This window comes from Streptopelia decaocto (genome assembly GCF_964273445.1).
Source record: "Streptopelia decaocto genome assembly, chromosome: 3".
Taxonomy (NCBI): Eukaryota; Metazoa; Chordata; class Aves; order Columbiformes; family Columbidae; genus Streptopelia; species Streptopelia decaocto.
The window spans coordinates 23545148-23833505 of record NC_138656.1 but is presented as its reverse complement, the minus strand read 5'-3'; the positions used below and the strand labels follow the sequence as shown (position 1 = coordinate 23833505).

General features: G+C 40.8%; 4 protein-coding genes across 7 annotated transcripts; 2 read left to right on the top strand and 2 right to left on the bottom strand.

Annotated features, from left to right (window-relative positions):
• The first annotated feature begins 61881 nt into the window (after positions 1-61881).
• SMYD2 (SET and MYND domain containing 2) lies at positions 61882-93291 on the top strand. Its single transcript, XM_082047383.1, has 12 exons — positions 61882-62216; positions 65303-65366; positions 73818-73928; positions 75542-75602; positions 78145-78269; positions 82025-82092; positions 83876-83978; positions 86344-86454; positions 88242-88362; positions 89150-89324; positions 90717-90825; positions 92891-93291. The coding sequence occupies exons 1-12, from the start codon at positions 62035-62037 to the stop codon at positions 92969-92971; spliced, it is 1311 nt and encodes a 436-aa protein (XP_081903509.1). The 5' UTR covers positions 61882-62034; the 3' UTR covers positions 92972-93291.
• A 1250-nt stretch (positions 93292-94541) lies between these two features.
• On the bottom strand, positions 94542-214992 carry PTPN14 (protein tyrosine phosphatase non-receptor type 14). 3 transcript variants are annotated; one of them, XM_082047380.1, is made up of 19 exons: positions 214740-214987; positions 171796-172121; positions 162810-162979; positions 138158-138255; positions 135876-135943; positions 132394-132464; positions 130629-130716; positions 128112-128200; positions 126393-126480; positions 125616-125698; positions 123283-123340; positions 119930-120008; positions 117074-118563; positions 114489-114632; positions 113236-113454; positions 109468-109596; positions 108318-108552; positions 106065-106228; positions 94542-101320 (listed from the first exon to the last, which is right to left on the bottom strand). In XM_082047380.1, exons 2-19 carry the CDS (start codon positions 171967-171969, stop codon positions 101192-101194), a joined length of 3576 nt encoding a protein of 1191 aa, XP_081903506.1. In that variant the 5' UTR covers positions 171970-172121; positions 214740-214987; the 3' UTR covers positions 94542-101191. The 3 variants fall into 3 exon arrangements, with proteins under 3 accessions (XP_081903506.1, XP_081903508.1, XP_081903507.1); XM_082047381.1 differs by lacking the exon at positions 94542-101320 and adding an exon at positions 104388-104692 and having other exon boundaries at positions 214740-214992; XM_082047382.1 differs by lacking the exons at positions 128112-128200; positions 130629-130716; positions 132394-132464; positions 135876-135943; positions 138158-138255 and having other exon boundaries at positions 214740-214985.
• Positions 214993-220093: 5101 nt separating this feature from the next.
• On the bottom strand, positions 220094-220650 carry LOC309437579 (signal peptidase complex subunit 1-like; the record flags this gene model as incomplete). Its single annotated transcript, XM_082048122.1, has 1 exon — positions 220094-220650. Exon 1 carries the CDS (start codon positions 220622-220624, stop codon positions 220094-220096), a length of 531 nt encoding a protein of 176 aa, XP_081904248.1. The 5' UTR covers positions 220625-220650.
• An 8295-nt stretch (positions 220651-228945) lies between these two features.
• On the top strand, positions 228946-274433 carry CENPF (centromere protein F). 2 transcript variants are annotated; one of them, XM_082049606.1, is made up of 20 exons: positions 228946-229116; positions 229954-230158; positions 231604-231800; positions 233990-234105; positions 235912-236003; positions 238733-239000; positions 240528-240730; positions 243487-243612; positions 246039-246167; positions 247782-247904; positions 251588-251723; positions 252987-256441; positions 257990-259033; positions 260927-261001; positions 261765-261941; positions 262681-262842; positions 264442-264628; positions 265349-265825; positions 267809-268002; positions 270323-274433. In XM_082049606.1, exons 2-20 carry the CDS (start codon positions 229997-229999, stop codon positions 270530-270532), a joined length of 7533 nt encoding a protein of 2510 aa, XP_081905732.1. In that variant the 5' UTR covers positions 228946-229116; positions 229954-229996; the 3' UTR covers positions 270533-274433. The 2 variants fall into 2 exon arrangements, with proteins under 2 accessions (XP_081905732.1, XP_081905731.1); XM_082049605.1 differs by having other exon boundaries at positions 257990-260290; positions 260849-261001; positions 270323-274430.
• Positions 274434-288358: the final 13925 nt, after the last annotated feature.

Genomic DNA, 288358 nt, shown 5'->3' with positions numbered 1-288358 from the left:
GAGCCGGGGTTTTGTGCCTTGGAGCTGTGGCGCCCAAAGGCGCCACTTCCAAAGTGATCCAAGTGATGGAGAAGCCCTGGATCTGCAGACCCTGGAAGCCCACCAGGTGAAGCGAGCAAAAGCCTCCCTGGCAGGCGGCAGGCGTCCAGGGGAACCTTTGCCTGCGCTTTGCTGGCGGGTCCCCAAACCTGCCTAGTTCCAAGAAACACTCCGGTTCCAACAATTTGGCATTTTCCGACAAAGATCTCTTCCATCTGAGAATTCCTGCCTGGCTCTGGTCTACCCTCAGAGCTTCAGGGGTGACCTCTGACAAAATGAGGGGAGATTTGGGCTTTTGGATGCTGCTTCTGGCAGAACACATGATAGCCGGGTCTGCGGACAGGTGAATTATGGGGGCTTTATGCCCTCCCCTCTGATGCTTCTCAGCATAAAATACAGAACATAGGATTAAAAAAAAAAACAACCAGCTGCTTGTCTACTTTGGCCTTGGCAATTCATATTTGATACTCATTAGGTTCAAAAATAAAGTCAGGCATCCTGGAAACAGACAGAATTTATCAGGTACCTCTATACTTCATGAGGCAGTGAAGGAAGGACATAGCCGCATTTCTTCTTGCACACATCATCTTCAGAAAGTTTTGGTTTAAATCTTTGTTTCATAGTCCCACTGGGGTTTTTTTGTTGTTTTGTTTTTTCTCCTCTTAAAGTTACCTTGGGTGACAGATGTCACCAGGCCTCAAAAGAGCCTCTTTGGATAAATCGGTAAATAATATTCATTAAATAGTATGTGGTAGCGTATCCCGCTTTTCTTTTTATCCGTTCTAACAATGCCAAATTCCTCATCCCTGAGACTCACATAAAGCCCACGACAGAGGGTTCACATTCAAACTCCAATCAGCAATTCACAAACTAACACAGAATGATCTAGCTGATTTCACTAGGGACCTCCATATGGTGATGAAATTTATTCTGAGCCATGTTTAGGTTTTGTAGTTGTGGGCACCATACACAAACCCTGAGAGAAACTGAGATTTTTAAAGCCGAGCTGGGAATTTACTACTACAGCTCCTACTGAAATAAATGAATGCTGTTTGCCCTCAAAATCTAAGTCATCCTAGAGAGTCCTGTATCTACGTTTATTTTTCAACCAAAATAAGGATCATCTCTTTCAAAATAAGGATAATCTCTTTCAGCCTTTTGAGTCTCCAGTTCATTACAACAACTTCCCAAGATGTACTTTTTTAGACAGTACTTTTGCTGGTATATCCTGGAGGTGGACATGTCTTCCCTAGTTGTAATATTTTTAATCTATAAATTGTTCAGTTGGATTCAATTTTCAAAAAGCTATAATAGAGAGTTCATGTTCCCCAACTCTTTGAAGCACGTAACAAATATACATTTTTATAGTATGGTATAAGTGTGAAGTTTGTGTGGCTTGTCTTCAAAAGAAAATAACACTCTAGATATATTCTGTTTTTTCTCCTTAGTGTTTGAAAAATGGATTGATTTTTTTTCTTTCATTTTTGCCTGTTTAAGTACAGGACTGCAGTTGTTTTTTTCTGTATTTTTCCCTTCAGACAGCATATTCTCCTGATGGAGCTCCCCTCCCCCCAATACACAATGTGCTCTTCTGATTTACCAGCTCTAGCATTTTCTCAACAATCATGTGAGCAAGAGCAAGGACTGAATATTTTTAGACACTAGAACTAAGCAGATGGCAAAGGATGTAGAAGATCAATAACTCTAGTTTTTGTAAAGTTTACAGCTCTTCTTGTTTCACTGTATTTCAAAATGCAATAAGAATAATATAAAACTTCATAGAATGAAACAGGAGAAAACTGTACTGGCCTGGGTGCCTTGTACGAGAACATTTTTCAAGCCATTCTTTGAAAGCAAGTCATGCACTTGCTCCAGCTTTAATTGTGAACTCTCCCTTTGTTAATTTAATTGTACTCATGTTGCTGTTTGGTAAAAGGTCTTAGACAGATGTGTGCTCATCTGACATTCTTCCAAGCATGTCTGCGTGGTCAAACTTGAAAGGTTTTTGGGAGCTGAAAGTCATCCTATCAGGAACCAGAAACAACACCATCTGCTGCAGGTGACTAAGCACCCTTCAAGAATAGCCGTCTCCTTCCTCCTGGGCTCCAGCCTCCACACTCCCTTGGGTTTTTCTGGTGGAGCAGCTGCCCTTCAGAGGTACAGAGGAAGGGGAAATCATAAAAAAAGTTCTGGCCACAACACAGTTTTTGCTACCACTTCAGGAGCCTGAGTGCTTAGCTGAAAACCAGGTGGAATTGGGCAGTTGCTCAAAAGCTGGTGGCACAGCCATGGAAATGGGTTCGCCTGGCCCAAAGCAGGGGCACTTAACAGGAGATTCAGGCTAGACACGAGGAAGAAATTTTTTACAATGAGGGTGATGAAACATAGGAACAGGTTTACGAGACAGGTGGTAGATGCCCCATCCCTGGAAACATTCAAGGCCAGGCTGGACGGGGCTCTGAGCAACCTGATCTAGTTGAAGTTGTCCCTGCTATGGCAGGGGGGGTGAAATAGATGACCTTTGAAGGTCCCTTCCAACCCAAATTATTCTATGGTTCTATGAGACAAGCAAAATTCCCCCAAAGTCACTAAGGCACTGTTCAGATTAGGGGGCACATCCCTGGACACTACCTGGCAGGGCTGTGGGGCTACCAAGCAGGCACCCCCACCCTTCAGCAGTATCTGCTGCCAGCCTGGTGTGAGCAGCTACGTGCCAGAGACAAGAAGGCTGGAAGGCAAGCAGGTCCTGCTGTAGCTTTTCTTCCACAACCACTGGCCTTTCCAGCCCCGCAGCTTCTGTTCATTAATGGGAACGCCTGCACCATGCTGATGAGGAGGAACCGACCAGGAGCCCTTCATGCATTTTCCAGAACCTAGAATGGAGCCATCCCTAAAGCCAGGGAATGAGGACGGGGCCAAAGAAGACCAGAAAAAACATTTTGATGCTTTGTTTTCAACAGACATAAGGCAGCTGAGGTTTACATGGTATTTTTAGGGCTTGTGACATCCTCAGGCTTTTTGGGCTGGTGCTGGCAAGGTGTCACCCAGCTGCCATCCTGGAGACTGGAGGGGTTGGGACCAGTGAGGCTCCTCGCCTGCACAGGAGCTGAGGAGGAGCCACATGGGGCAGGGTGGCGATGCTCTTCTCACATCCACATGAAAGAGTTACCGGGGGGTGGTTTCCAGCTTCCAGACAGATCCTCAGCACCCAAAAGTGTGCCCCGCTAAGTGTGGTGGTGCCATCTCTAGCAGCTGTCCCTTCTACCCGAGCAGTGTCAGCCTTGGAGCCAGGCCAGCATCTACGTGTGGAAGCTGTTCCCTCCTCCAACCTTCTGGACCTTAGGCAAAAGAGCTACTAAATGAGCCATACTGACACCAATACTGCAATCAATTTGTTAATAAGGATCAGAGACAGACTCTGCTGCTGGGAGGAGGAGGAGAGGGGAAAGGAGATCATTATTTTTAATTTAAATAAATCAATATGTTAATAGGGGAAAGGATGCACCCTGCACAAGGATGATGGAAGGGAGAAGGCAAATGAGTACAGCTTTTTGGTGTGGGTTTTTTTTTGGGGGGGACATGTAGTTTTTCATTAGCCTGGGTTAAAAAAAAAAAGAAAACTACTTAATACAAAACAAGTGGGAGTAGACAACTTTAAAAGTCCAGTAATAGCAAATAACTAATTATACCCATCTGAGACTCAGAAGCATGCCTGGCACTTTTCTTTCTTTAAAACAAATTAAAGAAAAAGGAAAGCTTGATTCCCAGGAGGGCTTATCTAAGGCCTCTCATCTCTAATACACATCTAAAGGGACAGGCAAAATATCTTTTATCACTTAAATCTCCCTGAAATTTAAGACCAGCTGGGAATTTTTTTATGTGGATATGATTCATTAAATTCGTATCATTCCAAAGAAACCTTCCTGACGGTTTATCTTTGCCACTGCAGTCATCTCTCCAGAAAAGTACAGTTTCCTGAATGTTGTCAACCTGGACAGCTCAATTTTTGGCTGAAGGTTAGATTTCATTCGGAAACTATGGAACTGGCCCCGCATTTTTCTTTTCAGGGAACTGGAACGTGCAAATCATTCTTAAAGTCAACTTTTTCCCCTCTGCTGAGACAATAGGAAAATCCTGTACTACCGTACTGCTTCCAGCCACGAGGCTTCTCAGTCCTGAGAGGTGGGGTGGGTTTATTTTCACGATACATTTCAATATTTATACACTGTACTTGGGGGGTTTAGCATTTTTGATCAAATATAGGTACAAGAGCTCCGAGGGCTCGGCTCTGAGCTGGCTTGGGGAGCAGCCGCATTCAGCCTCCGCTGGGATCAGATGCCGTAAGTTTGTATTTCAGCGATCTTTAGAGCCGCTCCATGGCAGAGTGATGTGCGAGCTGACGAACAGAGGGTTGTGGTGGAGTTAATATCCCAGTATAACGTGCAGCCACCGAAACGCTCTGAGCGACACTCCGTGGAGTTTTAGCAGCGGGGAAAACGTATGTTTTACATAATGAGCTCCTGCACATATAGCGCCACAAAAGTTACTAGGGAGACGGTCCCGTCTTAAGCGCAAAGAAAAACAAAGGCAAGTTCACGTGGCAAGGTTGCTCCTTGCTGGCTCCGTCTCGCCGCCGATGCGGAGGGTGGGGAGGCACTTCCAGGGGCGATGGTTTGAAAAGCGGAGCCGAGCTGGGGCAGTGGGGAGTGGGGGGCTTTGGGGAGAGGTCAGGCAGAGGGCAGGGTGGATCGGGTTCAGGGGCGGCTGTGGAAGAAAGGACGCGCGGCCCCGACAGATGCTCGTCGCGTTGTTCAGCGCGCTGTCGGAGGGCACGTGAGTGCCATGGTGATGGGTGCGCTCTGACATCCCAAATAAAGGAGCCCTGAGACAGAGAGGGGGGCTCCGGAGAGGGGGAAAGGGGCCGTATCCCCAGCCTACGTGAGTCCTTCAAATCAGACTGCACCTAGCACTCGTGAAATTAAAAATAGCTGCGAGCGATTGCACAGAAGTAAGCAACCTGGAACCCCCTGAATTTATCCCGGGGTAGAAGAGCAAAGAGTTTTCACTCTGGGATTTTGCTTTTCTCTTATCCCCTAAGCGGACGCAGCTCTGCCTTTCACACAGCTCCAGAGGACGCGGCTGTGGCCGGGAAGCTGCCCCCGGCTGCCCGGTTTGAATGATCCTTTCCCCACGCAGTCACCTGGGCACATCTAGCTTTCGTCTTTCAGTGCGTGAAAGTATCGTTTTTCCTGTTCCCTGGTCTGCACAGAGAGCTCACAACTTCCCTGCATTTAGTTCTACTTATTACTTGAAGATTTACAGTTGTATTTTTAAAGCTCAGAAAATTCAACTCATGCAAATACTCTGTTAGTAAAGGCTATTTTATCTGCTTTAGATACAGTTGCAATCCTTAGATTCAAATCAGGGCATTTCCAAAATCCTCACAGACCTCTGCTGCCTTGAACACACTGAACGTGATTAAAAGTATCGGCTCCTCTCGCCAGATTCCTGTGGGAGTATCAGGTCTAAACTAGATTATTGGACTAAAACCCTGCTTTTCAATTCAACCCAAGTTAGCAGTCGGGATCCTCTGGTTACAATTTAAAATGATCATCAGCATTTAGGGGCCAGACTCATACAGGAGTCACCAGAGAGAGCTCAAGCCACAGATTTACTTTGGCTTTGCAGCTCCTAAATGTGATACAGCTCTCTGTCGATCCCCAAATGCAGCCAGGAACAGAAGCTAGCAACCTTCACTAAATATCTGTATTAAAAAAAAAAAAAACCAAAACAATAAAAATTCACCTGGTAGAATATTTTTCTTTTTTTCTTTTTTTCTTTTTTTTTTTTTTTTTTTTTTAATCTCTTTACTTATTCAATAATGGATTTTGCTTTAGGATCTCATGCCGTCGTTCATCACAAGAACAGTTTTACCAGTGGGCAATATTTTCCTGCTGCCTTTATACCAGCAATTAGAACAACGGACAGATAGTCCAGACAATAGCCAATTTGTCTGCAGAATAGGAATTTGCATTTCTCTTTATATACCTCCTGTTAAAGACATACAGTGTCATACAGTAATTACCACTACATAAACAAATTGTAATTCTAAGGTTTTCAGAGCAGTGACTTTCCATTTTTACAGTGCACCTACACAAAAGCTTTTAAGCTGTTTAAGATGTTTTGAGCCTCTTGTCCATAGCTTTTGGCTGCTACTATAATTATCAAATTGTTTAATATATATAATATACAATGAATAATTAATATTATATAATATATACTAATAATAGATGTACTCTAAAATATATTTACTAAATATTAAATTATATCTTATTGCATATTATGCTTTATACGTATTATATACCTTAAATTATATGTCATATATTGTCTCTCTTTTTTTTTTTTAATATACATATATAAAGCCTTCATTTCACATCTCCACACATGATCAGACATGTACATATATGCACTTGCATGCATACATGTGTCAGCAGCATGTTATTAATGCATAACAATATTTGGGACTGCTGATTTTAAAGCATACAATTTAAAGTAATTTCCTTAAGACATATTCAGTAATTACATAAATAAAAAAGATTATGAAAGTCCACATTGGTATCAGGTGATTTCTTTTAAGAAAAGTACTATGAAAAAAGTATTAGTAGCTGAACCTAATTGTTGGTGATGAAAGTAATTTCATTTCAAACATCCTATTAACTAAAATCCATACATAGAAATTATTGGCTGCTTGCACCAATCCCCATTATAAAAACCGGTGAAATCCCTTTGCAAAAAAAAGAGAAGACTACAGTTTAAACCGTAAGTACTTCAATAAAAATATAAGATCAGTTTCATCCCAAAGTGCAAATCCCAATCTCCATCTAAAACTGCCTGACCCCAAAATATATTCAGAGCTTGTTCTAATCACAGGAGATGTATTCTGAATAGGACAGAGCTCTATCATCTGCTAAGTCTCTTTAAGTCATCGTTTTCACTGTATCTGAAAAATTAATTCCTTTTCAGAAATATTCTCATCTTCTACTAAAAGAAAAAAAAAAAGCTTTTTTGATGTAGAGTGACAGGATTATGAAGTGACCCTTCAGGTCAGAAGGAGACTTTTCCTTTTCTCATCAAGGAAATCAATTTCTAAGTCCAAGTCTCTTAAAATAATATATTCTTGTGGCACGCATACAGCTTTTTTTGATCTGCTATGAAAAGAATAAGAGGTAAAGAGGATCAGGGGTGGCGATGGAATATTATAATCTGCCACACTCACACATCAGCCTTTCACTAAGTAATTCCAGATAAATTGAGGATTTACATATTTAAGATTAAATGGGGAAAGAGTAGTGATGCATAAATAGAAGAATACTAAGATACAATTTAGGGAAGTTAACTCTTAAAAACTTAATGTTACTTGATGTTTGATATCCTTCCCCTGTCCCACCCCATCTTTTTTCAAGCACATAATGTTTATTAGGAAATAACCAGGATAATCTCTTTCAGATCAACCACGCACAAACACAGATGCCTTAGGGTTTCTCTCCTCCACCCCTCCCACCTTCGCTACTGAAAAAATACCAATTACCATGACAAGAAACAGTTAAATGCCTCCAAAGACACATACACACAGCAGATGGAAAACAGGAGGAAACCAGCTGGAAGTGTGTTTCCCTTAGAACTGTTTTTAACAGCCTGTGCACAAATAATGTCTCACTAATACGCAGATAAAAATAAAACATAAATATTTAAAAGGTGACTGGTCAAAGCAACAAGATGGCATTCGATACGGGAACTTTCCCTTTTCTATTCCCGTCCGTGTCCATACTCCAGGTAATGGTTCAGAAACACACTGCACCAGGTCTCTGATTCAGGGAAGGGAACTTTAACGTGACAGCTCTGGTAATGGCCGTAACCCTCTGGTACCGCTATTTGCAAGGCACATGGGCTTGCCTTTGTTTTTATTACTCACCTGTTCAGCCTTTGCTCTTCTGTTGAGCACCCTATGTGGAGAGCTTCCCAATGCCAGCTCCCAGCGCCACCTGCCCCAGCTGAGCTCCAGGAGCTGAGGCTGTTCACACCAGCACAAGATGAGGAGGCCAACCCTTTGCAAAATCCCTGCTGCTCTTGGGTGCTCAACCAGAAGCATTCTAAAGGAACTCTGTCTCCAGAAAATACTAAGAACTTTCTGATAATTGGGATATTTTTAAGATGGCCCACATGTTAGCCTGAGATCCCGGTTAATCCATGTTTACCACCAAACATCTTGGCCTGACCCTCCCAGAGTCCACACAGTGTCCGTGCTCCCTCGTACCCCTGTGGCTCTGACATTAGGAACAGCAAAATCAGTGGAGATGAGGAGAGATGGAAATGCTCATAGCCCTTCCCAGCTGAAGAAATGCAGGAAAGGGCAGAAGACAGCACAGGTTTCGCTTGCGACAAGTAAGAGGGACTTCCAGCACTGTCAGTGGGTCAAAGGCAGCCACAGGGGACAGTGGAGATGGGAAACCTACAGTTCTTCCCTCACCTTGCCCAAGCCAGAAGCGTTTGTGATATATCTTGCTTGTCCTGTCTGTGATCTTAACAACTGTATTATCAGCTAGAACAATTTTAAGCAGCATAGATGGGTTGACCATCACTTATTGAGGTCCCTTCCATTGCAGTCCCTTCTCCACTGGCTCTCACTGGGCAGCCCTCTTGCACTCACCAGGAATTCAGCAAAGTGGATCCTTAGCTGATGTTAACTGGTCTTAGTCTGTTTACTTCAGAGAAGGTGCTCAAATTCACAGTGCCCAGAAATTTGATCTAGTTTCACTTCTCTGCATGATGTGGTCTCTTGATTGAGGAACAGATGTATTCCTTCTGCTCTGGGTCTGAAACTCTCATTCCACACAATTTTGGAATCCAATAAATCTGGATTTTTTTTAGCAAATAAATCCTGAACGTGATGACTTACTCCAGTGAAAGAAGTTGGAAGCTCCAGAACATAATGCAGAAAAGTAACAATATAGCACCCTCGTCTACCCAAAGACAGAAAGAACTAGAAAAACCTCTCTGAGACATCTAGATGACAGGGGAAGGCAGATGAACATGTAAGTACCTGGAGGAACCTCGGCCTAAATGTCATGAGGCCATCAAAAACACTCTCTAGTCAACTATAAAAACAAGTAATCAAGAGTGATTTGGCCAAAATAAGGTTTTACTGATTTGGACCAGTGCAAGATGGTTGCATGTAGTCTGATGATTCAAGGTAAACCATAAAGAGGCTTGGGGATTTTTTAAAATTTATTTTTTACAGTTTTTTCTACATGCCTTCAGAACCAAGCAATGTGAGTGAGCCCTGGCCAACCCCCCTCTCTGAGTAGGTGCAGCCCCAGCCTGGTTGCAGGGGGCAGCTGTGGCAGAGGCAGGAGCAGCAAAGGCAGTGGGGGGTCAGGAAGGAGAACAAGTAACCGCTGGTCTGAGGGGCAAAGGTAGGGGAGAGAATGTTCTTAGGTGGCGTCACGAGGGTCAGCAGCTAAGGATGAGTATTTCTCAGAAGCTTTTCCTGTTAAAATCCTGGCAGCACATCATTTGGCTTTACCAGAATATTAAATATAATTTTAAAGTTGTTGTTCAGTGCTCAGTTTCCGTGTTAAAAGTCTACAGAGAAAGAACGATCTGTTTCCTCTGATGTTTCTTTCTCTCCATGAATGAACTGTACTTTTGTCTGTTTTTATTTTTGTACTGCCATATTTATACCTAACACCTTCAAACACATATTATTTTAGAGATCTGATACCATCTAGTGTTATTGCTGGCTTTTCACATCTTACACTTATCAAGTAACCACAGTCAGTAACATGTCAGAGTTCATCACTGCATCACATCAGTAGTAAAATAAAACCCGGTTCCCACCCAATATCTATATTTACACACCCCACAGGTGGGTGGTGAAATTTACAGTTCATCTAGGAAATTTACTCTCCTTTAATCTCTGGAAATTAGTTTATCCCTATGTATACGTAACATTATCATATAGTGCCTCACCACTGATTTATTTCAGCCTCTGTAGCAAACAGGCTGGGATTATTAATAACAAACACATGTATTTATAAACAGCCTATGTACAATCTTAGGCACACTAAGGTCAAGGGTACATTTACTTCGAAGCAACCAGTGTTTTACCCTGTTGTTCAGTGAGTTAGATGAGATTTTAATTTGCAAATAGTAGTGACTGGTGCAAAGTCTCCCTAAATATTCATAGTTACTAGAAGCTGGTGCTGTCCAGGAGGGAGATGCTTATTTGATTCCATACTAAAAGAGGACAAGATCAACAAGAAGAGCCAATCTCTGCGGGACAACATAATGTGTTCATCTGTTTGGGCACAATGAGCTTTAAAACACAAAGTGTTGCTGAACTGAAAATACGCAGAAATACAGTATATTCATAAAGGTAAAAAAGAAAGAAAGGAACAGTGTGGTTAGTATTATAAAAGATGGTGGATTAGTATCCATGGAGACTCCTTTCTTTTCTTTATTCACCCAATATGTACAGGACGACTGGTGAATTCTCTACAACATCCCTACACTGCCCTAATCTGGACAGACAGAAAACACCTCTGTAGCTAAAAGGGTAATTTGGACTCCATGTCCCTTAGCTCAAGGCCTGTCTTCTTGTGTAATTGGGATGGATGTCAGTTATAGTAGTAATTTCTGCAGCAGGGCCACTTGCCTCCTTGGGAAGTACACTGGTGGCCATCAATACTTTAACTCACTCAACAGCCTAGAAACAGTGACCTACAGGAGGTTCGTATTTATTGCTACCCCTTGCAAACAATTTACTACCTCCAAAGGAAATTATTCTTTAATGATTAAGTGCTTCATTGAAATCAGAGCGGGGGGGAGTTTATTATTTCCTAGCTTTGTGGAAAATAAAATTAGCATATTTTTCAGTGTTGTATTTCACTTGCTTACTTATGACTGCTGGCAGTGGGTACTAAATGCTTTTACATGCTAAAGGTGTCATTTTCTGTGATGTTTAGACATGCTAAGTGCCTGGGGCTAGGAAACAGAGACGTGTCTTTTTGGAGCACTCTTCCAAGCAGCCCTTTTTATCATACAGACCATGTGAATAAGATCTATTGTGCCTCTGGTAAGAAGGTACAGAGCAAGGAAAAGAGGGAGAAAGCCTATCTGGACAGGACAGCCTCCAAAAAAGGAGGTGTTGGCAGATGAATGTTAATAAATCTCGGTGTTGGAGAAACAACTCAGCAAGTAGGAAGAGTTGCCTCATGCCTCTATTTCCTTCAAGATGTATGGTTAATTTATAAAACAACCACTAAACATTAGCACATTTCATATGTGACTGTCCACACTTCGGACAAAACTGGGTTGTACATGGAGCTGGTTGAAACACGCCATCTGCCCAGAGTAGACCTGGACACATCCTCCAGATATTACTGCACAGTCAAGCCACAGCTTAACCAAAATGACAAAGAGTTGTCAGAGCACACCACAACCCTTTTGGATGTGGCCACACCGGTTGTAAGAACAGGCATGATGGAGAACTTCTACTAAAACTAACATGCTATGAGCTGTAGAGAGTTCAGTTCCCAGGAGATCCACAGTGGCTGGGCCCAGCAGCCAGGCTGTCCCAAGATGGGAGGAGGGAAACATGTTTTTGGGTACTCCTGTATGGATCACAGAGCCTGCTGCTCACTTTGGACCCCCCATCCAGAGGCACACAGAAATGCACTGGTATGACTTACTTCAGGGATCTTTAAGGGTTTACTCAAGCCAATTATACTGTAGTAACACAGAGGTTACAAAGACAAGAAAATGTCAATAACAGAGAGGGACAGTCACAGCCTCAGGGCCAACTGCTAATGAGAATTAGCAATGCATGTCCCTATGCCTATTATCTAGGAACTGAATAACACTAGTACATATGATATGACCCCAAATGCATTTAGTCTTCCACTCCTCAGCTTCATCTCCCCTCCAGTTTCCCCTCTGTTATTTCAGCTACACCTTTTTAGTCTCTATGTGGTTCATACCTCTCTATGGCTAGTCCCATTTTCCTTCTGGCACTGCACATGGAACAGCTCTGCTGGAAAGTTTTCAAGAGGTAGGCTGTCTGAAAACAAAACTACTTTTTTTAAAATTTATTTTTCCTATAGTAACATTTTTCAGAGCTAAGAACGGGATTGGACATCATCTTTTTTCATTTCTCATGAAAAAAATCTTGACAACTCTCATTGTGAAACAGTCTTAGCAAAGAAAAAAGCTTCTGTTTCACTCTCTTTGAAGCAAAACTGACTACAATATCTCATTTTTTTTGTTCTACTTATATGTTCTATTTTCATTTATACAACAAGGGGACTTGGAGCAACCCCTCTCCTTTGAGCTGACACTAGTGTTTTTTTTTTTAAAGTGACATTTATCCTGGCTGAAGTCTTCAGGAATTCCAAACTACAGAGGTCTCTCATGTGAACATAGGACTTTGATGTCACCAGCACTTACAGCAACAAACATATTTTTAACAGGTTTTTGACAACAGTGCTTCAGTCTCCCTTAGCTGATATCCCAAAGGCAACAACATAATACATTTTCTTCACCCTTGTAGCACATGTGGGCTTTTTGGCCACCAGTAGTTTCTGTGTAAAGCTTCCTTAATTCTGTAGGGCTTCTTAAAAGGGAAATGTTACATTTAGAACACCATTTTTAAAAATGTGGTTTGTATTATAAAGATGGTGGATTAGTATCCATGGAAATACTAATATATACTGAAATTTTTTCCTTATGAAATGTCCCTTGATGGGCTGCAATAATTATTTGCTTTTACATAGTTTCAGAAGGTGTATAAAAGCCCCTCTCAATTTGGCACTGATACAACTTGTGTACCTTTATTTTTAACAAAGAAAGCTCTTAAAGTATCCTTATTTTTACTGATTCTACTATATTAGCAGCTGAAATGTGATTATTCCTTGGAGATCCATCATGTCACCTATAGTTATCTGAAATGCTGTTCTCAATTCATTATACACAGAATAAAGATACAAATCCAGTCCCGCAGTCTCATTTTTTTTGACAGCTCTCAGTCACGTGGGAGATGTGTGCCACCAAACTGTATGTACTATAAATCTATATTAAAAGCCTGTCCTATATGAGTATGTGGATTAGAAAATGTGTTTCCTAAACATGTCTACAAATGCACAGTCCAATCTACATTCCTTTCCCTAATACAGATCTAATAAAAATGTTTACAAAATTCTTAAGGGTTTGCTGCCTTTCAATTTCTCCCCCTCAGGTGTTTTCTTCCCAGGGGACTGGTTGTTCTAAAAACAAATCTAACTACTATGAGTCTTGTTTTTCCTAGAAAATCTCCAGATAAGCACAAGTTGAAATAATCTTTTTTTTTTTTTTTCTTTTTCATCAAAGCTCTTTCTTTATATCTTTTGACATTGTTTTTGTTCTTTTAAATTAATGGGGGAATCTGTAAATCTCCGAAACTGCAAAGGACCGAAGTGCAGCTCTGTCTGGGAAAGGCCCTAGTTTCAGGCAAAGCTTATAGCTCTGGATTTGAGCACACGGGCTCCGAGCTCACCCCGAATGTCCTGGGCTTCCCAACCCATTGCATTAATGGTTGGTTGGAATATTGTGTCCAGTTCTGGGCCCCTCAGTTCCAGAAGGACAGGGAACTGCTGGAGAGAGTCCAGCATAGGGCAACAAAGACCATGGAGTGGAGCATCTCCCTTAGGAGGAAAGGCTGAGGGAGCTGGGGCTCTTGAGCTTGGAGAAGGGGACACTGAGGGGTGACCTCATTAATGTTTATAAACACGTAAAGGTGATTGTCATGAGTATGGAGCCAGGCTCTTCTTGGTGACAACCAATGGTAAGACAAGGGGTAATGGGTTCAAACTGGAACACAAGAGGTTCCACTTAAATTTGAGAAGAAACTTCCTCACAGTGGGTGCCAGAGCACTGGAACAGGTTGCCCAGGGGGTTTGTGGAGTCTCCTTCTCCGGAGACATTCAAAACCCGCCTGGACACATTTCTGTGTAACCTCATCTGGGTGTTCCTGCTCTGGCAGGGGGATTGGACTAGATGATCTTTCGAGGTCCCTTCCAATCCCTAACATTCTGTGATTCTGTGATGCTGTGACTCTCTGTGTAGAGGTGTGGCCACCCCAATGCGCTGGGACAGGCTGACAATGTGAAGTCATCCCTGTGTGGAGAAGGTCAAGGGCGGAAAAGGGAAAATGTGCCCTTTTCCATCACTTCCCACCACTTCCACATTTAGAAGCGAGGCAAGGTCTGTGGAAAAAAAAGCGTTCCCTCCCACAACACACCTGGACTCTCTGCTGTCATTAGACCATCATGGCTACATATAATAAGACTGTTAGAGGCTTAGAAACTACAAGAGTTTAATTACCCAGATATTGAGCAAGGGAATCTTCTGGGCTGTTGTGGTGCATTGAGAAAAACCTGCTCTAAATTAATTTGAGCTGTAGGCAGCAGTCCTTGCAAGAGGCTCACTGCTTTGTTGAATTGATGCAAACCCCTTCTCTCTGAGGCAAGAAGCACATTTGCACGTGCTGACAGAACCCACGTGAGAGCCCAGGGTTGCTCAGGGCTTTCTTAACATGTTGGCATAATTGTGGTTTTTCAGACCAAAAGCGGAAGGTAAACTTCATTCATGCCTGACCTGCTGGCCTTCACAGCTGGAACACGTCGGGAATCACTTCTGGCACCGAAAAGGTTAATTGTCTCCTGCTGTGAGGTAGGAGTCTAGAAAAGGATACCACATTTGGTGGGAATTATAGTAAATGAGGTTTTCTTTATAGCATTGCTCATTCTCAACATGTTGAAAGGGCATTAGTTCACAGTCACTTTCTCTGGAATTATCAAATCTGCTCAGGAAGCCTTCATTAGGATATTAAACAAGACTTAATAAGTGAAAGTGATTTGCATCGCTGATAATCGTGCGCATTAATCAAGCAAGCTTCTGTCTCTCCCTCTGCAATATGTTTCATGTTCCATTGTAAAGCCTCTTTAATTCTGTAGGGCTTCTTAAAAGGGAAACGTTACATTTAGAAAGCCATTTTTAAAATGATTTACTTAGCAAAGATCACTATAAATAATGTTCAACTCACTCCTCAGCTTTAACCATCAATATAATTAATACTGAGGGGTTTGTATCAGGGATATGGGCCAGATGTGTTCCCATTTATCAGATATAGATTGCACTTACTCTAATAAATGTGTTTTCATTCTGAGTAACTTTTGAAACCAAATAACTGCATGTGGCACTTTAATCTCAAGTCACAATTTTAGGCTAAGGCATTTATTTCTCATGCCGTGGGGGACCATGCGAGCTTTCACTACATCATTCCACACACGCCAGAATCACACCCACAGTTCTTAATGAAATTGTGTGGCAAATATCTCCTGCTGTTCACTAATTCCAAGGTAACTTTGCATGATCTACTCTTAGGGGGTGATACAACTTCTACAAAGCACAGCCAACTAGTACCGTGTAATTAATACCTTACACTTGTCCAGCATATTCCTTCCCTGGATCCCGCAACGTGCGTAAATGGGTTTAATCCTCAGAACACCGCACAAGACAAGCCTTTTGTGCACAGACAGAGCGACACTCAGGAGATAAGTGGTTTTACCTACACCAGCGAATTTTTGAAAAACAGAATTAGGCCCTTAAAAAGTCTTACTCTGCTGCTCTTGCCAGTAGCCTGCACTGCGCTGGTGTTGGTCACTCCTTTGAACACAGCCCCATAACTAGGAATGCTCTGCACTCTCACAGATGCCACCTGGATGCTCCACAGCGATGGGAATATTTTTAACAAGAAAAAAGATATCAATATTACTGTTTCTCACCAAATGTCTCACCAAGGGATTGCCTTAGGGAAATCTTGTCACAAGAATCAGCAGCCATTGTAAAAAATGTGGCAAAATGAAAACCTAATTATTGTTTATGGTGCATCAGGAAGGACTGTGGTCATGGTCTGTAAATATACAGAGTGATCAACACTGTAATTTAAGTAAGGAATAATATTGTTGTCAGGGTGAAGAAAAGCAGCACAGCATCTAAAGAAGCTCACCCACAAGGGTGACCTCTTATCCACCAAAATGAATGAGAGCAAGGAGGTGCCTATGCATTTATTTAGGTAGCTAGATCAGGGCCTGAGCAACCAGGATTGTGTTAGGCCACTTGTGATACATCTATGCTTCTGTTTCTGAAGATGAAAGAGAGGTGGGAATTACTGGTGGGAGTGCAATATCCACTTTTTCTGCAGGTGTGACTATTTAGTCCACTCCCCAAGAGAAGCAGCCATTGCTTCTCATCACTTGCTGCATGGACGTTTTGCAGTTGTCCTTACTGTATCTCATGTTATTTACATTGTCCTGAGACCTGAAAGCATAATTTTAAGAAACTATTGCTAAAATGAAGACTGTGAGAGGAGTTACTGCTTTTAAGAAAATGCTGTTTGCTGAAGATCTTGTTTGCATTCACTCAGGCTGAGCACATAGCTTAAATGGAGCTAAAGAGATGATGTTTCTATAAAGTTGTGGAGACTCAATTCATTATAATGGCCTGAAACATGAATTATGTGTCCTGCTTCACTACCTTCATGGTTCAGTAAGCTGCTCAGATGGAACCATTTATCTGAAGAAATGTGTTATTCCCTGCTTACTGCTGATTTCCTTTTATTTGTGTCTATATGTGTGTTTATGTGTGGTGTTTTCCAGATAACAGGTGTTAAGCTTCATAGGTCCATCTGAACAGTTTTCTTTGTATTCTAGAGTATGTTTGAGAAGATCAACATCCAGTAATTCACTTCTGTTTTCGGTATCAATTTTATGGTTGGACCATTCACATGGGTGAGAAACTGTGCCTCTAAGCTTTGAAATCAGTTATGCGGACTCACTCTGATGATAATCAAGTGGGAAAAATATTTCAATATCCGCTAACAAGAGCAGAAATGCAACCATATTTTTCCCTAACTGTTGTATAAAAATTTTAAATTTTCAAAATACGAGTATAGAGTTTAAGCTCCCAAATCAACGCTTTCATGTTTAAACGGATTTGGCCATTTATTTTTCAAGTATGTTGGGAGTTGCACTAGAGGTCAGTGCAGCAGGCTTGCCTGAACACGGTCCATTACCCTCTGCAGCAGCAGCAAACACGGAACAAAGGCACCCCTTCATTATCACACACAAGGAAAACTCTGGCAGAGGCTGAAAGAGGGTAATGAGTATATCTACAGTGAGCAAATATAGTGCCGTACAAAGATACTCAAACTAGCTCTAATTGACAAAATGCAGTTTCTCTACATGGCATCACACAGTGCCGTGTAAACACGGCCTAAACCTGTGTTTATGGTGGTACGTTCCTGGGAGTTCTGGGTAAAGTTAGATTTAGGACCAAGACCTCCTCCATCTAGCTCTGACAACTGGAAGATTGGAGATAACGCTAACGATATCCCTCTTAAAGCCTCTACTCCTGGGATCATATGATTTGCTGAGAATCTCTACTTTCATTTAATAATAGAAAGGTAATTTCCATCAGTGATGCAGAGGAGCTTGGAAGCATGACCAGAATATCTCCTAAAGCCTCTCCTCTCCTGCCAAAAAATCCCTCAGAGGTAATAAAAGGAGCCTAAAAGGTATTATTTTTAATCTTCTAGTATTTAAGCCAATGACATAATTCTCTGTGCTGCAGCATCTTATAATTTTTGAGCACTCGGAAGTATTAATAATGTAGCCTAAAACAGATATTTGTGAAAAGACAGCACTAAATAGCATAGCAAGGAGGCACATGAGGCCTTCAAAATAGCATAGCAGGGCCTGGAAGGGAGGGAGGGGAAATGGACACACACACTGTAATACTGCGACTAAATAAAACAGCCCCTAGATGTTTCTTCGTTCAGAGGCCAAACAGAATGAAATGGCTGGTGCCCATAGACATCAGTCTGCTTTCCCCCAAAAAAAGGTTGGCTGCGTTCAAATTGCCCACTGGGACCAGTATGGCACTGTCCCTGAGAGCACTAGAGGCTAAACCCACACCAAGAAGCCTTGCTGAGAGCTGAACAATATAGACAGTCACATACGAGTACTCAAGCCTGTGCCCAGCCCCGTTTTATTTCCTACTATCAGCTCCTGGTATGATAAGAAGGGTGACTCGCAGAGCTGCAGGCTGGGGTAGCTGGGGAAGGGGGTCCTTGCAGAAGCCCTGACCCAGGGGCAGGTGTGAGGGGGCTGCACGGTGGTGGAAATGGGGTAAGAGAAGTAGAAAGTGAGTGTCGGGCAGGTGGGAAAAGGAAAGCGTGAGGAACCAGACAGCAGCAAAATGTGCAGCTCTCCTAACGCTGAACTGGAACGTCTTCTTGAACAGAAAAGCCTAGTTGCCCTTTTCTTTTGCTATGAAATGTTACTACACAGCTTCAGTTTCCCACCACGTCTCTATCTCAGCACTTGCAGAAGTTTCCTGATAAATATAAGCCCTACTAAGCCAGGCTGGTGTATTACCCTAAAACAATTCTCTATCAAGTCTTAATTTAATCTTTATGTCACATTCAAAAATCAGGCAAGATGATACCAAAACAAAACAACAACAACAAAACAACAACAAACAAATGAAGAAATATAAACCAAAAACAAACAAACAAAAAACCAAACAACAAAAATTACTAAAAAAAACCCAACAAAAAACAAACCACAACCTACAAATACACAAGAACTCATCTATAATGAGATTGTTGATTTAGGCTTAATTGGAGCAAATGCTGTTATTAAAGGCATATGTATATAATTTTTCAGACTGCTACAATTCCTTAGTAATATTGGTGTAAAATACAGTTCTGTATGAACTTAAAATGGAGGAGTATGTCCAAACATAGGGCCTGACTCCATCTCCATTGCCTCTGACTCACGTTTTCACTTCCTGAGAAAAAGATTACACATTAGAGACAAACACTTACTCCAATATGGGAGAAAAGTTGGATGTGAAATTTTTGTGCAGGCTCATCTCTCAACCTGAGGCCAAGCCTAGGAATTTTTTTTTTATAACCATAGAGCACAAACACAGAGGGATCTAGTCACAAACATTTTTACTCAGTGGAAACGGTAAAGCAGAAAGCTCTGCCCTTTGAGACACAGGAGAAAGCAAGGAAGTTGATTGAGCTAACAGAATCAAAGCACCCAGACTCTGCCAGAAGCCTTGGACATCACCTGTTTTTAACTATGCAGGCCAGAAGGTCAGATATAAACTGCAATAATTTCTTTTTCTAATAAATATAATTTCAGAAAGTATAACAAGCATTCAGCTGTACTTCTCATGGAACCTAAGTCTGATTCTGGTGATCATGATGTGGAATATAATAAGAGGAAATCCTTTCAAGGTTTTGTGGAAGCATTGCCATGGATTCTCCCAGCCATCGCTTTCTCACTGGTATGCAATAATTGATTGCTAATCTCTAGTGGCCCAGTTGCAATGGGATTCTCTCCCACAAACTGACTTCTCTAAGAAACCCCACTCCTATCCCCAGAGGCATCTTCTGAAACCTACAGTAGACAATAGCTCACTGGTAATTTCTATAATGATGTGCCAGAGGTACTAAGATACTTGCCTTCTTGCTGGAAGCACTTGGATAACCTGTCAGTGTCTGTTATGTTACCATGTCATATCATATTTTATGTGACACTGCCTACAGGGCTGCATATATGGAGTTTCATGAGCCCCTTTCCAGTGGTCATGGAGGGTGTTTGGAGGAACAATATTTTTCACAACTTCTGGGGTAATACAAAACATTTTTGGATATAAAATAATAAAACTGACTTCAGAGACTTTGCTGTTGGCCTGATGTATGGTTCATCACAAAAAGGACAAGAAACGTGTCTGTTGTCCTTCACGGTGAACTATCACAAGGATCCAGCAGCCACATAAAATTGGATTCTGGCAGAGTGATCAACTCATTTATACTCATCTTTCCTGTCATTTGCCTTGTAATCTGCTTAGCAATGTCCTCCTAGTGAACCTGACATCACATCCTAAATCTACAGGTCTTTGTTTTTTGCAGCAGTAGTACCACTCTCACATGCTGCAAACTCAATGTTGGTGGTGACAAGTACTCAAGAGAAAAACAGACTAACCAATTGACATAAATTAGCACACAACTGAAGTAACTTAATTAATAGCAATGAGAGTTCATCATAAAGGCAGTAAATTGAAGGTGGATCATTGTAAACAATTCTTCAAAGTAGGATTTACAGTACCCTAGTACAATAGCAACTGCATCTTTCTTCCTGTTGGAGATGGACTGTGGTCAGAGAGGAAGAGAGAGGATGAGAGAGGAAGGAAGGAAGGAAGGCAGGCAGGCAGGCAGGCAGGACAACCAATGTTGTTGGCTTTCTATTCTGATATATCTGGGTGATTTATCTTGTTCAAGGAAAACCGAAACACCAGCAAAGATCAAGCAGGAATTACCAAGACTGTGGGAGGCCAGAATGTGAACTTCCTTCATACCTAACATAAAAAAGTCTTAAAACCTTTTATAGACTGGTATTATTTTATCCACATTTATAAGAAAGATATTCACTGTTATATCCTTAAGAGGTGAAGATAACCTAGAGTACCTTCAGGCTGCAAAATGACTGTGAGGGTGAGAGAGCCAAGGATAGAACCAAGGATCTATAAATCCCAAATCCTTGCTCCAACAAATTGTCAACAATTCCCCTCAAACATGAAGCAGGACGATTTCTCTGGGTTATGTTACCTTTTGGGGCTACATAACCTCTTATTGGCCAAGAAATTAGTTGTTCAAGCTCCAAGTGAAGTATCTGGTTCCAGGATGGCATGTTGCAGTGAAAAGTGAAGATCTTGTATTCATTTGTCTGGGATAACCTCTACCTCGGAAGAAAAATGTTCATTTCAAATATGATTTTGTAATAAAAACAACAGAAAATACTATCTTCTTAAATGAAGTTATAAAATAATTTTTACCACATCCTTCCACATCTTCTTTTTCCACGTATCAGAACGACAGGAACCAGATGCTAAGCCAGAAAGGACATTGTTCCACCTGCAACATCTGGCTCTTTGGCAAGCCATACGGGAAGCTTCAAAGTTGCATCTCTGCCTCTCACATGGTAAGGCTGCTGGTCGATTGCTTTATCTTCCTGAATGTAATTTTCCTTTGATTCACCTATAATTCTGAGGAACTGATGCATTTGTACCCATTTTGAATAAAGTTCTGTACAAATGCCACATTTGATCCCTAGGCAGATCCTTTTATTTCTTTTTATATGTTCTTTAATTCATGCACTGGCTTTACTGCTGCTCAGCTACATCATGGCTGGTACTTGCACACACGCCACAGCCTTTTTTCTCTACATGAAGTTAAATATCCAGGCTCTCAGCCATGCAAAACCAAGTAAAAATTAAAATACTTTTCTTAGTATTCCTTCTTGCTGCAGTGAGGCACTTTTATAACAGAGGAGAGGCAGCCTCCCGTTACTTGCTAACATTCCTGAATCATTCCTTCCCTCAATTCCTCAGTCTTCTTCTATCAGATTTTTTCCAACTCTCTGTGTCTTGTGAGCATTAAATCAAGTAAGTTAAACATTACAGTAACTTTCAGATGAACCAGAAAAAGCAAGATGACTGTAAATTAAGACTACACACTGCTCTCCTTGGAACCACCTGGTCTAGTGAGGTAACAATTAATCTCAGCTGTTTCCAAGCACTCTGATATTTAACTTTCAAAAAGCTCTTGTCCATACAAAATATGAGACAATCGAGATAGTGGAGAACTACAAAAAACATGTATAACACAACAGGTTCTGGCTGGGGTCTCCAGAGGGTGCTGTGGAACACTCTGTTAATTAACAGGAAAGGAGTAATAATTCATTAGCATTCATTCACTTAGGATTTAAATCCTGATTAGACATGTATCCTGCCCTACAGCTATGGGTATCTTTTTTCTCTGTGCTGGACTCCATAAAAGGCAACGCGATTCCCACCCTCATGCCGCTATTCCTTTCCTTTACCTACATCAGCTGTCAGACTGAGACCTATTTTCCTAATTACCATATCTCTGCTCTGAGGTAGGTAACATGCAGCCCATCTTCATGTGGGGATAAGGTGAAGCCTAAGAAAATTATGTTTTTCTTAAAGAATCTTTTTTTTTTTTTCACATTCTCTACCTGAGGCCAACCAAAACCCAGCAGCTACTTTAATATCACATAACCTGTGACAGCAGGGCAAGTCATTAGTCCGCAAAAAGCAATGAGTACTTTCCAAGATGTGGCCCAGGAGCAGGTCCAGAGAAGAGCAACAAGACTGGTGAAGGGACTTGAGCACAAGACCTATGGGGAGAGGCCGAGGGAGCTGGGGTTGTTTAGTCTGGAGAAGAGGAGGCTTAGAGGTGACCTCATCACTCTCTATAACTACCTGAAGGGAAGTTATAGCCAGGTGGGGATTGGTCTCTTCTCCCAGGCAGTCAGCAATAGGACAAGGGGGCATGGGCTTAAACTCTGCCAGGGGAAATTGAGGCTGGATATTAGAAAGAAATTCTTTACAGAGAGAGTGGTCAGGCATTGGAATGGCTGCCCAGGGAGGTGGTGGACTCACCGTCCCTGGAGGTTTTTAAACTGAGATTGGACATGGCACTTAGTGCCATGATCTAGTAAACGGACTGGAGTTGGACCAAGGGTTGGACTTGATGATCTGAGATCTTTTCCAACCCAGTTGATTCTGTGATTCAGAAGTACTTGCCTCATCTATTTGCTTTAAGCACACTGGGTCAAGGCTCTGTTTCATGGTGGATGGACACAGACATACTTCTTAGCAAGTAAATCCTAAGGGAGAGGGACTTGCAGTTTTGCCTATGTCTGAATACCAAGCTCAAGGATAAATGCCTTGCAACCTACAAAGTCATAAAAAGCAAAATTAGTGGAGGTGAAATGACTGAGAATTGCACCAGCGTAATTGGCAGAAATGTGACCCACTGCATTCCAGCTTCACAAAAATCAGCAGGAGTAAGGAAAGCATACATTTCTCTGAATTTAAGTTTATTTGAAAATATGTGCAGAAAAATACCCTAAACTTGTTTTGCTTTTCTGAGTTTTAATGACAATTCCACTCTGAGTCAGAAAAGCTATATTTTCTCCAATGTTTAGAAATTCGTTGACCTGAAAGTTCTGAGGCATGGCTATTACATTCAGTAACATAGAAAGCTGCAAGTGGGGTTAAGTCCCAGTTCTCCTAAGCGCTGTACAAACTCAAACTAAGAGATGGTCTCTCATGCAAAGGACTAGCAAGGAAAAAAAAAACCAAACCCACAACACACAAAACCAAAAAACAACCAACCAAAACAACATGCCATACAAGTGCCAATGGAAAAAGAAGCATAGAGGTGAAGGGACTTAAGGTTACATAGCAGAGCTAAGAGTAGAATACAATTCTTCTCATGCCTTCTTAAGTACCCACTAGAAGAGGCCATAGACATCCTTCAGTGTTTCCAGGCAGAGCCAGTATTGGTTACCCTCAATTGGATGCCTTCACTCATTTTTTTGAAAATAAAAAATTGTCCTTGAACTGTACTTCACAGCATTGACACAGTAGTTTACAATTATAAACAACTATGAGTGAGTTTTAGCTCACTTTTATTTCACCCACTTTTCACATTTACATAGTTGGTTGTATAGGAATATATGTGGGGTTTGATTCATTTCTCCTGCAATCTGTACAGACCACCTTTTGCAGTCTGACAATATGGCACCCAGAGTTGATAATCTCTGTTACAAGGCAGCCACAGACAGTTCGTGGAGAAAGCAGTTTGTCAGTATTATCTGCTTGCCTCAAAAAGAAAATAAGAAGTAAATATGCTCAGAGAGTGATAGCTTCCATGGATGTCTACACATACTTTCCTCTCTCAACAGCAGAGAAGCCAACCAGAGGTGCAACACCTCAAACTCTCTCAGACTGACAGTAAAGAAGAACCTAACTGCTTTCTTCACACAACAGTGTACAGAGGAAGGGAAGGCATGGGTGTCTCAGGCTGCCAAAACCTCATGGAAGAGCTGAAATCATGCTGATTGCAAGCCCAAGAGTGAACAAATAAATTGTATTGACATGCATGTATTAGCGTGTACTTTTGAGAAGCAGAGCGGAAGCATTCCTAGCTCCGTCAGTCACAGACTCACTGCATCGGTGTTGGCTGGTGTCAGGTCAAGCCCGGTCTTCACTGGCCCAGCTCAGAACCTGCCTGTTTCCCAGCTCTCCCATGGTTCTTTGCCCGCCCCAGAAGTACCAGTCACTCTTTTCTCTCAAATTACCCAACTGACCAGTGTAGTTAAGTCCAACTCAGAGGGACTGTTACCAGCCTTTGCTTAGCTCGGTGACACTTTTGCTTGAGACCAGAAGGAAGTTTTGTGAACCAAAAACCACACCTGATTTTCTAGCCTGACATAGAAGCCGACACTCTTCCTCCAAACCTTTCCTATTTCCCACTGGGCTTTGCACCCCTCTGTCTGTCACTGTGTCTGCCACAGAAACTTTGCCTTGCAGAAGGGTATCACCAGGGAAATGGAGTGGCCGTGGAGAAGAATCACCATGTGCAGGAGATCCCCTTTGCTGCTGTGATCATTATCTGAGAGATTCATTAACTCTGTCAATAATGTCACCTACCACACAGTGCTCTCCAGTATCTTGAGAAAAGGTCAGAAAGAACAACTTAGGAGGTAGCAACCTAAGTGGCACCAGTAAGATTAGACAGGATAGAAGACATGGCCAAGAGAGGTGAGACAGAGGTATGGAAATCAGATATGCAAAAAAGGTGGGTGCAGATTTCCTCCAGAGTCAAAAGTCTGAAGGGCCACTGAAGCTTTTGCTTCTGAGTCCTTCCCTAATGCTGGCAGACTACGTAGAAATACAGATTTTGGGTCAGACCTACACTGCCTTGCCAGCTTTATAGATGCACCTTTCCTCTTCTGCATTTTTAAGCTGTGCAGCTACCAAGACTATTCTACAATGTTGAGCTTTTTCTGCTGAATAAAAATCTCATCTTGTGTCCAAAAAGACTCAGTGTTTCTCTCCATATATAAGATTTTATGATTTGTCCTTCCTCATTTAGAGTAACATTGTAGTTCTGTAGCAGTCAGAAACCTAGGGCCTGATTTTCAAGTGTCAAGGGCCATGAAAAAAAATAATTCCCAGTATAGTGAACAAGATCTGTGTGTGTGCTCAGCACCTTTGAAAATCAGACTCTCTTGTGCTTAGCTATCAAAATGATTGGCACCAGGCATATCCCTTGACAGTGCGATCTATATAAAAGTATTACTCCTTCAAAATCTTGTCACTAATTCCAAATCATATTCCTTCAAAACTCTTTCAAAAATACATTAAATTTGTACATAATACAGTCCAGCTACTCTACAGAAAAACAGTTTAATTCACCCTCTTCAACCTGGTTAGGCTATTCATATTCTCCATTCAACAAGGCCAACTCTATTTTTGATCACATCAGGACCAGAACAAACATCATTTCCCAGATACAGTCTCAGGACATTCACCTTTTAATGTCTCCACTCAAACTCTGACATTTTGATGCTTTTTATTCTGTTCCCCAGTCCTCTTCCTACATTTCATATAATTTTCAAAGGTTTTCTTTCTATAGTGCCCTGTGAGACTTTTCCTCCACCATCTCATGGAATGCCTCAAAAGTGAATGGCAATTCTCCTTCTCTTTGGCCATTATTCTTTATGTGGACATTTGCAAAATCAACAGCATTCTCTTTATGAAGGCAGTGACACTGTTCTTTCATAAACCACTATGATTATTTCTTCTGTGTCTCTGGTCTTCACCAGGAAAAACGGATGGCAGAAGGTGTCTCAAGAGTGGTTAGGGAATTCTCCCTAATTTTGTTGAGTGTGCTTGCATGTCCACATCCAGCCACAAGCATATATATTTTTATAGCAAATTCAGTCCATCTAGTAAATGGAAACCAAAAGGGCTACACTGTCCTGTGACACATCTACCAAACACCCAGGAGAAAAACTTGGCATTAACCTTCAATAAATTAATGGATTATATTGCAAACAGTAAGATGGATGAATATAGGCATAGCCTATGAATTAAACATTGCCTAACTTTGCATGATGCTAATTTATTTCGGCATATCTTGATGATTGTGCTGTGGCTGTGTCCTTCTGAATGCTTTTTAATTGTCCAGTGGTTGTCCTTTATAATCCAGCTGCTGGCTACAGTAAAATACGCAGTAATCCACATCAACACCAGATATACAACTGCACACACAGAGTGTATACTGGACATGAATCACAGAATCATAGAGCCATAGAACAGTTTTGGTTGGAAGGGACCTTCAAAGCTCATCTAGTCCAACCCCTGCCATGAGCAGGGACATCTTCAACTAGATCAGGTTGCTCAGAGCACCGTCCAGCTGACCCTGAACGTTTACAGGGATGGCGCACCTACCATCTCTCCGGGCAACCTGGGCCAGTGTTTCACCACCCTCATTGTAAAACATTTCTTCTTTATGTCTAGCCTGAATCTCCCCTCTTTTAGTGTAAACCCATTACCCCTTGTCCTATCACAAGAGGCCCTGCTAAAAAGCCTGTCCCCATCTGTCTTATAGGCCCCTTTTAAGTACTGAAATGCACAATAAGTTCTTCCCGAAGCCTTCTCTTCTCCAGGCTGAACAACTCCAATTCTCTCAGCAAATCTGCTTTGTGTGGTACAGGCAGACAGACAGGCACACACATACACAAGGCCTCATCAATTTCAACAAAAATAAAGCAAAATTCAGTCCATTAAACTGATTAAAAACACCATCAGTAGAGTAACTGTGTGTATAATATGGCTGTAGACTAAAGTTTTATTTGCATTTCCAAATAACAAAGCATTAGCATTCTCTGTACAGAGAAGCATCATCTTATTCTTAGGAGTAAAGCTCTGTATTTGGTCTTCTGTGAAGACTAGAGGCATCTGCCAAGAGCCACTTTTATTGGGCGCCTTACAGCAAGAGAAGAAGAATGAGCTGCTACTCCACAGCCAGTCTAACGTACAAGAGAGATGACAATGGCTAGAAAGCAAACAGACAGAGAAGGGACTTGCCCAAAGTCCCAGCTGCACGGCAGGTATTCAGCTTGAAAACAGGATGAGACTAACACCAGATATGAGAGGGGACAGCCACCGCTGGGAAGGCAGCTATAGGAACAGTTACTGATCCATAAACACACTTCTCACTCTTTTGCTCCTCTTAGAAGCCCATGTGTGCCTCAGAACTAATTCCTCAGTGCGGCTTCCAAATGTTCCAAGGGTGATTGTTCCCCTCTCCACTCCCAGAGCTTTACTGTATCTGTTCTTCTCCAAGTCAGAAAATGCACCTAAGGAAAACACACCTAAACTTTCACACAAGGCATCATGCACATCACTGACATGAGACTGACTGTTCTGCTAAGACACATAAATTCAGCATCTACCACCTTCCCTGTGTTCTAAATGGATGGTCACCTGGAAGGAAGCTGCAAAATCAAGCAAAGAAAATACATTTACCACTGGTGCCTGCTAGAGGACACACAGCAGCCAAGTCATTACAGCCCAGAAAACCTCCTGGACCAAACCAGGCACAATGTACCCTTGTTTATTGTCCTGCTCCCTAAATTCATTTATGCAAATCCTGCTCTGGTTTCTCAGGTACCAACATCAATGGATTAATTCATGTAAATGAGGGCTAGAAAGGGCTTTGGCCCTTTAAAATTTGTCTTTGTCACTATCATTTTTACCAGGTCTTTCCTGTTCTTTTCTTTCCAACTCAAAATATGGAATATTTTGTCACTTTAAATCTGCAGGTAAGAAGATTAGCCAGCTTTGGAACATGGAAATGTGCTTCTAAGCAAGTGGCATGCACCACCTCAAGCACACAGCCCTGAAAGATGTGCTCAGTAAACTACTATGATTTTTTTTTTTGTAATAAAGAGATGAGCTTCCCATTGCGCTCTCTCATGTAAAGCTCATTATGGAAGCCAGTTTCACCAGTTCACCCCCATGTTTACCAAACCTGTATACTGAGAGCTCAGAGATATGAAAGAAAATGCAGAAGTATATAAAGCAATAAATATTGGAAATTATATGTTTAATTCATACAGCAAATTACCAGAGATTACTTGTACAAGTAGCCTGCAATGTCCTTAAAAATATTCTTTAACTGAGGAAAAGTTTTCTGACCTTTGGAGGAAATGCTTGCTTCTAGCTATGACTAAAAAGAGATTTCCTTCTTTCTCTGTTGTGTTAAGAATCTTTTCTTCTTATAAAGAAGGCACCACAGTGGTTTATAACTGTCATAAAAGCCTGCAATCCTTTTGAGGTTAAGCTACTCAGCTATTCAACTTATACTACAGAAACTTTGAAATTCAAAAAGAAAAAATAATGTAAGTTTTTGAAGGACATGTGTTGCTGTAGGTGATCCTGTTAATTAAAAGTGATTGCCTGCTAGGAAATCATACTTTAAAAAGTTTCATGAATTTATTAGAACCCTGAAGGTATCTTTGTATGCACAGGGCTTTACATGCCATTTATGCAATTTTGTTTCAGATCTGTTTAAAGCTTTACTGACACTCCCAGAGCAGGGAACAGCACTGCCAGCATTTGTATGTATTTTGGCTAATTGAATTATGTGAAAATACATACTAATGAAGCTTTACCAGTGATGTTTGCTGAGGATAGTTTAAGTCTCATTTTCTTCTACATTAGCAGTATCTTTCTGTTGCAGATTTACCTTTTTGAAAAGCACAGGTTTCTATAGGTTTTTGTGCAGAAACTATGCCCCCATTTTTGCAGTTATGCAGAACGTAGCTATGTGAATGTATATCTGAGTGTATGTCAATAGATATAGAGCTTTTAATAGAGATGACAAGAAGACAAACAGTAAACCACGATTTGAGATTAAGATCTACTACTTCATTATTAGGAGTGAACAATTTCAAATGCAAAACTAATGAACATCTATTGTAACAATTTATTTTTTTCCTGATACTAGATTTACACATGGTATTTTAATTGGTCATTACTTAATTACCCATTTCTGCACAAATCCACCTGTCAATATTCTTATATAGACTCTTCCTCAGCTATGCTTTGCTACCCCTTGACAATGGTGTTTGAAGTTAAACGATTGAGACAGAAGAGTTATTTATTGTGTATGGTTTTTAAACTCGAACCATGGGAAATATCAAAGCTGAGGTAGATGAACCTCTTTCACTGGAGATGAGTGGGGATCCAAATCTCTGCACTCACCAACTGACTGCAGGTATCTCAAGTTTGTCACTACTTCACAAAAGCAATCAGCTAATTGCCTAATAAAAATTGCGATCGGGTATTTGCGGCTCACATTTTCTTTTTCAGGTCACAGACATTAGAAAACTCCTTTTTTCTTTTCTGTCATGTAATGCATAAACTAACCCAATATGTAGGCAGCACCCTGCCTTGCTGTAATATCAAATACTGAAATGTTAAAAGGCAAAAAAAAATCCTCTGTGACTCTTACCAGCCACGAAAAAACAACCGAGGAAAAGTAACAGGAGATTCATGAAAGTTCACTGTACACTTTGATGAATGTGCAGGCAGGTAGTTTTGCACATGCTTTGGAAAATGTTGTCTGTTACAGAGAAATTTATGTATCCCAGGATTGACTTGGAATGATTGGAGTTGGGGAGTCGCTGGGACTTGACTGGGCACTCGGTAACGTTGGGGTTCATCTGGAGCCACTGCACAATCTTCTGCTGAGCTTTTCCAGACTGACACCATTTTAAATAATATACTAGTTTATTATAGTGAGTGTGCATGATTTCAGAAAAAAAAGGGATATTAAGACCAAGTAGGGGAAACTGTCATTTGGTGTAATTTGATCCTCTTATTTAAGTCTAGAGTTCTGTTAAACTATTGCTCTTTGTTTCAAAGAGAGTGGAATTTATTTTTTTCAAGATGGGCTTCCCAGGCTGTTTATGAAATCTAATGGTAGCACCTTTGGAAATGTAAATGTTTAGGGTTTGCATGTGGGTGTGCATGTGCATGCACTTCACAGTCAAAGTTACAGGCTCGAGAGTTCTGTCTCCATTATAGCTTTTTAAAGTCAGAATCTGCATTTATCTGATATATCCACCAGCTGCAGCACAGACAGTTTGTTATGTAACACATGAATAAGAGATGGATGCATTTGTGAATAACAAACCCAAGAGTTAATACTTTAGAGGGGAATATAAAGTACAGTAAGAAAAGCAAATATGCAATTTTTATCAGTCTCCTACTAATATTGGTACTGTCGATCTAGACTAGAATGTCTTTGAGGATTAAATAAACGTGAATGACTGAGCGAATAATGTATTAATGCGCATTTGATGTTCACATTTACAACTATGTATCTGCCAAACCCAGTAAAATGATCGCTTCTACAGAGACTCTCCCTCTTTTCAGAAATGATATCTCTTGAGGCATTAGAAACAAACAGGGCTTTTCCCTCAAGCTCTTATAGTCCCTCTTCACCCTCCAAAGTAATCAGATAAACATTATTGACATGTCAGCAAATTCATCATTAAATAATCTCTAACTCCCATCACTATAATAGCAAAGTGCTTCAGAAAACGTAAATGAAAGAAGCCTGCAGGTTAAGGGGAAGACTTTGTTCAGTCATGCAAGACATATACATAACGTGGAAGAAAGCCTCTGAAAAGACCCTCAGCCTTTTGAAAAATGTGTAACTTCTGACCAACAGAAAAGAAGCATATTTTGCATTTTGTCTTATTTGGTATGCCTCTCTGCTCAGTCGTAGTATCTTGTAACTGCTTCTGCAGCAGGAGCCACAGCCAGTTCTACTACAACTTCCCTGTCATCAGTACACACTCAAATACTCACCAGCTGTTTTGCTCTGAAAAGAAAAAAAAAAAGACAACCTGGTGTTGTTACCAAATGCCAAGACCCTAGTTGAGATGCAGACAATGTCTCCAGGCTCCCATTATGTTGCTTCAGCCCTGAGCTCTGAAGAGTATCGATAAGGGGCACAAAATAAAACAGGGAAATCAAGAGACGCTGAGTAATAGACCTTTGAATCTTTGTTATTGTTAGATTTACAAATAACACAAACTGGTCTGGGTAGGGAAGGGAAATCAGTTTGCAGTTCAGCATTGGCCTTGGTACAATATCATTTCTCATATGTGGAAAAAAGCATATTTGAACACTGAGAGTCATCCTAGTACAAAGAAAGTGAATAAATCACGGCTGCTGTATGAAAGGGTCAGTGTCTCCACACCCCTGTAAAAGGGTTAGTAGTGTTCATACTAACGTAAAGCTTATCAACCTGAATGCATAGAGTGTTATATGTGCTACGAAAGAAAATAGTTTTATGTCCTGAGTGTCTTCCGTCATGCAAGATCCTCTTTCCTTTGTGTCAGGTTTTTTTTATTTCTCTATATGTTTTGCTTGCAGCCAGTAAAATCTTACACTTTTGAACCCAAATGAAGATTTTCATAGAAATTCTGGATTTTGAGTGAAAAGAAACTCCAGAAGCTGAAAGCCTGTTTTGTGTGAAGTCAGCTTCTGTGCATTTGCATTTGCATGCAATTGTTCAGCCCTCTAGAAAGAATGTATAGTTACCTGCTCTTAAAAACGCACCAAACCCAAAACATTTTCAGCAAAGCATACTACGGTTTACTTAAAAAAAAAAAAAAAAAAAAAAGAAAAAATAAAAATTCACCTTAAATGCTCATAATTGAAACCCTGTCCTGGAAGAGATGCCTGGCACTCATCCAGAGGCAGGGCTTGGCGATCTTTGTCCCTGGGTGCCGTCTGTATCTAAGGGACGTCTGGGACTGCTGCACATTTCCCCAAGTCCTTGCTACGTCACTGCACTTTACCTATTCCAACAAAACTGTGGTGGCATGGTAGTCCCAGCTCCCAGTCCGACTGGCGCTAGCTGCTGTCGTCCCTAGAGCAACAGGCTTCAAAATGCAAAATGACCAGAATAATCACAAAGTCAGTTTAGGGCAATAGCTTCAGATGGGTTGTAGACTTAGATAGACAAAATTGCCTTGCTTAGTTCAAATCAAATTTTCAGCATCTCTGTACAAAAATGGAAGGTAAAAATAATGTATTCAAAGAAAAGCTGTGGTTTTGCCATCTTTGCATGTCTCTGTAAATACATGGGCTTATTGTGCCACTACTCAACCTGGAACTCGGTCTTCCAAACACATCCTTGGCTTCAGGTAGGGTTGTTATCTGCCTGCTTTCCAATCACACTGCCCAGTTTGGCCCACACATAGACAGATCTGTGCCTGCACAGCAGCCCTTTGTCTGAAGTGACTTGGGTTTGTATTTCCAAGGTAGCAACCCTAGATGGAACAATAAATACTCTTTTCTGGCAACATTTTTCTCCTTGAGATGGCAGCTTGCATCCCATCATTTTTAAGGTGGCCCACTGATGCAGACAATTGCTTGGAGGCAAAACCAGAAGGAAGCCAGCTCTGTATGTGGTTCCTGGGTAAAACGCACCACGATTCCTACCAGACTGGTATTATAGTAGAGATTTAATCCTTTCCCAAAAGATCCATCTTTCTTGAGCCTCAGTTCCAACCAGTAAAGTAAAGGATGGGCCATCCAGAATTAAAAAAAAGAAAAAACCAACCAGACATGGCTCTTTGCAGCTTGCAGTCCTGATATAACAGCCTCCCCAGCCTCTGGGGGATCAGGTAACAATGGGGTTTGATAATACTGCCGGAGTTTATTTGAGGGATGTTGACAGGCCTAATTGCTTGGCAGCTCTGAGCAGCTGTAGGGCCCCTGGCTGGTCTGAGGGGGGGCATTAACTCCTGACTTGCCTGCGGTGTTCCCCATCACAGCTGAAAGGCTGCCTGGGTGAGGGTTACTGTGACACCGAGCTGGGAGAAACGCTCCTGGAAAGCGTCCGAGTCCAGAATATGCAAAGTGGCTAAGAAAGATACTGAGAAGATGTAACGGTGCTAGAAGAATGAATAATAGATTTCATATGGATAGCAGGTCTAGAAGTGGGTTTTCCACATGAGTTCTCCACATGTTTAAAGTAACATGCACCACTAGTATCAGTTCTTGCCAAAGAAGCTTTGTCCTGTGTTACCCAGACAGATAGATGCCTGAAAAGAAAGACCAACCATGGCAAGAAAGCCATGACGAATCATTTCTCTGACAGAGACAATGAATCAACTTCCCTCAGCAGTCTTTCCACCATTTATTTTTACTTTTCACTGAACTTTGGTTTTTAAAGCAAATGGGAAGAATATATTTAATATTCTACTGAGAAACAGAAGCGAATGGGGAAACACAACCCAACACCAGCATTGCTGACTGTGATATAAAACATTGCAGATGTTAGAATCTGCATCTTTTCCACTCTGTGTTCTACCCTAGTGGAAATGGGTCATTTGTAACAGTCTAGCAGCAGGTATATGGCTGTGACATGGCAGGGTAAAGTTGCTGTGGGAGTTTCAACTGTGTATTTACAGATTATTTTAGTGAAAGTGAAGTCTCCATTTTGCATTACAGCAGCAGTTTTGCAAAAAATGTAGTTATCTGATGTGGAAAATAAACCACACAATTGTACAATTGTTTTGGAACGCAATAAAATTGCAATTCCCATTATGCAGTGACCATTTAATACTGAAATCTCTGAATTATGTCCTAAAATTTTGGATTAAGTACTTGGCACTTCACCATTTCATGGCTTGTACTAACATAAGCCAGAATTTTAGTGGAAACCAAGAAACCTACAACTCTTCACCATCACTGCCAAAAGGTCTACATGGTGCTAGCCACAATGCCTTGCTTTTCTCGATTCTGTGTCAGTTGGGAAACAATCCTTAAAATTTGGCATGCAAGGGCAGCTCTAAGTCAGCCCACTTGGCACAAGTATCCCAGGCCCAAAGGATTTCTAGGATTACTATCCTTCAGAGAGACCCCAGCTGTGGCACACAGTGTTACGACTTCTTGCCGTGTACATGCACTGTCCATTTTCCTACCTGGCCCAAAACACGTGTCATCTCCCAGTAGGTGTCAAAAGGAAACATATTCCTTCCCTTAATTATTAATCTCTTATTCTCCTTGATTTTATCCTTATTAAAGTATTTAGGATAGCGTTTTGAACCCATTCCTGCAATATTTCTTCATGAAAACAAGTTTCAAGTCTGTATCATCTCTATGTTGTGTACATAGGAAAGACACTAATTCTTTTTACTGATATTGGGGCTTCAGTGCAAGGGTTTCTAACAAATGTGCTGTAAACCCTAGGAGATCTGTGAGCTATTTCTAAAGGAATGCTTAAGAAAAGTAAATATATTGCAAATAGTTATATTTTCTTTGTAGGCATTGAAAAATTCACAAGAAAAATTATCAAGAGTTACAAATCAGAAAAGGGGGTGAGAGTTATTGCCTTAGTGTGTTCTTTCTGGGAATGTAATTCAGATATGCTTGCCGAAAAGATGACTCCCTGAGCCCTGAGAACACTGAAAGCTTCCTTTGCACAACTCATGTGATTTCTTTGTGTTTGTCATTTGGCTTGGATCAGTGAATCCCACACAGTGCATCATTTCTGATAGGAATGGCCAGAAGTGCTTATGTATCAATCCACACCGTCTGCTATTCAGGGAATATTTTGGCCACACCTCTCTTTGGTGCAGACCTTTGGATTTTTCCTTTTGTGATTTGCATTGCTGACTTCTATTTTCTTGGCAACGGATAAACTCTGAGTATGACAGAGCTATTTTTAGCTGTATATCAACATATCAAAAACAAAGAAATCATTTCCAGTACCCTTACACAAGCTAATGTATAGGAGGAGACAAGATTTTAAATAGCTATGAACTCAAGTTGCTTTAACAGGCTGTCATAGCTGGCGAGCTAACTGCTTGTTTCGCACAAAGTAAAAAATACCCTCCTATCTGTTTTAAATAGTCTCTCCTTTCATCACTTCAATGAGAGAGGCATAGCTTGTCTTTGTTTACTAGGTGTCTTGTCCTCTTAAAGTAATGAGAGGATTGATAGAAACTAATCGGTCCCAGCATTTAAAATACAGTAAATGACACAGTTATAATCTCTGTTTTAATGTGATTTGTTGGGGGTTTTTTTCCAGCACAATGAAAAAGAGCACAGTAGGGTAAAAGGGACACTGGATTCCCAGTATTTTCTCCTGCATCGATATTTTTCTTTCACCTGGGACAGTTTTAATTTTTTGAATGCAGCTCTTAATTCCAGGCAACCCTAAAACATGAGCCACCCAAAATGGCATTTATGACAAGATAGCGGAGGGGCACAAACCTCAATCTGCTAGCAGCGTCCATGGGATCTCTTGTGCATAGTAAAAGCACACAATGCTGTATAGTGCTCTGAGGACTCGGATACACAGTGTGCATTAAAAGTAATGCCTGTTTACTTCTACTCCCTTTGACCATGAATAGTTTTGTTCATAAGTGGCACGTTAAAGACAAATAACTGCTTGAAACACTTCCAGGTAAATATTTTGAGGCAGCTCTAATTTGAAACGCCAGCTCAAAAATAACCTGAACACCTGTGTAGAAATTCTACCCCTGGCCCTTTCTCCTTCCACAGCTCAGGGTCACTTATCTGCAACTCTTCGTGTCAACTTGACCCATCCAGAAGATGGGGACAGCTACAGCGACTCCTGCAACAGCCAGGGGTCACTCTAGCCTTCATTTGCTGGTACTCATTAAGTACCTTAAAAGCACACGCTGAAGAAAAACTGGAATTTTATTCTGTCATTAACTCACCCTTCCGCCTTTAACATATTATTTCTGGTCAGAGTCAGGGGCCATCTGAGGGACGTGCTGGCCACAGCCACCATGTGTGAGCACAGGCTCCTTCCAAAGCAGGGCAGCCCGTTGGTTTCCCTCTGCAAGCGTGGGGAAAGGGAGAGCGTAAGCGGGCACAGCACGGTCGGGGGAGCCCCAGGACCTGCCTGCAATCCCCCATTGCCCGGCCCTCCCCGCCCCGTGCCGTGCCGTGCCGTGCCGTGCCAAGCCAAGCCAAGCCAGGCCAGGCGGCCCCTCCGCGCTCATTCGTGCCGCAGCCAGCAGGTGTCAGCAAGCGATAACAAAACACCGGCCGAGCCGCGCAAGGGAGGGCGAACAGGGGGCTGTCCGCACCTGGCTGAGCCCTGCGTCCCAAAATCCTCCCCGGCACCCCCCGGAGGGCCCAGGGGTGCTGGGGGACACGCAGGCTCCCGCCGCTGGCTGGCAGTGCGGAGGAGACGTGCCCACCTGCAGACACCTCCCGGCTGCTTGGTCTTCACTTCATCCCCTCCTAGAACCCACCCAGAGGCCTCGAAACGAGGGAGCTGATGTGATGCAGATGTGGGGCCAGCTGGGGAAGGGTGGGCAGGGGGAGCTACCCAACAGAATCATAGAATACCAGGTTGGAAGGGACCACAAGGATCATCTGCTCCAACCTTTCTTGGCAAAAGCCTGATCTAGACGAGATGGCCCAGCACCCTGTCCAGCTGAATCTTGGAAGTGCCCAGTGTTGAGGAATCCACCACTTCCCTGGCAAGATTATTCCAATGACTGTTCACATCATGAAAAATTTCCCTTTTCTGTCCCATTAGAATCTCCTCAGGGGTAACTTGTGCCAATTGCCCCTTGTCTTTTCCATATGACTCCTTGTAAAAAAGGAGTCTCCATCTTCTTTGTAACCAGCCTTTTAATACTGGAACACGGTGATAAGGTCTCCCTAAAGCCTTCTTTTCTCAAGGCTGAACAAACTCAATTCTCTCAGCCTCTCCTCACATGGCAGCTTCACAGTCCTTTTATTACCTTTGTGGCCCTTCTCTGTACCCTCCCCTGCCTGTCCATACAAAAGCATCAGAGGTCAGCCTGGCCCTGTGAAGACAACACAGCCGCTACATCTCCACTAATAAATGAAATGTGCCCAAAGCACCAGTGCTTGGGCGTGTTTGCTGGCACAGCTCCTTTTGCAGTATAGGGACAGCCAGTATGTTTCTAGGCCTGCTGACAAACCACTATTAAGAAGAATAAGAAAGCAAACAAACTAAACAACCCAAACCACCCAAACCATAACGTTCTATCCTGAAACTCTTACTGCATAGACTTAAAGATCACACCAAATACCTCAAGTGGCAAAATAGCATGGCAGTAATCCCCGTATAAAGGTGCTTACATCAGTGTAGCATACTTTTTGTATAGGTTTAGACTTTAATATAGCCACAGCCAGAGGTGGAAATGGGAATGCATTCAACTAAATAAGAAAATGATCCTCTGCAAAACATCTGCTGGCACTTTTCAGAAACTGCTAAGCATAAACAGCAAATTTCATATCAGCACTTCATATCAGCTGCTGGTATAAGAGTAGTTTAGTCCTTATTGTGGCTTTAGTGCCCAAGGTAGTAAATGTGAGCTGGATCTCAGAACAACATCCTGCAGGTTATCTGCTGACTGCTATTATAATTCTGGCCTCACTAGCATTTTGCGCTTGTAGATGAACAACTCATCCCCTCATCAATGCCATGTGAGCGTTTGCAAGGTGTGTGGAAAATTACTGCACATTTGTTAGGATTTTGAAGTAAAGCCTCACAACTAAGCTTGGAGTAATCTGTGTTTGCACTGAGCTCTGCAGGCCTTCAGGAAAGCAGAGTAAAATGCAATGTCCTGCAGCTGAAGTTTCAAGTGAACTGCTGAATCCTGGAGGCAGAAAGGTCAGCACACAGCAAGAGGCAGTGGTGGGTTTAAGTCTTCTGTGTAGCTCTTTGGAAAAATAGCTACTTCTCTCACTTGAGGCCACACATAATGTTGTTACTCAGACTTCCAGCCTTTATGGAAGGATTGGAAAGCATCTGACTAAAGTAATCAGATTACAGAAGCATCTGATTAAAAAGCAATGAAGGAAGTTTCTAGTAGAAATAAAAGGCGTTCAGGTGGCATCATCTGAGGGTCTGGCCTTACACCTTTGAAATTGCCTAACTTGTTTTCTTCAAATTAGGCTACATTTTCAGCTCTCAATTACCCACAAAGAAATCTTTCTCACATAGCTCAGCCCTCGATTTTGCTGGGCCTGCATATATGAGCCAGATAACTTAAATTTTTTGGCCCTGGTTTAAAACTCCTCATTCCAGGTGGTCTGGAATTATCTGAGCCTGAAAATGTGTATTGGAACTTATGCAGAAAAATAGTATTTTTCATATGAGTATGCCAAAGGCTTTGCCAGTTCTGCCCCAGCTGTCAGAATTGTCACCAAGCACAGAAAATACCAGCCCCAAAGGAATGGCTTCTTGACATTTATGGGCTGTGAAAGTGAGGTAAGACCAAACCCTTCTGCCCTGGTCCTCTCAGGGAGTTGTCCAGGCAGGGAAAACTTAATCTATGCTTAAATCGATGAAGAAGGTGAATGTGGATGAGAATAAGAATGTGGAAATTCACTAGTGCAAATTCTAGATTATGTCAGGAAGTTATAAGAAATTCCCTACTATAAACCAATGGATGGAAAGCATACAGTGAAAATGGGCAATGTGGTCGAAGGGGCTAGAGATCTTATAGCAATATCAATTGCACTGGATTTAAGTCCATTTGGACGGACAAAAAAGCCTAACAACAGGCCAGGTTAAAGAAGTTCAGGAAAGATCTATAATTTCAGGAGTAAAGGACATAAAATCCTCACTGAATAAAATTTATATAATCAAAGTTGGAAATCAGTAAAATCAGGATTAAAGGCCAACTCATATTATTTTACTACTTCTTATTAACTATAGTAGCTAATTTTTCAGGCTTTCATATGCTCATGGCACACTAGTAAATGTAACTCAAAGTCAGAAAATGTCACTATCATTAATATTTACCTCCGGAAAACAAGGCAGAACAGGTTCCCACGAAGGCCGTTGCATAACTTGGTATTTTCTTTCATGCCGAATTGCTATTGCTACAGTAACCCCAAGAAAACAGGGAGCCAAGGCTGTTTGCACAGGTGCAACCGTGTTTGTTATTGCAGGGTTTCCCCCCAGGGCTGCAGGGCCAGGGAGTGGGTGCAGGTGTTGGGGGGCAGCAGGACACCCCCAGCCACACCACCACTCCCTGTCGTCTGACCCCCTTGCCCCCACCCCTTGCCTTCCTCCAAAAATACCTCAGTGTGATGTTGGCCTATTTATTGCAAAACTTAGCAGGGGGGCTGTAACTGGAGGGGCCTGCTGGTACCAGTGTTAGTTTTTTTCCGTAGGATTTCTGCAGTTTTTCCAGTTATTAGGTCCTTATTTTCCTGTCCAGCTTATTTGCTGTAAGCTTAAATGTGTATTTGCAGGATTAAAGCAGGTGTTTTGATTGCGTGGCTGCACAGAGAGGCATTTAAATGCATGCTTAAATGATTTGTGGGACCATGGCCTGGAAAGCCCCCAATTTCTCCTGAGCGTGAAGAATCAACAAATGACATGAGAAGGTAGTCATGGAGTTCAGAGAATTACTTTCCCCTCCCTGAAAGGAAATTCAGACAGAGAAGAGGAAATAAAATAATAACAATTTAAAAAATCAAAACAAACGCAAAACTTTTCTCTAGCACTTCATTTACACTGAAAATGTCCTCATTTCCAGAAGACTTTAATTTCTTTTCCAGTATCCGCCAGAATAACAACCTTTCTCAAAGCACCAGCGCAGATGCGATGTCAGATGTGATGTTCTGACAAACCAGGAAACAACCTTTGTACTCCAGCAGGAAGAAGCTCAGATCATCTTGCCCCTCTTTCAGATCGGAAAACCCAACACCACTATAATAACTCTGGTCAAATGTGAATATATTCCTTGTTCCATGCCTGTTTTTCTCTCAGCACATGGAGATGGATCTACCTCCACCAGCAAAGCTCTGAGCCCATCAAACACCTGGCATGGTACTGCAGAACATCCATTATTCTTTCTATACCATTCATTCTTAGCAATCTCCCCATCTTTTGGCTTGAATATCATGTTACTCTTTAATTACAGATATAACCCCAAACTATCAGTTATTTCTCTAGTCCAGAATGTATCAGATGCTTTAACTTTTCTTAGTAGTAGGATGTTTGACACCAGAAGGAAGAGCAGCATAGTCCTCCAAAGGCACCGTTCAGCATTTTGCAGTTCTTTCTAACTTATTATTCTCTATTCATTCGATTTAGGTCTTTCACTGCTCTTTCCTTTGTGTTGTCAGACTTCTCTTTTGATGACTGAATTAACTCTACTGGAAAGTTCTTTCAGCTGTTTTCATCACTCCTGCTCTATTTTTTTTCCAGACAAAACAAGGTACATCTCAGGGGCTGATGCACAGTTCCCAATAGCCCATTGTTCAGGAAAGCAGGCATTTTGGCAATGGCCATTCACTTGTGGAAATGGACCCACACATGGGTTTCTTCACATTTTTCGGAGGACTCCCAGAAGTCCATTGCCACTTCTATCCTTCTCATCTCCCCCTGACCACACTGGAGTCATCCTGAGCACGAATCCCAGTTCAGGAAGGGTGAGCACAGGTCCTTCAGAAATCCCAATGCACTGTTTGAGTGCTGATGGCAAATGACCTGCCCCAGGGCATGAAACATTTTATGCCTGAAAGCAGATTTTAGTGGGAATCCTCCAGAAACATGAACAACAGGAGGCTACCTTGGATGCAGTCCGGTCTACCATCAGGTGTGGTATGTTGCTACCAAGCAGATGGAAGTATTGGAGTTGCTATTCCAATCTTGACACTGTGCACTCCTCTTAGATTTTGCTTGTGCTAAGCAGTAATCCACATATCTTTTGGGATGTATTTTAGGAGGTAGTACAGGTTCAAAATATACTTTTGTGTATAAACCAGTAAGAAAAATTATTCTTTGAGATACCTGGGATCCTACTGCAAGGGAATGCTTGGGGAATCCAGATATTTAACAAGAGGGTGATTTTTCTAAAGAACTGACAATGTCGCAGGACAAAGCAGGATCAAAGAGGAAAGGCATTGCCCTCATTGAGACGTTGAGGTTTAGATCATAAACCTGAGATAAACTGGAATTTACGTAAAGATTGGAAGAAAAAACAAGTAACTCCTTAGACCACAGCTGTCTGCACTCTTCATCCCATGAGTTCCGTGATCCCAGAACAGCTATTTTACTTGGATTTTTGAAAAATTATCCATGTTGGAGTCAAATAGAAGTAGCTACATGAGGCCATTACTATGCAGCCATCTGAAGATTGCAAATTAAGTAGAACATATCCATAAAAATAGAAAAATATGGATTATGGACTCATTCTTGTAGAGGATACTCTCAGCTTCTACAAATTTCATTAAGGGCTAGATTGTGATACTCTTACACAGGTCAAGAGATGTCTTAATGCTTTGTTCCAAGGGGATAAATCAAAGAATTAGGTATTATTCAACTTGAGAAACGTATCACAATCTAACTTTAAAAGCTGAGTGCTCTTAATGCACACTAATACCAGGCTTATTGTGGAGAAAATGAATGTTAGACTTCTGAGGTGAATAATATTCATTGTTTTTCATAAATTATATTTTCTACCAAAAATCATCTGAGAAATTGCTTAACTTATATGCTAAATCCTCTAGGGGGAGGGGAGACTAGCTCCAGTTTCACTGCCTAAGTGTCTGTTCCATTTAAAGGATATTAGCTAGCCAAATGAAAAATGCATGAATCAATCAGCAACAAGGACCTTGATCTCTGAATGAGACAATGCTGAGCTTTGAGATTTATGGTCTTGCTTCCAGAATTCCATTATTTGGAGGAACAACAACAATAACAATGGGAGATGACATCAGAATAGCGAGTGTTCTTCTTTTCCTGTTGATCACAAGATGCTGACTTCTGTGTCATTCACCCCTGTCAAATGAGTAGATGTTCAGTGTTTTAAAACATTACCACATGCATGCTCAGTTTAAATAAAGTTAGAATGTCTTGAATGGAAGTGTGTTATTGCCACTTGCATTTTGCACTGCTAATTGGTTTATCCACAGAGCAATTATCTATCACTTACTTTTCTCCTCTATTTTATTATTTCTCCTGATTTTATACACGTAGAAAACCTGCTATCGGGAGTCATACTGCACTGATGTAGAGCAGACAAGGGTTTCATTCTAACCACTTGTCATTCTTGTTTTCCATTTCTGTGGACAACTGCAGAAAATGTAATAGAGTTGCCCCTTAACGATATTAACTTTATGATATCTGCAGTGGGTGAAGTTCCTTCAGATACTGTCCACCTGCTAAGACCTACTTAACAGGCCTAAACTCTTCTGCCATAGTGCCAAACGTCAGAGAAGGCAATGAGTGGACAGAATTACTGGAGAGGGCAAGAGGGACCCACATTAATGCTGGCTGGATGTGGACACACTCTTACCTAATGTGATATGCTTGTGACCATGCAGCTGTGAAGTGTCCTCCCTCGTTCTGCTTGGAGTTGTGTATCTTACTAGTGAGAATTAAATCTTGTTTCAACTGGATTGCACAAAGTTTATGGACAACCAACAGAGCACAGATGGGCCCTTTTCTGGAGTCCAAGTCCAGACCAACTTCAGGATTAAAAAAAATCCCAAAGCTCTTCTGCCACCTTGAACGTCACCAAAACACTTGGGTTACATGTGTGTAGAGAAATGGGTAGAGATAGATAAAGACTGGATGGAAGTACTAAGAGGATAGTATGTTCATCATGAAGATTATTAGTAGCCATTTATAACACTAGTTCTGATACTCCCTCTAGCGTGCAGCCATATGTATACATTTCTGGTAGAAGAAAGAGGCAAAAGTAGCTTATCGTGAAAATGTGCATACATTTGAAAATGGCAGCAAAGATGCAAATCCAGCCCTAAGCTCCCTCAAGACTAGGGGATATTTGGATTTAGGCTTTATTTGGTGCCTTATCTTGCCTGAATGGCTCCTCTCTGGGGCTGTATCCCTTCTGCAAACATCACAGCAGAGCTCAGCCAGTGAGGCAGGAAGGAATGGTAAAGGATATATCAGAGATAGGGAAGCCCTTGCTCCCTTACTTCAGCAACTACGGGTCATCCAAACCCTTGATATAATCTTAGGCAGATCAAGATAATCAGCTCAACCTCTTTCCCTGATGACATGGTCCACATTTCGGATGATGGTGAGTTTAATACAGAATATATCAAGCTAGGGAGGTAAAGCAAGAATCACATCACTTGAAACCTCCTCACATTTTAGGAGTCACTCAGTAACTGGTTATCTGCAATGAAAATGGCATTTCAGAATGGAGCCACAGCTCTGTATACTAATGTATGTATAGAAAAAATAAATTTCAGTGTTAAAGTGCAAAAGAAACGTTCCCAGTGGCATTCAGTCTCTTCTCAGCAGCTTTATACAAGATCTTGTAAATAAATCTGCACAGAATGCAACTTACTTATTCTACTAGCGCAGGGAAAAGACCTACAAAGAAACTGGTATATATGCTTGCTAACAGATGCATTTTCTATATTTGCATGCCATGTCCAGTTAACAGGAGCAAAATATTACCCACAAATGTTAAACCGAAGATAAGTGTAGTAAAAGACCTGTTGGTAAGTCCGTTACTTCTGCACTACTAGTTGTGGAAAAAAGTCAAAGTGCTGATTCCTAAACTGCAGCAGTGGTGGTGTTTGCAGCCACAACTTTATCATGCTGTATCAGCCCATCTGCTCACTGTTCTTCGGAGAACGACCCAGCGTGCCGCAAGCAGAAAGTTATTCAGTTCTCTGGAAGAAATCCACATCTCCGAGCAGGAACATAATTTAAACCAAGACTGATTTCTCCCATGGATTCCTTAAACATATATTTTAACCCCCTGCCAGTCTGAATATTTATAAGACATTACATTTTCATTTGCTTTCCTGGAAATACTTTTGTTTACCATGTCAGGATACATTTTACAGACCTTATGGTGAAGACTATGAGGAGAAAGCAACTGTCTTCAATACTCCTGATCTGATGCAAAAGCCACTGGAGTCAATATAGGAGTTCCTCACTAGTTTTGGAGCGTCGAGGATTAGACCATTTAGAACACAATATCGGTATTTTGGATGGTCTAATGGAAAATGGACACAGACATTGGAAAATTCTGAAAATACAACAGCAAAGAAACTGTCCTGGTTGGAAAAATATTAGATTTCATAATTTAAAAAAATAATTTAAAAAGAAGACAAATGTTGTCCATGTTGTATACTTTGAATAAGTTATTAGCATTACGGGGGATGCTTGCTTAATAAGAAATTCATATGTTTTCAGAGTTCACTTGCTCCTGCTGTTTATAGGAGCAGTTTGCTGAGACCAGCAGTCCTTCAGCTTTTCAGGTCATATATTTTGGACAAACCAACCTTCTCCTGTCTGGCTACCACTGCTGTCCTGAATGATGTGGCCATGTAGAAGGCACTTCAATGTAGGACATCATGGCATTGCCTGGTGGTGGTTAGTTGATGACTCAGTGCCTTTGCTAGGAAAAGCAAGTAACAGACAAACCTGCTGTGTAGCTCATACGTAACCAGGTGGATCATGTTTTGGGGTGAGAGTTAGGGGCAAGGGAATGCACTGCACATGAGCTTAAAATGAATCTGTCACCTTGAAGAGAAGGATCATCATGCTTCACGGTCTTAAGGAATTAGAGGTTTTGTGCACTTTTGGGAATAAAAACACAACTCAGGGTGAGGGGAAACAGTAAAAGTAAGCAGGAATATGGTTTCCATTTTGTGGGAAATTCTATGTTTTTGAAAGTGTTTTCCCTATTCTGAAACAAAATAAAATTTCTTCCCAAGTCTTCCTTGTAGTAAAATGCTAACAGAAAAAAAAAGAAAAGTATTTAAGATTTGCCCAAATGCTTTGCTTTGACTTTGAAAATTTTTAAAACATGTGAATTAAAATACATTTTGAAATGAAAATAAAAAATAACATTTTAATTTCAATCAGGTATTTTTTTACTTTCTTTTTTTTGTAATCAGGTTTCAATGAGTTATCATGTTCCATGTACAGTTTTCTGTTTATTTCTGAAAATGTCCAGACAGGCTGGGAAAATAACGGGGAACAGTTACCACAGGGCTTTTTAAAAAATACCTCACTGCAGCAGGTAGCTACACATAAAACAAGCCTTTGCCAGTGCTGTTCTAACCTGGCCTCAGCACAAAATTTCTTCACCTGCCTTCATTCCTCCAAACGTTCTTCCAGACAGGTGAACTGAAGGAAGGGTCCATATGGTCCTGTTGGTAATGCCCTTTTATTTATCAGTAGATTTCTACTGAAAAAAAAAAAAAAAATAATGTGACTTCAGTGCCCCCCCTGCAGATGGAGAAATCTGGAGATCTAAAGTTAGATTTCCCGTTTTAGCAATATATTGTACTAACTGACGATGGCTTTTCTTTTAGCTAAGAGCATCACCCAGTTTCCAGCTTGGTTACAGCTGCAGAAAACAACTGGCAGCTAACACAGTAATGAGTCAGTATCTATTGAGATTCACTCATTACTATTAATTTCCTCATTGCTTCCAACTGATTCAGGGACTACTTACAGAAATTCTTCTTCTTCTGTCTTACTGAAATCAACACTGTTACTGTCAAACCTGCCAACAGGCACAGCAATGCTACTGTGATAAAATAAGTCCAATTCTATCCCAATCTTGCTTTCCTAGGGAAGAACAGAACTCATTAAATAATTATCAACTGTGACAAGAAAGTAGCTGGCCAAACACTTGCTGCTAATCTAGGCATGACAGCAGGACTATACCTTTCAAAGCAGTAATTAGCTAGATGAACAACAACATAAGTATCAGACAATGACACAGAAAGGACTGTCCCTAAAGGACAGATTCATTATACGTAGGGTTTAGTGTTTGCGTGACTTATGAATGTTATTTTGCAGTATACAATTATACTTCTCTGCTGCCGCCTTTCCCTTTGTTTTCTGCACAGTTTATGGAAGGAGACAGAGAGAAAATCTGGTGCTGAAGCCACGAGAGAATAGGTGATGGAAGTTCTGCAAAACCTTCCTTACGTTCATATGAAATGAAGGTGGCAGCATAAATCTCACGGTAGAACAACACCATCAGTTGGCACTCCCATCTTGTGGGAATAAGAAACCTGGCACTTGCACCCTGCCCTCATTTTAAGTTTGGACTGATATTCACCTAGTGTTCGTAGATCAGGTCTAGTAGTCCTTATGAACTTTTCTTCCTCAACAGGGCAGATTCTCAGCTGGTGTAAATTGGGGCAATGCTCTTGAAACTGGTGGAATAATATGGATTTATCCTCAGCACACACTGAACCAGCAGTCAGCACCAGCACTAGAGCTGCTGTCCCACCATTTAAAACAAATCACAAGCCCAAACTGCTTCCATTGAATGGGAAAGGGATGACTATGATTGCACCAAGAGCCGATGCTGGAATTACACGCAGCCAAACTTGTTTTCAACTGGGCTATTCAAGTGCTTAAAGTTAAACATGCACATAAGTATTTGCAGGATTAAAGCCTCTGTTTGCAATGACAGTAAATCCAAATGGAGATGGATTAGCTGGCAGGGGGCAGGTGAGGTGGTCAAACGCACATGCAGTTTATCATATGGCTCTGTAATTTACTACATGATTATCACAACTACATATTTGGTGTGGGGATATAGATATACATGAACACATGTATACACAGAGCCAAACTTTTTTTTGGCACGGGGGCCACACAGTCATTTCAAATTGAGACTCTGGGCTGCACTTGTTCCAGGACTGCGTGTCTGTTGCCAACACACTGAAGCGCCTCAGGCTTCAGTCTGATTCTTTGTTTGCTTGCCCATTAAAGTTCTTATCCCACACTCCCTTTTGGCAAAAAATTTTGTTATTTCTGCTTTATGTTGGCCTAGGCCCTTCTCTTGCCTCTGTTCCTATTAACCTATAGCAGTGACAGCCAGGAGCAAACTGAAGCAGCTGGTTGGAGACGCTACTATCAGACTGCGAAGCAGCTGTTGTGCAGAGGGGCCACCCTGAAAAACTTCTATTACAGTGCGCTGGGCCATATTTTGGCCTTTGCAGGCAGGGAATTGGGGAAAGAGAGCACTTTCATTTGCAGATATTTAATTGCTGAAAAATGTAGGGGTGTGTGTGGCATCTTTACTGGATTTCACACAGAAGTAATGCTTTCCAGGTATTTTTTTGGCACTTTGCAACATTATCCTCTTACTGCCAGCATGCAGTAGCCCCGTGTTGCAACTCAGTGTGAAACTGATTTCCAGTTTTTCCGTTTAAATTAATATTTACCAGTTGGTTATTTTTGGCACACTTTTATTGATAGCATTGATTCAAGACGAATTGCCAAATTCAGTTCTTGGTTACAGCAGTATGACATCTGGAGATAACTCCACTTTTACCAGTGTCACCAAGAGCAGGGATGGTCCTTTTTCTGTCTTTTTATAGTGTGACATTTGCTCTGTCCTTGCTGTCAGACAAGAGTTGGGCTGCAATTTTAACTTTGGAAAAGTTGGGATACAGCATCAAAATTTATTGATTGGGCACTTCTCTAAGATACTTAATAGCACCTGCATCTTAACCTTCGGGAACTAGTCACTTCAGAATACCACTATATATGTGCAGAAATACCTCTTATGAAAGCTGTGCAAATTAGACCTCTGCTATCAGCCAAAAAAAAAAGTGTACTCAAGTACTTTTGTATCCATCATCAATCAGTTGGATTAACCACTTCAGAATTATTTCAGCTATTTCTAAACTAAAGGTGTCACGGAATCGTTGACCAGGGCATAGGACCTACATCGTAATTTGAATGGACCCATAGCAAGTGAGGTATTCTAAGCAGTGGCGCAGAATTTCCTGCGTGTCTCGCTGTGTGTTGTGGGTGAATTGCCTCCATGTCTCTGTAAGGGTACCCCAGTCCACACTGACTAAAGCCACTCTGTTGGATGTCGATACATGTAAATACCTCCGCTCTGTCTATAGAAAAGCTATACAATCGCATGACAATGCCTACGTAACTAGCATGGGAGCCTAAGCACTGTTCTCTTCCACTTACATGAAGATCTGTATTGTGAACCATGTTCCTGTTTGTCATCTCAAGGGTGGGAAACCACTAAAAGGACAAAGTCAGCCACCAAGGCTGCCAAGCTAAGTTTGCTGTGACATTGATAAATATTCAAGCCGATGTCTTTCAAATGTTATTGTGAATCACCTTTCCCTCCTTCCTTCCCCTGCTTCAGTCATCTTGCTGGCTCAGAATGTTCACCTTTGTCTCAGACCTCAGCTGCCTTCACTTTATTGCATATGATTGCTATTGTCTTTGTCTCTTTTATCCGCTTCGCTGTGTCTCATTTTCCTAAAGTACCTGGCACCCACTTTTCCATAACACTGTTCCTTTGTTTCAGGAAAACATCATTTCAGGAGGCAGCAGAAATACAGTTCCAAAGGCCACAGGGTGACATCCTCTCTCACCTGATCTTTATTCATATCGGGGTTTAATGGCATTTTTTTTTTCCATTTCTCAAGCACCCTGCAACTCCCTTCCTCCCTGACAGGAAGGCACATTTTATTCATCATAAAAATGCTTTCCTACTGCTCTTCTGTTCTTCAGAAGTTTCACAAGCCCTTCTGTTAAATATTGGTTTTCTCATGTGGATGGACCTGTTGACCTGCTTGTGGTTTATTACTGTTTTGACATTTTTTCTCCATCCTAAATTTGGAGGAACTTACACCCTTTTGTCATTCCTCATCTCTGTTGTATTGGCTTCAGCAGCAATTGTCCCAAAGTCTGTTTTTTTTTATTTTGTGGTAGGAACAATTAAGAAGTTTGAATATCTGAACAGGCTGGCTTTCTAAAAGTAGGGGTTTTTTTAATATACAGCTAATCTTGTGTTTGTGGTTCATACATAACCTACCTGCCTCAATATCACTGACAAAAAAAAAATGGAACTTCTCTGATTTCTACCAACTCAGGAAAGAATGCTGTTATGCAGTCCTTTACGTACACTTTCTTAGCTCCCTGATGCACTAAAAAGGGGCCATCAGTCTATTGAAATAATACAAAACCTCAGTTGCTGGGGGAAGTGGTATGCGATTTTCTGTGTATGTTTTACACCAGAAGGTACAGTGCCTATTGTACGTCCCCATTTAAAACTCAAACACAATGGCTCATGCAGCTGGATGGTGACCTGCCAATGAAGTTTAAGACAGCACAGACTTCCACATGAATCTGTAGATTAATGAGACAGAGAAGTATCTTCTTTTTTTTACCCACAAAAGGCTACTCGTGCATTCAGAATGTGCTGCAGACTAAAACCAAAGTTCAGCTCGGCACAGGAGTAGAGAAGAAACACGCACAGGATACACCTGAGAAACAGCCCAGCCCTTATGGAAAACTCCTGTGGAATTAAACACAAAATTATAAGCTTTCTGCAGCTTTTTTTTCTTTTTTGTACCAACGTATAGCTCAGACACCTCTGCTATTAAATTCTATACAATGGCTAAAAAAAGTTTATATAAAAGAGGTAATGCTCCATAGGTTTTAGAGTAATTTCTGTAGTGTTCTGCCACATTTTTATAGGTCTCCCTTGTTTCTTTTCCAATTATGTTATCTAGAACTTTTCATAAAAGACCTATCTTTTAACATGTCCTTTCCCTGTCTCTCCATTTTTCTTTAAGTATAATAAGGACATATAGCACAATGTGTAGTTTTTACAACTCCATGATTTTAGGTGTACTACCACATGTGGCAAAGGCATTATTTGTCTTTTGGCTAATACGCTAAGTAAACTAGGAAGAAAACTGTCAAAACCAGACAAATATAAATAGCAACTGCCTTCTCATCTTGGTTAGGCCAATGAAATAATACCAGTGTGGAAGAGGTGGAAAAATGAGCTTTCAGTCTTTTTTATTATATTTTTTAAGAAAAACCCAAATTATACACACAGAAAGCTTGATTTGTAAGTGTCCTCAGGAAATTGTATTGAAAGATGAAATTGTGCAAGGGTTAATTTAGCTCCTCAGATAAACTAAAAAAATCTTCTGTAAGTGTTTGGCACATCATAGTCCTACAATTCTGATATAATTAATATATCCTTCCGGAATATGGTGACAGTTGTCTTAAGCATTGATTCAAGCAGTTCCACGAAAATGGGCTGCTCAGTATTTGTCAATGGACACAAAGACAGCAGGTACCTCAAGGCTGGCAAATCAGCTTTTAAGATATTTTTGTTGTCTATCTGGAAGACAATATTAATATGATATGATACCTTTACAATCAGAAGGTGATAATCCACCATGGAGAGATAGTTCAAACTATTGTTTGAGCTAACAATTAGTGGACAAATTAATTTAAAATGGACTGTAGAAGTGGCAGTAATTCAAACAGAAATTTTTCATTTTAAAGGTCACCTAGTTAACTATGTTATAACAACACTGGATTCACTTGCCCCCATTTGTTGTGGTCGTGGCTTCAAACATGAAACTGTCTTCACATACATCGCTCAGAGGGAAGGGGGCTGCAAGAAATTCCATAAGACCTTATGATAAGCAATACAAATTACATTGACTACAGAAACACTGTCTAAGAAATAGCTTTCATTACTCAGTTTTTGCATTTACAGAGGTAGTAATGGAAATAAGTAATTCGACATCCATGAACACAAATGCAGGGTACAACAAGAAATGTATAGAAGACTAAAAGTTAAAGTAATTAAACCAGTGAAGATCCCATGGTCTGCTATTTTTTTCTCTTCCAAGAATTTCATAGACCAAGCATGTTTTAATCTTAAAGTGGCAGGAGATGGAAGCAAAACGCAAAAGTGGCAGGCTTTAGCTTATCGATTTGAAACAATCTTTTTTAGTCACTGACTCTTGACACAAGGATTACCCATGCCAGCTTTTGTGGCTTGAAAAGAAGGGGCACCAGAAAGGTTTTTTGAAGACAAAAAATACAAGTTACAGCAATTCTGCTTGAGATGACTAACTTGATTTGTTAGGCAACTACTCTGTGTCAGTTTCAACTCGTCAAGAGCTTATTTAGCTTATGAGGATGCCTTTGATGGTGTAAAAAGATCTCTGAATACATGAATCACAATTCAATACCATTCAAAGCATCATCAGATGTCATATAAAGGGGTAAGTTCAAACTCCCAAAGCATTTATGTGGATAATGCATCCACTTAGTTTTATTTAAAAAATCTTTATTTCATTCCTGAGACTACAATATCTTATCTTACTTCTTTCATGATTGTTTCAATTCATCTAGTTTCTGCATATTTTTTTTAGTATTTACTTTTCATGTTTACATAACTCCCTTGAGAAGCCGCTCTGCGTTGAATCATCTTTCTTTAAGACAGTTTTCTCTCTGTAGATTTTCTCTGAAGATGTTTGGAATTGACGAGCTGCGATTTCAACGCTGTTTCCCAGACTGTTTTAAGCAGCAGAGTCTCGTTCACACCACAAGTGCATCTGCTGAAGTTGGTACTATGGGTCCAGCTGAACACAATTTTCAGCTGTTGATACTGTAATCCTAATGCATCATCTGTTCCTTGTCTTTCCTTTGATCTTTTAAGGTATTTATTGAAGTATAGACAAGCCTGCTCCTCTTCAAGCACTGCAGGAAAAGTACCATATTGATCTTTGGGGATGACTATTTCTATTTCTAGTTTTCTAGTGTTTGGAGAGATCCTGACTTTCTGTTAACACAGTCATCATCTGGGACAGATTTTATGGTTGATCTATTTGGCCACATGCTCCTGGTTTTAATTTTACTATTTTCATGAGACATATTAAGAGAAATCAAAACAATGTATTTTTATTTTCATTTCATATTTGCACCAAATCCTTGGGTGGATCTAAACTCAGCTATATTACTCAGATCTGTTGCTGAACAGCCTGATTTTCTCTGTTATGTATTGGTGTTTTCCAAATTCTCATCTTAAAGAACATTTGCTTTTCCACCTGGTCAACCATATCTGCTGTCCTGGTCCCTCTACCTGCCCCTGTGCAGTCCAGATGCCCCAACCACATGCACGGAGTCTGACAACTCTGACAACTCCCTGTTCCATGTATCACAGAATGGTTGGGGTTGGAAGGAACCTCTGGAGATCATCCAGTCCAACCCACCTGCTAAGGCAGGTTCGCCTGGAGTAGCCTTCCTTTCTCACCACATCCACCACATCTTAGTGACATAACCCAGCAGGACTGACACTGCTTGAAATAAAAGTTCTCCTAATTTTATCACTATTATTATTATTATTATTGCTTTTGCCAGGGGATGGGCCCAGCCTGCTGGGAAGAGGGTGAGGTACGGGCAAACACATTTGAGCTGCCAAGCTCATTGTTGAGGTGCAACTTCTTTTTCAATAACTATTTCACTAAGTGTAAATGTAACACAGTAGTACCTGGCCTGACAGCTACCTTCCTATTAACCTAAAAGAGGCACATGCCTACTTTCATTCAAAGCAAAACTGTCAGGCTTTGCCTACTCTATTTTTTTTTTTTCCCGTGCTAAGCAAAAAGGATCCCAAACAAGCAAAACCATTAAAAAAAACCAACTCTTGCAATGAGTGAGAATTCTCCATGTTATTGATTGTAGTGATTTTAAAATGCGCTCTGTGCCCGCAGCTCTCACTGGTACCAAATGCAAAGCTGGGAGAGCGCTGCATTTCTGTATGAACCCATCTGGAGGCCTTCTAACTGGTGCTGGTGTGATGCCTCTCAGCATGGGGTCGCTTCCAAATATTTAGTACTCTGCTGGACCAGATTTCATCTTTCAAGAAGTAAAACTGCCCGTCATCTGATGACGGGTGGTGGCTCTTCTCTCAGTAAAAGTCTGTGCATTCTCAGCTTCTGTCCATGTAGAAAAGTAGTCACAGAAGGAGAAAGAGAAGAGATTACTGACAGAGAAGCCACTATGTAGACATGAATCAACCTGCTGAAAGATGGGCCCCTTGGTTAATAGGGAACACCAGAAAAGGGAATAAGGGGAAGCTGGTGTCACTCCTACTCCTTCTACCTGGAGCAAACTTAAGGAATGCTCTTTGGTTTCCAGAATCCATCCACTGAATGCTTTTTAGAGCACTGGGTGCAAGCCATATCATTCATGAAGTTAAACTAAGACCACAAGAAGGTAAGAACAATATTGGTTATAATTAAAGACACCCTGAATATAGTAGAAGAATGAATTCTTTCCTTCCCCTTCTCTCTCTTTCCAGCTATTACTTCATTTTTTAGGAATCAGAAATTAGAGGGAGGAATAGTGGCCTGCAGCAAAAGGAAGAAAAAGAGGAACTGCAACACACAGAAAATTGAAGCTTAAGGTATCTGCATATCCAGCAATGCAAAAAAGTACATTACACACAGAAGAAAGCTCAGCAATGGAATTATCCAGATACCAGATGAAGGTGGTAAAATCATTAATAATGAAGAAAGCCATATTCAATAAACATGTCTCTCCTCAATTTGGAAAAACTAGGGTGACAGCAGTATCATATCGGGCAGTCAAAGCCTTTTTCAGTCCATTAGTAACCAAATAGGATGTTAAACATCTACTTGTGATAAAAACCTGTAATTCATCAGGCCCAGATAACTTGCACCTGAGGAGTCTCAAATAGTTGGTGGAAGAGATTCTTCCTTCCACACGTTAATTTTTAATGGGTCTTGAAATAATATAGAAATTCCAGAAGACTGGAAGAAGACTGATGTTTTGCAAGTATTCAGCAAGGACGAACATGATGACCTTGGTAAATATAAGCCAGCTAACCTAACATCAAAATAGAGAGGAGGTGAAGGGGGAGCAAAATAATAGAATATGGGATTCAACTGATAAAGAATGAAAGGACGGGAAGTAATTAATGCCAGTCAGCATGGTTTTATGGAAAATAGGTCTTGTCAGACAAACCTGATTAGATTACAAATTTGGCTGAAAACTTCACTGCTTCAGTGTGATGTAGTGAGACATTTGTAAAGCATTTGATTTAATTTTGCAAAACATCCTGATTAAAAATTATTTTGTGCCACCTCAGTGAAATATTTACTAGCAGAACACTGGTCTTATTCAGTGGCAAATCTCAAAAATGAGTTATCACTGGGAAGTCATCACTGAATAAAGATATTTTTAGCAAGGCTGGAAAGGGGTCAGTCTTGACACTTAAGCATTTTATGTTGCTCAGTTAAATATGAATTATTGTTGATTGTACTGTTAATGCAATTGTCACACATATAAATAGAAAACCAACCAATAAGTCTATAGATGTGATGTTACGTCTTTATACAGCATTGCTGTGGCTACAAAAATGCCAAACAGTCTCAGTGAACATATGTTTAATGAAGCTGAAAAAAACCCCAGAGGTTTGGAAAATAGCTGCAAAAATTATTGTTAAAACTGAAGAAAACACCTGACCATGAGAAATTCAGAGAATAGATAGACCCTGTGTGATTACAGTCTGTAAATACCCCCATCAGCAGAAGAGCAGCTTACCCGCTTTCCTTTTCCTGCAGCCCCAGTGAGCTGGGACGACAGAGGAAGGCAGTTTTAGGGCCCAGGGCACCCTGAAGGATTTCTGTTTCCACATCGGTAGCAGGATAAGTAAAGCACGGCCTGGCGGCAACAGGGTGTCCCTCATGTCAGGAGGGGTGCCTGACCTGCTACACACAGCAGCACTCGTGTAGGTCACCTGCATCTGTGAAGGCTCCAAGACTTTTCTCTTGCCTGCAACCCCTCTCCAAGCAAAAGGGCAGATAAAATGACCCTGGATAACTCAGGAAATGTCCTGGCCAATTATCTTAGGGAACCTCAAGGAGTTATCGGAGGATCAAAGACCCTTCTCTAGCCTTCAACACAGAAAAGTTGCAGCTAGATGACAAAAAGAGAGGCAGGGGAAGAATGTGACAACTTAATGATGCTATAGTAGCACTGGGTAAGATCCTCAGCTTGAGCAAGCAGGTGCCATTCCTTCAAAGTCAGTGGAGAGATGCTGATTTACACCGGTGGAGAACCTGACATGTTATATTTTTTTATTTGCTCGAGTCCTGCTGTGGCTCCATAAGCAAAGGTTAATGCAGGTCTGCCAGGGGCAGGCTGGAGTTAACACAGAATGGCAGTTGTGAGGTTGCTGATTCTGATAAAAGCAAATTGTGAACTGCAAGCATCTGAGTGTTGAGTGTCACATTCACACCTAACAGCTGCCCTTGCCTGTTCCCCACAGTCATCCAGTTCTGTCATCATGATATGTTCCTGAAACCACATTTGTGCTGCTGTCATATTTTGTCTTTGGAAATTTGTGCACCAGCTTTCTGTAATGACATACTAAAAATGCTTGTAAACTTCAAATGAGTGGATTAAAATACATTTAACCCAGGCAAATCACTTTCATATATTGAGCAGAAACTTGAGCCTTTACTTCTAGGCCTGCACTCTCCCCTGTAAAGACTTGCAGTAGGAATGTTAGTATTTATAAAGTTGTAGCAGGTATCTAAATAGTGAGGACAGTGAAAGGCTTGTTCTTTTCATGAAAAAAAATAAGGAAACTCTTTGTAGATCTCTGGGACTTTCACTATCACAAATGTCTCTTAAGAGAAGAGACAGACATCTCTATGGTGTTGCCCAGCTTCTCCTTTTCATAGAATAGAATAATAGAATAGTTTAGGTTGGAAGGGACCTTCAAAGGTCATCTACTCCAACCCCCTTCAATAAGCAGGGACATCTTCAACTAGATCAGGTTGCTCAGAGCCCCGTCCAGCCTGGCCTTGAATGTCTCCAGAGATGGGGCATCTATCACCTCTCTGGGCAACCTGGCCCAGTGTTTCACCACCCTCATGATAAAAAATTTCTTCCCCACATCTAACCTGAATCTCCCATCACCCCTTGTCCTGTCATAACAGGCCCTGCTAAAAAAGTCTGTCCCCATCCTTATAGGTTCATTTTAAATACTGAAAGGCCAAAATAAGGTCTCCACGGACCCTTCTCTTCTCCAGGCTAAACAACCTCAACTCTCTCAGCCTGTCCTCATAGAGAGTTGTTCCAGCCCTCTGATCATTTTGGTGGCCTCCTCTGGCCCCTCTCCAACAGGTCCATGTCTTTCCTGTACTGAGGACTCCAGAGCTGGACACAGGCCTCCAGGTGGGTCTCACCAGAGCAGAGAGGCAGAATCACCTCCCTCGACCTGCTGGCCGCTGTTTCCACCAGTCCTCTTTGGTTGGGAACAGCCTGACAATCAACAGAGCCAGGGCATCTCTAGAGCATTTTTGTCTGTGTATCAGTACTGGGTAATGTCAATACTGTCCACATGCCAACAATCCGTGGCACAGATGTAGAAGATAACACTAGGACAGATTCTGAATGTCAAGCCCAGGCCCTTCCAGGGCTGGGAGCTGGGAGCACACCAGCCTGAGAGATGCACTGGTGACAATCCATGCCCTAATGAATTCTGAACTTGTTGTCATCCCTGAACTTCCACTTTACAGGTTACTTCCTAAAAGTTATTAACTGCACTTTTCCTCTTTGAAAGGCAGCATTTCTCAGCTCCTGCTGGGTTTTTACCGTCACACTTCATCTCTGGTTCACAAAAAATAATACAGATTTGCACACTCACCTGCTGAAAAGGTGCAATTCTCTGAACCCAAGCTACCCACAAATTGCCAAGATACCAAAAGCAGCTGCCTAGCTACAGCAGGACAGTTTAGGGTGAGCCATGAAATCAGCTCACAAAGCTTATTAAACAAACTTACACTGAGTGTTTTGTTACTTTGACCAGAGCATGGGATGTGCTTCTAGCTGCCCCAGCTATCTATCCTCTTGTCAGTACCTGCTCTGGCCAGCTGAGAGCAGCTGATGGTACCAACAGTTCGGGAACAAACAGAACAAAACAAAACAAAAAACAAGAACAACAACAAAAAGACAAGGTTAGTAAACCAGATCTCTGTGGAAACAATTGCATTAAACATAAAAAAAGGTTATATGCAGTTTTCTTTGTCCTTTCTCTCCCCACAAGCTGCTGGCCTATGATTGTTCCTTGTGCCTACCCTGTAGCTAATTTTATTGTTTATTCCCAGCTCAACCCCCAGTTTGCTCGAGGCCCCGTGTCTTCGCAAGTGACTCCCCACTCCCTTTCCAAGTTCAGAACCTTTCTGGCTAAGGTCTGCGGTGACATGTAACACAACAAGACAGCTTTGGGCACAGGGCACACAGCAGTTCCTGGAGAGTACAGTCTGCAGTTCGGCGGTACCGTTTCTGGAAGATTACGTGATTAAACATAACTAAAAGTGACTAATGGGGATGGATCTTTTCCTGTCAAACGTGCGCGGTTTTCCAGAGAGCGGCTCCAAGGTTGTGAGTGAAGGTGAACAGCCCTGCTTCTAAAGATGCCTTAATTTTAAGAAATTCAAAGAGCAGGCATGAAACTTTGTTCTGTGACTTTCTTAAGCCCGTACCCTACTTCACATCCTTTCATGAGCTATCATCTTTCATATTTAAAACAGACATAGCGGAAGTTAAAAAAAAAAGAGACAAGGAGATGAGAAGTACAAGCCTCTACAGATGTAAGGTATAATTTAGCAAAGTATCATTTTATCACCCAATCCTGCCAAGTCCTCAACACACCCTGTAGGGTACAGACTCCTCTGCTCAGCTTATGAGCAGTTAGGGAGTGAGAGCACTCCAGTCTTCTTCTGGGTGCTTGAAATAGCCTGGTGTTGGCTATTTATTCAGCAATTGCACACTTATATATGTAGAAAAAGCCTTAAGAATCTTCATAAATCGATGAAAAAGTCTGTGTTTTGCAATAAACAACATTTATTTAGGCATTCAAACTGATTCATGGAAACCCATGTTCAGATTATCTGATGAACGTGCTATGAAAACACAGATAAAATAAAGAGATCCAAAAAAGTATGTTTTATTTAGAGGTTTTGTATAAATATAGAAAAGGGGGAATAGGATAAATATACTAATGAAGTAGTTACACAACTGTTTTCATTAATAACTTATCAAACCAGCTTTATTTCTTGAAAACATCCAAAGTAAGCTAAAAGCTATGCAGGCAGCTGGTTGAATTTCTCCTTGAGGGTTTGAATGGGGCTGCAGGCTGGTGCTGAATTTCACTCTTGTGAATAAATTTTCACATTATCTCTTGGAAAGCTATGTTTTTCAGGGTGGAATAAAGCCTATTTAGTAAATTATTATTTTTGGTTTTAAAACTAAATGACTGTTTATTAAAAAAGAGAGCTATTGAAATTCAAATTTTTCCTCATTACCTGAGGCATAACCAAATTATTAGCTGTTCAACAAGGGTGATAATGTGGAACAGGAGTCTGATAACGTTTGCCATCATCCCAGCTGGTTCCCCAAAAAATAAGCCTCCTCACAAGCTCCTCATCAGTGAACCTACATGATTTTAGAGAAACCTATAACCCACCATAAGGTATAGTTTAGAAGTAATCTAATAGGGCATATGGGTTGTTAGACTTCTTTTATTTGGACACAACATTATTTGAAGCAGAAACTAAATCCTGACTTAATTAAAGAATGCAGGAATTTGTCATTGACTTCAGTGTGGCCAGGATTTCACTACTGGAGTATATAACACTATGTTTTCAGATTTCAGAAGACTGAATCATTTCATTTTACCAATGTCTACAAGTACTAATGTAGAAAGAAAAAAGCTGAGAACTTTTCAAAATAGTTTATAATGTTATAACAAGATTCCGCAGCTGAAAAGGCCACTGGGCATATTAAGAGTAGAAATAAAGCATACATGTTTGTTGGTGTTCCAGCAAAACCTCTTATTAAGGATATTTTAAAGTCAAGACTGGCTATTTCCTAAAAGTTTTGCTTTACTTTGAGTAGGAATTAGTTCAAGGAATTCAATAGCTTGTGCAGTATAAGCAGTCAGAGTAGAGGGTTTTATGAGTTATGGCTCTATTTGTCTATCTATAATTGACCTATCAATTAATCAAACTGGATTGAACATAAGGGCAGTTTCCTAGTTCATGCTAATTCATTCATAAAGTGAATGCATTATTGATTACTATTTTTAAATACACTTAGTTATAAAAATACCTATAATTAAGAGTCCAGACCTTTGAGCTAGACATCGCGATCTACACCGAAGTAAGTAAATGGTGCAAGATGCGGTACTTGGTTAGCCAATTAGATATCGTTTTTATTATTCTAACAGGATGCACTAATTCCATCCCTGCTGTCCATAGATCTGCAGTAGGTCACAATTAACATATAGCTCAGCGGTAGAGGGTGATACCACATTGTTCAACGACTGAACCTATTTTCATTGTTCACTCTTTCCTTGTAAATAGTGATGTTTTAGCTAGTTCTAATAATGCCAGTCCAGAAAGATACATTATTTTTGCAGTGGCTCAAATAGTTTAATCATGTTACGATGGACAAGAATGTCAATGATGTTAAAGATATGCAACTAGATATAAAATATGTTATACAAAATAGTTTATTTTTAGGGCCCTGAGGGCATGAATAGGCCTTAATTTCCCTGCCCAGTCTCCCTGGGAGCCCCCCCAGCCCCTGATCTTGTCTCCTCCTGCCCCAGACAGTACCCCTGGATCTGGTTGACCCCTGGCCGTGTCTGGGGCTGTTGATGGACTCATTTCCAATACATGCCTTTGCCTGTCCAGTTCAGCCCCTGTGGGGCTGTGCCATGGTGGGTGAAGGATCCAGCTTCAAAACACAGGGAGGTTGGGTTTGGAGGGCTGCACCATTCCCCTGAAACTGGAGTAATTCCAGATTCTGGTTCTTGGGATGGCCCCACAAATACTTGAGCTTTGGCAACTGAGGAGGTGCTTCACAGTAAAGGAGGACCAGCAGCTCCCAGTCTGATGAACAACCATGATGCTGGGGAAAATGCCTTGCACCTCAGTGTTGCTTTTCACTCCCATCATGGCTGTCACCTCATGTCTTTTTCAACTTACTTCTTTTCTTTCCACAGTAATGATTTACTTGTGGAAATTTTGAGCATCAAATGTTAACTATTGTGTTTAGTCAAAAAGGAGCTTACTGATGATATACTGTACACATAACACAAACTAAATACACAGATACTAGCAGCAGAGATCACAACCTTTGGATGCTTACATCAGTCTGCCCTGCTTGTGAACTACAAGTGGCATAAAAAATACTTTAATTCGCTTCAATTCTTTCCTTGTATTTCTGAAAGGAATATTCTCTTAGTGCTATATCAGGATGTTGTGCAACTGATAATTGTATGCAAAATACTTGGGCACAAAGCTGTAGCACTTTTCTTAATACAGCCAGCTTTACTGGTTTCTCTTGGGTTGCATCTGGATTTCAGTAATAGACTTTTTCTTAATAAGTCTAAGATAGGAATTTGTACTTTGCATAAATTCAGTGTTTTCTTGCTGTTGAAGGTTTTGTTGTGTTTACAACATGGCTGTCACTGTCATATTCAGACTTCTTGTTCTTTGCTCTTTGCTGATTGACTTTTTTACAAAGAGAAGCCCATCCCTTATGACAATTTTTCATTGATTCCACGGGATTTTTTTGGCTCAGACTACAGGTTATTATACTAAAATACTGGGAGAGGGTACTCAGCTTTCCATCCTCTGAGCCGTAACCTAAATCTGGCACCCACAAGCCAGGCAGACAGTGCTGGGCTGGCCAAGGCCCTGGCCTGGCTCTCCAGCTGGCCCAGGCGCAGCAGGGTGGGCTGGCCACCTCCAGAGACCCCTTCTCCTCATGTTTGGTGATCTCCTGCCCACCCCACCATCTTCAGTGGCCTTGCTTTCTCGTACCACTAGAGAAATGGCTCACGCACGGGTCCCTCTGCCACCACGGCCCTATGGTGGGTGGTACAAGCCAGGATGGGCAATGGGACAACCCGAACAGCACTGGATTGGCATAGAATCATTTTGGTTGGAAAAGCCCTTAAGATCACCGAGTCCAACCATATCTATCACTAAACCATGTCCCTAAGAGCCTCACCTATATGCCTTTTAAACACCTCCAGGGTTGGCGACTCCACCACTTCCCCGGGCAGCCTGTTCCAGTCCTTTACAACCCTTTCTACAAAGAAATTTTTCCTCATATCCAATCTGAACTTTCCCTGGTGCAATTTGAGGCCATTTTCTCTTGTCCTATCACTTGCTACTCAGAAGAAGTGACCAACACCCACCATGCTACAACCTCTTTTGAGGTAACTGTAGGCAGCGATCAGGTCTCCCCTCAGCCTCGTCTTCTCCAGGCTGAACAGCCCCGGTTCCCTCAGCCGCTCCTCATCAGACTTGTGCTCCAGGCCCCTCACCAGCCCCATTGCTCTTATCTGAACACTCTCCACCTCAATGTCTTTGCTGTAGTGAAGAGCCCAAAATTGAACACAACATTTGAGGTGGGGCCTCACCACGCTGAATACAACAGGACAACAACTTGCCTCAGGGCTGCTGGCCACTCTTTTCTTGCATGAGCTGAGCCCTCCCCCAGTCACCAAGCGGCCCATGACACCTGAAGCTCCAGTGACCTGAGGAGCAACACTGCGCATGAATGAAGTGCTTTTCCACAGGACGCCTCGCTGCCGCTCCAGACATGGGGCTGTCAGGTGAGTGTGGTGAGTCCCTTCCCCGGGAAACTCTATGCTCGAGGCCGGGTCTCGGGGGGGCTCTCCCTGCGTCTGCGAGCGGAGGTACGCGTGGGCAGCCCCCTCCCCTATGCCAGCCCACGGCGGGTGGGCTGACAGGGCCGTGGGCCGGGCGCCTCTCCCAGCACACCTGCCGAGCACGGTGCCGGGGCCCAGCGGGCTGAAGGCGCCTTCCCGGGTGCGCAGCCGCCGGCCAATCCGCCGCCGCCCGCAGGAGGCGCTCCCCGCGCCGCTGGGCGGGCAGGGGCAGGCGGCAGCGGCTCTTCGGCGCCCCGCAGCGCGCTAGGACCCGGCCGCCCGCTGCCGGTGTACGGGGAGCGGGAGGGGACCCCGGCAGAGGCCTGTTCCGGTGCCCCTGCCCCGCGGCGGGATGCGCTCGGACGCGGCGCCGCAGCCGAGCGGCCTGGAGAGGTTCGACAGCCCCGGCAAAGGCCGGGGGCTGCGGGCGCGGCGGCGCTACGCCGTGGGGGAGCTGCTCTTCAGCTGCCCGGCCTACACCGCCGTGCTGACCGTCAGCGAGCGCGGCAGCCACTGCGACGGCTGCTTCGCCAGGTAGGGCCGGGGAGGCCCGGGGCGGGCCCGGGGGCGGCGGCGGCTCGGCGGGCAGCGGCGGGGCCGGCCTCGGGGCGGCTTCTGGCGGCTCTGCCGGCGGCGGCTCGGCCCACCCGCGTCCGCAGCGTGGCCGTGCAGTGGGCGGCCTGCCGGGGCTCGTCATGGCCGCGGTGCCTGCTGAGAGGAGGCCGGGCCGGCTCCGGGGGCCTTTCTCTGCGAAGCTTTCCCCGTGGTTTGTGGTTCTCTGATGGTAGCACCGTGGTGGAACTTTTTGGTCAAAACTGGTTTTTCCTTGCTTAACAGTTCAGGAAAAATAAAGGACGATAAGAAGTTTTGTTCTTCACGTGCTCTTACAGTTACGCAGACAAGTGCGTAACCATGGCAAGTTTCATCGAATCCGTCTAGTTTTGTAGCAGTGTAATATACACTGATTTCAGTTAAATTTTGACTGGAGAGAAAGGGACTGCAATTGCCAAAATTCACATTTTGCCTTTCTGCGGTGCAGATGGAATGGAATACATGTATATACACACACCTTTAATGAAATAGCTGTATATTTCTGCATCTCTGCCCAAAACCTGAAGTCCTCTGGCAAGTTACTTTTACTAGGGCAAAGCACAGGCCGTATGAGAGGTTTGTTCTCATGGGTTGTGAGCATTTAAACCAGAGCACCGTGTGCTGGTGGCACATTTGGGGCTGCTGCCCCTTCCCTGGCTCTCAGAGGATGCTGTGGGCTCAGGTTTATGCTTATTTAGGTGGTTTGAACCTGCTCTGGTTATTCCAGCAGTTGCTGTAAATCTCCCACTGTCAGCTGCTGAAGCAAAAAAACCCAACAAAGTGGTTTAGGGTTATTGATAGAAAATCAGCTGTGGACATGACCTGTGGCATGTCACACATTTTTGGAAGGTATAGGACTTTTCTGGCTTCTGGCAGCTTATTGAAGAATCACAGTACTTACCTGGTTATAATTCAGTGCAAATGTTAAATGAAAACAACTGCTGTACTTTTGCTCTTTTTTATCAATAAGTATTGCCTGCATATGTAGACTGAGAGGCAGACTGAAGAGTATAATTATTGCACTCTAGATGGTCTTTTCATCTCTTATCCTGTCATCTTAGCTCACTTATGCTTTTCATTTTCTTCTCTTTTGTCTTGACCTTGTCCTTTTCTGTCCTCATAACATTATCTACTTATTCTCTCTTTGCTTATGAGTACCTAGTATAGTTCCTAGTGAAGGTAGTGAAGCGAGTCCCATTAATTTGAAGAATAATTATGGAACTGAGGTGATTTTCCTCTCCTTCACATGTGTGGCTTTTCCTAGGCCCTAAGTTTGGTGGTTTTTTAATTTATTTAATTAGTTTGGGATTTTTTTTTTTTTCTTTTTTCTTCAGTAGCTAACCACAGATTCCCTTGTGTCAGAGAAAATGCCTAGGATTTTTTATCACAGCCAGGAGATTTCCTGCTGTAAAAGAACCAAGGAATACTTTCCATGCTCCAATGATATGAAGTGATATTATAGTGATAATAGTTATTTAAGATTGCTTAGGTCTCATGGGATAACTTTTAAAGATCAGCTCCAAGACCAGCATGTTTACATGCTGTTTGTTTTCTGTGCCAGCTTCTCCCATGGAGCTCTGGAGGAGCACAGTGATCAAGAAATATACGGAATGCAGTACCATAGCAGTTACAGTGGAGTAGTCTGGAACCTATTTCACACTGGAATCATGAGGTTCCACCAAGAGGAAAGCTGTCTTGGTGATGTAACTTCATATGCCGGTGCTCAGAAATGGGTTTCGTGTCTGAGTCCCGTTGCATTAGCACCGGACTAGCACACATGAGATTCTGAACTGTGCTTGTTAAACTTGCAAAGAGCATTAGGAGGATGATTGTGGGCTCAGCACAGGTCTTGGGAAGAGGAGCTCTGCTAAGTGATCGTAAAGCTGTTGTCGTAAAATGGGCAGAATAAGACTAGAATGTTGTATTTGCATACTTTAAATACACAGCTGTGCTTGAGGTGTGTACTGTCAGCAAGCAGAGTCATGATGCTAGCCTGACTCACCCACATTGCACCTTCTGCTTTGCAAGAACAGTCAGAGGACATCAAGATTTGCTACGTTTTATGGACTCTGAATACCAGTGACCTCTGAAATGTTGTACACTACCATATTGTACGAGGACACTCACCCTTGTTTTACTCCAGTGAACTTAACTCAGTTTAAGACAATTTTTCTTTTGCTATTTATACTGGTGAGGATGTGTAGATTTTTTAAAGTATTCAGTTCTGCTGAGAGATGCTTGTTGCTGTCACACCAAAATGTTGTGTGTTGGGTAACACATGCTCTATTTTTGTTGGAATCTGCTTCAACACATGCACCTTGAAGCAGAAAAGGACCTTCCTTTTGGCAGTTCCCTGCGTTGGGATATATAAAAATATATATACAAATATAAACAAAGGAGGGTGCAAGCCTTAGCTGACCTTAGAATACACAGATATATGACCAGATGTTAGACAGCAGGACAGTAAGAGGCTGTGTGGTAACAGGAGATTAAATAGTGTGTTTAATAATGCAACATTTTTTCTTAATGTTGGAAGGTCATTACTCACAAAACAGTGGTCGTTTTTCTTGTGACCAGAGAAGGAATGGAACTGGCAGAGCAGAAGCAGAGGGTTAATATTGGTGAGCAATACAGAGCAGTTGGGAAGTTTGGAGAACAAGGAGAAGTTAAAAAAATCACACTGTCTGTCAAACAGCATAGAATAACATGTTTCCAAACCCAGCAATTTGTCAGGACAGCAGAGTGCTTTTGCATAATATAACAGTTGTTAGGGAAACTTGCTTTTGAAACTCCAAACAAATAAAAATAGTGTATGCTGTCAGAAGGTGGAGCTCAAGCTGTAGTTGCAGTGTTCTGAAGAAAAACAGTGTTCAATGTGAAATGCAAAATATTGTGCAAAACTCCTCTCAGATGACTGTGGTGTTATTAGATTAGCTTCTAGTAGGAGATGCATCTCTCTTAGTGATACAGGGTACATTCGTATTTCATTCAGCTTTGTAGAATATAATAACTTCTGTTTTCTTTTTAAGGAAAGAAGGATTGTCCAAGTGTGGAAGATGTAAACAGGCCTTTTACTGCAATGTGGAATGTCAGGTACGGTAATGCAATTTGGGAGGATGCAGGGGGAAAAAAAGAGTGCTGAACTCTGTTTTTTGTTTGTGTGGCATTTATAGTCTCTTATTGTAGCTATGGTTAATAGTAAACCACTCAGTTTCAGCATCCCACAGATGCTGACCATGGAGTTGTGCATTGGACAATTACAGGATTGGGATATGGTCTGTGTGAGTCTTTCAAGACCAGTAGCTCCAGGGCTTGGTACCACCGAGACTTTGATTAGAGCCGCCTGTCAGCCCACTAATTATGTCTATATTACTTCTTTCTTTAAGCACAAACCAGATAATTCAACATTAGCTCACCAAACTGGTAAGAGAGTGTGTCTAATGGAAAAATCAAATCACTGAATAGCTGTCTTAAGGGGATTTTGTTGTTTTTTTTCAAATATTTGCAAATATGTTGAGTGGCCACAGCTGACAGCAGTTGTAACCATTTGAAACCTACCATTCTTTCTCACTAACTCACTCCTTTTGGAAACTTCTATTCTTTTGTATATTTTTAGAAGCACCTGAAAAGAGAATATAAGCGTGCACTGAAGTAGAGCAATATGAAGACATCCAAAACAGTTACATGCAGTTTTAATTTTATTTTTACTTCAAACCAGAATAAGCATCTTTCAGTTTTTTATTTTTTTGCCAGATCTATTATCTGTCCTTTGTGAGCTGTCAACTTGATACGGAAGAATTACTCAGTTTGCATGTGAAAAACTCAGTTGGATGGCTAGCTAAATAATGTAAGCTATGTAAGATCTGTAGTGCTGAGCACAGAGTATGGAGCAGTGCTCGTGCAGGATTTGAGTCACCAAAGGTCTGGCATGCAACTATGTGTTAGCTATAAATAATCCAAACCTTCTCATACATGGTAGCACGTTGCTGAGTGCGTGGGTTGCATGCAAAGTATTCTCCAATGTCGTTATCTGGACTGAGATATTGTGGTTCGTGCTGTTTGGTTCCCGAGCACTTTGGAGATGGCTACTGCTTTTATTTCAAGGATGTATTGTATTCTCCCATTGCGCAAGTTGCAAAATGAGCCTGGCCTTCCCTTAGTTTTCCTTCTGTTGCCTCCCCACGTTCCTACGTTCCCACAGTGTCTTAGTAAATTGTGGGTGAATCAGATGGCCTTTTGTTTTGAAGCACCAGGAGAACTCAAAATGCTTAAAAGAACAAAATTTGTGGTAGTTTACAGGATATTGAAAGACTGAGGCCCATCAGTTGCTGGGAAGAAAGGGAATGCTTACCGTATGAGCATCCCTAAGGCCCTTGAGAGAAATCTGGATGAGTTTTAAAGACAGTGTAGACAAAACCCATGATTCATTCATGAGGATGCTTACTCGTGAGAAATGCTTCCATCTGACATTTATTTAGGAAGCCCTTAACTGAGGGAAAGAAATATACAAAGCAATTTGTTGGCTATTTAGTGCTCTTTACCTGTGATTGTGAGTTATTTCTCTTACCATATGAAGCTCACAGTGGTTTGTGAAGCAGGTAGCTGGTGCTGCAAGGTACATGAAAGTAGGAGAGCTCAGTGATTTGTGTCAGGAAAAGTAGCAAGTAGATTTCATGGTGGAAGTAGTAGAATGTGCTTCTGCTGATCCATGCTCCTTTGGTTTTACGTCCAAGTCACTTCTTCAGTCCCTGCCTCTGTGTCCTGATTTCCCAGCCTTGATGAATTTTATACTTTTATATGTAAGAACAAGGATTTTTTTTTTCTCTGTTTCCCCTGGATAAAGTCTTGTATATGTATTGCTTGCTTTTTTTTTTTTTTTTTTAAACAGTCAGAAAACCCTTCTTTCGAATGGGGCAACTTCCAAGAATAAAAAAAGCCTGACCCGTTCAAACTGAGTATCCTTAAAACTGCAGGAGATAATGCTCAGCAAAAGCCTGTCTGATTAATTAATCAATTAAAATATTTTCTACCTGTTGGTGTATAGTTTGATGCTTTAGATATAAAGGCATATGAAGATGTTACAATGTCTAGACAATAGTGTGACAAGCACAGGTACTAGCACTTCACTCTTACTGGTGATATGTGTATGGCTTTTGATTTCCTAGTTGATATAACATTATCTTCCATGTTTTGGGCCCTTCTGAGTCAGTCTGATGAAATTTATGAATGTTGCTGAGATTGAATTCTTTGACATTCTTTCAAAGTTACCTTCAAGCATAATATTCTCTAGAAACCAGTCTCCACTGACTCTACGTGCTGCACAGACAATCTGCACTGCATCTTCATCCCTCTCTTGTTCAAAGACACTTTTCAGCAGTTCAGCAATTCTTTGTCAAAGCCAAAAAGGACATCTCTGCCTTGATACTGAACTTGTAACACTGGCATGTACAGTAAATGTGCTCCTTTTGCCTCCATGGCTGTGACACTTCTTCATGCAATGCTGATAAGAGGGCAGGGCTGTACTTGAGACTTATGGCATTTTCCATTTGATTTTTATGTTTTTAAGTTAATTTTCTCTGTAAATCCACGTTTTCTTTGCTCAGTTCAGCTAAAAGTTATATGTACGCAACAAGGACACAGTATGATTTTTTTATGTTGGTTAGTACCTTGCTACTGTAATAAAACTCAGTATAATTCAATCTAACAACTGTCTATCACATGGACTATACTTAATGGATAGGAAACCTTTTTTTGAGCTTACTCTTAAAGACCTGCTATACCACAGTTCATAGGAATTCTTTCTAGTGGTGGGGGGAGATGAATCAGAAAGAGACAAGAGGAAGGTGTAAAAGTGCAGCAGGAAAAAAATATCTTTTTCAGAATTGCAGATTCTATAACTGCAGACATCTTGTTCTCTTTAGTACATTTCTAGTGAATGAGATTTTTTTCTCTTTCATAATAACATGATTATTGAAAGTGAAGTTAGTGACACTGTATGCATTTCTTGCTCTGCTGAGCCATATAGTATCCTTGTTTTGAAGTTCTAAAATACTTTCCGAGCATTTAATGAATGAAGCCTCAGAGCAACCTTTGTGGGGTTTGGGGGTTTGTAAATGGGGTGTAGATACACAGAATTACAGAATGGAATTGGAAGGGACTTAGAAAGATCATCTAGTCAAATCCCCCTGCTGGAGCAGGAACACCCAGATGAGGTTACACAGGAATGTGTCCAGGCAGTTTTTGAATGTCTCCAGAGAAGGAGACTCCACAACCCCCCTGAGCAGCCTGTTCCAGTGCTCTGGCACCCTCAAAGTAAAGAAGTTTCTTCTCATATTTAAGTGGAACCTCCTGTGTTCCTGTTTGTACCCACTGCCCCTTGTCCTGTTATTGGTTGTCACTGAGAAGAGCCTGGCTCCATCCTCATGACACTCACCCTTTACATATTTATAAACATTAATGAGGTCACCCCTCAGTCTCCTCCAAGCTAAAGAGCCCCAGCTCCCTCAGCCTTTCGTCATAAGGGAGATGCTCCACTCCCTTCATCACCTTTGTTGCCCTATGCTGGACTCTCTCCAGCAGTTCCCTGCCCTTCTGGAACTGAGGGGCCCAGAACTGGACACAATATTCCAGGTGTGGTCTCACCAGGGCAAAGTAGAGAGGAAGAAGAACTTTTTGTACCTACTAACCACCCCCCTTCTAATACACCCCAGGATGCCATTGGCCTTCCTGGCCACGAGGGCACAGTGCTGGCTTATGGTCATCCTGCTGTCCACCAGGACCCCCAGCTCTCTTTCCCCTACACTGCTCTGTAACAGGTCATTCCCTAACTTATGCTGGAACCTGGGGTTGTTCTTGCCCATATTCAAGACTCTACACTTGGCCTTGTTATATTTCATTAAATTTTTCCCTGCCCAACTCTCCAGCCTGTCCAGGTCTCGCTGGATGGCAGCACAGACTTCTGGTGTGTCAGCCACCCCTCCCAGCTTGGTGTCATCAGCAAACTTGCTGACAGTGCACTCTATTCCCTCACCCAAGTCGTTGATGAATACATTGAATAGTACTGGTCCCAGTACTGACCCTTGAGGCACTCCACTAGATACAGGCCTCCAACTAGACTCTGCCCCATTGACCACAACTCTCTGAATTCTTTCCTTCAGCCAGTTTGCAGTCCACCTCACTGCCCGATCATCCAGACCACACTCCCTCAGTTTAGCAGCAAGGATGCTGTGGGAGACTGTGTCAAATGCTTTATGGAAATCAAGATAGACCACATCCACTGCTTTGCCATCATCTATCCAAACAAAGACACTTTGACTTGCTGGAGATCATATAAGTGGTGAAAGAGTGCATCTCCTGCCGTATGCCCGAGTGTTTGAGGCATTGGCTGAGTCCTGTGGTGCAGTATAATTCCTTTTCCTTGTTTGTCAGGAAAGGTGGTGTCACACAGAAGTCTTGCAGTGGTATAGTGGCCGTTTGCTTAGACCTCTCTGTATGCACACACACTCTGTCCATGGCACAGTTTCCTTAGTGCTAATTTGTCCTTTTGGTCTGCTATTTTGCTTTTAAGATAGATAACCTGAAGTTTGACCTGTATTAAGCTGGATGTTCAGTCTTGGATGTGGGGTGTGTGAGAGTGGAAGCTCTCTTCACTGCCAGTCCTCACTGCCTGAAATGTTTTATGGGTTGGTTGGATGCAGCTGAGGATGTCGCCTGGGTTTGCTGCATCTTGCCTTTCCTAGCCCCTAATCCAGTTCTTTTTTTAAAAGGGTTTGTGATTTCCAGCGGATTCGTGCCATTCTGCTCTCCACTATTGCCTCCTCGAAGCACAGGCCTGTTATTATTGTAGTGGCTTTCAGACCCCATCTGCAGCTGTTCGGGTCTTGACTTCTTAAATTATAATAATTTTAGTCAAACAGCAGGAGACCTGTGTTCATTTTTTCTCCTCAGAAATTAGCCGCTGAAACACTCTGAAGAGAAATGTTTTAAGAGGGTTATGTGATTGCAATTGTGGAACTGGTGAACTTGAACCAGCTACTGGAGCTCCTCTTTCTGTTACTACACATAGCTATTATTTATCCCAGTGTGGAGATCAGCTAGCCAAAATGCAGAAAGAGATGTTTTTGTCATGACTTTCCATATTTGAAATATATTTCAAACAAAACATTTATGGGTTTTTATTAACATGTCATGGTAAAGAGTGCTGTAGTTGGTATTTGTGGAGTTAAGGGAAACATGTATTTTTAACCAGCAAGTGAGCCTCAAAAGTAGTTGCAGACCTGCAGTTAGCATCAAGGAGATGTGTTTTAAATGGGACCTTGTAGAAATTTCTCCTCTTTGATGAGCTGTAGAAAAAACGTGAAATTCTTGCTGTAATGAGTCTGTACAAGAGGAATCTTGACACTGCAAGATACTGCTTAGGCTTGCCTTGGGGAAGTGTCTGTCCCCTTACCCCAAAACTTTCTCCGTTTAATTTTCTTTGATAAGTGTCTCCTGTGAACCTTCGAACATTAGCCCACAGAAGCCAAATACCCTTTATGGCCCAGCACTTGGTAAATGTTGGTAGAGAAGGATGACTGTGAAGATGTGTGAAGCTCTTACCTTCACTGCTTGGTGAAGGACTGTATCTGAGAACTTCACCAGATAATACCAGACATCAGAAGCTGCCTCACTGAAGTGTGATTAAAGAGTAGGATGCCATTTGCCCATCATTGGGCCTTATGTTTTTGAACAAGTGGACTTAACCCCTGTGCTGGCTTGCCTACCATTTCTGTTTGGTATTTGTGGTTTTATTTCAATCAAGTGAAATACAACAGAAATGTTACATCCTATTGAAAAGTCCATGTGAGGAAGGAGGTGTGAGGACATTTGTTTGGACTTCAGGCTTATTTTTTTTGAGTGTTAGATTTTGTTGTTTGGAGTTATTTATGTTGAACTATATGACATTGTTCTGGGAATTAATCCATTAGTCCTGGATGGTGGAATCCATTTGAAGAACTTGGTGAAGAAGATTGTTTCCATGCTTTGATGTGAAAAGCATAAGCTTTAAAGAACTTTCCTTCCAAAAATGTCACTCCTAAATGAAGGGAAAAATGCTCGGATGTAATGAAAATAGGAAGAAAATATCATTAATGTAGCATTAGGGATTCAACTAGAACAATGCTACCTGTTATAATTCAAAGTAGTTAGAGAAGTACGTGGAAAAGAATGCAAAATACAGTCCTGCTGTGATCGCAGGGGAAGCTGCTGTCATGGTGTTTCCATCCCAGGTATTACTCAGGCATCAGTAATCTCTCTTCTTGTGGCGTTTCAGGCTTTTATCTCATTTCGCACAATTCAGCTGCATCTTGTCCCTTGAACCTCCTTACTAGTTCATATAACTCAGTATGATTCTGCCTGGGGAAAGATTTTAATTAACAGTGTGTAAAGAATGAAGGCAACAAACGGACTTTAAAAACACTGCTTTGAGACAGGCACGTGATTTTGCATTTTGATTTTTTTGTTTTATCGGGTAGTCTCTCCTGTTTATTTAACTGGCGTGCATGGATGTGGGTCCTACAAAACTTCAGGTTCTGCGCCTTCACTTATTGCACACCCAGCAATCACGCTGTAGTTGGTGGGTGTGCAAGAAGGGCTGAGAGATGAGGTCTCCTGCTGTCTCTTTTTAACCTTTAGCTTGTGGATTCCTAAGCAAAGGCTATTGGGAGTTTTCCCAAAAAAGGTTTTGGGGCACACAATAGGAAACAGGCCTCTGGGGGGATGCATTTTGTGGTGTGACAGCTGTAGGAGAGCTGAGAGTGTAATTTCACATGACATGACTACAGTGTAATATACTATTTTGGTTCTCCTGGTCTGTATTGCTGCATCCTCTTAGAACGTTTGCACTGGAGCTTATTTCAAGCAGCCTGTACATAGGTTTTTTTGGAAGTACCATGCTGAGATACCAAGGACAATGAAGTTGACATTGTGAGGGGTTGAATACCCTTGCAGTGTTGCACTGCTTCAAATCCTACAGGAGGCTGGGGTGGGTGTTCACCTTTCTTTTCCTAATAAAATGAACCCTAAAACTGTCCATGCCCAGGGCAATTAAAATGGCCACTTCCAATGGAAGAATTTTTGCTGTACTAACTCTGAAATCAGTGATCCCAGCTTTTGTTTTGTTCTGCAAAACCAGTAAATAACTGGACCGGCCAAGGCAGGAGACGCTGGGGTCCTGTATTCAGCTGTTTGAGATGCCTTGGGATGTCCTCTGGGGCCTCCAGCTATAGCTCACACAAGGGATGTAGACCTGTAGGATATCTGCTGGTCCTGTGTAGGTGTTTTAGGTACCTATGGTGTCTCAAATGGCTGAAAATTATTACATTATAAAATTATTTTTAAAATTATAAAGTTAATTATAAAATTTTTAAAATTATTTCTAAATTTTTGTTTGAGTGGGCTAACACAGGATATGTGTTACTGGGTGAATCACAGTAAGGGGAATTAAGAACTTTCTGGAGGCTGCAAAAAGTTTTTCAAGTTTTCACTTACAGTCAATTTTAAATTTGTGGGATTTGTCATGGTTTCTTACCTCCACTGCTGTTTTCCACCACTTTAAGTCTGCTTTGAAAACAAAACTTGATATTCCCCATACAGGCAGAACACTATAGGTCTGTTCTAACACAGTGCTAGAAATGTGTGTCTGCGACGAGATATAGAAATAAATAACTGTGCACTGCTTGAATATAGAAATATTTCCATGTTTGAGCAAATAAATAAAATGAAATTTGATGCAGTCTGAGGACAGTCCATGTGAGGCTCTGTGTGCCAGTGCAGATTGTTAATCTGTGATTTTGTGCTCATCTTTGAAAGATTCTGTTGCTTTGGAGGGAATCTGTAGAGTGCCAAAAGCCAGTGGCTTGTGCCATCATTCCAATTGTTATTGTATGTTGAGCTAGGAATATGCTATACATTCTTAAATTGTGTTTGTCTTTACTAGTGTGTTTCCATTGCCTAGCTGTACTCTTATTCTACAACACTGAGGGAAAAAAATCTGATAATTCTATTCAGTAGGTTTGGTTTTGACCTCACATATACTGATTCTTACAATGATTGTGAATCCATTGGCTTCAGACACATTACTCCTGATTATGCCAGGGTTGTCTCATAATGAGGGGCCAAGGTATTAAATGGAAGTGAACCCAATAAAGCCATCAAGCTCAGACCTACTCTGTCCTCACGTGCTTGATCTGAACAATAAGAACTGGTGATTTATAAATCATATTGTCTGTTTGCTTCTTTGTCATTTAATTATTTTTTCCGTTGAATAAATGAAGATGTTCTGACCTTAACTCATCCCTTGTGAATTTGTTTGAAAAAAGCAGGATAGCTGTACCCCTTAAATGTGACTCAAGCTTTTGTTCAAATTTAGTGAGTGTCATCTTATTTTTTCAAAGGAAACACATTTCACTTGACCTCTAGGATGTGGCAGGACTTGCTGCATCCTCTTTTTCATCACTGTATCTTCATGGCTTATTTTTTTAAAAATATTTTTCTACATTTCTACAGAAGGAAGACTGGCCAATGCACAAGCTAGAGTGTTCCGCCATGTGCGCTTTTGGGCAGAACTGGAATCCCTCAGAGACCGTGAGGCTAACAGCGAGAATCCTTGCCAAACAGGTGAGCAGGAGGCTGAACCCGGGAGATGTGTTCCTACTCTGGGTGTCAGGGAAGGCAGGAAGATGAGAATTGACCCACAGTAACTGTCCCTGCAAAGCAGATACGTGCTGGTGTCTTGTGTACAGATGGGTGTAACGCAGAGCTTGAGCAGCTGAACAAACTGACCATCAGGCACTGCAGCAGGGTCAAGGCCACCATAGTCCAGCTGGAGACTGTTGGGGGAAGATGGTAGAAAGCTAGTGAGGCTGTAACTTATGGCCAAGATACTGTTGAACAGAGTCTGGAAAAGTTTACTGATAGTTTCGCAATGTGCGTGGTGCTTCAGCCTCCATTCTGGTAGATTTGAGCTCTCGGTTACATGTGTAGCCCAGCGCCACGGCCACGTTGATGAAGAGAAAGAAGAATGATACTTGGTGTGTATGGTTAAATCCTGAGGAATGCTTCTGGTGTTATCTGTCTGCAGGCACTGACATCTTTATGAAACAGTTGCCTGTTGTACTGTTTTTCAGCTGTATCTGCGTAGTATTGTGTGGTATATAACTTCCAGTACGTTTGGGAGTCAAGAACATCTCTAAGGCATTCAGGTATAAATGTTCACAATTACTGGAGTTAACTGCTGAAAAACAGAGATTGAGGGAGAAATCTCAGGCCCTTAGTCTTTGGAGAAAAATTTTATTATTAGTAAGGAAATAAGATTGCAACATCAACCTCCATTTCAGTGTTCCCTAACTATATGGATACTGAGGATAACACAAGTGCTTGCAGGGAGGGGATGGGATTCATGAGTTTCAAGGTTATTATGCTGTGTATCTTTGTAGAGCTCTAAACTCTCTCTGCAAAAATAAATCCTCTTTGAAGCATATTTGTGTGATTGAGGTCTGCTTATGTGACAAGGGCAACCTGGATACTGTATGTAGTGAGGATTTTGGTGGCCTGCTGGGAAGGTAGCTGCATACTTGCTGTGTGTGTAGATGTGTATGTGTGTGTGACTTTATTAAAGCGTGATTTAGTGGTGATCCACAAACAAAATCGAATGTTTAATGATAAAAAAGTCATTGGAATAAATTTGTGCTTTTATTGCTTACAGGGGGGAGGGGGAGAACCCTACATGTCATATAAAAGCTAAATATGCAAACCATAGTCCCTGAACCTCAGCTGCTGGGCCACCTGCAAAGCCATATTTAATGGCCAAGATTACAAAGAAGTGGCCTTAGGCCAACAATGGAGCATTGCTTTTGAACTCTGTCAACAGTCAGTTTATTCACTTTCCTCAAAGTGAAGCCTGTCTCCTGCCTGCTTGCTATTGTTAGCAGCTTTCTGGGTGTCTAGAACAAAGCAAATGACATATTTAAAATACTGTTCAGTTTATGTATATAAATTTGATAGGAGTTAATCTTTGGCTGCCTAATTTGGTGCAGAGAGGATATTTCTATGGCTTTACTAAGGGCAGTCAGTTTAACTCATTGCTGTTCATCAAGTTCTTTGAATTTCATACAGTGTGGGTTTGAGTTGGTTTTACAGGTAGGAGTACCCAGCTTATGAATGAGTAGGCAAAACTGTGAACATAAAACATTAAAATATTTTCTTGTTGTTTTTTTCCCCCGTATTGCTAGAAGACTCACCCTGAAAGAACACAGTCGGAGAAGCTGCTTGCTGTAAAAGAGTTTGAATCACGTAAGTAGAAAAGACTTGCAGGTAAACAGAGGCAGATATCTGTATTCATGATTTGGTTCTCCCTGGCCCTGCTCCATCAAAACCTTTCAGAGCATCCCACTCCTGTTGGAAGGAGTAAACAATGAGAATTGCGATTCCTCCTTTTTCGAAAGTGCAGTACTCTTATTTCTCTTTTTTTTTTTTTTTTTCTTCTTGGTCGCTTGTCGGGGCTGTGAAACAAGGGTGAAAACCTAGACAGAATTAATTATGTAGCATACATCCGTCTCATGGCTTTTCTGGTAGTCTAGTGTCTTTTGAGAATTGTAATGTTGTAAAATTAAAATAGCTACTATTTGTTACCAGGAGGCATAAAATCAGAGACAGCACAGTTGCTTGATGGTGACAGTGACTAAGGGGCTAATTGCAGAACCCTCTGGACTATGCTTCAGTATCTGTCACTGCCAGTCAAATCTGACATGTTATATATGATTGTGTTGAAATTCCATGTCCTAAATGCTCCAAAATAATCCAAGGAAAGAGATGAAGCAATGGCTTGCTTTTAACTGGAAGGTTACTGTTTATGTCCAGTGAGGCAAGGATAGAAATTGAGCAACCAGTAACTATAGGGAACCAGTAACCATCCTCACATAGTTTTCACTGGTCTGTTGTTTCTCTTTCTTGGTCCTGGGGGTAATGTACAAGGAGACAATAGGTTTGTGTATTCACATTTCTCACTCTGATGGCTTCCAAAACCCTTTATAAAATGCTGAATAAATGCTGTCATTGCTAGGACTTGAGGTAGCAGGAGTAACCAAGCGCAGCAAGATTGCAGTCTTTTTTGCTTCCTGAACAAAAGCTCCTGGCACAGCTGTTGGGACAACTGGGGAAGTAAAGGGGAAAAATGCCAAAATTTGACTTTGCCTAAGGCAAGGGTAATTTTTACAGGTAGGTTAGTCAAACTGAGGTTGAAGAGGATGGGTAAGTGCTGTAGTAATTTCTGTATGTTCTGCATTGCAGTTTGTCTTCAGTAATTTATTAATTCGGGAGCTAAAAGGCTGAAATGTTTTTTTCCTGTTGTAGTGTCCCCCCTTGTCCTCTAGGAGCTCTTGTTTTGTTTCTGTTTTTGTTAGTAAGAACCCCTGTTTCTTCTGCCTTGTTTACTACACTCATCTCTTTGCCATGTTCAGCGGTTGCCTCACACCTTGTAGCGCCCTGCACAGGAAAGGAAAAGGCACCTGGCTGTCAGTTGGAAGCTCAATATTTCTTATTTGTGATTTGTCCTAGTTCTCATTGAATTGTGCCATTTCATGTTCCCCAGTATTTTTTGTGACTCTCCTGTCATTCACATCTGCTCTTACAAATAATTTCCCCTTTCTTTCATCGTTGTGCAGCCTTTTCTCTTCCTGCATGTTTTTCTCTCTGCTATTATTTTGAGTCAGAGAGGCGAAACTGCTGTGTATCTGGCTCTCTTAGAGCAGGAGTGAGCTGGTGGCACTGCCACTGTGAGAGAGGGGATTAGGAAAAAAGATTCCAACACTCTGCTCTTGAGGAGGGAGAAGGAATGGGGAGTATATGGTCGATCATTTATGTTACTCTGCAGGGACCAGGAAGGAAAGGGTTTAGTGGTCACAGCTTTGGTTAGAACCTGTCATGGGCCTGAGGGGTAAGTCTCTGAACAAACTCCTAAGGCAATACATTTGGCAGGTGTGCCAGGACGTTTCAACTGATGTTCCTACTGTCTCGTAGTATTCTCAGATATCTGCAGGTTGAACACACCTCTGATGGTCACCCCCCAGCCCATGGAGGCATTCTCAGGTGTGCTTTGTTTGCTTCTGAAGCAGGTGCCTGCAGTAGGTCAGGTGGATTGTACTCCTGAGCGCCCTCATGTTTTCTGCCTCTTTCTGCAAAGGGAGCCCCTGGTGACCAGCCCCAGCCTTGTCAACCTTTGCTAGGTCCCTATCACACGTGGCCACAAACAGTGAGGACCTCTGAGCTGGGAAAAATCATGTCTTTTAAAAGCAGGGATGAGCAGCCTTCCTTAGCAGGAATTCTGGGCTGGTTTGTACTGATAAAGACGAGGTCTTTGTGAGGAAGTTTGACTATATAAAGCTTCTTTTAAAGTGATGTTGAGTGTGACTTTGTACCGCAGTAGATGGGACCACATGGCTCATACGGTCATGTTAGACAGCTGAGGATAGCTACCCACAGCTGACAGGCTTCTAGAGGGCTGGGACTGGGGCTGGCTCCTCTGTTTGCCAGGGTTAACAAAAACACTTCAAAACACTTTCTTCTCCCAAGAAAGGGAAATGTGTGTCCAGTTACCTGCTCATGTAAAGATGTTGGAAAATGCTTTTTAATCCTGCCATGGTCTTGTAGTACACATGTGGCTTTGGCAGAAGCAGCATTATGTTTATGGAAGAACAGACACTTCTTGCAGTACTTCCAAGGAGCTGTTCCTTGAGGGGTTCCTGTTCAAGTCTGAGCCTGTTCTAACCTAAGTCTAGCTGCAGTTCCCCGGGGAAGTGTTCCTCTTACTGAAATGGCATGTATTCTTTGTCCACAGACCTTGACAAACTAGACAATGAAAAGAGAGAGCTGATTCAGAACGACATTGCTGCTCTTCATCACTTTTACTCAAAGCACTTGGAGTACCCTGACAATGCTGCCCTTGTAGTTCTCTTTGCACAAGTAAGTTGGCTAGAACACAGCCTGCTTAGGTGGAGGGTGCTGTAGGAGTTTAGCCTTTGTGAAAGGGGAAAAATGTTAACAGCAATGGAAATGGTATCTCTGTGCTTATCTTAGGGGAGAGCGGAGTGCGCTTGATGGAGAAGATCCACTTCCTTGAGCAGAAGTGGCTTGGACGTGCCCCATTTCAGTGGTGAGGGCAGAGGCTCTAGCCTGTAGAGTTTCTGTGAGGTGCTACTCAAACACTGAAGGGGAAAAAGCCTGTATTAGACCCAGTCAAAGTTAGGCTTCTTGGGGCCAAGCCTAGTGCTGCTGTTGTTGGGCTTAAAGGGAAGGCTGATGGTCTGAGACCCTGCAGAGGCAAAATCCTTCATTCAGGCTTGAAGCTTGTGGAAATCCCTGCTGGTCAGGTCATCATTGTGTTTGACCTTCCCAGGGAGTAAACTTCAGAGAAGTAGAAAGAGCAGTCTGAAACTTTTATCTGATCTGTGTCTTTTAAATGCAGTCAGGTAGTTTGGTCATCTGGAGAGATGAAGGAAAAGCAGCACACCTAGTTAGATAACTTCTGAAATGTGTCACCTCTTTTTTTCTCACCTGCTTTTCATATGCATCTAAATTGAATGTATTGTAGTGGATGGAGTAACACACCAGTGGAATACTGCAGGATCCATTTTCTTCTTTTTCCTCCTATACTTCAAAATAAGCTAGTTTTAAATGTTTGAGTAAAAAGTTTATTTTTTTTGAGATGGGGACAAATGTTGACTGCTATGATGAGAGCTGAGATGGCAATACCTTGGTCGGAGGAGCTGGACATCTATCAACAAGGAGGTGCAGTTACTGTTTCCTTAGTAGAGTAGTACTGTTGTTCTGTAGGAGAGTTATTCTTTAGCAGGTTTAGCATCTGCTCGTCATGCACCGTGTTGTTTCTAATTCTATATTTCCCTTCAATGAAAAATTTTTTTCTGTTCTGAAGACTTTACAATTTGTATTTGTCAGAAGGTTACTTTAAAAACATCAGTACATCCAGTTTCTTCTTGTGTTTCTGAATATTTTTGTTGGAATGTGGGCAGAATTCACGAAGCGTACATTATTTTGGCTATAATGACTTTCGCTTCATGTCCTGTCTTGAAACCAGCTCTACCTGATCATGGTACTTTAGCTGACTTCTGTGATCTGCTGACTCCCAGATCTGATATTCCATCCAGTCTTCTCTGTAGATGTCTAAGGTTACCCTTAGGTGTCACCTTAAGCTCATCCTGATCATCAGGCAACTATCTGTCACTGTGGACATTGCAATTTTTTGAACTGAAAATCTCCAAAGGTCATCTGAATATTCCTCAGAAGTGTTTTACAAGACACAACCTTTTGAGGTTTTAGCCCCAGCATTTCTCTTTCTAGAAGAAGCAGGGGCATGTCACTACTTGATATGTACAAAAGTGTTTCCTAATAATTAGTTAACTTGACCTAAAACTAATAGTATGGACATGCTGCTGCTCCTTTGTTTTGCTTCAAAACTTTATCAGGCTTCTTGTTGTCTCCTTTGCTTCTCCATTCTGCATTCTTTCTCGCTGTGACTCAGGGCAGTCGTTTGGGACTTGGATACCTCCGACTCCTTGCTCACTGCTTTTTGTGGCCTTTATCTGATGTTGCTTGTTACTCAACACAGTTAAGGTGTAATTGGTCCTTTTGAGTGGAGCAAAGATTGTTGTCCAAACCATCCTTGCCTTTCACCGTTCTCTTCCCTAGCTGTTGGTATCATTCTACTGTCTTTTGCCCCTGTGGAACATAGCTCTCAAGACTGGTGCTCTTCCTCCTCAGTCTCACCTTGTCATACTTTTCAAACAGCTTCTCTCTTGTCTCAAGTTCCAGTGTCTCATCCTTTCCTTGAAGACCTTGCATAATTTTGTGCCTCCCTTTGCACATTCTCTTTTCCACCATTGGGAACAACCTCAAGCTCTAGTTTTTTTACTCATGTCTCTTCACTCCACGTTGCCTTTTTTAGTCATGCATTCACTTGTTGAAACCAGTGGTATCTAATCCCTTCTAATTCTTCTTCTTGTGTCATTTCTGGTATGATAAAATCAAGAAGTGTGTTGTCTCTGGCTTGGTGGAGGGGAGTTAATGATAACTCACTACATATTTTTAAATATTTCCCTGTGATTCAGAACCATCAAGCTGTTCTTCCTGTTGGCCTTTGTAGCCTTACGTTCTTACTTGCTGTTGATATGATCTTGCCTTTCTGTTGTTTTTGTATTCAGCAATTACATTTTGGGTTTGGTTCAGGTATGTTCATACATTGGCTGGTGCAGCAGCATGCTCATCTTGAGAGACAGGGAGTCTCTGGATGCTACCTTGCTAAAAATAGCATAAAGATCAAGCAAAGATACTGGTGAGTGAATCAGAGAAACAGGATGCTTTCCTTAATCGTGAACTCATCCCAAACAGTTAATGCCTGAGGAGTGGCTTTGGGAAGTATTTGTGCATTTCTAAAATCCAGTCTGAGCTGTGTCCCAGCTTGCGGGCATATCATTGTTGGTAGCATTTGTCGTCAACTCTTACCCTTCCAGAACAAATACTTACACTGCAGTTCACTGATTGTTCCTGTGCCCATTGTAGCTTCAGCTGGACTTGGCCACGTGATAGTAGTTGTTTTAATGCTTTACTGGCTCTTCTGTGAACTTTTTGATGATTATAGGGAGATGTTGGTGAATGTGGAGAGGGTTCTCTTCATATTGGCATGTATGTGACTCACAGTGAAATCGGAATAGAGTGCTCGATTGAGTTGCATTTTGGTCACTTAAGGTCAGAAAATGCACATGAAACAAAGCTGAAACTCCTGTAAGATTCCCTTGAGTTTAGTGAGAGTAAAAGAGGGAGAAGGTTTTAAAACATGCTTCAATCTATTCCATTAAAAAAAATTTTGAACAAGCTCTTTTGATCCTGTGTCTGTTTAAATTAGGAATGCACTTCCTCTCATACTTTGTACTTTTTCTGTCCCCTCCTATTCTATGTCTTTATTAGGTTCAAGTCTTTCTCACTGCCTTTGTTGTTCTTTATGTGTGTTCAGCTGTAGCTGATGTGTGCAGCCCTTGATGACAGACGTCATTGTGGCAGGTCTCTGTAACACAAGCTCCATCAAAGCTCTGTACTGCCCCAGCCCGGCTGAGTTTACTGCTGTTCATCCCCGTGTTGCTCTTGGCATGTGTAGTTCTGCTTCAGCCCTTGACTTGTCATGGCCAAATGGTCAGCGTCAGGCTTCGGTTCATGTTTGCAATGGTCTCGCTTTGGCTGACACTTCCTACCTCTCTTTTCAAGCCCTATTTCTCTTGGTCGGCCTTCCAAGGAGCAATCCCCTACATCAGGGGTGTCATACTCATTTTCACTGGGGGCTACATCAGCCTCGCGGTTGCCTTCAAATGGCCGAAATGTAATTTTAGGAATGTCCTACACTTATACAGTCCTAAAATCACATTTCGGCCCTTTGAAGGCAACCGCGAGGCTGATGTAGCCCCCAGTGAAAATGAGTATGACACCCCTGATCTAGGTTTTGGGCTGTCAGTTCTTTGGTGTCCTGCAGGTTCCTTTGCATGGGGACTTTGTCCACTCTCTGAGATGTCATATAGCTCCCTGGGAGTACTGGTGAGGTGGAAAGAAAATTGTAAGCAAATTACTGCAATTGCCTTTGAAGTTTGAGAATGTAATGTATGAGCATGGAGTGCTTTGCTGACCAGAAGCTGATCTAGCCTCTTTCCCCTTAGGTTAACTGTAATGGCTTCACAATTGAAGATGAAGAACTCTCTCATTTGGGATCAGCCATATTTCCTGAGTAGGTTGATTTTAATATTTTTTTAAAATGAAATTAACTTATTTAAAAACAAACAAAGGTTCTTGCACATGTATGGAAGTAGATCCATACTGAAAGAAATTTAATTAAATACTTGTCTCGTTTAACATACTTAGCTAATAATATGTGGCTAATGATATGCAGCAGGTTTTCTTAAAAATCTGGTAATTTTGGTAAAATTGCACTTGTCATTTGTTTTGAAGCTTAGATTGTGAACTATATACAGGCTGGTAGGAGACAATTACTTGGCTAGCAGGTTCTGGACAGGGATGTCATGTAATGATCAAAGCGAAATGAAGAGGATTGCAGGTGACTTGCTCTATTCACAACTTTCTGTTCTGGCTGGGTACCTGGTGTTCTCTGAACAACATCCCTTCTGCCTTTGTTCCTTGGCAAACAGCAAATCCTTTTCATAACTTCTTTCAGCCTCCTCAGATGTTTTGAAAACTGCAATGCTTTATGTTGCTATGACAGTGGAAAAAAATATGTACAAGCTTCTTAGCTTGACAAATAAACTGCGGATGTTAAGTGTTAGCTGCAGTTTGTGGTCGAGGGAGCACAGATCTTGTTAAGGCTGAGGAACATTTCTTCTATTTAAATCTGTCCTTCCCACTTAATGTTGTAGTGAAGGAGGATATTTTCTGCCCCTGTTCTTTGCAAAGCCTACACTGAAAGTATTATCACTGCCTGCTTACATTGTGTTCCTTGTGAGGGAGGCATAGATTATTAGTAGCTTATCGCTGTCAAAGTAATCTGAAATGTACAGATGCCCAGTTAAAGCAGGACCTGATTTTGCTAAGTGCTGCGTACGGGCAGCAGTAGATAGTTCCTGCTTCATGGATTCTCCTTCCTCAGGCAGCTCTGTCTGAAGTTCATAGCCCTGACCTACAGGTTGGAAATTAAGGCCTTGAAATGCCCAGGATCAGGGTCATGATGAGGAAAGGAGAGTATTAAACCAGGATATTCTGGAAACATGTCCAACACTATCCTTTGTTTGTAAATGCTCAGCATGCAAGAGCCAGATCTTTCCTACTTAACAGTTGTACCCGTGAGCTAAAAAGAGCGAAGAGGCAGTTATTATTTTGCTAGATTGGAGGAGAATGAATTAAAATTATACATTGTATCTCAAATAAGCAGCAGACTGCACTTTCTCCAAGCCTGGTCATAACAGGGAGTACTTTCTCTAGCAGTCCAAGTTTCTGTGTTAAGCTGCGTGCTTGTATAACAGACAGAAATCTCTTCCCTCCCACTTCAAACATGGAGGCTGGTTATGTTTGCACAGAAGCCAGCTAAAATTTTAACACCTATCTTAAGTTGCGATGCAGCAAATGACTCATTTTCCTGTATTTGCTTGTTTCCTTTAGGTTAAATTTATTTTTCTTTCTTTCTCCTCTGGGGAAAACAGTCTGTCTATCATAGGTACCTAAATAGGACGTTGATAGCTGAATTACCTGAACACCCCTGTCAGCTGTCCCGTTGTACAATAAGAATGGGAAAACAATAACTTGTCTATCCTGCAATAATAGGATTTAAAGACTGTAATGATTCATTAGCACAGCCATTCCCTGTATCATTAGAATAAATAACAGTGCAACAGATTTTCCCAAGGGCTACCTTCATGTTAAGGGCTACCTCAGGATAAGAACAGCTTACAGAGAGAGGCTGACTCAATCTTTCAGACTTACTAGTTGGGTGAAGTGCTTCACTTTTTGCCCGTTGCTTTTGGTGGTGGTGGCAGGAAAGATTTACTTTTTTACTTTTACAGTGTTGCGTTGATGAACCATAGCTGTTGCCCAAATGTCATCGTAACTTACAAGGGAACCTTGGCTGAAGTCAGAGCTGTTAAAGAGATTGAGCCTGGAGAAGAGGTAAATGCTCCGGGTTTGACTGTACTCTGTAGACGCGCATCCTGAAGGTAGGATCCGTTCTGCTTTTCAGGATTCATTTGAATTAGATGATGGTGTAATAATGGGGAGGAAGGATCTCTTGTTTCTCAGAGAAGGGTATGATGCTGCTTTGGAGAAGTGGTGCTGGCTCTGGAGGACTGAAGCAATTCTCGGAGGCAGGATTCTATTTTGAGCTAAAACGAGGGAAGGGCACCTGCAGCAGTCACTGCGCAGCTGCCAGACCCTGTCTCAGTTTACCCATCTGTAAAATGAGGCTGAGTTTGCTTATGTTTGGCTGGTGCTTTGAAATTCCAAGATCAAAGCAAATTATTACTGCTATAATAGTTCCCAGTATAATAGTAATGTATTGAAATCGAAGCCAGAATAAACAAGGTAAATGGGTACAGATAAGTCCTCTGACTTCTGTTTGGACAGAGCGTCCACAAATCATGGGACTCGGTCATATCAATTCAGCAGCGTTTGCTGGGAAGTCACAGAAGAATAAGTGTGTGTTCTTGGGTGGAGTGAAGCTGAACAGTGATGGATAAAATTCTGTGAAATTGAGTAAGGCTCTAGGTTTGCCTTAAAACTTTCAATCAAATAATCCATGTGGCAGGGGGTCTTCAGCAGCACAGCTGCTTTTTGCTTTTAAAAAAAAAAAAAAACAAAAATTGAAAAAAGATGTTAAACGGAGTTGAGGAGGATGTTCAAATATCTTCAGGGAATGAAGATACAGAACATTCACTCTGGGGATGGAGTTTGCCTAGAGTTTCAGTGGCTCATCTGTTAATGTTAATTTAGCAGGTGAGGTAAATGCTGATCAAAGTAAGTTCAGATTTGACTTTGATAACTCCTGCCACTTTCTGAAATATGTGATACCAGTTCTGAAGAAGGGAAGAGAGGTTATTTTTGTGGATTATAGCTGTTCACCATTGTAAACAAAGTGAGTTTAGTTGCTGGAGCCAAGGGTGAATGACTCGGGTGAGCAACTTCTTTTTATGCCGTTTACTAATGCTTTGTCTGTGATGTTGGCAGTCACTGCAGATGCATTGTGGTAATGGACAAGGACTGATCCTGGCTTTGGAATTTTACTGTGGAATCCTGGACATTTTCGCTATTCTAGGGAAGGCTTACTCTGAGGGGTAGAGATGTGGAGTATTTGCCTTGCTTGGCATCCTCTTTTGATTGACTTGTGTCTCAGAAGCTGCATCGGTTCTCCAGGACCTCACGGCTTTTGCACATTTACTTTTCTGACACTGACGACTTCTACAAGTGCGAGCTCTGGTTTTGCTTGGGCTCTGTGCGGTCTTGTGGCCTGTGTCTCCATCTTCAGGTTCAACGCAGCCATTGCATCGCAACATTTTCAAAATTTTTGCTGTAAATGTATTTCCTGCATTTTGTGTGCTTTGAAAATAGGGAAGGGAGGAGAGGAGTTTGAGGGCAAGTGTGAGATCATACACAATAAGAAGAACATGTACTGTATGAAATTACATGTACATTTTACTTCAAAGAAGAAAGAAACCTTAAGCATAAAGACTGAGCAAAGCATTTCAAATAAGTATAAATGGGGAAATGGAACTAAAGCTGTTCCTTGGTCTGCACAATGATCAACTGCACTCTGCATATGACATATTTCTTAGGGTATATCACATTTAAAAAGAGAGCATTAAAGCTAGTTGCAGGGGTTCTTTTCTGAAGAACACTAAAGTAGAGAAAAACTTAAGAATAGTGTATGTGAAGGGCCTTTAAAATGTTCAAAAGCAGGATTTTTTGCTTTAAAATATAGCTGCTGAAGTAAATCTGATATTCATTCTCCTAGAACTGGAGCAGTGGGCCTCTTTTCTTTTCAGAGATCTAAAGGTCTTGTCCTAAGTTTCTGAAGCTACGAGTGACTGCTGTTGCCCCAATTCTTGCGGATTTTCAGAAAGAAAAATCGGAGATTCCAGCCTCTAAAGAACCAGGCCACTGTAATTTATCCTAGGCTGGATATCTGAAATAATTTTTTTACTTCTGAAAAGTAGGCATCTCTTTGTAGTCTGACAGGAGCCTGAGATTTACGCTGTGATTAGTTTCCTTATCCACACCTGAATCTTGCTGCCCTGGGTTTAAGCCAGGGTAATATTTGAGGGAAATTCCATAACGAAAAGTAAAGGAAACACTTCTCTGTCAGTTTGAGTTCACAAATGGCAACTCCTGATGCTGCTGAGAGGCCTGAAATGAGACGTGGCTGCAGACACGCACAAGTTGCTTGAATATGTGGTCATTGTACTACATATATCAGAACTAGTAGTGGTAAATACATATAGTTACATTGCTTTTCACTGACTGCTTTGTTTTTGCCATATAGGTTTTTACCAGCTATATTGACCTGTTGTATCCCACAGAAGACAGAAATGACCGGTTAAGAGACTCATATTTCTTTAATTGTGATTGCAGGGAGTGCGTTACAAAAGAAAAGGTAACAAAATCAGTGTGAAATATGCTTCTGACTGTCAAGGCACCTACCCGCGTCCTTGGATGTGATATTCTATCTGGTTTAATTACATTTTGGAAAGTAGGATAATATAGCAGGGGGGTGGTTTTGTTTTTCTGTCTAGAATACTTTCTGATACTCATTTTTTCCACTGTCATCATGACACGTCAGGAAGCTTCCTGGTGGAGGCCTATTTAAAGTTGAGCTACAAAGCAAAGATGAAAACTTTGTTAAAAGTAGGTAATTATATAGTGTCTGTGCTACCTGGCCAAAAGAATTCAGCTCAGAATTGTTTGTTTGGGCTTTTTTTTTTTGTAACTGCATGTTTTTTAGCAACTCCCAGTGAGTGAATCTTGCTTGGGGCATTTCTGCGGTCCTGTTCTGCGTTAGAGTGCTGCTGCAGTGCCTGGTTGGGACATCTCGGTCAATTCTGGGTTGTGTCGTATGACATTGCTGAGTGGTTTGGAGACCCATCAGAATCTGCAAAATTGGCTTCCTGCAGTGGCTTCATACCATCTTCTCACAGACAGAGTGGTCCTGGGTCACAGCCCCTTGTGATGTGCCGGCCAGACTTAGGTCCATTAGACATCACCTGGTGCCCTTCAGAGGTTGAAGACAGACATCCAGGCAGGGTTCCCTAAAACAAAGTGTTAATTATTTTGAAGAAAAGCACTTACGGGGGGAAAAGGCACCCAAACCCAACAGATACCAAAACAACTGTGCCTGTGCAGCCATTTGGACCTCCTTCACTGGAGGTCCTAGGAGAGCTGAGCTTTGTGTGGCTCACCTGTCATTCCAGCCAATTTCAGCCAGGCTGGCAGAATCTAATCCTTAAGCTCCAGATTGTTTTTCCCCCAATTTTCACAAAGGTGTCCTTTTAAGAGCTGCTTCCCAAACTGACCAGACAACCATCTCCTTCCTCTAAATGGTGTCACCTTTTGTAACTTTGTTTGCTGAATGGTACCTAATCTCGTTCGGGGCTATTCTGCTGACACCATAGTTGTGTTTTTCCCCACAGTTACCTTGATAATTTTGCCACTGAGTTTAACGAAGCCAGGATTTCATCTGTGATTTCTAACAAGAAGCTACTTGGGGAATCACCTGTCACTCAGCCTCCTTCAGCTCTGGAAAGAGTCCCCTATAGTCCTCTCAGCTGTCAGATGAAATAAGAAAGGAAAAAGAAATCTAGCAACACTACAAGGCTTAAACAGCAAAAGATTGTCTCCAGATTGCAGCTGACTCTTCATGAAGTAGTAAGTTAGATAGAAAGATAAGAGTAAGTGGAGCTGTCCAGCAGAAATAACGAAATATGGGGAAATGTGGTTTTGTCTGTAGATGCGAAGGATCCTTTTCTGTATTTAATGTCATCTTGTTTTCCACTGAGCTCTCACTTGGTGGTAGGCCTAAGGTTTTTGAGCTTTTCTAGCCTTCAAACTAGATTTGTTTTAATCCTTAATCTCTTAGAAGCAGTGAAATTTCCTATGTAAAACTGCTTTCATCACAAAATTGAAAAGCTCTTGCATCTCCCAAAAGAAAGGGACTTCATGGAAGTAGAGAATGGCAGATGAACTGGAAGGTGCAGAGGATTCTAGGATTCCCAGCCAAGGCTTTAGAGAAAAATTGCAGGTGCACATCCACCTTTGGTTTTACATTCTTTGAAGAGCTTAATTTCCCATCTGTGTCTTTTTATTAGAGTAATTCTGTGTAGCAGGTGCACCTTTATTTGTAAGGCTTGAAGCCTACATTTATAATGTCCATTGTGTTTCCTTCAGGATAAAGAGAAACTGGAAATCCGCAAGCTGAATGATCCTCCATCAGCAGAAATGGTGCGGGACATGATCAAATATGCTAGGAACGTGATTGAGGAATTCAGGCGAGCCAAACACTATAAATATATCCTTTGTCTCACTACCCTGGCTTGGTGTGTGACCTGAAAATCTTACCTGTTGGATCGCTTCAGAAATATCTGCAGGAAGAATACTCTGACTGTTAGGAATTAAACTTACCTCTGTCCTCGTTGTGTCTGAAGAGCTGTCCGTGGAGACATGGGGCAGTTTAACGTTACAGGTGGTGTGAGATTGTGAGACCCCCTGTTAGTTTCTTGCTGTGCAGGTCTCCGTTTCTAAGAGTGCAGCATATGACTGCCTCCACAACAAGCCAGAGACTAGAGTGAGTGTAGGTCTGAGCTTGGGTTAGTCTAGTGTAATACTGCCCGCTTTTGAGGGACTGTGTGTGAGGCTGCAGCTACTGCTGGTGGTTATAATCCTACCTGTTGTACCAGTGGTGCGGCGCAGACAGAAATGCAGGATTGACAGGACCAAAAGCAGCCCAGGCTGTTGGTACCCACTGCATGGGGAATTTCACTCCCTCTTCTGATACATTGCTGGTGCAGTGGTGATACAGGAAAGCTGCTTTTTTTGTTGCCTTTTAAATCTGAAAGGTAGTTTTGTAGAATATCTGAGTAGGAGGGGGAATAATCTCATGAGCAGAATACCTCTGAGTGTAGAATACTTCTTGGAGTAGCTCTGGGGTTGTAGCATAGATGCTTGGGTACCATTTGAGAGAAAAGAGAACTTTTCAGAACCATTCTGAACAAGTTCCGGTTGCGTTTCTTTGGCGTTGCCAGGTAGTTGTCTAATGAGAGGCCATCTATTTATTTGGTTCCTTGACTTCTTGATACCTCCTAGTGAATTACTGGAGATCTGTGAACTCAGCCTGGACAAGATGGGTGCAGTTTTTGAAGACAGTAATGTTTACATGTTACATATGATGTACCAGGCCATGGGTGTCTGCCTCTACGTGCAGGACTGGGAAGGTGCACTGCGTTATGGGCAAAAAATTATCAGACCATACAGGTAAACGCAGGACTCTATTTTTTTTATTTTTCAGTGCTCTAATTCAGTAATCTGAATAATTAAGACAAGTTTGGGCAGAGATCGCTTCTCTCAGTACGTATTGTGTAAACACTCTACCCATTACATCACTACTTGAAAAGGAATGTTTGAGTGCTGGGCCAGATTTTGTTACTGTCAAAATGTGGTCTGCAATATTTAGCAGGAGGTGACTCTGAAATGCTTGCTTTGAGTTCTCAAAATAAGTTTGTCCCACCCTGGGTACTGTGCTCGTTCTGCTTAGCTAGATAAATACTGTTGGGTTTTTTTTTTTTAATATCCTAATACTTCACTAAAGCAGAGCTTGGAATTGCACCTGCAGTGAATATTTTGTAGAAGGCAATAGAGGCAAAACCCGCTCTTGCTGTCACCCTCCTGCCCCGTCCCCGTCCTTTCTCCCTGCAGCAGCACCGTGGCTGGGGGAGAGTGGAGCCTGGCCCCAGGCTGGGGCTGAGCTCAGCTCCTGCGCTCGAGCTGTGGGTGTCCCTGTATCTCTGATCCCACTGCCTGGGAGCTGGAGGCCTGGGGGAGTGTGCGGGCCAAAGCCCCGTGTGGGGCAAGGCAGGACACAGCCTCTGCGGGAAAACATTAGTACTCTCTCCAATAAATTTTTCTGTGTTTTTATAGTAGCGATCTTGGGTGTTAGAGCCGGCCAGTTACACGCTCTATCTGATCCTGCCGTGAATCTCCCAAGCAGATTCTCGTGACTTTCTTGCCAGCCGGGGGGAGCGCAAGCAAAGCTCTCCCTTTGGAGCAGATGCCAATGTAAAGTCACAGATCACTTGGCAGAGAGCAGCGATACAAAGAAGGAGCCAACATTTCCCCCCCGCCCGGGGGCTCAGTACTATTTATCTTCCCTGGGACTTGCCCAGCTCCTCTGGCTCTGAGCCTGGCATTCCAGGTCAGCTCTGCTGAACCGGGCTCTGCTCGCTCGGTGAGTGAGTACAGAATGGTGTCTGCTGTATGTGCTGCCAAGGGCCCCTTGCTTTCCAGCAAAGACCAACTATAGCAGAACAGGCAGAGAGTTACTTCTGTGGGTGTAGGGTGGCTCCAAAAACTCCTGACAATGCAGGCTCTTTCTGTCGCTGGCGAGATTAAAACTAGTGGCAGAAAGTCATTGCCATCTGACAGCTGTTCAGAGGCATATGGTACTCTCAGTTCAATTCCCAATTGACAGGCGTCCCCATCCCAGACGCGATTGGCACTGACTCTTGGCAGCCATGGCAGAGGGGATGAGCGGGGAATGGGCAGGGGCAGTGACAGGCAGCTTCTTGCCCCCTCAGAGGGAGCTGGGGGCTGGGAAAATGCTCTGAAACTGCCAGGTTTGATAAAGCTGAATTTCTTTCTTTCGTGCAGTAAACATTATCCCTCCTACTCACTGAACGTTGCCTCCATGTGGCTGAAACTAGGGAGACTCTATATGGCGCTGGAGAACAGAGCGGCTGGAGTTAAAGCCCTAAAGAGGGTATTTATTTCCTGGTTTCTTCATTAATAATACCAGTTCAGGCATGGGATCGTTGAAACACTATGTGCTTCTCTGTCAGTGAGCCTGGCTTGGTGGGAAACGCACCATGTGTGAAAATATTTGGTTACTGGATTTTTGGCTCGGTTTTGATTTTTCCAAATATGCAGTATAGGTCTGTTCTTGCATACAAAGGGCTCTTACCTTTTCACAGTGGAGCTCTGCTGCAGCAGCTGGAGTGAGAGTTACTTAGACATTTGCTATACGTTCTTCACTGAGCTAGAGCTGCACTAGTGTAAGTGAAGCAGAACTCGAGCTTCTCCTCACTTGCTAGGTAAGGACAGAAAAAATGCTTGGCTTTTATAAAAGGCACATAGTGTTTCATTGATGCCTGTGATTTCTATATCCAAGTTAAACTAAGCATGCTTTTGGTGGTTATTTGTTCTGGAACCAATTGGTTTTTAAATAGCTGCAGGGAATTCAGTGCATCTGGTAATGCTGAAATTGGCAAATACAGCATTTGGTTTTACATTTTTCTTCACCACTTTTTATTAGTCTGTTCTTCATTATTTAGATTTTTATTCTTCTTTTTATTGGTCTGTACCGTGTTTCTTGACATTCTTCCCCTATTGTTGTTGGACAGAAGTTTATTTTAGTTTCTTAAGCATCAGTGACTACTGTAGCATATAATGACTTGGTGTGGAATGTCACGATTTTTTTGTTTCTTCCTTTTTAGATGCTGGCAAGTTTTTAGCCAGCAATAACAGAGCCATCCAGCCATGGTGAAAGATACTACAAGAAAATATGCTCTAAAATTTAACTGTTGCCTAGTTTAAAATTAACATAGGTTTTCCTTCACTGTGGTGTTAAAGCTTGGAGTAAAACTGGGCTTTGTGCCAGCAGGAACATAGGATTGGGGGGGTTGGGAACTGCAGGTAGATTTGTTGCCACATTTAGCTTCCTAACACAAACATTTTCTAATGACTCACTTCCAAAAGCTGCCTACAGGAACTGCCCGAAGTTGTGCCAGCCCCTGGTATTTGGGATTTAGTGGCAAAACAAAGCCATTGTTCTGTGAGTTTGCAAGGAGCTGGTCCCGAAGGCCCTTCTTTCTGCTTTTGGGCAGGGGCAAGAACGGTGTCACTGCTCACTGCTGCTGAGGTGGAACCAAAGGCTCTTGTGGTGCTGACTTGATGAATACAAGAGCATAATTCCATGAATGTTTCCCGAGGAGAAAATGACTAAACGCTCTGAGGGCCAGGATGCTGCAGTTCCTTGCTTTAGCTTAGCGCTGTGGTCTTTAAATGTTATCAGACTTATTCCAAACTCACTTCCTTCAGTCCTGTCTGCTGGTGTCTTTTAGTACGTGTGTTTGGGGCCACAGCTGTCCTTTTCTCGAGTGGAGATCTCGCCTCTGCACCCACCATATAATGCTGTGTGGACAGTGGCAGGAAAGGGCAAGTCGGGTGGGTTTGGCTGCCTGAAACATTCCCTCATAGGACCAGAGCAGGGTGCAGGTGACGCGGGAGGGAACCGGGCACAGCAGCATCTGTCACAATCTGACAAGGTCTTGCTTTTGCCTCAGGGGTTGCCTCAGTCATTGCTTCCTTCATAAAGCAGTGGGAGTCCCTAGAACCGGTGGAGTGTTTACAGAACCAAGTCTAAAAAGCCTTAATGCAGTGTCTGCGCTAGGCCTGCTCCTCGGGCTGACAGCTGAAGGGTAAATTGGTAGGAACAAGCTCTGTCTGATACTGGTTAAGTCCTCTGCCAGACTATTACCCACCCCACTTGCAGTTTTCTGTCCTGGAGCTGGTTGCATTCAAAGTAGTTTTGTCAGAAATACCGTTTTGAAAGGTGCTTTGGGATCCTTTAAGATGAAAGATGTATTCTCTGAATGTAAAACCTTTATTACTTAGTTTTGAAATTCATTTTATTTCCTACTGGGTTTATGACTACAAGGGGACAAAAAGTAGCTAGAGGTGTCAGACTGTTTCAAACCTCTAAAGAGAGTATTTATAGCCTGGTGTTATATATGAATCAATTGTGTGAATATTTTTTCTTTTCATAGGCAATTGCTATCATGGAAGTAGCACACGGGAAGGATCATCCATACATTTCAGAGATCAAAAAGGAATTAGAGGATCACTGAGCCTTTGAATCTATGCAATCCTTCAAACCTTTATTTAAAAAGCCTTGTTATGGAAACCTTTAGGCGTGCTTTGAAAAGTGGTAGAGTACGAACGCAGTTCTGTCCTATAATTGGAATGACAAACACACTTAAGCCTTGCAAAATGTTCCTGGCTCCCACACATCTACAATTGTCCTTTTCTCCTTTTTTTTTTTTTAAGGAAGCATCCATGGTTGTTCAGGGTTATGCCTTTTGACAGCTGTGCAAAAACTGCCTTTTTTTTTTCTTTATGGATTTTAATGTGTATCTTGTGTAAAGTAAATAAAGTGGTCTTGACCCATCCTGGTTGCACTTGTACACCTACCTGAGTGCAAGAGTTGTATGACATCTACTTTTGCCCGAGTTGTTTCATTTAATCTGACAAATTAATTAGCAAAAGCTGTAGGTTGGTGGGTGTGGTTTTTTTTGTTTGATTGGCTTAGTGTATCCAACTCTTCTTTTCACAAATCATTTTTGTTTGCAGTGGTTTAGCTGGGAGGAAGGGGAAATGCCCATTGTGCAGGAAAGCCACCAGCATTCCCTCAGCCAGGTAAGCTGCAGCCCCATCACCGCTCCTGGCAGGTGGAGATTCATCACTGTAAGGACCCAGAGCTCAGCATGTCGTGCAGAGAGAACACTGACACCTACCTCAGACCTCAAAGGCTTGCACAAGACATCAACTGCACAACCTATGGCTTTTTGATGCCCTTTACAAGTTAAAGTGAATTTACGGCAGAGGAGAGCTCATATTTCTTTATAGCCATACCTTTGCCTCCAGTGGATTAAAAGTATTCTATTAATACATTAGGGATTACTTTTCATAAAGGAATAAGAACATTTTTTGAGGAAAAAAATCCAGGACTTGGCTTTCTCTGCCCATACATAAGAATGGAAGGGTTTTTTTTCTCCATTTAGCTCAGTGGCAGGAGATTGCTTTTAAGGATGGGGAAGGGAGGGAGAGTGTGGCTGTGTGCTTCCCACACCCAAGGTGAAATATGTTGCACAGCAGAACTATGTGACCATTCCTTACTGCTTTCACAGTATGATGAGAGAGACACCACATTAAGAACTTCATCATATTTTCTTTCTTGTAAGCGCTGCTCTGAAAATAAAACTGCTAGGGAACAAGGGTTTGTCAGCTCACTTTGCAGAAAACTTTCATTGCTCTCCAGCCAGCAGCTGTTGCTGGAGTATATAAAACTGCACCAGATCTTATGATTCCAGAAAGCCAAGGCCACTCACTTAGCTACAGCCAAGCCTAGGAGGAGGGCACCAGCTGACTATTTTTATCTTAACTTTCCTTTGTCAAGTAAACCCTTGTCCAGTGAAATAGGACCATTGTTTCAGAAAATCTGTCCAGGGCCCAGGTAGATTAACCGAGCATGCACACCAGTGGGAGCCTTGCCCTGCAAAACTTGGATTGTGGTTTACAGAGGTTCTTCAAAGTTCACTGTGGCCCTGGCTGTGCCTCCCACTTTAACATGGGAAACTAAGGCAAGCACGGTAGGTGCAAATACAAAACCTTAACCTGGTATAGGACAGAACACAAGCATAGTTTTCCTTGAAAAAAATGGTTTATTGTATACTGTGAATATGAAGGACAGCCTTACCAAAAAACTGTAGTGACTGAAGACATTCTCATATTTGCAAAAGCATACAAGAAACTATTTACACAAAGGCAGTGAAAGGAGTAAAAAAATTATTGCAGTCAATTAATGCTGAATAGAACTTTATAAAAAGAGAAAGAAAAGAAACAGTGCAAAAATACTGTCAAAAGTAATCAGTTCTATACACAAGATAAAACTGACAAGCATAAGCTTATGTACTGATATGAATAATACATTAGAATATAAAATAGCATGCATAGATTTTTTTTTTAAAGGCTTTCAATAGCATAGAATAGTTCTGCCATTCAGCCCTAACAGGAGGGAGTGTGGGGCAGGAATGGCAGATAACCGATGTCTCATTTTTCTACAAAATGTGTACATACGACTGGGCTCTGAAATTCTGATCACTGTTCTGTGCTAAACTGTCATGTACAGAATTACAGAACAAATAAAACAGGAAGCATCAAATACTGAAGTAAAACAGGACAGTAAAATCCAGTGACATAAAACTTACTTAAACGTTATTTAACACGTCCCACACAATTATATATGGGAATATTACAGTCATCTGCATGTGTAAACTTTTTTCCTTTGTAGAATAGCTAAAGAAAAGTACTTACACTAATGAGGAAAACATGATTTCCATGTGGAGCAATCTCAACAGGATAAACTTCTTATTAACAGTATTTCTGGTACTAAAGATTTGTTTTCTTTTAAAGACCAAGTAGCAGCAAGAAAATACTTTCTTTTAACATACACAAAAAGGAAGTTCTTACAGATGTAATGTGTAACTAAGTTGCAGAACTCACCAAGACAGGACATTGTGAAGGCCAGAGGACTAAATGGGTTCTGAAGTAAAGGTGATGCTACCCATGGAAGATGGATCCATCAGTAGTTATTTAACACAGTAAGCGGGATATAACTTTCACCTCAGGAAGCCCCAAAGGACCTGGTTGGCAATTGGGCTGGAGGGGCTGAGCACCCTCCTCTAGATGCATTTGTATTTCTTCCTCAAGTGTCAACTCCCAGCCACTGTCCAGGCTGTAGCCTCCACCCTGCCATGGAAGTAGTTTGGGGGAAGCTTTCCTCTTTTATTCCTGCCTGCCTAACCAGGGAACATGGCCCCTGAAACACCTGGAGCTGAGTGTCCAAAACACCTGAGTCCTTCCCCAAGTGATCTGGAAGAGTGAAAATTACTAAGCGCTATATTCATTTTAGGGATCAGCTGAAGTACTAGTCTTGCCCTTGCTGTTAAAAAGCACGGGGATTCTTCAGTGAAAGCTGCTGTTTTACTGCTGGCTCCCAGTTCACCCTCCAAAGGCGAAGTCCTGTTGTAGGTTGTAGGAAACTCAGCGCGGGCGCACGCAAAGCACAGGCAACAAAAATAGGAAACACCCGCTGAAAAATGGCTGAGAGGAACCAAGGGAAGTGTAGTCTAAGATACTCTAAAAACATTGACACAATTTATTTACTTTAAATATTTATATAAACAAACACTGCTGTTTTTGACCTGTGCACTAAAGGTTTTTTTCCACAATCAACAATAGTTTATCTATGATTAAGACCTCCCTCTTCTGTTGTTGGCCCAACAGCCCAAGCAGCCAGCTGTTCCCTTCCTCAGATCACAGTCCCTGCAAGCCAAGGCTACACACAGTCCTCCTCTCTACAGACACAGCTGTAGTTCTCATAGCACCAGATTCTACAAGAAAACCTCTCCAGGAAGCTAATAATGAGCTGAGGACAATTACCTTTGGGGTTTTGGACTTGGAACCTTTTTCTTGTTGGCATCAAAACCCATCTCCAAAGTCCATATGGTTTGGACTACACATCAGCAGATTTATACCCATTTTTGTCGAGGGGCTGGCCAAATGCCATTTTCATGCAGCGCTTCCCTTTCAAGGTCAGTTCTGGTATTTGTTCCCTTAAGGTGCCACCCTCCCTCTCTGGTTGGGAAGCGTTCATTTCCACAGAAGACAAGCAACAGAATGTAACTCTGACCCCTCCGAGTGATGCACTAGAGCTGCTGCGTGCTGATGCTTCCACTTTCTGAGCACATGGTTCTCAAACTGCCAGCGAAGCTGACAACAGTTCAGTCATCACCTCCTCCCAGGAGAGCGGTGGGAAGTCAGCTGTTGTGATTGCAGCATGGCCAGTAGCTGCTGAATTTTCCCCGTAGATTTGTGAGCTATATCCAAGCACGAGATTGCCCATCAGCGTTTATTTTAGAGTCACTTGTGGGCTATGCAGGTATTGGATCAAAAAATAACCTATTAGCTTAAAATGACCATCTGCATCGAAGCACTGAGACTTATTCTTTTCCAACCTATGTTTTGTCATTTGCATTTTGGTCTGTTTAAAAGAAAGTAATTTAAAAACAAAACCAAAAGGCAAGCAGCTCTTGAAATCATGCAAATAATATTTGTAGCTGAGGCAACTGATTTAAATAAGTAGAACAGAAATGTCCTTCAGTATACTTTTTATGAAGGACTGCATTAGCAATAGGTTGAATAAGTTCTCACAGATGTGTCTCCTGCCAGCTGACACTAGTTTAGGGAGAAGGTATTTCTGATAAAGCTGAGCATTTAGGGTCCCTATATACCTATACAGGAGGAAGTTTATGGGAATCCCATCTTTCCTCAGGTAGTCAAGGCCAAGAGGTGCCAAAGGGGCCTGTGGAGGAGCTGGAACAAGCAGGACAGCAAACATCCACTATCCTCCGGTGCACTCTCTGGAGGATGGAAATGGGGCATCCACAGCACTGAGCAGCATCAGAACTCAGCCCATCTCTCCCATCCTTGATCAGGCAATGTTAGGCATGAAATGCTCAGACCGTAACTTCCACCAAAAATGTGATGCCAGCAACCTCAATACTATCGGTGGTAAAAGTTTAAAGAAAAAAAAAGGGTCTTAAATTGAAAAATAAAATACAAATGAAGAGTGTGCAAATAGGAAATCACACACAATGGATTCCCAAGTGTGATTTACTCACCCGCTCTGAGTTCTCTCAGAAAAAGTTGGGGAGCATCGGCTGAACCATGCCAGACCGCAACGTGGGCACCCTGGGAGGAGACTGCCTGTGTCAAACCTTTAAGGTGCAGCTCCATTCATTGATCATTGATGCATCTTTGTGAGATTTTTCAGTCCAGACTTCACTCCAAATAGATGAAACTAGTCTCTTAGAACCTACCCACTCTCATCTTTTGATGTTAAAAAAACCCATATATCAGACAGCAACTCCGAAGCGTCCCCGTTTTCTACTCAAGGGCTCTGCTGTTGAAGTCTGCGGGACAGAAACTAAATGGGACTGTTGCTTTAAGTCTCATGCCCTTGTTCCCGCTATGAGTAATGAAATTGGATGCAAAATGCATTTTCCTGTCGCTCCCTAAAGGTTAGGAAACGCTGCCCAAACAATTTCGGGCCGATAAAACGACAACAGGTTCAAAGTCAGAAGGTTCAGTTTTTCCCCTATAAAACTGTCTCACATTTCAACTATAAAACACTGGCATGCTGAGGTTTGGTTGCAAGCTGGGGTAGAAAGGAACCTCTGAAGACGCGCACCAGCCCAATTAACTTATGCCATTAGCAGATCTAGTCCAGATAAAATCTAGTAGGAAAAATTACATTGAAGTCAGATGAAAGGAAAAGTTTAAAATTAGCATTCTTTGACAATGAAAGGGAAAAAGTGAGTTACATTGGCTCTATCTACCACAGCAGCCACATTAGGAGTTAATTGAAAATGACTGTTTACTACGTGGCCACTTACTTGGCTCATTAATAAGCACCGACTTAATTTGGAAAGGATTTTTGGTGCCATTTTGTAATTAATATTTTTCCAAGACACCAAGGATGCATCTTTGCATAACAAACATTTGCTTAATTTTCTTCCTTTCAAACCCAGCTCTGTACATTCTCTTATGCAATAACTTTCCTGCTCTCACTGTAGAAACAGAAGAATTCATTTCAGCCAAGAAGAGCTGAATAATAAAACATAGGAACAGATTCTTTTCCCTCCTGATTTTCTACTTCTCACATCCAAGTGGAGCAATGGGACTTGACAGCTCTGAGTTCTAACTCAATTCATCATTAGGAAATTATTCAAAAAGCTATAACGAGATAACTAATTTAATACACTTTGCTTCAAGGTTTATTCCTTGGCTTGTTTCCCAGATATAAAGCATCTCTGCGCAATTATCATGCAGATGCCGCTGAAAAGACTTTAAATGGTTGCTGCTAATTTAACAAGAGATATGTTGGCATTGGCAGAAGAAATCATAGGAAAACTCAAGTTGACTGAAAACTCAACTGAACCCTAAAAGGAACATGGTCAAGATATTATGGCTAAATAACTCCTCACCATTTGTTGATAGCTAAAAGCTGCTACCAGAATCCATGTCACCTCGTTAGTCTTGTATTGCAGAGTTCAAAATCAACACAGCAGTTTTAAATATGTTGAAGAGAAATTCTTGTACAGAGCCTTAGCTGAAGCTCCCACTGATTTTTAGGGAAAGGTGTGTAGGTCCCTTTAGTGCTGAAGATGAGAGTGCTTTGTAGGCTTAGGCCGTTATACATTGACCAGGAGTTTGGAGGTGGGGGTCCAACGGAGAAGCAAAGATGGGACTAAAAGATGAAGTTTTATCTGTGAAAGGGACACCAAGAACAATAATTTCAGCATGACAGAGTAACTGCGTTGCATCGCGTGTGCAAGAGGCTGCGAAATCTTGGAGATTTCTGAAGGGGATGCGACCCTGGAGAGGATGGCCGCGGGGCAGCAGGGCTGTGCTGCCTGCAGGAGGGCGGCAGCGTGCAGCGATGCGCGAGGAGCGGAGCAACCTCCGTGCTGGAACTTTCCATCTCTTACACCAGAAAGGACAGAGTGGGAGTCCCACCACAACTTCCTAAAGAGTTTTTTTTTTTCCTTTTAAAATTTTTTTAAAGTGCGGTTACTATCACTTCTAACTAACTATAAGTAAACGCTACCATGCACACACTGCAGTATAGTTAATAAGGTGATTTACTCCGGTGAAGTCAACAATTTGGAGAAAGGGGCATGCACCAAGTTGTGCAAAACAGCTGGCCAGTGCTGAGGTACACAGGGTGAGGAAGAGATAGGAGAACAGGTCTAACTGCTGAGATACTTAGGGGACACGTGGATTTTTTCTTATCTGTCACAGACGTCACTGTTGGCTGAGGGCAGGCTAGCTGAGAATCTGTGCCCTAGATATGCAATGGAGGAGGCTTGTTTCCCTTTTCTGTTCTGATTGTAAACTTCAAGGCAAGGACCATATTTCCTTTATGTATTTATACAACATCCTCTTGAACCTAACTGGAATCCCTGAACACTACCAGGATAAAATAATAACTAAAAATGGGAGGGAGAAGCCAAAGTAACCAGAGAAGAGAGATGATCTGTGCAATTTAATACAAAAAACACCCTAACAAGTGAGGTTTGCCAGTACCGAAAGGCAGACTTCTCCATATCTTCATAAACCACATGACAGTGATGGGGGAAGAATCAAGGCAGCCGCTGAGCTAAAGCTCTCAAGGGTCACTAATTTGGAGATCTCAGATATGGAGAAAATAACATATCGATAATTTTGACAAAGTTCAAATGACTAGAAAGTAAAATGATTACAGCGCTGAAGACAAGAGTTCAGATGTGAAACTAAGGCAACTGGAAATGCCTAACTTACATGAGATTCCTTTCCTACAGGAGGTAAGCCTCCAGGGCAAGAAAACTTTTAGTGTAATTCTTGAGAAGGTGCTTGAGTTGTTTTCAGCTGTTTTTAGTTGAAATCCCTCTGCTGTTCAACCCACAGGCCACCCCATTTACCAGAAAGCCTCATTCCCTGACTCCATCCTGCTCTGGGTCACTGCACTTTACCCACCCCTCCTTCAGCTCTTATAAAGCCCTCGAAGGATTACAGACAGTAGCACAGGCCTCGTTTAAAAGATCCAATACTGCTTTTTACAAGGAATAATCTAAAACCGTAAGTGTGCAATTTAAACAGTTTAGCACCCAAAACTGTCCGCCCTCACAAGGTCCTGTGTTTGAGCCCCCTGCAACACGTCCTGCTGCATGTGCAGAGGCTCAGGTCTCCCTGCTCCAGGCCTGTGCTCCCTCAGCTTCCACTCCTACAGAGCTGTAGCTGACATCTAGCAGGTCCTGCTTCTACCATGGAAGCCACATATCTGGGTCCAAAAATGTTCTTTGTGGAAAAAGCCCACTGCCCAGTAAATGTTCGTTTTCGCAAGCAGTGCAGCAAAATAAAAGCCAGTAAAACTACTTGGAGAAAGGATTGCTTTCCTTATGGACATGTTACAATGCAGACCAGTCATGTCAAATGTGGTTCAGTTTGAAGGTCACTATAAGTTTTACAAGTTATTAAAGTATTTCACAAGTTATCCCAAGAAAAATAAATTATGTCTTGTATAAAATAATCCACGGGAGACTCTAGTAAAGAACAATAATTCCTTACTTTCAAGACAACTTCCAAAAGCGTAATATATGCACAGAGTGTTGTCAAGGCAGTTCCCCTTGTTCACCAGTAAGGTTCAGTCAGATCCACAAAGCTGGGTCTGGGATGTTTGAAAAAGATTAAATAAGTCTGGAGTTTTGCAGGAACTGGATGAGCACTTGATAGACAAACTTGTACTGGGCTATGGTCTGGATCATAAACATTCTCTGCTCCCGCAGGTGTCTCAACATCACAGGAACGTCCACTTTCTGAAAAGCAAACAAACAAAAAAGCATAAGTATGTGAGTTCATTAAATCAAACAATCAGTCTCAAATATCAGTTATCTGACCCAGGGAACTGTATTGTAGTTATATAGTATAATGAATTATAACCAAGCATGGTGAAATACTACAATTTCCTTTCATCAACCTTCTTTTCAAGGAGTATGACAGTTGTACATACAGGTCACTGTGCATCCAATGCTCTCCCCACTAAAGCTTACAGGAATTTCTGGACTGATGTGAATGGGCAAATGACCATTGTCATTTGCCATTGTCTTCCAGTTGTGTACCACTGATTACCTCGCAGCCAGTCATCAGCTGAACCTAATAAAAGGCTGCTTCTCTCTGGAGTTTTTCCTGCTTCGATATACCTATTTTCAGCTCAGTAAAATAAACCAAATATATTGTATTACCTCAGGTTAAAGGCTAGATATATCAGGAAGGTCTACTATAAAACTTAAACAGCCAAGATTATACAACTCTGTTCACTCTACCACTAAGTGCATCAACTGGCCCTGCAGCCACTTGTGTGCTGTGCTCTGATCTGTGGCTAAAATTATTTACAGAGGGAGGTTCTGAAAGATTTTTCCAATGGCAAGTAGGTATCGGGATCGTAAGAACAAAGGTTCCTTAGACAAAATTAAAAGTGCAGGCAAATTACTGATCCTTCCAGCTCACTGTCACCAAAAGATCCAGAAACTCTGACACTTGACCTCCCACAGCCAAGTTTATGCTGGCAAATAACACTCCAGAAGAAACACCTCTGTGAAGTGAAACAACAACCCCATATCCACAAGCCATGTTTTGCAGACTTCAGGCCAGCCTTGCTCTGTTGCTGCCTACTGAACATCCCTTAGCAGCTGGGACACATCGGTGTTCTCCAAGAAGGCACCTTCCAGCTTTGTTTCATCCGAAAGAAATTCACTTGCATGCCCTGAAAATGCTCTGTGGCAGGAACTGGAGCACAGTAAGCAGGGATGGGTCAGGAGATCTGCTGTGCAAGTACCCCCCTAACCCCATCGGGTGTGGGCACAGGCACCCTGTCACCATCCGAATCAAAAAACTAATGAGCTGTGAGAAACTGAAGCCCACGAGGTAACGCTTTAGAAACGACCGCAAATTTCATTAGGTGTTACCATCATATCTCCTGCATTTAGGGAGCAAAAGCCCCGATGATGTTATCGTGCTTTATCTGTTACAACAGGTACACGAGGAGTCATTCACGAGTCATTGAGCTGTGAAGCTCAGCCTGCCAGGCTCCAATTCAAAGAGCATGTAATACGACCCAAGGTGAGGGATACAAATTTTCTATAGCAGGAGTAAATGCAAGCACTAAGATTCAGGCTATTTTTGAGGAAGCTCTTGAGCAGTTTAAGATATAAAACTGAGGAACAGTTATTCTATCAGGCAACAAAAACTGCACTTTGTAATGCCAGTTTGCCACTCCAGAAAGACAAAAAAAAGGCACTTAGCAAGCCTTTTGGCTGAGATGAGAAATATTACCAGCAAAATGCCCATACAAGTGACAGAGAAACAAATTAAGGTTGCTGCGAACCCTTGGAGGTGCAGCTGAGCACAGAGTCGGGTTCCATGCACACTGGAAGCTTCCTGTAAAGTTTAAAATAAAAATCAAGCTGCATATCCATTTCTGTCTGTACATGTAAAACTCAGACTCTCCATTCCATGTAAACAAGCCCTAACTCATACACTATCGCTTTCAGACAACAAGGCTAAATATTCTGCCACATACCCCAACAAGCTTTTCTAAAAGGACATCTCTAGAGAGTCAACAAGCGTAAAGATATGTGATGAGTAACGTCCTATTATTTTCAAAGAGGTGCAAAGCAAAATGTAAGCTCCTTGCAGTTAACTCGGAGAAATTCTCCCCGTGGACTCAGATGCTTACGAAAGTCTTTGCTGAGCAGAGTCACGCAGAACCTGATCTCACCTGAGCAACTGCAACAAAAGCTCAGGCCAGCTTCGACCTGCACATCACATTCCTCTGTCAGCAGTTCGGTGATTTTTTCTGGGCACACAGTGATGCATGCACCTCCTCAAAATGGATGAGGCTTTGACTTCATCTCAGAACTGAAAGAAAATCCCATCCTGCCTATTCGACCTCGCTATTTGTAGTCAACACAGCATTTTACTCCAGGTGAGCAGAATCTTCAAACTTGCCTTCATCACAGCGTACGTGCCAAAAAAGAAGACACACGATGCTTTGCTAAGGCGGCATTTGCAAAAAGAACAAACGAAAATGCGACTCATTTCTGACACCCAAACTAAAAGATCTCCCGTATGAAAATGCACTGCAGCTGCAATCATGAGTTAATGTCCCAGTGCCAAGTCCGAACTAGAAGCTGGTAGGGCACGATCTCAATTACTTTCTTGTTCTACGTGTCTACAGCAGTAAGGGTGTAATGATATGACATATTACTTGCTATACAGCAAGTTACTGAAACTATATCCCTGCAATGAGATACAGAGTTTTAGACTCAAGCAGCAATTGCCCAGAAGCCACGGAGACTGAAGCTGTATAAAATCATGGCTTTTTACCTAAACCTCAAAATCAAGAGTTCTGGGTTTAGTTCCAGCACTGCTGCAGACTTTCCAAGCTGGTCTGTATCAGGATTTTTCACCTCCCTCTCCTTTTTTCCTTCACTGTTAAAACGTTAACATTCACACATCTACTTACTAGGACAGTTCTGAGGAAATAAATGCATTTATAAGACTAAAGAAAACTTAAAAGTAATGTCATTTTATATCAGAAAAAAAATTAATCCTACTTAAAAATAAACCAGTGAAACTGCTGCATGAAAAGGAACCTTCTCTGTGCAGAAGGAAGTATTTGTCACAAACTGAAAACATGCTGTTAAGATTTTTAATCTTTTTTTTTTTTTTACATTAGGTTTTAACAAACCAAAAATATTAATTTAGTACAACCTAGAGCAACAAAGCCCTTAAGGAAAAATGTCTTTAATATTAATGATGATTTTCACCATTCATCAAGACAAAAGAATGCTTTAATTAAGAGACACCAGAGAAATCCCTTATTATTGAGCACTACCATCAGCTCCTACTGAAGCTGATGAGAATTCCTCTGAATCACAAGGCTCAGCCCCTTGCTCTGATGTTGAGGTCCTGCCTTGATCTTCGCTTGCTACTCAGCTGCTCTCTGCCCAACAGGTGACTTCTGTAAACCGCAGACAACCGGAGGTGGCCAGGCCGCGTTGCGGAGCTGTTGCGTGTGCTCCCGGCACGCCAGCAGCAGGCAGAGGTTATGATAAAGCAGCTACACGGCTGCTCACGGCTCTTGTCGCGATCCAGATTTCCTCTGGCGTGCAGAAATTTCACGGCTGCTGCGTGAAGAGCAGGAGCAGTCACTTCCAGATGCCGAGGCATAAGGAAAGAAGGCGAGAAGGCTCAAGAGTCAGAGCCGTTGCCCCACGCAGGAGCAGTTATTGAGCAGCAGTCAGCACAGGGAGCTGTAGGATTCCCAAAGCACACACCTGCCTGACCCAATCTTTCTTCCCCTTCCTCCCCCCCACCTACCCCACCCCCAAATAAAAAGGAAAGGAAAAAAGTGTAAATTGTGACAAAGCTCAACAGGACAGCTTCACTTCTAGTGAAGCTCAGACTTAGGGGAGGTTCATCTCAGCTGATCTGAGCCCAGGATCTCTGTGTGTAACTACAGAGTAACGAGCTGCTGGAGGGGGCTAACAGAGCAGAGAACAAAAAATGACTTCTTGCGTCGTCTTCCTAAAAACCAGTGATGAAGAGAAATGTGCCCTGGTACTTGCCTGCTTTAGGACTCAGGTTTTTGAATGAGCCAGAAAGCTGAACTTTGCAGAGTGCCTTGCACAGAAAGGCTCCAATCTGTACCTCCTCTATGGTAACACAAGAAAGCAGGTGAGCATTTTGGGTGCGTACATCCAGTCCTCCCTGAATTTCAAGCAACTCATCCAGTTAATGATGAATGGGAGGGACAGATGATATACATCTATTTGTCACTCTTGCTGCATTTTTATCTCTACAAAAGGTTTTGTTCTTTAAGCAGTTTCTTTGGCAACAGAAATCCCCAGTTGCAATGGCTGTTGTGTTGAAACTGTGTGGCACATTGCTATTCAAGATGGGATGTTCTTCCTGGACAGTCCCCCAGTGACACAGGACACAGATGAAAAGCAAGTTGCTACACATGGTTACTCTGCCAGTGCTCTTACTCTTACCTCCAAACTGTATTACTAGTCTGGTAATATTGGCTGGAGTTCCTAAAGATTCCCCAACGTACACACGCCTCTTTCTTAAGACACAATTAGGTTTCATTCCAGATGAGAATAAAGACAAGAGAGAGGAGGGAGTCCAAGGAATTAATTTAGAGAGCAGAAAACTTAAGTTAAAAGAGCAAGGAAACTGACGTTATTCCCCAGCCTATCTCAGGTAGTCCTCACAAACATGCAGTCTCTAGACTGTTAATTAAATACAGGTATGAATTAGACTAAATTCTTAAAAGAGAGAAAAAAACCCTAATTTTGAATGTATCAAAATAATGCATAATATCAACTCAACAGGAAACTACAAGTAATGTGCCATGGGAAATCTCTGCCCATTGCATTTAAGGCCCTTGTCTTACAAAGGTAACAGAAATAAAGCTTTTTAATTTTAACCTCAGAAATGTAGCTAGTTAGTCAAGGAACAAGCTCAGGGTTTGTCCTGAGAAATAAGCTGACTTACTTCATTATGCTCTAAGCACCCGATCATCAGTTCTGTCAGGATAACCACGCCGGTCCTGCCCACCCCCGCGCTGCAGTGAACCACGATGGGAGGGTTGCAGGTGTTGCTGCTGTCCAAGACGCTGTTGGTGTGGCGACGCACCGACTGGATCTCCTCCAAGTAGGCTGCAAGATAAAATGCAGGCAAGGTTGCAAACATCTATGGGTCTAAACGTAAAAATTAGGGAAAAAAAAGAATACGGAAAAGTCATTCTTTGTCAAAGTGGCAATAATTTTCATTTTTTTTACAACATATTCATTATTTTGGCTGAAGTGCACTGAACAGCACTGAATCCAGCAAGTACCAGCTGGGTGTCAATTATTACTTGGGAGTCTGCTCCTTTAAATTAAATAGTTCTTCTAAAAAATTATATTCTCTTATCCCCTCTGCAAATCTCCAGGTCCCCTAAGCAGATGATTCTAGACATTACTTACAGCAATTCCTGCTATTAACAGGCTGGGATCAAAATAACATTTAAGTCCCATTAAAACTATTGCCTGTGGAAGCCCGTGTCAGATGGGAAGCGAGCACCCAGCTGCCCTGCTTCCCCCTCCCTCCCTTCTTGAGTGAGACAGAATCTCACCCACTGCTCTGCTCAGAGTTTCTTTCTCAACAGCTACGAGACCTTCTGGGAGCTCACTGTCTCAGTTTTCCCTGAAGCCATATCTAGAACAGTTGTCTTGTGTGGCTGTCCTGGTGCTGTTCAACGCATTCTACTGTCAAACAGCACAGAGAACCTGACATACCGGAAGCTCACCTGGTTAAACAAACGCACCATAAAATACAACTCCTACTCTGACTTCTAAACATCATTCCAGCATAGTCCAGGTGCATGGCAAAGATGAGGGACCTCACCCAGACAGATACATCCACACGCAGAACTCTCCCACCAGTCAGAGGGTGACATGAGATCTGAGCTCAGCCCTCCTGCCCTGACTCTTGGGGTCATGGCCCTGCAGCCTGAGCGGTCCTTTTGACGCAGGCAAGCTGTGGCTGGAGGCCTACTAACATCAGAAAAGCTAAATTTTAATCCACACAGTGAAGCAGGACTCTACGTGGTGTCAAACAGTGGGACGGAGGAAATGGGGTCAATCAGGTTCCAGTTACTGCCGTGCCCAACCACAGCTACACGGGTTGGCAGGAGACAAAAAGTACGAAACAAAGTAGGAATTGGGCAATAGCTTTGCCTTAAAGACAGTGCCCATGGCAAAAGCCAAAACATCATTTTTATTTTCTACCTTGATGACAGACCTGGGAAAAGCAGACCATGTTGTTTACATCAAGTTTATACGCCGCAAAGGAGAGCAGATCACGGAAGGACTGTAGCTGTGGCAAGACTGAAGCGGAGCTAATGGGCCTTGCTGAGAGAGGACTTTGCTGCAGAGCTACGCTGCTGCAGCTGCAAAGCTTGCAGGCATCTCCAGCGCATCAGCGCACCATGTAGAGACTCCATCACACCCTACTGTAGCACCAGAGATGTGGCTTTAGTTAAATAATGGTTGAATTTCTATTACTGAATATGGTAGTGTTTATTACTTGGTAAAAAGTAGGAAGCACTATTAACTCATTACTGGTGAATATAGTGGTTGTCAGTTCAGAAATGCATGAACCGAGACCACATTTAATTGGGAAGGCCCTTGCCATTGCCCGGGTACATGCGCTTGGGAGAGTGGCAGAGAATTCAGATGTAGTGCATGCACGATGGAGCTCCATGCTCCTTTGCAACAAGTCCAATGCCTCTGCGCCACTGAATGCTGCTGTCAGCAACAAGGACCTGCTATGAAACTGGAGAAGTTGTGCCCTGTTTCCCTAATGTCTGAACCTCTCTCATCACATTTGTGTACAGCCTTGTACCACCTACACTCATTGGGTAGCCAGGAAGTGGCAACAACTTATACCGAGAGATCAGCCAGCAGAGGTATCCTATTATTTAAAATTTCCCAAGTCTTTAGCACTGTTGCTGCTTCTGATTCTTCCTCCTGTTATGCCAGATCGTTCAGGACCAAAACCCTCAAACACCTTAGCTCCTGCATCTTGAATCCCACTTTTTTCTCCAAATCACAGCAAAGCAGCACAATCTAGTTGAGGCCTTTGTATGGCACAGCAATAAGCATTTAATATCAATCCCAGCTCTAACTAGGTACAGTGAACGGAATTCAGTGTAAGTAGCTTTTTCTTGGATGTATTTTATAATGCAAATCAAAGAAATCTTACATAAAAAGCCTTGGACTTCTTCTGGACACCCATGGTCTGGCCAGTCGGTATACTGCAAATGCCACACTGTCCTCTCCTGTCCAGAGAGAAGATGCTTGACCTTCAGACCAGTAGTTGCATAGCAGCCGGAGTCTGTGCGGAACTTAGTTGTCACCTTGAACTTGCCGTAAGTGGCTGAGCTGTGCTTAGAGCCCAGTTTAGGCCAATAACGATGACTCTTACTTCTTCCTCCCTCCTTAACAAGAAACAAGAAAAGCCATTAGTTCCTGCAATTATAATTCTCTACAAAGAGAGAGCATAAAACTCTGCAGATAAACCAAGTATTCTTATTTCAAACTACTGGAAGAGCAAGGAACATCCCACAAAGTAAAGAAAATATCCATTAAAACTCTCAGCCATATAATATTTCTAAGTGTAAAGATGCTTGAAGAACTAACTCTTGTGTCATGGCATAAGCCAGCTACTGCCTACAACACCTCGGTAAATTTTCTCCTGGGGAATTCTCTTCTTTAAATAGACGGAGATTCTCTTCTTCAGCTTCTAAGTATCTGTTGTTGATCAGCCTTGGGACCTGGACAGTGACTTGATGTGCTATGGCACTCACTGTGTTTGCTAAAAGCAACCAGGCGTAAATCAGAATGCAGTGTTACTTATCAATGTGTGCTGTTTTTTATAACATAGCACATAGTTCTTGGATTACAATAGAAATAACTGTTTTGCTTGGCATAAGAATAAAAAGATTTGTTTTTTTTTCTACATGGACACTTCTACGGAAACAACAGCTTCTGGTCTCTTTTCAGCTGATAAGGGTGACATTATGCAGAACTGGCCTTGGATGGGCTGGAAGTCTGTGTCATTTTAACCAGGAGTAGTCCAGTGTTCTCACATTCCAGTGGAAACATCTTTGTTTGGCTTGGCCAAATTGAAGTGAAGCAGGGGGAAGGGGCAGGTTCTGCTTGTTTCGCTTTAGTACTTGCCAAACTGAGTATCAGAAAACTACAAAGTATAGTATTATAGCAGTACAAGCATATGTTCAAACAGAGTAAGAGGAAAGAGGGTTGTTGATAGAAAAAACAGGTTACTGGAGTGGTAGGTGATGATAACAGATTTGCTCGCATCAGAAAGAAATGTATTCTGTGCTTTTACATACCTCTTCAGCTGTGACCATGGCTATAACATTCACCCCCTGTTCCCACACCATCTGCCAGAAGTCGTGGCACGTGTGTGGCAGAGGCCCTTGGGTAGCAATGTAGTGCCACTCCTCTCCTCCTACAGTGACCTGGGAGTAAGAAAAATAGCATACAGTCAGTGCCCAAAATCTCAGCAGCGTCTGTGACAGAACTGCCCTTTAAACAAAAGAGACCATCATGAAACCTTTACTTCTTTGTTCTTCCAATTTTGTCCAAAGTTTTGAACAAGAGTAAAACTGACAAAACACAATCTTTGGTGCTTCCAAGTCCTTTCTTGATGCTCCTAAACATAAAGCTTTGAACAAAATGTCATTTATTTTTCTTGCCAGTGCATCTGGATTGTAGAGATGAAAAAGGTCTGGTTGCTGATATGGCTTAAGTGCCAGTAAGCAGCTGACTGACCTCCTTGGGCTTGGTGACAGATCCACGATGAAAGAAAAACTGAGCACCAGAGAAGCGTCTATATACATTAAAAAGGCACGACATTGCTTCAAATTAACACACAGTGCTGTAGAAAGCCCGAATGGAAATGAGATTTTGCACGAGGAAAGCTAAAGGCCTCTGCTCTTAGGGACCTCCCTCAATTATTTTCCACTCAGGCAAAATCCAGTTTTCTTAAACCGACTCCCACTACACTGATCACTGCTGAAGATGTGGCCAAGCTGTCCCCAGAGGATGCAGTTCTGTCCCCACACTGTACCTAACACAGAGCTCAGATGGGCTGGTTGCCAGCCAGGGATGAGTTCAAGACAGGTGTCATTTCCAGTTACTCTGCCTCACTCATCTGGGGTTTTTTTCAGTTCAGAAGCTGCAAACTACTATAAAGTTAATCCAGTGCATTAAATGGCTTTCAAATGCCATGTGAAATTTAAAATTACCTAAAGCTGTAGTTCTGTAAGTCTATTTCCCAATAGATATTTGGATTACTAACCACAGCTTATAGAAATATTTGAGTATTTGCATGACAACATGTAATGAAATTATTTTTTAAGCACTAACACACAGATTTATACTCTATAAATTATGTAATGGCCTGAATAGGCCCAGCAGTACCTTGGAGTTAACCAGTATAAAAACATTCTACCTGAGGCAGATCTTCATACTTAAGCAATTTTTTTTAAAAAAAGAAATCACTTGAGCATACAAAGTTATTATTTTATGACAGATTATTTGCTAAACATCAGGAAAGGTTTATACAAATAATTTTTTTCAAACTTTAAGGTAAAAACCCAAACCACTTCTAGAGCTACTTAGATATTTAAAAATGTGCTTACCAGCAAAAAACAGACCCAGACAAACTAATTATTTTGGAAAGTTAAAATATTTTCCCTTCTCAGGCTAAGACCTCTTAATTCCACACGTTAGCCCAGAGCCACTTCTCACAGTTATAAATCCCAGAGAAGAAGATTTACAACAGAAATGCTGACACATCCATAAATATCAAGGTGCTGGCGGACAACGCTACAAGGAGCAATCAATAACTCTGACAGGTCTAAGTATATACTACATTTGAAGTACAGGCCTTAGAATAAATTTTCAAAAATAGAATCAATTTATTTGTTATTCAAACAGCTGTTCATTAAGCTGAGTTACCTGGGGTTTTGCACCTGTAACTAGCACAGCATTTGTATGATAACAAATTTTTCACTGCACTGAAGATGGTTTTCAGCCTCGTACACCAGCTTATTTTCTTATTTCATACATGCGAATGATGGTTAAAATCTGCAAGACCAACGCAGGTAGACTCCTCAAGTTCTTGTACTAGCTGGGAATGAATATAAACTGCACAGCACTACCTGGCATTGCACACTCCGTCTGGTCTTGCGCTTCCATGCTCATCTGCGGTTGTGAGTGCTGGTTTAGTGTTACTGAGCTTTTGAAGTTGGTACTGACCTGATCCAAACAGTCAGATGAAACAGTCTTAAGAATTTTTTTGCTTAATCCATACATTTAATTACAATTTGTCTCTCTGGTAGAGATGACAATCTTAGTATCTTAACAGCAAAGGCCAATAGTAAATAAGCAGAGAAAAAAAACCCCATAGGGCTCGCAGACTGATCTGGAATCCTCCAGGCACGGATCTTCTCAGGATGATAGAGGAGTTTTCTTTGTCTATTGACTTCTGGTCCAAATATCCAGCCTCCTGGCACATGGTATGAAAGGACCATAAATAGTCTGGAGGGAATGGGATGCCTGGAATGTTTACTGCATTCTAATGCCCTGACTGCAGGATATTAAAAATTGAATATTGGGCTGCGAGCACATACACACACACTGTGCTACCGAGGTAAATTTTGCAGATGCAATTTTACCTTCTAAGCAAAAGCACATCTGCTTGGCTTATGTACGCGCCATTATGAGTGTGAGAGGAAAATACTGGAAGGACTGTCATGCGCTAAAACGTTCCTGGGTGCTCTATGAATGTGAGATGCCTGTGTGTCCAACACTGACACAGAAGGCAAAATGTGGACTCAAAACTGGCCAGGGAATATTGTTTTCTGGCTGGTATTGCTTTGTGGGCATAATTTATGTCAGGAATCTCTTTTTTTTGGCCTCCTAACAAAGTAGATGAAAAATTTTTGGCTCAGAAATCCATCATCATAGCAACGTCTGATTATGCAAAAACTCAGTATCTGCTACCTACCAGGCTATGTAGAAAAGTGATAACCTGCCAGGGTCCTGGTTCAGAAATTGTTTTGAATCAACAGTGTTTAAGAGTGTAAATCACAACCAAGGAGGCCAGCAAGTCTCTTTAAACTTTAAAAAGGCTTTTACTCCAGGAAAATATTAATTTAGCAGCATGTGTTATTTGTTGTTTTTGAACTACTTCATCTTAATTTGGAGTCTAAAATGAGAAAAAGCAGATAGCCTCTCTGACAACGAGAGAATCTATCATCTGAGGGAGAAGAGTGCTGTTACTCAGGGTAGAGGATAAGATTTAAAAAAAATAAAATATATATATATATATATATATCTCAATGAATTGCATACATGGAGCTACATCCTTCATTTTTAAAAATTGTGTCCTATATGCCAGTAAATGGCAAAAATATTTCAGTCAAACTTTGTGCAGTATTTCCTTCAGGCTGCACCGTTCGGTTGCACGGATCATGCTGCATGGGTTGTTGTGTTCCCCAAGTGGCCCACGAGGCTATTTGGACTGATTATCAGAACACGTAATGACCAAGCAGACAAAGTTTGTCTGCAGCTGTCTGTCGTTCTTGACTACTTCCACTGGTGGAAACCCTGAATGTGTTCCTCTCTAGGAGTAACATCTCCCTGCCCTGTCCTTAGCTGCTTTTTCTTTCAGGTACAGGGTCATGACAACCATGATCCTATGATATTACATATTGTATCTTATGATACTGCATATTCCATTGGAGTTATTGGGGCTGATCTAATGCATTTTCATGAGGTTTAAGAAACATTGCATCTCCTTCTACATTAACCAACAGAGACACTCCACAAACAGCTGGCGGAGGTGGACATAAAAAGTAAGGATGCCTCTCTAAAGTGACTTTCCAATCTCTAGCAAATAAATCAAGTCATGCATGTTAGTTGATAGGGGAGTTTAGAGATGCCCATGCTGACACAAAGGTACAATGACGCATTCTGACTAAGCTACCTTTCCAGAACTCCCAGAATTACTGAGAATGCTGTTATGCATCCACGAATGCAAAGCTTTAACATACCTTTGTTTGCAAAGCAAAGTTCAAGAAAGCTTTTACCTTTATGTGTGAAGCGTTGATGTAGCCTGTATTATTTTCTTTGGTCGGCACCAGCTCCACTCGGTTCTCCTCGTAAGGGACGACCTCCCTGATGCGGTTGCGCTCGGTGTTTTCAGGCAAGGCAGCAGTGGTGAAGATCCCATCTGCCTTTTTCTTTGGAATCTGCTCGTATTCTGTAAACACCATCCCCTCTTCCAACTTCCTCTTCAAGATTTTGCACTAAGATTTAACAAAAAGGAACACCAATCCATTAATTCCTCCTGGAAAAATATTTACCCCTAGACACATTGATCAGTTGTTTGAATTGCAGTATATAGCCATAGCATTCTCTCACTCGCTTCTCTTTTCAGTTGCATTTATCTGAGGAAACACAGCACACTCTTTTATTTCTACTGAATGAAACCACAAGCAATTTTTACATTTTTACATTCCACCTCCACATTTTTTTTAAGACTGACACCAAAAAAAAGCAAAAACATGCTAAATACTACCCTGGTTGAGTATGAATTTGTATGTGATTTCACCACAACAGATACTTGTAAAAATATCTTAAATTTATCTCTTCAGGAAGAAGAACACACTGCAAGAAGTGTGATGTGGTCCACATTTTCAAAAGACTTGCACGTATGCAATTTCTGTGGTTGAATTAAACCCCACATACGTACAGGAGGAGGTTGAGTTCTGTTGCCTGCATACCAGACAACACAAGGCTGCAAATTTCTATGCAGAAAGCCAGAGAGATTTGTTACAAATATGTCTCTGAAATCTTCATGGCAACAACTGGTTTTAATTTCTGAAGTTCCATATACATACACACACCCACATGTGCAAACATCAGGAGGCAAAAAACCTTTTTTATGTTATTTAATCCCATTAGAGACTTTTAACTGAACTCCTTGGTTGTATCAGGACATGAAAGACGGTATCTGCAGATGATCACTGTGGAAAGACTGCCTGATCAAGTGGAAAATGTGCAAACTGTTAGACTGACAGCTTGATCTTGTATGACAATGTACAGTCACATGAAACAGTGAGCAGCCTCAATTTTCACCAACTTCAGTAAACGTTCAAGACATTTAACACTTTGTCAGCATCCAAAGACACACCATAGTTACCAAAAGGCCTTTTCCATTAATGGCTCTGAAAACTTTTAATACATTTTTTCACATTTTAAATCAAGCTTTAATACTTTAGAAACTTCATGCTGCTGGGAACAAAGGCAACGAGCAACATTTCATGAGCCTCCATCTTACCCTCTCATCCATTGGCACCTTGGCGACTTCATCCTGGCTGTCCTCCGGCACTGGAACCCTAGCAACCGAGAGTCCGTTCAGTGCTGCCAACATCAAGGGCCTCTTCTGGGCATCCAGGCCTGCCATCTTCTGCTTTTCTAGATTCTTTTGGCAAGAAAAGGCACGTTTTCATCTCTGTGTGATTATTTATAATGCCAGTAAAATGCTGGAATGTTTTTTTAATCTCCAAAATCTGCAACTCTCTGGCCAAGGAATGCAGATGATCACCATTAGCATCGTAAATTCAAATACAACCTCTATTCTTCCTGTTATTCCTCAAAGGCCTGCTCCTACATGAGCACAGAATTTTAATTTCAAAGAAGCAATCCCGGCACATAATACAGTTTACAAGCCATCGAAAGACATACAAATATAATCTCGAGCATTTTTCTGCAAACATTATTCTGAATGTAGGACACACAAAGCATCACCCTGTTACGTTAAAGCAGCGCTACCGTAGCCAAGATACCTGGGGCATCTTTTTAAAAGCAATAATTTCAATCTAGTACAACAAACAGAAAAACACAGGACAGTTGTTTCTCTTCTATGATGGCAACGCTTAAAATGAGAAGTCTTCTGATGCACTCAGCTATTATGGTGATTCAAATAGCACCCATGATATATTTCACACTAAAAACTGAGCTCACAAATCCCAGAAATCAAACATAAGAGCAGCCAGGGAGTGGTATCATTTCCCATATTCATGCATCATATCACGCTGCGACACGGAGAACCCGAGTATGAATTTTAAATTCATTCATCCTGCTGCCCTCCTTATGCCAGTGGGAGCTGAAACATCAAGCAACATGACAGACCACCTCTAGAAGGAGCAGAATTATGGATATTTTATTCCATTTCCTTAACAGTTCTTTCTGCTGGATTTGGAAGGAGAGATGAGCAGAAGAGATGGCTGGTTCTCAGCTGTGGTCACCACAGAGGGCAAGCTCAGCTCCTGGAAACACACCACCGAACCTCAACACCCTCAGACATATGTCAATGGCTTGATTTTTCAAAAGCCTGTGAGCTTCTTCCTCACCCCTGGGTTCCTCCAGAGCACCAAGTCAAAAACAAACAAAAATGCAAAACAAAAATCCCACACCACTCTGCTTTCTTTCCTTAGTTCCAGAAAGCAGGAAAATGCAAGTAGTTTTAGTTTGTTTGGAGATTTTATTATTATTCCTACTTGCAAGGTAAAATAGAAAAGCCTGTGTTCAAAAGATCAAGGTCATCAAATTACCATTAATATAACATTATTCCTATGACAAAAGGAAGGTCTGCATGTCTTAAGACTGCGGATCTAGGCTGAAACCATCTTCAAAGCTTAATGCTAAGACAACCCCTCTACTTTCAAACCAACAACACCAACAGCACCTTTTGACCAGGCTGGTCTGAATAATTATTCAGAGGAAGAATACTCAAACAACACCCCTAAGCTTTCTTCTTGACTTCATTTCCACCCTAAAATCCTTTGGGCTTCTGCTCCTCAATGTTTTCTTTCCTCAGAAGATCAAAAGAGCACACCTATGCTTGTTGTTACACCAGCGTCTACAGTATTCATTCATGAAAAATTGTGTTTTATAGTCAAGTATCTGTTTTACATTTAAATTTTAAGATTCTGCAAGGAGTAAATTCAATGTCCAGGATACAACTTAGTGGCCCAAGTTTGATTCCTAACCATTACATCAGTGTAAGGATCACCAAGGAACAAGAAGCACTATACATAGGTTTAGAATTTTTTTTTTTAATATGCAATAGTATTTAAATTTAACTAGTTACTGCTCTAGTACATTACAAAGTCTTTTCCACTCTGGACCATCTAGATGCTTCACTAATTTATTTCAAGAATTGTTTTATTTTCAGACCTCAATTCTGAAAAAAAGAACCACTTAGTTTGCTTTCTGTATCTGCCGTGGCACTTTTCAGGGCATTACCTCAAGCACATACGTAAGTCACCCAATGGTGAGCACACCTCATATTCCTGCCACTGCTTGCAGTGACATGGAAGCCTTTGAATACTTCTTATTCTAAATTCATTGCAAGTTTAAAAGTACCCTATTTCTCACACTTGAGTACATTAAAAAAACCAAAACCAATCCAGATCCTCAGTCACCTAGCCTCTACATCTGCTGCTTCTGTAATTAGATATCCAGTCACTTATTTATTGGAAAAAAGGGCAATCCATACTCTACAGCCACCAGTGCTTTACTCAGATAACTATGTTGTATAAAGTGGCAGGAAAGGCAATCAAAGAGATTGTTTGAAAAACTCAGAGTTTCCATTATCTTATGTATATTGTGATACTTAACTCGACATCCCTGCAAAGAAGGAATAAAACGCTAGTACTGAAACACCATCCTCCGGCCACCTCAGCAAACGCACTGCAGACCTGTCCTGTCCCCAGATCTGCGGGGGCTTAATATCACATTTCCTAACTGGAAGCAAATCGACATCTTCCCACCCATGTGTTACCCACTGTTCCAACAGTTTTATGATATGGAAACTGATCTGATTTCCAAGCAGCCACTGCAACAGAGGAAGGCACTTACCCTCATCATGATTTCTCTTTCTATAATGCTGTCCTCAATAGAAAACATTTCAGACACAGGCCTTTCCTTGACAGGTTCTTTCTTGACCCTCTCCTTCACACTCGTGAGGTCAGGCTCTGAGATAGAGGGCCCAAGCGAAGACCCGTTTATTGCCATTTGATCAGTTCGAGAGACACTAATGGCTTTGGAAGGGCCGGGCCTCATGGCCTTGGCCCTGGCTACAGCCACAGAAACGCTAACGTGGTCCTGCCTCAGGGCTCCATTGCTGACACTCTTACGAGGCCCAGGGTACTCCGGAGGAGGTTTATTTGGTATTCTAGCCAAGGCAGCTTGCAGCTGAGCACTGTACTCCATGTTCTCAGGGAGGGCTGTTATCCGTGCCACAGATTCTGGGGTTTCTTCTTCCTCTTCACTTTCACTGCTGTGAATCAGCATTGTCGCATCAGAGAATGTCTTTTTGTGATGATAATGAGGAACCTGCTGAACTTCATGCCCCATCTGAACCGACTCTTCTGGCTGCACCTGTTCCCGCAAAGTGTTTCTGCGCGGCAGAGGGGCGTTTAAAGTTTTTAATGCCATGGCTTCTATACCCCGTACCATATTGCTGATGACCTCCAAACTATGGCGCTTGTTGACAGCTGCGTGATGCTTCACTGCCATGAGGGGCTCGCTGACCTCCTGCAGTGACTGACGGACGACTGGCGAGCTGTCCTCTTGGAAAGTCTTCACCGAGAGCTGGACTTTGCGGGTGACCAGGTCGGGACTGCTCCCGCTGACATACTTGTGCCGGTGGCTCGCCAGGTCGGGCGTGCTGGTGGCAGGACGTGGGCGCGGGTAGGGAGGCGGGGGCCTGAAGAGATAGTTTTTCAACATGTGAGTGGTGTTGTAGCTCTGGCTGCTCTGCAGCTGCACGTTGGCCAGCTCCGGCGTGCTGACCGTGTGGGATATGGCGCTGGCTGCCGTCTTGTTTTGCGCAGCGTTATTAGGGTTCATTTGGTCAGACGGGGCAACAGGCTTGTTATAGTTGCCACCCTGGGGCCCGTATGTAATCGTGTAAGGATGTCGCTCTCGGATCTCGGGCTGACTGTAAACCAGGTCTTCTGGCTGGTTATAAGCATGTGTGTTTCCAATATTGAGATTCCTCAAAGACTGACTTTGGCTGTCCATCTGGATCACCCCTCTCTTCATTTGCCTCATGACAGTTTCATAATCTGGAGTCGGCCGGTAGGACGGCACTATGATTGCACTATGTCTGTGGCTGGGGATGTAGTCTGCTCTCATGATGTCGCTTCCAGGGATGCTCAGATTTGAGGACATTGGAGATGCCTGGATGAAGTTCTGTGAGCGATTGAGGGAGTTCATGCTGTGGGCACTGCATACACTCCCATTGGGTCCATTACCATTCAAGTAGCTGAAGTCCATTGGACACCTGTCTAAACTGGTCTGAGACCTACAGTAAAAAGTTTCTTCATTTCCATGGAAAATGCTATCTGTGTAAAGCAGAGACAAAAGATGTTGACAATTTTAACATACAAGGACTCATTCAATGTTAACAAAACTTAAATTGCAGTCCGCACCAGCGATTACAGAGACAGCTTAGTGTACAACAACTGCAGGGAACATTTGGTCTTGCGAACATCCTTGGGTCACTGATATAGAACTAAAACAAAGCTACTCCCATTAACGCTCCCAAGAGTTAGCAAAATCTGGTAGTTCAGATCTTTGTGGGAGATATGAAAAGCGAAAGAGAGGAAGTTTTTTTGCCCAGGGTGGCAAGGAACAATAAAGGCGCATCTCCTCCCTCAGCATCCTGGAAGGTCTCACTGCTGCTGCTACCTCTAAAAAGTAGTGCTGCTAGCCTGTGGTAATCCTAAAAATTCTCTTGTGTCTTCTGTTGATACTCTGTTGAAATCGGCTTCAACAATATAGAGAAGCCTGTGGTAAAACTAAGAGGACTTTACAATTCTTCTAAAATTGAGAATGTCCCCCTTCAGAGCCCCAGTTTCACAGTCCAACAGTAGTAGCCACTAAGTCAAATTTTATACTGTATGCAAGGAACTACACTGAATGGCTCCTTTCAAAACTTGTCAAATTCTACCTTAAAATTAGTCAGACCACCACAACTCTACACCACTCTCAGGTATGACTAAGAGCTCTTCTGCTGGTGAGAGCACTTCAACTGTACCTCCTGTGAACTGCAAAGAACGTAGCCTAACAGACCTGGCTACGTGTATTCCAAAAGGTAGTACGCTTAAGGGCGTGAGACTCGAGGTGTTTAGTGGCTGGGCTCCGTTCCCAGCCCTGATCAAAGTAACCTGGTACAACCTCTTAGAGAATTTATTTGTGAAACGTGGGGGTAAAAATAGTTAACGTTCCTTAAGTCTGTAAGGCCAACAAAGCAGGCAGAAGTTGGTGAAAAATCAACAGAAAATATAATCCAAATATACACTTCAGTGTTCAGGACACTATGATTTCTCCTGCAGTAAAGGATATTTGCTGCCTTCTTTTCCCTCGATCCATTTCTCTCCCTGGCCTCAGCTGGCACTGCCTTTGAATACAGCCATCACACTTCCTTTAGAAATTGTTTTTTCAGTTCACTGAACTGGAATACCAAGTTTAAGGCCCATATAATCAGGCAGAGACATTTTAGAGAAATGTGGAAATGTGGAACCTGAAATTGGACTTTAAACAGAAGACTTACTGCAACAGTAACTATAAAACTGCTAGCTCTCCTCCAGCAGCAACTCCCATTTGACTATGATGGCATTAAAAATCTAGACATAAGGAGTAGGAGCTTCTTCACATACACACAAAAAAAATGAAGTCCATTAAAGGAAACATATATGCTTTAAGTACCTTGTGAATTATGTGTTTCAGTGTAGTGTTCTCCACACTGGACATGCATAGGAGGCAGTATAAATGGATGTTGTCTTGGCTGAAATAAAAGCACAGGGAGGAAAAAAAAAAAAGGCATTAGGAGCTTCATTTGCTACAATTTTTGCAGCTGAAACAGGAAAAACAGTTCTACGCCCTTTCCACTGAATTTTGCTCTTTCTTACCCAGCCAAAGACACATCGCTTGGCATTTCTTTATAGAACAGAGAATAACGTTTCATAAATTGTTTGCTAAATTTTGTTCTGGAGACCAGAGCTGACCAGTTAAGATTCCTTTAAGCTCAACCACTTCAGAAAACAACATCCAGACTCCCTGCTCACTTAGAACTTCAAGAGTTTATTAAAAGCCCTTGTCCTTGAAGAATTAAAACAAAACAAACACCTAATCAGGACAAAAGCAGGAGATGGAACAAATTCAAGGACCTAGAATGCTGTTATACAAGCAATAGGAGCACATTTGAACTTCAAAATGACTCTACAAATTACATGGATATCGGATTCCCTAAATAATGAACTGGAGCCTTCCTCCAGCAATCTGCACTACAACAAGCTTTTTAAGACATCAGGTATCACAGGGGGCAATTCAGCATTAAATCAGCAGGATCATTTACAGCAAAATAAATCAGAGCTGATGATGTGTTCACCAGCTTTGTCCACTGGTAAACCAATGCCCTTTGCAATCACATTTTTCCACCTGCACTGTAATGTCTTGTCTGGTGTCACTGAGCAAAGTTCATGAAAACATACTTTGATATACAAAGTAAGCAGAAAGAGAAGGAAGACACTCTTGTCTCATGAATATGTCTTAACAGCAGAATAAGGGCTTTTCATCTAGGGTGATTCAAGCAGTTCGAACTATTAAGGAATACTGTGGATGCCCAAAGCAAAAAAGAAACACCAAATATTTTACCTTTGCATGCGCATGCACAAAATGAGCACCACGCAAGGTAGCTACTGAAGAGGAGGTTGGGCAGGGGTTAAATTTACATTTTCTCTGTAAATGCAGAGAAGGAATGAGAATCAAAGAAACTGTGCACTCATATGAATTCTTGCATACAAAATGACTGTGTTAAGCCAGAGCTGGAAGATGACAAGAAACACTTCTGCTACAACAATTACTTTCAAGGGTATAAACCCTGCCCTCGCTGAGCAATCTGGGCAAAGGAGCTGCTGCCGACAACCTGAGCAGCGGAGCTTTGCCTGGAACAAAACAAGATGTAATAGATGTTACGGGAGGTATCTGCAAGAAATTAGGGATTATTCTGTTGTTCTTTTGTGTTCCCCCCCTCTTATTTTGGTTTTGTTTTGGGTTTTTGGTTGGTTGGTGGTGTTGTTTTGAAGGCCCATCTGCCTCTTCCGACAAAACACGAGAAGCTTGAGGTCTGCAGAACATCAATATCCAGCTTAAGGATCACGTGGATTTTATTTTTTTTAATCAGCTAATTAAATATATAATCACATTAAGATCTCCTACACTGAGGAGGTTTTGCTGGGAAACCAGCATCATTAAGTGGCTTGACAGGAAAAGGAAACAGCATTAAATGGTTTTAAAGTAATAGTTAACAAAATACAGGTTCACCATGATGCCAAAACCATATAAAGGGTCTTAATCTGAAAGCAGTGAACATGATCCTCAGTGAAGTGGCAGAGTCTCAGCCCAAAGATCCCACTTCACTTCCCATTTATGCCTAATGATTTATTACCATACAAGACAAATTAATAGGTAGGTGTATAAAGGTATGTGCAAGGCAGACAACAGTCAGGAGGGCTTTTTTTTTCCCTCCCCAAAAAGAACTGTTCCAACAAGTTAAGAAAACAACTACGGAAAAAGCAGTTGAAAGTTCAACATGAGCAGTTAGCAGCCCAGTTCACTTTTTAATTGATGAGTTACACATTCCTCCTCTTGATCTTCCTGAGACTTAAAAAAAACAACCAAAACATACCAAACTTGTTGCATACTTTTGTTCAAAACATAAACAGGCAGCAGGATTAGTTTTTCCCCTGAAAAAGCAGATTTAAATTTTTCATATCTAATGCCAAAGCATAAGAAGGCAAAGCACATTTCATTTCTTCACCTTCAGTTTTTTATAGTCCTCTCCAGGGACCAAACTAGCAGATACCAAAAATACTGTAAATATACCTCAGAGAATGTAATACACAGCCTGTGTATTGCATTGTGACACCTTAGGAACATGCTAAGAATGAAAGGACAAAGAAATGCAGGGCCAGCTACAACAGCTTTCCTGCCAATAGCTGGGCAACACAGAACACAACTTTTAGATCTAATGGACCGCGGACAGGCACGCAGGCAAACAGCCTATCCTGAAATCTGTAAAAATAAAGCTCTCCTAATATCAGTACTTGCTTAAGCTTAATTTTGGAACATTTTCGCAATCTGTAACCACACTGTGGGGATACGTCAAGAAAACACTCCATATTACTTTCCTGCCTCACAGCAATAGGCCAATGGAATCATCAGTCTGGGAAGGTCTATAGAGCAGGTTTAAGGTATATCACAAATGAAAACTGGCAGCCTGCATACAGACAATATTGCCCTCTGTCTAAGGGACCAGCAGTGCTGTTCCTACTCTTATTTAAGGGGTTCTGAATTATGGAAGAAACACTGACATACTAGGTGTTAAAATTGGATCCACAAAAGCATCCTTAGAGCTGATTGGGAAAAAAAGATTCCCACAGATGTTTTTAGTAAAGATTTCAGGAAAAAAGTTATCCAGTTTTGTCAGATTTACAGTATTTAAGATTAGTTAAATGGAAACAAATACAGTTTAAGGAAAACTCTGAATCACAATCCTGTACTGATTTTAATAGTTTTAGTTAAAATCACTGTAACTCGATACTGAAACTAGGCTCTTAACTCAAGAAGTTGATACATTGCAAGTAGACTTTACACAAAAACATGAGGAATGGAAGAAACGTGAAAGGAGAAGCTGAAAAATTAGGTAACGACTAGATTTTGATGTATACAGCAAAAGACATCTCAGATTCTTTCTAGAGAATTATTTTCTTTAGCTATTGAGCATAATCGCAATCCAGTAGAAAAGATGCTTAGTTTCTGCAGGGCAAATAAAAATATAATGCCTTGAAGACTGTAATTTTTAATGCTCAGTGATGATATTAGCCAGTTAAATTAATCAACTTGGGCAGCCACACCCTTGAAATTCATTCCGATCATATTGCCTACAACAAATGAGTAAATGCGCTTATTTGAAATTTAGAAAGTATTCCATCTTACACAATGCTCCATCCTATTACAAAGGTTATAGACATTCTCAAAGACCCCACCATGGCACATACCAAGGATGACCTACTCCAAGTGGGTCGTCGTCGGATAGGAGGAGGAGAACTTGATTGTCTGTGGAAGAAAAAGTAAAGAGAAATACTAGAAACTAGAATATTTCAATTCTGCTTCAAGAATAGATGGGAAAATCAAGAGATGAGGAATCTGTAAGTATTGCCCATTAATGAGATTTCAAAAAATATGAATAAATGAAAATAATTCAGGTCCTTCTCTTAATACAGAAAGTATTCCAGTTCCAAAATATACATGCCGTCTGTTCATTATCCTATTTGGCTTACTTGGAACCACAAGAAAGAAAAACTCCTATTTAAAAATGAATTAAACAAACGAGTCTCTTAAGCAAAAGAAACTGAACATGGCACACAGGCACGGTCTTGGGTGACTTAAGGTGAACATTAAAACAATGGCAATTTTATGAAATTCATAGCAATCACTCCAAAGCAATGGGTACAGATCAGGAGGGGTAAAAAAAGAAAACAACAAGGTGCAACTTGTTAGATGACACCAGCAGAACCACACATACAGTGTTAGAGTCGCCAGGTGCAGCAGATGGAACAAGCAGCGTAGGAGGGGAAAAAAAATGAGGAAGGGAAAGAAACTAGTTGAAGGAGGCAGAAATACAGTGCTTACGTGAAGAGAGGAAAGGTGGAATTTGTCCTCTTACAGTTTCTGATCTGGTGAAGGATGTTATGTGCGATTAGAGGAAATGCACACAGGAAAACAAACAACTAGCATTTTAACAGAGGGCAGGAAAATCATTTGCCTAGAAAACACACACTGGCATATACTGTCATCAATATCTGTGGCTCTAACACAGAAGCTGATACCACATGAGGCTGTGGCAAGGAGAGCTGTTCTAAAGGCAAAAATACATTTAAATTCCAGTTCTTTCACTCAGTGACCTCAGGACATTCCTATGTTTATTAGTCCAAATATTTGTAAGTTGTATATGAAGCTGCCACATACACCCAGTTTATGGTACCCACATACTTATGGCTCAGTGTTTAGAAATAAACACGATCAAAAGCTATTGGTTTTGCAGTCTGGATTATGAACAGTAACAGAACAGTCTTCTCTGTTCACCCCAATGCACAGCTTCAAAAGGGGAACATTCCAAGATCCCAGACTATTTTGTTTTCTTTCTTGACTGTCACAGGGGAGACAATCCCGAGCTTCCTTTGAACTCAATTTCTCTGAAACCATTAAAATTAAATTTAGTATTAAATTACTGAAATGCATTATATGTTGCTAAGAAATGTCTTTTCTGGTCTTCTACTCACCTCCCAAGACCTGTAAATGCCATCTGAAATCTAATCAACATTTCCTTTCTAGAAGTGAAAAGATCACTCTGTGCAGTTCACCTCATTGGTCCCTCCAATACTCTAACTCATCGTGTGTTAACATATTGGGTGCACATGTAATATTAGAAAGCCAGACCTTCCAATCTTCCCTTCATCATTTCGGCTTTATTTTCCAACAGATGGCATTACCCAGCTAAACAGATGGGATGTCCAGCTCTAACTAGAGCTGTTGATAAGAGATCAAGTTCTTCATTTCTTTCCAGCTAAACTGATAAATTTTGTAAGGGATTCATGTTCTCAATGCTATACAAACCCTGCACATCATGAAAATTTCTCAAAACTCTAAACTTCTCAGAGCAAAATTCTTCTCAAACCAAAATTGCTGTGTGCTGGTATAAATGAAACATACTCAGCTAATAAACTGACTTTTGACTTACAACTGAAGACTCATGAATTCCTCCTGTGTGAGAGGACTAGCTCAAGGCCAGATCCTTAGTAAATGTTTAAAGTAGAGACTAAAAGAGACTTTGGGTTCAGATTTACAGTCTCTGCTGCATCATGCTGGTACAGCTACACAGCTGTACATGCCCAGGTGTCCTCCCTTGTTTGGTGCATGTAAGAAGCAGATAAATTATACTGCCCAAACTAGAAGATGACAACTTGTGTTTTCCACCAACCTTAGCAGCTAGATCTTCAAAACACTTCACATTTTGGTATGTTAACATATGTCACCTTTCACTCCAGTTTATACTAATACTCTGGCTTATGAACAGCAGAGACCAGGGGCTTCAATTTAGGACACTCTGTCAAATTTTGCTGGTTGGGGAGCATCACAAGGCTCAGAATGAAATTTCATTCTCAATTGTCTTGCTGGTGGTTAAAACAAAACAAGAAAAAAGTGGAAAGGGCAAAAGAATAACTGACACAAGTGACTAGAACAAAACAAACAAACAAAACCAGACACGCCAAAACTCAGAGCAATTCCAAAGCAGGGTGTCAGAAAACAACTCTGAAGAAAGAGTACTCACTCTGTGCAGATTTTGTTCTGTTTGTAAAACTTGTGTCTTGCTGCAAACAGCCGTGAAATATATTTGGCATTTTCAAGATCATCCTTTAAACACAAGGAATAGAAAAAAAAAATCATTTTGTTATCCTTACCAAGAAGTAACAAAGAAGATTTTTAAAAAACCAATTGCAGTAATGCTTGGTAAGGTCCGTCACGTACAGAATCTGGCTGCCAAGAACATGTCTAGTGCCCTCAAGAGCATTCAAGGCATTGAATTTCTGAAATGCAGTGGCATGCCTTTGCATGCTGCCACTCCACTGTTAAGTCACAGTGGGAGGAGAGGAGGGACAACACCAAAAAAAAAATTGTTCAAGCTTGCTGGTCCAGTTTCTATACTGGTCTTGGTTCAGGGAAATGCGATTTGAAATGGCACAGAACAGCACTGCAGCCCTCTGAGTCCAGTATGTGCACACATGGGAGCTTATGTCGCATTTCTACAACCGCTTATGCTGCTATATTTACGCCAGCATGAAAGACAGCGTGGCTCTGTGATGTTTTATCCAACAAGCACTTCAGCTTTTTGCAGACTTCCCAGCATACCTTGGGATGCTTGGAAGAGAATGCAAATATTGATAGCTAAACAGCCTTATTTTCACTGTCTGCATAAAGTAAAATGTGAACTTTTGGGGTGGAGGCTTATGGTAAGCAAGCCCCTTTGGGAAAGTGGAATTTTAAAGTGTTGGTTTTTGTTTTTATATAAGCAGCTTTCTTGATGACACTGATTAGATTTTTTCCTTACCGTGTGAAACAGCACATTCTCTTCTTTGTTGATCAACTCAAGAACAATCAAAGACTTGTTATGTGCTATATTCGCAATGTCATTCCACCTGTAGAGTAAAAAAAATGCAGTAGAGTTTGCCAACACATACATTCAAACATTTCACAAACACATTAAGAATCCCTTAGTCAACATTAGTCTCGTTTTACGGGAAAGCTTTTCAGTAGCTGTTTGGTAAAGAAACATGGTCAGGGAAGTACGGAAGTCATGCTCTGATTCAAGGAGAAACAGATATTCAGCTCTTAACCCAAAGCAGGAGAGTTAAAAGCTCTCTTTAAATCATCAGTTTGAACACTCACAATAGAACCTACATTGAAAATACACTAATGATAAACATTACACCGAAGTGTGGCATTTTTGAACTGATTGGTTTTAGCCACATGTAGTAGATTTTTATTTTTTTTCTTAATATTGCCATTCCTCTCCAAATGCTGTTTCCAACTTTCCTCAAGTGCCAATTCTTCAGAAAGAAGGTTGACAACATGGTTATGTAGACTGTGCATACCACATTAATACTCGGTTTTTATGTTCGCAAACTTTTTTTTTTTCCAAGTAATTGTCAGGTTACCCAAGATCAGAGTTATAATCTTCTTACAAATAGCTGACAGACATTTGCACACATTGCATGCAATCCATGGGGATGGAAAGGACTTGTTTTTTCTGTTTGCAGCACGCATTCCTCTTCATGTCATGGCAGGATGCTTGAAGTGCATACTTCCAAAGAGTAAGGATCCCAGAACCAACCACCACTTCTACATGTAAAGAAACTTCTTGCTTCTGTCACCTAGCACAGTTAAAGGATTATCTAATTTCTTCTCAAAATTAAATATGCAAAACACCAACTATGTGGAAAAGGGAACACTATCATTTTTGAAAATGACCACTGAAAGCCCTTTAAAGCAATAAAAAAATCCAACATTCCAGCCTTAGCTACTGACTAAAAATTAGAACTCCTCATAAAACACAATTTTTTGGCTGCACGAATGTTCATATTCTAATAACGGGGACTAGCACAAACCTACTTCAAGTTAACACTGACAGTAATGGAAATACCCACCAGAACAGTACCAAAGAGAAATGAGTGAAACCCTGGCCTCCCTGGAATCATGGAGATTTCTAGCAACATTTTCATACAGAACAATCTTTTATAAGTAATAAAACCCACAAAAGAAAGTTAACGGAAAGGCTTAAGTGATTCTTAACAACCAAAATAGACAGAACAAGTAAACAAATGACATAACTAGCATTTTCAAAATCATGGAAAAAGGAAATACAGCTTTTTTTTTTTTTTCAGTGGGGCATATAAATATGGCAACCACATTTTCAGAACTGTCGAGTGCCTAGGCTGCCAACCGTGAGGTTTAACAGATTTGCCTTCAGAAGCATCAAAGTAGTAGACATAAAGGCAAGAAAAGAAAAGGGATCAAGGCCTTGTAAGCAGAACAAGATACATGACAGACAACTATATCCTTCTTGCCGCCAAACCCATTCACAGACATCAGAAATGATTCTTTATCACATCTCTTATGGCCAAGAGGCCAATCCTGAAAACAGTGAGGTGAATACTCCTTAGTTAGAGGACTGGCACTATTTAAGTCACATATATAAGTAAAGAATAGACCCCACGCACAGAGCTCTGAAAAGAAATTCACTTAAAATAGAGAAGACCCTAGTTTTTACCTGTAAATCACAGTTGTCCTTCCAATTCTGTTTTTTATGAAGATCCCCATGAAGAAAATACCGAGTTGTATGTCATTTCCATGATTATCCTGCAGAGATATGATATACATTTAGTTTAAAAACGAAACGGGCCAATATGTGCATACGAATGCCTGCTGAAATACCAAACTGAAGCCCTTCTTCAGGAATAATGCAGAACTAACCCTTGACTAATCTATAGTTTGCTGTTTGATAGGACTCTGATTTTCATTATTCCAAAGTAGTTAGCACTGGATTAATTCGGTTGGTTAGTGAGAACAGGCGAAGACTAAATGAGCCCAAGGTTCTCCTCTATCAACCAACACACACATCACAAACTGGCATTTGTTGTACAATACCCCACACTCCCTGTCATTGTGATTATAGCTACCTAGAGCCCATGTGACTACCAAAAGCAATAGTCCTCTTTCACATTCGCGGCATTTCTCCAGGCACCTGTTAAAACACGTCGAGATTTCAGAAAACCACACCTGGAGATGGAATCCCCCTCAAAAGCTATACCCTTCACGGTTCCTCCTTTTAAGTGCTCCGCGTAGAAGTTCACAGCCATGTCACTCTGCAAAGTATCTCTACCTCTATACAGATACATCCACCACTGTTTTTCAGTTATTGGATTAAGTATTCATCTGCATGCACCACAATGTCCACTGTTCTTGAGTTGTTTTTCAGAAGTTCAGCTGGTTTTGTGCCTACCCATGTCTCCTTGCAGGCTCCTGTCTGAAAACCATCCACTCCTGTTCCATTTTGCAATCAGCTGTTTTCTTAAAAATGCATTTTATTTTTTGCTACAAAAGCTTAATGCTGTTGACAAAGAGTTTTTTCCTACTTTTATAAACAAAAGCAACTCCCTCTCAGCTGCATATATATTGTTTCACACTTTAAAGTGGTAAATAAAAATCACACTAACACAAAGAGTGTGGTTAAAAAGAACTGCTAGAAGAAAGAATTCAAGAGAAGTTAATGCACTACACATGAGCAAATTCTAGAAACCACCAGGCGTCCCTGCATTTCAATAAATCAGATTAGAGCTGCCCTCCTGGCCCCGCTGTGCTTCATCTCCAGAAGGCAACAATCTGCACCTGTTTCTAACTACTAAGTGTTAGGCCTGTTGCAAACAATTGATGGATGCCAATTTTCAAGCCCCAACCCAGGCACTGATTCTCAGTGCTGCATACACTGGCATTCTTCCCCATATACTACCTGTCAGCAGAGGTCCTACAGCTGACAGTCTCCAGTTTAGTCTGATTAGAGGACTACATATTCCTCTGCTTTGTCCCAGAGGCAGCTTTAGAAAGCAAAAAGACTGGGGAAATGTATGTATTTGTACACATATACGTGTGTGTGTGTACACATGCAAATATCTATACACAAAGAAAGAGAAACATATTTCTAATGGTATTTTCTAAAAGGAACAAAAGAGAAATCTTTCTTTTTCCTTTCAGTACAATTCTATTTATCTACAAGGCTAGCATGCTGCTGTTTGATAGAAGGGCAACATCTTCCTGCAATTTTGCAGAGCACTCTGTCTGCCATTCACACTTATCTTACTGACATGAAGTAATATTGAATAACAATTCCAAAACAGAAATCCTTTGCAGCAGCATGCAGCATTAATCTGAATTAATCTGAGAAAATATTGATTTCATTCTTCGACAATACACATTCCATAATTTGTGTTGTTGGATAAGGTTTGTCTGCCTGTCACCTCTTCCTCTTCAGGCCAATTTTGAGACTGGTCAAAGCATCAATCTTGACTTAATCAGAAAGCTTGTTTGTTTGGTGTGGGGTTTTGTTTGTTCATTTTGTTTTTAAATTCCAAGTCAACTTTAACTAGCAGAAAAACTGCCAGCAGCCAACCAGTTACAGTGCCTGGGCTGGTTAGCAAAGAGAAATGGGGCAGGTTGTTAACAGCTGTTTTCACTTTCTCAGCACAACTTTATGGTGGCACATGCTCCATAAGGTCAGGCAGACCATCCATGGCAGAAAGGTGCTTCCAGTGAAGGGAAAGTGCCTACAAAGGCAAAATAAACCTTGAAACTTCCGCTCAATTTTGAATGTGTGGAGGACACATAAGAAACTAGGGGAAAGGTAAAGTTAATACTTGGTTAATAGCAACTTAGAAAGACGTGAACAGGACTTACCCTCCTAAAGAAGAGAAGAGCTGAGGTTCATTTGCCTCAGTCACTCTCCCTCAGATAGAACTCAAAGCAAGGAGCATCTCTGCTTCCCAAATGAGCAGGGCCCAGCACGTGGCAACCTCTCCCACGAAAAGGATTTTCGTGGAAGAAAAGTAACACTAGAGAGATAAGATACCCTCATGCTGTGATGTCCAAACTACCAGCAGTCATTTCACCCTCCAGAACAGCGAAACAAGTCCTGTCTCTTTTGGACAAACAAAACTTGCATGCATTCCAAAGGTCGCTGCAGACTCCTACGTCGTTTGGGTCAGAGGTTCTTTTATAACACACACTAACATACCTTCACAGGGAAGATTTCTTGTCCGAACCCATCAAGGCGTTCCACTTCATTGATGTACATTAGCTCAGCTTCTGCTGCTGTCATGCCACTGCAGTTAGAGTAACAAAATGCAGCAAATGTTCAATATTATATGCGCACAAAAAATACTAGTGGAAAAAAGGGAGATGCTGCCTAGAAATGCACAACACAAAACTAACTTTCAACATCAGGATCATAATCAGCAAGGGGAGGAATTTTACTAAATGTTGCTAAGATGAGGTACAAAGCACAGTTCAAATTGCAGGAAGAACAAACTGAACTGATCATATTACTCAGTTTCTTCTGCACACATCAAATATTTTCCAGGTTTTATTAAAACATCAGGCCATTGCATCAGGTTGTGTCTAGTTCTGGATGACCGATCTGAGCCATAGTGGTCCTAATCTGCATAAATATTACACAAATCCACTGAAGTTGCTTAAAATGACTTAAAAGGGAAGACCTACATTTTCATGTTGGCTGTTCAAAACCACAGGCACAAAATCAAAAGTTGAGCAGGTTCTCTTTCATAATAGAGAACAAACCACCTGAAAACTTTTACACACGTGTCGACACATGCTGCTGTCACAGCTCAGGAATTCAGACAGATTTCAGTTCTCAGAAGCAGGTCAGAATAGATTGCAGGTTGTTCCAAAAGAAGGTCATTATTAATGTTTCTCCTCTTTGCTCCTCCTTACCACAGCTTACAAACAGAAATATAGGAACCAGACAAATACTTGGGAGAAAGAGGTAGGGAAAGGAGGTGGAACGTGATCTACCTTCTGAAGTGAGGATAACTATTTGTTCTTTCTGTTGCGGAAATAGAACTAATAAGGGCAACAGGGGAGGGAAATCTTTTAAGTCTGTGAGTTAACCAAGATCACATAAGCAGCCCATGGCAGAGAGCGGACAGAGCCAGGCCTGTTCGTGGCCAGTTTGGAAGCCAAGCCTTTGGTTGCATCAAAGGCTCAAGCTTGCACTGACACTCAGACCGAGAACAGCCTTAGACCCAGAGACTGGTATTTGCACCTTTACAACCGTTTTCTGTCATATAATGGGAAGTGCTACACCCTTCACATAATATTCCTATTGCGTGTAATGTAATAAAGCTTTAAATGCAAATTCATAATATAACACAAAAGATTATTTCCATTTTTCTAAGAACAGCACACAGGAAATTTGAGTATTTCCACCACCAAAACACCCAGATGACACAAAAGACACCTGCTGACAAAGAAGGGATTGGTACTTGAAGCACTAACAAATACACTCCTATCTCATTAACTAGTAACAGCATATTGTATCTTTTCCACAACTAGACTTAGAACCCAACTTCTATTATTTTAATTTCCATTACATTGAAAGCGTGTGTATCACCCTAATCTCTTGAATGAGAGAAAACCCTTGGATCACCCGTGATCCAGTCGGGGTCTTTCACTGTCAGGATTTCAATGAAACCAAGAAGAGAAAGGAGTCTACTACATAGCACAAGTAACGTTACACATGCCCATTAATCCTTATGGTGCAAATGTTCATTTATTTAAGATTAAGTTCCTCAGCCATTTTGTGTTCACAATAGGCAGATCTTTTGTAACAGACTAATTAAAAATCCAATGACACGCAGTGTAATAGTAACATGATGATAAGCTAGTTTACCCCTGCCAGAAAAGCATGGAGAGGAAGGGAAGTCCTAGGAGGATGCTGAGAACAACAAAAAATAATCCAAACCTTAACATGTCAAGCTCACCTGTGAGTTCGGTGCTCCTGAGCAACCTTTTGAGTCAATTCCTCCAAGACAGCTTCATCCTGGCTCCAATTCTGTAAAAAATACGAAGTAGCATTGAAAACGAGTCACCCAGAGATGACAAAATGAAAGATGGGAATTATGATGGCAGATGTTTCAGGATTGATTCACAGAATCACAGAATGTTAGGGATTGGAAGGGACCTCAAAAGATCATCTAGTCCCATCCCCCTGCCAGAGCAGGAACACCCAGATGAGGTTACACAGGAACGTGTCCAGGTGGGTTTTGAATGTCTCCAGAGTAGGAGACTCCAAAACCTCCCTGGGCAGCCTGTTCCAGTGTCTGTTACCCTCACTGAGAAGAAGTTTCTTCTCAAATTTAAGTGGAACCTCTTGTGTTCCAGTTTGAACCCATTACCCCTTGTCCTATCGTTGTTTGCCACCGAGAAGAGCCTGGCTCCATCCTCGTGACACTCACCCTTTATATATTTATAAACATTAATGAGGTCACCCCTCAGTCTCCCCCAAGCTAAAGAGGCCCAATTCCCTCATCCTTTCCTCATATGGGAGATGCTCCACTCCCTTGATCATCTATGTTGCCCTGTGCTGGACTCTCTCCAGCAGTTCCCTGTCTTTCTGGAACTGAGGGGCTCAGAACTGGACACAATATTCCAGGTGTGGTCTCACCAGGGCAGAGTAGAGGGGAAGGAGAACCTCTCTTGACCTGATTCCTGCTTATGCTTTTCCAGGTAGTTATAGAGAGGGAACTTATCACCAACTGCACTGAAAATTCAGAGCACAGGATGCTGAAAATGTGCAAGGAGAACACAAGGGTCTGGCTTCCAGGTTGTTTTTTTTGTTTATTTGTGTTTTGTTTTGTTTTTGAGGAGAGTAGAAAGATACTGTCAAAAATAGGGGTAAAGTGCCTATTATTCCAAAACATGGCACAGAGTACAGCGTACAGATAAGGGATCTTTTTTTAGATAAGGACCAAACAGGTCTTTAAAAACACTTGGAAGTCTACATATTAATATTTTAAACCAGCCCAAAATAATGCATAGACTATGGAAAATGAAGTCATGGTTATTTTCTGTCCTGTAACCTACAGGTACTTCATTCACCATGTCAAAAAAGGATTGAAAGTTTTGCTACTTCTTCCAATATGTAATAAAATGTACTTTATGCTTGCAATACATTTCTGAGCAGAAACTTTTATCTTCTGCAAATTTAATAATGTGTAGTAGAAACTATTCTGACATAATTGGGAGCAAGTTAATAAAGGAAGTCTGCCCGTAAGTTCGGGGTGGGGGGAAGGAAGCTGAAAAACCTTTCTTGCAAAACCTCAAAGTTCTTATTTTTATTTTAAAAAGCCCTAAGGCTACATGTACTGTACTTAAATACACTGCCTGTTTCTTGCTCAATGGGGCCCTCCCTCTGATATTTGCTTCTGCCACAAAAAAATGTGAAAGTGGTAGCGTGCTAATGAAAAATGGCATGGTACATGCCTATGCACAGCTACACACCTGTGGGGTGTACTGTGTACATAACTTGGGTCTTTTCCCTGCTGAAGAAATGCCATTTGACACACATTGCAGCCTCACAAGATCAAACAGTACAAATGTAGCTGTTCCTCCTTCATCCACCAGCTCAATTCACTAATGAATTTACAGCAATGTTCTCGTTGGAGGCTCTTTCTATGCCCAAGGTTCACTCAAATCCTCCCACTTGTTCCAGGACTAGTTTTTATATCCGAAGCACTTAGCAACTGTCACTGAACTTGCAGTGAAATATTTACTATTACGTTATCCACTCCTCCCCAGAAGAGCAAAGACATGTAGTTAAAGAAATGTTTAGAAAAATAGTTGATTTAAGAGTAGGTTTCTGAAGACTGTAAGAAGCAGATACTTTGGTGATTTTATTCAAGTCAGCAACAGTAGCATGGATGAAAGGCAAGATATCACAGAGGGGCACACACAAAACAGGAGAGCTGACCACACCATCACGCAGGCAGCTCACTCAAAAACTGAGGTTCTACGACATGGGGCCAAACTGCTGAACCACACAGAAATTAACCACCTGAAAGCTCATCTACAGGCCTAAACCCTCCCCTAGGTGTTTTTTCTGAATAGAAAAATAATATCAGTATGTTGAAAGAACTTTGCAGAAGTTCAGTAATTTACAAAGTGAGAGCTTGATGACACATTTCTGTTTACATTTGCAGCTGCCTTCTTTCCCGCTTAGGCTATCATACATGACTTCATAAGCCATCAGCTATACACAAGCTCATCAATTACTTGTCAATAGATAAAGGTGACTGACCAAAAAAAAAAAAAAACCTGCACCATTGGTCAGGCTAATGGAAGCTTCTTAGTGAAAGGTCAATACTGAAGCCACACTCTTAACTATACAAGGTATATTCAGATCTCTATACATTCATCGATTCCCCTTCTTCCTGCTGACTCATTTTTTCAGATGATTTTGAACTCTGTCTACTAGCTCAAAATTGCACTTTCGCTTCAAGACACTGTACAGCTGTCACCTTTTTGGACTTGAGAAGGGACTATCTGCTGCAGTTCCTGTACAAAGAGCACCGGTAAATGGGACAAAATGCTTCTGGACATGCCTTTCTCAAGCCTTCAAATTACAGTGAGATGAATCACTCTACCTCTCCACTAAGTGCAGAGGGAAACCAGATGCCTGAACTTCCAGGCAGCTACACTCTGGGCATGGCAACCCCACCCCACTTCCAATTTTTTTTTCCCATTTAGAACAAATTCCAAGATCTTTTACATTTTATGAAGCTTACACTCGAGACTTGTGCTGATGGACTTGTTCATCTAAGTTAAAGCCAGCCTTAACCGCAGCAGGCTTTTTTTTTTCCTCTGATCCACCCTCCCGGAGAGGGTTGGTATTTGTCACCAGAGTTTCTAATGTAACTAGTGACCTAAAACCCTTCCATCAGCATTCAAATTATTTTCTAGTTTCCAGTGTAAATTTAGAACAAGTTTACAGTATAGTCCTTGGAGAACATTTTGAGAAGTCCTGATTTATGCTTCACTCCAGTGTAATAGTTGATACAAATTCACAAATTCTCTTGAGGATAGGGTGCATGATTTGTCCTGTAAAAGAACATTTACTCCATCAGCAGCCCTCATATCCCCTTGTTATTGTGTTACTAATACTGTAGTACTGCTAATATAGACCTTTTTAAATAGCTGTAAACTCTTTTGATTCAAAGAAGTATATTTCTTTTGTTGACACCTACTCCTAGTGGAGGCTTAACAGGAACTGAAAAAGGGCTGCATTTCCATAGTGCATATTCGTTTGGATACAACCAAGTACCTTGCAGGTTTTGAGAAGCAAAGTTCATCTTCACTATTAATAGTTCAGCACTGGTGCTTTTTACTCTGCTATCAAGAAAGCCATCTCTGAGGCATGGAGAAATTATTCATAGAAGACCACAAAAGAGGTGGATAAGGAACTCACCATAGGGAACAAGACATATTCTCGGAGGAAGTCATGAGATTCAAACTGATTATAGTCTCCAAAATCCGCTGGAAAAAAACAACACAATTACTCCTTTTAGCAATTTCCACACATGTTAAGACCACACTCAACCTTCGCACAGATGCTTAATTTCAAGTGGGCGAGTTCTCTCTAAAGCCACAACCCAGCACAAAGATTTCTGCTTGTACTTCAGCTTTTAACATGGAGGTCTGAAAATAATAGTGTTATTACTAGAGATCAAATAACAGCCAACAAGTAATTTCTCTCTTTTGATCCATAATATTACGACCATTTGCAATGCTTAACCATCAGGAGTGCAGGAGTTTCTTTTTCTGTAACCTTCATGAACTAATAATACCACCATCTCAAATGGCTGGGATTGCTCAGCCTCTCTAAAAACAGTTCACACTTTGGCTTCTCCAACGTTTCCAACCCTGAATATTACCCTACCTCTGCTACAATTCTACACAATTGTACAAAAGATGCTTAATTTTACAGCCTAGGAGGTTAAAATCCACTAGCCAATTCTATTAAAAATGGTCACCAACCAACACAGTTTCGGGCGGGGGCAGGAAGGTCTTATCCCTCTGCAGCCAATACAGCAGTACGGGCGCTGTGCAGGTTTAACTGACTGGCCCACACTTTTCTACTCGCTTTTCTACTTCTTCTACATCTCTAAGAGGCAATCGCCTCCATGCTTATGTTCACTCCTGTGTCGGGCTGAGGATTCTTGTCTCTATGTCCTTGAAACCGCAGAGTTTTGAAAATGCTTTCTAAAGGCTGAACTACGTTAAAAAAACCCCAACAAAACAAAGCCTATACTTATCTATCTGTTAAATACACAACAGCTTATATCAAAAGAATATCTTGCCAGGAGGTTTTTATTTTATATTAATTGAACTGGATCAAACGCCATCTACAAGATACTCATATTATAGAAGTTGGAAATTCCCACCATAAATCATACTAGCTAAACATTCTTTCAAAGCTTCTAGACAATTTCACGTATCGCAGGATGCCAAAAAATGCAGTTTCATTTTGTTTTCACCTCAGAGTTATGTTGTAACATAAACAGAAAGAAATCAAAATGGACATGAAACAGAGTCTAAGTTTAAAAGAAATAAGTATTTCAAATATCTTCATTTGCATCACATGCAAAGGACAAAGGGAGTAATAAAAGGTCAGGAATAAAGCGAACAAGATTCTGATGCAATGGTCTTTGAAATAAAATAGATCATATAGAAAATTCAGAATAAAAGTGATTACTTCAAACTGCTTACAAAGACTGACTCACTCGCAAAGTTAGCAAAAAGCTTCAAAAACACAGGACCAGTGAAACATTCATTATCTATTGAGCCCTAACTCACACAATGGAAAAACTTAATTTACTTAAATTCAGTATGGAAGCCTATACATATATTTTCCTGTGTTAATAAAACATTTCAAGCTTTGAGAGGAAACATTTTTTTCTTCAATTTTTGACCAAGAAATAAGATACTAAAGTAGAATTTCTACTGCCCTACGGAGGATCATCTTAGCATTACTCTCCACTGAACCTTTACTTTTCAAGAATCAGATCTTCATGTTTGCAATTTATATATATACTTCCCGATTCCCTCTCCTCAGAGGACATGCCCAGAACATGATTGCTGAAATTCTACCTTAGATTCTAATAGTCAGTCATGGAGAAAGTGAAACATGCTTTTCCAAATACAGGGCTTCCTCCTCTGCCCATATACATTATGTGACTCCTACTTCTGTTAATGTCCTTAGGAGGCTCAGAATAAAAATCATATCATAAGAAGTAGTTTATTATTAATTTATAACTCATATAACAATTATGGTCATGTGTTCTTTCATACTTCAGATAGCACTATACAGCAAAACGAGTTCTTAATTAAAGGCAACATTAAAGCTGCTGCTATGCTCTTTGATGTAATTGCATTTCAAACCAGAGAACGTGAATCAAACTCATTACTGCAAAGTGCTCCATGGTTGGGGTTGGGAGAACTGGAGTTTTGTTCAGATTCACTAAAACAGATGTTAGAAATAGGAAAGTTGAACACTGTGATGTGTTTCATCATTCCCTCCCTGAGGGTGTGAGCGTTTCGTCAAGGACAGTCCACCTATGGACTTTTAAATCAATAGAAAACCCAGGTGTTGTGAGCAGGGGTCGCATTAGGCCTTAGTGCCTAGTCAACATATAGAACAAACAAAAATAAACAAAGTTGGAAAAGGGCTATCAGGTCACATCATCTTACCTTGCACTGCCAAGCCAGCTAGTCGAATTCCCTGCTCCAATGAAAAAAGTAACCGGCCATCGAGAACATTCTTTTTCACTTGTAGGTAATACAGATATCTACAAACAAAACACAACTTAGCACAATTTAGAACATCTGTATGTTTATACATTTTCTGCAGAAGACTGCTGAAAACAATAAAAACTCAGCACAAACAGGTCAGGCTGTTAAAGAGTGGTCCATGCCTGGCTTCACAAGTTCCACATTACCAAAACATATCAATGTGATCCCTACATGTGCAATGCTTACAGGCGGATGAAAAGGAAAATAAGTTGTTCTAACTTGTGTTCCCTGGACTACATAGAAGAGGGGCATTGGTTGGGATTACTTTCAGCATAAAATTTGTAGAGGTTACTGAAGACTGTGCAATCACCAATATAAAAAGAGGCTGTTCCATATTTCTTTGGCCATTTTTGCTCCAGTGTCGCCATTCTGATAGAACAAACAGAATTTTAGCAATATACTACAGCCTACTGACATAACTTTAACTGTGGCCCATATAGAAGTTTTTTAAATTAGCATCTCCCATCTGTAAGGATGACTTAGACACCCAAATCAAGCAAAACCAGCTTCTAATGTCAGTCACTTGCTGATCTGCAGTAGCTCATCACAAGTTTTAACCACAGTGACAGAAAACTCACACATTTCACCTTACATTTACCATTGAGTAGATGATGTCAAACAAGAAGCTTTACACAAAAAGTTTAACAAGTCACTATCCCCATCTGTGTATCCCTCTCATCCCCTGAACTGGACCAGCCCCGCAGCAGAGCTGGACAAAGCAGCAGGGATGTGTCCCAGTCCCTCTGGTGCATCAGGTTGAAGTCCAGTGGAGACACCTTCATTAACAGGCCACACCTTTCTATTCTGCAGGCACCAAAGCATGTTCCCTTGAGCTACCTGTGTGGCATGGGCAGAAAAAAACAGGTGGGGGCAAGACAGGCAGCTGAAGAAATTACAGCCACAACTGCAAGGACACCAGATCGGCCACTGATGTGCCAACAAAATACAGTTGAGTTACAGCAATGTAACGATCTCACGTCCATCAGCTTAAACTTTTGGTGTAGGCATATATAACCTGTCCCAACTGACACTAAACACAATTCCTTCTCAGCCAACATGCAACAACTCATCAGGTCTGAGCCCAAAGGCAGAGGTGCTGCCATGGCGCTCAGCCTCAGGCACCCAAACCCCAGACCTGCTGAGAGCAAGTGATGGGTGACCCGCGTTAGGAAACCCCCAAAACCAAGAAAGGAGTTTCCCAGCCTGTGGCCAGACATCCTGGGTTTAGCTGCAGCTGAACCAGGTTAGGAGGTCACTGCTCCCTTCAGCTGCATGCCTGCTCAGCCCCCTAACACAAAGGGCATCCTCTCAAAATGACATGGATTTAAAAAATAACTGCTAAACCAAGTTAGAAAGAAATGGTACACCAGTGTGCTAGCCAGTCTCAGAGACTGCAGCCTCTGCAAGGCAGAGAGCAAAGAGCAATCAGAAAGACTAGGGGCAGTAAACTCCTAACTGGACTTGGCTGCAGCCAGCACACCACATCTGACCTTACCTTTGAACCTTTGGGAATAGCAAAGAAACTGTTCTGGTCTTGTTTCAACGATTTCAGACACGTGTGCGTGTGTGTAAGTCACCTTCCCAGCGCCAATGCAATTAACCCTTCCTTCTTGGGAAGAAGAATGACTGTAACTCATGTCACGGGGACTGCAAAGCCATAACTATACTCGAAAATGTTACCATTTAATTCTGCGTGGAGGCAACAGAAAAAACCTGCGTGCCTCAAACCCAGCATAACCCAAGCCACGCTTCAAGGGCTATTAATAAAATGCAGCATTTTACATTTTTCTTCAGTTAACTCTTCCATGAGTGATGTGAGATGCAGTAACCTGCCACTAGACAGCACCAACGCTCTGAGCAGACCCGCACTCCCAAGGCAGCAGCAGGGTGTTCAGAGGCTATGGGCACTGCAGGGCACAGAAATCCTCTCAGAGAAGGCCTGTGCACATATTCTTCACATCTGAGAAGTTCCTTTCAGAGTCCACAATTTTTACATACACAGAAAAGGTAACTGTTGTGTTACTGGTTTTAGGCTTCCTCTTCACCTCTCTCCTTTACAGAACGCAGAAGAAAATTTTCAAACAGGAAAAATATAATCTCATTTAAAATGCTTAGATTTGGCTTTCACACAGCCTAATGAAGATTAAAACCTCAGGGGATTTTGAAATTTCATAGAGGCAGCATAAAAAGCATACAACTTCTAAGCTTGAGCCCTGTGCTTCAGTCCCAGGTTTCACACTTGCCGGGTCCAAGAGATAAATCAGCTTGTTTCCACTTCTTTGCAATGACTAAATCCCAATTGTGAAAATACACAAACTTTCATACAAGCTTGACATAAGCTGCTTTATCAAGTACACATGAGAGCAAGTGTTTGCTGAATCTGGTCTTCAAGACCTGTAATCCTGAAAGGCGGCTATTTATGTCAATGCTACATATGCATGCATGAGTTACACATTCTAGTCTAACAGAAGTAAAATCCACATCTGTTGTAAAGTTATAGCTACTGTTAAAACAAACACAAATTTAAGAGACGATATGAAAGTCAAAACAACGTAAAATTTTATAGTGAGATCTTAGCTCTATAGAAGCTGGCCGGCCATGATTCCAACCATAGTACCCACAAAACTACAGATAAACCACAGAAATTATTATTTAGGTAAGCATCATCAAAAATACTATGATAATACAGTTATTGTAGTATCAAATATTATGACCAAGACTTTCAAAAGAAACAGTGATTTGGGGCTTTAGTTGCAATTGTAGTTGCCAGTACTTTAGAAAAATTGTTTTAAGACAGCAGACAGCACACACTTTATGAGAAAGATGCCCATTTACAGGTGTTTCACCCTCATTGTCAGAGACAGGTCACTTTTAAAAATCATAATAGGAATATTCTACTATATTATGGCACAGTATTGCATTTACTAACACTGCAGCAGAATGAAATTTCAGAATTTATTATATGTTGCAGAGTGACATGCAGTAAGAGTTTAAAAGACACATATAATTAGCTCTCTGACATTAACTAGTGCATCCATCAGGCAAAACCTCCTGGAGAAAGTTGTCACCTTTCACAGGCAAACTCACTGAAAAGCAATGACCTGCTATGGCTCTGACACCTTTTTCAATGGAAGTGCCAAGAAAAACTGAAGACTGAGGCAGAAACCTCTGGTCTGTACCAGCCTCGTCTTTACTCCTGGAGTGACAGTGACATGGGTCACCCACCTCAGGTGTCCCCTGACATCTTCCTGCATTGTGGCCACATTAGGTAGGAACTGGGACATCTCCTTTCACAAGGCATGAACTGGAGCGGCTAATTCCACTGCCAAGGAAGATGAGGAGCACACCCTGGAGGAAGCTCTGCTAGAAGGCTCTAATAGCCCTACAAGCCACAGATTCATGTGCTGCAAAACTGTGGTCAGGCTCTCTGCCCAGCCAACAGAGAGGAGAAATTGGCCCATATTCTGTTGAGGATTTGAGGCTCCTCCATCTGAAATTACATTAAATGCTATTATTATGTCACTATGCTAGCTGAGACCGCTCTTTGTTCGCTTGGATTGCAAAAGTATATCTATAATTTGAGGGAAATGAAACATTTTTAAAATGATTCAGCTATAGATTTGCTAAGGAAAGCTGTTCCAGAACAGCAGATCAAACCATGCATTTCACAAGCCACCTATTAGGTGGTCTAGTTGGGAAAGCATATGGAAACTGAAAAAAAAAATAGAAGTCCGCCACCTGAACCCCCAGATAATACAAGGCAAGAAATTCAAAATTAAGACTGACAAAGCTTTCCTCACAGAGGCATTCTGGCATATTAGGGGTGTGCAGGGCAAAAGAGACACCACCATAGCCAAGGGGGCAGAGAGCTGAAATCTCTCACCTTTGATGCTCATTTTGGGTTGAACATTTTTAGCAGAGCCATTGTGTATTCAATGTAATAAAGGCTACTACAGTTTGCCAGCCTGTAGCTAATTCCAAGGGGAATGGGAGTGGACAACAAGTCTGAACAAAGCCATAATTATAAGGATATCATTTCCCACAACTCTATTTAGCCAACATAGAAAACATTAAAAGTATATTTGCATCTATTGCACCAAAAAGCATGCTTTTTAATAAAGTAAATAAGCTGCAACTGGACAAATATGATACATCTGAACTCCAGAATCAATGTCTGCATCTTAGGAATCCATACTATATCAGAAGAAAAAACAAACAAACAACAACAACAAAACACTCAAATAGTATTAGTAAGCGGGAGATAAGGGTACTGGTTTAAAATTTAATTGCAACACTCAGATTCAGACTCGGCTACTGCTGTGTAAATGTAAAGAAACTCCATTTGCCCACACAATTCTTCAAAGACCTCCCAAGATCAGGATTCTTGTTTGTTGTCCTGTCACTTCAAAACAGAACACGCATGTTTGTATAGTGTCACCGAATTCATTGTACCCTACCACCACCACTGTTCATCTGACGTATAAGCTCTGTTGCTGTTTTATATATGCTGAAAACAACTCAATACATTTTACTGATTTCTGTTCTCTTCAACAACCAATGTTTCAGATACCACAAGTCATGCAGAACCTGGCCTGATCAATATTGGAAGTGAGATTAAAGGATGGTTTACAAAAATAAGAATATAGGTTAGTTTTCCAGAGTAATTGTACTGGTGCATTCCATCTTCACAATTTTCCCATTAGTGAATTCTACAAAGAACCACAAGGCAAATATTTCATTAATAATTACTCAATATTATCAGACCCAGTAGCCTTAGTAATGAACAGCATCCAACCTGCTAGGCAATGTACAAGAACGGAACAAAAAGTGCTTATTGCCCCACGGATTTACAGTCTAAATATATATTTCCTATACATACACAGATCTACACGTTTATACAAACAGGTGATAGGATTGAGATAATAAGGACTAATATTCTTTGAATGCTGTACTGTGATCAGTCTGGATTTTTGTTATTTTTCCCTAGCTTTACTTTCCTTCGCTGCACATCAGAGTCAGGAAGGGTTTGGAATATACACATTATCTGTACTGCAACAGGAAACGCTTTAATTTTTTCTTTTTTTTTTTTTTTCTTTTTAATCAGTCCTTGTGTTTTTCTGGGTATTTCAAGCCAGTATGAATAAATGCATTACAGTTTCAATACTAATAAATATTTACCTTGAGTGTATTTGGAAATACACAAAGCTCTACAAAACACATATTAGTTACCCAAGAGGTACAATTCCTTTAAAATCGTTTCTAATGATGCAATTACCGGCATGACTAACTTTTTTATAACTCATTAGGTACCTTATTGGCGTCAAGCCTATCTATTGGATAACTTCACAGCTATGTAGTTTAACTTCTCTGGAGGAAAACTGCTTTACTGCCTCATATCTCCAAAATAAGAAGTCTTTAAGACCTAAAGGAGTAACAGATTGGCCCACAAGTGGTTTAGCTCAAGACCTTCAGCTCTTTTCCAGCTTCAAAAAAAAAAATTGCAATTAGAGTACAGTATGATCTTCTAAAATTAGGAACACAATAAAAGTCTCATTGAATCATAACATTCCAACTCAGCTCGTTTGGGTTTATGTTAGTACAGTATTATACTTCTGAGCAGACACACTGCAATGTATGCTTATGCAATAATCTGCCCAGAGGGAAGCAGTTTCTCCAGAATAGAGGCCTTTTATCATTTACTGAAATTATTTTAAGCATTAGCTTTGATATTGATGTGTCTGTTGTTCACCTCACACTTTAAAATCTCCTATGATCTTGGCTTTGATAATATTTAACTACGGGATTCCACAGAAACCTATTTTTTATTTTAAACATGGGGCCTTTCATTTTTTTCTCAGTCTTCAAGTTAAACAAGCCAATGATTCAGCTATTCAATGGGCAAAGGAACTAACTGAGAATGACAAAATGGGGCTTATTTATTTATTACATATTTGAGACAATAATAATAATAATAATAATAATAATAATAATAATAATAATAATAAACAACTCTTACTGGCTGTTTTTCTCAGAAAAACTTGCTTTAAATAGTATTAATGATCATTAGCCTAATTTTATAAATAGAGTATCTGAGGTACACAACTGGTGGAGTCACTCATGTAAACTCTGGCAGGAAACCATGGCAGATTTGGGACATCCAAGCTTTGTTCCCAAGCCTCAATCCAGAGTACTACTTACTGGATGCTGCTTATTTCATGTGGGTCACCCAACAACTGCAACAAAACTGATTGCAAACTCGGACTGGATTTTATACGGCAAGAAAGAAAGGCAGGCAGATAAGACCAGTCTTTTCAGATACGATGTTCAGCATATTGGCAAGGATGGTGTTATGATTTCTGGGCCTGAGCATGCTGAAACACATTTTAGATGCAAGGCTTCAATCAGCACATCTTAATCTAAAGGCACTTTAGAAAAAGAGGTACATACATTGATGATGTCATTGCCAGCAACGCAGTGCTAAGGCCTTGTCTTTGCTGTTGTAAAAAAACGTAGATGATGTTGATAAACAGAACATCTCCAGCTCACTCCTCTGGAATTTCATCAGCTTCCCTCCCAGCGAAAGTCTGATGTTTCACAGTAGTAGACAATAGCCATTTATCTGGCATTTGTGGTAGAATATAAAAAGCAATGGCTGTGCTTCCACTACTAAAGGGTAATATTTTTAGAAGGGTATTATTGAGAACAAGGCTACCACACCCTGTCACAGACCTTCAGAAAGACCAACAGACTTGCCAGAAAAAAAAACAAGGAAGGAGACGAAAGAGCCTTTGTCACACATGCAGGAGAAAATTCCTTCAGAAGCTCAAACTGTCAATGCCAATAGTGAAAACAGAGTCATAACAGTTTGTAGGGTAGGAACTGCTTGATCATAACAACCTTGTAAGGTAGGTCATGGTTAGCTTCAGGTAACTGAGAAATGAGGTTGCTCAAAAGCAGCATCCAACTGTCTGCATCCTGGTTTCCTCCAGCAGCTGGATGGAAAACATGACTGAAACTAAAACTAAAATAAATTAAATATATGGAAAGATTTGTGTCATTCCTCTTCCCCTTCCTCATGAGAGAGAACAATGCTGGGTTAGCATCATTTTCACACATTGGATTGTAAAAGGAGGACAGATCAAAACCCAGTTCATATCACCTACTTCTACATTGTTCAATCTCTCTCTTTAAAAGCAACAGTTTATAGCAAAACAGGAGGAATGGGGATTTGGCTAAAACAGGCTAATTTCACAACAATGGTCACTTTCCATTTGTTTTGATATGCAACTTGTGAGCATAAGGGTAAATGATACAGAGCCTGGGGGGCGGCTTGCTGTAGGCGCTGCGATGGGCACACAGTGGAAGGTAAGTCACCACCTCAGACCATTGAAATTCCTACCAAAGGCCAAAGTCTTCCAAGGTTAAGGTCCATCTACACAGTCAACTCCTGGCTAAAGCTACTAGAACAGGAAAACCTTTGAGCACCTAAAAACAGTCTGATCAGAATTTTGCACGGCTTTGTTGTTTTTTACCACCTCTATTTCTTCAGTTTACTACTGAAACGTTGTTCTTATGCACGCATTCTCCAAAAGACAGTATACTAAAATTTCAGATCTCCACTTCCACCAATTCTTTACACAGCTGGCAGAAGATTTCAAATGCAAATGCCAAGTATGAATGTTTTAGGAGCAATAAGCTTTGTTTTCTGGCATCAGTCAATGAAGTCAAATTTCTGCAGCAAAACCAAGCATTCAAAAAATAGTAGAACATATATATTGCAAGTGGACATGGGACTGTTTAGGAAGGCAATACATGCTTTATAACCTTTCACACATAAGCACCTGCTTCCAGTATAGCCTGTTATCAAAGTGTTGTGGGTCTTTGGAGCCCAGTGTTAAATGGATGGCTGGGGAAACCCTTCACAGTGAGACACGAGATACCAGCATCACACTCGGTGTTCTTGTTGGCAGCAAAATACTGAGCTTGGACTGTAAAGAAGTGCTCTGCGAGTGTTTTTCTCTACCTGCCATTTCTGATGGGTCACAAGCACAGACATGCAGCCAGGCCTTGTCGTGGCCTGCAGACGTGACACAAGCCTTCCAAAACATGCACTCCTTCCCGGAGAGGCTTAGCCAGCAAATGTGGCCTTACCACGTCCACCAATTTCTCAGCATTAAAAAAGGAACCCCCCAACAACAACAAGTCCATCCTCTGCACTTGTACTTTTTGTCAAGAGCGTATTGTACTTTTCAGATACTCCAAGTTCAAATAAACCCACAAAGTTAAACCTTAAATGAAAAGGCCAGTAATGGCATGCTTTAGCAAGAAAGGAAGGCATGCCACAACCTGATCCTGATTTTCTGCCCCTGAACTCTTGAATTAATTATAACAAATTACAGGGAGCCCCAATACAATTTATAAGCACCATAAACTCCCTAACAACCACCTATAATTTTATCAGAGTTAATCCAAATACCTAAACAATTATACAGGACAAAACTCCAGCATGCCTTTTAGAGTTAAAAAATGGTGGAAGCCATATTTTCTTGTCTTCCAAGCACACTCTCAGCAAAGGCTACGTTTGGTCTCTGCAAGCTGGAGTCCAGCAAAGCCAGGCCCTGGTGACACCACCGTAACATTCATTCTTATAAAGGCTGGAATGGGATTGCGAAAGTAAAGCAAAACAATCAAAACCATGTAATGTGAAGAAATCTGTATTTTAGTGTTTTCAGCTGAAAAATGACATTCAGTGCAAGAATAAATACTACATTGAAATACTAGACTGAAACATTTGGGAGTTAAGAGTTTGTTAGACTCTCATCTTTGAAAAAAGGCACTTATCCATCTGGTTTGGGTTTTAAGGACATGCTAAAAGTTTTACTGTCCAACATGGCAGTCCTATTGACTTTAGACTACTCACACAGTTAAGCTTAAATACATGCTCAGGTATGTGCTCCTGTCCCCTGAACTGAGCAAAACACTTCCATTTGGCTACAGTAAACTGAAGGTTACAACATAGGAGACTTTATTTTTTCTTATTAACTTCACTTTCTTTTTTTGCCATTTTTTAAAATTAAAAAAAAGTAGAACTGAGTCAGGTAGGTGGCACTGCAGCAATGCCACATACTGCTTTTCATACACAGATCTTAAATGCTGTAGAGGAAGATTGCAATTCTCATAGTCCCACCCTATTGCCAAAAACAACAACAACAAAAAATCACAGGGAGAAAATAGGGGCCTGAGGCAAGATGCAACTTCCCATAATGGTGATAACACTGGAACTAAACTCCGATCACCTCTTCATCAGTAAGGTGCACAGGTCAAATGGATATCAAAGTCTATGAAAAAATCTTGCTTGCTAAACTCCCTTCAGCTTTTTTGTGCACCCTGCCAGAAAAAAATATCTGTACTCAACTGGGGTTTTTTTTGAGTGCAAACTCACAGAACTGCTGTCTCCACCTTCACCTTCCTTCTAACACGGTCTCCCCATTCCCACATAGCATCCTCAGGAGCTTCAACTACATATAGGCTCAATAACATAGCATGCAGCCTGCATGTAATTTCCCACTTAACTAGTTACATCCTCAACACATCAGGTCCCACACACAGAGCAACTCCCGCCCCCAAATCCTTAAATGGTATAAAAGTAATGGTAGCTGTGAAGATCTATTCTCACAAAGACGCAAAATTGCAAAGATGAGCCATGGCTATGTATGCTGAAGACTACTAAACCTCAGGGGGAAGAGGAGCACAAGAAACCCTGTTGATCTTTCCTGGTTTGGAAGCAGGAAATGATTCCAGCAAAAATGAGATTAGACCCCCGAAAGTTAATAATACCTTAGATTTACTTCCTTTACTCATATGCGTTGACTCAGTTCAAAATATGCTGCTCCCTCCCCTGAAAAGAAAACGCAGCTAACCTTCAAGCTGTCTTCACTGTGGGAAAAGGTGGTTTAAGTTACATATGGAAGCAATATGAGTCAACAGTTTGAAAATTCTCCTGGTAGCCAGCCAGGTTAATGGCCGAGCAGGTTAGAATATCATGCTAAAAAAATGTGGTGAGTTAACTAGAACATATGTATACTCTAGCTCATACTATGCAACGCTGAAAATAAACAGATAACTCTTTTTAAAAATTAGGCTAAGTTCAGGTGTAACTCTATTCTTTGGACACAAAACAAAGAGTTTGGATTGCCCCATACTCCCCGCCCTCCATTATGCCAGCTGGAGTAATAAAACATATTGTATACACCCCATAAACCTTGTCTTATTTTTCAGTATATATTTTAAATATTCTCCTCCAGCAGAACTCTAAACTCTAGTGTGTCTTAAGTCCACCAGCCTTTTCTGGTTAAATGTACTGCTGTGCACTGATGCAAAAGTTGAACAGAGTGAACACGTATACCAGTGAACAACTGGTATGCATATGTAAGCATTCAGAAGCACATCACAAAATCATTGGTTTGTGGGTGTGTAGCAGCATGCAAGTGTATTCAGGTGTTACTTCATTCAAAAGAGCAAGTGAACACGTTCAAACTTACAGAATGTGTACTTAACTTGAACTTTAAAAAAAATAAATGGATGCTACAGTAGTCTGCAGTGAAACCTTGTTAATGATTTTATGGAACTCATTAAAAAAAAATATAATAAAAAAATCAGTAAAACTTTTAGTAGTATCCCAACCTCACATAACCAACATCCAAGAAAACTCAGTTGATTTTGTGGAATTTTACCTTGCAGGGAATTAAATCCAGTCCATTCACTACTTACTTTTACAGTAATCTATCCAGGTAATAAGAAAACACTGATTGAAATGTGACACAATGAAGTTGCCAGCTATCTATAGGCCATCAGTACAATAGCTCATATTCCTGTGAAAAGATTGTTGAAGCACCTACATGAGCACTCAATGCCAGCAGAAAACAGGATAACTCAGGTTGTTTCCACCTCCTGAAGAGCTTGGTGACCCTTGTGTTTTCACAGGAAAACAGTCACCCCACACATCAGTAAATCATGCAATAAAACCATGGCCCAGGAAGTTCTAACGTCCCAGTGAATGCAACCCTGCAAAAGTGAACACAGCTCTGATAACAACGGGATGTTGCCAGAGAAATATGTGAATCAGTGCCCTGTTTGGTGGGTAAAGTAGATCCATTTTGTGAAATGAATAATTATTCTTTGTAAAAGCTTCAAAAACAGCTGAAGATATCAAGTGTAAAAGCAGCTGCCAAAGATAAAAACAGTGAACCAGTAAACATCTCACTGCACAGGAATCTGCCATCTTCCGACACTGAGATTTCTGCCAAATTCTTGTTGAGATTTTCAGCTGCATAAGGGCCTCCATACAAATGCTTCTTTTAAACACACTCAGAGATTTCAAGACTGTACTGACATCCAATTGCAGCTCCTTTAGCTTTATACCCTGCCAGCAAGGCAAAAAATACCAAAGGTATTCAGCTACCTGAAAAAGGTTCTACTGCTTAGAACCAGTATTAGTGGTTTGTGTCTCAGCTATATGAGAAGGGAAAAAGTGTGCTCCAGCCTGCAGTGCAGCCATCAAAATTTAATTGAAGACTGGCAATGCTACCATAACCAAGATTTTCACTGCCTATTGAATTATTGAAATTTAAAAAGCAGTTAGAAACCCTAATAAAAAAGCACAGGTCTGTTTGCTCAGAGATTGCTGCTACTGGTTTGACCCTCTTTCTGATGCTGTAGTCAAACTTCAGACATCTGGGAGCAATGAGCCACAGTTCCCTTTTCACAACATGCAGCAGAAAAGAGGATGAATCACCTGCAGAAAATGAGGCATGACAGAGCAATCCTGAATCATGCTGTGAAAATGCCCGTTTCTTCTCACAGATTACACAGGAAGCCTACAGCAACCTTCGTTCTTGAGGCTTCATCAGGAGGAACTACATGACTGAGGTAAGATCAGTCTGTGCCACCAAGACTTGGAGCAGTATACCCCACAGTGGTCTGCACTTCCCTAAGGAGAAACCGCTCGTCATTGCTACTGCATCCCATGGGAGTATAAACAAAGGAATACTAGCCCCAATCTAGGTAACTTCTGTCAAAAAATAGTGCCTTCAACTACACCGGGAGACAAGTCAGAAGCAGCTTAGCAATCTGTGAGGTACACCATGATATTCATTGTGTGCACAGCACTCCTTAATGAATGGGCAACCTCATTTCTGCAATGATATACATTGCTACAACACCTTAAGGGCAAAAAAAGGCTGTCAAGCACTTTACAGTAGTCTAAATAACAAAGGCAGTGAGTGCCACTATTCATAGATTAGAAGAGGAGTGATCCTTTTCATCTTTGAGGAGATGCATAAACACTGATGGGCACTTCTGTGATTCAAACAGCTAGGGATGACAAGTGTTTTCCGTTTTTCCACTTTTCTTATCCTGTAAACCAAAAAAATGAAGAGAACTTCCCCCGCCCCGCCCCTAGGGAAAGCAAAATCATGCCATGACTATAACTTTGTCTATAGCCATTATACTAAAATGTCACAGAAAAAGAAGAGAGCAGACATCTATTCAGTAATTTTCAGAATAACTCTCAAATTCCTCACTGTTAGCACAAGTCAGAAATCAGAAACAGATATTTGCTGAAATAATTCACTCCTTTCTTCTTGACAAATAGATTCATAAATAGGCACAAAGCTTCTTCCAAAAAAAGCTTTGTTTAATAAGACCCTAATATAAAAGGTCAGAACCAAGCTCTGAAAAGCTGGGCAGAGCCCTGGTAAGGCAATTGCAAGTGAAGTGGATGATAAACAGTTCCTCTTCCATAAGTAACCAAGCCCCATTTGGTCTTTACTTTGAAACTGTCTCATTTTATGCAAATGTTCTTTCTAGTTTATGGCCAACAAGAGTTTATTTTCTCTTTCTTCTCCTCAATTAAGGAAGCGAAATGAAACAGTTCTAGTACCAGCATGTCACTTGTGTGATACTAGAACACCATAGGCTTGTTTATTTTCATAAAAGTGTATTAAAATATGGGCTATTTTTAGGGTAGTAAATTACTTCTTGCACTTCTTCCACGCTGCTAGAAACCAAGTCCTTTGCTCTGCGTAACCTACCAGTTCAGAGGGATGCCTGTGTATACAACATTTGTAGCAACACACCCACAAAACTGAACTGCATCCACTATCACACCAAGGGCTTGCAGACCCTAAATATTCTTACCTGTGGCTGATCCCAATGGGAGAAATGACTAACACCAGCTAGAAGCTCAGAATCAGGCCCTTTGATGAAGTTTGAGAACACTGGCAACACTGAAAAGACAATGTAACAGATACCCTGAAATGCTGCCACTTTTCCAGCACAGAGTAGCATTTCCATTTGAAAATACTGTCCATACAAATTTTTAAGTGTCATAACTGCTGCACAGCAAAGCCAAGGAACTACGTTCCTCCTGCCTCTGCTGCTGTTCGATTTTTTTTTTTAAGGTACGGGAAAACTTCAACAACTGCTGTAATCTCTTCTCAGTGCTCTTCTTGATACCAGTAGTAACTGAAACAAAGAGAGAAGATATTTTTTTTAAAAGCACCTTAGCCTTAAAGAAGTTTACTCTTGGCATGTGTACACTAAGACAAAAAGAGCTACTTCGCCCTCAAATCTAGTGACAGTTAATTTAGTTCAATTTATCCTTTCTCTTCATGTAATGCAGAACGTCATGAAGTCTGAACGAAAGGAGCAATTCTGCCTTATGGGAGATGAAAAAGTCCCTCTACTTGCTCTTAGTTGTGTCTGTCTGGTTTAAATAGACAACGATACACTAACAATCTTCAGGGAACAAAATCTATCAAGACTGATCCTATTGTGAGTCATTCCAACAGCCACTACAGCAGAAGCTTCTTCACTGAGTTTACAGAAACCTCCTGACCGAAGCTCAGTCTTTGCTTCAGAGAGGAGGCAAGGAAGGCGGCAGGGAAGCCCCTGTCCATCGCGGCGATGGCGGTGTGCTCCCATCCATCAGGAAACATTAGACATGAATTTCAAGTCTACAGAACATTATTTCTGTTTATAAATGAAAATAAAGTTAATTTTTCGTTTGGCATTTTGTATCTCTACATCCTGTCCTAAGCCTGACAGCCCCCACCTGGCTGAAGGTTTCTTGTAGAGTCTTCAAGTATGAATCGATCTAGCTGGGCCGTATTGTTAAATACAACTCCGAACAAATCCTCCAGCTGTGAAAGCAGAAGCTTAGTATCCATAAGCTCATCCTTTTGCCTTGAGACAGTCTGCAGTTCAAAGAAAGTAGGATGCTGTTCTCCACTTCAGTTTGCTATTTTCATGATTGCCACTCACAGCAAGATTTAAAAATCAGTTCTCAGTATTATTTAAGATAGCCTGCTACAAACGTGAAACAAGAACAGGGGGACATGTTCAGGTCATACAAGCAGACTTGCAACTGATTTTCCATGAACACACATGCACAAAATGGGTACTGTTACCAATACAGCTGCAAGTATGCAACCATATGTGTGTGTGGCACTGGGAAATCTAACATGGGAAAGCCAAGGGCCCAGAGGGACAGGATTTAAATAGAACTGATGCCCCAGGTTATCCCAGTGTTTATCAACACATAGCACAAGTGTTTATCACCAACAGCGGTGAGGACAGCTTCCTCCCAGGCTGAGAAACAAAAAGCGGTAGGTGTGACTCATCCAAACACGCAGTTTCATACACAAAGCAAGCTCTTCACAGATAAAAACAGAAGGCCAGGTCTCCAGCTTCAGCACCATTTCAACTCTCAGATATCACAGAATAAACATACTGGCCACTCAAAAGGTTTTTGTTTCCTTGCAGGAAGGCAGAAGCCTCTCCTACATCAGAAGCTGGTTAGACCTCCAAAGCAAGTTTCAAAATGCTTTATTTATTTCCTATTCTTTAAGGGCTGTAAAATGCCTAGGTTCAAACAGTCTCATGGAATTTCAGCTCTTCTTTCTGGAATTAAGATTCAATCCTGACGGTCCTATGCAATTTAAGACACAATTTTAAGATGGTGGTTTGCAGTCATGTCCTAATCATAACCAGTTGCTTCGTCTAGTGACCAGTGACAGGACACAAGGAAATGGAATGAAGCTGCATCAGGGGACGTTTAGGTTGGACATTAGGAAAAGGTTCGTCACTGAGAGGGTGGTCAGTCACAGGAACTGACCAGGGAAGTGGTCACAGCACCAAGCCTGACAGAGTTCAAGGAGCGTCTGGATGATGCTCTTAGTCATATGATTAAGGTTTTAGGTAGTCCTGCAAGGAGCTGGGAATTGGACTCAATGATCCTTACGGGACCCTTCCAACTTGAGATATTCTACAATTCCTCCTCTATCTTGCTGCACATACCTACATTTTCTGTCTGTATCCCTCTGTATTTCTGAAATGGGTGCACAATTAACATGCTCTTATCTCTGAAGTTTCATGCGCCATGAATCAATCTCCCCCAAAGCCATGCTGTTACTGAAGAATGACACTTTTTTATGTGGTAAAGTTAGGTGTTCTTTTTCCTTCTGGTTTTCGAAAGCTATAGAGTACTTGGAACCACGCCTCTCATGCTTTCATTCCCTTGTTTTATGAACCTACTTTGAGTTTTGTTTTGAACACCTAAAAAAACCCCCAGACAGAAATTCATATCATTACCTCCTTTTAAGAGCTGCAAAGTTTAAGGAAAATCCTTACATACTCAATAAAAATCACAAGCACGGACAATAAAATGGTTACATCATTCTACCCAGGTGCAGAATTTTTCCAGAAAAATTGGAAGCATTTCTGGTTCCCAACTATGGTAAAACCCATCCACATTCCTCACTCCCCAAGCAGGAGTCAGCAAGAGCTGCTCAGCGTTCAGTGCAAGCTCAGGCCACCCAACCAACGCACAGGTTCAGCAAGTGTCTCCAACAGCACACGTGCCCAGGTGGACAGGAGAAGATGACACAAAGTGCCTTTTTGCAACTGCAAATGCCCCCACCAGCGTAACTGGCATAGAAGGATTCAAGCTGGTATAGCTAAGATGAGAGAGGAAGCTCTGGCACTGTGTGTAAACCATGTATCATAAGAGAAGAGCAGAAACTGAGAATGTAACCTTTGCTGCCATTTTAAGGAGTCCAATATGAAAGTCTACAGTACTCCAGAAGTATCTGTTCTACTAAAATTGAACACACAAATAGTTCCCACCAGCAAAGCAATATGTAAGAACACATGACTAAGACCCAGAACATAAAATAAGTATTATTTCCTCATGATCAGATGTAAATGTGATACTACCTAAAACCAAGACATTCCTCTTACAACACTGCTGACCATCACAGCCACTGCTTTAAAACACACTAAAGCAAGAATGCAGGCTGAAGTATCCAACACTGTATTTATAGTTATGCAACACTATTTTTTAGAATTGCTACATATGTACTGCCCAACCACACACATGAAAACGCATTCGCTTTCTGGTCTAAAAGCACAGTATAATGTAATAGATTAGATCTAAGCGTCAACAGTTTCTTAAAATATCTGGCACAAAGAGCTCAGCTTTCAATAACCAGCACACAGAGAACAAGCTCCCCATTCACTGAAGAAAGTCAGCTGGGAGAAGGGTTTGCCCTCCTCAGCAAATTATTTTATAAACAGGGAATTAATGTTGAATCTTAGGTCTGCCTTGAAGGAATTCTTATTTCTAAGTCAAAGTTTAAACATCCACTAAAATACACATCCAAAAAGAACCAACTCAAGAATGTTACTGAAAAGCAAACGCATACATTATAATAGTATGAACACAAGAATACCCAAGCAAATACTGCACATTATTTGTTGTTGCTGTCCTCTGAAAACAACATTAAAGCTTAATTAAGTTTTAGCTTGTTTACAAGGCAGGCTACAAGCCCAATGTGTGTTTTTTATCCTGCTGTAGTCAGTAATATTAAAAAAAGACTAATAATTAAAACAAAACAATAAAATCATCAAAGGAGCACCAAAATGCAAATATCCCAGATATTTGTCTAAGCCTGGGTGGCCATCCAAGGCTCTTAAGACTCATTGAGCTTGCAAGCAGTTCCAGAGCTGCTCCCCTGTCTGGGCAGCCTGAGCTCTTGAGCTCCTGGATGGCAGTTGGGGTGGCTGAAAGCATTGCTGTTTAGTCCCAAATTCCTGCCACTGGAAGGAAGGGGGAAAAAAAAAAAATTGGGTTGACATCACCAAGTCACCTCAGGATGCATCCACAGTTTTGTCCAGCTGAAGCGAGGTGGGATCCCTGGGGGTCCAACAACCATCTCCAGGTAGCAATGAATCCCAGAGCTTGCCTTTCTCCCAGTCTTGGGAGATACGGTGCAGTTCCAGTCATGAGACAATCAGCACCAGGACCATGATCAGGACCAGGACATGTAGAGTTAGGCAGGCTGGTAACCACAGTCTAAACTAAAATAGGATTCTGTTCCTGCAGAAATTTCCTTGCCTCCTGTCAATTTATAAATTTCAGCTCCAGAGTTCTTGCTGCTTCCTCTGGGAGATCCCACCACAACGTTTCATGAATATTTTCACAAAGACGGCATTTACACTGATACTTGTCCTAAACTCTTCTTTTATTGTGTTTCCAGACACAGTGTCTACCTGCAGCACTGTATACTAGTTCTTCAATTAAAAAACAAAGAATTAGTACCACCACATATAGGTCAGTTGGCAGAGATTTTTTTAACTGGAGAGATTTTTTTTAACTGGAAATAGTTAAAAACATAGGACCATTCTGATCATAAGTATCATATTTGTGTTGAAGAGCAGAGTCTTGCTTCTTAGTGAGGAGATGCATCATCCTTCCAGCTGGCCAACCCACCCAGCTCTCTCCAATGCCAAGAGAGGGCTGTGGTTGATGGGCTTTCCCACATGGAGTGAGCAGAGCCGCTCCATAAGTGTGGCACAGCTGATGGGCACACACGCAGGAGTTACGACATTTCCCAGAAAAGAGGGCAATGAGAAACTGGTCGCATTCATTTCTCTGGAAGCTACACAGGCTGCTCCCGCAAACCATCTTAAAACATGTGCCGGGAAAAGCACAACATAAATGTGAAATGATTAAGTGTTCTTGTGAAGAGAGAAATTTGGACAAGGCTGCCCGAAAAACAGACTTTTTTCCTGCTCAGTTACACCCATAATACAGAATGGTTAGAACCTGACTTAAATCTCCAGGTGTGAGAGACCAAACTCTGGCCTTTTGTTTTCTGAATACTCCACCTTCCAACTTGCCGCGTATCACTCAGTTCTTGTTCATTTGCCCACACGCTTATCTTAATCATCCATCTCCTCTCTCCTCTCATCCTGCATGATATTTCTCTGTACTTTTGTAGGAAAAAAAAATGTGTTGCTGAATTCCTAAGAACCATTTGCATTTAAAAAAAAAAAAGGCTAAAAAAAAAATCCTACAGTTCTACCAGAGGTGTATTAGCAAGCATGGCCACATAACCTGTCACAGCCCATCACTCCAGGCAAGCACAGTCAAGGCCGTCCTGAACAAATCCAACGGTACACGTCGTGCTGGGTTTTTTTCTGACACACTGTCATATACAAAACAATCATTTTGGATAATGAAGTCACCACAGTGCTCAAATCAACTGCCATGAACTCCAAGGTACACACAGAGACTTCTCCGACACCACAAGCTGCAGGTGTGACCAAGCATGAAAAGCAAAGAAGCCTCATGTACCTTACAACCTTAACAGCCTTTAAAAGGGTTCCACATCACCGAGCTTGCCACAAAACCAGGCTGGAACGGGAGGATATGTTATATCCAGCCTTAACACAGCAATTAAAAGCACCACGTAAAGATCGCAGTGACCAGTACAAAATCCCAGCTGCTTGTACCTGTATTAAAAGCTAGCAACACAGGACGATGTGAAACTTTAGCTTGTTCAAAAAAAATAGTAAAGTAAAGCAGACTAAAAACAAAGATAAGCTCAAGCAGGCAAGACATTTAAGAAGGACATTTTTGAGAGGAATGAAAAAAAGTCCAGAGTTTATTTAAAAAAAAAAAAAAGTAGGTTTGCCAGAATATTTTTCCTTGTAAATATAAAGCATTCAAACACTATTTTTTCCCTCTGCTTTATCCTGCAGTGATTTAAAAATTCATACTGTCCTCAGAGTCTACAGCTTGTACGTGTTAGAGGAATGTCTGTTTAAAAATTCTTCACCTAACACTTAAAGAAAAACAAGGGGAAAGGCAGAGAATTGTGTAGAAAAAATATTTCCATAAAAGACAAACAGAAAAAAAAATCAGGTACAAGAAATGCTGAAGAAAAGTGCGGGGTGGCAAAACACCAGATGAAATAAATGCTCATGTAGTTACAGGAGGATAAGTTTGAGGCTGATTTTTCACAGGCCCTCCAGAAAAGAGGCCTGGCAGCCACAGGCTCTAATTTTCCACCTGCAAACACATTCATTCCCACACTTCGCAGGTGCAGCCATCCCATTCCAAACACTCTGTGTTTTCTTTCACAGGAAAGCCATACAGCACATTCTTCAGGGAAAATGCAGAGCTGACACGCAAACTTGGGGCAAAAGCCCAATGCAGCACAGTACAGATGCTGGAATATGTCCATCCCCACACAGTCGCACACACCAGACCTACCACGCACAGCACCACGGGGATCCAGCCCCACTGGTGGCACCTGCTCTCATTTCACAGGATTATGCCCCGTCTGCCACAGCACTAACACCATATGATATTACTGAGTACAGAACACATAGTAACATACTGAAAGCTTCTTCCAAGAAAGAAAAAACAACAGAAAAACAGACCAAAGCACACCTTAATTCCTTCACAGAAGGCACAGCAGTATCACGTGTGAAGACAGGGATACTGTAGGGAGCAAAATGTAACTACATTTTCTCCTTAAAACTCTGGAAAAAAAGAAAAAAGGCCATGGATTGTCTGATACTTGTGCAGAAAACAGCATCACACCCACATTTTCAGAAAGCCACAGGAGTGTGTGGGTTCTCTGTTTTTGGAACAAGAGCACAGTGAAAGCAAGCTTGTTTACTTTAGACACTGTACAAAGGCTTATTTTTTAAAAAATAAATGGTTGAAAAGATGCTCCCCCTCTGAGGAGTTAGCAGAAAATAAAAGGCAGATTTACATTTCTAATCTATGCAAATATCTACTCTACAGGGCATCACAGAGACTGCTTTATATCAGACAGTATGCAGTTCCCAGGTGCTTTAAATATGCCAAAAGCATGCAGAGCATCTCCACCTGCGATGGCTGCTCACTCTGAGAACAGCTGGATGACTAAAAAGAGGTTGTCTAAGTAGCCCTCCATGAAAAATGCCTTTTGCTAATGTGTCAACCCCCATACTCTCACCCAAATGCTCCTGCTGTAGCTGCCATCCAGCCTGGAGAAGGCTTTTTCAAGTTGGTTGGTTGGGTTTTTTTTTTTTTGTGTTTGTTTGTTTGGTTTGTTTTTAATTCAGTTTATCGCAAATTCTTCTAGAAATTTTTGAAATATAGCAATTACAATATGGTGAAACTCCTACTGACACCTTAAGAAATTATCATGGGGCTTTAATTCATAATTAGAAGAAGGCCCAATGCCAAGAGTACAATGCTATTACGCTGACGGGAAGGCATAGCAATAACATTTCATTGCAATTACCAGAAAGAAGAGACAGGTACTCTACAACTGGTGGCTGCTCTCTGTATGTTTCCCGAGGACATTGTCAGGAAGCTTCTGCCACAGGTCAAGAAACATGTCTGTCCTGAGGAGCCTCACCATCCACACTCCGAGTCACTAACCTAACAAGACTGATGATATCCTGCTGGGGCTTCTTACCCTTTCCCAGTGCTCCACTGCAAGCCACAGAGTCAGATCTGACCTACTAGAACAGTTAATATACTCTCTGTCTCATCTTTTCTTGCAGGCCTCTGAGGTTGACTTCAAAGAGCTGTTAGCTGAATAAATCACTCTGGTGGTCTTGTCTCTTGGTTTTCTTTCCCAAGGATCCCACAGGCCCTTCTTTCTCATATTATCAGAAATACCTCTTACAAATTAGCTACAGGCATCCCAGTTTCAGTCATAGCTCTGCTTGTGTTTAGATGACAGGCACTCACAGCTGTACAGGTCCTCAGTAACCTGTTACATGGTCAATCCAGGTAACCCATTTGCCCACTCAATACCCATCCACACCTTTGAAACGATGAGGTCATCTGGGCACAAACTGAAATATGAAAAAATCCTTCCAAATATAAAAACCCCTTCTTTACTGCAAGGGTGATTGAACACTGGAACAGGTTTCCCAGAAAAGGCGTGGTTTCCCTCCGTCCACGGAGATATTCAAAACTGAACTGGACACCGTTCTAGAGCAACCTCCTCTAGTTGACCCTGCTCCGAGCAGATGATCTCCAGAGGTACCTTCCATCCACAGCCATTCTGCAACTCTGTGGTTAGCACTGCTACTTGCACTGAGCTTCAGCAAGTCAAATGACACTCCCACGCTGCACCTCAGAAGGACGGCACTCGCTTCTTACCAGACTACTTCTCCACTTCTCTCCCAGCATGTCACACACAGACAGGTTTCCAAAGAGCCTTCACCATGGGAGGACATAGTGCTTGGGGTAGTGTTACTCACCCTTATTTCTGCATCCACATTTGGCTTGCGTGACACACAAGAAGTTACTGGCAAAACCATGATGAGCTCCTGACCACTACCAACACCTGCAGGCAGCTAAAATCCAGGAGCCTACAGGCATAATTATCATTTTAGACTTCCAACAGTAATGATAACATGTAAAGAAGTTATGATTTTATGACTAATTATGGTTTCACCTAAATATGAATTATCTTATGTGTACAAGGATTCTTCCTGTTGGTCTCAATTGCCAAAAAATATCAGAATACAAAATGATCCACAAATTGTCTTGAAGAATCAGATGGTTTTTCAAAATAGAAATGACTAAGGAACACTGACTCAGAGCCACTGCTCAACCCCTCAAGTAATGATCCTTTCAACCAACAAAACCTAAAAGTCTTGGATCGTTTTGCCTCTTTGCAATGACAGTACATGAGGTGCATGGGGCTGCAGCTGCTGGAAGCAAGGAGGAATATCCACTCAAAATCAGCTATCAAGCCAAAGTCTGTAATCCTACAGATCAGAGTAAACCACCTCAGTAAACTAATTCCTTGTTTTTTTTAATATTTGTGGATTATGTGTTTGCTGAAATACTCTCAGAAGACTTATCATCTTCAAGGAATATTAATCAACCCTGGAAATTCTGGAGTTTACAATTAACTAAAAGCCTGGACAGAGAGATGGGTTTCACCTCAAGCTCCAAACATGGCCAGGGAAGCTCAGGGCTAGAGACATTTCCACCAAGAGGGTTACAAAGGTAAAAGCTTCGCTGCTAGTAGTGCTGTCACTGCCTTTGCATCTTCAGCCTTTGGTAGTGGCTTTGTTTTGGGGTTTGTTTGTGGTGCTTCTGCAGCTTCTCAGAAGGAGATGAAGAGTCTGCTCCTAAGTTTTGCATTTAAGACAGGTTTGTCATTTGTATGTAAATATAAGTCAAAAACACAGGCACTGACTGGGCGAGTCTAGTGCCTACCTCACCATCACAGGTAATCGTACCATGATCAAGCCTAATCCTCAAAGAAGCCAGTCTCAATTTCAAAACAGATGTTTAATCAGGTTCCCAAGAGCAAACAAAGACAAAAACAAACACCTGCCAAAAAAGCCCCATCGGTCTACATAATCACACTTTAGACTAAGCCTTTTTCTGCCCTTGGTTTCAGAAGAGTCCTCCATGGCCCCACCACTCACTGCTTCAAGTACGAGATTTACTGCATCTACCTAGAACTGCCCAGATGAAGGTTTGCTGCCATCGCATCAGCTACAGTGAAGTAGTTCCACTTCACGGAAGAAGAAGAAAAGAAAGAAAGAAAAAAAAATAATCTTACAGGCTATTCTGAGATCCATTAGTAAGCTTCTGCTTTTGCTGCAGACATTTAAAGAAAAGAGGCACTTATAAGACTCTGCAGCTTATGTTATCAATCACTTCGGAAAGATAAACAATTCAGCAGGCACTCCAATCGAGAGCGCTGTGAAGTTCAATTGCCACTGAAACGTTTTGTTATTACCAACCTGGGCAGAATGAGCAAAGACACCTCTGCAGGTGAGCTATGAATGAGCAATCAGCACTGCAGGCTGCAGCTTGAAGAGGTAACAGCAGCCAAGTAGCTACAACGCTTCCTTGCACACATCTAGGCCGGGATCGGGCTGACAACAGTGAGCAACAGACACAGAGCAACATTACAGACATTCCAACTCCACGTTATATAATTCTGAAGGAAAAGTTATGAGACTTCCCTCTCCTAATACAAAGCAGGAACACACAGATACAGACAAGCATCAATGTTCAGTCTATTCCCAGGGAAATTTAAGTCTTGTGATGCTTTCAGCCCACTGTTTGGCAAGAATTCTGCATATACAGTAGTCACAGCACTGCTTGACAGCTGTCATTTTAAGAATCAACTCTTTTGTATCCTACCAAAGTCAATTCTCCCGTCCAGTGTTAAGAAAAAAATCCTTTAAAATAAACAATCTGCAACATAAAAAAAGCCCAGATCACATCTTGCACACCTTCTAGAATTAAAGCCACTCTTTCTCCACTATTCATACATCCTTTTTAGACATGATGGCCATGTGGGAATTTCCGGTTTGCAGCAACAGAACACTTTTTTCAGTGGGGAGGCTTCTGCCACCCTGTAACCCTCACCCACTTCTTTCAGGCTTTACCTCCAGTTCTGTTGATGCAACTTTGCTCTAGACCAGATAAATGAAATAACTTTAGTTAAAAAGAAAACAAGCCCAACCCTTTTTGGGTGAGGTGGGCTTCCCAGCGCCCCCCCACCTCCTTTTTTAATTTAAATACAGCACAGATGTGCAAAAACCACACAGTGATGTGGTTTACAAGAATAGCCCCTCAAAACAGTTGCATTTTTACAACTAAAGCACAGAGCTCTGAATAAAAGAGTAATTCCCACTGAAGTTGTTTGCAAAGATGCACCCTGATCATAATTAAAGGACTAATACCCTCTAACAATTTAAATCTTTTTGTTAAGTGTAAGGGGGAAAAAAATCAGTAGTGGGATGGGCAAAACCCAGAAAAGATGCCAGTTTACTTTCAGCAAAGCACAGGTAGACACAAGAATAATAAACTGAAACTGTATATAGAGGTCCTTTTCCTACAGCTTCCATTTAATCAGTAGAAAAAAGTATGGTTACCTTGGTCTGCTTTAAAATTTATGTCAAGTGTTTAAACATATATCTATTATTCCCTTTTCATTTGTGCAGTTGGTCACCCATCATCATTCCACAGTACCACTTTTTTTCACCCCTCCAAACAGATACAATCAAGTAGTGATTTCTCTCCCTTTTCCCTGTTTGGGCGACCATCAAGAAAGGAAAGAACCAGATGATACCTGAGCAATTATTGAATGCCAGAAGCAGAGCAACTGTCAGGTCCCTCCCAGCTATATCACAATAGTGTGAACAGAGGGAAACCACGTACCTTGTCACCTCCTGCTGCAGTCGGGAAACACTGGGCACATAGAACATTACTCCAAAGAAAAGCAAAGGCTCATTGGCAAATTTGTCCAGCTGCTTCTTCAGAGGCTTTTCCAGTTCAACCCAGCGGGTTTGCTGGCTCTTGCTGAGAAACCAAAGGCCGAAGTAGTGTGTCTAGATAAAGAGACAAGAGAGTGTCAGCTTACCTTTTTCAGCTAGATTACACACACTATCAATGACACAAATGCAAATAAGAACAGATGGCACTGTGTACATTTTTCCATATGCAAAATCAGAGTAATTTATTTTTTACCATCCTTTTTTTATTTTTAGGACAATCTTGAAGACAATAAGGAATTCATATTGCAATACAATATACTTCACGGAGTATTATCTACCCCTTACCATCTCTCCCAAATGCATATTAAAGAGCTCTATCTGACATTATGGCACAGGTAACATAAATGATTTACAGAGTGTCTGAGTCTTTGTTTTCTTCTACATCTGTGCATCATGAACAGACAGCAAACATTAAGTCTGAATCAAAGCACAATGGCTTCATGAGACTTTGGATCAGGCTCACTGCAGGCAAAGGACAAAGACTCTTCCAAGTATAAAAAAGAATGCAAACCCATGTGCATATGTCAATATATATTTACCAATACCAGAACCATTTACCCAATACAGAACATGTTTACTTTTTTTTTTAAATGCACTTATAAGGTTTTATGATGGACAAGTATTACGTTTAAGACGTGCATCACACACCCAAGTTGTTTGCTCAAGCTCTTACAGAAATACCAGGTTGCAAACCTCAGCTATTTCCTATCATGTGTAAATCTCAAAGGCTGTAGAATCTCCTGCATAAGCCACATGGGACTGTTGCTGGTGGAGAGTAATGAGCAAGGAACAGCGTTCAGAACTATAGAGCTTCAAACACTACAGGCTGCTAATAAGCAGCTGAAGGAGTAGCCAACCCATCATGAAGGATTCTGTCGAAAAGCCCTAAAAACACTGTATTAAACACACTGATCTGCTACTGCAGGCAAACGCATACTATAATTAACACCGAGTACTACAACCACAGATCTGAAGAAAAGGCAGAAAAAAGTGTTCATGTTTAGCAAACAAACTAATCTAACTTTAGCCCTAACTGTGAAGTTTGTATCAACATCTTTTAAGCCAACGGCATCTGGAGATTTGCAGCAATGCCTTCAATATAAAATACCACTCTGTACTAATACCAGAGTGAATGAAACAAACTGAGAGGAACTTCTGCAGACACCAAGCAGATTTAGGATCTGAAAGTAGCATCACTACTATTTCTGCATATTTCTGTCATTTCAATAAACTTTCTTGGTGTTTAATCCAAATGACTCCCTGTTCAGCAAAAACTTGCCAGTAGTTTCCATTAGATTTTATTAACCCTAAAACAAATAAAATACTTATTTTGTTGTTATAGCTTAACTTGCCAGTACAACAATCCTTCCACAGGTAGTCACAATCCTTCATACATAGCACCACATTTTAAATAAAGATATTTAAGAGAAAGAATAGAAAACCCCTATTTGCTATCGTATAAAGCTTTCCTTGGAAATTACTTTCAATACATTCAAAAAGTTTGGCCTATAAATCAACCATCAAGGTTTCACCAGCTGGACTTCCCAGATGTTCACACTTTTAAATAAAATTCTTCAAAAGTAGCAAACATATTGCAGCAATTACACTTCACTTTGCAAAAGCCACCGTCAACAGCCTCTTTCACTTTGGTAAGGATACTTCTCTAAAAAACATTGCATGCCCTGTGACTTGGCGTGTAACACAAGGGCAACTAGTGCAATATTGAAAAATGTAAATGCTTAGAAATGACAACAAGCCAGCACGGGCAACACTGCTCCAGCTATTTTATAGCTGAGGGCATGCAAGAGAGAATCATTTGCAAAAACTCTGGAGTGCAGGTGTATTTACTTTAGGGTCTCATTACGCACATATTTTCAACTTTGGAGAACATCCAGACTAGAATTTAACTAAGGTAGTAATTAATTCATCTTGATTCCTCAATTAAGCCTGACAAACCTAAGTGTAGCCTGAACACTGCTCAGTCCTTTCTCTTTAAGGACAGTTTGGTACAATGAAGCTTTTTTTGAAGAGAATCAATGTAGTATTATTTCTTTCTAGAATTTAAAGGTATCTTCAATAAATCAGACAATCCAGGGCACAAATCAAGAAGTCAGCACAGGATAAACTTAAACCAAAACTAACTAATTCACTGATACATGTCTACTCACCCTCTGTGTAGCAATCACTGAATAAAAAAGTTCACAGTATCACAGTATCACAGTATGTTTGGGATTGGAAGGGACCTCAAAAGATCATGTAGTCCAATCCCCCTGCTGGAGCAGGAACGCCTAAGTGAGGTCGCACAGGAACATGTCCAGGCGGGTTTTGAATGTCTCCAGAGAAGGAGACTCCACAACCTCCCTGGGCAGCCTGTTCCAGTGCTCTGTCACCCTTACTGAGAAGAAGTTTTTTCCTCAAATTTAAGTGGAACCTCTTGTGTTCCAGTTTGATCCCATTACCCCTTGTCCTATCATTGTCTGCCACCGAGAAGAGCCTGGCTCCATCCTCATGGCACTCACCCTTTATATATTTATAAACATTAATAAAGTCCCCCCTTAGTCTCCTCTTCTCCAGACTAAAGAGACCCAGCTCCCTCAGCCTTTCTTCATAAGGGAGGTGCTCCAGTTCTTTCTGACTAGCTCACCATGACAGTAATTAGATTAAAATGAAGATGGGAGGGACAGTGGACACAGCAAATGAAAGGAATCCACGTGAAGGCAGAAAAAAGGACAGTCACTTTACCACATCACAAGGGAAATCCTTTAATGAACAGGACTTGGGGGTGCTGGTTGATGAGAAGCTCAACGTGACCCAGCAATGTATGCTCACAGCCCAGAGAGCCAACCTCGATGCAGCCCAGTGTGCTGGGTGGCATCAAAAGCAGCGTGGCCAGCAGGTTGAGGGAGGTGATTCTGCCCCTCTGTTCCACTCTGGTGAGACCCCACCTGGAGTCCTGTGTCCAGCTCTGAGACCTTCAGCACAGGAAAGACATGGACCTGTTGGAGAGGGGCCAGAGGAGGACACAGAAATGATCAGAGGGCTGGAACAGCTCTCCATGAGGACAGGCTGAGAGAGTTGGGGTTGTTCAGCCTGGAGAAGAGAAGGATCCAGGGAGACCTTATGACAACCTTGCAGTACCTAAAGGGGACCTACAAGAAAGCTGGCGAGGGACTCTTTACTAGGGCAGGTAGTGATAGAGGTAATGGCTTTTAACTGAAAGAGGGTAGATTCAGATTAAAGGAAGAAATTCTTCACCACAAGGGTGGTGAGGAACTAGAACAGGCTGCTCAGAGAAGTTGTGGATGCCCCATCCCTGGAAGTGCTCAAGGCCAGGCTGCATGGGGCTTTGAGCAACCTGGTCTAGCGGAAGGTGGAACTCATTGATCTTTGAAGTCCCTTCCAACCCAAACCATTCTACGATCCACTTGAAAAATCACTGCATGGCAGCTCATGCTCAGCAAGAAACAGCACAGAGCTGTGAAAACAGATCTTCCATATTACTTTAAAAAGTAAACATTCACATCACCTCAGACCCAAATTTGCAGCATTAAGTACTTGTAAAACATCTAGCAACTAAGATGATTTGTAGTCTGAAGTCTAAGAGAGTTATTCAAGGGATTAAGGGTATTGCAATTAAACAGCTCAAATGAGCACAGTCCTTTCCCTTTCAGTGGAAGCGAGGGGACAACAAAAATTTAGATTTGCTACAGTGGAAAGGTTCTTCAAGTACCAGCTCCAGAATCCTGAATCACTTCCAAGGAGTAAGAATTGAAGGGAATGCAGTATGTCAGCTTAGGGACTACAGCAGATAGAGTGGACCAACCACAGCAGTGTGAATTTCATACACTGGAAGATGACTGTTTTCCTGGAAAGCAGCCTGGAGAGGATCGAGCAACTGCAGATGAAGCACAGGGACTGCAGAGCAGAGCTCCAGCCAAATACATGCACTTTGGAGAGACAACCAACAGTTATCTGAATATCAGCTCCCTATCGCCAGTGATTTGACTTCTTGAAAATTTCAGTGTTTTGCAACAACCCACAGGGTGGAGGGACTTTATAGCCGCTACTGCGAATGCTTGAAGAGACTCTTAGGAACATCAGAATTCCCAAACAGGAATGGAGGAATGTGGGGCTGGAAATGGCTGGATGATCAAGTTCACTGTGCTATGACCAGGCACCTGATTGTCCAGAAGGCCTCAGAGAATCTGAGTTATGCACTGCTATTCGCTCCAGGCACAAAAAAACCCAAAACAAAACAAAAAACACCACCCACAAACCACCATGAACAAACACAAAACATTTTTACAGTACAGACACCCCCACAAATTAGATGAGGGGATATAAAAATGGGATATTTTTCTCTATAAGCATCTGATTAAAAACTAGGGTGATTCCAAAAGTTGGCCTGTTCGTCCCTCTGTATAAAGTGAACCACTCACTTCACTCCAGTTTTCATGGAATAAATATCTACACCTACATCTGGCAGGCTCTTAAGTAACACAGGCGGCTCTAGCAGGCACATCAGCAGTCAAAACGGCAAAGAAAGTGAGCGATACTTTCTCTTAAAAAAAAAAAAAAAAAAACAACCAAAAACAAACAAACAAACAAAACCCAATGAGATTCCTTCTTCCAGCCACAGTTCACACAGTTGATAGACTGGTGATACGCACCAAAGGAAAGCTTTTCATAACACTAAATGTATGCACACACATCCATTCTGCAAAGAGCTGCAGTTGCCAGTGCTCTTGGTCTGCCTAATCTGCAAATACATGAAGAGCTCTGTTAGGAAAGAGTTTACACTAATTTTCTCTCAAGGTTCTAAAATTTGTCTTACCTACCACACATAACTTCGTACGTGGTACAAAGCAACAGACTTACACTCCTCCAGGAACTGCCGTCCTCTGCTAAAGCAGTGGACAAGAACCAGAGCACCTGCACACCGCAGCACACCGTGTCAAAGGCAATCCTCAAAATACAACAAGTCAGAAAGGAAAACTGAATACGCAAAATCTGTGCTGAGAATTCTTAGAAAAGACCATGTTACAGGTGTCAGTTCAGGAGGCAACATATTTGACATATACTCCCAAGCCCAGAACTATCACTGCCTTTATGTCAGGCAAAAGAGTAGAATTGTCAACAAGAGGAGATGACAGACACTAAACCAGTAAACCTCATTCAGAAGGATCCAATGAGATGGCCTCGGCGTTTATTAAAACATCTGGTTAAGCAGCCAACTAAATATTTATCCTTGAGAAAGAGGCAGACTTCCAGCTCATCCAGGCAAAAAGTAAACCCCGCTCTCCTGGGGCATTGGCACTGAGGGGAAGGCACTTGTTCCTAGAAGGTCTCTTGTCCAAGAGCTGCCTGAACCCCATCCCAGCTTCCCTGGCAAGACCAGTCAAACCAAACCAAACTTCGAGGCACCCTGGCTACTAAACACAGGTTTTTAGTCATGCCCTTAAGAGGAAGCGGCACCTTCTATGGCACAGAAAAAAAAAAAAATAAAAAAGTCAGAATGACAGCAAACGACCACCCCTGCAGAGCACTCAGAGTCCACCTGCAGTGTTCAGCCCACCATCCTCCTCCTTTGGTTTGGGCTTTGCAGCGTTGTAGTACTGCAGGTACCGCTGTGAAATTCAGCTTGAAATAATAACTTTGGTTGGAAATTACCTTCTTGCCCCCTTGCCCCTTCTGATACATCAGAACATTCCATCTTTAAACTTATTTTATAAAGTGAACTAAGTAGAACAAAAGGAGGAAGAGACATGAAGCCTCACAACAGATTTGTACAAATTACTCTGCTATTTCAAGCAGGTTCACTTAGACTCACTTGAAGAGAAAAATGTCATTATATTGGGGAAAAAAAAATCCTTTTTATAATCTGTGCACATACATAGAAGATTATAAAATCATGTTTCTGACCTTGTCTTTCCTCTCTTTCCCTTCCTCCCCTCTTCTAGTCTTTACTTTTTACATAATGCTGCCATAAGAGCTCATTGTATTGGAACTGGTAACTGTTCAACCAGAAGACCTGATGCTCTGTCAAGAGCTTTGTTGAAAAGAATACAACCAGATTTTACAGTAGTTACATGGCTACACTTTCTAGTGACCTATTCCTGAACCCTGACTCAGTCAGAGAGGGAGCTGCATTCCCCAGAGATCAAATAGAAATATGCATAATCCATTAGATACTGTTTTTCAGTCATGTGTGGTATAATGATCGACAGTTCTTCACAATACATACAGTCATCTCAGTTTTGCTTTTTACCAGGGAGGGGTTGGGCAAGTTTTTATTTATTTCTAAGAAATCAGCTTAAGTGAAACATGGATGTTTTCCTAACACAAAGGTAAAATTGGGGTAGACCTGCAATTTATTTAAACATAAGACCAAACTAAACTATCAAACAAAAATCAATCTTTATTTTTAAGAGAACACATGTTTTTACATGTTTCCTGCATGCAGGAAACAAACACTGTTTTATGAACATAGGATTTAACAAAGCTTAGTTTCTTCCCTACTTGTATGTTGATAAGGTTTTCTAAGAAAAGGCATATTCCAGATGAAGTTTTTTGCTGCATTTGGGGAATTTTAAAAGTCTCTCACCAATATGGACACTTGTAAGGATTTTCTCCTTAGTATACTTTCTGGGCTTCTCTCCTCCACCCAGCTCCACAAATTTTGTAGAAATTTGAGCTTTGTGAAAGTGTTTTTTACCCTTCTGTAGAGTTTGATTGGCCAGTAAGTTCAAAGAAGATGGTAAGTTTAAAGAGGGAAGCGGACAGTCACCAAATGACTGCATCACCCTTGTTTTGCTACAAACCATGGCAGGAAGACTAAGAGGTGTAGAAGATGATGAATTTTGGGTCTCAGGGAAAGGCCAATACCTAGCACCTCCAAGCTTGCTAGCTCCAATCATTCCTCATGAAAGGAGCAGAAGAAGATACAGGGAGACCCTTTCAGACTTGAAAGAGGTTGGCAATTCTCTTCTCTCCTAAACATTTAAAGCAGCAATGGATGCTACCAGAATCAATCAGAAAAAGAAATAGATTAAAACCAAAAAAAAAGAAAAAAAAAAGAAAAAAAAAAAAAGAAAAAACCACCACACATATCAAAAAAATGCTGTACTGTTGAAATCTGAACTTTACAAAATTGGTTCAACGTTGCCAAAACTTTGTTTAGAAAAAAAGCAGGGAGGGTGATGAAAGAAGGGAAAAGTGTTCCAACAACATCCAAGCATTCTCTTCTGTGTTGTTAAAATATTTTCTATCTTGAAACACAAACTTTTTGTGCTGACATATTTCTTTTTGCATGACACAATTTTGAAAATGAAAAAAAAAAAAGCAATAGAAAACCCTCATGAAATTGAACACTAACCAACTTCCTTTGCTGTTCTACTGTCCAATCTCTTTTCTCTGGAAAATTTTGAAAGTTCAGGCTTTGTTCCAAAGTGGAACAAAGCACGTCCTGAAATCGCAAAATGTTTTGTGGAAAAGAATGTGAACCCACCGATGGAGCTATTGTTCGTAAATGCAGGTGGACCTCCAGAGAGAATCATTAGGCCCCACACTTCTCCTGCACCAACCAGATAAGCCCACAAGGAATACAAGGAGAATCACTTCATCGCACAAATGGACAAAACTTCTCTCTAAGGACACCCTAAAGCATCACCAACAGAAAGAAGGAAAAAAAAAAAAAAAAAAAGAGGCGGACAAAAAGAGTAATTACTGGGAAATCTTCATATTTAGGAGGGAAGAGGGCAGATGATACTACTAAAATCCACATTAAAAAAAAATTAACCAAACAAGTATGAAAAATCAATATGGAATAGTCTGCCTCTCCTCCCTATTTCTGCCTGCACGTTCTCTTGTCTATTCTGCACACACACAGAGTAAGAGTCTTCTCTCATTCTTTATTGTTATTGATGTACAAAAAGGAGATTTTGTTTAGTTTTCATCTGCGCTGGTTATTTATATGCTGCCTCCCAGTTGTCACCATTAAAAAGGGCCATGGACCAACAACCATAAGACACTGAAAGATTATTTAATTTACCAGCTGTGCTTACAGAAAATATCAGCCAGGACAGTCAGATGACATCACAGCAATTTCCAGGCAATGGTTTTCAACTTGTGAAGCCGAGAAGTACGCAGGATACACATAAGGAGTCCACAGACAGTAAGTAAGGACAGGTCATTTGTGCCATGCACGTTGGAGAGATATTTCTAAAGAGGCCTCAACACTCAAAGACTGAACTCCACAGCAAGAATTAGAAAATAAAGGATTTCAGTCTTTAACAAAGTAAGACTGGGTTTCTTCAGCCTTTTCAGAAGCATTTGGAATGTAAAAGAAGCCTTTCAGAATTTCAGATGTGAAATATTTCAGTTAAACAAAAGGAAGAAAAAACCCACCATCCTCAAACTGCTACTAGTTGCTCCTGCTAGTAACACAACTGTTGCCTCTTTCAGTATGTTACTAACAAGAATATATTTATATGAAGGTTCAAATTTACAAGCCAGTGGTCTCCTTGTCAACCAGCAGTGTCAGTGAAACTAGGGTTACAATCAGACCAAAGTTACTGTAACTTGGCCCTTGGAATCCCAGCTCAGAAAGTAACACCCAACGCTTTCTAAGCAAAGAAGAAACTTCGTCTTACAAAGAGATCTCAAAGCAATGATGAATGAGCAAGAGCACAAAACCCTGAGGGCTGTTCTGCCTCCAGCTTTCATGCAACCAGAATATGTTTGTCCAAGCTCCAGCTGCTGATCATATGTGGCCACCTCCAAGAATAACATGATTCAGATGAACAGACTGCCTGAGCTAAAAACGCGACAAATTATACAGCGACAGATGGTGCTTCCCGGGTTACTCTTACCTCACGTAATTCCAGCCTCTGAGCAACAGCTTCCAGGCACTCCTGCCCTGTGCTCTCCACGGAGAGGGTGCACTCGATGACATTGCTGTCCAGCAGACGGATCCTTGTCACAAAGCAGTTCTTGCTCAAGACGTTGTAGCGTCTGGTCCGTCGCAGTTTCAGTCCGAAAGGCATGGCTGTTGGCCTGGAAGGTTGCCCCTTCCCTCTGCTCTTCCCAGAGTTACCAGCACACTTGTCGACTTGCCTTGAAGGCTTCCTCAGCTGGCACTACTCTCCTCCAGAAATGGAGGTAGCTGTCCATTCCCAGGGTGAGCTTCAAGGGATTCCTGCAAAATACATAAAAATAAGTAGAGTTAAATATGAAACAAGATGTTCCTAAAGATCAGTGGAAAAGAAAAAAAAGCTTAAAGGAAGAGAGTCACATTTAAAACCATAAAGTAAACACCTCCACACACAGGATTGTCAGGCACTTACAACATCTCCTAAAGGAGCACCTTATACAACAAATCTTTCAAAATTACATTTTGGCTCCGAATTTAAAGCATGGATTTAATTGCAAAGCCATTCTTTGAGAAGCTCAGTACAAACAGCAAGTCTACAGGGCACACATCCAGAGGTGCTAACTCTCCCACCATTACCCCCACCACAGGGGTCTATAACATAATCTTCAAGTCAAGTTTTGGTGCCCTCAGGCCAGCTTTGAAAGTGAGCTTAAAAAGCTAAGGAATAGAGGCATTTAAAGAGAGGTGCTATTTTGAAAGAAGAAAGGCTGGCTTCAGTCAGCAGGAAATGCAGGCCCTCAGCATCTCTGAAAAATCAAACCTAAAGTATGCATGTGAAAGGCAAGAGGCATCCCAGCCATTTCACAGAAGGCTCCTCTGAGGCAATCCCTGACATTTTGCTCACTTTCAGCTCCAAAGCAATTCGGCATTTCACCCTTCCAGGTGGAATGAGTAACTGCAGGAGCAGCTGTCAGAGACCAGGATAAAACCGAGTGGGAGGCAGAGAACACACATTCTACATGTTGTTTCTAATTACTACTCCTAAAATTTATCAGGGACACGTGCAACTGTCAAGCCCAAATACAAAGTATTTAAGAAGCTATGATCCTCATCTGTGAAATTAAAATATTAACAAAAAAAAAAAAAGTTTAGCTGAGAGAGGGTTCAAGCTAAACCAAAACAAAGCATTTGCACTGGCATAATCAGCTTTAAAACATCACTTTCCACATGAAGAGAGGAATGAAATAAAAAGAAAATTACTTGCTACCAAGCCTTCCTGATATTGTTTAAATATTCTGGAGAAAGAGACAGAGGGACACTAATGCTGACATTTTAAAAGTCCATTTCTCTTAAATAATACCGCAAACAAAAACTAGCTCCAATTTCCTTGCTTCCTTAAGAGAAGCCCAAGAAGCACTGCCAGCACTGTATGCACAATTTAGCTGGATGTGACATTTCAAACAGACAGGACACTGCTCACATGTATCATTTGGCATAGAACTGCATGAATCAGTTATTTTCACTTTTTACTGAATGTAGTTGCTATGGAGATTATTAGAAGCAGGCTGATTGACTGCACTGATTATCATTAGGCTAGAAACGTAACTGCCACATATCTGGTAAAGCCTATTTTCCAAAGCCAGTCTATCTTGCCATTGATTAGGGGGTTAAAGCAACACAAAACAAACAAACAACAACAAAAAGCCCACAACAACAACAAACACCCACACAAACAGAAAACCACAAGCAACCTCTCGCTGGTAAGGTGCGCAACTACTCTGACAGTCTACTGTTAACAGCTTTCCCAGAGAAAAGCTAAACCAGAGAGTTTGAGAAGGGGCACGTGCTATTTGGCTAAAGTGCAAACAAATTAGCTGCTGTAGTTGAATCCCCCATTTCAGACATAACGTATTATTCTCACAGGATTACACAAGAGAGCTGTTATACCTTGCAGCACTGTAACATCAGAAGCCATCGAAGACATGTCAATACTTCCTCACAACAGTCTGATGAGGCAGGGATGTGTTACCCATTACTCACGGGAGAGGAACTGAAACCAGCATTAGCCAGCTTGTCCAACACCACTCAGGAGAACAGGCAGCAGATCTGTGTGCTAAAACACACAGGCCAGGCTAGTGCTTTAACCCCTAGCCAACCATGTGGCAATTACCTTGCCTACCAACCTAGAAAAACTGCAGCACAAAGTTGAAAAGTGGGAAGAATGGAAGGAAATTACAAAGAAGGAAGGATGTGAAGGACTCTGTCTTATCACGAACAGCATTTTTGTTCAGTCTCTGGCTTTGCAGATTATTCTGAGTCAGACACATGGAGAGTTTTGACTAGTCAATTCAATTAAAAAAAAAAAAATCTTATCTTGCATTACTGAGTTGCATGCATTTCCTTGCAGAACACGAGCCACCCTCTAGGGAGTAACTCTATAGATAATAGTAGCCCAAAGATTAAACCAATGCTAGTTAAAAAAAAAAGTGATTGGCCTTGCTGAAGCTGGCACATTGAACGCTACGGCTATTGCAGGACAAGCGGCCTCAGACTTGTGGGCAAACATGCTACTCTGCAATAAACTCAACAATTGCTGTTTAACAGACATGTCAACATAGATTGCAAATTAATTGCTCTCAGTTATATCATATGCTCAGGTAAACAAGGCCAATATTTGAAATTGTGAAATTTATTTCAATAGTGAAATTTATTTCAATAGTGAAATAAAAGGAGTTTTTCCTCAATTCTGCATGATCAGGCAGCACCACTTTCTGAAGACGCAGACATACAAACATCTTAATGGATGCACTTTGTGTAATAGGGTTTGGGTTACTTTTTCATTTCACTTGAATATACATCAATGCTCGATGACAACTCTTTCACAAATGTCACACTTAAATTAGTTTCCAATTAAAGAATGAATTGGGATCATGAGGCTGAGACAGTTTAAACCAGCCCAAATTGGTCCAGTCTGTAACAACTATTAATTCTCAATTCAATGCACATGTCTAACCTTTCTGTTTACACATCTTCTGGATGTTTGACCAACTTTCTACACGGGTTTCCTATTAAGTGGACACTCAGAAAGCTTCTGGTAAGCTTGCTAAATGAGATCTCAAAGGCCCTGGTCACTTACAGGTTCCTAAAGCAAGCAAGGTTTTCAGCTTCTTCATATTTGTATAATCTTAAAAGCATCAGGAGCATCCATTTGTATTCACAGGTTTTTTTGTAGACAACTAAAAAAAGGAGAAGACTGGAGACAGAAGGGTTTTGGTCTTGCAGATGAAGGATTATTTCATTACAGAATCTCCTTTCTGGGTTAAAGCATTGCCAAGAAGCAGCAATGTCCCTAACCAAGTTAGTCAAAGTATTCAGGTGTTCACAACACTCCTTTCCTCAAACTCACACTTTTACTACAATTAAAACAAAACAAAACAATGAAACTAAAGCAAGCCTATTAAAAGCTCATCAGACAATCATGAACTCATTCTGCTTTTATAAAGTAGTTTAAGAATATTTCAGGTATGAAAAAGACAGACATTACATCATTTAAACTGACATCTTCTATTCAAGGATTTATTTTTCTGGGAAGAAGCTAGACTGAGCTCTTTACAAACCTTGGGTATTTTTCCTTTTTTCTTTTTGTTCCTTGTTTTGATTATTTTGGATTCTTTCTTCCCCTTCCTACCATCACTCTTCAAATTTACGTATCAATTTAGTTAACCTGACACTAACAAGCATGCCAAATTAAGCTAGGTTTTTAGCAGGAGCATAAGCTTGGGAATTTAAACATTCTGCTAATGGAAATTCCCTTTGTTTAAAGTTCATATTTTGTAGGCATATAAAACAAACAAAAACCAATAATGCCCGCAAATCACATCCTGAAGCCACAACTGAAAAAAAGCTTTGCAGAAGCACAAACAATTTACCTGCCCATCTAATGACTCATCTTTAAGTAAGACATCACTAATACCCAATACAAATACCAATACAAAAGTAAAGCCTCAAAATCAAAAGCTGAAATAAGGTCCATCTGAAAACCAAAAGCCTGGCACTAAAACTTGAAAGTATCTGAGAAGGTGAGGGGTGATCCCCCCATGAGGGTGGATGACTGGGAAGGGAGGATGACCCAGCAGGGAGGGCCCTGTCCTGATCCAGTGCAGCACAGGCCTTCAGGGGATGAGCTGGGTGACCAGAGCTGGGTGCTGGACATGAGTCCGCTGACATCCCAGGCACGGCTGGTGTTGAATCAGGTCCAGGGGCCAGCCGGGGAGCTCCATCTGGGGCAACAGGAGACAGGGCCGGAGACCACCAACCCCAGAGTTCAGCCCTGAGCTGATCTGAATGAGAGGAAATGGCCTCAAGTTGCACCAGGGAAGGTTCAGATTGGATAGGAAGAAACGTTTCTTCATGGAAAGGGTTGTGAAGCACTGGAATAGGCTGCCCAGGGAAGTGGTGGAGTCACCATCCCTGGAGGGGTTTAAAAGGTGTGTAGATGAGGCTCTTAGGGACATGGTTTAGTGATAGATTGACATTATGTTTGGACTCGGTGATGTTAGGGCTCTCTTTCAACCAAAATGATTCTATGATTGTACAAAATAGGGGTCCCAGGCCTGTGGGTGGAAGGTGGGCGGAAGCCCCAGGTGAGGCTGGTCAGGGCCATTAAAGCACACAGGTGCGCTCAGGGTCCACAAACCTAACATAGTTCCCAGGTGCTGGATCGGGCCAGTGGAGAACTCTGACTGCATCTTAAACCTTTAACTCCTTTCAACACATGCTCATTTGAAAGTTAAACTTCATTCTGCAAAATATTCCTTCTGAAACAGCTTGGTGCCCAATATTGCACACAAAATGTAAAATCAAAACAGCTTTTGAAAAAGCATCTATCCCAAATGCAGTTTCATCAGTACAACGATGAAGAGATACCATGTCTTAGTGGAGTTTGGTAAAGCTTAATATTCTCTTGTTTCAGTAAATCAAAAGAAAAACTGACCAACAAGCCAGCTCCTTCACTAATAGACATTAGAATCCTATTTCTTGTGTTACTTACTGAAAAAAGCCATATGGATAAAGTCAACAGCTACAAGGAATATAGGGAAGACTGAAGGTGGCAAAAGAGGGTAAAGAATAGAACCAGATTTGACACAGAATAAAACTAAACTTTCAACCCGCAATCTCATTCCAAGCACAATGTAAGTTCTCTTAATGACTTTCACTAGAAAGCAGCTTCAAGATGGAGCCTGATATGAACCATCCATGTCTCAGCTCAAGACATGCCAGCTTATCTCAATGCTACCCATGAAGCCTTACCAGCATGTTAACTGTGCAAAGGCAGCAGATATGGATGTATTAATATGATCTCTCCAGAGGTATTTGATTCCCTCACAACACCACTGCATCTTGCAAGAGGAGAGATGAGAAATCATCGAGGATTTTTGCAAGAAATCTGTCCCTGTACAAAAGAGTTTTCAAGGAAAAGCACTCCCCCCTCATTCAGCAGCAGAATGCTGTTATTCGCATACAATGAGGTAGCAAAAAACACATATCTGATATAACCAAGAATATCTTCCAAGCACAACACTGGGCACCAAACTGAACCACCCTCAAGCTGCAGATGGCACAGCTGTAGTGGTTTATTTAGGGAGAAAAAGGCTTGTCACGACCCAGAGCAGTAACGCTATCAATCAGCAACCAGCCTTCTTCACGGGCCAGTGCTGCATGAAGAACTAGGTCAGGCTCACACTGTGATATGTAACTCAGAATTGCTTCTGATTTTTAGGAAAACTTTGTTAGTTTCCATATAAAATATTAAAAAAAAAATCTCCTGAGGGGTTTAAATTACCTGATAAAGATATTTGTGCCTTTCCAAAACAGCATTTTTTTTTTCTTTGAGACATTACAGTGAAACTAGGTCAAACCACTAATACACAAAAAAAGCAAATAAATGAATATTTTACATATTTTCCAAACCTAAAACCAAAAGAAGACAAATATGAAAAATTCTTCCTTCGCTCTCCCAAAGTCAGCTGGGGCTGGCCAGATTGTTTTGTTAGTAGTTTTAAAAGACAGACTGAAGGGAGCAAGGGAAGTCTTCAGGTGTTTTGTGAGGAACAGGCCATACAGTAGAAGCTGCTTTATTTGGTGAAGGGCACTGCTCCAGACACAGGGCATTCTCCTGCTTCCTTAAATTTATTTAAAAGCCAGGAGGGAAGAAAGGCTTATAAATAATTAAGGCCAAGATAACTGTCACGACATTTCCAAGTATGTGACTTGGTCCTCTATTACAGACTTTATATATTTAACTGTACCACATCCAAAGCAGTGTTTAAAAAAAAAGGGGGGGGGAGGCGCACCTGAGATGAAATGCACTTAAAGCAGAATGCTTTCTCTCACTTCATTCGCTTTTGTACATAATTTCTGAAACTCCAGGAAGAAAGCAATTACTGTCAAACTGCAGCCTGTATTTACCCAGCGTGCGTGGCAGCCCTCCAGCATTCCCGGCGCAGCAGCACACCTCACACAAGTATGTAACCCTGGGCTGGGCGCGACACTGCAGGATTCGATGGGAGCTGCAAGTGGTGTGTGAGCCCACAGGTTTAGGGAAGAATAAAAATGACAGCGTATGGGAGATGGGACGTCTGGCACTATCCACCTCCACCTAGTTGTGTTCCACCTAGAGGAGGAAATCTCTCCCTGTGAAACAGCTTTCCCTCCTGTGATTGCTCTCGTGTGAGAGTTTCATGCTGGTAGAGCACAGCAAGGAGTATTCCCGTGCCTAACAGGGTGTCTGTATCCCTCCCAGTTATGGGTGGAATTCCCATCAAGCCTGCTGAAGTCTCAGGAGTGAAATTCATCTCTGCACAGATGAAAGTGGTTTTTAACCCTCACACAATATAAGCCTTCTGCTGCAAAGCCACTGTTTTCAACTACTAGTTTATGCAGTCCCTGGCAAGACCTGGACATCATCCCCAGGCATTTACATCTTTAAAAATTTGTGGGGAGATTTAAGTATTACCATAATCCAAATAGTAGTAAAACCAATAACATTATCATCTCTACATTCTGGAACAACAATAAAATTATATTTTCATTTCATTTTTAAAACTATTATAATATTCTATGCAGAACTTGCAAAGTCTGAGCACCTAGAGATCCCGTACCCATGTGCCTGAACAAGCGCCGTGGACTCTAGAACATTCAAACCAGAAGATAACAGCTACTGTTATTACTACTGTGTCTCATCAGACACCAATAAACAGTGGCCACAGATCAAAAGTCATCTCCGTTAGCATTTTGACTTTCCCAATTCCATCACAGCTTTCCCTTCCCAGGAAAATGTCCACTGCCATCAGATCCATCTTTGCTCTAACAGATTTTTTTTTTATATGTGTGTTTTTGTATGGGTCAGATTCTGCTTCCAGTAGTCCAAATAAAACATCTAAAGATGTTTAAATAAACTCAAAAGAATCGCCCCAATTCAGACCAGTTAAAATTTTACCCTTTCTTCTCTTTTGTTGCAATACCTGTGAGAGTACGTACCCACTGACTCTGAAGTACATAAATGTTAGTAGGTGCACCTTTGTTACTCCTCCTCCCCTGCTAAAGCATCACTCTTCTTGTGTAAAAGCACCTTTCTTGTGCATCCACATAATATTTCTTTCTGTGCAGTTTTGTGGACAGAAATCTATCAGGCAGACACCTAATTACAAGTATCAAGTATTTTTGTGGATCTCATTGAGTTGTGTCTGACAATCTGTATCACAGAAACAATGTCAACTTCCCAAGCTGCAAATTAGTGCCTTATCCATTACTTCCTTGCTCCAGAATACCTTCAACAATCCAACAGGTCTTTATAATGCAACTCCTGATGAAGGACTCTTATTGAGTAAGTGTACACATTGCATAAGTTAGGAGTAACGTCTGCATAAAGTAACATACCTAAATGATGCTTGGGTTGCCACTGTGATTGGTTTTAATCCACAAGAATATCAGTAATGAAGCTGGAGTTTGTACCACTCGCTTGTACACCTTGTAGAACTTTGTGCTTTAAAGTTTTAAAAAAACAAACAAACAAAAACCAAAAAACATCACACCAGACCCCAGTAGTTTTTCTTCCTGAGTAGGAAAGGCTGCCTGTTTGTCCATGCAGCAGCTCCAAGTCTCTGTGATGGCAGGGTTTAGGTGCAGCAGTTAACCATTTACAACCTTCTCAGAGCTTGGTTATGCTATTGCAGGACCTCAAATTAGACACAGCCAAGAGTGATCGGTGCCTGGATGGCACCCATCCAAGGATACAGTTTCATATGTGAGGCAGCCTCCTCTAAGAGCTCAATACTGCCAGGAATGGGAAAGGAGGTCCTGCTCTTTTTATTTTATTTTATTTTATTTTTTCCCCCTTCCCTCCTCAATTCCAGAGTACATCAACACAGCTTGTTTCCAAATCTGCTGGGACCTCCTCCTGGTTGAGCCATTTCACCTCCCTAACTTAGTAATAAAACAGGATCCTTTTCAGCTTGATCAGTGAGTTTAAACAGCTCACAGTCAGAGCCCAGCAGGAGTAGCTCACCTGGCTACTTAGGGCAGAGAGCAGAGCCACACAGCTCAGAGAAAGAAAAGAAACAACTGAGTTTCTACAATTTCTACTCTAACAGTGGTCATGCTGGCATACCTCCCATTCTTCTTTAAATTTTGCCAAGTATATATATATTAAAGAAACTCTCTCAAATGAGAAAAAAACTAGGTAAACTTGGGTTATAACTATGGATTTCCAAAATGCATCACACTACCTCTAACGATTGCAAAAGTCAAAAAGGTACCTATCCAATGTAAGGAGGTTCCAACATACTGGGATTCCTTGGCCGAACCAATAAAGAAAATGTTCTCTTAAAAAAAAAAAAGTCTTGTAAAACCCAAAGAATCACAGATACAACCCGGAGAGAGGGAAAAGATGAGCAAGAAACACTCTAACTTGCAACAAATAAAATATAAACAGTGTGGTGGCCCCTCCAAACTGCAAATCTGCCCTTTTCCTTACAGGAATGAGATCCAGTGCTGTCCCCACCAATGTGAGTAACCAGACTGGCACCAAGTTTAAGCAAGACCCATACCTGTGGGCCTACAGTAAGAATAAAACTTCGTACAGTTTCTTAAAGTTCAGAGCAATGGCCTGCTTCCCAATAGAGGCTCAATTGATCCTGTTGAGGTATTAGATAATGAATCAGGATAATGCAATGGATGAAGTATGACTGCAGATAAGCAACAAGACCCAAGCGTGATGGGGCAGAGGAGAAAGGGAGGAGAGGGAGGGAGGAGAAATAAAACTTAAAAAGCATGTACACTGTATATCCTAACCCACAATCAGGCACATTTAGTTACATAAGTAGATATTTCATGTAAGATCATAACATGAACTTTTGAACTTGTACAGAGAAAAAGCCTCTCTGCTACTCAATGCATTAAAACATCGATGCTGCAAAATGCTGAAAAAATTCCTTCAGGTTTTATCAAAGGAGGATTATATTGTGGGCACATGCATGAAGAAAGTAAATCCGTTATCTTTACTGAATATAGGCCTTGATGTAAATCACACAGCCACAGTCTATGAATAACGGCATTTGTTTCAACAGCAAAACACCTCATCTGAAATACAGAATAGCTGCCGGAAATGAGCTAATGGCACTTTTCTTTCTGAATTAAAGGATTATTTTCCAGTGCTCACTGTGTGGGCTTAAACACTAGCCTGAAACAGTCAAAATACTTAGAAGTAAGATTTATGGCTAAGAGGGGGGTAGGGGGAGACCTCCTTTGAAGCAACTGACTTCTTTGACCGGTGTCTCAGAATTACAAGGCTACAAAAGGACCCCTCTCTGTGAGCAGCCCTCTGCATTCTTCCTTCATCTCCGTTGCACATTGTATTGACAAACAAGATTTGAAAACAATTACCTGGTTATCACAGAGCTGGATAGTGCATAGGAACTGAGATATTATTAACAACAGACTCCATGTGTTTTTTTCTAATAATTTTTAACAGAGAAACTCTTACACCTCAAATAGCATTCAAGCCATCAATACGAATCCTTCAGCACTAGTATGTTTTTCAAAAGCTTTCAAAGGAGCTTGGGAGAAAAATTATTAATTTACTTTCACAGCATTCCAGTAAGTGCTGCTAATGGCACCATCAGAGGAAGGAATTGTACAAATTCTAATCCCATATTGTTTCATTGTACAAAAGTGTAATTTCTTGGTTTTAGTTACAACAGTACTGTAAGATTAGATTGTTTGCTTATTTCCTCTAACATATTATTTGTAATTAACTCTGCTCAAGAGAACAGCTTTGCGCTGAAGGCTAGTAAAACTGTATTAGTTTTGGAGTGTAAAATACAAGTTGAGCTTTATGCACAGAAGCACTGTAATAAATTCTAAAAATTGTGGTGTGCCTTTCTTTGCTCTGCTTTCATAATAGTGCTTCAATAAATGCTTTAGTACTCTCCCCATAGGTCTGGGCTAAATATTCATGCTTTACATACGATGACAGCTTTATTTGGAATCATACTTGAGGTTATCAGCTTTTAAAGAGATTGAAGACGAATTCTTATTAACTGACCCTATTAGAGGAGGTAGCTGCTTTGTAGCCCTTCAGAAGGAAAAAATGCTTTGCAGAAACTTTTATGTAGTCATGAACTGAAAAGAAATTATTCTTTAAAAATAAAACAGCTTAACTCATTGCTCAGATTAATCCATTTTTATGTTAACATTCTAGCATACCACTGGAGCAAAAAAGCTTGTAAGCTTGTGATCCTCCCTAGCTCACAAAATAGACTTCTTATATTAAAACATAGAGAGACAAACATCAACATCCAACATAAATGTTTTCTTATTTTGCTCTTCTTTTCAAGCAATTCAGATTTAAAACAGAGAAGTTAGTCTGACTTTTAGTTCTCATGTGAAAAACAGTAAGGTTACTCCAAATTTAAGTTGCACAATTTATGCAAGAAATCTGGATCTAAACACAACTTGCACAAAATTGAAACATCTTATTTATGACCACAGGTAGGTGTATTTGTTGTACATGTATATCCAAGTGGCACAGATAGGCCTTTGATCTCTTGTAGTGGCCACTGAAGTGCTACTGAATGCCAGCAAAGAAAAATATTAGATATATAGACTACGTAAGTTAATTTTCTTATAAATAAGTACAAAACCTAAACACTGGAACAGAGGGAGGTGGGGTAAAATAGAAAATGGCTAAATGACCTCTCTATACATATCAGGTTCTCTTGTTTGGTATCATGTAATTGGACTTGCAGAAGTCTAAGGAGACAAGGTATCTCTAACACACTCGGCCTTAGTGGGCACACAGGGAGAAGCAGGAGAAGAAACAAGGAATAAAAAATAAAATCAATGGAGAAAGCCCACATGGTACAGCCCTTCCTGTAATTCTGTCTCTGGTTAGCAAGTTGGAAGCATCTCATTTCTTTAACTTGAAGCCTGATATTTACCTTTCTCTGCAGTTTTATGTGGACATGGACAACAGATCACACTCATGTCTTAAAGGAGCTAAATTACTGTCCTGGTTTCAGCTGGAATAGAGTGCATTTTCTTCCTAGTAGCTGGTAACATAACACAGCGATGGTTTAGTTGTTGCTAAGTAGTGCTTACAAGAAGTCAAGGACTTTTCAGGTCCCCATGCTCTGCCAGCAAGGAGCTGCACAAGCAGCTGGCAGAGGACATGGCCAGGACAGCTGACCCAAACTGGCCACAGGGGTATTCCATACATATAACGTCACGCTGTGTGTATAAACTTGGAGAAGTTGACCCAGAGGAGGGAGGAGGGTGGTGACCACTGTTCAGGAACTGGCTGGCAGGTCATAAACGATTGCATTGTGCATCACTTCTTGCATTTATTCTTTTATTATTACTATTATTGTTACTATTTTCCCTTTCTGTCCTATTAAACTATCTTAAAGCATGAGGTTTACCTTTTTTTCCAATTCCCTCCCCATGCCACTGGGGTGAGTGAAGGACTATGTCTGGTGTTGAGCTGCCTGCTGGGTTAAATCACAACAACGATTCAGCCCAGCAAGCCCACAAGCTATGGGATGGACAGCAAGAAACCTTATGTTTCCATCCACTTTGAAGAAAAAGGAAATTAAACCTCTTAATCCCCAGTTCTTCTGCAAAAGTAGGCAATGCCATATGGATGTACTGGTTGAATTAAACAAACAAACAGACAAAAAAGTAAAATCTGTCCTTTGCAGTTGTGAAGACACTCATGCCCACTGACATACTGGTAAGTGTGGCCACCACTCCTGTGAAATCAATTAACCTGTAGCCACGCAACGTGGGAGCGAGACATGTCTCCAACCACAGCCTTTCTAGAACCAGTGCTGAATGGCAGCAGGTTGAACAGAAATCAAACTGCAGGTCAAGATGAGACACCGCTGTGCATTTTATTCAACAATTTACCACAAAGACAAGTCTTCAGTAAGCCCTGTTACCATGGAACAGTAAATTGCTGTATGCAATGAAAAAAATCACATCGGACAAAACCATGCGTGATGCCATCTTACAGTAACATCTACTGCATACGAGGCAACAGTGTCAGTGGAAGGGAAAGAGAAGTGCTTCCCTGCCAAGCAATTCCATTCGAGCTGTTCATTACTGCTAAAGTTCATCATTTCCATCTGCAGAGACAAGGCTTTGAGACAAATTTGCCAAGAATTAACCAGTTTGCCTTTTTTATAAAATGATTAGCTGTGCTTTTGAAAGAGTTACTAAGGACCAAAGGGTCATGGGGTAATTATTTACAGAACTGATGCCAGGGATGAAGCGACAGATAAAGCCATTGCAAAGAGCATGCAGAGTAAGGAATGAGAAACTCCCACAACTTGTTGACAATTCCAGTGAAGTGTGATTCAGCTCTGCTCTTCCCTCTTGATATTGATAGACGATAATGACAATACAAAATTTGACTCAGGACCTTCGGTTCTCCATTTTCGAGTTCACACTGGAACTACTTAAGAAGAAAGAAAAAAAATAGAGTACACCACATGGCAGACATAATGAAGAAGTGATGTTGCCTTGCTTTAGTTTGGAAAGGTATTAAGTTCAATCATGACAGAATTTTTCAGCTAAATAAAGACTACGTTTGCAGTGCAAACCACTGTCCTGCACTGCAGCATAAGGAGGGTTTATAACCTGCTCTTGTGGGAGGGAGACTGGAGGCAGCAGAGTTCAGCCTTGAATCTCCAAGAGAGAACAGGATCACTGGAAAAGAGTTCTAAGTATCCTCATGAAAGAAAGCACAGCTCGTATTTTCACTGCCCTCCCACCGCAGAATACAGGACACTCAGTGCAAAAGTATTTTCGGTGCCTAAATATAACACAGGCATTCACACAGCACAAACGGGAGAATCCTTCTGGAGGGCTCTCTTCAAAACAAACTCCATTTCTAAGTAAGACTAAAGTTCAAAGTCATATACTGGCATGTCAAATTCAGGATATCCTTGTAAGAATAATGAATTTGTTATTGTACCCAGCTATTTTTATAACATTTCTGGAAGGGAGAAACATGAAATCTACTTAAATGACTCAAATGAAATATACCTTTGTGTTTCTCATCAGTCACAAGGCAAGAAGATCTGATGGAATAATGCCATATCATTATGGGATTTCTTAACATTGGTTTTCATTGGCAACCATTGATAATATATCCCAAAATTAGGCTGCGACATGTTTTTCAGACTTTTTTCTAAACTTTGATATATAAACTTGTCAGAGTAAAATACAGCTAGCCCTTAATACTTCCGTTTATGCCAAATATAATACTAAAATATTATAATCAGTTGGAAAAAGAATACTGCAAAATATCCAAGCATAAACTTCACAATTATATCAAAGAAGAGTAAGGGGGGAAAAAAGTGGAGTTTTGAAGAAAAGCTAATAGGTAAAAAAAGGGAAAAAAACAAACCAAAAAACACCACCACACAACCATACCTCATACACCAAACCAAACAACAACCCCTCACAGATAGAGGACTGACAGGGAATCCCCAAAAGGCCACAGAATGAAAATCTAAAAGGCAGCCCAAGAACGCTGTTTCTTGTTGAGATCCTCCTACTCCATCAGGTGCTCTAGTAGAGGAAACCAACCATCATTAATTTCCCAATAAAGTGTCCTTGGGGACCATTAAATGCCATGCTATGAAATGATTTATTCCTCTTTCTAACCATGTAATCCCATCTGAACAAGCAGCTCCTGCAGGAGACACTGTTGGCTGTTCATGGCTGTGGAAAGCAGTAATCCAGCTGTACCATCAATAACTGGCGGTGAATTAAACTCTTAAAAGCGACAGGAATCCTCTGTTCTTGCTGAAGCAAGTGTGTGCCGGCTTGGGAGATGTAGCATCTCGCAGCTACTCGTGACAGACTAATTTCAAAATCCTTCGTTACCACCTCTAAATACTCAATTAAGCCAATCACTTTAACTGGCAGTAAGATGTAAGCGCTGGCAGATACATGTCTTCTGACAGTCATAAGGGCAGCACAAAGTCTTCTACCATGTTTTCACAACTGAAATTAAAATGAATTAATTAGTAGAGCCACAAGATCAAGTTCATACTCCAGGATCCTTCTCCAGGTCTCTATGCTAAACAATGTTTTGCCTGCTAGTAAGAGTCTCCTCACCAATAGGTATGAAAGTATTAGCCTTACAGGACAGAAAAAAAGCAATTTTATTTTATACTTTTTTTAAGTTAGAGCAAGTATTTAGTTTGCAGAGGGGGGAAAAAAAAACACCACTTTGTCTGGCATAAAAAGAAGAAGAAATTAAAAAAAGGCTGGAAAGATAAGCAACGAGCATAGAGAAAACATTTCTTCAGTGCAGACAGGAAAGGGCAAAAAAAAGTTACAGCTGTTGGCTGATTTGTACAAGTCACAAAAGTGCTCTGAAGAAGTAAAATAGCAGGCGGCATGAATCCCACTCAACATACATAATTTAGGAGACCAGACCATTCTCCTAAACTCCTTTGCCTATTCAGGCTGCACTTTTTTCCACTGCAGCCAAAGCTAATAATAGAGATAGAGCTAATAAAAAGCAGCTCTCTCACATTTAACTTGTGTTCCCAACAAAAAAAAAAAAAAAAAGAAATGTACAAAAATCTGGGACTCACGTCACTGGATCAAAAACAAAGCTAGAAACCACCTCAACCCTAATTTATCTTTTAGCTCACTCAGTACAGATGTCCAGCATAACTACTCATTACCCATTTTCAAGAGTCAGGCTAATCCATTTATGTGGGTTATTATCCAGAAAGCAGAAAAGAGCAATTATACCACTCCATGAAAACAAGTTCAGATTGGAATATTGCTGTCAACTCCTGAAGGTTCACTTCTGTTCATCTAGGACCTCACAAAAGTGAGAATGATATATTTGTGTACAGATGTGAAAAACATTACAGTAGTTTCAAAAAGTTAACAAGTGAAGTAACCCATCCTGGAATCAAGACATCAAATTGCCTCCCTGTTTCTCACTTTGTTTTTCCTTGGAACAGTCTTTATGCTTCTTAGGAGGTTCTAGAAAACAAAATTAACTACTTCTATAGCTAAGAAAAGTAATAATGTACTATGTAATTTCCTACCACTACTACAGTTGCCTGTGGAGTCTTAAGAAATTCCAAACACAAGACAAGATAGCCTGGGATCTTGAGAACTGAAGGGAGAAGTTCAGGCAAGAAGACCTACATTTAAGAATGGTCCACACAGTTGAGGTTTGAACACCCTTTTTCAGCTGGAGAAACAAGACGGGAACAACATAAAAACTCTCAAGTGGTATTAAAATCACATGCCTTAGCAGTACCCCATATATAGTTAGTTCCCCTTTCATAGTGTGGTACCCTGAATACTACAGAATGAAAACAGAGGAGAAGTCTGGCCACAGACACTAGTATAAACCTGCTTTTATGAGTATCGTTTTCCTTCTGCAGAACAAAGAGTAAAATATTCCATGTAACATTTTATTCTCCTGTAAATGAAGAATACAGCATGCAGACTTCCTGTAGTGGAACACACTTTTCTTTTCCATACGCAATTTAAACTGCCAAGTTTAAACAAAGAAAAATATTATATGTATCCATGGATATCTAATTTTAGAAAGACAAACAGTTCTCCTGCTCCAACAGCAGGGAAAAAGATGGTAAGAAGCAAATAGTTATTACAAGTTGTATGGAAAGGAACTATGACAGTACATGATGGGTGCAGAAGGTGGCAAAGACAGAGCTGGGCAAGTGGCCGTGAGGGAAACACGGCTTCTGGGAGCTCTGCATGTGAAACGGACTGACCACACTCAAAGCCACCACGTTGTATTGCCAGCTTGATGAACTAATTGTTCTAAACTGGAAAAGCTTTGAGAATTATAATGTCTTTAGAGCCTTTGCAGCCATTTTCAATGTCATGCTAGTAAGCACTAATATTGGCATAATTATGACTCCATAAAGGGAACTGTAAAGCCTGCACTTTCTTCCAAAAGTAATTGTGGGTTTGGCTTACAGAATTTGGACAGAAGTCTTCAGAAACTTATCTGGGAGATTTGCATATCTGAATCTGAAGCAAAGAGCATCTAGAAAGTTTTATTTCACACATTCAGCCTGGAGAAGAGGAAACTGGGACCTAACAGAGGCTACAGCTTCCTCACAAGGGGAGGAGGAGGGGCAGGCGCCAAACTCTTCTCTTTAGTGACAGAACCCAAGGGAATGGCAGGAAGATGTGCCAGGGGAGGTTTAGGTTGGACATTAGGAAAAGGTTCTTCCCCTAGAGGGTGGTGGACACTGGAACAGGCTCCCCAGGGAGGTGTCACGGCCCCAAGCCTGACAGTGTTCAAGAAGAGACTGGACAACACCCTCAGACACATGGTGTGAACTGTGGGGTTGTCATATGCAGGGACAGGAGTTGGACCTGATGATCCTTGTGGGTCCCTTCCAGCTCAGGACATTCTATGATTCTATGAAGTCAGAAGTTCAACCCACACACCTTCATCACATGAGTAAAACGCAGCACCCGAAATGTACTTTGAACATCCCAACAGGAATACAGACTGAAAAATAAACCAAGACCTAGTTGAAATTTGTTTCTTCTCTAAGAAAAAAAGGTGACATTTCTTAAAACAAATACCTGGATATAAATGTAGATGGTCTGGAACACTATAAGCAGCCAATAGATCTGTTTGAGCAAGCAAACTAGCCAGGAAACACAGGACATGACTAATAAAGAGTCTTCTGAAATCAAAAAGCAGCATTCCTTTTATTTTTAAAAAAGAAGAACTGGCAACACAAAACCTTCTGTGAGGAATGCATTTTGAGTTGACTTGAAGCTACAGGAAAACCTTCAGAGATGCACTACTTCAAAATAGTTTGGATGCTAGGTAGAAATTCTTTCCTATTCTAACTGCAAAAACAAATCACGCATGCTTGAATTTTAAAGTTTATTTTCTACTTCAGTTTTAGGAAACACAATAAACATATTGAAACTTTTAAAAGAAAATATTTATGTTCACTATAGGACACACTGTTTCTGTGTGAAGAGGCCCCAGTAAACAACAAAGGCGACCATCTAAAAGGAGAAAATGGATAAAACCCGACATGTTATGGGTTCTGGAACTGGAGGCCGGATTCTACTTATGAATGGAGTATCAGCGCTGGAAAACTGGTGCCAAAACTAAGACATGAAAAGGCTCTTATATTTACCTTAAGAAGCTATTAAAGGTAGCACTACTCTCCTTAGTAAAATTCACTAGCCTCCGCTACTAGCATTATTTATTCCTGTCAAAAGAATATAGTTCCTCAGAATTACAAACTATCTAATTAGCAACTGAGTTAGCTAGTTTCAATTATGAACAATGTTTATAATTCAGATATACCTTCAGGTAGCAGTATGCAATGTATAAAGCACTTTCATTCTTTAAATGCACTATTAACTAGTCCCTTGAAAGTAAGAATTGCTATCTCACCTTCAGAAGTAAAACCTGCCTTGCATTTCTGATTTCTTGTACAGACCAGCAGACAGAAGTTTACCAGTCCTCAAGGCACATTGAATCCTATTCAAACTTTCCAGGTCATCTGGACTTGAAACTTACGTTTATTCTGCTTCCTCAGATCTTGCTCATAGAAACTCCTCACAGGATTGTACCAACCACAAATATTTATCATAAGAAATCAAATTAGTAATTTTTGGACAATCATAAACACTTGTTTTTATTTGCTGACAATACCACTAACAGAAGGCAAAAGCCCCTTATCCAAAAGGGCAGAGAAAGGAAAAGTAATTGGATTATCATTATATTGAAAGTATGACAAGGCTCGTGACTTTAAAGACGGGCACTGAAAAGTTATTGTCCAAACCAAGAAGTTGCTAACACTAAATCCCAAGAGATACATACCCTGTCCTTAAATTTGGTAAAATATTGGTCAGAGAGGTACCTACTGCTCAGTGTAATTTGCAGGTTAATTATCTTGCTTAACAAAAACTAAAATAAATTTGATTTAAGTGGATGGTCTGAGGACAAAGTATCCACCCATGTCCACCAAAAAAGTTCTGTAAAAAGTACAACTGAAAAACAAAATAACAAAGCATTTTTAAAGGGCAAGTTTGAAATTTACTACGAAGTCTTGAAATAGTCACTGACCAATTACAATTATGAATTTAGCTCACCAAATTACAACTGCATTGCACAATTTCAGCAAGTTATGCTGGGTCCCATGCAGGGCACTACAACCCCCATCTCAAAGTCCTACCAAGACCTTATAAATCACAGACCAGTCGATCTGCCTCCTCTAACTCTCTCTCTGATACTTTGTTGGTCCATGGTTCAATTTTCTGTTTCCTTATTTTCATCACACATGGGAACACTGGGATATTTTGACTACTTGCAGCGTTCAAAATGTTTTTGCATGGAAAGAGCCAAAAGAATCCAAACAAAATTAATCAAGGGAAAATAATGATACACGACACTCATTTCCCTCTGTTAAAGCCGTGGTTTTTAACCCAAAGTTTATCTGCTAAAAGTTTACCAGCCAGATTTCCTCCCCCTGTTCCAGCCACTCAGGCACAGCAAAGCGGCCAGACAAGAATTCCCTAACTTCTGACCCATGCAGTGACCCAGGCTGAGGCCGCTGGGCCAGGGGTGCCCTGACAACCAGGTACTCCTTGCGTTCCACTCTCTGTGCGGAGCAAACCTCGGGACAAGCTCTTTTTTTCAAATAATACCACTGAAAAACAAACCAAAAAAAGGCTCCTAAAAATCCCTGTAACAGGGAGCTGAAGCATGTTGATGAACACACACAAAACCAAAAGTTAAAGTGGATAGAACGTTGCTCGGAAAGCCTTGAACCCCAGTCATGAGCATTTGCTCAAGACCCGACAGCCACAGTGGTTTGAAACACGATACAGTCTCTCTGATACGGCTCAGGGGTTTACAAGTGGAGGGGCTGTATCCTATTAAAAATAACAGGAAACTGGCCACAGTAATAAATCTAAAGCTTTGGCTGCTGCAGTTTCTTATCTTCTATGTGCAGTTGTTGCAAAAAACATGCAACTTTTTCTAAAAAAAAACAGCAGAAAACAAACAATTAAAAATCACTCCAAAACTGGCGCTTCCACGCAGTAATAGTTTACATCAGCCAGTTGCAACTGTGGGAGACCCAGATCCTCAAGACCTTCTCCCTGTCATGCCAGGATATCCTGTTATATTTTGATGGTTTAGTGGTGCCTCCAGGCAGAACCGTGTCACTGAGAACATTAAGTTGGTGCACTAAGACTGACAAGTCCCAAGGAATCTCATCAGAGGCTTTGGCGCTTTCTGACAGGACTTGCATTACTCTTTTCATGCAATTTCTGCACCCAAGGGACCCATCTATCTCCTCTGATAGCATTTTTCTTTTTTAGCACTAAACCAAATTAATATTTGGGATGACAGCAGCTTCTTCTAATGGCTTACCAACGCTTAGAAGGAACTGTACTGGCAGCGGTATCTCAGTGAATCCCACCAGTGGAGATGCAGTTCCTGCTGGGCTGGAGAAAAGGGGACTGGGGGCAGGGAAGGGGTAGCCAAGTCTTTTCCTCAAATGGAATAAAATACATACACCGAAGGATTTAATTCAACTGGCAGAGATTACACTAAACTTTTTGCCAGCATAACTGTCTCTATTGTGGGTATGACTTGTTTCCCCACTCCTAAAAGGCAGAGTTTTGCCAAAGAAACTTTAAAGACTAAGACTAACAGTGTGGGTGTAGGGTTCGGTTTGTTTTCAGTACACACGAGTAAAGTTAACCATGGTCCAGTTTCCTGCCAATCTAATCCACGCATAATGTAATGCCAGCATTTTCTTCATTTCTTATTCTGATTAGGTACTACAAGCTTTTCTGGAGCAGACTTTTCAGGCATGCAATCCTCCTCTGAAGCTATTCGCTTTCTATTTTTTTAAATCCCAGTGTAAGTTCCCAAAGGTTCAAGAAATATCAGGGACAACTGGTATAACACAAAGACAAGATACCTACTTTAAGAGGTTAAAGTGCTTCTAAAATATGCATATTTTACCTATGTTTGGACACCCAGGATATGCTAGGTGTATGAGACATTTACAATGGAAAGATCAAATGCTTGCACCTACTAAAAACCAAACAAACAAACACAAAAAAATCCCTAAAGCAAACAACAAAAAGAAACACTCTTCAGTCCTAGAGATTTAAAAACCTGAAGCTGAAACCCATTGCACTAGGACTAATTATAGCAGAGTAGTCACAACATGTTCGGAGATCACCTCACCTATGAGTATGTGCCAAAACCAAGGCTCAGTTCTCTCCTGCTACTCTGGAAGAAGGTGGGAGGGAAGTACATTCCATTTTGGATCCTGCAGGACCCCAAGAACTATCTCCCTTTGAAAATATATGTAGGAAACAGAGTTGAAAGATCTTCCTCTCCCTTGTATAGATTATTTTTGTAGATCCCAAGCACAAGGAAGACATCACATATTTTTTCTGAATATTTGCCTTCAAGTGCTTTGGCTTGTTAGCCAAAAAGTTCCATTTCTTGACATTATTCTTGGATAACCCCTTCTCTAGCACCAAAAGGCTAGACAGAAGCCCACAAAGTACACGGTGACCCCACTGGCAGGAAAACTATGTTACATTGGCAAATGAATCATCATCAGGTCACCAAAACGATTTTCCACTAGCATTCTAGAAGGGAGAGTTAGAGCTATGGAATTTCTTCATGCTTGAGGGCTAACTCTTACCAACACCAGCTCATCTGTCATACATTGTTTTATGTCTGCTTTGATTCCTTTTTACTGAAGAAAAAAAGGGGGGGAATGCACATCAGAAATGTTACGCACCACCAGATCTGTTTCATATATTATCAAAGCTAAACATTCGAGCATTTTATAGAGATTAAGAGATTAGAGTCCAAGAGTTTTTATTCTTCTATGTGTAAGGCTCTCTCTTTCAATCAAATTAAAAAGTAGAGTTCAAGCTATGTTGTTAATTCCTGAGGGGAAATGATACATAACCCACATACACAAAGAGGCTGGCGTGCATGTGGTTGTTTTTACAGCACGGAATCTGTTTCAATCTATGTTTGTTTAACAAGATACGAGTCTAACAATGGTAATTTACTAAAAGCTTGTGCACTCAGTATGTGCAATACCAGAAACAATGGTCATAACTCCTTCCAAAGATACACAAGCATCTACAAAACTACCCAAATATAAGCACTGCCCTAGATTAGTTGTTTTAAAACCTCACATTCCAAACAGCTTCATCATTTCAATAACCCACCTATAAACACTTCAGCTAATTTTGCACTACTGTTTCACATTCCAACAATGAGTTACTGCTAGTGAAACCAGCACGAAATTTCACTATTTGTATTCTCATTGATTTTTTTTTTAATCCATAGCATCATTACTGTTTGCTCATCTTTTGCAATAGTAAATCTTCGTATGTTACTAGACTTGCTGATCATGTAAATAGCTATTTACTATTAAGCTTCTCAATCTGTATTGCAGCACTTGAGTAACCAGCTGCTGGTACAGCTAATACCAGGGACAACACAGCTGCAGGAGGCACAGCAGCGTTCTGCCTCTCCATCATCCTGCAGGTTTACAACCATAATCACATTTTGAAATTATTCGTTGTTTACAACAGTTGTTGGAGGCTTACTAGATCATATTCTGTTCTCTTTTAAAAGCTGATATAGCTAAATGAAACTGTGACCAACAACAACCTCTGCCTTTAGCTACTGCATCAGATAGGTTGATAGGCTGACATGCCAGAAGGCTGCGCTGCCATCCAGCGGGACCTGGACAGGCTGGAGAGTTGGGCGGGGAATAACCTGATGAAATTTAACAAGGGCAAGTGTAGAGTCCTGCATCTGGGCAGGAACAACCCCAGGTTCCAGTATAGGTTGGGAAATTACATATTAGAGAGCAGTGTAGGGGAAAGGGACCTGGGGGTCCTGGTGGACAGCAGGATGACCATGAGCCAGCACTGTGCCCTTGTGGCCAGGAAGGCCAATGGCATCCTGGAGTGTATTAGTAGGGAGGTGGTTAGTAGATCGAGAGAGGTCCTCCTTCCCCTCTACTCCGCCCTGGTGAGACCCCATCTGGAATATTGTGTCCAGTTCTGGGCCCCTCAGTTCAAGAAGGACAGGGAACTGCTGGAGAGGGTCTAGTGCAGGGCAACAAAGATAATGAAGGGAGTGGAGCACCTCCCTTATGAAGAAAGGCTGAGGGAGCTGGGTCTCTTTAGTTTGGAGAAGAGGAGACTGAGGGGTGACCTCATTAATGTTTATAAATATATAAAGGGTGAGTGCCACGAGGATGGAGCCAGGCTCTTCTCGGTGGTAAACAATGATAGGACAAGGGGTAATGGGATCAAGCTGGAACACAAGAGGTTCCACTTAAATTTGAGAAAAACCTTCTTCATGGTGAGGGTGACAGAACACTGGAACAGGCTGCCCAGGGAGGTTGTGGACTCTCCTTCGCTGGAGACATTCAAAACCCGCGTGGACATGTTCTTGTGCGACCTCACCTAGGCGTTCCTGCTCCAGCAGGGGGATTGGACTAGATGATCTTTTGAGGTCCCTTCCAATCCCAAACATACTGTGATACTGTGATAGGTTAAAACTGCTTCAGTCCCTACTCCGCGTGTTCCCAACACGTGCAAGTTACAGAACGTATCTCGCCATGATTTATGCTGATATCTTACCCGCTTAGTGTTTGTGCCACAAGACTGAACTCTCTTGTCTTGCTGAACATATGAGGCATAAAAAAAAAAAGCTGGTACAATATTTGCATTTTGCTCTTTCAATCAAAACCCAGATGCAGCTTTAAGTCAAGACAGTGTCAGAATTTCTAAACAGGTAGGTCGCTTCATTCAAAAGGAATCACCCAGAAAGCAACCAGCTGTAGCAATTGCCATTGAGTTTTATGACCATTAACAACAATGTTTTAAAAGTGCATTAAAAATGTTAGAAACACTTGCTTGGCAACAACAAACGTATTTAATGCACAAACTCATTCCTGTGGACAACTATGGAGGTTTTGCAGACACATTGTAGTAAGGTCTGTAAACTATGGGTGTTTACAGTGCACTTCTTACTACCTTCAAAAATAAAGTGTTCCACATTTCAGACACATTTGGTCTTAATCAACTGCAACAATCAGTTAACCATCATTCAATCACACATACTTGAAGGGTGACTCACCAGATGTCAGGTGTTTAGCTCGCCTGTTCCTCAAGTAATCATCTATCTGCTGACATTTTTTTTCGCCTGTCTCCAAAGCACTGTGCACAAATGATCACAGTAGCAGAAAATTTGCATCAGAGGATTAATATCATTAGTTATCATGGTTAGGATTAATATCATTAGGAGAGATCTGCAATGCCATAACCACTTTGACTCTTGAAAAAAAAAAAAAACGTGAGCTAAGCTGCAAGTTGTCTCTGTAAAGAAAATAATTAGCCGAATGGAATTTCCAAGATGATGTGGAAATCCCTTTTTTTCTGGTAATGTTCTACTGCTCTGTTCTTCAGTCGGTACAATGCAGGTATCATCATTATTTTTTAAAATATAAATACAGTGGTGCCACCTATTTGATCTGTCATCTTAATTTAGCACATTTCAAAAAAGTAGTAAGTCACACATTCATACACCTCATTGTTTCCCTCATTACTGGCAGCAATGTACTCAGCACTCACAGAGCACCTGATTAGCAAGATGTGGCAGCCTTCAAGCTTTGGAATTCCTTTCAATTTTTCTTCTAAAAGAGAGTTATTTTGATCCCCAAGTTGGTCCAGATGGTATCTCAGAGTTGTCCCACTCTTCCTTTTGACATAGCTGCCACTATTGTACCATAGGAGCAAGCAAACAGGCTTTTCAAAGCAAGCCATCACTACTGGAGGTGATCTAAAGAAGTTCATAACATCTAAATTCTATAATAAGCACTGACAGGAGAGTTTTTGTAAATGAGGGCTATTTCTCTAATGTGTTAGACTAGAGCTTTGAAGTCTCATGCAGCTGCTGGGCTGGGAGCACCAGGCAACAGATTTCCTGACAACTGTCTGAGTGCTGATCCTAAAATCACAACCAGCAGCCTATATGGCTGGCTTGGCCTGGAGAGCCTGATCCCACAGCTGGCAGAATGTCAGAGCTCACATGGAAGGGGGGAAAATCACACTGAAAGCACTTAATAGCAACACAAGGAATCAAGAAGAACAATTCTCTAAAAGTAAATACCGATGAAAAGATGATTCTCACCACTAAAGCACCTTGTGCAATGCTTCATGCACCCAGCAGTCTTCTTCCTCTCCCACCAACTTAAGACAACCTCAAAGGCCACATAAAAAAAGGAGCCCAGAACCTCTCTCTGTAGTAATATCTAAATACAGAAGGCACAGCAACATCAATGCACAAAGGAAAAAAAGAAGGGGCAAGTCAAGCAAGTTTATTCCGTTGTCTCCAGAAATGCTGCCATTAAAATACTGTGTAGGCCAAGCAAGGCCAAAGCCTTTCCTCTGGCTACTTTGGCTATGCAATAACTTAATGCAGTTCAGCATGTAGCCAAATAAATAAAATGCTTCTTTGATCCTTTAAGAGGAAAAAGTACATGTATGTGTGCATGCAGAGAGATCCATTGATAACTGAAAGCCAAGAAGACTTAAGTCAGGCTTCATGTATCAAATTTACAAGTTAATTATAAGGGCATCCTCAGCCTCTTGCAAAATAAGGCCAACCTTTCTGCAAACTGCACAAAAGCCACTGACATTAAATGCACCAGAAGCACTATATTAGATTTTCTGGGTTTTGCAGAAATACAAATAAGCATACTTTACAAATAGGTGTAATTTTAGCAGTTTATTACAATGAGAAAAGAAACAGCAGTACGCATCTCAGTCTCTAATTTAATCCCTGTTACTTGCACTGAATTTTCATCTAGTCTGGACAGCTATCAGAAATCATATTTTGCAGCTACTAAACCAGTTTTGAAATGAAAGAGAAAAGTGTTTACTTGTACCTTTTGGATGAAGACACTTTACAGAAAGAGTTAATGAGTGTAACTTCAGTAATACATTACAGTATATAGAAAAAGATACTTGTCAGTATCTTTTCTACCATGGTAATGGAGCACTTCTGGAGAGGACAGGAATAAAAACCAGGTTTTATTACTATTATAATCATTATTATTAACCCTTTATTACAGATAGAATAGGTGAGATGTGTAAGAGGTGGAAATGAGGTACTCGAGGTTTCTTAATAACCCCATCTAAACAGAGAAACCAATGCTCCTCAATGCTTTGGAGAATTCATCTGTCTAATCCAAACTGGAAATGAAATTTTACTTCTGGAAGTGCAGAGAAAAACAAAACAAAACAAAGCACACCAAACAACTGTGTAGAGAAAGTGATTGTATCAGTATGATTAAGGAAATCCTCTTCCTTCAGACTGGTTTCCCCACCACAACACTGCAAATTCATTAAACCACATTTGGTCCAAGCGTTTAACAGCTGTATACACTTCAGGAGCTCTTCTACTTAGCAAATATAACATTGTCCTGAAACTACCTAGGAAAGAGTGTCATAATTGCAAAAAATGCTCCAAAAAAATACCAATGAATGAAAAATTAGAAGTCAGCTACTCTCCAAGATTACCAGACCTGATGTGGAAAATACAGCAAGTTCTTCAAATAAAACAAAAAGATTCTCATGTATAAGAACTATTGAAACAACTTGTTAGAGAAATTAGGTCAATTTCTACAACTATTCAGTACAGTCCTGCATGTCTAAATACATAAATACGTTATTTCACTTAGATAAATGTTTTTCAATAAAAAGTCAGACAAAATGCCAAAAAACATTCTCAGTTTTGTGAACATTAAATATTAACTCCATTAAAGGGATATGGAAAATACATCCATGTGCAAGATGTCCCTGATATTTTTTTTTTTTTTTTTTAAAGAAGGATTCACTTTGCCAGTATCCATTCATCTCCTTTGAAAGGTGTGTTTTCCATTCGCCCAAACACTGAAAATAAAGTATTCAAGTACGGCTGATAAGGCCTATATTCCAAATACTGCACTTCTTTTTTACTTGCGCTCTAAGACAACAGAATGTACTTCCTTGACGTAAAATTTTAAAATTAAATAATTGATTTGAGAACATCCGATTCATACGACAGCAGTTACACCTAACACAAACCTTGAACACTGATGCATTTCAAAGGCCAAACCCTGGCTGATGAACGCACTTGCACAACAAAATACACAAGCAATCCATCTTTCTGTGTGCACACATGCAGCACAGACAGGGGCTTAAACTCATAGGGGTGTCTGGTTTCATAACATATGCCCTTCCTTATCAAATGTCATTTGTATTGCCATCCCTGCATCTGTCTCCACAGATGTCATCCCATGTAATGAAGCATATGGGCTTAAGCTGACATTGTTTGCAAACAGGAAGAGCTTTTGGCAAGAGGAAGGGAACATAAAGCGTTCCGTGGGCTGCCTCTCTTAACCCATCTTTGGTTGGCTCCTCTGCTCGGCTGAAACGGGTCGGCTACTTTCTGAGAGGGCAAAGTGCCAGCCTAGCAGATGGGCAGATGTCAAGTCATGCCAAAGAACCAGAATGTGCATCTAATTTGATAATTAGGGACTGCATTTCCCCTCAGAAACACTGCAGTGGCAGCGCACACCAAGTTTCCACACTTAGGATAGAAGAATATGTTTCAGCCTATCCAGTTGAGGGTTAATTCTCAAAATGACAAAAAAAAAAAACCCAACACAACAACAAAAATGAGCCATGGAGGAGGGAGGAGATCAACCATGGGCTCCTATCATTCAGGATTAGTGTTCTTCAAGGAGAGATGAAATAGAGAGAAGGGGAGGAAAGAAACAGTAAGATTAAGCCTTTATCCTGAAATAGCTCTCCACAAGGGACACCTGTGAATCTTGGCCAAAACAGTTCTGTGACCTTGCTGAAAATAATTTATGCTGAATAGAGATAAAAGCAAGGAACTGATGGCCACTTTACAAAGCACTAAACACAGCTTTCCTGTCCACAAGGAATAGCCAAGCCAATTGCTACTAAAAAGCAAAGGACAAAAAGTGTTTATGGCTCGGTGGAAATCAAACATAATGTTGTACACACGTACTTGGAACCGTTCACAATTATTGTCTTGGTTTTGATATGCAGTGATACAGAGCTATGGCATTCAAACAAAAAAGTTAACAGCAGAAGAGAGAAGAAGCTGGGCATCCAAATGAAATTCTCTTTTCATATATTTTACAAGTTTTCATGCAATAAGGCAGTGGTCCTGTAAGTATTCTTAAGAGTGCTGTTGAAGTCATTTCTTCCAGACCATTTTCCTCTTCATCTCGTGTCTTCCCTTTCTCAAACCACTTTGCTCAGCATGATGAATGCCAATAGCCATGCAAGGCAGAGTTTGGAAAAAACATTGTTCTAGTTCACCCTTCTTTTTCCACTATTAAAGTCACTCTTCAGATTCACAGCTTTTAAAACAAAAATATTAAGAGTAATAACTATGATGACTTAATTTAAGCGGGATTTACAGGCTTTTATTTTGGATTAAAAATTTTTTACTCTTGTTTTTTTATCATATAGCTCTGTGTTGAAATATTCGAAGGAGCTAAGAGGTTAATTACTTTCATCTCACGTACTTTGGGAAGATGACATTTTGAGGGGTCTTTCACATTGTTGGTGGATGGAAATTAGCTCTCCAGCACAAGTAGTGTTCTGAGCCACATCCTTGGAGCAGAGCAGAAGGCTCAGCCACAGATTTAAAATAATTAAAACATGATAGCTGGTAAGTGCTTAAAAATCACATGTGCTGCTTTACAGACCTCCACCGAGACATTTTCCTATGAAGAAATTTGTCAATGAAATGTCCTTTGTTCTACTGTCAAATTCTGGCAAGCTACTTCCCAGTATAGTGTGAGACTTAATTGGGCTTTTGTTTCATTACCATCAAGATAATGATGCTCAAATGAAGAGCACAACACAAGCAAGTGAGTGAAAGCAATCAATTAGTATGTCCCTGAAACTATCTTTTAAGGGAAAGGAAGAGGCTACTTGTTACCATGGTCACAGGCTAAAAATGCAAAATATAAACCTGCCACTTCCTAAAGTAATACGTAGTTTTCAGAAGCAAATAGATTAAATGGCAGTTAGTAGCTACAAAGAAAAAGCCTAATTATGAAGCAAGCTCAAGATTTTATATTACAGTGCCCTTGCCACTGCTTAGGAAAAAATCAGAACTGAGTTAGTGGATTAATGTGAATGCTGGTGTCAAATTGAGCAAAATTCTCCCCTTCAACTCTACCACAAGTGTCATATTTAGAAAGAGCTGAGATGATACAATAAAGGAATCAATGAACACAGAAACAATCTGTCATGGGAAATTTTAGGTAATAATTAGTATGCAATGAACCAAGAAACTATTTAGCATTAAAAAAAAAGGAAAAAGAAATCTAAATATTATCCTGATAACTCCCAAATTCAGTATTACATTTGAAGGCAGACACTCAAAGGCAATAACACAAGAGTTGCTGTGAAATCCACAAAGAAACATCAATAGGCAAGGCAGCAACCGCATTTGCGAAGCCAGAAAAGTTTAATCAGAGGGGTAAAACTTAACGACAAGCCTCAAGACCTTTACATTCCAGCCTTACTTCAATCTTTACTTACAATAAAAGTTGTAGTCTCGCCAACATTGCAGTCAAACACACATTCTGGCAAGCAGAGGACATCTATTAATGGAAACTGAGCCCAAACCATAGGGACATGCAGAAGGTTGAGCAGGGTGTGCAGCAATGGCAGAATGTTTGCCCATGGCCTAAGGCAGAAATGTCCTGGAGGAGTTATACCCCACTGTTCTGAAAACTCAGCTCCACTTTTTGCTTTAAAACCTCATGTCTAGATTTACCTTTTCCTTTGGTAAGTAAATGAGCACACAAGAAAGCCAGCATGTCAATTATTTTCAGTGCTGAGTTTCCATGATTAATGGTATGATAATATTCTAAAACTTGTATATTTTGAGGTTTATACATTTCAATCTCTCTGCCTTAGATGAGCCAAACATGACACTGTGCATCTCAGATACATATTTTTTTCAGCCAGAGTTCACTGGTAAAGGGTCATCTGTTAAACAACAGCACCTTACCCACAAGAGGCCAAGAAAAGTGGCAAAATAGTTGGTTAGAGGAGGTTAGAGATTGTCCAACCTTAGATATCACACAGGCGAGTTTACTGCTCTTCCTGACATACAGACATCTAACAAACTAAAAGCAAGCAACCAAAATACCTACCCCACAATGCTACGTGCTAAGGACCTCTTTAGACTGGTGCAAACTGGAGTCATCAATCTCTGTCATAATGAAGGACACTGCTCTTACAGCACATACACAGCACTTGGAAATTCATTTAAAAGCCTGGGGTACCTCACAGAGTGAGAATAAGAAGTGACACAGCTGACCAGGTTGTTCAGTGTTTTGTACAAATTATTTATGAGCACTAATTGCAGACAGAAGTACTATTATGCTTTCTTAGCCTGTATATTATTACAATAGCATCTGCCATTACAAAAAAAATCTCAGAAAGTTTCACAGTTAGAAAGCTACTTTAGACAAAGAAAGTGGAGAGGGGAAAAAAAATTAATAATCCCAACAGGAAAACAAACAAACAAGAAGAAAACAAAAGAACACACACAACCACCCATAGGTTAAGTGAAACCTTTATTACAGAAACACAATACCAGTACCTCCTGAAAGAGATTGCAAAAATAATGGAAAAAACCCTGGTGAGACAGGAAGCTTAAACACAGCTAATCTAATGATGACTTTCGTAACACAGGAAGCAAGCAAAGAGATGACAAAACCAGAGATTATTTTAGGTGTTTACTTATTCCCAGATCTAGCTAAAAGTGTGCTAAAGAACTCGGGTTAAGCGCATCAGGCTTACCACTACAGGTTTTTGTTTTAAAATAAAATCACAGCAATTGACTTTGCAGGTAATAATCCTCCAGGTTTAATAGGAGAGAACTTACTTTGCAACAAGCTGTCAAGAGTTCCAGACCCCTTTCACATCCTCACCTTTGGAAATGCAATTTCCTGTCACAACCTGATGTCCTGATCCTGCAAACCTTTATTCACAGGAGCACTTTGGTTTGGTAAAAGCAGGGTGCAGGTCACACAGGTGGCACGGGGACTGGCCGGGATACCCTGGGAGGTTTGGGGATGCAGTTCTCCCCTTCCTGCTTGGAGTTTACAGTGCCAAGGTAAAGAATCACGATACTACATTGACAGAGGTGTCAGAAGTATGAGGTATTAACTAAATTTACTATAGTCTTGAACAACTGAGCTGTGATTTTCTACTCTCCTAGCATGTAACATAAGGACACGAGGAGTGCTACAACGCTGTTAGGTACCTGACTGCAATGCTTAGTCGTTCGTATCTTTGAATCCATGGGGATTGTACTGGCTTCTCTTGCATAAGACTCTGGGCCCCTTTTGTCTAATTATGCTGCTCCATAACTACCTCCATGAAAAGGTCTGAATTTATCCTGAGTCTCAATTACCCGTGCCTTACACTCTACCTGGTCAGGGGACATCAGACACAGTTGCCTTCGTCATGACCCTGGCAAGACAAGGACAGAGTAATCAGTGCTCAGTCTTACCAGACATGCCAATTGGGTGTTCTTTTGTTGTTAATTTCCTCTGACCTTGCAGTTTGTCCCTGTAAAGTTCTTGCTGTTCATGAGCTAACGCACCCACATTTAAACAAACTCAGTACACAAACTGCTTCCACATACACGATAATGACTTCTGCTTACACTTCCACTAGATCAGCAAAACCACCATTCACTGCCATACTTCTCAAGTCAAGAAAAGATTAAATTATACAAATCACTGAAAGCATAATGCGAAAGATTTGACACATAGTCTTTAAAGGCATATACAAATACTGCAATAAAATATTGTAGTTTATTCCAGTATTTCAAAGTCTCCTAAATACAAAGGGACATTGTCGGACACATTTCATTGTCGGACACGTTTCTAACTCCAGAGAGATACAAACTGCAGATGTAAAGCTTATGGCCATGTCCAGACATCACTTTTCAAATGCAAAATGACACAATGTTTGTGATGATAGGCAGCACATGATGCAATCATACATAGCCTGTAAAAAATCATATCACATTTGGGAGACTACAGACTAAGTTTTCATTGGTTGACAGAACTACTCTTAAGCCTTTGCTCATTTATAAACTTCATTTGCCTTTTCTATATTTCTCTACCATTACGGGGATGAGAGAGATTTTGCCTTTAAAACTAACAAACAAAAGCACAAAAAACCCCCACAAAACAAACCAGCAAACCCCAGGCCACCAAACACAACACACTTAAAAACAACAACAGAAAACAAATTTAAAACAAACAAACAAAAACCTAAACAAAACAAAAAACCACACCACATCTCAATCTCTCCTCCACCTCTCTTCCTAACAGGTGGAAGATTCAATGCATAAAGACTTAATAAAACACCCAACACTGAGAACATAATCCAGAACAGATTCTGCCCTGTTTGGCGCACAGTCCCTTCCATTGCAGTTGACACCACTATCATTTTGTTACACTGATAAAATTCTTTTACATTTGACCCTCTGTACACAAAGATCACTACATATGCCAGTAAAATAACTTCACCGAGACAGCAGTGGAGGAAATCTACATTAAAGAATCACATAAACAGTTCCTATCCGCACAGTTTCTCCATGAGGTGAATTTAGCACCTTGTTTAAAGCATGTGGTGGAGGGCAGGTCTTCTGATGTCTGATGAAACCTGGTGCACAAAATCTCGTTTACAAAGCACGCTGCACAGCTAGCATGAAACCTCCTTGGGCATCACCCCTCATGTCAGCCATAGCTGGGGACAGAAATATAGAATTATAGAATCATTTTGTTCAGAAAAGACCTTTAAGATCATCAAGTCCAACCCTTAACCTAACACTGTCAAGCCCATCTCTAAACTATGCCCCTAAGAACCTCCTCTATGTGTCTTTTAAACACCTCCAGGGATGGTGACTCAACCACTTCCCCAGGCAGCCTGTTCCAATGCCTGACAACCCTTTCTGTGAAGAATTTTTTCCTAATATCCCATCTAAATCTCCCCTGGCACAACTTGAGGCCATTTCCTCTTGTCCTATCACTTGCTGCTTGGGAGAAGAGACCAACACCCTCCATGCTACAACCTCCTTTCATACATAGGTGAATGACTATATGGCCTGTCAAATGCCTCAGGATAAAGCAAATGAAGTCAAAGTAGAGGTACAAAAGTATGAATATTGCAAAGGAGATCACTTTGCTCATGAAGGCCCAAAACCACTATACCATCAAAACTATTTACTTAAAGATCTCTGGATTCAGTTTATACTACTGCTTTATCAGATTCTTTGCCAAAAAAAAAGAAAAGCATATTCAATGCGCAAGCAAAAAAAACAAAACAAAAACATTTTTCCCAAGTTCAATAATTCAGCTCATCTCCAATGAAGCTGCAGAAAAATAACAATTAGTGGAGATAATATGATGTTTTTAATTTAAAAAAATGTTAGTATTTCAAACCATTCTGAAGGAAGAGGCCTATCTGATTACAAAGTCAAAAGCCAGAACCTTGTCCACTTTTCTGACAGAGACTTAGACTTTTCACTGAATGCTCTCATGCACTGCCTGCCCAGTGTTATTTTAATGTGGTCCCCACAACAGAGCTACTATTCCTGAGAGATTAATACAATAAATCACGGAGCTCATTATCAGGAAGTTTTTTCTGATAAACAACCTAGATTCTGCTGTAATCTTATAAAATTACTTTATTCGCTATATTACCAAATGGTGTTTTTCAACATGTAAGTTTTAAATGGGTCGATTTTTTTTCATTCTGCTGTTTTAACTTTTGTAAAAGACACTCAACAAAACCAACACATTCTGCTCTCCAGACTGCAGCCACAGCTCTTTAAGACTGTAGCAAAAAGTCTTTTTAAGATAGCCATGCACAAGTGCGTTCTTTCATCCTAAGAAAATACTGGAATAATAGAGGATATCCTTCCTTGTTATTGTCATATCCTCCATCACTCTGATTGCAACACAAAACATGAAGGGACTAAAACAATGCATTTGCTCTGATTCCACCCCAAGTGAAAAAGAAATTAAATTACATTATAAATCCACACTACTAAAGAGAACAGAGAACTCAAAATTAAGTGTCATTTAACAGTAAACAATGTTTTCTGGAGTTAGCCGAATACCCCATTCATTTACCAGATCTACTTGCACGGAACCTACTGTATTATTGCAAGCTCATGGTCCTGCCACTCACAACTATTTCAGTGTATTACTCAGGTAGGGGGGAAGTGCAAAATTTCACAGCTGTATGCAGAGAGTTAGCAGTACTTGTCAAAGACACTGAACACTTAAAGCTAACATGAAAGTTAAGCTACATGTTAACAAACTTCTATTGTAATGCAAGCTGAAAACGCCAAACTAGAAAATAAACCTTATATAACATCAACGGAAGCTGATGCTACTGACTAATAGAACAAAATGACATTGTCTCCCATGTGTACCCACACCCCTTGTCAGATGTTTTGACCAATTAATTAGTGCATGGGTGACAATCTTCATACCTAAGTCAAGTTCTAGGAAAACCGTAAGAATATATCAGTCTCTCCAGATAAACCTGTTTGTACACCAGAAGAAACAACTGGGCCATCATTAGGCAAGGTTTAATGTTTTTTAAAAGCACATCCTAACAAATGTAATCTTTACCCTTTCAGCAGCGAGGAGCTATATGCAAATGTACACTACAAAAGCTCAGAGCTTCTGTGAGCAACTGTTTTACGTTACTATACCAGCAACAAAGAAGGAGAGCTAGCGTAAAACTAACATACAGCAACTAGAGAACACCTCATCATTCAACCTGCTGTATTCTCCTTGAATGTGCCTTTCTCTATTCCAGCTCCAGGGAAACACTCAACACTTCATAAGGTCAAGTCCTGAGGTGGAATCAGTAATTCCCTCCAGAAATAACTGTCTCGTAATTACTGAGCTGCAAATTTGCAGGAAATGTGTCTTCCTGAATTTGCATATTTAAACGCACATGTTTATGACAATTTACCAATTAAACACTGAAACCAGAAAATCTTCTGAGAGATGAACCAGCTATAGAGGAGGGCAGGCTATGACCAAAGAAACCAAAATCCTCAGATACATGCCAGCTCTCCCAAATACACCATTTGCCTATTGCATTGAACTACTTCTTCTTCTCTTCCTTAGATTGCAATTCAAAGCATATATTGTGTCTTTCGCTACTTGTAAAGCTCTTAGCACATTCTACAATGCAGAAATGAGTTAAAAAATATTAAATGATAAATGAAATCTAACTCTCTATGTGCAGAGTTAATTTTATTTAAACACTTCTCTCTACATAACATTAAATAGTATGAGACATTAGACTGCACCAAAAGCCCTAAAATATGTAACATGTAAAAATAACTTCCATCTTTAAATAGCAGCTTTTATTTCCAGTTATCAGAAAGAAAGTTAATAAACAAAAGAAAGAAGCAAAATTTCTAGCAAAGTACACGCATGGTCTTTGAATGTTAAATGCTAAGCTGCCTCAATAATGCTCTACTGCAATATTTTAGTTCTGGTTTATGAACAAGATTTCCAACTATGCACTTGGGGCCATAAAGCTACCAAGAGGAACATGGACATCCAGAAGAAAACCTGCAAGAAAGCCCTGTCAGTGCCTTTCTCTGTTCTCAGGTGGGAAGCAGAAGCACGTAAGCCACAACACTGTGATTTAGCTCACTCTGCTACCACAGATTCCCACAACACAGTGTTAGCAAAGGTGCAAGCCATCACAGGACCTTTACTCAAATATGTCTACAATGAGTTGTTTTATTTGCAAGCAGAAACTTGCCCTGTCCACCCTCTGCTCCAAACCTACCACAGCTCTCAAATCTCTGTCAATATTTCTGCCTACCAGCAAAAGACTGTATCAGCCATCCCCTTAAGCTAGCAGCCAGCTTCTTAATCTGGTAAACTGACCATAGCATTTTTCTGCACAGACTGAATCTTCACAACACTATGAAGAATGTAAATACACACCAGTCCTACTCAGTAGCTCTTGAAGTATGCCAACCAAGAAAAAAATAATTACAATCATTTCAGATGCCCGTTTTCCAGGACCTTTAAAATAAATTTGCATCACTCCCAAAGCTCATTAAGGTTCTTCCTCCTGAGGCAGGTCTGTTCACATTGAACATTTCAGAAAGCTACTAAGGGAGAAGTCAGATTTTCTCAGAAATCTCCCTTTTCTATATTTGGGGTAGGACTCTCAAGGCCTGCTCCCGCTGAAGGCATCCCAAGTTTCACTCCACCTCAGCACAAACTGAATTAGGCCACTGGATATACTGCTTTTCCATCTCCTCTCCCCCTGTCCTGGTAAACAACAGGCACAAAGTTTTGTGTAGAAATTCCTTTACACATTGTCTTGCTTTTAAAGCACCTGAGATAAGCACTGCATATCACGTACTCAGAAAAAGCAGTGTTTCCACTACCAACAGGATACAGATTTGCATTGAAAGAACAAATGAAAGTGCTAAGGGGTGGAAATGAAAATGGCATGTAGCATTAGACATAAAAAATGAGATCTGGCTTCTATTAGTTTAAACTCCGATTGGCAAAGTCCCCTGATTTTGCCCAGGCTTGTCCAAAAACCTACCTTAATTATCATCATCAATAAAAAGCTACAGGCATTTTATCTACAAGGTAGATAAATGCCTTCTCTCAAAAGAGGGAGTTCCATGATAAGAGCTAATCTAAAAAACCTGAGGAATGCCAACTATTTTCTCAGTTGTAAAAACAAGAAAGAATTGCACAAACACAAGTTAAAACAACTACTGGTAACCTCGTGCTTCTCCAACACAGCCAATTTCTCCTGGGCTAAGGCCCTACCCAGTGTCCTTCGGGTAGCGACACTTTGGATCGAGCCAAACATTCAAAAGATGGTATCCCAAAAGAGGACATCACTTTCATGCACCTTCACAAATGAGGGACTTCTCATTAACCTTATTTTCTGAGTTGAGAGAAGCAGTGCAAGACTACCTTCAAAGTAGCTTCAGCCTTTTCAATGGGGGAGTCAGAAGATCAGCCCACATTTTGTTTTGCAGACAGCTGCCAGGCAGCCTGTAAAAGAGATCATTCTGGTTGGTCAGACCACCTAAAAGTTGCAAAAGGCTTTGTTTTTTATACCTTAAGTTATAATATAGCTTTCTGAAACATCTACAAAGATTTACTGTGTTTTATCCTACACACACTATTCTGCTAACATGAGGTGTTGATTATTAGATCAGTCACAGTGCCTGCTACCAAATAAATTTTTCCCTCACTTTCTGTTCTGCAGCAGTTTAACATTTACAGTCTATAGATGTGCAAAAATTCCATGGTATTGGTACAGTATTGCTTTGACAATATTTTCTTTGAAAGGTCCTTTAAATTATGGAAGATCAAGTTGCCTCCAGAAAATGGTCCATCTATTTGTCAGTGTCAGACACACAACTATCATTCAGTTACAGAATTCAAAAATATTTGCATTAACCACACAAATTACAAAATATTCTTCGTCCATTAAGACATATACTAGAAATCATTGATCATCATAACAAAATTGATTAATAATAGATACCAATGCTAACTGCCTTTTACATGAAGCCTAACCGTGGTTTCTGTTCCTTTACAAGCCAGCCCAGGCCCCGGCGGAGCATGCTTCAATAAATTAAAGCATCAAACTTTATTGTATTAAAGAGTTAAGGTCCAACTTATACTTTCTATGAAGCCTGAACATACATAAAAGAGCAATCTTTCAATTCCACTTGCATTAATATTTAATTAAAGCCACTGACATTCACAGTACAATACTGAAATTAAATTGCTGGAACAGGTGAAGTCATCAGCCCGATACCCTGTTTCTTAAAGCAGCTTACCCTGTGTTCCCCAGAAAACATGAAATATCACAGCAGACACTAATAGCATGATCTGTCCTGAGGTTCATTTCTTAATCCCTGTCAGATACTGTTGAATTATGTCCTAGAACAGCACAGTTACCATCCCTTCGGCTGTAGCTGTGACTGTTCTTCCTGACCCTAGGAACAGGTAACTTTTTTTTTCCTCGTAATAGGCTCTTAGTTTACATGCTTTCCTCCAGCAGCAAGTATTACAACTACAGGTTTGTTTTTTTTTTTTTTAAGTGGTGATTTAGGAGTATTATTATATACATTGTCTTTCAAACTACTCCCTATAACTAGTCATTGTATCAAAGGGTAATGGAATGATCAGTTATTAATGGGCAAACATTATTTTGCATATATATATATATATATCCTACCTCCTCTAACTGACCTCCTTGAACCAAAGCTACACTAATATTTTCAGTTCAACTTCCTATGCATATTTTCCAATCTCTCTGCTTTGATAGGAGACCACAAATTGATTATTCCAGGTGAACATGAGCACTAACTTAATTGCGTCCTCTGTGTTATTAACACAGCATTGCACAACTGTGGCTTTTTTTTTTCCCTGCCCAATGCTAAGTGCATTAAGGAGGTGCACAAGTTCAAATAAAACATAGTTGAAATCTTCCTCCCTGCCTTAATATAATTAATTTACAATTCAGTAACATGAACGAGTAATTTGATTATTCCCTCTAACATGCATATTCTTGAATTTATCAACATAATCTGCTACACTTCCCTTTTACCCAGCTTTCTTGGATTCCCTTTACAATTTCTCAGTCTTCTTCAATCTTGCCTAATCCAAATACTTTTGCATCATTAGCAAGTTTTGGCACACCATTATTCATCTAGTTTATTAGATCACCAACATACACTTCACCACCCTCTTTTCAGAGTTGTTTCTACATCACACTGTAATTTAAGGTTTACATTGTTACTGACCAAAAAAAAAACGTATTCTTAGTCATAAGAAAATGTACACTTTTTGAGAACTAGAGAGCTGCAGTTTCCAAAAGACTTGCTTGCTGTTGAGCAAAGCTCAATATCTAAAATCTTCACAGGAGCAGAACACAAGGGCTACAGGACACGAGAGGGGCTGTGGGTCCGTGTTCTTCCCAGATCATCCATCCAACATGTGACATACATGGCTCCCTCCAGGAAAATCCTTTAGTTAGAAAATTTTCTTAATATTAGGTAAATTCATGCTTAATTAGTGCTAAGTTTATAGTCCCTTAGGTACTTTCAGAAGTTGCTCATATAGAGTTGACTATATTACGTACGACGACTTCTTAGGTCAGCAATGATAAGGCAGAAAATATATTTTAAAACAAATATGCATGTTCCTTTCACATGCTTTGTGCTCCATCATAGTCTTGTGTCCTTAATTCCAGACGGCACTCTTAGCATCGATTTGCTGACCTTGCAGAGTACTTTAAAGAGCAATCGTAAAGACTTCTGGATTTTCCTCTACATTTAAAGCCTAAAATACGTTGTTCAAAAGACAAGGTGCTGTATTTGCACACTTACATTACCTTTACCTGACCACAATCTGATCTTGACAATTCAGTAAAACTGAACCAAATTCTGTTAAATTATGCATGGACTTTGAAATTTGAAGACAATAAAATTTAAAAGCTACTAATCCTTCAAACCTTCACATGAAGACATCCTTTTTAAAGCTTCCTTTAAAAATGTATTCCATTATACATAAAAAAGTAAAAACCAACAGATTTAGCAAATGAAAAGCATTAATTAATTAAGCATTAATTAATTAATTCAAAAGAAAAATGGCTCAAATTGCGCTATCTTACAGGAATCAGTAAAACAAATCCTGAGATTTCTTACCTACTAAAGCATCAACTGTGAATAAACAGATTAAAATTACCTACAAATTTAAAGAAGAGGATAGTGTGTACGTGTTTATCCAAGGAAGCCAAATCTGATTTTCAATCAAAAAATAATAATGTCAAAACCAATTTTGATTCCTCATACATTTAAGGTAAGATGTACCACATTACACTTTTTAGCCTAAAAATTTTCAGCAATCTCCAATTTTGTGTTCTAGCTGCTTATTATGACAAAACTATCCAGACATTTCAGTCATAAGCCTCATTCTGTCAGGTAGGTTTGCTGTGAAAGAAAAAAAATAAACTATTCCTGAAGACTGGAGAGTCAAGCCAAGTACTATCAAGAGCCAGGAAAAAAAGAAAATAATTGTCCCAATAATGCACAAAACCCAAAAATAAAGACGTAGTGTTACTGCCTCAAAAACCACACTATTTCACAAGATAAATGAAGACCAAGTCAACAAGCCCTATAACCTGATAAAGCACCTAAATGTCAGCTTTTGAGCACTTGGACACTGGACTCATCGATCTTTTCACACTCCAGAGTTCTCCTCACTCCCTTCCACAGCCCAGAGGAAGAGGGGAAGAGTCATGGACTGCAGTTCCTGCTCCTGGGGCAATTTCCACATTTGTGAGGAACTCCGTTCCTTCAGAGTGTTTGAGATGTCCCATCATAGATCACTTCTTCAGCTTCAAGTCCACAGCAAACCAGAAGGCCTGAAGCAGAAGATGTGCACCCCACAGGACAGGCCACACTCGCTCTGGACACCTACTGATCCAGCACAACCAGAGGAAAATACAAGTACTCGCTGAGTTTTGAGGTCTCCTGCACTAGGCACAGGAGGATGGGGGTTAGACAGTGGAAGAATCATACTTCCATCCATCATGATCTTGGACTTCAGCTCAGGTCTACCTCAGTTCTCTTAGGATCTAGTCTTTAATATATTTTTAAAAGCAAGATCAGAAGCTGTTCCAGTGGAACTCCCCAAAGTATAATAGGCCAAGGCATGCTGCACTTAACATAAAAATGATGGCAGCTGCTCAGCACAAAAATTAAGCCTTTATTGAAACCTTCTTGTAATGGACCTGGATACACATGCACAAATATATTGCATACAGAGTATTATAGCCTGGCTCCTGCAAAGACTTGTATACATGTTTATTATTACGTATATAAAAGAAATTCCGTGGTTTCAAAAGCACTGTTCATGAACGTGATTTTAAGCACATGGGTGGGTCTTTGCAGGGCTAGGACCCACACACTCCTGTGCAGCTCTGCCTGCTGAAAACTTTTTATGTTTTGTGTACTACCAACAGTTTATAAAACTCCCTCAGATGACCAGCCCTTGCAACAGAGAACTGGCTTCCAGCTGAGGAGCTAGAGCTCAAGTAAACTTTCCACACTGCATATATCTACGTTAAATTTAAATCTATATTAAAATGAGCTACTTAAGTAACCATTAATCAAACACAGCCTCACTGGATATGAAGAGAAACAGAACGAAGAGCAGCTCTTTTAGCTGTAGCGGTACCAAATAAACATAGAAAAAGGAAGCCATACAGTTACCAGAAATATGCAGACAACTTTTTTTTCATATATATATATTAAATACTTCCTCCAGGATTGGAGGAGCCACTGGCAGCTAAGATAATTTGCCAAGTGCACAAAGGCAGATGTATTTCATAGAAAGCCATTCCATGCCTAAGTTACAATAACTGACTCACAGGCTTCTGCTGGACAAGAATGACCAGGAGAAAAGTCAGTCAGTAGCACTGGTTGCTAATTAACCCTCATGAACAACACTGCACCAAAGCTACTTCTGCTACTATTATAAAAATGTTTAAAACTGTAACTGTAATGTACATACAAAAGTTCGGTTTGGTCAGTACAGAGACCAGTGCTGCAGTCCTTTCTCTGGCCTTGATCTGCACCACTAGATCCTCCAACATTGCATTGAGACAGTTGTGCTTTCAAGCTTCTTGCACACAAATGCAATGGCAGAAATGATGGCCACAAGCTCTGCCACAGATTTGGGGAATTACCTTTTAGCTGATGGGCTGCACTTCAAACCGTAAATTTGCAAAGCTCCCAACTTCTGTATCATGACCCATTAGATACACACAAGTGCCCTCTGCCTCTAAGCAACTCTGGCACAGCCTCCTGAAGAAACTAAAAAAAGTTCAGGAAAAGTACTGCCAATAACAGAACAGGACCTAAAGCTTATTTGCATTACTATAATATCAACACACGCTTTATTCTACACCATGTAACAAGTACTAGATGTCAGCTACAGACCCCCCAGAGGGCAAGAGCAAAAGCTGTATAATCTGCATTTTGTCACTCATATTGGATAGGACATTCTCAGCTGGATAACCAGAGAGTAGTCCCTGCTGGGACTGCCATCCCTCTCCCCAAAAAGACCTGACTATCTTCTATCATAATATGGAGGTTAGCAGGTGGCGACTTGTGATTTGGGGGGAGCCATTTTATATGTATATTTTTCCAAACTCTAAAGAACTTCAGCACATAACAATGCTTTCAGAATAACCAAACCCAATAGTGATTATCTGCATAAAGTCTGAAGAAAAAAGAACTTACTTCTGGTAAAAGTATTCCTTTCAGCTACAATTTCAGGATACATGCCAAAAATCCCAGAAAACTTTTTGGGCAATATAGTGAATTCGAGCCTTTACCAGTCACGGTTTGTTCCCACCTTGTTAAAGTTACAATCAGCCAGAGAGATGCTTATAATAGAAACATATGATGATTTTGTGCAAATCAGAGATAAAATGTTCTGAATAGGAAAGCTCGAGCGCACATTATATCCACATACCACACGTACATTATGTAACGCTTGTCCCAAATACACTCCAATAAAGAGAGCTAGTTTGATATCTTAAAAACTCATTGACTATGCCACATCAGAAATGAGAGCAGATGTCATTCTTCCCTGCCTCGCTGCGATTTTTTCTGCATAACTCGGCGTTACATATTTGCTAAAGACGAACGGCCAGTTTAGGCTTGACTGTAACTAACAAAGAACAAGGTAAACCCCTGGGCGGGGGGGAAAGACAAACACAGGCATGCCGCGCTGTAAATACGAGCAGCCCAGCAGAGAGCCCTGCCCGTCCCCAGCTAGTTACAAATACCTCTTGATTATACAAATGCCACGTTATCTGGGTGTCTAGCAGATTAAATTCACAGGCTGGACGGACTGTCCGAGGCTTGTTTATCGCAGGTCACCGACTGGCATTTGTAACCCAAGCTTAGCTATTTTCGTGATTTACAAACAGCAGCGCATACGCCGCTGAGATGTAACTGCACAGGATAAGGAGCCTCAGACAAACTCTACCTATCGCACACACAGAGTAAAAGGCACAACTCGGATTGTTTCAAAGTCAGCGCGGGTGGCTGGTAGGGGACGCGCCCGAGCCCAAACTCCAGCAAACTCGGCGGCTCCTTACCTGCTCGGCGGGCGCCCGGGCAGCGCGGCGGCTCCGGCTTTGTGCGCTCCCGCGGGAGGCGGCTGTCCCGGCCCGGAAGGCGGCGGCTGCCGGCGGGACCCGAAGCGGGCGGGGAGAGAGAGAGACCCGCTCCCGCCGCCCCGGCCCGGCCACCGCGGGGAACTTCGGCGGGGCGGCCGGGAGCTGGGGCCGCCAGTGGCGGCGCCGCTGGGGGCCGGGGCGCCCTGAGCTCCTGCTGCCGCCCGCGGGGTGCGGGAAGGAGGGAGGCAGGACGGGAGGGAGGGGACTGGTGTCCCGCGGGGGCGAGCGGGGCCGGCGGGCGGGCGAGCGAGCGAGCGAGCCGGAGGCGGCGGGGCCGGGGCCGGGCTGGGGCGGCGCGGGGAGTCACTGCCCAGGAATGCCAGGAATGTGGGGCGGCCGCTGCGGCCGCGGGGCCCGGAGACGTCGGGGACGCGACTTGGGATTTCTTTTCTCTGTTTTTTTTTTCCTTTAAACTATTACCCCCCTCCCTAAGGAAGGAGGAGAGTCGAAACCCACCCCGCGGAGGAGGGAGAAGGAGGAAGAGGAGGGCGCAGGCTCCCGCCAATCCGGGCGGGTGCCGGCCGCAGCCCTCCCGAGGAGGGCAGAGCTGCTGGGCACTGGGCGCCTGCCTCTCTGCTTTTCTCCCCTCCCGGCCCGTCTGCCCGCCCTTCCCCTGCCGCCACGCGTGTCAGCGCGGGGCCCAGGCCGGCCGCGACCCGTTGTTGGGCTCCGCGCACGTGTGGGCCCGTCCCGCGGCGGGAGGGGACCCCGCGGGGCAGCGCGGCCGGGCGGGAGGCGCTGCGGCAGCCCGGGCGGGGCAGCGGCCGCAGAGGGACGCGGGGAGCAGGAGCGGCGCTGCGGCCGGCTTTGCACGCCTGGGCCTTGTAGCTCCTGTGCTCCCCCTTGCAGCCCTCCCGTTGGCAGGCAGGGTGCCACCCTGCTGCCCTTCCGTAACCCCAGTTCATCTCCCTTAGTCGTGCATCGTTTCTTCTCCAGCCATCCCTGTCTTCACTCCTGCTTTTCCCATTTTAGCCCTATCGGTCTCCCTCTCCTTGTGTGACCCTCGCTTAAAGAGGGGTGGTTATCCCTGTTCTGCCAGCTGCGCAGAGGGCTGCTAGAGAGACCTGATAGAGAAACACCCATGGTGCTGCCATCACAGGCATGCCTGCTGGAAAGCAAGCAGGAGAAAACCTGTTTTGAAATGAGGCAATTGATAACTACATGAACTGCCCAGGACACCCGGTGCTCGGCAGGTCTGGAAAACCCTTCTGCTGGCTACTCTAAGAAAGAGAAGGGGCAGAGGGTGCACCAAGCTGTAGGCAGCCAGGAGCACCATTGGAAAGGTTGGGGCTACAAAGAGACGTTGCATGGATCACTCCAGACCACGTAGGCTTGAGAACAGTGTGTTAGAAATGATGTGTAGATGCTCTTGCATGTCATAGCTAATTTCCAATTTGCAAAACTGTTCTTACTTTAGACTACATTTATTTAAAAATATCCACATTCTGAAAAATGTGTGCAAGTATAATACTTCTGGTACCAATAGGCACCTGCAGAAATGTCAAAGGGAGGTATCCCTCTAAAACCAAAACACCAGAACTCAAGGACTCTTACAAACAGGGAAAGTTAAAAAAAATAAACGAGAATTGATACTAGTTTTGAGTTGCTGTGCTTTTTTTGCTACTTGTACAGCTTATTGAAGGAGTATGTGAGCAGATTTGTTGGAGTCAGGATTCCTCAGGTTAATAATGGTGAGAGTATCAGGAGCTGAAAGAGGGAGAAATAGCATAGATTCCTGATTTTGTTAGATAAGTAATTGTATTTAAATACTGTAAGTAGAATCACAGGCCTATGCCTTACCTCTGGCATAATAATATTATAATTACATTTTGCAAGGAAAGTCCTTTTCATCTGAGACTCTCAAACATTTTTCAAACACCACACCTTAATGAAATAAGTAATTATCCCCATTTTACATATGGCTACACTGAGGCACTAAGAAGTGGCACCATTTAAGATTTTAACTGGAATTATACCTTCACCACATGTAGATACAGAGCTTAGAGTAACAATCTGGAAGAAACATCAGGTGTCAGAATGAGATGATAAGATGGATCATAGAGCTGCTTTACTCTCAGTTTATACAGTTCAGCTTTATGCCAGAAAACAGCTTTCCGCTACCGAGTGGGAAGTTCCACACGAGGGTAGCGCGCATCAAAACCAGGGCGTCACGGAGGCACCCCGAGGTTAGTTTAAGGGACAACAGGGTCCAAAACAACTTTTATTAAACCGGGGAGAAACAGGGTTTTAGCACTCCAAAGTGACTTAAATAAAGCTTCAGATATCAGTTGAGGAAAATTATTAAGGGGCATGTCTCTTTGGCTTTCTGTCTGCTGGCTTCTTGTCTTCTGCTTCCAACTGTTGGACAGGTAGCCACTGGAGACGATTGCAGCGGTACATAGGCCACAGAAGGAGGGTTAGCAAACGTGATAAAAGAAGCCCAGCCATAACTATGTAGGCAGTCCACTCAAATTGTTTGGTGTTGCATCCATAGATGAAACCAATTATCGCAGAGACAAGAATGATTCCTCAAAAAATCTGTTCTGCTAATTTTTGGCCCTTGCAATCCATCTCCGTGGGGATGGAGCGCAAGATGTTCAGCACGACGACGCAGCACAGCTCCTCACAGTCCTCGGAGCTGTCTGTGTCTTCCCCGTCGGAGCCCGGCGGCAACTGCCGGCTGTTGGCGTTGCTCGTCTTGGCGATGGCGAAGGCCCTGCGGGGCAGGTACAGCCCGCTGCCCCGGGCCTCGGCCTCGGCCTCCACCGCCTCGGCCTCCACCGCCTCGGCGCTGTCTTTGCGTTGCGCCGCCATCGGCAACGGCCGGCGCGGGACGCTGTCTCCCCGGCTTGCGTGAGAATCTAGTTTGTAAATCTCCTAGCTCCAGTCCTGAATATGGCGTGCTATGGGTAGCCATGCATGGATTTTTGCCTCGTCCATCCGTATGTGTCTCAGTTCTAATAAGAGGACGCACGTCCTTTGTTTCTACCCGCCCTTCATCAACACTGTTTTCAGAATCAGTATCTTTGTCGAGAAACGGGGCACGCCTGACCTGGGGAGACGCTAGAAGAAGCTCTTATATTAATTAACAAAAACTCAAGTTTTTGTTCCAAAAAACCAAGTTTCTGTTCTAACAAGCCAAATCTCTGTTCTAAATAATCCGATCGTATGCTTTGCTGCAAAAACTCCTATATTAGAGAGTCAAACTGTTCGCTTTGCCACGAAAGGTTTTGCTTTAAAGAGTCAAACTTTTTACTTTGCCGCGAAAGGTCCTGGTTAAGAAAGTCAGACTGCTCTCTTTGCCGCGAAAGGTCCTGCTTTAAAGAGTCAAACTTTTCGCTTTGCCGCGAAAGGTCCTGCTTAAAAAGGTCAAACTGCTCACTTTGCCACGAAAGGTTTTCCTCCATTCGGTGCTTAAGTTTTCACAGATCCTGTGCTACTTTTAAGCAAACACCCAACCTGAAACACACCGCGATCCACATAATGGCAAGACCCCAGGTTATTACAGAGATATTACTCAACCCTCTAAATAATTCCTCCATATCTGATACCCTGCTCGCTGCGCCAAAATTGTCACGGAGGCACCCCGAGGTTAGTTTAAGGGACAACAGGGTCCAAAACAACTTTTATTAAACCAGGGAGAAACAGGGTTTTAGCACTCCGAAGTGACTTAAATAAAGGTTCGGATATCAGTTCAGGAAAATTATTAAGGGGCAGCAACTAATACAACAGGCGGTCCGCAGTGGGCATGCACGTGGCTTCACTCAAAACAATGCCGGAGCCGGCCCTGAGTCCCGGAGAAGTACACACTTGCCCAAACACGGTGTGGGATTATTTTAAAGAGGTACACGTACTTACACCCATGGCGGCAAGGCAAGCGGAGTCTCCATCCTGGGGAGGGGGGCTCTCGGCGGCAGCAACTTGCTCGTGCTCCGAGAGACCCGAGACAATGGGCGGAGTCTCGACGAGAATCCCGTTTTTATTGGCTGATCAGATGCTGATTGTAGGCCTTCTAGAAGCTTCTCTGCATCCCCCACACTGGCTGTGGGTGCCCCTGAAGCCTCCAAACATCCCCCACACTGGCCGCAGGTGCCCAGCGGCTCACTGAAGGAGGGAGGGGGAGAGAGGGGGGTTTGCATTCTGCCACAATCCCACCCTGTGACTACAGTCATGATCTGATATAACTGTGGCAGCCACCTCTTGCCTCCAAAGTAAAAAGGGGACACTTCTGCCGGTGAGCCTTAATGTCCACTGTGGATCACCATATCTCATGTGTTGACTTACCCCTGCAAAATAGTTATTAATAACAATGAACAACAGAATTGAAGTAATTGCAACAATCAAAAATAGAACTGAAATAATTACAACAATCAACAATTGCCCGAGGTAATTATTGAGTCCAAACATCAGTCACAGGTCATTTGTGTGCCCATTCCTGTGGCTGCCTTCCTTAACTCCAGCATAGAGGCAGAAAAAGGACCCAGTGATGGAGCCCTGAACGTTTCTACACTGTTACTGCTCGGTGCGTACAATCGACAGCTGAACAGTCAAATCCAGAAATGTCAAGAAAAGCAAAAACTCAAAGAGCAAGTTTTCCCGTGCTTTGGACTCAGAAGGGATCCAGCTCCCCTGGAGAAAAGCCTCCGTTTGAAGCTGCCAGAACAGGGTCTGTGCAAGATATCTGCAGGAGCTCTTGCACCCCCCTGGGTCGGCTCCTGTGCACAAAGCCTCCAGAGAACATGCCCAGAGCCAGCGTGACGGGTTCCCAGAGCCAGCTGACAGTTCCTCAGCTTGTCCCTGCTCAGGCACCGCACCAAGGCCCCGTAGGCATCTGGATCCTCTTCCACCCTGTCATCTTCCTTCGCCCTGCAAGAAAACACAAAACCAGATCTTGGTCCCTTCGGAACCGGGCTTTCACAGTTAACGTGTTGAACTAGCTCAGAAGTTTCTGAGCAGGAACTATCTCTTGGACCTTTTGTTTTGGGGGTAGGTCTTTATCGAGTTGTTGCCTATTATTGACTCTTTATCAAAATCATTAATGACCTCCAGTAGCCTTAAGTTAATCTGCTCACCCCTGCCTTCCCAGTGACTTCACTGAAACTCCAGCCAAAACTGAGAGAGCCTTTGTGCTCTCTGCAGATCTCAGTATCCTCATGGTAGTATACAACGTAATAAGAAAAAAAAGAACCACACACTAAACCAAAAAGTATCTCCCAGTGGAAATGCATTTAACAAAATTCAATGAAGAAACAGCAGGAAGAACCACACTGTTTTTAGTTTTTAGCATGTCTCTTTGGCTTTCTGTCTGCTGGCTTCTTGTCTTCTGCTTCCAACTGTTGGACAGGTAGCCACTGGAGACGATTGCAGCGGTACATAGGCCACAGAAGGAGGGTTAGCAAATGTGAGAAAAGAAGCCCAGCCATAACTATGTAGGCAGTCCACTCAAATTGTTCGGTGATGCATCCATAGATGAAACCAAGTATCGCAGAGACAAGAATGATTCCTTGAAAAATCTGTTCTGCTAATTTTTGGCCCTTGCAATCCATCTCTGTGGGGATGGAGCGCAAGATATTCAGCACGACGATGCAGCACAGCTCCTCACAGTCCTCGGAGCTGTCTGTGTCTTCCCCGTCGGAGCCCGGCGGCGACTGCCGGCTGTTGGCGTCGCTCGGCTCGGCGATGGCGAAGGCCCCGTGGGGCAGGTACAGCCCGCTGCCCCGGGCCTCGGCCTCGGCCTCCACCGCCTCGGCCTCCACCGCCTCGGCCTCCACCGCCTCGGCGCTGTCTTTGCGTTGCACCGCCATCGGCAACGGCCGGCGCGGGACGCTGTCTCCCCGGCTTGCGTGAGAATCTAGTTTGTAAATCTCCTAGCTCCAGTCCTGAATATGGCGCGCTATGGGTAGCCGTGCGTGGATTTTTGCCTCGTCCATCCGTATGTGTCTCAGTTCTAATAAGAGGACGCACGTACTTTGTTTCTACCCACCCTTCATCAACACTGTTTTCAGAATCAGTATCTTTGTCGAGAAACGGGGGGGCCGAGGGGCACGCCTGACCTGGGGAGACGCTAGAAGAAGCTCTTATATTAATTAACAAAAACTCAAGTTTTTGTTCCAAAAAACCAAGTTTCTGTTCTAACAAGCCAAATCTCTGTTCTAAATAATCCGATCGTATGCTTTGCCGCGAAAAGTCCTGTATTAGAGAGTCAAACTGTTCGCTTTGCCGCGAAAGGTTTTGCTTTAAAGAGTCAAACTTTTCGCTTTGCCGCGATCAGATGCTGATTGTAGGCATTCTAGAAGCTTCTCTGCACCCCCCACACTGGCTGTGGGTGCCCCTGAAGCCTCCAGACATCCCCCACACTGGCCGCAGGTGCCCAGCGGCTCACTGAAGGAGGGAGGGGGAGAGAGGGGGGTTTGCATTCTGGCACACAGGGTTTAACCTCTTTGGTTACAGTGAGGTTCTCCCCATGCTGGGGCAGATGTAAGGTTGTTGTTTTTCAGAGATAAATATTGTCTCTTGCATCTGTGCCTCAAGGTGGTCTGCTGGGTACCGCCAGTCTTTAAGTTGATTTGCCGTTGGTCACCTTCACTTTCACAGGTCTCTCTGCATTTGAAGAAAGCTTATTTAATTATGGTAATTGCAACTGAAACAGTGTTGCAAGAAGCATAAACATGCTGACAGAAGGGACATTTTATTTATTGGCTACCTGCAGCATAGTGTCTCCTAGGAGAAATATAACCAGCTAGAATAAATAAAATCAGACTACTTGTCAGCAAGCGCAACAAAGTCTGCAAAATGAAATGTATTTCAAACTTATCCAACCAAGCTCCTGAAGCTGGGGATGGTGAAGATGATTACTTTTAATGAGATTACTTAATGCAATGATTAATGTCTGTATTAGACTCTCAGAGATTGTAGAAGTGGGTGCTTTGAAAATACCGAGCTTGCTAGAGATTATACCCAGTTACTGCAGTGTCTTCCATAAGGAGATGGGTTGTGTTGGTGCAACTACCACTTTCTAGGACTGTTGAAAACTGGAATCTTTACAGACACCTTTGCTCCCCAAGAGATGCCAGGATTATATGACCCTGGGATTAAAACCAACAGTTCCTACCTGCTACCTGGGAAGCATTTTCATAAAATACTGGATCTAGATCAGATGTTCATCATGCTGTTTGAAAATGTGATGTTAAAATTATACAAATCACTTGTTTGGTTCCAAACCTTTGTGCTGGTTCAGATTTGTCCAGAAAACTTTGATGGTAAATCTTACATCAATCATATAGAGGCTGCATTATGTATTACGTTTCTATGTTGCCAGGGAGTCATGTTATAGTATTTTTTTTTCCTGAAAAGGTGACAACTCTACATTATATTTAGAGACTTTATTGACTTTCTGTAATGATTTATGGAATTTACCTCCAAAATATACTCTCTGCTCTGGTATAAATTAATTGTTATACTGGTTCCTTCTACAGTTTAATCAGGATAATTATATATATATAGAGAGAGATGTGAAATAAGTTACTGACATAGGACTTTACCTCAGTTACCTTAGCTACCAGTCTTTGGTCTGATCTTGGGCATGTAGCAGCACATCCCTGTGTCTTCGTTTTCTTCTCTGAAAATTGAGATAATGATAGTGATCTTAAGAAGGTGCTTTTTGGTTTGCAGATGAAAGCACTGTATAGGAGAGATATATCATTTATTCTTTTTTTTTTTTTTTTTCCCAAATTGTGAATTTGACAGACCTGAATGTTGTCTCAAAACCCTTGTGAAAATAAAAGCCCAACACCATTCATCTTGACCAAATAGACCAGAGGAAAACTGATTTTATCTGGGTCATAATACAGTAGACATTTATAATGTCACTGTTATCTGAAGCTATGTGCAACAAATTTTGAAGTGTCTTAGTAACCTGCTAGCAAGACCTGTATTAAACGTATTTTGTATGTGTTTTAACTGAGGCTAAACTAATTCTAGAGTCTTGTTATAACATGGAAAAATCTCAGTCCTTGTTGGTTGGTGAAACCATGTCATAACCTGTTTCATATAAAACTGTCTTTAAACTGTACTTAAGCAACAGCTGGTGGTTTCTCCTGTGAACAGTAGATGATGTTTAATTAGCCTTACAGTCATATACATTACAATCAAATCAAAGAATACAGTTGCAACACATTCCCGATTTGTATTGTAAATGTGACCCTAACTGTGTTCCTAAAATCTCTGTCATGTGCTACAGCTGGGTACACTGACCTGATTGTAACATAAGCAGAAACTTAGTGCCCTAGCAGAAATTCCCATTCCTAAAATCATATTTGTTCTTTATAAATTGATACTTTTAATCTTTGAAGTTTACCACAAGAAGAAAAAAAAAAAAAAGTTTACTTCTCTAGTATTCTGTGCTCTCATTAACTATTCCATTTAATAGTGCTTTTCAAAATCAGCTCTTAGAAAAGGAATTTGGATTACACAATCTTGGAAAACAAATCTGTTGCCACTGAGCATGAGCTAACATGTTATAGTACTCACGGCTTATCACAAGTAAGACAGCTCCCAGTTTTGTAGACCAGAAAAAGTCTTGGTTGATGATCTGTGCAAATAAACTACAATGTACTGAGTATTCTAGTTTTCTTAGAGTTGTATTCTGCTTGAGGACTTATTTAATACCTGTGCCTCTTTTCAGCTCTTCAGTAAGAGTTGTAAAATGGAAAACCTTTAGCATTTGTGAATAAAGTAGTAAACTTATGACTCTATGGTTGTAAGTACTCCAAATGGGATTTAGATGAGCAACATACCTTTCTATGTGACTCTTACTGCTGTCCAAGCTAGAATAGTCTAATGACAGAATTAATAACATTTTTCCTGTTTGTATGGGTTAACAATTTGGATACTTTTAAATGTATCATTAGGATTGTCAATACGTCTTCAGATTTCTGAAAAGTGGTCTCCTGAGGGGAAAACAAACAGACAAACAAACAAACAACAACAAAAAGAAAACATAAAAACCCCCTAGCTTTTAACAGAAGTTAATTTAGCTAATTTAGCAGCATACTTAAAAGTCAGCAAGCACCACAGATTTGTAGATATTTCAGTGGCTGCTCAGTACTGATAATCAGAATGTTTATGTGTCTCAGCATGGATTTAGACGTCTGACTGTGGGCACCTAGTTGAAAATATTTGGTTGCCACTTAGAGATAAATGGTTTCTTGAGAAAGCAGAGAGCTAATGTCATAATTTAAAATGTGGGTTTGAAGCCCTAGACAATATGGACTTGTTGTTTCATATAATAATGTAAGTACTGTCAGTATTTATCATTTTCTTCACTGAACATCATTTTTTTGAGCATTATGCTAATGGATGTATTCACAGTGTTTAAAAATTATATTTTTAGAATGAGAAGGAAAGACGTAAATGCCTTTTCACTACTGTAACCATTCCTAATAGCTGCAAACCATTCACATGGTTTCAGGTCAAGAAGATATGTGTGCACATAAATAAGAGACATTTTAAAAATGTTTGCTTTCTTCCTCCACGCTTCCAATACACTAGCAAGTGTTAAGCAACCAACAACCTCTCCTTATTTTCAATTCTTTATATCGTTAAATAATGTTACTATTGTTTGTAGTAATGAGTCTATCAGTGTAACAGCTCAGCAGCTTTAAATTCAGAGGTTAACACCTCTGCAGAAGTTTGTAGACTATTAAAAATCACAATAACGCTTCTCTGCACACAAAACTGAGAGAATATTTTCCTGTGGTTAAAGTTATTCAGAGTAATTGCACTTAATATGTAAGAGACACTTAAATGAAAGCAGAGACTGTAAGATAGTTTTATCTTGTAAAACACTCCAGTCCTAAAACACAAGAATGCATTTACTGTGGGAAGGTTTCTTACTATCATTTAGGACAGATAGGTGTTAGGGCTTAGAGCATGGAGACTCAGGGTCTTGTTAGATAATATTTTAACTGATTTTAACTGGTGTCACCACTCTCTCCTGCATATCCTTGTTCTATCTGTTGAGCTGTGTCGGAATTTATCTGACCCCACAGTGCAGCAGTTTGGAGACCAAAGCTGTATACAAGCTGATGTTACCAGAAAGGTCTTCGCACAGTATAATACCCCTTACCAGTTTAAGCATCTCACCTGGCAGTTCAGATCAGCACCAAAGTTGTCATAAGGGAGCGGCAGTGTGCAGGTGGGGGACAGGAGGGAGGGTGGGAATGTGGCAACATTGCCTTGAGGTGTTTTAAACTGCCACAGAGCCGCACCCCTGGGTTCCTGTCCAGCACCTGCATGTGATTCACTGTGTCACCTTAGACAAGCCAGGTAACCTCAATCACCTTCTCAGTACTAGGTAACCTACCTATTTGTGTTTAGTAGGCTACACTGGGCAATGGATCACCAAACAACAGAGCACCTGTAGGTATTTTATCCACTGATATCCACTGATACCTTCATCCAGTTGACCCTAGTCAATATGAGCACTTCAGCAGCAGTTTCCCGTAGTAGGTAAGAAATACTATAATACTCACTCACCCCATTTTCTTTGGAAACACAGTTATAGTTTGTAATTTGTAATATGCTGCGGTCTCTGATTTTGTTAATAAACTGTAAAAAAAAGATTGTCCAGGTCACCTCAGCTTTTCTGAAAAGTGTAAGACTAGGCAGTTAAGAAATCAAAGATGTAAGGTTCTCTGTGCATCCTAATGGCACCTTCCTTTACATCTGTTCAAATTCACTGAACAAGGTATGGGTTCTGTTGGGAAACGCAATTGTATGAAGGATAGGAAATCTAACGATATATGACCAATCAAACATTGTATTTTACAGCAGTAGTGCGCAGGTCTTTATTAGTGCAGACTTAACCTTGCAACTCCAGTGCTAACACCTAAACTGCCAGCTTCTCAGTTACCTACCCATATTGGCAGAGATGGAGAATTTTGTTTTCCAGAGGCAAGAGGCATCACTTAGTACAGGGTGGGGTTTGGGTGAGGCTAAGGAAAATGATCTGGCTTTCTTCTCTTTCACCCCCAACCTGGCAGAACATCTGCCTCTCCTGTGCCTCGACAGGGAAGCTGGGAAACTAGAATCACGTCAGACACAGAGCGCCTGGCCCACTTCTCTCTTTTGCTGGGTGAATGGGATTGCTCCAGCTCCTCAGGTGCTCTTTGATGTGGGTGCATATGTGTGTGTATGTATATATATATATATATATATATATATGAAACAGGCATTATCTGACAGATTCTGAGTCTGGCAAGGAAGAATAAGGGGGAAAAGCTTTGTCTTGTTTCTGCTCCTTGTGGTGTCCAAGCAGCGTGGGATTTTCTCATCAGAAGCTCTTTCCCTTACTTTATTTTCTGGCTTTGTTCCATCGTGTGCTCTGACACAAGCTGCAGTAATATGAATCCAACGTTCAGTGGGTTTTGTATCCTATTTACTGTTCTGACCTTTACCAAAAATTATAGTATGGAATCTGAATGAGAAATCATAAATGGTGATTTTTAACATTTGGTAAGAACTGAATGGAATTTCAAGGAGACAGAAAAGCTGCTTCACAAGGCTGAGGTAGTTTTCTCGGTTCGAAATCATGGGATGCTCCAAACTGGAGAATTTTGAAAGCCTCTTAGAAAGACCTCAAGAATTCTAGCCAGTAGTTATAAAATAATAACAAGCATTATGCAAACTGATGGTTGCTAACACCCTTTATAACTTATTATTTTTCCATAGTATTTGACCTCATATTTTACACTTCAATCTTACACTTACTAACATTTCTGTATCTTATACTTACTTCTGATAACTAATACATGCAATACTTACAAAGCTAATGTACAAAATAAGGTTGATATGGCAAAAGAAAAAGCAAGTTTCTCTATTCTTCATGAGTTCTTTTCTCTTCCATGATAATTAGCTAGTTGCTGCAATAGCCAAGTAAAGGGTGCCAAATATGAAAGAATTCATTTGTAGTTCATTATCAACAGAAACACAGTACAAATCTGACCATTCTTAGAAACAGGCTTCAGCACAAATATTCTCTCATATTTAAGTTTACAACCAGTGGCCAGGTTCTTTTTTTTTTTTTTTTTTAGCCTTAGCTATCCAGGCATTCATGAGACTCCATCTTAAAAGCTCTTTTGTTTTTCATGCCCTGTAAGAACTCCGAAGGCTGTCTCTACTCATTTTTTCCCCTTCTGAAAATATGCCACTGATCTTGGAAGTTAAAGCTGTTTTGCTGAAGCCTTCCCTGAGGAATTCATCATGATGCAGTAGTTTAAATGCTAGTCCTCCCTGTCCATCAGTGGTCCCACAATAGCATCCGCAGTAACTAAAAATTCCTTCAGCTTCTGCAATTAGCTTACAATTAAGTAACATTTGTACTGTCAAATGAGAAACACTTACTGAACATAATATAAAATGAGTATTTACTTCTCATAGAACATTTGTCCCTTGTCCAGCAAGTGAACAACCCCTTCAGTTCAGACTGGTCTTCTGCTTTCATGAATTATTTGCCAGTACTACTATATTAGGGGTTTCCTACTCATCCAGTAGTTCTTGCTACTCTGCTGTTCTGTGCTGTCCCCTCAGTAATGCCAGCACAGTCATCTGTACATGAAGTTAATCACAGAATTTTCTACCTTTAGTTTTTTGCAACCATCATTTGTTAAGAGGCATTTATGATGGATTTGTTCCATCAATTCAACGGCTTGTTGTTGTGTTCTGGGTCCAGTTTTCTAGTTTGGAGATTTTATAACAATGCGCTAGTGAGTTTGTTGCACTGTATTTATTTATAGTCAGAGCTCTTGCGAGCTGACTGGTGAGCTGTTTAACTTACCAAGGAAGACGTGTTTAATGCAATTTCCTAAATGAGTCAAAGGACAGTGCTTGAGTAAATATTCTCAGAATGATTAGGAGAGGCAAGTAATTTAGTTGGGTAGACTAATGGTTGGATCAGTAATTCCCAGACTCTGATGGAAAACACCATTCTGTTTCAAACCTGATCCCCCGCTTCAGACCAGGGAACACCAGAGGAACCCTTTGGAAACCAGGGGAGGGCACATGAGGTTTAAAAACCTTAAGCCTTCACCATTGCCATTTGAAGTCAGTGATCAGTGTGAGAAAACACTTAGAGAAAGTGGTTTGTTTGTTATCACCGGGGCAGTACAGGGAAAGGTCCCTATTCTTTTTCAACACTCAGGTTCTCTGTGGGAGACTGCATCTGGAATATTGTGTCCAGTTCTGGGCCCCTCAGTTCAAGAAGGATAGGGAGAGTCCAGCATAGAGCCACGAAGATGATGGAGTGGAGCATCTCCCTATGAGGAAAGGCTGAGGGAGCTGGGTCTCTTTAGCCTGGAGGAGACTGAGGGGTGACCTCATTAATGTTTATAAATATATAAAGGGTGAGTGTCACAAGGATGGAGCCAGGCTCTTCTCAGTGACAAACAATGGTAAGACAAGGGGTAATGGGTGCAAACTGGAACACAAGAGGTTCCACTTAAATTTGAGAAGAAACTTCTTCCAAGTGAGGGTGCCAGAGCACTGGAACAGGCTGCCCAGGGAGGTTGTGGAGTCTCCTTCTCTGGAGACATTCAAAACCCGCCTGTGTAACCTCAACTGGGTGTTCCTGCTTTGGCGGGGGGATTGGACTAGGTGATCTTTCGAGGTCCCTTCCAATCCCTGACATTCTGTGATTGTGTGATTCTGTGAGCGGGAAAGTCATTTTGGACAAAAAGTCTGACGCTGTCGTTACACCCCGCCACCAGCTGCCCTGCGGCCGCACTTTCCTCACAGCCCTCTCCTCCCCGCCCCCTAAGCGACACCGTGGGGCTCCCCCGGTGCTTCGGCTCTGCGGGGAGGCGCCGACCGCGCATCTTCGCCCCCCGCAGCGGTGCCCGGGGCGGCGTTCCCAGGTCCCTCACGGCCGCTCGCCCCGCCCGGCGGTGGGCACCGGCCTGCGGGGCCAATCACGAGCCGCCTCCGCGCTGCTACCTCCAATGGAGTTTGAATGCTTCCGAACTAGCCAATCACGAGGGCCAGCGACTCGGCGCTGCGCCCTCATTGCTACCGAGGCGAGGTCCGCGTGGCGAGCCGCGTCGCTGCCGGACCAATCAGCGCGCTCGGGGGAGCCAGGGATTGGGCGTGTGGTAAACGGCCGCGGGGGCAGCGGCAGCTTTGAGTAGCGGCGGGGAGCGCGTCCTGTCCAGCCGGCGGAGCTGAGCGACCTGGACCCGGCGCTGAGGGCGCCTGACTGCTGGGGTTTGAGTGCCTGCAGCTGGATTCTGGACGGCATTTGACAGTGAGTAGGCGAGCGGGGGCTCGGGGCTGCCCGCCTCTGCGCGGCCGGGCGCGGTGCGGTGTGGTGTCCCCCTGAGGGGACGTTGTGCTCCCTGGTGAGGTTCGTGACAACTCGAGCCTCCCAGTCCCGGGTGGGCTCTGTTTGTCCGTCCTTGATACTTGATTTTAATTATTTTGAGGTAATTCTTCTCTAACAAATGATCTCTGAGCTGTGCTGGTGTTTCGAGAAAGCAAGCCAATGCCACATTCTCTGAAGGTGAAGTAATTACAACAGCAAAAAATAAAATTGTATGAGTTTGTCAAACTTGTGTCTAAGGGCTAAGTTCTGTACAGGTGTTTCTGCCAGTAAAGAACATTCTCAGTGCCCCAAGCTCAGCACTGTTGGTTTGAAAATCTGCTGTAAAGAAAAGAGCAAAGCTGTTGCCTAAAACAAAGCCACAGATTGTCACAAGGCTTTCAGGTTAAACACCACAGAGGGACATACAGTGCAGCCATAAGTGCTAATGACTTTCTGCAGTGTGAATTTCAAAATAAGGTGTGGAGAGAAACTTTCTGAAATACAGCAGTCAAATGTTATTATAAGAATACAAACCCTGTTATTGTTAGGAGATGGATTAACATGAGATTTTAAAAATCTTAATTGAGCAAAAGTGTGTCAAAATAGGGCCTAATATTAAAAGATGCTGCTTGGTGTTCAGATCAGGAAACCTGCATGGTTGTGAAATACTGTATTTTAACAACTGCTAAGCATAAAAATGTAATTTATTTACAATTTTACTAAAACTGAGGCTTATTTAACCTCTTTCAAGGTCTAATTGTAGTTGTCTTTGTGTTTCAGGCATAGTACTATCCATTTTGTATTAAACAAGAATCCTGTCAATATGAGCTGGGCTGTGGAGGAATGGAAAGAAGGCCTCTCCCCAAGAGTCCTTCAGAAGATTCATGAGCTGGAAAGTCAAGTAGACAAGCTGAAAAAGGAGCGTCAGCAAAGACAATTCCAGTTAGAGTCTTTGGAGGCAGCTTTGCAAAAACAGAAGCAGAAGGTAATGCAGTTACTGCAGTTATTTCCCTAAAATGTCATTCTTCATGCCAAACACAATTATAAAAAAATATTATTTGTTTTTTGTTAGGGGGTGCATTAGTGTTTTGTTTCTTCTCTCTGTTTAGTTCTCATTGACCGTTAATAGAATTCTTGCTTCCTATACGTGTTTGGTATGATTGTCCATCTCTAGGTGTTTATGTTTATTTCAAGGCTTTCCCACATCTCTTTATGATTGGGAGAAGAAATTACTTTATGACTGTTAAAAATGTTAGTAATGACTGTGCCTGTTTTGTATAACAGAGCTGCACACTTGTCAGCCTTTTATTGTTTCGCCTTTCCTGCAGATATCTATCATCTTTTACTTGATTTCTGCAGTTCGACAATTTTTCTTTGTAGAGACTGTGTTTTGGGATTTGGTTTTCTTTTTCTTTTCACCTTCCATGCTTCACAGCAGAAGTGACATGTTTGAGTCAATTTATTTTTGTCATGTTTGAATACAGCTCAGAGGCAATTTACAAAGGTTGCCATTTATTCTCTTTAGGCTGCTACAACTTTCTAGCAAAACTTAAGCCTAGTAGTTTTCTTCGAGTTTCTTCCTGTGTGTTTCCAGGTACTTGTTTCAACCATTCAGAGGAAGTGCTGTGCTCCCCAAATGAAAAGAAGGGGTGACTCGAATAGGTGTGCTTTAAAACTCTCAGAAGCCGCAGCTAATACTCACTACTTTTCAGTCGAAAGAATAGCATTGTGCAAAGATGTAGCCTGACCCGCAGAAGCTGGAGGGGAGGAGAAGGACATCCCTACTGCCAGGCTCCTTTTCCAATTTCAAAGCCATGACTCTTGATAATCATTGTGCATTCTCTGTTCAGTGAATCAAAGTATTCTGGTTGTTGAAGATGATAGGCTCGAAAGCGAAGTGAGGTGATCAGTGTAGAATGCAGTCTACGGGGTGTTTCAAAAAATGGATCTAGTTTGAAATCACTATATCTTTGCAATCATGGACTACTCATGAATCAAACTCTTACCGCTTGAAAGGGCGGGTCATAGAGTTTCAAATGAGTACTGCTTGATAACTTATTAAACCATTTGTAAATCTTTGTGTAACCGTAAAGTGTTGCCATCGTGACATATACTACTTTGGGTCCATCTTTTTGAAACAAGCTGTAGTGTGGGTTATTAATATTTAAGGTTTGAATTTTTTTTATGAGCTTGTATCTAGTCGATAAATAGAAATTGTTAATGTCACCAAGTTGAAGTTTAGGAAATGTGGTTTTGTTCACACCCAAGAATATTTAAACAATGCATATATCTGACATTTATAGTGCTGGCAGGATCTTGAAATGCTAGGAAAGAAAATAACAGTATATAAACTTTGTTATTAAAATAATAATTGCACAGAAGCATAGAGAGGACTTGAGACATTTTTGAAATGGTTTATATTCCAACTAGGTTGAAAATGAAAAAAATGAAGCTGCAACGCTAAAAAGAGAGAACCAGAGCTTGATGGAATTGTGTGATAGTCTTGAGAAGGCAAAGCAGAAAATATCACATGATCTTCAAGTAAAAGAATCTCAAGTCAACATTCAGTCAGGGCAGCTGAATTCCAGCAAGAAAGACATCGAAAGACTAGAACAAGAACTGAAAAGGTGAGGACTTGCTGTGTGTTTCTAACCTGTGTACAATGGTTATTTTCTCATGTTTTTGTTCATTTAGTGTGTCCTTCATGGTCTTGTAGTTTCTCTTCGTCTCGTACTTCATTCAGATTTTGTGACCAAAATATCAAAACATTGTCCTGTTTTTACATACACATGTGTGTATATGGACTTCTACATAACTGCTTCAAGTGGCACACAGATTTAGCACCTATAGTTCCTGTTTAATTTGGGGTAATTCTGCAGTGTCATGTGAAAAAAGGAGCCATTCATTCTGTTATTAAAAAAAAAAAAAAAGTCACTTGGTAAGAGTAATCTGCAAAGAGCTTGGAGCTACAACAAAAGTACGTGGACAGTTTGGTCTGTAAGATGAAGTCTACCAATAAAATATGACCCCTGGAAGAAGGAGGCTTGAACATCTATTGCAATGGAAGAGGAAGCTGCCAAAAACAATGGTGTCATGTCTGAATCATTGAATCCAGTTGCTATGGTAAAGAAGTGCCTAATTCATAATGCCTCAGCTTGTAAACATTGTTATTACTGAGACAGTACCTATGTACTGGCTGTAGAGGTGGAATGCAATTCATGCAATAAAATAATCTTCTGTAATGCAGAGGATATTATACAAAAGGAACAGTTGCCCATAGTGAAGTGAATGTTGTCATCTGTTAAACTTGTTCTCATATTAGAGGCACCCCCCTATCCTTGAATAAAAGTATTTCAGAAACTGTGTGTGACAATAAGGCTGAGTATCCTACCTATGCAACAAACTGTTCTGCTAGTACTAGTAATGCAGAACTATTGCCACAGAGAGGGGTGAGTCTGTGACACCAGGTTTCTTGGATTTTTTTTTTAATGGCCTGAATTATGTCTATTTCCTTTAACTTTTGGATGGTATGCCTCATACGTGTCCTAATAGATGCCAATCAAGAAGCAGTTGTGTTGGTCTTTCTGATTTTTTTTTTTTTTTTTTTTTTCTTCCCCCCCTTCTCTTCCACCCCTCTGGGAAACCTGAAGATAGTTGAAGTATTTCATGTGAGAAGATTCTACGTTTCAACAACACAATTTATGGCATGTAGAAACACCAGCTTACCACTCCTTACACAGGAGTTGCTGAGATCTGTTGAGGAATCTAGTGAGATTCAACGAGGCTGACCAAACCACACACATGTTTTCTGTATTTACTGTCAAATGTTATGCCAGAGAGGCTGTGGGCTAAGGATATTCTATGATCTATTACCAAAATTAAGTTCAGTTTACTGAATTCTCTCCTTCCCATTGTATTACTTTATGTAGCTGTCCACTACAAAGGCTTGGTTGGTTACTACACATAGCTTGATCTTGACAATCAGTTTTGGTTTTTTATTTTGTTATGTTTGGGTTTATGCTGATAACTGATCATTTACCACCTAACAGCAACTGACAAGCCACTAGAAGAGGAGATCTTGGTGTTGTGTAGTAAAAGGGCGGGGAAATGTAAACACAAGTTGTGTAGTCACTAATGTGATGGGCTGCAGCCTGGAACCATTGTCTTATCAACTTCTATTCGCTGGGCAGGAGGAAAGTTGCTGTATAACCTCCAAACTAGTTATCTGGTTTCAATGAATGAGCTCGTACCTCTTCAGGCTTACAAAAATCACTGGAATGGGTAGTCTGCTGTGGTGTTTTGGGTAGCCATATAAATGGTACATGTGAAAAATAAACTGTTGGGTGGAAGGTACTCTATTTTCATGAGGTACGCATAGCTTTCTCAAAGTGCACAGTATCAGAACATAGAATAAAAGTAGTGTATTTCCTACCATAAAGATGCCTACTGAAGAGTAAGTGTCTTATGTTACCAGTGTTTACAGTGATTTGGGTGTGTTTAGCTGGACTACGGCTTCATACAGAGAGACTGTAAGCAGTTCTGATTCTCATCTACTTTGGGTTGGTTGGTTTGTTTGTTTTTTAACTTTGGCTGCTGTGTAATTGATTAAATATGTTGAAACTGCAAATAAAATATACTCTTCATATTTCTGTGTTATAATACTTAAAAATATTCAGGATATATATCCTGACTTGATCTTTAAACTAAGTTCTTAGAATCATGTAACTTATTTGTGTATTTCAGTCTCTTAAAAATAGATAATAACCTTTTATTTTCCATTACTAATTACTGCTACTGCTTCTTTTTTCCTAAACAGATACAAATGTGAGCTTGAGAGAAGTCAACAAGCATCAATAGTAGGAGACTTATCATTCAGTGGCACCCCACAGAAAAGTTTTACTGGGCCGTTAACACCAGTTCAAAGTCATAATGGTAAATGAACATGACACTTGTACTGGTTTACCTAGTCCCTGTTATATAGCTTATTATAAGACTGTCATTCACAGCACCATAGATTCCAAGTTTAAAAATTTTTAGTGCAGGTTGAACACTTATTGTAAATATCTTCAGCACTATGTTGATAGACAGGAGTAGTAAGAATAACCATCAATGGACTGCAGCAATTTTTTTGAATGCCCGTTGTTAGTGTCAGCTCTTCCCTTCACGTAGTGAAGAGCAAATTTATTTCTTCACGTACCATAGGTTCTTCCACTAAAATTCAGTCACCAGTCAAGTGTTATTTCTTTAGAAAATTATTTTTTATTTAGAGTATTGTTGTGCATGATAATCTGCACAATTTATGCACTGTTTCCACTTCAAAGCATCACTTCTATCTTCAAATTAGTGACATCAAATAGATTTAAACTATTTGAATTAACTGAGAAACCAAAAGGAAGTTTCTTTAACTGGAGAACTGCTCTACAGCTAGATGCCCTTATGCTGTCTATGCTGAAAAACTTTGAGTTCAATATTACACATGCTCTTTACCCCTTTATTTGCTGTGAAGAAATGTTCTATGAGTTTAGCATCTCAATCTTACTCTGATGAGAAATCTGAGATACGTTCTTGCACTCTTATTCCTTTTAATATCTCTATACATATCTGAAAAAGGGTACGCTAGTGGCAACGTCAAACATTTCACTCAGCATGGCACTTCTGAAATGGGGATTAGATTGAAGTAATTTAAATAACTGTATTGAAAATGGTATACTGGGGAGTTTTTTCAGTTGAAAGCTGGAGTCTTACATTCTTTAAGATTGTATAATCATAGGATATCTCAAGTTGGAAGGGACCCATAAGGGTCATTGAGTCCAATTCCCTGCTCCTTGCAGGACTACCTAAAAACTTAATCATATGACTAAAAACTTTGTCCAGATGCTCCTTGAACTCTGCCAGGCTTGGTGCCATGACCACTTCCCTGGAGACCCTGTTGCTGTGACTGACCACGCTCTTCAGTGACGAACCTTTTCCTAATGTCCAACCTGAACTTCTACTGATGCAGCTTCATTCCATTTTTTGTGTCCTGTTGCTGGTCACCAGAGAGAGGAGGCCAGCACTTCACTTTCCACTCCTTGAGGAAGCTGTAGACAGCCATGAGATCACTCCTCAGCCCCCTCTTTTCTGAGCTGAACAAGCCAAGTGATCTCAGCCGCTCCTCATAAGTGTTGCCCTCTCTGGACACACTCTAATACTTTGATGTCCTTTCTGTGCTGAGGCACCCAAAACTGCACACAGTACTAGAGGTGGGGCTGCACCAGTGCAGTGTGGAATGGGACCATTGCCTCCCTCAACTGCTCCTTGGAATGCTACAAAGCATTTTTTTTTGTCATTTTGTCATAATATTAATGCTATTAGGTTGCTGGTAGGAAAACTTTTTTTTAGGTGTATAATCTATGTGTATATGTATATATAATGCAACACATGTATGTTACCTATATTTATTTTTTAAAGTGTGTATATATGTATATTTTATATACACATATTTTTCAGAGAGAGAGATTAAAAAAATAAGATTCTGGCAGTTGTGATTTCATTTTAATGTCAAGTTCCAGATATCCCACCAGTGTACTTTCGAGGTCCTGAATTACTGAACATATTGTATATACAGTTATTTCTTCCTCATGATCTGACGCTTCTGATAGCTGTTCATTTTTATCATTCCCATGATAGGAATAGGCTAGAAAAGATTACATGTGTACTAAAGTAAATTATGAAGAATTATTAATCATGTCTTTGTAGATGCTAAGTTTGAAGAATTAGAAGAAAAATACAAGAAAGAAGTACAAGAAAGAAAAAAGCTAGAATTAGAACTGAGAAACATACAGGTTAAGGTAAGTATCTCTTGAGAATGGTAGATGTGATATCAAAGAAAGTAACTGCTGAGGGAGCTTGGAAAATAGAGTGGAAAACTAGTGAAATATATTTTGCCTCCCTTAAAAGTATAATTTGAAAAAAAAAAAGAAAAAATAAGATAATTAATCCCTGTGTACTACTATTCAGAAGTAATCTTGACAAATCCATAATTGAATAGCAAAGGAAAGAAGGACATATAAAATGAGAACGCATCCTTCAAAAACTGGAAGTCTCATGCAAGCAAGGACAAGAAAAAAGTGCGACTTTTGCAAAGTTAAATATGGTAGAATAATAAAATAGCCTTGAAAAGATTATGAGAAATAGCCCGCCTAGCAAATAAAAACTAGTAAATTTTTCAAACACAAAAGCAGTAGGAACTGTATTAGGGAATCTGCAAGACTAATAGATCACCAAGATGTGAAAGCCCTCAAGGAAAAAGGGGCCATTGCAGAAAAGCTGAAATAATTTTTTATTTAGTATTTACTATCTAAAGGCTTACAAAGTTTTCTGTATCAGAGCCTTTCTTTATTGGGGTTGAATCTGTGACACAACCTCAAAAGTCAGAGGTAGTCTTAAAATAGATTGATTAAATGAACAGTAATAAAAAAAATTCACCAGATACAGATAACATTTACCCGTGAATTGATAGGGCTCTGCAGTGTGGGACTGCTGAATCCTTGTGATGTGCAACTGATTTGATTCTTCTCTTGATACTGGAAGGTGACAAGGATGATATCATTTTTTTACAAAAAAGCTTACAGTGCTGATTCCTAGACATGTAGTTTAGTTGGGCCAACTTTTTGTCCTGGGCAAATTGTTAGAAGCTTAAAGCAATATGTTTATTGATGCATACATAAGTATGGTGTATGGAAAAAAGATCAAGTGTTTATGTGTAAAGGGAAATTGTGCCTCACATACTTTCAGAGTCTTTATTTTTTTAAGAATAAGTCAAAGAATATGGGAGTTAAGTGTGACTCAGTATGATGTTGTTGGATATCCACAAAACACTGACAAAAATGAAACAATTTTGATAAAGGGGAGTTCTTGTGAATGTGAAGGTAAAGACTGAGGGCTAGGAATAAATGGTCAGTTTTTACACCTAAGGAATGATAACAGTGGTGCCTGAAAAGGATTGGTAGAGACGACTGTGCTATTTAGTGTATTCATTAGTGATCTGAAAATGAGTTAAATAATATGGTTGGAGACCACACAGTATTTTGTAATACTAAATAATTGCAATAATTAAGATAATCAGTTAAATTCACTGAAAAAAAAATATAAAAAGTGAAGTAATGCATCTGGAAAACATATGCATGCCCAGTACATTCAGGCTCCAAATTTAATGAAATGATTCCAGGAAGAGATTCAGCAATTATTGTGGCTAGTTCTCAGAAAACTTCAGTATTGTGTTCAGCAATGATGAAAAATATTTTTTTAGGAAAAGAATTAAGAACTAATGAGAAAATATTCTTTGCCTGTATATAACCAAATGGCTCTCACATCTCAAATATTCATTGCAAATTCTATTTTTCTCATCTCCAGTTATGGTACAAGTGGATGGTATAAAGATGAGTGAGGATCAAGAGAGGAAACAGGGAATGGTCATTTCCCTATTTTTCCCTATTGTTCATTACAATAGGAGCTCTGCAGGCTCAGAACAAAAAGTATTTTAGTATACTGTACTGTGTTAAGTGGCAGAATTCTTTTTCACGGAGTATTGTAAAAAAAACAAAACACAAACAGATCCGAAAGAGAAAGTACTTCAGCAAAAATTATTACTAATTCCTTTTAATTTCCTGGATTCAACTTTTGACTCAAAACTCTATGAATTTAAATGGCATGTAAGGGAAATAATTAATATATGCATGGTTAGGTTTTTATATTCTCTATCTGTAAACAAGTTACTTTATAGGATTGGTGAAAATATTCTCGACTACATAGATTTCCGGTCTTAGCACAGCTATTCCTATGTAACAACATATTTTCTGGTTGGACTGTGAAGTCAGACTGGGTATTACCTGGTTTAGGCCTTTAGTTTAAAAAAAAATGAGAGGTATTTGAAAATCCAGTTAAAAAATACAACAGGGGTTTTAGTGTTTGAGTTGTTTTTTTTTTTTTCATTTAAGGAGAAAAAACCCCCACATACTATTTTGGCTCTATTTAATTTTTCTGCAGGAAGAGATTGAAAGCTGGTACCTGGCATATTTTATTACTGCAATTTTGGGATATTCTGTGTGAATAAGTTTAAATAAATAACTCTGTTCTGAATTTACCTGTGTTTGTCCAAAAGAACTAAATAGGGGTCAGATATTTTAGTCTAGATTTGTATATTTCTTGTAGCTTACTTGTGTCAGCACTTGCATGTGAAAATGTAGACTTTCATTTTGAGAAATATAGGAGGTAAATGATGGGAATTATCTTGAAAAAGATGAAAATCTGAGCATGTTACTTATACACGGATCAAACTACATTTTTGAAGATCCTGGTTTATGTTTGTAAATATCAGCTGTTCTTGGATACTGGGTTAAAATTATTTACATAGTATAAAAAAAAATTTTTATCAGTAGTTTGCACTGGTGGATGATGTGGTATATAAAAACATGAAGTGACCACAACCCATTATCTACATATTAACAAATTAATTATTTTGTTATATGTTGGCTATGGAGCTGTGTAAAGGTAGATTCTTTTTTTTTCTTGGACACAGAAAATAAATCAGCCTCAACTTCAAAGCTCTTTGAGTCACAGGGAGATTGCTCGGCATCAGGCTTCCTCATCTGTGTTTTCATGGCAACAAGAAAAGACACCATCTAGAAATCAAGAAACACCTGCAAGAGGAAGTTCTACAACGTCCTTTTTTCCATGGGAAAAAGAAACAAATTCTAGTATAATATCAGAGAAGAACGAGCTCAACAACAGCTTTGCTGAGAATTGTAATTCTTCACTCCTGATCCAGCTAAGAGCACAGAACCAAGGTATCGGCTATATTTCTTTTAAACCCAGAGGCAGTCTCCTATATGGTTTCATGAAAGCTGGTGTGTGGATAGAAGAGAGGTATTGAAATTAGTGCTTTAGTGAGGAAAAGAGAAAGATACCTGTTGCTGCCTTTGGCAGCAAGCCCAGTTGGCTGCTGGTGTGTGTATTTCCTGTGATCAGCCAGTACATGGAGATTATCCACAACCTGTGGTATCTTTTACATAGGGGGTAGGAGAGTTAGAAGGGAGGAGTGTATATTTTTTTGGGGTGGGTAGGGGACATCATATGGAAATGGCCTTCTCCAATAATTCCATTGTTCATAGAACAATTATCTTAAAACAGAGTTAAAAAAACTCTTCAGGATTTATTACATCTCACTGTTAAATTCAATTATATTGCTTCCTTAATTTTGTATGACTCTTAAGATTTATGACCAAGCAACACCTGTGTTAAAAATTCATTGATTGAACATGCTTAATACATAACTGAGTTAGTCCATACTGGATGTTACTGGAAGCGCAGAATGAAGTGTGATGCAAAAAGTACAATGAAAAAGCAAAGTATGATCTTGTGCATATTGATGTGAAGAAATAATCATTTGTGATATCTGATAGTCAGAAGAGAGCAAATGGTTTGTTGTGGTTTTGGTGAATGTTTACTTAAGCCTACTATTTGGACGAGCTTTTCCACTGTTCCATTTAGGACTCTTTTACAATTTCCTGTACTCTCCAAACTGTTTATTCAAACTCTTCTATCTATGCAACATTTTCAACTCGGAAGCCATATAAATTCAGCATCAGGAAAACTTTTTTTTTTTTTTTTAAATAAAAATAATTACCAGATAATAGTAATTCTGACTAACACTCCCTGTAGCCGATCAATGTTTTCTACTGTTGTGATTTTGGAAGGTAAACTCTTAATGATATATATTGTGACAAGATCACTTGGTTTCGCTTTATAGGTATGCTGCTGTGGGACAGGAAAAAGATTAAAATATAAAATACTCTATCTACAGATACCCAATAGCTGAAAAACCTCTTTGAAGCAGAGGCTCACAGCTGCCCCAAACAAATGTTTGTAGTGGTTATGTTTCCTTTTAAAAATAATAATAAAAAATAGATATGTCATGTGAAATCTTTCTCTGTGTTTAAAAACAAGAAAAAACCCAAGCAGACAAAAAACCCAAAACAGTAGAGAAACAAATTGTCCTTGCCTTTGCAGCATTTGTGCCTGATCTCACACTTTGCTGTGTTCTCATATATTATGCAGTGGAAAGAGTCAACTATCTTTTGGTCTGAATAGTTTTTAATAGTTTTGTTCATTGATGTAGTAGCATAAGAGAGGTGAAAGTTTTGTTTTTAGCTTGCTGAACATTATACAGGGTGTTTGCCTGCATCAGGAACTGGGGTTTTTATCAAACATACTAAATATTTCAGAATATGTAGACACTTGGAAATTTGAGTACCTGGAAGACGCACCTTTCCAAGCAGAAAGTATCCTTAACCTTTACTGTTTTTAAAATTCAGAGTTAAATTCCACTGTGAAAGACCTAGAACAACAATTGGAAGCTCAAGAAAAAGTGACAAAATCCCATATGAATAAACATCAAGAGGCTGAAGTGCAGCTGGACAGAACGAAATTGGAATTAACAGAGAAGGATAAAGTTCTGAACAAAACCAGAGATAAACTGACTCAAATGAGAACACAACTTGATCAAGCTACCACACAGGTAAAATGTTGTGTCACACATCTTCTGGCTGTCCTTACAATTCATTCCCAGTATTAATGTGTGTCAGTTTTAAGCCATTTTAGTAAGAAACGAGATTCTTGGGTAAGTTTCTTGAGTGTTTAGCTGAGGATCAAGTTTTGCAAAGTATATGTTATTTTGATACATATTACCTGTAAAAATGGAAATACTCATGAGCAGTCACCCTTTTCTGGAAGGTTCTTCTACCACCTGAAGAAATCTTTTTAATCAGCAGGCGAGATTGACAGAAATTCTGAAAAACAGTTTCTGATCATGTTGCATAGAGCAACAATGACATCTGGTGGCAAGTTCTGACCTTAAATGGACTCTCTCGTGCAGTATCTGTTGCTTATACTACAGGATATTGTGAGTGTATAGGCTTTGGATTGTAAATTACTTAAGTAAAATAAAATTAGGTAAAAATGCCATGCAAGACTGAGAATGTATCTATGTAGTTTCTAAATGGGATTTCACAACCTAATCATAAGGACTGTGGATTCATAATAAAAAAAACAATAGGGACAGCACAATTTGCTTAGTCAAGAATTTACAGAGTGTATTTAAATACATACGCATAAAAATGTGAAATGGTTCAGATTTTTTCTCATAATCATGCAAAGAAGAGAATGCCAGTGTTTAAAATAATTTAATTCAAGCTTCAAAAGATAACAATTAAGAATAGTTGTCTCTTTTTCTTGGTTAATCAAGTCACGTTACCTTCCTAACGTCCTTTTTCACAGCATTTGACAAATTTGAAAGTAGTGTACAGATTTCATAATTCCTTGAATCTTCATATTTCCATCTGTCTTTTTAACTTTTTTTTTCTACTACTTCGACTCATCCGCAAGATAGGAAAAAAGATATTTTTTTGTATATCTCTTCAGGGTATAATAATTATCTATCTTTGTCAGCAAGTTTCTACATGCCGCAAAGTATATTGGAAAACTGCTGTTTCCCACAACTCCTGTATCTGTCCTTTAAAACTAAGCTTTTGCATGTTGAGGGTCAATCAGTCTGCCTCTTGAGAGAGACAGCAACTTTCGGTTATTGCTAGCCCTGAGGAATAGGCTTAGGGGAAGTCTTGGCCGGGAGTGAGGTAAAATCATATTCTTGACACAGTCCGTTGACTACCTGAAGGCACCGTCATTACAGTGAGTCTGTGGGAAGACAGGTGACCCAACCTAACAGCTCAGTTCCTCTGAAAAAGTCTTTCTCTTCATTTATTGGATTCCCCAAATGCCCTGATTCAACTTCCTAGATGATTGAGATGTCACATATTTAATTTTGCCCTGTTAACTTTCTACAAGTTTAAGAGACCTTAATTGTTTTACGAAGGAATCAAAGGGGCATTAAATCCAGTGCAAGGGAGCAGTGAAGGTTATATTGCCAGGAACATGCCTGAGGAAGGAAGGGCACGGAGTGGTAGAACTGAGTGTCCCCATTTGAACCAAGGTGCAGCCCATCCTTAAGGTGCAGCACAGCATCTTGTCCAAGAAGGTTCCTTTGGTCCTGCCAACTGAAGGTTGCTCCTTTCTGTTCTGTTTCTTCTTTCTCACACTGAAATTGGATCTCCACCTGTCTCTGCCCCGGGCTCTGGATGTGGAACTGCACTGAGATTCTGGGTTTTAGTTTCCTGCCTCATAGACTCAATTTAATTTTGTCACACCCCTTGTACACTTCTTTGTCACTGGTACTATTCACAGACCTGGACCACAGCACCTCCTCTGTGTTATCAAGTATTTTAACATTTTTTGAGATCTGCAGCCCTTCTGCAGGCAGGTTTCTGGGTGATCTTACAGGAGCTCACGATCCCTGTAGTTTGAGCCTAATAACTGGACATCCCAATACTATTACCTGCCTCTTATTTTCTTACGACATAAATCAACTATTGTTTCACTAACTCATTAAACAGTCCTTGTTGCTGGAAAACAGTCCTATTCATCCTTTGCCATTCTTCTTATCCCTTGGGAAAAAAAAAATGGTACATATTTTGCATTACCAGATTGTTTTTGGAATAAAAATGTGTTTTTCTGTTCAGGGAATTAACTGGACACTGCTTCATTCTCTTAGGTAAAATAGTATTAACCTGACAAACTGAAATAGATAAAAAGGTGACATATTTTAATGTAGAGGTTAACCGAGAACATGATCTACTGATCTTTTTTAATTAAAGTTTAAAATGTGAAAACCACTCTTCAGTTCTTGCTGAAGTAGACGAAGGTAATTGCCTCTTGTTTTTTCCTATACAAATCAATGTGCTGAATCACTCTGAAATTCAGTGGAATATCCACGTATTTTCATCCTAAACATGTAGTTCTTTAGCAGTTAGTGGTCATTCATTAGTTCATAGGAACCTGAGGTACTGAAAAGATATATTTTTTTGTGTCAATTACAGTACATTTCTGTAAATTGTCAAAGATACTGATTTTCTGAAGATTTTTCAATTTTGCGTGTGTATACAGGAGTATACATATATACACCACACAACTATATATAAAAAAGTGTATATATATTCTTTTTATATATACATTTATTATCACTAATGTAAGCAAGTATGAGTTTAGAACTTTGGGTAGCTAAGAATTTATATGGTACCAGCTAAAGTTACGCTGTAGGTTATGTGAATGCTAGAACAATTGTAGTAGGTGAAATCGTTGTTTTCATATGAATGCATATAAATGTCAATAAAAGGTTACTTGCATTTTTAACACTTGTGGCTGATAACTAAATTACGTTAGGTCCAAATGATGGAGCAAAAGGTGAAAAGATTGTCAGAAGAACTGAATTGCCAAAGACAAAACGCTGAGAGTGCTCGTCAGTCTTTAGAACAGAAAATAAAGGCGAAGGAAAAGGAGTACCAACAGGTAAGGCAAGAACTTTTTAATTTTGACTTCCTGAGGAAATGAAATCACATGGCTTATTTTGTGCATCTGCTTTTCAGTTAATTGCGATCGCATCTGATAGAGAGGTAAAAGTTGCAAAGATAATTGACAAACTGAAAACAAACATCCCAATAGAGGGAGGAGTCTGTTGGAGACATGTGGAATTATGTTAGTCTTCACTAGATGACAGAGAATATTTGTGAAAGACCCAGTTGAGATATAAATACGTGAGAAAATAGGCTTCATTGTTCACAGAATTAAGTGTGTGTGAGTTCAGACTAAATAACTGACTCCCTTGTTTCTATGGAATCTGAACTATTTTTTTATGTATTTTCTTGTACACAAGAAAATAATTTCTCTATTTTTCTAATTTTGGTTTATGCTTCATTTTTAGCTTAGAAATAGGTAACTACTTTATTGGCATCTAAAACTAGAAAAATCCTAGAATGATAGAATGGTTTGGGTTGGAGGGGACCTTAAAGATCCTTTAGTTCCAACCCGCCTGCCATGGGCAGGGACACCTTCCATCAGACCAGGTTGCTCAAAGCCCCATCCGGCCTAGCCTTGAACACTTCCAGGAATTGGGCATCCACAGCTTCTCCAGGCAGCATGTTCCAGTACCTCACCACCCTCATAGTGAAGAATTTCTTCCTTCTATCTAATCTAAATTTACCCTGTTTCACTTGATTTGTTTTGGGCATTTATTTAAACAAGAAAGTTTGCTTTGCTTTCTCTCATACTATAACACGTAGAGCTTAGAAGGCAGAGTCTTTTCAGTCCATCAGCTTCAGAAATAATGGAATTCTTTGGAACTTAAAGGCATTGAATTAGTTGTTAAATTAACAAGGTGTGCACTTGTTTCCAAAGGACCTCCTTGCATGAGCTCAGGTAACACTTCTGACCAGAGGTTTGCAGAAGGGCTCTTTGGAGCTAATGCGTACTTTACTCAGCATTAGTTACTGGTGTCAGCTACTGTGACGCCCAGCTGGTGTCATATCTTCCCCTTCACAATTGTATAGCACTTCTGTCACCTTCTGGTGTGGGAATGAAGTTGCAGACTTACCTATATTGGGTTCTGTGTAAAAAAATGCTAAATTATATGTATACACACATGTATGTAACAATGATCTTTCAGGATTTTCTGTTTATGACAATTCTACACTTATCTATACTTTTCCTGTTAAAAAAGAGCTGTTTGTTTACTGGATGCCTCACTGGTATAGGAAGTGTTTTGGCCTCTTGTACTTTTTTTGCTCTCCAGCAGAATGTGATGGGTGCTGGCATCATTCCACAGATACGACTGATGAAAATACACTGACTTGTGTGCAGGGAGTTCATGCACCTGGGAGCCACAGCCACATTGCAGAAAATGTCAGCTCTAGTTCCTTCATTCTGAACCTTTCCTTTGGTGTTATTAATTTATTTATATATTTATTTTAATTATTATTATTTTCTTTCTTTTTTTTTTTTAAATTGTTTGTTTTGTTTGACTGGTGGCAGTATGTTACTGTGTCTTTTAGTGAAGCATTTTGCCTGTGTGAAGTAACTACACATCTACTCTAATAAGAGAAGCACAAGAGCTTTGCTGCCTTTTCCCCATCAGAAGGATCTTCGAATATGTTAGTAGAGCATAATGCAACTCTTGCGTAGCGATTATTGCTGATAAATATCGCGTTTTTTCCTTCATTGCTTATTATTGCCCTCATGTCTCTTGTTGTTTTGCATCCTAATGAGCCTCTGAAACCTGCAGAATCACAACTGTAAGGTCCAAAGGCAGAGGAACAGGGCTCATGAGAAATGACAAGTACAGCTGTTTATCCTAATGGATGCCTACTTGGCATGTTGTAAGATCCACAAGAACTATATTGTCCCTCTACAGACTTCAGGAAGTCTGCTTTGGGAACACTCTGTTTTGTGCAATTGTCATGATTGCCCTTCTAAGATTATCTGGTTGCTCAGTCCCATGCTAGGTATTCTTTTAAGATTATTTTTAAATTTTCCTAGGAAAAAATCAGCTCTATAGTATGGTGAGTAAATTATAGCAGAGAATAATTTGTCCACTTGTAGTGTAATGTAATTCTTATATGAAATATCTTTAAGATGAAGAATTTTAACACCATTACTTTCACTAATTTTTGATTTTTTTTATTCCCTTTCTGTGATAGGAATATTGCTGTAATGGAGTTTTTAAGCAGATGACATGAGTCAGGTTAGGGCCCTTCTTGCCCATGTGATGTTTGCAGCATGCATCAAGGTTGTTTTTAAACTGTTATTCACCGTGTAAAACAACTGTCTCTGACCAGGCAGTATCTGCTAATGAAAATCATTCATTATCACTTCAGTAACCCAAATAGAGACTTGTTGCACTTCTGTGTTTATTTAATTGCTGCTGTACCACTGTTTTCTAGGAACTCTCTTGTCAGCAACGTGCCTTGCAAACACTGGATCAGCAGTGCAACCAGATAAGAAACAAACTGAATCAGGAGCTACAGCAAGCCAAAAATGACTTCAATGCTCTACAGGCAGAATTTGACAAAGTAAGCTTTTTTATTTAATATATTCTACTAGAGCTGGTGTTTAGTTGTTTCAGCAGTACTGCCTTAATTTAGCTGTACACAAAAAAAAAAAGGAAAAAGATGTGGGGACTTGTATTAATGTTTTGTACAGTTTGTATTAGCTGTTTTGTATTTACCGTTTCTCACTGAGATACTGTGTATTTAAATGTGAATTAAAGGATTTTTAAAGTTTGGGGCTAGTTCACCTCCCACAGGGAAGGAGATATGAATGCAGAACAGTGCAGCTAAAATAAACCTATTTGAGAGAGAAGCAACTAAGGCTGATCACAGATGACATCACAGATAGAAAACATGCTGAGGTGTAGTTTGATGATAGAGCTAAACTGATCAACAGGTAGTTGACCTTTGGAACAGCAGCCCCATTTCATACACCCTGGTCTTGTACTCCTGGTACTTCTTTTTTAGCAGTGCTACCCCTCATTTGACTTTACAGAGAGCTGAAACAGGAGCTAAAAGAGCAAAGAAAAAATTATATATAAACTGGCCTATGTGTACACCGGCACAACAACACAGGCACAAGTGTTTGCTATCAGTTTAACACCCTGAACTGGTTCTCCACAAAATCAGATGAGTGTCAGGCCTTGTGTAAAGAGGAACATCAGTAGGAGGGTCTTCCACAGCTTTGGCAGTAACTAGCTATTTGATCTTACTAGTTGTCACAAAATCACAATTTTAAGGAATTTAGAAGGCAGCATCAGCCTGAAGAGAGGGTGACAAGGAAAGAGGAATGTTTAAAAGCTCAAGAAACTTGATAGCAGCCATAAAGCAGCAGAGCTAACTGTATTTCTAAAAAGAAACATGTGTTCTTGAAAGTTAGATTGAAAAGCTCTATTAGCAGCCTGGCTGAACTGGAACAGCATTCCTAAAACTGACAACAGCTTTCTTGCAGGCTTGCTTTGTTTTAGAAATATAGCTATGGGAATACATTCAGTCAAATGTTCTCAGTGGAGGTTTCTTTATATGCACATTCTTTTGTATATGCTCACTGAAGAAACTGATTTCATTGACAGAAAATTAGGTGCTTTTTAGTTCTTATTCCAATAAAGCTAATTTGTTACCTAATGACCTCAGAATATACTTTTTTTTTTTACTTTTTTGACTTGATAATGGCATTTCCTCCTTTTTTGATCTGGAGCATTATAAGACTGTTTCAAAAGAGCTAAGACCTCTTCAGTTTTTATGAAATCTGTGTAAATGAAGCAGTAAGTGCAGTTATGATCCTAACTTTCTGATTCTCATGGCTTTAGCAAAAAGGCTGTTACATTCCCAGTCTCATTTGTACCCTACAGATATCATTGTGGTGATGTAGCTGCAAGTTGGATGTATTAATCTAATGTCAGACAGCCTAGAAATATATGTATTATAGAGACATACAATCTTTCTGGTCAGAGGCAAAGGAGTGGAAAAGCAATAAGCAGCTATTTTCTAAACCACAGTAAAGCAACCTTAGGTTCATGATGGTATAAAAGAATGTAGTTTTATTTTGTGATAGAATGTTAGAGTTCAAGAACGGGAGTTTAAAAAGAAAATTATATATGCCTATGAATATAGTGTCGATTTTCAATGTTCTTGCAGGTAATGGCAGTGAAACAACGCTTGGAACATGACACCAGTAATCTCACCCAGCAGCTGTGCAGGGCAGAGCAGGCTTTATCAGCAGCACGGGCTAAGGAAGCTGATTTGACAAGAAGCTTTGAGGTAATGAATGCAGAAGAGTAGCTGGTAGAATTAATAGCATGAATTAGTAATCTGTAAACAACAGTACTGTTGAGCATTTACTCACATAGCCTATTTTCCCATAACCAGTCTTTAAACACTTTTATGGATTGTCTTAATAAAGTATCTTAGTTGTAACACAAAAGAAGGTCTTCACTAACATCATGTAGATTAATGCATTTTGTTGAACTGGCTGTGTGGTTGGGGTTCATTGCTGTAATGCTGTTCATGTGATTCTAGTTCATGTTGGACTTACCTTTTATTAAAAATAGGTTTTTGTTTCAAGAGATCCTTGCTTTTGGCCCTGAAATAAAAAAATATTTCAATGCTTTACTGTTTTTAAAAGTAAATTCTAGAATCATTGACTCTGCCAAACTCAGAGGTTGTATGCAAAGACTTACTATATCTTCTGTTTTTAAAAAACAATTTTAAAAAAAGCATTTTTCCTAGGAAAATCACAGTCCAGCATATATACACTGCCGTAAAAACTTGCCCCAAAATGAAGATAAATTCAGTGAAGACTTTTGATGCTGCCGTACTACCTCATATTTACACATGCAGTAATCTTTCACTTTAATGTCTTCTTTGTCTTCCCAGTCGTATTGTTTTGCTTTGGTGGCAGTTAGAGCAGCTACACTAGAAATTGTTAGTTGTGCCACTAGAGACCTCTCCATGCAATTTTTATACTTTGGAGAATCAGGAGTAGAAAAAAAAGAGCTCAATACATATGTAATCCGTGTCTGTTTGTTTTATTTAAACACTATTATTTTGATTGTTGCTTGTCGTCATGAGCAGATATAAAATAATCTGGCATAATTTCTGCGAGAAATTTACCTGTCAAAATTCTATGAGCAAATGTGAAGTAAAATAGTGGGTTTTGTTCAGATCATCACAAACGTTGGTACAGTTTTAGTATATTGTGAAACTTCAAGTACATTCATCCTGGTAGATTCAACTGTCTGGGAACATTCCCAGGTATTGGGTTGTGACTATTTATACAGTTAATTGTTAGAACAGCAGTTTGCATGACCTTGGCCCAGCTGACTAGCACTTTTTCATGCAATTCCCAGGCCCAGTTTGGGAGTTTACATGAGCCTGGGCCCATGCCTAGCCAAGCGATTTGGTTAGAGCCACCTGTTTTGGAAGACAGAACTTTTGTGGTACGGATATGTGCTGTTCCCTGCCACTTGGCCTCAATCCTAGAGAGTGGCCTTTGAAACCTATTTAGTAAATAAACATTGCCAGTGGTAAGGCTAATCAAGATAATTTTTGTTCTTCCAATCAATGTATGCCAGCAGAGGAAAGCCTCCATCAAGCTTCTGCACATTCTTAATCTAATCTTCCATATTTTTATTAAAAAAAAAAAGTTTATGTCAGATATTGTGGGCCTGTGTACTTTCTGGCTTTGAAATTGTAGAGTGAGGTTAGATTTGATGCATTTTTTTTGAGATCCCGTTGTAAGAAAGCATCTAACTTGTGGAAATACCTTTTTGATGCAAATTCTTGGGAATGCTTCATTAGGCTGTAATTAGAGTCAGGTTTTTTGTCTTCGTATTTGTTTGTCTTGGTCAGACAAGTGAACAGCTGGTGACAGTGATGTTGTATTGGAACACAACCAATAAATTTATAAGGAAGCTTAATCTGGGGGGGATTTTAATAGTTGAAGAGATCAGTAGCATTACAGTTCTCTCTAGCTTAAGACGCACACATGAGAAAGCACGGTATATGTCAGCAGAACTTAGGACATGGCTTGTCTTCCTCACTCTCATAAATAAGTATAATGCAAAAAAATTACATGGGATTGTTTCAAAGTCCTGGATTCTTTGTTGACAGTAGATTTTGTTTATAGCAAAAGAAAACAAGACTGAGATTGGCCTTTCCTTTATCAAAGGGAGGTTGTTTCAGTCTTATGCTAATGGTGTAACTACCCAGTGGAGAATACAGTTGTTTTCAGTTGGTTAATCCACTGCTGGTTTTAGTCCTCACAGTATAATAAGACTGGTATTCCAAAGAAGTTGCAAAACAGCTACACTTGTGAAACATGCTGGTTATGTTTACTATAAGGTCAACTAAGCTTTGCAATGGTGATATCTCGATAGTTTAGCAGTTTTGGCATCTTAGCATATGGTTTACTTTTTGATGTTACAAGTAAAACCCATAACTATTCTCGGAAAAACTGGTCAGTCTGTCCCTAAATTGCTTGTAAGCCTGCTCTGTCAAAAGTTTCTCCAGGATAACAGTGCTGCCTGTATCTAAGTTCTGGAGTTTGCTTTGGTTTGGTTTTTGATTTTTAAAGGGAGAGCTGCAGAATGGCCTACTTGAGTAAAACAATATGCAAGTAGAATTGATAACTGGATTGAAACCAAACTGATTATTTTGCTTCTAGCTTTGGTAAGTGTAAATGGCTAGTTGCTATCAGATACTTATGCCATTAAACTATGGGATCATGGTTTTGCTGAGAACTGATTATTGTGAATGTTTGCACCAAATCAAAATAATTGGACCTTTCACTCATTTCAATTCCTTGTACTTCTTTGTTTTTCTTTCTTTAGATCTACCTAGATTTTCTAATGAACAGGTTTGTTTGGTTTGTGTACTTGTATTGCATCTGCATATGGTGCTTTGAATGCAAGAAGTTTGGACACTTGTACTTATTAAAAAAATTATTAAGATTACTAGAAAACTTTCTTCCTTAAAATTTATGTGACTGGATTTTTTTTAACTGTGTGTAGGGAAGGCTATGAGTAGAAGGGAAGGTAACTGCTAGCGACAGTGACAATTTTAATCATGTTCTGGGGTGATTTATTTATGCTGTTGCAAAAACAAGCCTGCTGTGCCAGCAAGCTTCTAGTTTTTTTCATCCAGACCTTTCCTTTTCTTGAGCTTGGCTTTTGTGAATTGTTGCCCATCTGCTAGTAGTAAATGGATGAATAATTGACGGCCTGTTTCCAATTGGGCTGTGCCAGTGCCATGCCATCTGTTGTCCAGCAGCACAGGAGTTTGGAGAAAAAGGATTAGTTTCCTTAAAAGAACTTTTTTTTTTTGGCTTCCTAGATCAAATGTTTTTACATAGTTTTGTTTGTGTGTGGTGTGGGGTTTGCTTGTTTGTTTGCTTGTTTTTTTAAAACTTAATTAATTTGGACCAAAATACTCTTAATGGCAAAACAACACTCTGAAAGAGTAAGCACTTTTAAATAAAATTTGACCAGTGTTGCCATGATGATCATGTTCAGTGGAAGCAGAACTTGTCTCTATGTGAGATGATAGGCGAAATCTGATCTATACATTACTTGTTAATCTTGATGCATTTGCAGGGATTGGTTTCTTTTGTTGCTTTGGGAAAGTAGCCGAACTTCATCAGCTCAGATTTTGTAGGACGTGTCCTGTCCCGTCTCAATCTGTTTGGGCAGATCATGTGGAGGTGTTTGCTCAGTGCAAACAAGGGACACGCTAAACTACGTCAACTGGCAGCATCTCTCAGATGCTGTCAAGAAGTTAAAAATATTTCCGCTTATGTTCCCAAGCAGTGCTTAGGAACCCAGACATGGCTGCCCAAAGACTTAATAGGACCTAATGGAATATCTTGCTTTTGATTTAAATGAATCGAATTCTTTGAGCTGCTTGGCAATTCACATGAAATATGTCCTTATCTGGTTTTGTTTTAGGAAGCGAAGCAGCAGAAAAGCCTTCTTGACTGCCAACTGGAGAAAAAATTGCAAGAGATTCACCAACTTGAAGAAGAACTAAGTACGATCAAGCAATCTCTAAAGCAGAGCCAGGATTTTGCAGTAGAGATGAAAAGTGAGTTACGTATTTAAATTTGCACAAGTCCTGTTGCATGTTTAATGATGCATGTTTTCCTGCAGTCCTGGAATTTTCATAATGAATTAGGTAAAAAGTTTCCACTATGGGATATGATTAGTGTTTTTAACCAGTATTTAGTTTGTCCTAAATGAAAATGCATTTTTGTCTATGAACATATATAGTTCCTGAAGATACACAATTTTGAAATTAATCAAAGCGTACTGAAGTTTTCAGCAAACTGAATTTAATACTATCTGTTCAAACCAGAAAACTCCTCTTTTGTAATTGTTTTATATATATCACAGAATTATTAAAAAAAAAAAAGGTAGGAAAAAGTTGCATAACCACTGATAATTGAGACTTGCTTGCAGTGTTTGCTTCTAATTGAGAACACATTGTTTCAGGAATTCAGTTAAAATATACTTCGTAGTTCTGCTGGATCTGACTGAAAAAAAGGGATAGCTTCCTGTTCATTTCTGTGCATCAGTCAAACTTCATGTAAGATTTCAAAATGAAGCTTTAGAATTTCACAGAATCAGAGAATCACAGAATCGACTGGGTTGGAAAAGACCTCAGAGATCATCAAGTCCAACCCTTGGTCCAACTCCAGTCCTTTTACTAGATCATGGCACTAAGTGCCATGTCCAATCTCAGTTTAAAAGCCTCCAGGGACGGTGACTCCACCACCTCCCTGGGCAGCCATTCCAATGCCTGACCACTCTCTCTGTAAAGAATTTCTTTCTAATATCCAGCCTAAATTTTCCCTGGCAGAGTTTAAGCCTGTGCCCCCTTGTCCTATTGCTGACTGCCTGGGAGAAGAGACCAATCCCCACCTGGCTATAACCTCCCTTCAGGTAGTTATAGAGAGTGATGAGGTCTGTTCTCCTTAAAATTAATGACCAAACTTTTCATTTTCTTTCAACTGATGATTTGTTTTCCATTGTATAGAAAATTTTCAACCTTCACTGTCTAGTTAGTGGACCATAATGCTTTTCCCCTCCCCATTCTTATCCTTGGTAGTTCTTAGTCCGTTCCTATGGAGGCAGGGAAGAAATTATGACAATTTGGAAAATGACTGTGTAAGTCAGACATTCTTTGGCAGAAACAGTGTAAGACTGACCCATGAGAGGGTCACATACTGTAATGAGACCTATCCTGTTTAAAAAATGAAAATAAATAAATAAAACACCAGCAGTGCTATTTCATATAACAATTTTGTGAAAGTGACTGGCAGAGTTTTGATGGCGTTTTCTTTTACAGATAAGAATGCTTTTCAAGAAGCAGAGCTGAAGTTACTGGAAGAGAAATTTAAAAAGCAAGAGAGCTCCGTTTTGCTGGAAAATCTGAAAAGAGCTTTAGCTGACATGGAAAAGCAGCAAAATTCTACCCAAGACCTGCTGAAGGAAAAAGAAAATCAGATTAAAGAACAAAACTGTAAAATAAATAAAATGGAGGAAGAATCAGAAGCTTTGCAGATACTCTTTGGATTCAAGCAAAGGGAATGTGAAGAATTGCAAAAAGAGGCTACTGCTTTTTCTCAATGGAAAAATGAAAATGATCATCTTATAAATGAACTTAAGTCTGAAAAGGAAGGTATGCTGACTCATATTAATGACTTGGAGAGGTCCCTTCAAAGTCAGGAAATCAAAAATCATGAGTGTAGTGAGAAACTGAGAATGATGGAAACTGAAAGTGACAGGAAAAGCACAGAGATTAGAGAACTTAAAGACATGCTGGAATGTAAATGTACAGAATTAGAAGAACAGAAAAAAGCTTCTGATGAACTTCAGCGTAAAGCAGAATTTTCTGATAAGAAGTACTGTAAAGAGATAGAAAATATGTCCTGTAAAATATTGCAGCTTACAAACCAAGTTAGTGAGCTAGAAGAAAAGTTACAATTATCAGCGAGCGAAGGACTGCAACGGGAGCAATGCTATCATGACCTGCTTGGTGAATATGAAAAAATCTGTTGTCTTGTAAAAGCAAAAGATACTTCAGAAATGATGGAAGATGGAGAAATTAATTTACAAAGTGATCAAGAGAAGACTGTTTTAGATAATACACAACTTGCAGCAAATAGCTCTGTTGCTGAGGATCAGGGATGTGCTAGAGCTCTTCTAGAAGTAGGAAAACCTAAGGATCTGGCCATTTTACGAGATCAGATCTCTTCTCTTGAGCTTTCCTTAGTGGCTCAAAAGCAGCTGAATTCAAATCAGCAGCAGCAGTATGAAGACTTACTGCAAATCAAGGGTGAAACAGAAGAAAGACTATTTAATGTAGAACAGATGCATGAAACCTTCGTGACAGAAACTAAACAGCACATCAGTGACCTGCAAGCAGATATTTCAGCACGTCAGAAACTAGTTGAAAAAACTTTAGCTATTCTTGAGGAAAAGGACATGCAACTGCAAACTCTGAATGAAAGATTAGAAAACCAACAAGCTGAGCTTGAGGATTGGAAGATTAATAATAAATTGCTTGAGGATTCAGTAAGACAGCTGAAGCTCATGTCTGGAAGTTGGGATTCAGAGAAAAAGGACATGTCTTCAATGATTTGCTCATATAGCAAAAAAATTGAGGAACTTACTGCAGAAAATGCAGCCCTTAGGGATTTAAGCAGAGCTTTAGAGCAGGAACAAATAACTTTACTGGAAGCTAATAAAAATATTTCTGATAGTTTAAAGGAAAAAGGAGAAATAATTTCTGAAATGTCTGGAAAACACAAGGAGGAAAGACAACGTATTGAATCAAGAACTGAAGAAATAAAAGCAGAGCTTAAAGTTTTGCAAGAAAAGTATAAATCAGTGGAAGAAGAAAATGCAAATTTGATGAGCATTCTGAGAGAGCAGGCAATTGAATCTGAGGAAAAGAACGCAAAATTAGAGCAAGAGAAACTGGTGTTTAGTGAGAATAAAGATATCTTATGTAAACTAATAGCCTCAGAAGAAATAAAAAAGGATTTGGTTCAAGAACTTCAGCAGCTGAACTCAGAATTTTCCAGCGTCCAACATGTGCCTTCTACGGAGCTTCACTGTTCAAGACAGGAAATGTTAAATGTCAGGGCAACACAAAATACAATGCAAGAGAAATGTGATATTGTGTTTCAAGACAAGGAGCAATTGGGAAAGGGACTGGAAACAAAAAGTGAGCCACTAACATGTGATGTTTATTGTCAACAGAGACTCCATCCAGAACAGCTGAGAAAGTCCATGGAAGAAATGGAAGCTGAGCTGAATAAATACCAAGTTAAACTTGAGCTTCTTCAAATGGATTTTGAGGACAGAGAACTCTCCCTGGAGAACTGCAAGTTTGAAGTGATGCAACTGGAGACTGCTTTAAAAGGCATGGAAGCAGAGCTTGAGAAAAGCGTGAGAGAGAAAGAGAGACTGCAGCAAGAACTACTGTCTGTTAAAGAATTGAAAACTTCAGATTCCTCACTTACAGGACTAGATGAAGATGGCCACTCATTGCAGTATAATTATGATAGTGTCTCCCAGAATCGTGGCAAAAGAGGAATGGATGAAAGTTATTCATCTGTCTTGCTGGCATCCTCTTTGCAGGTAGCAATAAACCATCTGAGCGAGCTGGAGAAAATGTGTGAGAGTTTGCAGAGTGAGAACATTGTACTAGCCACCGGATTTAAAGGCTCAAAAACCAATGACATCACAAGTATTAATGAAGTGGCAGAGGAGGAAGAGAACAAAACGAATGCAGATAAAAAATTAAAAGTGGATAAAGCTGTTTTTCCTGATGAACTTATGGATCAAAGTGATAACAGCAATATAAAAATGCATTTTGATAATAAGGAAATGTCCTTCAAACTTAAAGAATGCAGTACTGGACACAGTCCTGACTATGAAGACTTAAAATTGTCCAGCAAAGAAGTTACAACACACTTTGCTGAAATAAGAGAGAAGCTTTTGTCTTTCCAGAATGAACATAAGAAATTATATGAACAACATTGCAGTATGAGCTCAAAGATATCAGAGCTACAGTCTTGTATTGAAATACTGAAGGCAGAAAATTCTGCATTGTCGACAAGTCTGAGCAATGTTCATATAGCTTCCCTGAGAATGCCACTGTCTTCTAGCCAAAATGATACCTTCTCTAAATTAGATGAAACAAAGTCCACAGTTTCTTCCTCAGAGCATTTTGAAAGTCCCTGTTTTATACAAGTAAGTGAGGTGGTTGATTCTTGTAACAGTGGTATGTACAAATGGGCAGAGGAAATGAATCAGCCAGACAGTTCTGCAGAAATAATTCCAGGAGGTGCAACAGAAGTTTTGGTTGAAAATTGTCACAATGGTTGCAAATTGGACTCTGTTAGAGAGCCCAGCAGTATTTCTCCTAGAAAATCTAGCCCTGAGAGTAGAACTGAAGAACTTCAGATGCTGTGTCAGATATATGAGAAGGCCATCAAGGTGCTCCAAGACCGATTTCACATTCAGGAGAGTATGAACACTGAGGAAATACAAGAGCTGAAAAAAGTTATACTGTCCGAAAGAGAAGAAATAGATCATCTCAAAAAGCAACATCTATCTGACAAAGAAGAATGGCAGCAGAAACTGAATAAAGTGACTATGGAGATGGAGTGCAAACTGGCAGCAGAAAGAAAACAAACTGAGAATCTATCTTTGGAGCTGGAAGCAGCAAGACTCCAACTACAAGTCCTTGATTTAAGTTCTCATTCACTGCTGTGCACAGATATTGAGAACGTGAGTAATTACTGTCCTGCAGATCAGTTTTATGTGAATCCTTTGATATATGGGAAGCCAAATTTAAATTCTGAAGTTGAATTTGTTTAAAATTGTGTCCCACAGAAGCAGTAGTGTTCTTTAGAGAAAGCAGAAAAATAATCTGTACCTCAAATTCTGGTTTACGCATCACAGGGATCATGAAAAGTAGCAAATAATTACAAACCCTACAAGTTTAGTCTGTTAGAGTTGTGTAATACTTTGTGCTACTTCCTTGGTTTTTCTTCAGGTCCGTGTGAGTGTGGATCCTGCCGTGTTAGTGGGTGCGGACCCATGATGTGTGTCTATACTGTCCTTACAAGCTTAAATCTCTGATTTAACACAGTCGGTTAAAGATACACACACTTCCCATGTCCCTTCATAGGACAACCTAGGACTTCTTCCACACCCCTCATTCCTTTCAGTGCTGTCAACAACAGAACGAGCTGGTAACAGAATAGTTAATTTTCATTTTAACCTGAATTCCCTCAAAATACCAAAGGGAACAAGAAATGTGGCAGTTGGCTGTGTCTCTTTCAGCACTGTAGATGGCATGTAACCAGCGTACTAGAATTTGCTGCTCCTTGTAAGAAGTGGCAAACTCAAAACTTTACTCAGAATTGAGGAAAACCAGTTTAATTCTTGCACATAGTGTATTAGACTAATTTTCCATAAAAAGAAATCTAACGAGTGCTTCTGAGCATTCCAGTTTCGACCGTTAAGTCCTGTGTGCGTGGCCTCCAGTGCCCAGTCAACACAGACCCAGAAATTAGAGTTTAACACTGGTCTCACATTCAGAGACATCTTGAAAACTCCACATTTTGGCCAACTGTGCAACACTGAGCAACTCTTCCTTGCAGAGGAGAAAATCTTCCACATGCATGTGTTACTTGTGATTCACATAGAGCATCCACACTGATACACAGACACTTGAAGAAAGAAATACTGTTCCTTACCGTACATAGCTAGAGCTTTTCTAAGATGAAGTGCTCAATACAGATCATTCAGGTGCTGCCTTCAGGCCCAGTTCTCTTTTGGAGTCCTCAGGTTTTGAAATTACTCAGTTTTATTATTTCAAATGAGAGTATCAGGTGGCCCAAATGTAAGCCCAGTTCTGACAGATAGTGATAATTTGGAAAAGGGAAAGTTTGAGGATCTGGGCCTGTGTCACTTGAAGATTCTCTGGTGTCTAATAGAAGGTGAGCAGTAAACCTTTCTCCTGTTAGTGGTGCTAATTATTTTTCACTATTTTCCCAAAACACAGAGGCATATGATGACTTTGCACTTAGTCTTCCACTAAATTGGGCTGAAATTTCTCCCTAAGTATCTCTAAAACCTTTTGGCCAAAGATGTATGTGTATACATAAGTGTAAATCCTTTCTATAAGCAAGCAGATTCTGAAGTACAGAAGGATGCTATCAATTTATTTTGCATAAGAGGAGAAGCAGCTTTGCTAGTTTAAGGAAACTTTTATAATGCGCTTTGTTTTTTTCCTTTTTTTTTTAATGGATTGCTTCTTAACCCTTGCAGAACACTGAACAAGAAAGCAATAGTCCCTATCAATTGAGAGTGCCTATTGCAAACTTAGCGCTGAAAAGCAACAATCCTAAACTAATCCCCGTTGAGAAAATGGCTGTAGGAGACACCTCTGTGTGTGAAAATGTAACTGAGACCTCTGAAGCAAGATTAATGGAAGATGATACTGGGAAGATTTCTGGAGAACACGAGTGTAGAAATACATCAGGAGAAATAACCAGCCCTTCAGACCCTGTCAGTGCATTGTCACTTTCCAATAGTGATATAATTTTGAGTGCAGGGGACTTCTTTGGAAATCAAGTAACCCCTGAAACACTTCAGGAGGAGGCAAAACAACAAACTGCTGAGAATGTGAAGCTGATCTATGAGACAGAAGAAAGCCGTAAACACATTGACTTACCAATGAAAGTTGAGCAATTAAACTCAGAGCTGAACTTTCAGAATGCACAATTCACTCCAAAGAGCTCAGCTTCTGCAGAACCGGAGCAAACTACTGCAGTTGTTAAGGAAGAAAACTGTGACATAAAGGAAAAAACACTATCAGTCTCTGTCAATAAGGAGCAACTATCTCTCGGAGTAGTGTCATGGGAAAAAGAACCTGAGAAAGCAAAGTCTGAGCTGGAGATACATAAAGTAAGTTTGTCTAATGCAGCAGACACATTGGATGATGTAGAAATGACGAACAGAGATTGCCATGAACAATTTCTTGCAGCTGAAAATGAACAGATTAGGCCAAAATCTGAGCCAGTTGTTATGGAGAACTGTGCCTCGTCCACAGAGAATTATATTGAAATGCTTCAGGCAAAATATCAGCAGTTGGAAAGGGAGAGGGAAGTCAACCTGAAAACTATTGCTGGCTTACAGGAGCACCTTGTTTCAGTCACAGCTGAGAGAAACCATATTGGCCAAGAACTGAGTGTTTTGTCTGAAAATAAAAAAGAACTGGATCAGAAGTATCAGAAGCTCCAAGAGAAATTAAAAGAGCTGGAGTCAACTAACGTGGATTCTACTGAATTCATTAGAAGGTTAGAGAGTGAGGTAAGGACACAAATGAATCTGTTTGAGGCTGCAAAATCTGATGTAAATCAGTTATCAAATGAAAAAGATCAACTTCTGCAGAACTTGCAAAGTTTGGAGCAGGATGCTATGTCTTTTGCCTTAGAAAAAGAAAAACTCCAAAACAAAGCCACAGATTTGAATAAGGAGAAAGAGCTGCTTGTAAGAGAGTTAGAAATGATGCAGAGTAAATTAAGATCATCAGAAATGGAAAATTCAAGGCTTTCTAGATCTTTGGAAGGCTTACTAATGGAAAAAGGTGAACTTGCTGCTAGACTTAGCTCAGCACAGAAAGAAGTAGACCAAATGCGGTATGGAATTGAGAAGCTGAAAGTAAAAATTGAATCCGATGAGAAGAAAAAATGCCATGTTGCTGAAAAGCTGAAAGAGAGTGAACGGAAAGCTGACTCTCTTCTGGATAAAATAGAGAGACTTGAAAGAGAATTGGAGATGTCAGAGAAAAACCTAGAAGATGCGATTGTTCAGTCAGAGACTGCTAAAGCAGAGGCAGAAACATTAACAATGGAGAAGGAAGAGATGGCTGAAAAACTGAAATGTTTCAACTTACAAATTGATGTCCTCACCTCACAAAAAGAGAGTTTGGATAAAGATTTAAAAGAGAAGCAAGAAAGAGTCTGTGAACTAGAGTCCTCAAATTTGACTACAGCAAAACTGTTAGAAGAAAAGGAGGAAGAAAAGATGCAGATCAAGGATGAGTTTGAAAATACTGTGGTACTGTTGAAATCTGAGCTCAAAGATGTACGCAAGAAATTTGAGTTTTCTTGCAAGGAGGAGGCAGATGCGAGAGCAAAAGAGCAAGTCTTGATTAATCAGGTGGCTTGTCTTGAGCAAGATAAAACAATGCTATTACAGGAGTGTCAGGAAATAAAAAATGAAAATAAAAAGTTGGATCAAATGAAGGCAGTACTTGTTCAAGAATTAACGGATTGTAAACAAAAACTTGATGAAAAAATGCAAGAAAATGGTGCACTTCAAAAGCAGGTGAAAGAAGCAGAGGAGCTGTCCTCAGAGATGACACACATGCAACAGGAGCATGAGTGCTGGCACCAGGAAAAGAAAAGCCTACAGAATTTGATTAGTGAGTTGAAGCTCAAGGAACAACATTTTTCTGATAATGAAACCTTTCAGGATATCCTGAATGTTCTAAAAGTGTCTTATAAAGACCTTGAGAAGGAACTGGAATCTGCACTTTATGAAAAGAGCACTTTATGTGAAAAGGTAATGCCATTTCCGTTAGCACAGAGTTCCCTTTTTAGGAGCAAGGATAAAGTGTTCCCTGGGCTTACCACTTCCTTAATAAATTATATCCTAAAATAACTTGAACTTCAGACTTTCACAGTAAACATCCTATTTTAAAAATTATGTTTCCAATGCAATAATAAGTTTGCATTGAAGTTACAGAGCTGGAAAGCATGATGTTGTTTTGTGTAGGATGAATGGGAAGGTTGCTTGAAAGTAGGCATAGCAGTTTAAGTAACTGAATAATGCAGAATAGTTTCTTCTTTCCTGTAGAAGAAAAAGAGGAAAGACAAATTAGTGTTGGGCGGGTGAGCTTTTATATCAAGAATAAGTACTTGGGGAGCTCAAAAGAAAGTGAAACAAGAATTGGACACTTGCTGTGTGAAAACAGCATTAACTTGTTATGACCCTTGCTTGGAGTTGAACCATCTATGAGGAGAAAATAACCCATCTTAAAAACTGCTTGTTGCATATAAGGAAATTCTTTGAAGGTCATGACACATGTATTCAAAATAATTATGGAAAATTTAATTTCAGGTAAATGAACTGACTGAAAGATATATTGAGCTGCAAGTCAAGCTAAGTGATGCTGAACAGAAGATTTCCAAATTACAGGAAGAATCTACCAGAGAAAGGAACCAGCTTGCAGAAGAAATACAACTTCTCCAAGAACATTCAGAAAAGAGCAAAGTTAGTTACTCCATGTGTAGTATTTCTGTGTTCAAGGCCAGGTGCTCAAGTACAGTAAATGTGTGGAGGTTGGTCAAGGGAGCTGTGCTAATGTACAGTATCAGAGGTTCCTGCTTTCAAACTTCCAAAAATTTAATGTTCTGGTCTGGGATAGTATGATGATTAGTTAGTAGTTTTCCCCTCTTACTTCTATTGAAACTATGTTTTCTTGGCGTGAAGGCCACAGGTGGATATCCACAAATCTTTCAGTGCCTACAAATTCTCTTCTACAGGCATTCAACCATTAGATGGAGCAAGTTAGATAAAAAGTATAACATATGGAAATACAGGCCCAAAGTACAGTTATAAAAATGAATCAAAATGAAAATGCTTATGAAGTTTTGTCATCTTAGAGAGTACGAGGGAAGTGACTCTTAATCTCTCCACTCATTCTCAGAGGAACAATGTTTGGAAAGGTTAAGCCTTGATTTTGAAAGTACTGCTTGGTTTAACAGTGTTGGTAAACTTGCACTCAGTATACCCCTCAGATCATAATGTTTCTTTCTAGAAGACACTCCTTTGCCTCCTATCCTGCCTTTTGTGTTCAAATGTTCCATTATTTGATTACAGTGTATTTAGCCACTGTTAAATATTTTTTTTCCTTATAAAGTTGGTTTTGGAAATTCAAATACATTTGAGGTGTAAAGTCAGATGGTTAAATTGATAACTGTTTCTCCATTGAGAAAACTCTAAATACCAAAGAATGTGCTATTCCTGTTTACAGAATCAGCTGCATCTAACTATGTCAGAAAAAAATGAACTGACTAAGAGTTTGGAGATGCTCCAGAAAGGTCTACATGAAAAAGAAAGTGAAATGAATAGAGAAATATCAGAATACAAGGACAGACTACTTCAAGCAGAGAAAGAGCATCAGGATGCCCTGACAGAAGCAAACCGAAAGGTAAATCAGAAAATGGGAAGGATTTTGTGAGTTTTTAATTAAATTCTATGTATTTTACAAAATTTTGCTGATCCTATTGCAAAAGAAATAGTCTTTGCTAACAATATTTCCAAACTCTATATATACTCGCCTTGGAACTAGGTAAGTGTTAACTTTTTTCCATATAGCAAGCAGTGAAAGGTGAATATATCTCAGAACTCAGTAAGTGTTCAGGTATATATAATTTATCTTGGACTATACATTTGAAAAAGGGAAACCAACAGTATGTTTCACTCCAAGAAATGGTTGTTTTGATACGAATGGGAAAGAAAGACTAACCACTTTAGTGTATAATGGCAAATTTGTTGGAAATGCATATGTCAGCCATGCTGTATACAAGAAGTCACCATCTTTTCTGCAGAAATATGTCTGTGAATATGTACTTGAGACCAGTAGGGCACAGGCAAACAATTTATTCTAATTCTTAGCAATTTTCATTCTTTTAAATATAAAGTAAATTAAAGAGCAAGTTATAGTAAAATATAAGGGCTTTGTAATGGCAGAGTTCTTAGAGGCAAGATTCTGGTATTAAAAATGTATACTTGAGACAAATTTCTCTTTCAGTTTTAAACTCGAAAGATACCAAGCACATTTGCTGTGGAATTCCTGTGGGCTGTGATTTGCTCTTAAATACATCTTTAAAATACAACTCAATGTCCTTTTTAGTATCATAGTAATTAGGCACATTTTCTTTCTCTAGAATGAAGTAGAAATTGAGGCCTGTCAAGATAAGCTGAATTCACTGGAGCACTTCATCAGCTCACAAAAATTGGAAATTGAGCATTTGAAGTCAAATAAAGAAGAACTAAATAATTCCCTTAAAGAAGCTAATCAAACCTTAGAAGAACTCCTAAAAACTAAGGTAAGAAAAAAATGTGCAAGCATTGCCAATTACATGAGACCCAAGGCACCAGGTAGTCAAATAAAGGTAGGATTGGGAGCCAGTGCTCCAGAACTTTGGCTTGACTTAGTTTTGCTAACGAGACTGTAGAGCACAGACAAAACATTGTTACTATTGATCTACATTAGAAAAATTCTGTAACATGTGCCATGACTGAGATCACTTATAATTGGTTTATGTGATGCTAAACACAGCAGTCTGTTGTCTATGCTATACGTTGAGCTGAGTTCTAACGTGGTTAGAATACACTCAAAGACACTTTGCAGTGCCTCTCTTTTCTGTCTGTGAATTACTTTGATGATAAAAGATATCATATTCTGCCTTAAACATTAGTCTTGATACGTTGCTTTTGATTCTTGAGAGTTTATCAGTTCCATTTTATATAGAGGTCTCATTACAATTATTAACTAGTGTAATTCTCTAAACGACAGAACTGTGATGATAGAATATGAGCTCCACAGCCTGTGAACTACTGATAACTGGGAACCGTTCTAGATGGGCTTGAATTGCTTTCTAGTAGCACAGGTGAAGTTCAGCTGTTTGTATAACTTAATTTCCATATTATTTTCTCCTGCATTTTTCTCATCTGCCTTATTTTTATTGTTCTGCTTCCGTGTGTGATTGATTGCTGGCTCCAACTCTGTACTTCCACTTCGGGAATGAGTATCTCTAAATGCACTCTTGAGGAAACACAGTCAATTCAATTTACTTGCAAGTACCCACTGAATTGCAATGCATTCATCTCACTCAACGTTCCTCTGTTCCATAGGGCCCTCCCCTGTGGTGTTAATTTGTTTAATGTCAGCAGTCCAATGATATAGTACTATAGGATATGTGCCAGTTACAGAAAACAGTAGCCATGGTAGTGTAAATGTAACATCCAAGGCTTCCAGCTGTGCTCCCTTGTGTGGTATTTGCACGCTGGTTGATACCAGACGAGATGAGCAGGGAGCAGCCCCAGAGAGCAGAATTATCTGCTGCTGCCCAGAATAGTATTTTTAAGCTGGAATTTTGAGTACCAAGCAGGCCTGAGTTACCTTGCCTCTGTGCTAATATGGTGCATTGGGGACAAAAAGAATAAAGGAGATTCAGAGTAGGAGAGAGCACTTTAAAATTTAGAGTATTGGTGTGAAAACTATTACCTGGAAAGCAGCACTTTCTTATGCCACGTCAATGAAGTGATAACAGGTGGAAAAAGGACTACTGCCTCAGAGTTTATACAGCTTTCTTATAGGTAGGATGCTAGTCTTGACATTGCTAATCTGAATACTCATAATTTGTTGGTATTTCTGAAGAGAGTAAGTCTCCCATATTAGTATTTAAATTCTTGTTTTTTCCACTGAGTTACCTGTACGTACCCATCTAGTAAGAGGAACTTCATGTTTCCCGCAGTAAAGGAGCTGCTATAATGAGGTTGTACAGAAAAAGTCAAAGAAGTATAACATTATAAACATGCTCTACAGCTAATATTGCATAACAGTTGAGATTCCATTTGACACTGTAATGTGTAAATGGCAGAATTTTGTTTCTGGCTTAATAAATACATTTCTTATTTTGTAGGCTGATAATATCAACATTATAGTTCAACTGAAGAAGGAAAAGGAATTTGCCCACAGTAAAGTGAAACTGTGGATGAAAACCTGTAAGCAGATGGAACAGGAAAAGGAAACATTGCAGAAACAACTAGTTGAACGTGATGAACTGTTGAAGAAGAAAAATCTAACTATGTCAAAGTCTGAGAAAGGAGGTAATGGAAGTTAGATTCAATCCTAATGCTTCCTTAGCTGTGCATTAGTTTGTAAAACTTTCTTTTTGCCCTAAAATGTCCATTTGCATATACAGCTCTAATACACAGCATGATTATGAAGTACTCTAAAAAAGTATAACTGCAAATGTGTTACCCATTTTCAAAATCTAGTTCATCTTCTTTCTCTTAAAGTATCAGAGGCAACTCTGGATTATGAATAAATGTTTTAAATATTACACTTTTGTGGTTAAAAGTGACTTAAAGAGCAAGGGGAGTGTTTTTCTTAATAACAATTTTTTGTACAAGTTCTTTTATTGCTTTCCAGCAAACTTTCCTGTCTGATTCTTGGGCTTTACTCTTTATATTTCGGCTCATCTCGTGAGAGATTGGTAGATTCTGTTATCGTAAATGTTACTTAAAGAAAGTTAGGGCTACAAACTTGAGTGTTGAGAAGTTACAAAATGGCAGGGAAAATGTTTGCCCATGCACCGGTCAAGGATTCTTTTCAAATTTTGAATGTTTGTTCTCTATTTAGCAAATACATTATTGTGTCTAACGTATTACTGATTTTGTTAGACACTGTCATTTGCTTCTTTTACAGTTGCACAGTTATGAACATGGATGATTAATGAAAAGATGTGTGACCATTGCATTATAAATTCTTATATATGCTTTTTTTTTAACATCAGTTATATGAATAATGATATTTTGCTTTGAAAGGTGCTGATGAGAATGCCATTACAGAAGAAATTAAATTAAAACTGGAAGAATTGCAGGAATCTACAGAAGTGAAAACCAGAGAGGCAAATGAGAACTTGGAGAAATATTGCTCTCTAATTGTTAAATATTATAAACTAGAGGAAGAAAATGAGATGCTAAAAACACAAGTCAGTTTGTTGAGTGCTCAGCTGAAACAGCCCACGAGTGAGGCTGTCAGCACTCCTCTGCTGAATTCGGAGAACTCCTTAACTGTGAGCAGTCAGTCTGTCAAACAGATGAGGGCAGATGGAGATACTACTAAGCTTTCAAGTAAAAGGCAGAGATATGAAGACAACAGGAATGATAACGAAGAACCAAGATCTCCTGTTCCAGAGACTTTATCCAAAAAAAAAAGGAAAGATGATATCTGCCAACATTTGCTGGGTCAGGAGAACACAGACTATGAGCCAGATGGGCTTCCAGAAGTAGTGAAAAAAGGTATTTACAGCATTTTATAAAGGCAAATATTCTTTTGACCATAGCAGGTGGGTTTTTTCTCTTGTTTTGCTGAATTAGTTTTACTCTGGTGAGTAGGTGACTATGCAAATATTTTCGGTGATGGTGATAGGTGAAAGTAGTCAACAGGAGATGTGCCAGTTAGTGCCAAGTTAGTGTTTGTGGAGCTGGGGTGTTAGACCAGCACGATAAGTTTATGTCGGTTTAATAAATACCGTTTTGCTAAGAGTTAAATGGTGCTGGCAGTCGCAACTTTGTAGTTCCTTGTGGTGTATATATTAAAGGCTAAGCATATGATCTGTAACAGGAACAAAGTTTTGCTGACAGAAGACTTGCTCTCATCATTCAAAAGCATTATTTGAACCATTTACTGTAGCTCACGGGAGAATAGATGTGGAGTGAATCTACTTTCAAAGGCCAATCTACTCTCAAAGATTGGAGTGTTAGAGCACCGTGCTGTGATGGAGTCACATTTGCTCCCTCCACAGCCCCACAGGTCCTTCAGCATCACTCCTGACAAGGTTGAAGAGGCTGTTAGTAGCTGTGGGTCTGACTGGCAGGTGACTGGTGATGAGGGGTGCAGGGGACACTGAGGAAGGAGGTCAGGGATGCCCCACGCCAAACATGGTGGGGTCCAGCTGGCTTTGAAGGACAAAAAAACATGTGCCAAAACAGAACCAGTCAGAGGTGTTTGTTGTATCTCTGTGAAAACGTAGGAAAGGACAGTAAATGCCGAGATGAAGGAAAACCAGTGCTGGGGCTAGAGTGACAGGAGTGATGCTGAAGCAAAGTTTCACACTGAGCAGGGCACAGGGCTGAGAGGGGTGGTGGTGGCCTTGAGCAGGGCTGAGAGGAGACTGAGGAAGGTAGTGCGAGCCCAGAGGGATGATTGACAGTGGGTTCTTCCATGTCTGAGCAATTGAATTAAAAACAAGGAGCAGGATCTGACTCCCATCTCCTGCCGTCCCATCTCCTGCTGTCCCATCACCTCACTGAAGGTGTAGCGTGCAGCAAGGCAATTGAAGACCAGAAACTGGGGAGGGAGAGGTGTTTTCTCCAAGTGTTTGATTATTTGTGTGTTTTTGTTTCTTTCAATACCAGAATCGGTAATTAAAAGTGTGTTAATTAGCAATACATTAAGTCGATTAAAATTCCCTAAGTCAAAACTGTCTTGACCACAGCAGTAGTATGTTAACATCTTCATGACAGTTCAGGTTCATTCTGTTTTGAATGCAATGAAATTATAAGGGTTTGCTGTAACAGAAAGTAGCATGAATCAGCGCTTGAAAAATATATTGCACGTTCAGCTACCTCTTAAGTGCCCCTTTATAAAAATGCAACTGCAATCATTAAAGGACAAGCTATAGAGATGCTGAATTACATCAACTTCAGTGATCACTCCCAGAAGTCAGGATTTCTAAGTCTGCACGTTATTTACATTCCATTTTCTGCCCAGCGTTATTACCTTCTGGAAATACACCTGTCCTGAGGACATATGTGCCAGTTAATGTTTGACTTCTAGGCTAAATAGAGAGATAATAGATAATCCATAACACTATATGCAGAGAAAATTATGAAAAATCAAGAATATCTTGTCACAGTATTGTGTTCTGATTGAATTTTAGTAAAACCAGTACATGTTTTCAGACTGAAATTATTCTTGATATAATATTGTACCTGTAAAGAAAAAGACCAAACACTTGTTTTAAAAACTTTGCTATAGAATTACTGTTGTACTTTATCTACAGCTTCCAGGGCTTGCATATGAATTTTGGAATACACAAGATCTGTTCAGCAATCTTTTTGATCCATTTTCTTCAACAGAAAAAAATATTTATTTTAATCACCTACTTTTATCTCCATCGTAAAAAAAAAAAAAAAAAAAAAAAAAAAAAAAAATAGAAGATCTGTTCAAGAAAGTGTAACTTATGTAGCTGTTTTTAATAGAAGCTGTTTGTTTTTCAGGGTTTGCTGATATCCCCACTGGAAAGGTCAGCCCTTACATTTTACGCAGAACAACCCTAAATCTAAGAACCAGTCCCCATCTGGCTTCTCCAAGTGAGAAATTGCCTTTGGCTGCACAAGATGTACAAAAATGCAGACCAGATAATCTTGGTGAGCACTCCCGTTCAACACCTGGTGGCAGCAAACCACAAAAGGTAAATTTAAAAAAATGTATCTGTGTATGAAAGTCATGGAGATAACTAATACATCCACTAAATGTGATCATCTTACCAAGTAAGTTTGAGGACATATAATTCTTTACATTTCTCAACACTGCAGTGAAGATAAGACCATAAATACTGAATTGCTAAAACATGACAGAGCTCTTGACCCTGCTAGCAATCTGCAAAATGTTCCTGTGATATAATTTGTGACTGAGGCTTAAAGTTTTCTCCTAACAACTCTTCTTGGAATTCCAAATTCGAGATGCTGTGAAATAACTACAGTTATTTGAGAGGCTGTTAAACTATCAATAGAGAGCTATTAGATGGTAAAGAAACTAACTACACTTCAATGTGTTTACCAGACTTTAAAGTTATGAAAACAAATCAATACTAGAGAGTTAGGTCTTGAAAGTCAATTTTTATTAAAAATAGTTTAGTAACTGAAGTTTACATTAACTTTGCAAGTGTTCTTAGTAATATGGCACACTGTTAAATGTTTCACAATAAGGTGTTCTTTTTAAGTTGTGCCAGTGCTTTGCAGATTATAGAAAAACGTTCAAGCTCTAGGACAGAAATAAACCTTTTATTATCCTAAATCTCCTCTGAAGGTTTTTAACCGTGCTATCTCAAGCTGAGCAATAAGACTATATTTATTATACATTGATGCTTCTTTAGATATACATAGAAATATGCCAGTAGATAGAAATTCTTACCGTTTGCCAGGTTACACAAAAGCATTCTCTTGGCAGTCAGTGGAGGCTGCCACACAGCCAAAAGTGAAGCCATAAAGCCAAGAATGCAACTGTCATTGTTTTGTTTTGGTTTTAATGCAGCTATTTTGTGTTAGCACATAAAGTCTGTTGGCAAAATAGCAAACGTAAGTAAAGGCAAGAGCCACATACTTCTGCAAATGGATAGGTTGTGAGGCCAGAAAGCACCATTGGGATGACGAGCCAGATCAGAGCCATAATTTTTTTTGAGCTATAGCAATAGGAAATCTGTATTTTGATAGTGAGAGTGAATCCACTGTCTGTGGTTTCAAGGGTTAATTACCCTACTTGTCAAAGTTTGTTGCTTGTTACAGAATTGCCTGGAGGTCTGTGGTTTATTACTGTTTCATTAAGTGATGCCAATAGATTTTATTTACACTCTTTTATGTATGTTTTCCCGTAACTTTAGAAACACACGGAGGGTTTTGCTTGTAAAGAAACTGAGTAGTGCAAAAAAGAAAGGAAGCCTTGGCAGCAGAAAGTGGTGTTGTAATCACCTGCCAGCATGGTGTAAGATTGTTGGAGGCTCTTGCTGGCCATAGTCAAGGTTACAGCAAATAACAAGTAATCAGTAATAAATTATTTTTAACTTAATGGGGGAAGGATTTCCCAAACAGTTCTCCTCTTTGCCTAAGCTTGCATTGCCTAGGTCTAAGGACAGGCTACTCCTTACCTTCAACTATATAGCAGAAATGAAGATTTCAGGGTTTTTTTTTCCCCCAAGTGTAAATAGGCAGTTCCAGGAATTTGTGCCCTTCTATCCTCTGCATTGCTGGATGTTATGTGTTTGTTTTATTTCAAGATGACGTACATCTAGGAATTTCTGGAGGAATTGTTCATAATATCATTTTATCATTTTCTGAAACCATCAAAACGTGTTGTTTCATGCTTTATATTAATACAGTAAATGGTGTGTCTTATTTTAAAAGTGAAATAAGACTTGTTTCCTTCTCTTTGACAAGTGTTTAGATGTACGTCATTTCAGACATCAGGTTTCAAACTGTTGCAAATTTCTCAAGGTGTTCAAAATGTGCCCTGTCATATCCACATGCAAATTCATTCACTTTCCTATGTGAATTTGATGTAGAATTTAAATGGAGTGCTTTGACTGTACATCGGTTAAAATGTGAAAGCAGTGGTTTTTGTCCAGAAGTCAGCAAAAAAAGTGACAACTATGTTTTGTGTTTGCAGGGTACGTACAGGAAAAATAAAATAAAGATTTCAGTATACAATATCTGGTACCTCCGTAAGCAGAGTAAGAGTACTGTCTGTTCCTGGTTTAGCTTTTTCTTTTGCTCCTAGCAAATAGCTTGCCAGCTGTGTAGTGGATATTCCGTCTAATACCACATCAAAACGACTGATATCAAGTATCACTATATTGTATATTCAAAGTGATAAATGTCTTCAAAATATATGTTGCCGTTTTCAATATTTGTGTATGTTTTTTTCAAAATACCAATGTTTAGTCTTTTGACTTACTGCAGAAAGCTAATATGGTTTTCCATTACCAGTAAAACAGGACATTTTTGTTTGCGTTACAGGTAAATGACAAACAGCAGTCCCCAGCAGTAACAGCTCTGCCACCGCTGAAATCTGCTTCAAGGTCACCACTTTGCCTGTATAAACAATCCACAAAAACTGGCTCTGACAATACTAGGGAGAGTCGTATGATGCACAAAGCCAAAAATTCTCCAAACGAACAAGGACTACTTGAGCAAGATGAGCAAAAAGAAAATTGTAAGGTGCAGTAAAACTATGTGGGCTTAATCGCAGCTCAGACTAATGGACAATCAAAACCCAGTTTGCGAAATAAATATCAGAACTGTACAGAGGGCACCATTTTCTCTTTACAGAATATTAGTGATTGGAAGGGACCTCAAAAGATCATCTAGTCCAATCCCCCTGCTGGAGCAGGAACACTCAGATGAGGCTACACAAGAATGTGTCCAGGTGGGTTTTGAATGTCTCCAGAGTAGGAGACTCCACAACCTCCCTGGGCAGCCTGTTCCAGTGTTCTGTTACCCTCACTGAGAAGAAGTTTCTTCTCATATTCAAGTGGAACCTCTTGTGTTCCAGTTTGAACCCATTACCCCTTGTCTTACCATTGGTTGTCACCGAGAAGAGCCTGGCTCCATCCTCGTGACACTCACTCTTTGTATATTTATAAACATTAATGAGGTCACCCCTCAGTCTCCTCTTCTCCAAACTAAAGAGACCCAGCTCCCTCAGCCTTTCCTCATAAGGGAGATGCTCCACTCCCTTAATCATCTTTGTTGCCCTGCGCTGGACTCTCTCCAGCAGTTCCCTGTCCTTCTGGAACTGAGGGGCCCAGAACTGGACACAATATTCCAGGTGTGGTCTCACCAGGGCAGAGTAGAGGGGAAGGAAAACCTCTCTGGACCTACTAAACACCCCCCTTCTAATACACTCCAGGATGCCATTGGCCTTCTTGGCCACAAGGGCACAGTGCTGGCTCATGGTCATCCTGCTGTCCACCAGGACCCCCAGGTCCCTTTCCCCTACACTGCTCTCTAACGGGTCATTCCCCAATTTATATTGGGACCTGGGGTTGTTCCTACCCTGATGCAAGACTCTACACTTGGCCTTGTTATATTTCATTAAATTTTTCCCTGCCCAACTCTCCAGCCTGTCCATGTCTCTGGATGGCAGCACAGCCTTCTGGTGTGTCAGCCACTCCTCCCAGCTTGGTGTCATCAGCAAACTTGCTGACAGTGCACTCTGTTCCCTCATCCAAGTCATTGATGAATACATTGAATAATAGTGGGCCCAGTACTGACCCTTGAGACACTCCACTAGATACAGGCCTGCAACTAGACTCTGGCCCATTAGCCATAACTCTCTGGCTTCTTCAGCCAGTTCACAGTCCACCTCACTACCCGATCGTTCAGACTGCACTTCCTCAGTTTAGCTGTGAGGATGGTGTGGGAGACTGTGTCAAACGCTTTACTGAAATCAAGATAGACCACATCCACTGCTTTGCCATCATCTATCCACCTGGTTATGTCCTCATAAAAGGCTATGAGGCTAGTCAAGCATGACTTCCCCTTGGTGAAGCCATGTTGACTGCCTCTGATGACCCTCTTATCCTTGCTGCGCCAAGGATGGCACCAAGGTTAAGTTGTTCCATCACTTTCCCAGGGATGGAGGTGAGGCTGACCGGTCTGTAGTTACCCCGGTCCTCCTTCTTGCCCTTTTTTGCCCTTTCTTGCCCTTTTCTCTTATCCAATGATTAACGATATATGAGTTCTGCAAAGCTTATTCTTGAATATTTACTAATATCAACAGTCACTCAAACATATGGAATAATAATGAAGGAACAGATATAATTAATCTTCTGTAGAATTTTCTGTATATAATTCTTCATAAATCTTTTTAAAAAAAATTAAACCATGAAAAAAGTGGATTACATATTGCCATTGTTGCTATTTTTACTCTGTACCAATGGTTGATTTAGAAATGAAAACTAAACTCACTTATCTCTAAAAATATTAGGTTCTGGGAAAAGTGTGGCAAAAACACTGTTGGATGATTCAAAATGAAGTAGTGGCTTCATTTGTAGGTGCCAGACAAAATATAAAACCAGATATAAGCTGCATCCAGTGCACGGGTCCAGTGTGCTGCACCTTGGCATCCCTTCTTCCAGATGGAATAACATTGTGCAAGGGGGGATGAGACCTGATCTGAACAAACCCAGCGAGGACTGCCCCTTTTCCCTGAAGCTGGGCACCCACCAGTCCATCTCTTTGTACTTCCCAGTATGCCCTGGCTTTGACCATAGCCAAAGGTCTTATGACATCAGTCTTCACCTCTGCAAAATGGCCCTTGGCCAGCCATTAATCCTCAGCAAGCTGGCCAGAAGGACGCCACAACAACAAACTGTGCTCGCTCTACCAGTAACGTCTGTCTGCTGGTTCTCTGGGTCACCCTTCACCCTGACAAGTGCTTGGCCTCAAACGTGTCACTTTATATGAAAATCATTGCAGGCTTGTACCTGATGTAATGAGAATGGATGTGTTGGAGAAATGGTCAGATGTCAAAAAGTATCTACATAGAATGTCCTGAGTTAGCCTCTTTTCATTCAAGAAAAATCCTATTTGAGATCCTAAAAGAAGGTAATGCACCTGGAAGTAGCACTTAAGATTCTGGTGTCGTCAATAGAGGAAAATAACTCATCTAGTCCATGATAGTGCACTTGAATTTGGGATGATTCATTACAAAGAAGCTCACCACAACAAGCTTGTACTTGTGGATTTCAAATATCTAATTGGGCTCGCTCGGTAGCGCAGAGCAATTCTGTGCAAGAGGAAAAGGTGATGTCAACTAAACCAGTCATTATCTGACTGAACAGAAATTACTCTCAAATAATTCATAATGCTTATGCTTGCCTACCCAGGCCAGGTGTTAGGGAAATCAAGCTCCTCTACAGGAGCAGTAGTGCCCTAAGACTCCAAGTTGCACAACAGAGGCATTTTCACATTATTCTTCTATCAGAAAGATGTGCCTCCTTTCAACAAAAGTGGGTAAAATGTGTACTAATCCTTGAAAAAGATTCCTTATCTTAAAATAAAAGGCATTACTTTTGTTTCAAAGTTGAACTTTCAAAGCATAACAAGTGCTTCTCTAATGAGACAAAGGTGAGATTCTACTTGAAGTTGAGTTAGTTTTGCACTCAGAGTGTTTTTCTGTATTTACATATACACGCACACACACCATTATTCTGCCTTGCTTACAGGATTGTCCATTAGAACACAGTTTATGAGAACAAATAATCACTCATCAGTCTAAACTGAAAGACCTTTAAAGAAATTTAGTATTTGTCTCAAATAAGACTAACAGAGTAACACAAACCAAAATATTTCATATAGTTCAAACTAACAAAAACTTTATATACAAGCTATCCTTGGTAACTAGATATACCTATGGTTGTGGGTGGATCAGTACAGCTTGTGGCATTTTCTTAAACATCTCTAGTTGTTTGTTAACTCAAGTATTAGGTAATTAAAACAATCCTTGTGGCACTATGCCTGGAGGTATCTTCCAGGGAGACTGAAAGAGGCCCATCTTAAAGGGTGCATTTTGATAACAGCAAAGCTGCTTGTAAAAGTTATTTTAGATAAGGTTTTGTATCTTCAGATTATTTAGGGATCATGTGGGGAATTGTAGAAATTAAAAAAAAATACTAACTCTCTTGATGTAGAAGCATGGATGTGAAATAGACAATAGGGGGGAAAAAAGCCCACAGCACCACTAAACAAAAAAAGCTGTTGTGTTTTATTTATCCCAATCATTGTTTTTCTATTTTAATCTGGTGCCTTGAAAAGTGTCCCACTTGGAGAAGAGTGTGGAATAAAAACATCTATCTTTAGAAAGCTGTCTAATCTTAAACAGACAAATTTGAACTACTATGTTATAATAAAATAAATAAATATCATAGCTAAAAGAAGGGATTGAGGCTTTAGTAATTACATACTTTCCAATTTGTCCATGTTTGTATTTTATAAGCCTTTAGATTTCGGTAAGTATGAAATCTTTGCATTTTGAAAGATTGCAATGCCTGTTATTTTTCAGTAACTAGTATGTATTCTAGTAGCTTTTTGTCATATGAGCTAATATGGGTTAAGATTTTCAAGAGATCTTAAGTTACTTAGACTAATACCTAAATCACTTAAAAATGGGACTTAATGTTCTAAGTCCTATTGCAAACCGATGAGACTTCAGGTCACAATTCGTGTAATATTTTGAAATCTGTATTGAAAACTTCATTTTCAACCTATCTGTAAATCAAGTGTGTGGTAGGAAAAAATCAAAATGCCTCATCAGAATTCCTAGGAAGAGGATTGCATAGGATGCGTTTTGTCAGTGTCAGCTACCCATAACCAATGAAAGGACACGTGTATCTGGCTTTCTATTCTGATTGTGAAAGTCCCTGTAGAAATGCAGTCTTTAGTGCTCTGGTATTGTTTTTAACATGCTAACCTGCTTGTTGCCATAGTGATACTGTGTTACATCACAGGAAGATGCATTACCTGGATCTCTGCTTCATTTTCCTGTTTGCCCAAGGTTTACGTTGTAATTGGTGTAAAATCTAGTTTGCTGTCCTAGCTAATTTTGAATGCTCTCTGAAATGCCCAGATTTGGAGGTTAACAGCATGTTGCAGGAATGCTGGCGTCCTTTTGCCGAGCGCAGTCACAGCTGATGGAAGGGTCTGGTTGGTCTGTGATGTTCAGCTCTTTCTTTAGGCTTTGAACTATTCTCCTCCTTTTTACCTAGTAATGAGAGGAAAACATAAAAGGAGATTTGTTTGGCTTCTGCTCTTCCAGGATTATTATTCAGAGCCAATGTTTGAACTGATCTCTCAAACGTCAGAATTGAAATTGCTCCCAGGTCAGATCCTGCTCTGACTTTGGGAGCCCACTCAGCTGGTCAGGAGCTCCCCAAGCCTTGAGCACAGGAGCAGCCCAGCAGTGGTAGCCTCATTCAGCCCTGTGCTTCACATGGCGTAGCCAAAGTCTAACCAGTGATCACTTTGGTAGAGCTTGTTCAAATTAAAAAAAAATTTATAGAACCATAGAATGTCCTGAGTTGGAAGGGACCCACAAGGATCATCAAGTCCAACTCCTGTCCCTGCATGTGACAACCCCACAGTTCATGCCATGTGTCTGAGGGCATTGTCCGGTCTCTTCTTGAACACTGTCAGGCTTGGGGCCATGACACCTCCCTGGGGAGCCTGTTCCAGTGTCCACCACCCTCTGGGGGAAGAACCTTTTCCTCATGTCCAGCCTAAACCTCCCCTGGCACATCTTCCTGCCATTCCCTTGGGTTCTGTCACTGGTCACCAGAGAGAAGAGATCAGCACCTGCCCCTTCTCCTCCCCTTGTGAGGAAGCTGTAGCCGCCATGAGGTCTCCTGTCAGTCTCCTTTTCTTCAGGCTGAACAAACCAAGTGACTTTAGCCGCTCCTCATACGGCTTCCCCTCCAAACCCTTCACCAAATTCGTAGCCCTCTTCTGGACACTCTTCGGTAGCTTTATATCCTTTTTATCTTGTGGTGCCCAGAACTGCACACGGTGCTCCAGGTGAGGCAATTAAGTCCTAGTAGGACAAACTACATTTATTGAACATGAGCCTGTGCTGCTTTCTCAAGCAGCAGCATCCCGAGGCCACTCTGTGTTGCAGTTACACTGGTGGGTTCAGCCCTGTGTTGTTGATGCCCATTGGCTCCCAGCAGGGTCCCTCAGAAGGGCTTGCCAGTCCAGTAATGACTGGTAAGAGGGAAGGATGGAGCTGAAAGAAGAAACATTCTCTTGCTATCCAGCTTACTAATGTTATTGATGTGCTCTACAACTGATGCAAATTAATATACTCTAAGTAGAGGAAGAAAAATACCATCTGGAACTGCAGTCAATCCAAATCTGTCTAATCTCAGGCTTGTGTAGTGGAAAATAATCTCATAGTGCCCTAAAAACTTGAAGATGTTGACAGAGAAAAGTGCAATACATGTTGAATGGGGATTTTCTTTATACTATACATTGCAATTAAGTTTCTTTTACACGTAGCTGAACAACATAAACACTCGGTAAAGTAGGGAAAGTAATTTCACTCCATGGCCCAGGTGCCACCTCTGTGGTGAGAACATACTGAATTTGTCCCAGAAATGGTTTCAGTTGCCTGATCCTTGCTCCTGCTGTTTGATATTTCAGCTGTCTAACCCTTTAAATTACTCCATCTCCCTCTGCTTTTGCCATCTTATCCTAAATAGCCACAAATTGCAATAAGGCCACCAGTAATTTTCCACAGAAAAGAGCTGTTTGAACTTTTTAAAGATGCTGACAACTGAATAAATGGTGGACTGCTGTGAAGCAGATTGCAACCGCACTATTCAAAAAAATGTGGATGTGACAGGAGATAGGCAAGCACCTACTTCAGCGTAGAGTTCAGAAACTATATGGAACTTAGAAAAACAGGATGTAGTAAAAAATAGCTAAATTTACTTAGCTTTTAGCGTTGTTTTGTTTGTCTTCCTGGAAGCTTTTTTAGCAGTGGAGAAATCATGATCTCTATTCACAATTCAGCTGTTGCAACACTTAGGTGAATGCACTGATGATTGATGGGCACACAGAAAAATCAGCAGCTTTCTGTATTTTGCTTTTCTGCTACTGTGCTTCATAAATTAAACAGACGAAAGCCTTAGTGAGAATCTGCTCTCACTACTGGATGGTGTTTCAGGGTTCCTTTATTTAGAAGGCCTGCTGAGTAACACATGAAATACAGTGTGAGAGCATCTGATATTGTGAAGCCTTTGTAGCGAAATCTGTGTATCCACATCAGATTACTGATTTTTTTGTTTGTTTGTTTGTTTTCTGGAGGCAAAACAGGGGAGTGGGGAATGATTAATTGTGGTTGGGGACTGCTTTGACTTTTCCATCACAGAGAAAGGGAAATGTTCTGTGTTCTTTTTGACCCCATGCTGAAAAAATAACCTGTTTTCAGGACTATTGTTGAGATTTGTTGATATATGTATGGCTTTAGTCATTGTCTCGCACTGATTGAAGATTTTAGTTGTCCTGAGCAATATAGTTTGTATCCTTTTGAATTAACTTAGTTTCAGATCACAGAGGCTAAAATTATGAATGGGGGTTACTGATACTTCATAATTTGGGGTTTTTTTTCCTTGTCCATTTCTTGTAAGCAATTACAGAGGGAAAGAACCTGTTTTGTGATTTCCAGATCTACTTGTTTAGCTGCTTGCTTAACTTGGTTAGCTGCTCTTTTATGACTCTTTTTATTTAAATGTTTGTTGTCTGGCTCCTGTTACTATCTTCAGATCAACAAATCTTCTACTGAGACAGGCTGTCAAATGTGGAAATATTGGCTTGAATAAAAGAATCTAAATAACAATCTCCCATTAACTATACATTGCCTTACATAGTGTTTTTAGGATGAATGGGAAGGGAACCAAATGATTGGTTTGCTCAGGTACCCATTGCTGGCTTCTTTGACACAGCAGCATGCTGCCTGTGTTGTAAGCATCCTTTTAATGTGCTAAAGTGGCATTAAAAAAACCCCAAAAGGTTAGTGAATCAACTAGAGGAAAGAGAATATAGCCTTGAAAGTTCTGCCAGAGCTTCCAAAATGTAGATAGGTTGCGTGGGCAGAGTTCACACTGTGTTTGGCTACAGCTTAGAACTAATAGATGGGAAAACTAAAGTTTTGTCTTTACTCTAAAGCTGATGCTTTGCAAAAACACACATTCAGCCTAACCTGTTGTAGGACTGGTGCTGGAATAGCCATATTCCATACCTTGGAAATGGTAAAGGGCTGTACTGTGTTCTGATGGATGAGATCTCACAAAGGAGAGAGTGAACATTAATGAAGATTTCTTCTCTACTTGTTCTTAACCCATATCTCTTCACCAGCAGAGGAAACTGTGGGATTACAGTCATTTTAGAGGCAAGTTTCCCAGTTTCAGCCACCACAGTTGCTATTTCTGCATTGCTGCCTCGAGTACATGGTAAAAATCTTGATGGGTAGGTAAGCAATTGCTGGCTTGCTGTAGCAGGCAGGAGGATTCCACAAATTCGCATTGTCCCTGTGGTACACTGGAGATATGTCTATAAATTCAGTAATGCAGCTATGATTATTCTCCTCGTCTCTCAATTAACCGGTACTGCACATATTGTTCCCTGTCAAATGTCTTATTTTGTCAGATGCCAGAGAGCAGTGTTGTTCTCTTTTCAAATTGCTGGTTTGATTTCTGGCAGTACTTGATTGCTTTAAAATGTGCTTTCTACATCCATTTTCCTCAATACTTAATTAACTGGAGAAAAAGACTGAAATGAGGTTTCAGTTAAGTAGGTGTTTCACTTTTGTCCCCACTACCTCATTCATTTATTTCCTATAGCTCACTCAAGTCGTCTCAGAGATTTTCTCTTTTGTTTGCAAGAAATTTTGCAGTCCAGATTATCTCCCTCACAGCTAAATCTCCCCGGAGAATGCATCCCGTGCTGGGAAGGAGGACTGAGGCAAAACTGCAGAAGAGGTGGTGAAAACCAACCCAATATCAGACCAAACCTGCCGTGAATGTCAGTAAAGCAGATGACAGCTGGTCGTTGCAGACGACTGCTCAACTGACCACAGCAAAAAGCCACGTGCCTGAAACAGCCGCCTCAGTGACAGCACGGGAGTTAAGTTCGTCAGGATGCACAACTCATTGCAGGAAGATTCTTGTAACTTTAAAGTGAAGAGTTCAGTTTTAACATTGCGAATGCAGTTTCCATCTATGCTAAATACTACACAAAGTTAGAAGAAAGCGCTGCTTGACAAGATTGTATCTATTACAGCACTCGCGATACTCAAGCAACATCTGGGGTACTTCTGTGCCTCTACAGGAACATCTTTAGGCACCTATAGCACACGTAACAAAGCACTCAGCTCTCACCTTGGTGCCCCTTCCTTTGGTATGACCTGTGGGAAGTGCCTGTGGGAAGATAAGAGCCTGCTTGCAGTAAGCTGCCATGGAGCAGGAGCTGCATAAAACATGTTGCGTAAAGTGGCAGCAGATTTAACTTTTCTTTGTGAGAATAATGTGGAACACTGCTACTAAATCATAGCCTGGGACTCCATATAGTCCATGTGCACAGGTTCCTCAAAGCTAAGACACTGGCTTCAAGTTCCAGAACTCAGTGGAGCAAAACGGTTTTGTTGGTTGGTTGCTTGGGTTTTTGTTTGCTTGTTTGTTTTCTATTTTGTGGCGGTTTTGTTTGTTTGATATTTTTTTTGCATTTTTTCCCATGACCCATGTCTTCATCTATTTCAGCCTCACAAAGAGCCAAGACTAACTGAGCTAAATACATCAGTGCTCCAGTGCAATCATAGTGGGCGAAAGGAAAACAGTGATGAAGTATGCAGTCTGCAGTTCAAATTCCAGCCAGTTAGGTGAACTTTTGGACTGTTTACTATCTGGAAAAATACAAAAGTAGATTCTGAATGGCAGATGATTCCTGAGTACCCTGAGAGCTCCTGACCAGTGTGGTTTGACTTGATCAAGACTGAGGAAATTATTAATACTACAGTAAGAATGACTCAAGTGGAGAACGGATTGTGGGTTAATCAACTAGCATTGCTACAGCATCCCCATGGAATTTTGCTTTATTAAGAGATGTTCACCGTGATGGCCTCTTCCTGTTCTGTGGAAGATGACCTATGGGTATTCATGACACAAAATGGAGTCTAGAAGCTGTCATGCAGAGAGGGGAAAAAACGTGTGGAGTTAGAAGCTGTTTTGCAGTTCCTGAGGAGCTTGCTGGGAAAATCTTAAGACTTGAGTTTGATTTGAAGGTCACTATCATGGGCATTTGATCTTAAGCATTTTAACAGAAAATTAGTTGTTCTTGTTGAAACGGATTAAGGATGATGGATAATCCACTTTCCATGAGCTAGACACATATAATGTCCAATGATTTAAAAGGAATCGCTTTTCTAGCTCAGCATACTGATCTTCAGAAAAAATCCAAACTCCTTGTGACAGCGATCCAATGGATTTCTCTGTGCATGTGCTTAGTTAACCTCACAGATAAACTTGCAGTCTTCAATGTCAAGTGATTTCTTAGTCTTTTGAGAAGTTTATGGCCTTAATAGACATTAAGAAATGCCCAAGAACAGTGAAAAGAGCAACTTGAAAACCTCTTCCATGGCTCTGAGGTGATTCTTACCATAATTTCTGAACTAATCTTAAAGTTATTAAAACCTATCTAGAGGACAGCTCTTTGTAAATATTATAAGATAATTTCATATCTTTTGTGTTCTGTTTGGCTGAGTCGACTGCTAAAGTGAACCTTCAACCGAAAGGAAAAAGCCAGTGGAAGGCTGAGGACCGGGAGAGCTTGTGCCCAGCCCTGCACCGTGCTGAGCCAGCAGATTTCATCCTGTGTTTTAACAACATGAGTGTCCCCTTTTCCTCCCTTTTTCCCTCTAGATCTTCCTGGCCTATAACTAGAGTATGGTCTGGGTTAAGCTTGGTTTCAGTGGCTAAAGTAAGGAAAGCTGACAGCTACTTGGGTGTGAAGATTCTATTGTGTCCATGTCCTGTGGCTGTGAGATGGACCATGTTTAGTGATACTAATTTGTTTATATTTTCCAATTTTCTTTGTGTACGGAGATGCTGGTTTACAGACACAGATACCCGTGTACTTGAAGAAAACTGTGTTTGCCACTGCACACACACAGTTGAGAGTGCATATGGAATGGGAAGAACTGAAGCGACATTTCAGAATACTCAGCTATTCAGTATACGCTACCAGAGCAGGCAGTGAAATGAGCATATCCAGTTGAAATTTCAGAAGAAACGTAAGAAATTGAAATCAAGCTATTCACACCAGAATTTCTATAAATGTTAGCCCTGCTACTTAGCCAAAAGACAAGATTCCTACTTTAGGTCCCGTGCAGAAGAGAACTTGTTCCACGGGACATTTCCCCTTCTGTTTGCAGTAGGGCCACTGGGTCAATACTGGTTTGAAAGAAAGTTTCCACATAGCAGATCACTGACGTTTTCTGTTGTGAGAAGAATAAACTTGGGTCCTCTGCTCATCTCAGAGCAGTCATTTTCATTTTTACTGGTTTACTTTTAAAACTTTCCCATACGCAGTATCTAATTATGGTACATTACAAAAAAAAAAATCTGTATTTAAATGGTAACAGTGTGCAGTGCTGGAAGGGACTGTTGGTAAATTGCTTATTCACTTTGATGATTAAGCCAGTAATTATTGCATTAGCATCCTAAACCACACTCATCTGCTGATCTATCTCCTCCTAAGGCAATCCCATGAGACATGATGGGCTAAGTAGAAAGGGTATGGCACTTGAAGAAGGGAAGGGCAGAGAACATGTAGGAGATAGTGCCAGGGATTACGTGGAGGTTGCTTTCTCCCTTGTCTGCTTCATTGTGACTCAGGATAGTGTGGTACAGAAAAAAAGATGTGTTGGGTTTGGGGTTTTTTTTGCATTAGAAATGTAAAAATAGATCTTTCCACTACTGGCTATGAAAGACCCTGTGACACTTCTTGCTGGGTCTTATCACTGAGGCTATATTCACACAGTAATCAAAGCAAATAATTTTATTTGCTTGAGTAAAATGGCCTTTCAGCTTCCACACCACCGGGGCATTCAGCTGCCTGTGCTGTTCTGCTTTCCTGTCCTGGAATGTTTGGGAACCCTGCTGGATGTCATTTACCAGCTGTTTTCCACCTCCCCTTCACCTCAGCTAAATCATTTGGTGGCTTTACACCGCAGTTTTTCTGAGCAAACACTTTATGATCCTCCTAAAAGCAAAGGCATAAAACAAGTGTAAGATATGACTTTGGCTTTAAATGATAAAATTCCAGGAAATAAGTTACTTGGAATAATTTGCTCACTGGGAGACAGACGGGCACCGGATTCCCCACCCCTGCAGGTGCTGTGTTGGTTTCCCATGAAATTTCCTGAAATTATGCAGTCACAGACCCATTCCAGTGGCTATTTCAAGTGTGTGACAATTTTTCCACTTTACTGGATTGTAAGACCTATTATTTTACCTCTACCTCTTAGCAAGAACGAGCATTTTATTTCTTTTTAAGGAAATATTTTTCATGGAATTGATGGCTTCTTGAATTGTATCTGAATATGGATCAAGTTTTGAGGCCACTTATTCGGCAGCTGAAATATCATCCTTGCACTTCTACAGGTATAAAACTGCCCGATGTTGGTTTTGAAGAAGTGGCTAGATAAAAAAAACTTTCACAACTTTTCCTGAGTGGAGATCATTCCATTACTACAGAAAATGGGGGAACCTGCATGGTGTGGTGCATGCCTGCTCCTGGGCACGTTATTTGCAATTGCATGTTCTAAAGCAAAGAAAACTGCTCCTCGGGAGCACCCTGATGAACCAGTTTAAAAATGGACTTGATTACAGTGAAAGAACTGCCCTCTCTGCCCCCACTTTACATCAATAACTCTGCCATGTGGCTTCATAGAGAATAACACCAAGGGAGAAGGTGCCGGTCATTTTAAAAGGATCTTGTCTTTCTTCCTCTATTCTCCATGTAAGTTTTTCCTATAATCTTTCTTCATTCTCTCCCTCCCTGCTACACAGTTACCATATTTTTTTTTCTAACTGAATGAAGCAATTAATTGCTTTCTTCTCTTTCACAGTCCCCATGTAACACCCTACTGAGTGCACATCCTTTTCCCCCAGAAGAGTGGTGCTGCTACTCTCTTTTTCAGAGCTGCAGAAGAGGCTACAGGTGCTACAGCCCCAGGTGTAAGCATTGGGGTTGCTCAGCTGCTGCATGGCCAGACGTGGGCGGTGGGTCAGGCGATGTGGCTGGATGGGTTTAAGCATCCTCACAAAGCATGAACTGGCAGCAGACCTGTTGTTTTAGGGCACAGATCTCAGACACCATGCTGGAGTCAGTGCCAGCAGGAATCTGGAGAGGAGCATTGGTTTTGTACAGCAAGTACACAGAAGAGTGGAGCCCAGGGGAGCGAGTACCCAAATAACAAGCTGGCAGGTATCCAGCATGGGTAAAAAAACCACTGCAAAGACCTTGACAAATGTTTCCATCTTCTTATTTTGTCTATCTCATCCAGAACACCGTGATAGTGAATAAAAATAGTTTGGTTTGAAGACAAGAAACTGAAAGATAAAAATATATTTTTGTAGGACAAAAACTCTAATCACTATGGAATTCCTTTCCATCTGCTGGCCAATTCACTTTTAAAAGTCTCAAAGCGATTCAGCTTCCATTACTTCTCTTGTGGGAACTCTGCCTGTTCTAATAAATGTCATTGCCCACAAGCTTCTCCTGGTGTAGACTATGCTTACGCATCTCACTTGATCTTTCAAAACAATGGTTATTTCTCCTGCACATGTTATAACCCTCTAATGTATAGGGGCAGTTTGGTCTTTTGCTTTTCATTGTTGCATGACCAAACATGCAAATATATGTTTAAAAAAATCCTTTAAATCTGTTCTCTGTCAGTTAATTTTATTTGTCTAAGTTTCTTCAGAGTCTTCAGTCAGTGTTTTTGTAGAGGAAAACAGCAGGCTTAAGGTGCAGTTCTGCACACAGGTGCAGAACACTCAGGTGCAGAACAAGACATTGCTAGACATCAAACATATCACAACAGGATATAGTCAAAATCCACTACTGTTTACGATCTCATCCTTCTGGAAGCTCTGGGAGCCTCTGGAAGAAGGAATTAAGTTCCTTCAGTCTCTTCATAAAGGATTCTCAGCTCTATCTCTAAAGCACTCAGAGCCTTGGAGGAGCTCATCTTAGAAATATGTTTGGCATCCTCTAGTCAGATGTGAATGAATGACATACCTTCTCAAACTGAGGTTCTGTTGCTGATTTTTTTCCCCAAAAAACTGACTTAAAATTCACTAATTTCAGCTTGGATCATTCCTCAAACATTCTTCCTACATACTGACTGTCACAACATCTAAACAGATATCAAACCAGCGTCTCCTAATTGTGACACTTTGAAAGACAAAATATCCTTCTGTGTTCTAATTATTTTATAATTCCTTTGATTATTATTTATTCATTGTGCAAAGCATATGCCTAACTCCCGCATGCCTAGTGTTAAAGAAAATACAAATCTGTAGAAACAAATCAGCCCAAAGGTAGCCCATTTAAAAGCCACACTCTGCCAGTTCCTCAGAAATGCTCCCACCTGAATCTGCTGCAGCACCTTGAGCTTTAAAATGAAAAGTCCAAACCTCTGACCATGAATCCTCAGGATCATCAGACCAAACAAAATGCCTTCTTGTATAGGGGCCCTTAAAATCAGATCTACGGGAGGGCTTGAGCAACAAATCCCTCTCAAGGCCAGAATTAGCAGACTCGCTTCCTACAGGACTTGGGAGAAGTGTGAGACAAAAGAGCCCCCTGACCCCCTGTGCTCGGGCTGGGACCCTCTGACAAGCAGCTGGTTGGCAGAGCAACTGGAAGGCTGGGACTAAACTCTTACTCTGTGGAGCTCAGACTTGTGTTCCAGACCCTTAGGAATGTCTTTTTTGTCTTTAATACAGGAACCGTAAAGAAGAAAGAGTCTATATTTTGCAGTTATTGGGAAGAAGGAAAACTCAGTGCTTTTTAAGTGAGTGCTGCAACCTCGGCTTATAGTGCAAGTGTCTCCCATTTTTTGCTCCTGTTGTCTAACCTAGAGGAGCTGCTTCAAAAGTCCAGTTGAGTCATCTACTCACAAGGTGTGGTGTTGGATTTGGGTGTCCCCAGTCTGATTAAGGCCTTGGAGTCTGCCTCCCCCATTTCATGGGCAAATGCTTCAACTCATCTTGGATAACAGCAAAGATAACGACACCGCTAATACCATGTTCTCTGTGAGTGACTTCAAAAAGGAAAACAGTGTGTTCTTCCAGATTTTTCAAACAGCAGTTATAAGCCCTGCCCTCAGGAGAGGGCTCTGAGATCTGGATTAACACAGGCAGAGGTGCTTTCACTCATCCCAGATCAGATGCCAGACTAGCAGAGGAGAGAGGTACAACTGTGACTGCGTGTTTGTGTCTGGCATTTCCTATTGTCTCTCCATAGGTGGTTTTCCTCGCAGCATGTGAGATTTTCAGATAAGGATTTTGAGGTGTATAATTCTCAGCAGGCACCACATGGGGAACCTTAATGTTCAGCGTTTAGAGTTTTATATTCTGCTCTGGTGACAAAATACCTAAAAGCAAGCTGTTAAAAACCAGGGTCTTCTTACTGAATATAGTCGCAGCTTACAAGTCTCTCTTGCTGTTCTACTCCAGAAAATAGCAGTCACAGCAAAAAAGTGCAACAACGAACGTTCTTTGTAAACAGGTTGTATGTAATTAAAGCCATTCTGCATTCTAAGTACATTATCTGTCTTATAGAAACCTTATTAGGGTAATACACAAAAAGTTATAGGAAAAATCTCTCTTTAGCAGCCCTCCATGGAAAGCACCCTTCCTGCTGCTTTTGCAGAAGTAGTTTCTCCTCGCCTGGTATTTAAATTGCATAGCAGTTGATCTGCCATAAATTGTTGCTCAGCATTGATATACAACATTTCTACTGGAGGTGACAGAGTATTTAATAATAGATGTTTTTTTGCTCACCTCATCAAGGTTATGCCTCTTACTTTTAATGTGCATTTGAAATACATCTTCTAATGCCCTTAAAAAAAGAATAAAAAGGAATATCAGTGCAAAAAAAAAAAAAAAAAAAGACTGCTCAAAGGCCACATACTTCCAAATGAAAAATACCACTCAGCATGTCTTTCAGATCACTTAAAATACATCTTCTCACTTTTGCTCCATTCCCTCCCTGTCCCTACCATACGTGAAAATGGATTTAAAAAAGAAAATCTTATACTTTTTAAGGTCGTTGAATATTCTCATTCCAAGCGCATGCGGTTTGGCAGGAACTGCACCAGGGACAGTCTTTCATGTGTATAATTCCAATTTCTTCTTCCACATTTAATACAAGTGTATTGGTGCTTTCTATTGCAATGCAATGTACTCTGATGGGGCCTGAGTCTTCCTGTTGCTGCCGTGAAGCACTGTCCCACCACTCCCTTAAGGGAAACACTGAAGGTTGAAGTTTTGTTAACTAGGTGTGCTAGGGAAAGAGAGATGCCTTCAGAAAGTGCTCTTGGTATTTTTTTTGATAGCTGTCACAAGCAAAAGATCTGCTCATGGTGATGAGCATCACAAAAAACTGACCTAACTGACTATGGAAATTAGGTCTCCAGATTACACAATCATAACTCATTTAAATCTAACCTGATGGTTGCATTTTCAATCATAAAAATGAAAATATCTGCAATAATCTGGAGGGACCAGTGAAGCTGCTTTGGTTGTATTTTGTATATTTAAATTGGGAGGGCATTTACATTTTTATCTGTAGAGAAACTGGTCTAAATAAATGGTAATCCTGCAGCAGATTAGCTAAGTCTTTTCTAGTCTGTCATAAAATCTATTTAGAAATTCAACTTTTGATTTAAAATAAAAGGACACTATTGATTATTCACTTTTATTCTGCAGAGAAATTAAGTTCTGTTATTAGAGGCTATCCAAGAAAACAATGGATGTTTTTTCATGTTTTCTTAGTAACTTTTCTTTCTGAGGGAAGAGTGCACAGCATCTGAACAACCTCCATCTAAAGCCAACAGAGAGAAACCTTATTTTCTGAAGGATAGTAATCCTCCTGTTAATATGGTGGCTGACACACAGCAGCTTTTTGAGGCTCTATATTATTTTGATGTTATCTTCTTTTTAACTATACGTATGGCAGGCATGATACTTGGCAACCTTTTCAAAGTGTGGTGAGTCAGTGGTTTTTAGATCTACTACTATTCCTCCCAGTGTAACCAGAAAATTCACTTTCAACTTGGGCCTTGAAGTTTGTCTGAAAATGGCTATACCTAGAAAGAAGGAGGAGAACTCTTACCTTTAACTGATTGCTCAGAAAACAAACTAACCACCTGTGTTGTTGCTTAAAAAATACAGGGTGTTTCAAAACGATGGACCCAATTTGAAATCACTATAGCTTTGAAATTGGCTCCATCTTTTTGAAACACCCTGTATATTCAAAAGAGACTTAGAGATTTAAACTGAAATCCTCTAGATTGATGGGGAAGCATCCTGGTTTGGTGTCAGACTGAGTTTGTCTGATTCCAGGGGGTTAGCACTTCTCCAGCGTCAAAGCACCGCACTTGACAAAGACTGAAATCTTAAACTTTCGGGTTAAATCCTCTACCGAAGGAAGAGTTTCTCCCATTTAAGATGCTGGCCAGGAAACGGTATAGAAAAGGAGCACACAACATTGTCACTTTTAGCAGGCCTACAAACAGACCTAGGGTTTACCACAGCTCTCTAAATACTAGAAATGTGACAGGTTTCTATTAGAAATGGGTGTGCGAGGTGCGGGGTGTGTGTGTGACAGGACGTCACGTACGGAACATGAAACCAGCAGAGGATGCTGCAGTTAGACACCAGCAGCACCACCTCAATTTGGCTCTCATCTTTACCTGTGGATCATTAATGTGATAGCGCATACATCCTCAAGAAAGCAATTATTTATTTTGCTCTCATAGGAGGGAGGAAGAACTCTCAATACAAAATCTTGCTGTGATGCACTCTGCTAGGGAAGACTTATTGTAGTTCCTTGGCTTGCTAGCTCAGGATTGATGGGGAACTGGAATGAGACTTGTATTATGTCAATAATGTCTCTCACCCCACTGTACTACATAAGAGAATGAGCTTGAGAACAGGGTCAGAAAACATGATGTTTCCATGTTACTACTAGGAGTCCCTGGGAAATACGAGGCTGTCTGAAAATATTTTCAGTTTAAATCATTACTCCTATAAGGTGCAGTCACAAAAATATTCATCAAATTAAACTTAAAATTTCAAGTTTCACTTTAATCTCATGAAAGCCACCAATTATTTACACTGATTGAATAATTGGTCAAAATTTTGCTACTTAAAGGAATAAATAAGAAATGCAAAGAACTTACTCTTTGTGATAACAATTTCTAATCAA

Coding starts and splice junctions, on each gene's coding strand:
- PTPN14 (XM_082047380.1), bottom strand. CDS start 171,969: ATGCCTTTCGGACTGAAACTGCGACGGACCAGACGCTACAACGTCTTG. Junction 132,465..135,875: donor AATATGTCTTGTTCCCTATG/GTGAGTTCCTTA, acceptor TATTTTTTACAG/AATTGGAGCCAGGATGAAGC. Junction 130,717..132,393: donor CAGGAGCACCGAACTCACAG/GTGAGCTTGACA, acceptor CTCTAACTGCAG/TGGCATGACAGCAGCAGAAG.
- CENPF (XM_082049605.1), top strand. CDS start 229,997: ATGAGCTGGGCTGTGGAGGAATGGAAAGAAGGCCTCTCCCCAAGAGTC. Junction 240,731..243,486: donor TTGATCAAGCTACCACACAG/GTAAAATGTTGT, acceptor AAATTACGTTAG/GTCCAAATGATGGAGCAAAA. Junction 265,826..267,808: donor TCCAGAAGTAGTGAAAAAAG/GTATTTACAGCA, acceptor TTTGTTTTTCAG/GGTTTGCTGATATCCCCACT.
- SMYD2 (XM_082047383.1), top strand. CDS start 62,035: ATGCGCTCGGACGCGGCGCCGCAGCCGAGCGGCCTGGAGAGGTTCGAC. Junction 73,929..75,541: donor CGAGAATCCTTGCCAAACAG/GTGAGCAGGAGG, acceptor CCGTATTGCTAG/AAGACTCACCCTGAAAGAAC. Junction 82,093..83,875: donor GGATCAGCCATATTTCCTGA/GTAGGTTGATTT, acceptor TTACTTTTACAG/TGTTGCGTTGATGAACCATA.